Source organism: Anolis carolinensis, chromosome 5 (genome assembly GCF_035594765.1).
Source record: "Anolis carolinensis isolate JA03-04 chromosome 5, rAnoCar3.1.pri, whole genome shotgun sequence".
Lineage (NCBI taxonomy): Eukaryota > Metazoa > Chordata > Lepidosauria > Squamata > Dactyloidae > Anolis > Anolis carolinensis.
In genome coordinates this window covers 66888401-67132125 of record NC_085845.1, presented here as the reverse complement: position 1 = coordinate 67132125, position 243725 = coordinate 66888401, and the positions used below count along the sequence as shown (strand labels likewise).

Genomic DNA, 243725 nt, shown 5'->3' with positions numbered 1-243725 from the left:
TCCAATGACCACACTCATCTAGGCTGCCTTCGTTGTCTGTCTCATTATGACAAGAAAAGAATGAGTGGTGGAAACATGTCCAGTGGAAGCTGTTGCCTTTCTGTCCAGAGCAGAGCCATAAATAAAGCACATAGGTACACTTTGATACTTTCCTATAGCAAAGAAAACCAATTAAATAATAAATATAGCTCTGTGAGGAGTGGTTTTTCATTATTCCTAATAATAATAATAATAACAACAATAATAACAACAATATTTCTTACCCACTTCTTACAGGTTGAGGTGGGTTACAACATTACTAAATCATAGAATAGTAGAGTTGGGAGAGACCTCATGGGCCATCCAGTCCAACCCCCTGCCAAGAAGCAGGAAATCGCATTCAAAGCACCCCCGACAGATGGCCAAAACACATAATCATTTAAACACACTCAGTAGAATATACATATTCAAATATATTTCCATAAAATACATATTAATTTACACAAAGCAAAAGTTAGACATAGAGTGGAAGTTTAAAATTCATCATTAAAACTATCTGGGTAGGCCTGCCAGAAGAGATAAGGTCTTCACTTGTGTCTTAAATTGCGACAGCTGATCTAACTGTCGGAGCTCTACGGGAAGGTCCTTCCACAGTCTTGGGGCAGCTGATAAAAAGGTCCTCTGGGTGGTGGTTGCCAATCAGGTTCTGGCAAGCTGGAGCAAATACCCCTCAGAGGACCTCAGTGTTCAGAGCAGATTGTACGGGAGAAGGCGATCCTGTAAGTAACCTGGATCCAAATCGTGTAGGGCTTTAAAGGTCAAAACCAACACTTCGTAGTTTGCCCAGAAACTAACTGGCAGCCAGTGGAGTAACTTTAGGATAGGTGTAATATGCTCACTCCTAGATGTTCCTGGAACCAGTCTGGCTGCTGGATTTTGAACCAGCTGAAGTTTCCGAAATTGGTACAAAGGTAGCCCAATGTAAAGTGAATTACAGATGTCCAACCTTGAGGTTACCAGCACATGCACTACCATCTTTAGATCCTCTAAATCTAAGATAAGGCACATTTGGAGAGATGGATCCAGGAGCACTCCCATGCTGCGAACACAGTCTTTTTGGGGGAGTAACCCCATCCAAAAGTGGTTGACACGCCTCCATCCCCAGATTAGGACCCTTGATGGCAAACACCTCCATTTTGTCTGGATTCAGTTTGAATTTGTTTTTCCTTATCCAGTCTATTACCTTCTCCAGGAATTCATTCAAAGGTGACATGCTATCTTTAGCTGAAGCCCTTGTTGAAGGAATGGAGAAATATATTTGGGTGTCATCAGCATACTGATAACGTGTTGTCAAAGGCTTTCATGGCCAGAATCACAGGGTTGTTGTGTGTTTTCCGGACTGTATGGCCATGTTCCTGAAGCATTCTCTCCTGATGTTTCGCCCACATCTATGGCAGACAACCTCACAACCTCTCAGGATGCCTGCCATAGATCTGGACAAAGCATCAGGACAGAATGCTTCTGGAATATGGCCATACAGCCCAGAAAACACACAGTAATACTGATAATGCCTCGCCCCATACCTACAGATGTTCTCTCACAGCGGCTTCAAATAAATATTAAAAAGCATTGAGGATAGAATGGCACCTTGTGGGATGCCACATAGCTCCTTTTTGAGGAGCAGCTATCCCCAAGCACCACTATCTGGAACTTGCCTGAGTGATACGACTGGAACCACTGCAGCACCATGCCTCCCATTTCCAGCCCCTCCAGGCGTTCCAGAAGGATATCATGGTTGATGGTATCGAAAGCTACTAAGAGGTCTAGAAGCACCAACTGGGACACAAACCCCTTGTCAGTACTGAGATGGTGATCATCCACTAAGGCAACCATAGCAGTCTCAACTCCATATCATGCTCTGAAGTCAGTTTGAAACGGGTCAAGGAAGTGTGTGTCATCTAAGACCACCTGGAGTTGGAGGGCAACTGCCTTCTCAATCACCTTGCCCCAAAAAGGAAGATTAGACACTGGTCTGTAAGTTTTTAGAGTTTTTCAAGGTCTTTAGCTTTCTCAGCTAAGGTGTGCTGGTGCCTCACCAAACGGCAACTCCTATGAATTCAAAGCATTGAGCTAAAGCAGTTAAAGGAATATCAAACTAATAATAATAATAATAATAATAATAATAATAATTTTATTCTTGTATCCCGCCCCATCTCCCCGTAGGGACTCGGGCGGCTCACATGGGGCCTTGCCCAACATCACAATATAAAAACAAATCAAAACACATAAATTTACAACAATAAATCAACAATATCAGTAAAACCATCATAAAAACAATATTGCAGGAAAAAGCGTTAAAAACAGATATAAAACACAAGTCTAGGCCAAAGGGCGAATGTGTCAAATCGGGGGGAGGTAGTTACGTAATTGACATAGTCATTAAAGTACTAGAAATGACAATAATGACAATAAGAAGGCGAATCAGTGGGTCTATTATTATGTAGGCAGACAACTTGAACCAACAGAATTCACTCATCAAAGGCTTTCCGGAAAAGCCAGGTTTTCAGGTTTTTCCGGAAGGAGAGGAGGGTGGGGGCCAGCCTAATCTCCCTAGGGAGCAAGTTCCAAAGCTGGGGGGCCATGACAGAGAAGGCCCTCTCTCTCGTGCCCACCAACCTGCCTGCAAGGGTGGTGGAAGCGAGAGAAGGGCCTCCCCCGATGAGTGAAGAGATCGTGCGGGTTCGTAGGGGGAAATGCGGTCTCTAAGGTAGGCGGGTCCCAAACCGTTTAGGGCTTTGTAGGTAAGAACCTGCACCTTGAATTGGGCTCGGAAGGTAAATGGCAGCCAGTGGAGCTCCTTAAACAGAGGCGTTGAACGTGCCCTGTAATTTGCTCCAGTTAGAAACCTGGCTGCCAAGCGTTGTACTAGTTGGAATTTCCGAGCCGTCTTCAAAGGCAGCCCCACATAGAGCGCATTGCAATAGTCCAGTCTAGAGGTAACTAAGGCATGGACCACCATGGTCAGATCAGACTTCTCGAGGTATGGTCACAGCTGGTGCACAAGTTTTAATTGTGCAAAGGCCCTCCTGGCCACGGCCGACACCTGAGCCTCAAGAGTCAGCCCCGAATCCAGGAAGACCCCCAAGCTACGGACCTGCGCCTTCAGGGGGAGTGCGACCCCGTCAAGCACAGGTTGCCACCCAATACCCCGATCAGACTTGCGACTGACCTGGAGGACCTCTGTCTTATCAGGATTAAGTCTCAGCTTGTTCGCCCTCATCCAGGCCAACACAGCGGCCAGACACTGATCCAGTATCCGAGGGGCTTCCTTGGATTTTGGTGGAAAAGAGTAATAGAGTTGGGCGTCATCCGCGTAGAGATGGCACCAAACTCCAAAACCCCGGATGACCTCGCCCAGCGGTTTCATGTAGATATTGAAAAGCATGGGAGACAGAATAGAACCTTGCAGGACCCCACAGGACAATGGCCAGGGGTCCGAGCAGGTGTCCCCCAGCTTCACCATCTGGGAACGCCCCTCCAGGAAGGACTGAAGCCACTGCAAATAGCACCCCCAAGGCCCATCCCAGAGAGATGTCCCAGAAGGATACCATGGTCGATGGTATCGAAAGCTGCTGAGATGTCCAAGAGAACCAGCAGGGTCACACTCCCCCTGTCCAGTTCCCTGCGGAGGTCATCCACCAAGGCGACCAAAGCCGTCTCGGTACTGAAACCAGGCCTGAAGCCAGACTGTGATTGGTCCAGAAAATCCGTATCATCCAAGAATCCCTGGAGCTGAGAGGCAACCACCCGCTCCAAGACCTTGCCCAAAAATAGAAGGTTGGAGATTGGTCTGTAGTTACACAAGTTGGTCGAATCTAGGGAGGCCTTCTTCAAGACAGGTCTCACCACCGCTTGTTTTAGGCAAGATGGAAATCTACCCTGCCCCAAAGAGGCATTAATTATTCTCAAAAACCAATCAACCAACCCACCACTGGCCTGTTTTAAAAGCCAAGATGGGCAAGGGTCAAGGGCACAAGTGGTCACCCTCACCGCTCCAAGAATCTTGTCCACATCATCAGGCTGCACAAGCTGAAACGAATCCCACAAGTTCGAACAGACAGAAGCCTCGGTTACCTCACCTGGCATTGCAACAAGGCCAGCATCTAAGTCGGAACGAATCTGAGCGACTTTGTCTGCAAAATGGTGAGCAAACTCGCTACACCGAGTTGCCGGGATGTCAGGTGCCCCCCCAGCCTGAGGAGGGTGGAGGAGCTCCCCAACAACCCGAAACAACTCTGAGGATCTATTTGTTGCAGACGCGATGCGGGCAGTCGAGAAAGCCTTCCTGGTTGCCCACAACGCCGCGGAATAGGCCCTAATAGCGGCTCTAGACCGTGCTCGGTCAGATACCTCATGAGTTGTCCGCCAGCAGCACTCTAGTCTCCTTCTCACGCGTTTCATCTCCGCCAGCTCCCCGGTGAACCAGGGAGCTGGGGCAATTCCACGTAGCGAGAGGGGACATTCGGGAGCGATCGTGTCTATTGCCCTGGACAACTCACTATTATAGCGAGCGACCAAGGCATCAACAGGATCGTCAGCTTCCATGGCAGACAGATCCCCAAGAGACCTCAGGAATCCCTCAGGATCCATAAGTCTCCTGGGACGGACCATCTTAATAGGTCCACCACCCCTGCAGAGGTTTGAGGATGTGGTAAGTCTTAAACTGATCAGTTAGTGGTCGGACCATGACAATGGAAGAATAATTTGCTCTTCCACTCCGACCAAACCGTCGCCCGCCAGAAATACTAGGTCGAGTGTATGTCCCGCTTGATGAGTGGGACCCGATATTATTTGGGACAGACCCATGGTCGTCATGGCGGCCATGAATTCCTGAGCTGCACCTGTCAAGGTGGCCTCAGCATGAATGTTGAAGTCCCCCAGCACCACCAGGCACTGGGAACCCAGCACCACGCCAGAGACCACCTCTACTAGCTCAGGCAGGGAGACTGCTGTGTTGCGGGGTGGACGGTACACCAGCAGAATCCCCAAACTGTCCCGGGTACCCACCTTCAAGTGGAGACACTCAGACCCAGCAGATTGCAAGGCGGCGCATCTGACCAGGGTGATAGACTGCCGGAAGACCACCACAACCCCACCTCCCCGCCCTCCTGGCCTGGCCTGCTGGTGCACCCCGAAACCCGGAGGACAGAGCTGGGTGAGATTAACCCCACCCGGGTCGTCCAGCCAAGTCTCGGTGATGCAGGCCAGATCCGCCTGTTCATCCAGGATTAAATCCTGGATAATAGATGATTTTCCCTTGACTGATCTGGCATTAAACAGCAGGACCTTCAGCCCGGAGGGGCTGCCATGGAGGCTACCACACCTATCCTTCTCCAGGGTCACAAGAACCCTGTTGCGCTTCTCCCTGGGAGTTCGTTGAGAGTACTTCCTCCTCCCCCACACGACCTCAATGGAACCAACCCCCACCCGGTCCCCACCCCCCACGGAATCTGGCTCGGTTGAAGCAGCATTAACAACATCTAGTCAGCTCCCCAGATCAAGATGATTGCTGGGCTTTCCAGCTAACCTAGTTCCAGGGAGAGGGGATGTGTGGGGTCTATCGGGAAAACTCCGCAATGCAGGAGAGGACAAGGATTGCTGATAGGGGACGGGAAAAAATTGGGCCAAAGTATCTACTTGAGACTGATATGAAGAGGGGGACCTGCAATGAGGATTAAACATCCTACTGTTTCTAGGCCTAGACGATGTATTAGTATATAAGAACAGATTGGCCATAAGGGGGCGAACCAAAGGGTCTACTAGTACTCTCCTGACAATAATGCCCCATGATAACAACCGAGGCCTAAGGGCCCATAACTCCTCAATTATAGACTTATCTTCAAAGGTGGAAATGAAGCATATAGAGCGATCATAAGATTGGAAGTCCTTCTGGAGCCAGGTTATGGTCTTAATCTTAACAGAAAACAGGCTCTTTGATAGAATTTGATCCAAGGACCTCTGGATCGCTCTTTTCGAGGACCATCTGCCCCTATTCAAAGTCGAGTCTCTAATTTGAAAAGCCAACTGTTTCGTTTTCAGAGTGTGGTCATGGTGGCGCTCTACATGTGGAGGAGAAAATTCCCCCTCCACAAGAGAATCCGTTGTCAACTTCGCCACTCCCGAGTCTAGTTCCATAGCTTCCCTTCTTGGATCCAATTTGTCATCAAATCGACCACTCTCTCCCTCAATACATCCATTTTCTAATATTACCTCCTTATTACCCTTTTGACGCCCAACTTCTCCATCCCTCCCAAGATCTGAAGGCCAACTAGCCTCCATCGAAGTATAACCGATATTCTTCTCCTCTTCAGGTACATATTGATGTCTAGTAGCATTTGTTAATGAAGAAATTCCTCTGAGGAGATTATCTAATTTCTCATTCACAGTTACAAGCTGTGAGAAGACGAGGTCAAAAGATCTGCCCAAAAGATGGCATAGCTGGGACAATTCACAATCCCCGTGAGGCCGTCTGACCAACCCCATGATTAAGGGCCCCAGAATAGTTAATAATCCAGAACAGTTTAAAACAGTGTAAATTGAATATAGTCTATTCACTTACACGATTAAATAACAAAAAATTTAAAAGGGATGGGAGCCAAAACAAAAATGGAGAAAAGCCACGTGGCAGTAGCACCGATTAGTCTAGTAAGGACAGTTTTTTAGTCAGGAACCATAGTTCGGTGTAGGCCGTCTCCCGAGAAGTGTCCAGAAGCAGGTGTTTTTAAGGGCTTCCTCCACTCTCTTCCTTTCCTCCTTACCCCAGAGTAGCAGGGCCAGAGTAGCAGGGCCAGAGGTGGGCCAGCAGGACTCCCTTCTCCTGTGCTGGCAGGCAGCAGATGGAAACTACATTAATTCTACAATGTAGATGCAGCCAATGAGAGTATTTTGAAAACCCTACCCACCTGTCAAAATGTCTTGGGCTATCTTTGCCCTTTCCCAGTTACAGAATAAACACAGAGGGCATTGTACGAGATCAAGGTGCCTGTGAATTCGCAGTTCGGGGCAGAGTGCTAAATAAAACCAGCACATGTTTGCTGTTGTGTAATATTGTTGGAATAAGCCCAGTGTTTGGACTTAGCAGCTGTCAGTGGAAAGGTATCTTGGTAAGCATGGTCTCCTTTGTAACATTAGAACTATTCGGAGAGATCAGCAGAACTTCAGTAATATGGATTAGTTTTTCTTAAGAGTCCTACTAAGAGAATTTAGATATACTACCCCTTGAATGACAAGAACCCTCCCATCTCAAGGCAAGCATTCAGTATTATTTCATTATTATTTCCAATTTTTAAAAATCAAGTTTAGTTACCAGATTTAAAACTAACATTCAGCAACATTTTGAAAAAAGGGGCATTTTTATAAGTTCTTTATTATTATTTTTAACAAATAATAATAATAATAATAATAATAATAATAATAATAATAATAATAATAATAATAATAACTTTATTTATATTCCTCCCCATCTCCCTGGAGGGACTCAGGGTGGGTTCCAAACATAAAAGGTAGACATTCAACATAATAACCTGAACATATTAACAATACACCCATAATAATCAACTAATCAACTACAGCTTTCCTGCAATAAAAGGGAAAGTTTAAAAAGGTGGTTTGCATAATTTCATACTTACTGAAACTAGCAACTAGTTAAAAGCTAAAAACGTAGCCATCAACAAGCTAAAGTGCCTCTTGCACAAAAGCGCTGAGCTTTCACCAGATCCTTACAGCTCCAGAAAAGGCACTTCTGGATGAAGTGGCTATTGTTTTTAATACTTTGCATATTTAGGATGCCTGACATGTCATTTAAAGAGGCTCTAGAGCAGTGCTTAGCTCATATTCAGTCTTATGTATGTCCAACCACTGGCACAAATTCAGCATCCAAGCCGAATAGACCACAACAATCCGGGATGAAAATGGGGACATAAGTGGCAAGCAACAAAAAAGAATGGTCAAGATGGCCAAAGCTGTAAATGAGAAATAACACCATGTAACAAAATTTGAAAAATGTTCTGTTCCTGGTTTGAAAGTGTTATTTCCTATTTAATTGTGTGGTACTTACTTTGAAAGTAGTTGTTTAGATTCCAGGAACTTCATTTTTGTGACTGCCACAAACAATGTTGAATTGGTTGAGAGTTGATAAGCTAAAATATAACAACATGTGCTGCATGGTGTCCCATGAAAACAAAAGCTTTTGCAATTTAATACACTTTCACCATGTTTTATGATACAACCAATTAATGACAGTTATAACCCAGGGACAAAAATTGTGTTATATTGTGAATATACAAGGCTGCACAAACTGGCTTTTGTTTAAGTTTACTTGGAAGAACAAGATTCTGCACCCAAACTGCTGAGTTACTTTTGCACTTTGATCTGTGATTCCAAAAATGGCTCTAGTTTTTGAGATACAGAACATATGCCATATACTAGTTGACATCCCAGGATTCACATCACAAGTTATTTAATGACAGAAAAGTAATATTTTATACACTCTCTGTTAACTGGCACCCATGGGGATTGGTAGATGTCGTGAAAAAACAAGTTTCCTGTTGCTTTTTGACTATTAAAAATAGGCATAATACTATAAACACATGCTATACCATATCATAAACTTCGTAGTGATTTAATATTAATATTGAAACACAGTAATTGAAAGCAAATTAAGATGAAGACAAATGTAACACAGTTTAACTGTATTATAAAAACAGCGTTGTGAAAGCAGTATTATTTCTTTTATTTTTTGCTGGTTGCTTGAGAGTTCCCGTTAATGAAAGTCTACTATGGATATGGACTTACATAATACAAACATACAATGATATCCAAAACTATACTCATCTAGTTTTTTTTATCAATGTCAATTTATCAATAATAATAATAATAATAATAATAATAATAATAATAATAATTTATTTATAGTCCGCCCTATCTCCCCAAGGGGACTCAGGGTGGATCATAGTACACATAAACGACAAACATTCAATGCTGTTTGGACAGACAGGACAGAACAGACAGACAGACAGAAAGGAGGTGTGTTGTCTTGAAGTCCAGTTTCAGTGCCTTGGAGGTTGAGCTCAGATTCAGTTGCAGAGAGTGCTGTTGCTCCATTCTCTATGACGAAGAGCCATCAGGACTTCCTTACTTTTGATCACTGCATTTCTGGTCTTGTTCCTTATGTTGTCATAAAATACCTCCCCTGCTAATTAGCGGTACCTAATTTCTCTACTTATAACTCTAAGCTGTTTCCGAACTGTTTAGGTAAACAATAAGCTGGGCTTGACGGTCGGGTGCTCACCCCAACCGGGCTTTGAACTGGCCACTTTTCGGTTGGTAGATTTTATTACTGCTGGTGATTTTCCAGCTGTGCTAAAGCCCAGCAAATAACTTCAGTAAAATTAATGTGCTGAGTTCAATCATTTTCAAGGCACGAACTGGCTAGATAATTAAGACCCTTCTCTGTCATTTTTTTCAGAGCATTTGCCAGTCTGCTAAAACAAAACATACTCATTTAATAATAATAATAATAATAATAATAATAATAATAATAATAATAATAATTTTATTCTTGTACCCCGCCTCTATCTCCCCACAGGGACTCAGGGCGGCTTACAAATGCAAAAGAGTATACGTACAAAAACATCAAATACCAAAAACACACAAATGAAAAATTAAAACACACGATTAAAATCAAACCATTAATAAGACAAAGTTAAAACACAAAAATAAAAACATAAGGATGGGCTCTATTCTAGTTTCAATGTAGTCATGAATAATGAATATAATAATAATAATAATAATAATAATAGTATTAATATGATAATATACTACAATTTTATATTTATATATATATATATATAAAAGGGTAATGAAATTTCAGCCTAGACCAAACAACAAAACTATACACCCCAGAAACACTAAATTTGGCAGCACAACCCCTCATCCATGCCTCTACGTTCATACAACAAAAAGCTCCAGAAAACGGCCAGGCTTTTGGTTTGCTTAAAATTAAAGGTAAGGCTTAAAGAATGCTATCAAATTTGCATATACATATTTAATGAGGTATCTTGGAGGTGGGGATCAAGTTTAAATATAAAATTCATTTATGCTTCATATATTCATATATATATATATATATATATAGTAAAGGTTTTCCCCTGACATTAAGTCTAGTTGTGTCTGAATTTCGAGGTTGGTGCTCATTTCCATTTCTAAGCCGAAGAGCCAGTGTTGTCCATAGACATCTCCAAGATAATGTGGCTGGCATGACTGCATGGAACGCTGTTACCTTCCCACTTAAGTGGGACCTATTGATTTATTCACATTTGCATGTTTGAAAACTGCTAGGTTGGCAGAAGCTGGGGCTAACAGTGGGAGCTCACCTCGCTCCCCAGATTTGAACCACCAACCTTTTAGTAATATATACCGCATACATATAGCCTGAAGGTAATTTTATATATTTTTAATCATTTCATACATAAGACAGTTTGTGTCCATTGAACTATCAGAAAGCAAAGATGCCATTCTAGGATTATAGAGTATTTCAGATTTGGAATTCCAGATAAAGTGTACTCAACCTGTATTGTTTATGGGTTCTTTTGATACTCATTCTAATAAGTTATTATTGTTATATTTATCTAGGTTTTCATCTCAATTTCTTAATCTAATAGATGAGGGGATGCAAACAACAATAAACATAATAACCTGGTTCTCCTGGTCTATTTTCCCCAAACTCCACCAGTGTTCGTATTTGGGCATATTATTATTATTATTATTATTATTATTATTATTATTATTTTATTGTATGGCACAGCAGACAAGATAGATATGCTGGATTTCGTATTACAAAATCACAAGTCGAACACTTCCCAAGTGTCTAGGACTGTGTGATGTATTTTCGGATGATGCATGCAGATCCCAGCAGGGTGGCCTTTTGCAGTTGGCAGATCGTAATTTTGTCAATGTCTATTGTTTCCAAATGCCGGCTGAGATCTTTTGGCACGGCACCCAATGTGCCCATCACCACCGGGACCACCTGCACTGATTTCTGCCAGAGTCTTTGAAGTTCAATCTTGAGGTCCTGATAGCGGCTGAGTTTTTCCTGTTGTTTTTTGTCAATGTGCCTGTCACCTGGGATGGCAACATCAATGATCCAAACCTTTTTCTTTTCCACAACTGTGATGTCTGGTGTGTTGTGTTCCAGAACTTTGTCAGTCTGGATTCGGAAGTCCCACAGTATCTTTTCATGCTCATTTTCCAATACTTTTGCAGGTTTGTGATCCCACCAGTTCTTTGCTGCTGGGAGGTGGTATGTTGAGGCATAAGTTCCAATGAATCATTTGGGCCACATAGTTGTGCCTCTATTTGTAGTCTGTCTGTGCGATTTTCTTACAGCAGCTGAGGATATGATCAATGGTTTTGTCAGTTTGCTTGCACAGTCTGCATTTTGGGTCATCAGCTGATTTTTCGATCTTTGCCTTAATTGCATTTGTTCTGATGGCTTGTTTCTGGGCTGCAAGAATCAAGCCTTCTGTCTCCTTCTTCAGGGTCCAATTCGTGAGCCAGAGCCAGGTCTTCTCCTTATCAGCTTTTCCTTCAATTTTGTCAAGGAACTTTCCATGCAATGTTTTGTTGTGCCAGCTGTCAGCTCTAGATTGTAATGCAGTTTTCTTGTACTGGTTTTTTGTCTGCTGTGCTTTGAGGAGTTTCTGATTTTTGACTTCAATCAAAGCAGGTTCTTCACTTCGCTTTACATATTCTGCCAGGGCATGTTCTTCTTCTTTGACTGCTTGTTTTACTTGTAAGAGTCCTCTGCCACCTGATCTTCTAGGCAGATATAGCCTAGAAGATTATCATTATTATTATTATTATTATTATTATTATTATTATTATTATTATTATTATTATTATTATTATTATTATTACTGGTTTGCCCCCTGGAGGAAGACCCTCATGGGGGGCATCCAGTTGGAATTGCCTGATTTTGCTGCCCACAGGGATATTCTTGCTGTTACGGGAGGCACATTAAGAGGCGTGCTGGTTCTCATGAAACTTTTCCTTGATTTGGGTCTATTTGGGAGGTAGCTTGAACCCCTCAACTACCCCCTTGACTACGGGCCTGCTTCCAAACACATTGATATGCTCAGTGGGTCCAAATACAAAGAAGCCTTGGCCTTCGAAGCCCTGTAGGAAGGGCTCGCGGCCTCCAGGGGACGCGCGATCAGGCCGGCTCGTCACAACATGCTCGACCCGGCCTCGCCCCCGTCGCTATGGAGACCCGTTGCCCGGCAACGCCAGGTAGCAGTGGGCGGAGCGGCGGTTTGGCGAGGCAGTTTGAATGGGGCGAGGAGCGCGCGGGCGCACGCGAGGCGAAATGAGAGTCGGCGTCGGCTCTCGTGAGTTTGACGGCTGAAAAAGCCAGTCGGGCGGGCGGGAAAAACGGCGGAAGGAGGGGTGGAAGTGATCGGGACTGTGGGTTGTTTCAGGATCCCGGCCGTGCGACCAAAGAGGGAGCCCGAGAGGAGAGAAGCGCCTGCCTTCCACGCTGTCCTCAAGGAGCCAGGATCCCAGGGCCGCAGGTGGGACAGCACAGCATCTCCCCTGCAGGCAGCCAAGGGCTACTCCTCCATGTTGATGGGAGGGGGCGGGCCATGACGTCATCACCACTGAGGACGCTGTGACGTCATCCCTCTGTGAGATCGAGGAGAAACTGGGTTGCTAGGAGTTAAATCATGAAAATGAACAAAATCTGGCTACCAGTATTTTTAAAAAACTCTTAAGATCAAGACAGTAAATAAAGATCAGAAAACAGGCATTCCAGGCAGGAATCAATCAGTGTCCACTAAGATCGCCCAACAAAGGATTCCCCCAAGCAGGAAGCAGCTAGACCTTGAAGCTGAAAGGCTATTCAATGCTAATCAAGGTGGCCAGTTGGAACACTCACACTTGCCTCAAACAGACAAGAGTACTTTCTCCCACCCTGGACTTTCCACACACACGCGCGCACACACACATATATATAAACCTCCCCTTCCTAGTTTCTCACAGACCTCACAACCACTGAGGATGCCTGCCACAGATGTGGGTGAAACGTCAGGAGAAAATGCTCCTGGAACATGGCCATACAGCCTGGATAACTCACAGCAATCCATTTTCAAATGTTGTTACATAGTGTAATAAGGTAGTCCCTGCCTTAGGCAACCTAAGAGATGCAAGGCACAAAGAGGAGAAGAAAAAACAAACCAACTCTTTGCATTTGCTCTTAATTCCAGAGAATTCTTACAAATGTTCTTTTAGCGAAGGGAGAAGGAAAGCAAACTGCTGGAGGTGCGTCTTCTCCAGTGGACGAGGATAAAGCTAGTAGAATGAGAACCAGTGTTATGGTTTGAGTGTTAAACTATGATTTTTGGAGAATAGGGTTAAGACCCTTATTCAGTCACTCTCTCTCAGCCTCAGAAAAAGGCAATGACAAATATCACCTGAAGAAAACCCTACAATAAGCCTGCTATAAAATTGAGTTTGCTTGAAAGCACATACAATCAAAATACGTTTGCTGTTGTGTTGCCATAATATCTTTCCTGGAAGGGAGAGAAAGCAATCTCTCAGTTGCCCCTGAGTGCAGAAACTTTATGTCTCCAACCTCAGTGCAAATATCAATTAGATCTGATTTTTCTTTGTGACAGAAATGTGAAAAAAGAAGGGAATGAGCAAAGAAAAACTGGAATATTTTAAATAAAGGACAGTGTGGGAAAGGTCTTTCATAGAATCATGCAGTTTTAACGGGACCATGAGTCATGGAGTCCAATCCCTTCTCAATGCAGGATTTCCTGCTAAAGTATCCTGAGCAGGTAATTGCCCCAGCCTCTTTCCGAAGATATCTAGAGAAAGGGATCAGCTCTCTAAGTAATTGGTTCCATTCTCAGTCAGATAGCAATTTATTGTTTTTGACTGAAAGCCATTGCAAATCTAATTTTAAAAACACATACACATCCATATATAAAACATCAAATTAATTAGTCCTCTGCACAGTCTGTACACTCCACTTATCTTTCAGATAAGTGGCACAAATACTTTTAGCAGCCTTAGCAAATAAGTCTGTTTTATCTGAGTCTCAGTCTGACTGTCGCCAGCATATTTTCACATAAGAGCTTTCGCTCTGTAAGGAAGCCAAAACCTCTTCCTGGGATTTTGATATTACCAGCACTAGACTAAAAAGTGTGAATCATTCTCTCCTGGAAATATCCTGGAATGTTTCCATATCTGCCATCCAAAACAAATTGTTATAGTTTAAAAACAATTATGTAAATGCAGTTCTCAGTGGCAAGCGTAAGCATTGAATAGATACCAAGTTCTTATGTGACTTTGCTTGTAATGGATACCATTTATTATACCTGGTTCCACTATCAAATAGCTCTTGCTGTCAAAAAGTTTCTTCTTATGGTTCCATTGAAATCTACTTGCCCTAATTTAAAACCATTAGACTTTGAGACAGCAGAAAAGATGCTTGTATTCCCCTTTTTGTGAAAATATTTCCATATATAAAGAGTGCAGTCATATCACTCTTCAGTCTTCTTTTCATCAGGCTGAGCATGCCAAACTCAACCTTTCCTTGTATGTTTTGTTTTTGATGCTTCTTATCATCCTTGTTGCCCTTCTTTGATCCTGCTCCAATTTCTTTGTCATGTGCTTTTTCCATTTCCCAAGAACAAAAATGCACTGGTCTAATTTACAACAGATACACCTTTCCAAACATTCATTTTCTGACAGTACTATTCCAGACCTTGGCACCGGTTAAAGACCACATTCTAAGCATGTGCCCTCAGTGATTTTTATGGTGGTAGAAGAAAAATAATGTACATTCGAGGTCTTCCTGTGCTCTGCTGAGAAGTGTGAACCTTACACATTCAAAGCATGAGGACGAAACAAGGTTCATTCAACCTTTAGGCTTATCAACACTATATCTGCAGGATTTGTTTCATTGATTTCTCGACTCCTCGCATTGTGTCTGCAACAAATAGACCAGTGGAATTGTTTCGGGTGGTCAGGGAGCTTTTTCTTCCTCATGAGAGGGAGGAGACCTCTGACCACTTGAAAATTCGATGTGGTGAATTCGCACATCATTTTGCAGATTAAGGCGCTCAAATACGTTCCGACTTAACCGCCAGTTTCAGAGTAATGCCAAGGGATGTAACTGAGGCATCTGTCTATCCAGTTTTGATGGATTTGTTTCAACTTGCTCAGCCTGATGACGTGGACAAGGTCCTTGGAGTGGTGAGAGTAACTACATGTATGCTAGAACCAGTGCCTGGCAGCTGTGATGGATTGGATGAGGGCTAACAAGTTGAAGCTTAATCCAGACAAGACAGAAGTCCTCCTGGTTAGTCGTGGGCCAATCAGGGTATCGGGTGGCAACCTGTGCTCGATGAGATTACACTCTTCCTGAGGACACAGTCCGTAGCTTAGGGGTCCTCCTACGCTCAGCCCTGACACTTGATGCCCAGGTATCGGCGGTGGCCGAGAGAGCCTTTGCACAATTGAAGTTTGTGCAACAGCTGTGACCATACCTTGAGAAGTTGGACATGGTCATGGTGGCCCACGCCTTTGTTACATCCAGATTGGATTATTGCAATGCACTCTACGTGGGGCTGCCTTTGAAGCTGGCCCAGAAACTGCAATTGGTACAAAGGTCGGCTAAATCTACTAAATAAGCTCCATTGGCTGCAGTTTCTGGTCTGAATTCAAGGTTCAAATTGTGACCTACAAAGCCCTAAACAGTTTGGGCCCTGCCTATTTTTGTGATCGCATCTCCCCCATGAACCAGCACGGACTCAAAGATCTGCCAGGGAGACCCTCGTCTCGCTTCCGCCACCATTACAAGCATCGTTGGTGGGGATGAAGGAGACGGCCTTCTCAGTAGTGGCCCCTCAGCTTTGGACCTCCCTCCCCAGAGAGATTAGGCAAACCCCCTCATTGTCCACTTTCCATAGGGACCTGAAAACCTGGATGTTCCAGCAGGATTGTGAGGATGATTACTTTCTAGGCCCTTCCCTAGGCTGTCAGATAGGACTCCATTCTGCACTTTATCCTTGTTCCTGGCCTTATGATACAATTGCACTATCCCTTGCCCAGCCCTTTACAGTTGGCCATGTCCATCCTGTAATTCTGGCCACTCGTATTTGAACCCGTCTGATGGGGTTATAATGAAATTGGTTTTTAAAATTCTTGTGTATGTTTTAGCAGGATTTTATGTTTTATTGTGTTTATTTTAATTTGTCTGTATGTTTTCCTCTGGGGCAATTGAATGTTTTGCCTTATATGTTGGAAACTGCCCTGAGTCCCCTTGGGGAGATAGGGTGCTATATATATAAAGTTTTATTATCATTATATTATTATTATTACTGATTTTCAGATGAATCTGCTTCAGGAAGAGATGGTCAAGCCCAGCCGCATTCACCAATAAAAGTAAGCTTATCTGTTATGGATAACAAAGACAATGGATTATGTGAATTTCCATAAATGATGCTAGGAAATGAGAGTTCAGGATAGATTTCTAGTTCATGGAATTATTCAGGGTTTTCTCTTGTTCATAAATAGTATTTTTAAGACTGTGAATGTTTTCTCTGGCTTCTACTTCAAATGTAAGCATTATCATTCTAAGGTGCCAGGAAAATGTTAAGTGTTGCTTTTTTTCTGCAGCTCAAGCTACTATTACACATTAGTTGATCGTTTTATATATCTTAAACACAGTATAAATTATTTAATAGAATTGAAAGATACAAAGGGATAAGATATCATAACAAGTAAAGTGATGCAGTCAGATCTATTCACTCTTTTTAGGTAATGAGGCAACGAATTGGGTTTTGCTCTGGTAGGATTGAGGTTGCTAGGATTAGCATGACTTTAAGCTAGACACTTAGTCTTGTTTAACTGGAGGAGCAGAGAGAATTGACAAATGCATCATTACACTTCCTCTCCTAATATACTTGATAAAGGCAACACCACAAGTTTTAAATTTGTCCAACTATTCAACATGTTTCGTAACAACAGAAATGAAACAAGGTTTACCTCATTATCTTGTTCTGTTAGTGTTTACATCACCTGATCCGAACATACAGTCACCTGTCTTTGGTTTCTGAACTATGAGCATGATAATTTCTGCCAATGTGAATAATTTGTTATAGTCAACAAATAAGAATAAAATTAATCAGAGAGAAAGAGCATGCAGACTATTTTCTCTCTGGAGGTAGGTGAACTACATCTCCCCAAAATCACTGTCAATTGCCCACCAAACCCTTTCAGTATTTTCTGTTGGTCATGGGAGTTCTGTGTGCCCAGTCTGGTTCAATTCCATCATTGGTGGAGTTTAGAATGCTCCTTTATTGTAGGTCCCTTATTATAGATCCCAGCAACTACAACTCCCAAATGACAAAATCAATCCCCCCCCCCCCCCAACTCCACCAGTATTCAAATTTGGGCGTATCGGGTATTTCTGCCAAATTTGGTCCAGTGAATGAAAATACCACCTGCATATCAGATATTTACATTACGATTCATAACAGTAGCAAAATGACAATTATGAAGTAGCAATGAAAATAATTTTGTCGTTGGGGGTCACCACAACATGAGGAACTGTATTAAGGGGTCACAGCATTAGGAAGCTTGAAAACCACTTGCATGATTATACAATTAAGAACAAAAATCACAGAACATAATAAAATAACCTCCACCTCTCCCCCCCAAAAAAGGCTGGCTGTCAGTTTGTGCTGAATATGTACAAACCTATTATTTTCCCCCTAACTATAGATCTTACAACAACAGTTGGAATCATTCCAAGCCCTTCGACAGCAAACACTGCAGAATGTCAGCATGGTAAGAACAAACCCTAAATATCAAAAAGATAAAGGAGCATGAGGTTCCATTTTAGGGATACTAAGGAGACAACGTACAATCATTTTTATATGCAAATCTCAACACCCCATTAGAATCATAGAATCATAGAATCATAGAATAGTAGAGTTGGAAGAGACCACATGGGCCATCTAGTCCAACCCCCTGCTAAGAAGCAGGAAATCGCATTCAAAGCACCCCCGACAGATGGCCATCCAGCCTCTGCTTAAAAGCCTCCATTAGAAATCCCAATGTAATTCATTTATGCTCACCTGTTCCCCTCCTTCTCTGCAATTATACATTAACCTTTGTTGTCCTTGTTGAATTTTCTCTCATACTTGCACGATTATACGATTAAGAACAAAAATCACAGAACTTCAATTTTTGTACTGAGATTTGTATATAAGCAGTGAGCTTGGAGATTCATAATAATATAAATGCAAACACTATTTGATAACATTTACTTCAAGTGGTTTATTAGCATTTCTGTATTATTCTGCCACCCCCCAACTTAGTTCTTTGGCCAATGGAGGCGTGGATAGACTGTGGCTCCCATAGCTCCTATCATCCTTAGCCAACGTCACCAGTGGTCGTGTATTCTGGAAGTTTCCAGGCTGTATGGCTATGTTCCAATAGCACTTTCTCCTGACATTTTGCCCACATCTGTGGCAGGCATCCTCAGATCTCACAGCAGCCACGAGTTCTTTCTCCCACCATGAACATTCCACTGATATATAAACCTCACTTGCCTAGTTTCCAACAGACCTCACACCTCTAAGGATGCCTGCCATAGATGTGGGCGAAACGTCAGGAGATAACGCTTCTGAAACATGCCCATACAGCCCGGAAAACTCACAATAAAATTGTTTATAGTGAGCCAAACCAATTTCATAAGATCATGACATAACTAAAATCTACAAAATTTATCCCCTTAGGTCTACTTGGAACAAGTTCAGCTGAAGAACAACAACAATACATTGTATTTGTAACTCATTTCTCATAAATCAAAGGGCATTATCAGAATGGCTTACAACAGATGCACAAGAAACAAAAGAACATGTGTGAGTGAAAAGAGAAGGTTAATGATCTCACTTCCTGTTTCTTTAGGTCCAGTGTGAAATCAATGGAATACTTAACAAAAATATAATTGATATGAAGAGTTCAGAATTGGATCCAGATAATTTATCTTTGACTAGCACACCTATCAACATTGCTATGGTATGTTGTGGTTTTTTTTGCTAGAAGTGTTCATTGAACTGGAATTTTCTGGGAATAAAATAAAGGGATCCTAGACTGAAAAGGAACCAGAAGACCTTCTCTTCCATCCTTTCTGACAGCAGTTCATAAAATACAGTTGGCTCTGTATCCATAGGAGCCTCCGATGGTGCAGCGGGTTAAACTGCTGAGCTGCTGAACTTGCTAACCAAAAGATCGGCAGTTCGAATCCAGTGTGCGGGCTGAGCTCCTGCTGTTAGTCCCAGCTTCTGCAAACTTTGCAGTTTGAAAACATGCAAAAGTGAGTAGACCAATAGGTACCACTCCAGTGGGAAGGTAATGGTGCTGCATGCCGTCATACTGGCCACATGACCTTGGAGGTGTCTATGGACAATGCCGGCTCTTCGGCTTAGAAATGGAGATAAGCACCAACCCCCAGAGTCTGACACAACTAGACTTAATGTCAATGGAAAACCTTTACCTTTACCTGTATCCATGGATTCAATCATCCAGGGCTTTAAAATGTTTTTTTTAATCTAAAAAGCAAAGTTCATTTTGCCATTTTATATAAGGGACATCATTTTACTATGATGCTGTATATAATGGGACTCGAGCATCCCCAGATTTTGGTATCCACTGACAGTCTTAAAACCAATCCCTAGTAGATAACAAAGGCCCACTGTATGAAGCAGTGTCCCACAAGATAGAGATTTAAAGGGATACTATTTTGCATGTAAGAGGTTTTAAGTGGCCAAATCAAGGAGAGTTCTAAAAATAACTCTTCCCACAACTCCCTCTTTAAAATATTTTAATATAATTCTTACAATGATATTGTGGAGCCCCTGGTGGTTCAGTGGGTTAAACCCTTGGGCCGGTAGGATTGATGACTTGGCTGGGTTGCTGACCTGAAGGCTGCTGGTTCGAATCCAATCCAGGGAGAGCGTGGATGAGCTCCCTCTATCAGCTCCAGCTCCATGTGGCGACATGAGAGAAGCCTCCCACAAAGATGGTAAAAACATCAAAAAATCTGCGCGTCACCTGGGCAACATCCTTGCAGACAGCCAATTCTCTCATACCAGAAGCGACTTGCAGTTTCTCAAGTCACTCCTGACACGGAAAAAAAAACAAGCAATGATAATCTTGATCCAAGGCTTTTTCACAAGTTTGGAATAAGGCATCAGATTCCCAACTATCATGGAACATATCAGTAGTGCAAGACAGATAGTTTTGTACTGCAGCTCCCTAATTCTTAGCCACTGGCTTTACTAGCCAAGGCTCATGGGAGTTGCAGTCTAACAGTACTGGCAGTCATAGGGACATGTTTATCACTCTTGCTTTTTTTATCGTGTCAGAAGCGACTCACTTCTGGTATGAGAGAATTGGCTGTCTGCAGAAATGTTGCGCGGGGATGCCCAGATGCATTAGCTGGGAGGCTTCCCTCATGTCCCTGCAGGCTAGAGCTGACAGGTGGGAGCTCACCCTGTCTTGTGGATTCAAATTGGTAACCTTCAGGTCAGCAACCCAAACTTCTTTACTCATGCAGTAAAATGTATGTTCATGCTCACATATAATAAACTATTGCCTTTTCTTTCAAATCAGTAAATTTATACATGGAAGAAAAACATGCCAATACTGACCTGAAATGTGTGTTTTGGGTGTGTTTCTATTACATTGTTAAAATAAAATACATGCCAGTCTGGCTAATGCCTGGGTGGGAATCATGAGAGCTACTCACATAGCCTGGGAGAGCTATGCAAATAGTTTTATCTCTCAAAAAAGCAGTGTATGTATAATCTTAAATATGTTAAAATGGTTGTTAACAAAGGCTCCCTTTTCATAAGAACAGTTAAAAAAAACCCAAAATCAAAAGTTACACCATAAAGGTATACCATAAAAAGCAGAAGTAACAAGGAGAGCACGGTATAATAACTGCATGCATTTTATAACAAAAGGTGACTTTAGATCTGGTTGCAGTAGTTTTCTCCTGCCAGGTATAATGCATGACAGCTTACATAAACCAAGACAAATAATGATGTTACTCTGAATATTTTAAAACCAAACACTCTTGCCTTTTGCTGCAAACTGAAATGTATATGCATCTGAAGAGATGGTAGAATATTTGATCAAGAAAATTGTAGTATAATAAATAATAAATCGTTCCTGTGAATTATATTTTACCTCTGCATAAGCTGAAAGACAAAATATTAAAACAACCTGCCTACTGTTTTCCATCTCCCAGAAAGGATAGAGATTAGAAATCAAAAGGTAGAAAGTAATATATTTCTAGCATGTGTTGTCAAAGGCTTTCATGGCTAGAATCACTGGGTTGCCGTGAGTTTTCCCGACAGTATGGCCATGTTCCAGAAGCATTCTCTCCTGACATTTCACCCACATCTATGGCAGGCATCCTCAGAAGTTGTGAGGTCTGCTAGAAACTAGGCAGTGGGGTTTATATATCTGTGGAAGGTCCAGGGTGGGAGAAAGAACTCTTGTCTGTTGGAGGCAAGTGTGAATGTTGTAATTAATCATTTGATTAGCATTTAATGGCCTTGCAGCTTCAAGGCCTGGCTGATTCCTGCCTGGGGCAATCCTTTGTTAGAAGGTGTTAGCTGGCCCTGATTATTTCATGTCTGGAATTCCCATGTTTTTAGAGTGTTGTTCTTTATTTACTGTCCTGATTTTAGAGTTTTTTAAAGTTTAGTTTTTTAAAATTTCAGAGTTTTATTTTTAGCATGTTTTCAAATGCTGTTTAAACTTAATTTCAATGAGAAATATGTATAGCAATTAAGAAGCAGCAATTTTAAATCCACATTACATATTTTTTTCTACGTAAGAAAATCTATATAATGTGCCATCTAAGCAATTTACTGGTGGTGCTGAACTATGTTTATTCAGTTTTTTGAGTACTGAAAATATTCTGGTGTGTCTGCTTTCTCTCTCAGCCAAGGAGATATCAAGAACCATCACATTTTAAGAAGCAACTTCATTTTGATGACAGACCTAGTACCAGTTTCAGTACAAAAACTGATTCTAGCACTCTGTTTGGAGACACAATCACAGAAGAAAATATTCCACATCATAATTTGTTAAAATATAAAGCCATTGGGAAGTCGGAAGACCATGCCCAGTCATCTAGAAATAAACCTATTCTGTCTTTAAACAATGACCATGAATTGAAGAATTACATGAACAACATTTCTTCCTCATCTTTTATCAGCTTCAAAGCAGATGACAGGCCTCCTCTAAAGGAGTACAAAAGTTATGATGACCCTAAAGTGCCTAAGGTGTTCCCTAAGTTTGATGATGAGGACAACGAATGCTTGACAGAGAGTGTGAGTTTTTCTTTCAAGGACAGGCAAGAGGAGAGTAAAAGAGACCCAAGGCATGAACCGTTGTATACCTTTGACTTTCAGAATACGCGTAATGTATGTAGCAAAGACAATGATTCTGGTTATCTGTCAGAACAAGATCTAACAGAAAAAGCAACGAATATGCCAAATGAAGAGTTGAAATCTAGGAGAATTTCAGAAGCAGAGGGTTCAGCTGATAAGTTTCACGGTGCCATGGATTCTTCTCAAGAAAATAATCAAAATGCAACCCAAGCTGCATATGACAGAAAGTACAGTAAGGAAACTCTCATGAAAGAGGATGCTGTGGACAAGCTTCAATTAAATTTCTTGTCCAAAGCAGTGGTAAGAGATAATTTATTATTTCCAGAACACATCGAAGACAGGCATGTAGAAAAAGAGTATCCGTTGCTTAGCTCAAATCATGAGCTCCAAAACAAGACTGGTCTGGAATTCTGTGATGCCTATACTATGCCAGATGAGTTTGGTGAAAGTGTTAGATTAATACAGATGCCTGTGAAAGAGTCTGAGCATGCTCAGAAAAAAACGAAGAACCTTGAACATGAAAATATAGATCTTAGGAACCAAGTGAAACCTCTTACAGACGTTATACAGTCTCTAACAGAACAAAACATAAAATATCAAAAACAAATTAAGGATTTATACGACGACAAGAATAAAATTCAAGAGAGACTAGTTAAGTCAGAAGGAGATTGCAAAGAATGCCTTAAAGAAGTCAAAAGGCTTCTGAAAAAATGCAAAGAACTTCAACAGCAAAAGGCGACTCTGGAGGAAAATCAGGACCAGCTTTATGCTCAGAATCAGCGTATTGTGGAAGACATCAATGATTTTCAGAAGAAAAATCAGAAGGCGCAGGATGATCTGGCTTTTTTCACAAAAGAAAAAAGTGATCTTATTATGGCATTAGGGTCTTTGGAAAAACAGGTGGCAGCGTATCAAGAAGAAAATAAAAAACTAAGGGAGGAGATAGGTCAGCTTACAGAGACAAAAAAAATTCTGGAAACCGAACGTGGGGAAAAACAGATGGATATTCAGAAACTGAAAGAAAATGAGAAGGCAACGATGTCTAATCTGGAGTCTCTACTTAATGAGATACAGTCTCTTAAAGATGAAAAACTGAAGTTAGAGGAGACATTGCAAGAGGCACTTAAAGTAAAGGAAGTCCTGAAGAAAGACCTCTTAGAAGCCCAATCCAAAAGAGCTGACACAGAGGGAAAACTGATGACTGAATGCAAAACTGCAAAATTAGAAATGGGAATTCTGAATACTAATTTGTCCAACACAGAAAGAGAGTGTAGGAAGCTGGGAACAATGGTAGTAGGCATTACAGAGGATAACTGGGTTCTTAAAAAGCAGCTCCATGAATATAAGCAGGAGGCCACAGAATATAAAAACAAAGTAAGACAACTGAGTGCGGAGCTCTTACTAATGGAAAATGAAATGCGCTCTGCAGAGAACGAACGAAATGTTTTGAAGTTTGAAGCACGCCGCCTCCAGAAGAATAATGCTTATCTTCGAGACCAAGTTATTGCTCTGTTCAATGAGCAGTACAAACAAAGGTTCCGCTCTCACAATCAAAAGGGAAATTACCCATTTGCTAATTCTGCTGAAATTTGTGATGAAATATCTAGCTATCAGCATATTTCTTCTATGCATATCCAACCAGGTATGTCAATTTATGTCAGTATTTGGGGTGGGATGTTAGGGTGACTTGGAGGTGTCTCTTTATGTGATTGTCTTGACCGCAATTGACAAGCAAAATACTAAATTGATGTGCTTTTTCTGAACATATGCTTAGATGATACTAAGACACCAACAGCAATGCCTGAATTTTTAGGGCAGGATCAATCAAAAGAAAAGGGCTTGGAAGAGGACTCAGGTGAGCTCTTTCCCTTCTTTCTAAGGGATATGCATATTATATTAGGTCAGTCAGTACTTTATATAGAAGGCATGCTTCCCAAACACTTATTTAAATGTTCCTCTACTCAATTTTGTCCTGTCCCAGAAATACTCCTGTCTCTGTACAGCTGTGCTTGGACAGCTATAGATCGCACCCCTGATCATCAGTTATTTCAGGCATACCCAGTACTGAGAACTGGAAAAATCAAATTAAGCTTTCAAATATTTTCCTGTTTTATATATATATTTATCAATAACCCTACTTCACTTCCTTAAAGCTCTACCATATAAAAAAATATTTAAACAATTTTTGCTTGAAAATTGTGTCCGCCCACCCACCTAAAATGTGTAAGTACGCAAAAGAAAGTTATTCACAATCACTCAAAATGCTCTTCAAAACCATTTTTCCTCGAAAGAACAAAAAGGAAATAATATGTCCTCATTTTGGTAACTATTGTGAAGGAAAAATGGAGTCAAGAGATTTGGGCATATCTTTGATCATTACAGTTGTCTAATTTGTAGGCACCACATTTGTCTCCTGAAAGGAACACATCCTTTGGTTTCAGTTTTTAAAGAACATTGTCTTTTTTTCTAGGAAATTCCAGGCAAATTCCAGCCATTGGTCCTTCAAAGAAACTGTAATAAAAAATCTTCTTTGAAAACAGTTTTAAAACTTTCTTATATAATCAATATTACATTTTTCTAAAGCTCTCATTGAACATTTGGGAAGATCATTTGCAGGTGATACACAACATTTAAAGTTTAAAATTTTCTTTTATTGATATAACATTTTGCTACATGCTACATAGAGTATACTTGCTGGTTAAACAAACTATTATATAACCTGGTGACTTAGGAGAGCTTAAAGAACCTTTGCACCAAGTATTCATAAGACATGAAGAAAAGGCAGCAAACTGAGATCCATCTGTATATTAAAATACAGCAGTTAAATATATGGTTAGAATCCTACTTTTGTCTTCATTACAGCTTTGGAGCTTGATCTGAAAAGGTTTCACTCCAGCATATCATTTTTCTGTTTCAATGGTAGGATGCATATATCAAAACTTAAAACTTGAATTTTCTTTTTATCTATTATATACACTATTTATTAAGGGTCAGATCTTAGTGTGACGTTAAAAGTATAGCCTAAGCTTTTCAGAAAAACATCTATTTCTGTTTTGTTGACTATTCTAAAGCCTGACTGTGTGGATCATAATAAATTGTGGGAAGTTCTTGGTGGTATGGGGATACCAAGTCACCTTGTCTGTCTCCTGAAAAATCTGTATAACAACCAAGTGGCAACAGTAAGAACAGACCATGGAACAAAAGATTGGTTCAAGATTGGGAAAGGAGTACAGCAGGGCTGTATACTCTCACCCTCCCTATTCAGCTTGTATGCAGAACACATCATGCGATATATGGTGCTTGATTAATCCAAGGCTGGAGTTAAAATTGCTGGAAGAAACATTAATAACCTTAGATATGCAGATTATACTACTTTGATGGCTCAAAACGAGGAGGAACTGAGGAGCCTTTTAACCAAGGTGAAAGAAGAAAGTGCAAAAGCTGGGTTACAGTTAAATATCAAGAAAATCAAGATTATGGCAACCAAACTGATTAATAACTGGCAAATAGAGGAAGAAAACATGGAGGCAGTGACAGACTGTATTTCTAGGAGCAAATTTTGCTGCAGACGCAAATTGCAACCAGGAAATCAGAAGGCATTTACTTCTTGGGAGGAGAGCAATGACCAACCTCGATAAAATAGTGAAGAGTAGAGACATTACACTGACAACGAAGGTCCGCATAGTTAAAGTAATGGTATTCCCCATAGTAACCTATGGATGCAAGAGCTGGACTATACGAAAGGCTGAGTGAAGGAAGATTGACACTTTTGAACTGTGTTATTGGAGGAAAATTCTGAGAGTGCCTTGGACTGCAAGAAGATTCAATCAGTCCATACTCCAGGAAATAATGCCCGACTGTTCACAGGAGGGAAGGATATTAGAGGCAAAGATGAAGTACTTTGGCCACATCATGAGAAGACAGGAAGATAATGATGCTGGGGAAAATTGAAGGGAAAAAGGAAGAGGGGTCGACCAAGGGCAAGATGGATGGATGGTATCCTTGAAGGAGCTGGGGGTTGTGATGGCTGACAGGGAGCTCTGGTGTGGGCTGGTCCATGAAGTCACAAAGAGTCGGAAGCAGCTGAACAAATAAACAACAAAGTTTTGACATTTTGGAGTCTGCCTATAAAACTGTTACAGGCAAACTCATTTAGAGCTCATACGGCAAGAAAGAACAACTATTCTAAAAAGGAAGGCCATATCTTCTACGTATTTGAATTTGATTTAAAATTTTTATTTAAAATATCTCATGTGCCCTTTAAAGGACAACATTGTAATGCCCCCCCCCCCAAAATCTGTTTTGGAACCAAAATAGTAATTGACTCTAGATTATACTGAGAGGTATGCAGCTTTCAAACTGCATTCTCCACATCTGTACTATACAACAATTTATTTTTATGCATTGTATTTAAATGCATACAGAGCCTGTATTCTGAGAATTACATTACAGGTAAACAGTAATTTCCGTTATATTTTTTTAGATCTCAAGCAAAGAAACAACACTTGAATTGCATGGATATATTTTTTGGCAAGGTATACGCATCTACAGTGCAAATTTTATTCAATGAAGTCACATCTATACAAACACTACTCCAGTGCTTGTTGTTGTTGTTTATTTGTTCAGTCGCTTCCGACTCTTCGTGACTTCATGGACCAGCCATGCCAGAGCTCACTGTTGGCTGCCGCCACCCCCAGCTCCTTCAAGGTCAAGCCAGTCACTTCAAGGATACCATCCAGAGCCTATTGGGAGTACAGAACTCTTGATCGGCCCCGGGGAAGTCCATGTGGCTTCACCAGCCGCTGTGGTTGAGGGGAGTCCTGGCTATCCAGCAACGCTAAATCCACTTCAGAGAAACTGAACAGCCATCCTTACTGTCCCTCTTCTGTTCTCATTATAGTGGTGATCACCAGCTGCGAAATGGCTGGTGGCCATTTCTTGTCACCTGGAGTGACATTGGCTAGGATACCGCTTCCTTTCTCTTCTTCTATTGCCTTTGCGCTCCAGCCAATATCATTCCAGTTGATGAGTGACAGCCACCACCCATTTAATAGCTGGTAGTTGTCACTACAGTGAGAACAAGAGGTGGACTGTATGCCCCATCCTATTTCCCGGGATCAAGCCCAGGAAATACAGAATGGTTGTGTAAACAGTTGCAGCTGGTTTTGTACTGGTACTGGCCCAACTATTTACACAGGCCCAGAATCCACATTTGCTCCAGTATTTCAAGGAAACTGCAAAGCAACCACAACTTTTCATAACCCAAATTAATTCGATGCATTATGTAGATGCTACTGAGGTGATTCACCTCTCCTTTGGGGTAAAATGTACGTGTAGATGTGTCTTGAAAATCAGAATTGGTATCTGGGAATCACAATTCAACACATTGACAAAGTTTGAAAATACGGTATCCCTCATTACATTTCTTCTTCCCTTTTGTGCTATACAGCAGCTGGGGTAGCTTTATGCCTCCCATCTCCAATGTAAGAGCTCAGGTAGACCCTATTGATACCCTATTCTATATGCATGAGATCTGTCCAACTTTTTCCCTTCACCCATGTCGTCATGGGTGAAGGGAAAAGGGATTAAAAGGTCTCTGGAGATGGCATTATTTCTCTCATGAGGCACAAGAATAAAGGGCCTTAAGTCAAATAAAGCTGAGCAAAATAGCTTTGCTCCAGGAGTATCGAGTAATTTTCTGTATCTGCAAATCACCATTAATGCAAATTAGCAGAATCAGAATGTTTGGCAATTAACATACTTCTACATATAAATCCAAGTTCCTGGAACACAAAAGAAGAAATACTAGATGCAGTTGGAAGTAGTGGAAAACTGAATTAAGCATCAGAAATATTATATGTTTACAAGTGCAACTTACACTTTCCTTTGAGTAATTTCATGGAGCTTACTTGCACTTAATGTGGCCTACTTCTGAGTAGTACATACGTACTCACATGTACTGAAAAAAATATTCTGCAAAATTATTTGCATATGAAAATATATTAGTTTGTAAGGTGATGACAATAGCTAAAATCCGAGTAGTAGAATTGGCAAATAGAAATGCCCCTCCATACTTCTGGCCTGGGCAATTCTTTGGAATGCGTCTTCAAGGACTATAATAAAAAGGGAAAGCGTAGTAGATTCCATCATAGTGCGGTCCCAGTTCTATGGAAGGAGAATTGGACTGTGCCCCAGTCATCACCTCAGAATTGTCCTATATATTTAGGGCAACATTTCAAAGGGCTTAGAGTGACAGGGATGTTGTTTATTTGGTATCAAATCCGACACTTTCCAACCCTAGTAAATTGGTACACAAAGGATCCCTACATAAGCTAGTGTTGACAGGTGGTTTCCTCTGTCTTCTTCACTTGGCAGGATGGCTGAACGGTTCTAAGAAGCTCCTGTGTGGCCTTACTGCATGCATAAAGCAAGGACCTGGGGGGGGGGGGGGGGAGTTGAGAGAGTCAGGTACTATGCTGTCCTTCAGCGACTTTTTAAAAGAAATGTATCCCCATTGTGTTTATTGTATGCCACATATAATACTGCATACTAACTACCACATGCATCTGTTCCTAATCATCTGTAATGTATGGAAGAGCCTTGCAGCTTATTTGCCGAGAAGGACAAGCTTGTACTATTTTGCAGTGCCTGTGAATATTCCATTGCAAACATATGAACTTGATAGTTCATTGGATTGTAAACTATGTTAACTACTTTCCTAACCCTTCCAATTTGCTAGAGTGTGGAAAGATTGCTGAGATCCAACGGAAACTGGAAAATGAAGAACTATTTACAGAGAAGGGTGACAACAAAGTCAAGCTGTACAGTACTTTTTCAGTCCGTTGCACCACATCCATCGTAAGAGAATCGGGGCTTACAAGTGTCATGCAGAAGAAACGTAGCACTCTTTGCTCCACCACTTAGCCTTTGAGGACTAAGCATACAGGTGTAAAGGACTAAAATGTCTTTCTGATTATTTCCTAAGACACAATAAAGGACAGAACTATCAGAATGCACAAATATTCACAAGCACTAGGGGAAAAAATGACCTAAAGTTGTGCATGGGAAAGAGCCAAACTGCCGCAAGCACGCATTTTAATGTTTACTTGCATATCTCCTCTATTTCAGAAAAGGTTGTTTTTAAAAGAATGGAACATCAAACATAGTTTTGAATGGTATTTTTACTGTATATTATTCTGGTAACTTGAGATTTGTTATAACAGTACCTTCAATTAAAATTAGACAAACTGGGGGAAAGTAGCATGCCTGGTGAAATGTAAAACTTGAGTTCTCTATTAAAACACAAAACAATCTTTAAAATTACATGTCAAAACGTTTTTGTTTTTTGTTATCTTTCCACACCATATTTTATTTATCGTATCAAAAGCGAACCGAGGATACAGTTGTTATGTATTTAAAACATAAACAAATTTGGCATTGTATAAAATGTCCTTTGACCAGTAGCTGGCCACTTGGTGTGCCTCTGGTGGTGCTATTAGAAGGTCCTCTATTGTGCATGTGGCAAGGCTTTGTAATAGGCGGTCTGGTAGCTTTATGAGATTTGTTTCCAATAAAGGCTCCTACACTGCCATATAAAATCCAGATTATCTGCTTTGAACTGGATTATATGGCAGTGTAGACTCATATAATTCAGTTCAAAGGTGGTAATGTGGATTATCTGCTTTGATAATCTGGATTATAGGCAGTGTAGAAGGGTCCTAAAATAGCCATCGTGGGAAAATATCAACCCTTTGGATCCGACAAGATCTACCTTTTCCCCCTCACAGTAGCTGACCTGATCTTTATGGGAAGTCCACCAAAAGGACATGAACAGAATACGTGAAGACTAGAACTTCTCACTGATTAGGAATTTTAAAAGCTATAGTCAAGGTCAATAGGGGATTGGGGTCCTGCTTCTTCAGACACATTTGAAGCTTCATTACTGAACTTTGAATATTCTTAAATAAGTGAAACTATTTACTTCATTCCATAATTCAGAACTAGTACATCTTGGCATGCTTATGTTGCATTCCATTTCCTGTTGCCAAGTAGGTTTTATCAGAGGTACGGTATAATAACCATCAACTAGGCCCAAACTGGACATAACACATGAGCGGTATCAGTTGTGATTTTTAGAACAGATGGAGGGAGAAAACGGTGATTTTAAGCAAAAAAATAAATATTTATTTTTTTGAAAACATAATATCTACAAGTCTATATATAATTTATAGCAAAATATACTGAATAGACAACAGCCAAGATCCACTAACAGCACTGCTTTTGTTGGCAGAACTGGATGGGGAGCAATTCCCCTTCCCCACTCTTGTACTAGCAGACATCCATTGATATGATGCAAGATTTATTTCATTATCAGTAATTATATATATATATATATATATAGAGAGAGAGAGAGAGAGAGAGAGAGAGTCTTCTGTTTCTTTTTCTATGAAGCACAATAACACGTGCAGCACAGGGATTGTTAAACAAAACACATTTCCCTTGGCTACACAATTTTATTAAGGGGCCAAGAATTTTAGAAAGTTCATTCACCTTGCTTTTGGGCAGCTAATATGGCATCACACGTGGATTTGTGTAGTTCGTTGCATTTAATGACCTGAAATGTAAATGTAAAGAAAGTTATCACACGACTGAATGGCTTTTTGCTGTTTGTCAAATTATGCATTACTGCAATGTTCACAACTTCTTTCTGGAGTATGGCACCTAAATCTGGGGGTGTCCTGGCTGAAATTGGCCAAGATGCCCTGCGATGCCAAGACTCTCGGGTTGCATGGCTGCTGATGCAGCAATAAATCATGCAAAAGTTAAGTGTCATGCCTTTTCCTTTTTAATAAAAAAACCTATTGCAGCAATTCAATTCTGGCCTGAAGATTCTCTTGAATTGCAATTTCCATGCCATTCAGCATGGCAAATGGTATGGGTTGATGGGAATTATAGTCCAAAAACATCTGAAAGGCCTTTTCCTGCTTAGCAGTATTAAGCTATGTTTGCTTATTGTACTACTGTATATCATATTTCACTACATAATAGTCACCATTGCATAATCATGTTCCCGCCCCCCCCCCCTCCCCCAGCCTTTTGGGTCCCAAAATGATGTTTTTCCTTTTGTCACGTAATCGTTCCAGGTAGTTTTAAGCAAAACAAAAACAAACATGGAGCTTTCCCTCCTTCTTTCCCTGCAAATACTGTTTAAAGCAGGCCTGCACAACATGCGGCCAAGCGGCTGGATGCAGCCCTCAGAAGAGTTAGCTGTGGCCCACAGAGGCTCTGAGCTTAAAAGTCGCATGCCACGCTAACAGTAGAGTAGCAACTGGAATCCGCTATTCCCTCCTCCAAGTATTTTATCTCTATAGGTTTCCTTTCTGTATGCACCAAAGTTACCAAACTAACCTGTGATAAAGGAGGTTCGACGAATACAACCTGTCGGGATGCTGGCAGTGACCTGGGGAGGTTGCTGGACTCAGGTTGGAGTAGTGGGGAGAGGGGATGAAATTTGAAGGGGCATCGGAGCTTTATTCAGGGAGGTTGGAATTGTGGGCTCCAGGTTATGTTAAATTTTAACATTAGATTGGTTGCTTTAGAGAGAGAGGAGGAGGTGGTAAATAATAATAATAATGATGTCGCTAGAATCCTGGCTGTTGCAAAACCAACCACCTGTTCCCTTGATCCATGCCCCTCCTGGCTGGTGAAGAGCTGCCTGGAAGGTCTACTTGACCCGTTGAGTAATATAATCAATGCTCTCTTGAACAGGGGGTCTTCCCGGACAACCTAAAAGAGGCAAGGGTTCGTCCCTTGCTAAAGAAGCCTAGCATGGATCCCATGACCCTTGCCAATTATCGTCCTGTCTCTAACCTTCCATTCTTAGGTAAGATGATAGAGCGGGCTGTACTGGGCCAATTGCAACAATTTTTGGATGATACAGCCGGCCTGGACCTTTTCCAGTCAGGTTTCCGCCCTGGCCATGGGACAGAGACAGTCCTGGTTGCCATTACAGATTAACTTCATCGCCAGTTTGATAGCGGCGGATCAGCGCTACTGGTACTTCTCGACCTTACCGTAGCGTTTGACACCATTGACTACGATCTAATGATTCATCATCTCGCCATGTTCGGAGTTCGCGGTCAGGCCTTCAATTGGTTCAACTCATTTCTCCGAAACCAGAGCCAATGCGTGGAGTATATGGATCAAGTCTCTGAAAGATCTTCCCTCCTATGTGGGGTACCCCAAGGTGCAATTCTCTCCCCTCTTCTCTTCAACATCTACGTTTAGACCCCTTGCTAGTTTGGCTCGGAGTTTTGGCCTAGATTGCTATCAATATGCGGATGACACCCAACTCCTTCTGCGCTTGGAGCCTGGAGCAACGTCAATAACAGACAATTTCACCTTATGTCTGGAGGCTCTGTCGAACTGGCTACGTGCTAGTAGACTGAAGGTGAACCTGGCAAAGACTGAGATTCTCTGGCATGGCTGCTCGATTGGCCTGACCCATTTGCTACCCACCTTCAATGGTGCTGCCCTATCTCCTTCGCCTACCGTTAAGAACTTGGGTGTCGTTTTGGATTCGCAGCTGACAATGGAAGCTCAGGTTGCTGCTGCCAGCAAACAGGCCTTTTTCAATCTATGACAAGCGAAGCAACTGGCACCCTATCTATCTGATGAGGCTCTGGCAACAGTCATCCATGCCACGGTCACGTCTAGGCTGGACTATTGTAACGCCCTGTATGTTGGCCTTCCTATGTCTATGACCCAAAAGCTTCATATTGTTCAGAATGCGGCAGCCAGGCTACTCACAAGAACACCCATGAAATGCCATATAACACCAGTGCTGCAGCATTTGCATTGGCTTCCAACTGATTACCGTGGTCTATATAGGATGTTAGTTCTGACCTTTAAAATTCTTTACGGCCAGGGCCCATCATACCTTAGGGACTGTCTCTCCATCTCCCATCATCGGAGGTCGCAACGACCATCCTAATACGACTTACTTCATATACCGGGTCCTAGAGAAGTGCACTTGGAAAGGACTAGACGCAGAGCTTTTTCTATTTCTGCCCCTGCCTTATGGAATGCCTTGCCGCCCTATATGAGAGCCATGCATGAGTTAGGGCCTTTTACCCTAGCACTTAAAACCTGGCTCTTTACTAGAGCTTTTGATCTATGTTAATTTTATCAATATTTGTATGTATGTATTTTTATCTTTTACAATTTAGCTTGTAAATCGCCTAGAGCATCTTGGATGGAGGGTGATTAATAAGTAATTAAATGATGATGATGATGATAATGATTATTTGTACCCTGCCCTATCGCCCCAAGGGGACTCAGGGCGGTTTCCAGCAAAAGTAACAAAATAGCAAACATTAAATGCCAAAAACAGACGACGATAAATCAAATCAAATCAAAACAGTGGATAAAACAATCTCAAAGTAAACTTATAAAACTAAATAAAAATAATACATAATTGAACTTAAATAAACATAATAAGCATAATAAGCATAATATAATTAAATAGTATATTTCGCTAAGCTCAGTCATCAGTGATAAACATGAGCCAGCTAGAAAATTAAGAGAAGTCTCCACAAATAAATTAATAATAATAATTTTCAAAATCTGAAAACAAAATAAAAACAAAAGAAGGGCTTCAGTTTTTGACCCCTTGGCTCTTCCTTTCTATTTGCCTCTGTTGTCTCCTTTCATCCAACAGCAAAACCGCCTACTCTGCACATTCACATGTGAGGGATAAATTCGGTTATGCCGCTTTCCCCTTTTTCTTTGCCTCTGGGTTGCCTCTGTCGTCTCCTCCTTCTTCAGTGGGGGAAACCACTAACTCCTCACCACTCATTTCCCTCACTTGTGACAGAGAAATGTAGTTTTTCATTATGAATGTGGGGCATTCATAGTGAAGATACGTTTCTCCCTCATACATGAAGGAAATAAACCGTGCAGAGTTGGTGGTTTTTCCCTCCATAGGAAAAGGAGACAACAGAGGCAACCCAGAGGCAAAGAAAAAGGAAGAGCAGTGAAGGCAAGAGCTCAGGCACTTCTTTCCCTCAGAAAAGGGCTGCAACCTCCCACCACCCTAAGAGGCAGGGGAGCTGAGGCTAATTCACTTTGCTGCTTGCTCTGAAGGAAAGGTGCCCCCTTGTGAATCCTGAGTGAGGTGCCAAAAACTTATCTGTGGCCCAAAGAGGTTTAGCCTATTTGATTTCAGCCTCTTACTACTTGTACAGGCCTGGTTTAAACAAACACAGCTCTCCTCTTTGTTTCAAACGTAAGACCGTTTTTTAAAAAAAGAAAACAGAACTGACAAACACAAGATACCAATTTTATTTCATTGTGTAATAGTCACACCCCGTTTTCCAACAAAAAAGGATTAAAAGTGTGACTATTATGTGATTAAATACGATATTTTTATAACTGGGAATAGCCTGCCAAGATCATGCAGTACCCTCTTTTAATGCATGGATACATCTTACCTCCTAGCAATTGACAGAAGCCCTGAATCATAGACAAACTGTTTTAATTTTAAATAAATACCACTATATACGTGTCCCCAAAAGGTTCAATGTAACACTACATTCTAGAGGGATTTTTACATTTATCTGTGCAGAAGGCAAGCCAGCCATCTCCACCCCCACCTCCACCCCACAAAAAAAGGTGCAAATTGAGCAAAATTGTCCTAATACGAAGAACCCTTTGCTGCCAGACAGACTTGGGCCTCAATGAAACATATTTCCGGAAATCAGGTTCTACTTACTTTTCAACATTTGCAGCCATGATACTTCTTATCGGTCTGCTTTTAGCCCCAGGAGATGGATGAAATATGCGTCCTTGTTGATTGGTTGTGATAAGCTTAGGCAGCTTAGCGATGTAGGGGTCTGTAGAATGGGATGGATAAGGATCAAATGTGCCTGCTTTCATTCCCCCAGGCTGGAAAGACAGGGACAAAGAAATATTTAGAAATAGGTGACTTATCTCACCCCTCCTTTCTCCAAATCACACAGACACCTTTTCTGATATCAGCAAAGGCGCCCGGCAATGACCAAGAACCCTCCGGAACTTTTGTGATTATAGCTAGAGCAACAACCATCTCGCAGGACTGAACCAGTCTGGCCCAGCTACATGGTCAGGAACAGAGATCTGAAGACATTTCCACAAAAACCAGGCACATCTGAAGCAATTATCTCCTCTTGTCTGACTAAAGATCACAGAATCATAGAGTTGAAAAAGAGCCACAAGAGCCATCCAGTCCAACCTCCTGCCATGCAGGAACACACAATCAAATCACCCTTGACAGATGGCCATCCAGCCTCTGCTTAAAAACCTCCAGAGAAGTAGATACGATCTAAGACAGGACATTCCACTGCCAAACAGCACTCATCATTAGTAAGTTCTTCCTAATGTTTAGGTAGCATCTTTTTCCTGCAATTTGAACCCATTCTGCTGCTCTGGCATTCTAGTCTTGAAAGAAAACAAGGCTCTCCCTTCCTTAGTGTGACATTCTTTCAAATATTTAAACATGTTTATCATGTACTCTTTCAGTCTACTTTTCTCCAAGCTAAACAGATCCAGTTCCCTCAGCCATTCCTAATAGGACATGGGTTCTATACCTTTATTCATTTTGATTGCCCTTCTCTGGACATGTTCTAGCTTGTCTGGACACATTTTAGCTTGATAATTGCCTAAGACTAGCCACTCCATATTCTAAATTGAGATCTGCCTCACACTAGATCTCTATTCGGACTAAGTAAATTACAGTATAAGCTATCTGGAGATTTGGAAAATGGATTATTAATTTTACACACCTTATGCACATTCTCCAACAAAGATGGGCTATATGCATTTTTTTCTGGTTAAATAAAAGTCAACAATATAGACAACAACAAGACAATTTTGAAAACATTGTGGTGGATAACAACTATACCTTCTTTCCAGGAGAACTTGGCTTAAAAGGTTGTTGGAGTGGTGGTATTGCTGCAGGTTGTTTCTTCGCTGGTGGCAATGGTTTGTCATCGTGGTAAGGATTCATATCAAAATATTCTCGGGGATAGAGATTCAACTTGAAAGGTCCACCTTTCATTAGACGACGGTGTTCTTCTGTTATTTTCTACATAAACCAGAGATGGAAAATGTCACGCAGAGTACAGTATTTTTAATTCAGATTATGTAAAATACAGTAAATAAAAGAGACTAGGGCTACATAGCTATCAGACAGTAATATATAAGGAACTCAGTTGGAATTGCTTCCAAGGAGACATGCATGCAACAGTGCTCAAAATTCATAACACAATAAATGCTATCACATAGCTATGTAACATTATAGAAACAGACTAACAGATGACCTAAGTGCTGCATGTGTTGCTCTCAAAACTTACAAAGTATAAACCAAGGTTAGACAAATTTTCAGCATGCATGTGGCAGCAAAAAACCACATTAATTCTTCAAAAGCATGCCAAATACAAACATTTATCTTTCAATAAAAAGTTGTTTGCATCATTGAAAGCGCTGTTAATTGTGTTTTTTTCTTTTAAGACAAAGCGTGTTAATGTATGAGTTGTTTTTTTTTTCTAAACTAAACCTCAGTATTCAAGTTAAAGTGCCATGCTGGCACTCTGCAATAAATAACTGGTGTTTGGGTTGCAGTTTGGGTACTCAGTCTCTAAAGGATTCACCATCACTGCCTTATAGAATGGTTCTGGCAATGTTAGGAGCTGTTTGTGCCTTGTCTATTGGTTCAAGTCATGTTAAAATTACAAATTTTGGTCTGTGCTGGGCAATAACAGAATCGTCCACCTGTTATCCCATAGTAGTAATTTCAGCGGATAGGATCATTGTGAAAAACACGGGCATCTATAACCTGGCTACCTAAGTGTACTGACACATAAGAACATTTACCTATGTAGCTTTATAAGATAATTAAGAAAAATTCACAATAGAACAAGCAATTGCTGTTTTTGAATCAGCAAATACACTGAAAGAAACAAATTATACATGTATAGTATGTATGTGTATCTATATAAATAAAAATGTAAATGTCCGCTTGTTCAGAATTTCAAATCTCCTGAAATATTTCACCGTTTGCTTTGAAATTTTTACACAATGTAGCAATCGAACAGGATTTTTGGTTTTCATGTACCTACTATTATATAGATGTTACACCTGTGACAGGTAAAAATATGTTTTTCTTCAAAAACAGCACCATCTGCTGGACATCCAAGCAACACATGCTACGTATTTGATTATTCTATTCCAATCTTCCTGAATGCATTGCTACATTGAATTCTCATAGATTTTGATTTAGTTTCACTTTGATTTAATTGTGTTGGAATTCTCCAGTGCCTGGAATATCAGTATGCCAAAAGAACATATTGTAGAACTGTTCCGTCCCCCAGGACGATGGTTTGCCTTACCTATTGGTCGTTTGTTTGTTTTCCCTCCTTTGCATTTTGTTTCAGCCTCTGGCTGCAAAGCCCAGGAAAAGTGGCTTGGAATCTGCAAGAGCTGGCTGCAGTTTTCTTTGCAGTGATTGGTCAAAGAGTGCAACATCTTAGGACCGCCCTTTTTACCAGGGTCTAGTCTCCATTTTGGAGCTTCATTCTGGCTATAGTCTTCCAACGTGCTGGAGCTGTGCAAAGCTAACTGGGACAAATCATCCTCAAAACCAGGCCAATCTAAGCCTATCCAAATTAGATAAGTATTGAATTATACTGATCTGGAATAGAAAATCTAGTTAGAGGAGCAGGGTTATTCCATCGCTTCTAGAACTAATCTTTGCTGTAAAGATAGGGAAGGAAAGAGTTTCTCCTTCTAATATAGGCAGCGTGATTAGGGTATAGTGGTTTTATAATCACTTTTGCCTTCTGGAACCAGGGATAATTCTGCAACTAAAACCTATAGAAATTTGTTTCATTTTCTGCAACTTTAAGATCTGTGCCAGGTTTACAACCTTGTATGAATAAACATCCTTTTTTGAAGTTATCCAGACTCAGTCGTTCAATATCTATAGGACAGCTTATAGGGATTTGCAGTTCGCCCGGATAAAGGACAGCACGTTTCAGTTTTATAGTTTTTTACTGTCCGGCGGACGGCACAGTTTTGAGGTAGATCAGCGGTTTTTCCGCTTGAGCTAGCTTGCACGGCTTATAGTTTTTTATAGTTTAGGAAGTTTAGTTTAGGCCGCGGCTTTTCCGCCTGAGCTCAGTCTGCATACCTAAAGACTCTACCAGCGTCTGAGGCAGTGGAGCCCGCTCTCAGACCTGAAGGAGTCAAATAGTGGGGCTCTATTTCCTTGCTATTTGGCTCGCGTGTGCGCACGTGGCCCAGTGGCTTTCTGGGTTTGCACAGGCTGTGCAGTTCCCAGCAACGTCCAGGGCTCCCTCGGCGGTAGACCTCGAGCCGCGGAGCACCAGCGACAGTTCTTTGGCTGGCTCTGAGGCGTGAAGCCCACCAGAACCAGGCTAGAACCTGGACAGGCCTGGCAACGCTGCTGCGAGTTCGGCCGGAGCACTCGGCCGGCTTCGACCTGCCTCATCGTCCTGCGGTGGTGACCTGCCTCATCGTCCTGCGGTGGTGACCTGCCTCATCGCCTGGCGGTGGTGACCTGCCTCATCGTCCTGCGGTGGTGACCTGCATCATCGTCCTGCGGTGGTGACCTGCCTCATCGTCCTGCGGTGGTGACCTGCCTCATCGACCTGCGGTGGTGACCTCCCTTCACAGCGGGGAGGAGGCGTCTTTTCTCTCCTCCTTTCCAAAGCCAGCCTCGGTGCTCCTTCGGCGGCAGGCCTCGAGCCGCAGAGCACGAGGTGCTTGAAAATTTGGCGAAGTCGCCATTTTGGCAGTTTACGTCACTCGGGCAAGGGAGGTATCAAGTGGCAAGTTGCTGTCAGTTGGCATTTTGCAACTTGCCCACCAAAATCTGGCGCCAAAGGTCACAATCTTTGTAAAGTATAGTTACTTAGTGATATATATTGCTATGATTAAGTGTTGTGCATTGTATTATATATTGCATTTGCTTTTATTGTAAATTTACTTGCTGGTATGTTGTATTTGCTTTTGTTGTAAATTTACTTGCTATTAAGAATACATAATGTCTATGCAATTTCAAGATGATACAGATGGTATACCTCCTTCTGAGGCTGAAAGTAGGAATGAAAGGCCCCAAAGGATAAAGCACCCTTCAGCCAAGATGCTAGCCCATCTAATAGATGAAAAGGAGCTCCTCCATGTGAGGTTAGGTTCGGCATGGGAGCGAATTGTAACATTGATGGACAGAATTGAGAGCTTGGGTATTACAAGGGTGCCATCCATATTACAGACAGACCTTGAAGAGACCTTCGGTCTCTGGAGGGGTTTGGTGTCTAAGATAGTCCAGGTCCTCGAGCGCATTAACGCCAAGGATTCAGAGTTAGAAATAGTGAGTGTCTTAGCTGACACTAATGAGAAAGAAAATAAGGTGAGGGCAATTCTAGATGCCTTGGAATTTAGTTCTCCACCTGTTAATCTAAGGTCTGAGCCAAAAGGAAATCAGTCTTCCTTATGCAGCCATGAGACCAATCTTTTAAAATCACCTGCTGTGGCACTTAGTCTTAAGTCCAACCGCTCTAGCCAGGTATCTAAACTAAGGGAGCGTGCATCGTCTAAACACAGCCACTCTAGCAAGTCTTCTGCTGCTGGGAGTGCCATCTCTTCCCTAGCTGCCTTGCACATTAAGGAGGCTGCACGTCTGGAGCTAAAGAGCAAGGTAGCGGGGGCGGAGGCTGATGCTAAGGCAGCTGATCTCACCCTTCCCTTTAAAGAAGAAGAGCAACGACTGCAAATAGAACAGGCCCGTAGACAAAGCGAAATGCAAATAGAACAGGCTCGTATAGAGATGCTTAGAATAAAGATGGATGCCGCAGCCAAAAGGGTAAGGGCTGAGACTTTGGCCAAGGCCCTAATTGAGCCACTCACAGAAGAAAATGTAAGCCAGTTACCAATACAGGATCCTTCTGCCAAAGTGTTTGCGCACCTTGGCAGCATGAACAGCCAGTTTTCGGATGAGGAACAGGGAGACTTCTCTCCTTACCCAGAGCAGGGCCCCAAAGTCACTTTTGAATTTCCTGCAGAGCAGAGCGTCATAGCGGGGAGCTCACCCTTGCTCGAGCTACCTGTGCCTCCTGCTAAAACCCTAGGTCAGTCAATCAGGGCCTCAAGGCCGAGTGCTAGTTGGCCCCTACAGACAGCTGCACAGGGAACCATCGATTCGTCAGTGGTCGATGTCATCCCTCCAAGAGGCCAAAGGTTGACGCAAGGTACACGGTGGGAGTCCACTCCACAACAGCAAACTCCTCAATTGTTCCCTTCGACGCCAGAGTCCCAGCTTGTCTCCATCATCAGAAGCCCCAGAAGAGATCTTAAGGACAAGGGTGTCGAAAAGTTTTCGGACAAGCCTGAGGAATTTCTTCTCTGGAAGGCCACCTTCCAGAGAGCAATCAGAGACTTAAAGTTATTGCCTGAGGAAGAACTGACTCTTCTGGCTGCATGGTTGGGCCCAGCCTCATCCTCACAAGTTAAGAAGATCTACGCAGCCCACGTAGCCGATCCCGACAAAGCCCTGGAAAAGGCCTGGGCCAGGTTGCAGCAGAGGTATGGGGCCAGCACAGAGATTGAAGCATCTCTTATGGACAAGCTCCAAAGGTTCCCAGCTTTAAAACTCAAAGACTTCAAACTCTTGTGGGACCTCAGCGATCTCCTTGCGGAATTAGAGTCGGCCAAGGAGAATCCAGAACTGCCCGGTTTGAAGTGCCTCGATCAGCACCTGTCCCAGAGGCAGATCTTGACCAAGCTGCCCTTCACTTTGCAAGAACGCTGGGGACAGGAGGTCTTCAACTACAAGGAGGCCCACTCCCAGGCATACCCTCCATTTTCTCATTTGGTCCAGTTCATCACCAGGGCAGCCAGAGAAAGGAATGATCCACAGACGGGCCTCCCCACCTTATACCAAGGGACCCAGCCAGAGAAGGCACCTAAAGTGGAGAAAAAACCATCCAGAGAGGCCAAAAGACCGGTTAGTGTTAAGGCTGTTGAAACTCAGCACAGGGCCAACGAATCCAAGTCAGAGGTGAAGGAGGTGCTCTGCCCCATTCACCAAAAGCCTCACAGTTTGGCCAACTGCCGGGAATTTGGCAAGAAGCCTTATAAAGAAAAACAACAGATTGTACAGAAGCTGGGCGTATGTTTTAGGTGCTGTGGAGCAACTCTTCACTTTGCATCCAACTGCAAAGAGGACGTCAAATGCGCAAGGTGTAACAGCCTTAAGCATTGCACCGCGATGCACAATTCTGACGCTGTCTCCCGCGCCAAAGGGGACACGTCTTCCAAAGAAGGGTCATCTACTGAAGCCACCAACATGCAGGCCGCGTCACGGATGCAGGAGGATGCTCCATCGGTCGCCTGTACTGAACTATGCTCTGACGTGCACCAGTTAAGAGTTTGTCATCCTATCTGCCTAGCGGATGTATATCCAGCCAAGAGCCCTTGGCTTAGAAAGAGACTCTATGTGGCCCTGGATTCACAGAGCGACGCCTCCCTAGCTACTCCAGAGTTCTTCCGCATGTTTGACCTTAAAACCAAGATGGTCAATTACACCATGACTACATGTGCAGGAAAAAAGAAGTTGCAGGGTCGCATAGCATCTGGCTTTGTTGTCTCCTCTTGCGACCAGAAGAGACAGTTCAAGTTGCCAGACCTGATTGAGTGTTCCTCCATCCCTCGGAACAAAAAACAAATTGTAACTAGAGAAGTTGTGGAGGCTCATCCACATTTGCGACGGTTAAAGAATGCTATACCAGCCTTTCGGCCAGATGTGGACATTGCCCTTTTGCTTGGCTCGGACTGCCCGAGCTTGTTCTGTGTGAACGACCAAGTTAAAGGACCTCCAGGTGCACCTATCGCACAACAATTGCCATTAGGCTGGACAGTCATAGGCCCAGTGTGCATAAACAAGATGCACCCACCATCGTTGTTGGACTCCAATCAAGCACAGGTGCTTAAAGGTGGACGTCCTACACTTGTGCGCAGTTGCCTAAGTCACATCTCAGTCTACTGCCAAGGAATAACTCCAGAGTATTCCTCCACCTTCAAAGTCTCTGAGAGAGACAAAGCCATAGCGCTCTCGAAAGATGAGCAAAGGTTTTCGGACATTATGAATGCTCAAGTCTCACGAAGTGCAGAGGTGAAAGCCTGCAAATCAACCACAGAAATCAAGATGGGCCAAAGATCTTGCCTGGAACCACACCGTTTTGAATGTTTTTCGGAGTGGCACAGTCTTCTTAGAGCAGTTGCTAGGCTTATACATCGTTTAGCTTGCAAAGATAGTGAGCCTTTACAGGTCCAGGATATGATAAAGGCTAAGAGCGTCATATTCAAGTCAGTACAGAGATCTGCTTTCAAGCAGGAAATAGCTAGGCTAGAGCAAGGGCTCAACATCCCTAATCAAAGTCTTCTAAATGAGTTAAACCCATTTCTAGATAAGGAGGGTATTTTGAGAGTTGGAGGAAGGTTAGCCAAAGCTAAACTCAAGGCGTGCATAAAAAACCCCATCATCATACCCCCTAATAGTCACACTGCATTGCTGCTCGTTCGGCATCACCATGAAAGGATCCATCATCAGGGTAGAACTCTAACTGAGGCAGCCCTTAGAAATGAAAGTCTGTGGGTAGTTAATGCCAAAAGGTTGGTCAACAGTTGTATTTTCAAATGTGTTAAATGCAGGCGCCTTAGGCGAAACTGTCAAAGTCAGTTGATGGCAGAACTACCTCAGGATAGGACTTTGACAGACCCACCCTTTTCCCATGTGGGAATCGATGTGTTTGGTCCTTGGGAGGTTGTCACTAGGAAAACCAGGGGTGGTGTTGTAAATAACAAAAGATGTGCGGTTTTGTTTACTTGTTTGTCAGTACGAGCTGTCCATATAGAAGTCATAGAAGGGATGGACACTTCATCATTTTTAAACGCATTAAAAAGGTTCATAGCCCTCAGAGGGCCAATTAAGTCAATTCGGTCGGACTGTGGCACCAATTTTGTAGGTGCGACCAAAGAACTCAATTGTGTGTCTAGGTTTGGGAGAGACCCAAAGGTTCAGAACTTTACGAATACTGAACAAATTATGTGGACTTTCAATGTTCCTCACGCCTCCCACATGGGTGGTGTTTGGGAGAGGATGATTGGTATTAGTCGCAAAATCCTTAATGCCATGCTTTTGAGTCATAGGTCATTGACGCATGATGTTTTGGTGACACTTATGGCGGAAGTTACCGCAATTATCAACAACCGGCCGCTGGTTCCCCTTACCAGTGACCCTGAGAACTTACAACCACTGACTCCTGCACTTATTTTGACACAAAAGGTGCCAGGATGGAAGGACATCATGTTGCCAGTTCCGGACGGAACTCACCGTGCCCTGTGGAAACAGGTGCAGTCCTTGGCCAACCACTTTTGGAAAAGGTGGAAAGCTGAGTACTTAAGCCAGCTTCAAGCTAGAAGAATCTGGCAAAGCCCACAGGACAACATTGAGGTTAACAACGTTGTGTTGTTAAAGGACAAAGACTTGCCCCGCCATGCATGGCCCATGGGCATTGTATTAAAGACCTTTCCTTGCCCGGACGGTAAGGTCAGGAAAGTTCAATTAAAGACTTGCAACAGAGGCAAAGTGTCCATTTTGGACAGACCAATTAGTGACCTCGTGTTGCTTATTGGAGATGTTTAAAGTTCTAGTGTTTGTATTGTTGTGTATACAAAGGTGTTTGTATGTTTTTGATTGGTAAATTCCCACATCCTGGGAATTTAGCGGGGAGTGTTCCGTCCCCCAGGACGATGGTTTGCCTTACCTATTGGTCGTTTGTTTGTTTTCCCTCCTTTGCATTTTGTTTCAGCCTCTGGCTGCAAAGCCCAGGAAAAGTGGCTTGGAATCTGCAAGAGCTGGCTGCAGTTTTCTTTGCAGTGATTGGTCAAAGAGTGCAACATCTTAGGACCGCCCTTTTTACCAGGGTCTAGTCTCCATTTTGGAGCTTCATTCTGGCTATAGTCTTCCAACGTGCTGGAGCTGTGCAAAGCTAACTGGGACAAATCATCCTCAAAACCAGGCCAATCTAAGCCTATCCAAATTAGATAAGTATTGAATTATACTGATCTGGAATAGAAAATCTAGTTAGAGGAGCAGGGTTATTCCATCGCTTCTAGAACTAATCTTTGCTGTAAAGATAGGGAAGGAAAGAGTTTCTCCTTCTAATATAGGCAGCGTGATTAGGGTATAGTGGTTTTATAATCACTTTTGCCTTCTGGAACCAGGGATAATTCTGCAACTAAAACCTATAGAAATTTGTTTCATTTTCTGCAACTTTAAGATCTGTGCCAGGTTTACAACCTTGTATGAATAAACATCCTTTTTTGAAGTTATCCAGACTCAGTCATTCAATATCTATAGGACAGCTTATAGGGATTTGCAGTTCGCCCGGATAAAGGACAGCACGTTTCAGTTTTATAGTTTTTTACTGTCCGGCGGACGGCACAAGAACTGATGCAGTTCGACACCACTTTCACAATCCAGGCTCAAGGCTGTGGGATTGTGGGAGTTGCAGTTTTTTGTAGCACTCTTTGGCAGAGATGGCTAAAGACCTTGACGAACCAGAACAGCTTCCATGACTTCATGCCTTTGAGTTGGGGTGGGGTCAAAGCTGCACTCATTCTCCAGGCAGACAGCCAAAGGAAGCAGGAGCAGTGATTCATCTGCTCCACGTGTAGGGCTCTCCGGGGAGCTGCGATTACAACAAGGAAAGGCCAGCAGGGCAGCAACCAGGAGGAACCCGGCCAGCAGCATCATGGTGGAGCAGTGGCAAAGGAAGGGAGGCATAAGAGGCAGGTAAGACAGAACTCCGGGCAGCAGGGCCCGGCAGTTTGGAAAGGGCGGGCACTCCTGGTGCTCCAAGCTGCGCCCCACCCCTCCTGTCAGTCTTACAGGGCCAGAGACCCAGGAGCCAGGACTTCCTGGGTGGAACACCCTCTGCTGGGGCTCCAACCTGTTTGGACTTCAACTCCCTGAATTTAATCACACTGGTTTCGGTGAATGACGTCCAAAAAATAACAGGAGGTGACTCAAAGGTTGAATGCCACATACAGAATTTATTTATCTATTATTTATATTCATATTTATATTTATCTGCTTTGAACTGGATTATCTGAGTCCACACTAGCATATTGAGGGATGAAACTTTAAAATAAGTAAATAAGAGAAAGGAATAAAACTTGCTGAACTCAGTCTCAAACCCCCCCCCCCCACCTCCTCCCCTCCTGTTGAACTTAGCATGACCTGATTCTTTCTGTTTCTAACAAGGATGATGTAACCATTAAGAGAAGCCAAAAAGTTACCCCATTGCTACTGGTTTTAAAAAGTTTGGTTTTCTTTGCATTTTTCCACTCATGATATATATTGTTTGTTCTAGCATATAAAAGGATGGTTAACAAAGGATTCGATGTGGCAAGTCGGTCTGAAATACTGTCACCTTTGTTTTGTCCAGACAAAATAAAAAGGCTTGTTTCTTTTCACTCTCTATGGAACTCTCCACTTTCCTTCCCCTCCGAAAGCAGTGAAAGGACCCAGGGAAAGGTTCCTTACAATATAATCCAGTTCAATGTGGATTTTATACAGCTGCTTGGCCGGGTACAGCTAGTTCAAATATAAATCTAGAAACTGTAGTCATAAAATCAACCCCAAAAACCTGGGTCAGCTTATCCATGGATCAATGTGAGTAGTGTACTTGAATTTTTCATAGAATCATAGAATCATAGAATAGTAGAGTTGGAAGAGACCTCATGGGTCATCCAGTCCAACCCCCTGCCAAGAAGCAGGAAATCACATTCATAGCACTCCCGACAGATGGCCATCCAGCCTCTGTTTAAAAGCCTCCAAAGAAGGAGCAGAGCCGGCCCTAGGTATTTTTCAAGCGTAGGCGAACAGAATTTTGGCGCCCCCCCAAACCAATCACTGAAAAATAAAAGCGTTGGATAAGCGAAAATGTTGGATAATAAGGAAGTATAAAGGAAAAGCCTATAAAACATCAAATTACATTATGATTTTAAAAATTAAGCACCAAAACATCATGTTTTACAACAAATCAATAGAAAAAGCAGTTCAATACATGGTAATGTTATGTAGGAATTACTATATTTGCAAATTTAGCACTAAACATTGAACAGGGATATAGGGCAGTGTGGACTTAGATAACCCAGATAGCCCTCAGTATTAAAAAAAACCCTCTAAAATCAGGACAATAAATAAAGAACAACACTCTGAAAACAGAAGAAATCCAGACAGTAAACAATCAGGGACAGCTAACTCCTCCCAAAAAAATATTCTCCCAGGCAAGAAGAAGCCAGGCCTTGAAGCCACAGGGCCATTAAATGCTAATCAAGGTGATTAATTACAACATTCACACCTGCTTCAAAGAAAAGTTCTTTCTCCCACCCTGGACCTTCTACAGATATATAAACCCCACATACCTAGCTTCCAAGTTCCTACAGACCTCACAATCTCTGAAGGCCCCAAAAGTGGGCTTGCGTGGTGCGAAGGTGGGTCTGCGCTGGCCGGAAGGCCCAGCGCGGCCGCTGGAAGGCCCGAAAGAGAAGGAGGTGGAGAGTGGTGCCCTCCTCCCAGGACGATGGTGCCCCCGGGACGATGGCGCCACAGGCAAATGCCTATTTCGCCTTATGGTTGGACCGCCTCTGAGAAGGAGCCTCCACCACAGTCCAGGGGAGAGAGTTCCACTGCCGAACAGCCCTCACTGTGAGGAAGTTCTTCCTAATGTTCAGGTGGAATCTCCTTTCCTGTAGTTTGAAGCCATTGTTCCGTGTCCTAGTCTGCAGGGCAGCAGAAAACAAGCTTGCTCCCTCCTCCCTATGACTTCCCCTCACATATTTGTACATGGCTATCATGTCTCCTCTCAGAATGTTCTCAAGAATGTAACTATTCCCCTTCACTGAGTAAAGTGTCAAAAAGAAAAGTTATTCCCTTTCAGAAAAACCTAAACACCATGGCACTGCTTCTAGCCTTTTTGAATGTCTGGGAAAATGACAACAGCGACTAGAGGCAACTGGACCCTTGAGATGGCATTGATGTTCTCCCCAAGTCACAGAATGATCCTTGACTTAACCATAGATCATATAAAAAGCCCTAATTTTGGCCCCCAAACCTACCTGCCCCCCAAACCTACCTGCAACTTATACATAAGTATATGTAGTAAGTTCTGATTATCTAGAACAAGGAATGTTGGCAATATATGAACAAAAATTAAATAGAAATCCAACACAATTTTACCTTAAAGTTTATCCTGCCAGTATCAAATAATTCAGCCGAGTGTGAATATTGTTTACCAATGGTGACATTTGGATACCTAAATGGAGAACATAAAACAGTGATGACACCAGCATTCAACAGACTTTATAAACTTACAAAATACTCAGACAACAAATTATAGAACATTTTACCCATAGCCGGTTCCTTTCTTTCCTGGATTGGTATACAGATTCTTGCCAGGTTGAACGTATGGAACTTTGTCTTTTGTTTGTGGGTTAAAATAAGGATATGAACCTCCAATTGTTCCATAGTAAGTTCCTACACCACAACTGAAATACAAAAACAGATTATTATTTTTTAACGGACTACTATATTTGTCTGCTCGGCATGTTAGAATCAAGGTATTTGTTCTGGAGTGGCTACCTATCTTAAAAGCTACTACAATTAAGGGTAGAGACCTAAATAATGTTTCCACTTATCTAGAAGTAAGCCCTGCTGAATTCAGTGAGACTTACTTCTCAAACCACACATGTACTGAAAAATAAATATGTAAGACAGAAAAAAATCTGGTGCAATTTTGATTCCCCCCCCCCATTTCATCCTATATTTCTTAGCATTCAGTGCTTCTGTTTACTACTCCATTTAGTAATTGCTTAGTAACTCAAGAATTAACACATCATTAAATCAGAAAATCATCATGATCAGAATACAAAGGTCAATGTCATAAATTTCCCAGAGCTTTCAAAGTTACTTTTGGAGTACAATTCCCAGAATCCCACGACCATTGGTTGTATTTGGTTTATGGATTATGGAAGTTGTAGATCCATGGCTTCTGCCATGGAAATATAGACTGACAAGACAGCCTTTGCTAGATGCTGCTTTTCCTTTCAGAATGTAGTATTTGTTATTACAGTTGGATTCTCCTGGACATGATCCTTATGAAGTTTAGGTAAATTAGCAAAAAATGAAATTAAGCAGCTGCACAGAAGAAAATGCATTTGTGGCAAACATGATAGTTAAACCCTAAATCTGTTCTTAATCCTTCTATGTTTCTTTCTCCAGTCATGAACGAATGAAGTGATCCCGAGAGAAAAAGCATCTGTAGGTGCAATAAGGAAATATGGAAATCTGCAAGAGAAGGGACCTCTAGGCACTATACCCTGAGCAAAGGAGCTTGAGACAGCAACATGAGAATACAGTTATGGTCTAAAATGAAAACAGACTGAAAACTGAATTATTAGTTAGTGGGCAAGCGCTAAGAAAAGTGTTTTTTTGGTATTGACAAAAGAGGTGTGGTTGTATAATTAATAGTTGCTCTGAATTTATACACATCAGCCTAATAACAATCTTCTATAGACTAAAGAAGCACTGATAACAGCACTGGTAATTATGTGGCTGTGTACTTAATAGCATTTATATAAACCATCCCAATGACACTCTTTTATGAGTTATTTCACACAAAGATCCTATCACTTAATGCAGAGTTTCTCAAACTCTGATCCTCCAGATGTTTTGGACTTCACCTCCCACCATTCCTAACATTTGATAAGCTGGCTGGAATTTCTGGAAGCTAAAGTCCAAAACACTTGGAGGAAAACTGGCTTAGTGAAACTAAGATTCAGCCATGGCAAAACATTCCATTTTCACCATTCTCTCCATATATTTATTTCCATGGAATTGAACTTATAATAGAGGAGCATTACAAACCACCCTTTCTAATGGCTTTCCCTTGACAAAATCTATCATTTATTTTTAAAATCATTTTTTTTTGTATTAAACCGACTGTCCTTGACTGTCCTTGTTGTGACATACTCCAGAATTCACAAGAAGCCCCCGAGTATTCTGGGTCTTCAGGGCAGTCTGGACAGTGGGATCAAGTCCGATTCAATCCAATTTGCTGGACACTCTCTGCACCCATCAGAAAAGGAAAGGGGGTGAATTGTGCCCATGTCACCACCTCCACTGCTCCTAGTTGGCCATGGAGCTCCATCCAGGCTCCATTGTGAGCGCTTCTACTGATGTCAGAATGGGGCATCCGCACAACCAGCAAGAAGAACTGGGGCAATCTCCCCTCCTTCTTCCTGGTACACCATTCTGACAACACTGGAGATGCCCATACAACTAGGAAGAATCACAGAATCATAGATTTGGAGAATCATAGGCTTAGAGTAGTACACGCAGTAATAGATGGGGGTGGAGAGATTAAAAAGAAATGGACACTTGAAAAATTGTATGAATATATCTGGGATCAAATACAACAGGATATTATGGACATTATAAGAAGCCAAAAAACATGTTCAGACAAACAGAAGAAAATTAAAGAAACATGGACTCCATTTAGCAGATGGCTACAGACTGTTACACCAAATGATAAAAGGTGGAAGAAAAAATTGGACAGAATGGAAAGAAGGCTCATGTAACGGAAAGAAATTGATTAAGTTGTCAACAGGGAAGGGGGAGGAAGGAGGGAATGGAAGAGGAAAAAGTATGGTAACTATGGTTATGTATATACAGTAGAGTCTCACTTATCCAACATAAACGGGCCGGCAGAACGTTGGATAAGCGAATATGTTGAATAATATGGAGGGATTAAGGAAAAGCCTATTAAACATCAAATTACATTATGGTTTTACAAATTAAGCACCAAAACATCATGTTTCAGAACAAATTTGACAGAAAAAGCAGTTCAATACATAGCAATGTTATGTAATAATTATTGTATTTATGAATTTAGCACCAAAACATCACAATGTATTGAAAATATTGACTACAAAAACACTGACTACTAAAAGGCAGACTGTGTTGGATAATCCAGAATGTTGGATAAGCGAATGTAGGACAAGTGAGACTCTACTGTAATAATAATAATAATAATAATAATAATAAGAAGAAGAAGAAGAAGAAGAAGAAGAAGAAGAAGAAGAAGAAGAAGAGATTCAATGAGATGCTGCAGAAAGGAAGTATCAGTGAATGGCTAACAACTGGAAGAACATACCTGATACAAAAGGATCCAGCAAAAGGAGCAGCACCAGGAAACTACAGGCCAACAACGTGTCTGTCCACTATGTTTAAACTACTGACTGGCATCATAGCTGACAGAATTCAAGACTATCTTGAAGAAAAAAACATCTTGCCAGATGAACAGAAAGGCAACAAACGGAAAAGCAGGGGCACAAAAGACCAGTTATTGATTGACAAAATGATTCTGGAGAACTGTAAAAGCCGAAAAGCTAATCTTCACATGACGTGGATTGACTACAAAAAGGCCTTTGACTCACTCCCACACAGCTGGATCATCAAGTGCCTGGACACCATCGGGATTTGTAAAAACGTTAGCACCCTTATTGAAAACATGATGGAGCACTGGAAAACTGAACTGTTTGTTGGAAATGAAAGCTATGGACTTTTCAACATCAGAAGAGGAATTTTCCAGGGAGACTCATTGCCCCCTCTGCTTTTCATGATTGCCATGATCCCTCTGTCAACAATCTGACAAAAACAAACCTCGGCTATCAAACATCTAAGAAATCTCACAAAATTTCGCATCTGAGGTACATGGATGACCTGAAGCTGTATGGGAAAACTGAAACTGAAATCCAGTCTCTGACTAACACTGTCTGAATTTTTAGCACTGATATCAGCATGGAGTTTGGTTTGGACAAATGTTTGACAGTGGCATTGAAGAAGGGAAAAATCATTGAAAGTGAGGGCATCAATATGCCTAATGGCCAAACAATAAAGTGTAACCAGCCAGAGGCCTATAAATATCTGGGCTTATTACAGCTGGACAACATCAAGCATGAACATGTGAAGACTGTGGTCAGTAAAGAATACACACAAAGGGTCAGAAAAATTCTCAAAAGCAAGCTCAATGGAGGCAACACCATCAAGGCCATAAACACCTGGGCCATACCTGTCATAAGATACTGCTGGCATTATAAATTGGACACAGGCGGAACTGGACAATTTGAACAGAAAAACAAGAAATTCATGACCATTCATCATTCACTGCACCCTCGCAGTGATGTTGACCAGCTATATCTGCCTAGAAGATCAGGTGGCAGAGGACTCTTACAAGTAAAACAAGCAGTCAAAGAAGAAGAACATGCCCTGGCAGAATATGTAAAGCGAAGTGAAGAACCTGCTTTGATTGAAGTCAAAAATCAGAAACTCATCAAAGCACAGCAGACAAAAAATCAGTACAAGAAAACTGTATTACAATCTAGAGCTGACAGCTGGCACAACAAAACATTGCATGGAAAGTTCCTTGACAAAATTGAAGGAAAAGCTGATAAGGAGAAGCTCACAAATGGGACCCTGAAGAAGGAGAGAGAAGACCTGATCCTTGCAGCCCAGGAGCAAGCCATCAGAACAAATGCAATTAAGGCCAAGATCAAAAAATCAGCTGATGACCCAAAATGCAGACTGTGCAAGGAAACCGACGAAACCATTGATCACATCCTCAGCTGCTGTAAGAAAATCGCACAGACAGACTACAAACAGAGGCACAACCATGTGGCCCAAATGATTCATTGGAACTTATGCCTCAAGTACCACCTGCCAGCAGCAAAGAACTGGTGGGATCCAGGGCCGGTCCAATGTGGGAAGCCGATTACTCCTGGGCGTTGGGCGCAGGCCAGCAGGGGGCGCTGTCAAGGCCTGTTCCACGTGGGTGGCTTCGCCCCTGGCTGTCAGTCATTGAGGCGGCTCCGCCCCCTTCCCTTCCCGAATGAGCCCTTTGCAAGACTTTTCATTCACTGAGGGAGAGGAGCCCCGCCCAGGGAGCGCATCACGGGCAGGCCCCGCCCCCGCCCTGGAAAGATGGCTGCGCCCTTGTGGGGTGTCTGGCTGTGCCTGGCCTTCGGCTGGGAGGCAGCGCAGGGCCCAGGGGTGGTGTGGAGCAAGAGCCCCTGCGGGAGGAGGAGGAAATCATGCTGCACGTGAGGCCCAAGTGGAGCCTGGTGGCTTTCATGTCTATGGAGGTGAGCCCGGCCACATCCAAGCCCTCCCTACAGATGGCCATGCAGCACTTGAATAAGAAATCCAGCATATCTATCTTGTTTGTTGTGTCACAATAATGATAATAATAATAACAGAATCCCAGAGTTGGAAGGGTTCCCTAAAGGCCATCCAGCCCAGCCCCCTTCTGCCAAAATGGAAGGCACCATCATAGCCCTCCTTGCAGATGGCCATCCAGACTCTGCATAATAATAATAATAATAATAATAATAATAATAATAATAATAATAATAATAATAATAATAATAATATCCCAGAGTTGGAAGGGTTCTCCAAAGGCCATCCAGCCCAGCCCCCTTCTGCCAAAAAGGATGGCACCATCATAACCCGCCCTGCAGATGGCCGTCCAGACTCTGCATGAGACTAATAATAGGATTCCAGAGTTGGAAGGGTTCCCCAAAGGCCATCCAGCCCAGCCCCCTTCTGCCAAAATGGAAGGCACCATCATAGCCCTCCTTGCAGATGGCCATCCAGACTCTTCATAATAATAATAATAATAATAATAATAATAATAATAATAATAATAATAATAATAATAATATCCCAGAGTTGGAAGGGTTCTCCAAAGGCCATCCAGCCCAGCCCCCTTCTGCCAAAAAGGATGGCACCATCATAACCCGCCCTGCAGATGGCCGTCCAGACTCTGCATGAGACTAATAATAGGATTCCAGAGTTGGGAGGGTTCCCCAAAGGCCATCCAGCCCAGCCCCCTTCTGCCAAAATGGAAGGCACCATCATAGCCCTCCTTGCAGATGGCCATCCAGACTCTGCATAATAATAATAATAATAATAATAATAATAATAATAATAAGAATATCCCACAGTTGGAAGGGTTCTCCAAAGGCCATCCAGCCCAGCCCCCTTCTGCCAAAAAGGATGGCACCATCATAACCCGCCCTGCAGATGGCCCTCCAGACTCTGCATAAGACTAATAATAGGATTCCAGAGTTGGAAGGGTTCCCCAAAGGCCATCCAGCCCAGCCCCCTTCTGCCAAAATGGAAGGCACCATCATAGCCCTCCCTGCAGATAGCCATCCAGACTCTGCATAACAATAATAATAGGATCCCAGACAGGGCTGGTCCAACAATGGAGGCCGCTGACGCGGCCGCTTCAGGCGCACGTCAAGGGGGGGGCGCTGTCGAGGCTCCCTCTCACACTCCTCGGCCCACTCGCGGCCTTCTCACACTCGGCTCAATCACGCCCCTCTCGCACTCGGCCCACTTGCACCTCTCTCGCACTCGGCCCACTCGCACCCCTCTCGCACTCGGCCCACTCGTGCCTCTCTCGCACTCGGCCCACTTGCTCCTCTCTCGCACTCGGCCCACTCACGCCTCTCTCTCACTCGACCCACTCACGCCCCTCTCGCACTCGGCCCACTCACGCCTCTCTCACACTCGGCCCTCTCGCCCTTGCAGCCCTCTTGCCCCTGAACAAGACCTGAGGCCAGGCCTCTAGGCCCGCTGCCCCACCTGCACCTTTCCTGGATTCCTCCTGCGACGCCCGGCAGCCCTCTGTGGCTGGAAGGAGCTCCTCAGATGCACGGAGCTCCGGCAGGTCGAGCAGGCCTGCGCCCCTGCCATGCACCTCCTTGGGGACCCTCTCAGCCGTGAAGACGGGGCAGGTAGGAGCCTGTCCCTGTCCCCAGCATTTCGCCAGGTATGTCTCCAGGGCAGGCCTGGGCCAACTTGGCAACTGAGGGGGGAAATGGAGGGGCCTGAGGCTGGGTTGCTGCAGGTTTTTCAGCTGCCTGGCCATGTTCCAGAAGCTGGAACATGTGGGCCTACTCCTAGGATTTATAGTTTCCTAAGGCCCCTTCTTCACAGCCATAGAAGACAGATTATCAAGGCAGATAATCCACATTTTCTGCTTTGAACCAGATTATATGCATCCACACAGCCATATAATCCAGTTCAGAGCAGATAGTCTGGATTTTATATGGCAGGGTATGGGTTCTTCTACATAACCATATAATTCAGATTATGAAGGCAGATAATCTAGGTCATATGCACTGAACCGGATTATATGCATCCACACAGCCATATAATCCAGTTCAGAGCAGATAGTCTGGATTTTATATGGCAGGGTATGGGTTCTTCTACATAACCATATAATTCAGATTATGAAGGCAGATAATCCAGGTCATATGCATTGAACCGGATTATATGCATCCACACAGCCATATAATCCAGTTCAGAGCAGATAGTCTGAATTTTATATGGCAGGGTATGGGTTCTTCTACATAACCATATAATTCAGATTATGAAGGCAGATAATCCAGATCATATGCGTTGAACCAGATTATATGCATCCACACAGCCATATAATCCAGTTCAAAGCAGATAGTCTAGATTTTATATGGCAGGGTATGGGTTCTTCTACATAACCATATAATTCAGATTATCAAGGCAGATAGTCCACATTATCTGCCTTGAACTGGGTTATCTGAGTCTACACTGCCATATAATCCAGTTCAAAGCAGATAACCTGCATTTTATATGGCAATACAGAAAGGGCCTAAGGGTATATTGTAGTGTATATTGTAGTGGTGTACTTCAGAGGGATGCATATATCTCACCAAAGGGCAGCTGCACTTTGGAATTAATGCAGTTTGACTCCAATTTCATTGCCATGGCTCAATGCTATGAAACCCTGGGAATTGTAGTTTTATAAGGTCTTTAAACCTTCTCTGCAAAATACTTTAGATGCCTCACCGAACTATAACTCCCAGGATTCCATAGCATTGAGCCGTGGCAGTGAAAGTGGAGTCAAACTATGTTAATTCCACAGTGCAGACACACCACAATGCCTCACTTCTTCCAATGGAGAAATAAAGATGCAAGTGCCAGTTAAGTCCAGTGGATTTCTTTATTCATACCAGGGGTTTTTAAACAGGGGGCCAGTTCACGATCCTTCGGACCGTTGGAGGCCGGACTATAGTTGGCCACCAAGCAATAATAAATAAATATATAAATTAATAATAATAACAATAACAATAAAAAGAGGGTTGGAAGACACCCTTTGGGCCATTGAGTCCAATCCCCTTCTGCTTTGTGCATCAAAAGCACAAGCAAAGCACCCCTGACAGATGACCACCCAGCGTCAATGTTAAGAAGAACAAGAAGAAGAAGAAGAAGAGGAAGAGAAAGAAGAAGAAGAAAGAGGGTTGGAAGAGACCCCTTGGGCCATTTAGTCCAACCCCCTTCTGCCTCTGTGCACCAAAAGCACAAGCAAAGCATCCCTGATAGATGGCCACCGAGCCTCAATAATAATAATAATAATAATAATAATAATAATAATAATAATAATAATAGGATTGGAAGAGACCCCTTGGCTGGATAAATGGCTTCGATGGGCCGCATCCGGCCCCCGGGCCTTAGTTTGGGGACCCCTGATTCATACCATATGGAGAGGGGCAGATTTCTCGCCCTTTTCATGATATTGTTTAAACTTCCACTCTATGTCTAATTTTTGTTTTGTGTAAGGTAAAGGTAAAGGTAGCCGCCCCGAGTCCCCATAGGGGAGATGGTGGCGGGGTATAAATAAAGTTTTATTATTATTATTATTATTATTAAAGGTTTCCCCTGACGTTAAGTCCAGTCATGTCTGACTCTGGGGGTTGGTGCTCATCTCCATTTCTAAGCCAAAGAGCCAGTGTTGTCCGTAGACACCTCCAAGGTCATGTGGCCGGCATGACTGCATGGAGCGCCATTACCTTCCCGCCGGAAGTGGTACCTATTGATCTACTCACATTTGCATGTTTTCGAACTGCTAGGTTGGCAAAAGCTGGAGCTAACAGCGCGTGCTCACTTTGCTCCCGGGATTTGAAACTGGGACCTTTCGGTGTGCAAGTTCAGCAGCTCAGTGCTTTAACACACTTCGCTACCGGGGCTCCTTTTTGTTTTGTGTACTTTATGGAAATATGTTTCCATATGTATATTTTACGAAGTGTTTTTAAATTATTATGTGTTCTAGCAATGTTGTCAACCGTCTTGAGCGGGTAAGAAATAAAATTATTATCATTATCATTATTGAGTTGCTGTGCGTTTTCTGGGCTGTCTGGCCATGCTCCAGAAGCATTCTCTCCTGACATTTCAAGGGTGTCCCGCCCTTCTCACCCTGAAGAGGACTCAGGGTAGCCTCACAACTGCCAACAATTCGATATCCGATTGGTTGTTTTTTTTGGGGGGGGGGGGGGCGCCAAAATTCTGTTCGCTTACACTTGAAAATTACCTTGGGCCGGCCCTGGTGGGATCACAAACCTGCAAAAGTATTGGAAAATGAGCACGCAAAGATACTGTGGGACTTCCGAATCCAGACTGACAAAGTTCTGGAACACAACACACCAGACATCACAGTTGTGGAAAAGAAAAAGGTTTGGATCCTTGATGTTGCCATCCCAGGTGACAGTCGCATTGACGAAAAACAACAGGAAAAACTCAGCCGCTATCAGGACCTCAAGATTGAACTTCAAAGATTCTGGCAGAAACCAGTGCAGGTGGTCCCGGTGGTGATCGGCACATTGGGTGCCGTGCCAAAAGATCTCAGCCGGCATTTGGAAACAATAGACATTGACAAAATCACAATCTGCCAACTGCAAAAGGCCACCCTACTGGGATTTGCGTGCATCATCCGAAAATACATCACACAGTCCTAGACAGTTGGGAAGTGTTCGACTTGTGATTTTGTGATACTAAATCCAGCATATCTATTTTGTTTGGTGTGTCATAATAAAATAATAATAATAATTATTATTATTATTATTATTATTATTTTATTTAAAAAGAATCATAGATTTTGTAAAGACCACATGGGCCATGTGGTCCAAACCCCCTGCTATGCAGGAAAAGCACAAAGTATCCCTGACAGATGGCCATTCAGCCTCTGTTTAAAAGCCTCCAAAGGAGGAGCTTCCACCACACTCTGAGGCAGAGAGTTCCACTGCTAAAGAGCTCTCATGATCAGGAAGTTCTTCCTAAAGTTCAAGTGGAATCTTCTTTCTTGCAATTTGAACCCTTGCTCCAAATTCTAGTCTCCAAGGCAGCAGAAAGTAAGCCTGCTCCATCCTCCTTATGACATCATTTCAGATATTTATGCATGGTGATCATGTCTCCTCTTAACCTTCTCTTCTGCAGACTAAACATCCCCAGCTCTTTAAGACGCTCTTCATAGACATGGTCTCCAGACCTTTGATAATTTTAGTTGCTCTTCTCTGGACACATTCCAACTTGTCAATCTCTCTTTTAAATTGTGGTGCCCATAATTGGACACAGTATTCCAGGTGAGACCACCTCCCTCCTTTTTCCTGATGTCAGCAGAGGTACCTAGAATGGCCAGGAGCTCAGACAGTGAGATGTCAATTAGCATAGCGGCATAGATGCACTCCTGGGCCATCTGAACAATGACCACAGATAAAATGCCAATCTGGGGCTGTCGGGGGGCATGCTTACACCCAAGTGATCTTACTGGTATTTTAAAACTAAAAATATCACCAAGAAAACTAGACCATATAAACACCCAGATTGGGCACATTCCCCCAGCACTTACGGATATTTATCACCATTACTGGGGAGGAAGGCTTTGTCTCCCAGGTTTTTCTTTGCCTCTGCCATTCGATATCGTCTCCTTAGCTGAACGGGATTCAAATAACATTCACCTTCCATGATTCTTGCATATGCAGGATCAAAATAACCAGCCTGGGTGGCTGACTTCTCTTTACTGCCTCCTGGCAACATTTGCTTGTTTTTGCTTGCAGCTTCATTGAAAGGGCCTTTAAAATGAATTAATTTATGTCAGTATAGGTCTAAAACTATTTAGCTGTTTGTGATTCCTTTATTTTATTGCTTTTAAACTTATTTATTATGCAATGCTTTTGACACTAAAATAAATAAAAGGTAAGGCTTTTAAAAATTTAAATAGGGGAGACACACAGATATTTGAATTTCCAACATCTGCACATAACAAAGGTCTTTAAGAAAAAAGTATAATTTGCAGACATTCTGAAAAGGAGTAATTTGGAAAATATCCACTATCATTGTATATTATAATACTCCCATAACAACCCCCAAAGCTGGGTTAGAAATCTTTGGCTCTCTCTTATTTTTTCCTTTACTTTATTTAATATCTTTTTGTATTGTCTCAAAGTCAATAAGGGCTCCCAAGACAATAGACAAATAAAAGCAATTCAAACAGTAGAAATATAAAACATTTTAAAACCCATTAAAGTGCAATTTTAAAACAAAAACCAGACAAGCTTCAAGCTTTTCCCCAGAAAATAGATATCTGAAATAGATTTAAACAGGATCAGAAAATCTACCTCTACCATAGAATGCCATGCTATACACAAAAGTATCTCCATGTGGGAATCACCAGGTCTAGAATCTGGGTAACTGAAAGGATTGCTGGAAGCCCCATCTACACTGGCAAATATGGTCAAACTATGCTCATTGGCAAAGTTGTTATAATCAATAATTCTGTAGTTTTGCTAGTGTGAGTCTCGCTACTGTAAAAGCTCAAGGAAAACAAATCAGATTCAGAATTTCTTATCCAAAATGCTTAGGACCAGAAATGTTTTGGATTTCAGATGTGTTTTTATTTTGGAATTCCTTTATTTGTATACATATATATAATGAGGTATCTTACAGATGGGACCCAAATCTAAACACGAAATTCATTTTCGCTTCATATACATCTTATACACATAACCTAAAGGTAATTTTATATACAACAGTTTATAATTTTATTCACAAAACAAAGTTTGTGTATACTGGACCATCAGAAAACAAAAGTGTCACTATCTTATCCACACAAGTTGGATTTTGGAGTATTTATGATTTTGGAATTCCTGAATTCCTGTTGCCCGGGTGATTAGAAGAAGTCAATTTTTTATTTTACAAAATGCATAAGGTTGTGAGTGTACTACAACTCACATCATGCCAGATTAACCCCCTGAAACTCCATCAACACATTCAGTACATTCAGTTGGTCATGGGGGTTCTGTGTGCCAAATTAGGTCCAGGTCCACCAGCAGTGGGGTTCGGAGTGCGCTTTGATTACAAGTGAACTACACATCCCAGTACCTTCAACTAACAAATGTCAAGGCCAATTCTACTTCAAATCCACTAGTATTCAAATTTGAACATATTGGGTATGCACGCCAAATTTGGTACAGCTCCATTGTTGTTTGCATTCACAGTGCTCTCTGGATGTAGATGAACCATAATTCTTATAAATCAAGGTGAATTTCCCCCAAGACCCTCCTGCATTTTTTGTTGGTCATGGGGGTTCTGTGTGCTAAGTTAGGTCCAGGGTCATAGTTGGTGGAGTCCAGTGTGCTCTTTGATAGCAGTTGAACTATACATTCCAGTACCTACAACTCCTATAAATCAAGGTCAATTCCCCCCAAACCTGGTCATGGGGGTTCTGTGTGCCAAATGTGGTCCATGTCCATTGCTAGTGGAGGTTACAGTGCTCTGACTTGATGCAGGATGAACTACAACTTCCATCACGTGGACTCAATCCCCCAAACTCCTCCAGTATGTTTAATTGCTTCTCAGTTCTGCTTTGTTTGTTATGCAGAGTTGAAAAGAGTAGGAAAGGGTCAAGGAAGAGGCAGTGGGCGTGGTCGTACAAATTCCACACCAATGGAGAGAGTAAGAAATACTGGGATGTCTGCTGTGGAGGAAATATGTAAAATCTAGGGTGAAATTGTCCCCAAATGAAAGCATTCCTTGGGTGGTGGGCTGTAGTGTTTGGGGAGGACATGGGCAGGGTTTGGGTTACATGTTCAAAGCGCTCACTATAACCTGAAATGTCATTGGAGGGAGTGCTTTTGGTGGCTCCTCAGCACTGTGGGTTATACTGTACCTGTTTGTGGAGGCGGGAGCTTGTCTGTGTAAGTGGATACCCCAGCCACATACACACATATTTTCATTTTTATTATGTGTAGATTATTCTATTCAGTAATACCAGAATCATAATTTCATCTTTCTTAAATTTAATAATCTAATACTATATTAGTATTATATATATTAATATTTTGAATATTTCATAAAAAAAGAAAAACAGCTACGCTGATAAATGGTGACAGTGGATGACATATACTTACGGCTATATGGTGAGACATATTTATCCCCAATAGTAACATATTCCATTTCACTAAAGAGGCCAATCCTCTCCATATCTGTTTTTCCTGTTTCTGAAGGCATGTTTGCTTTCTTTTTCTAGCCTATTCTTGAAATTTACAGAATCTTAAGTTGCCTAGAAAAAAGATAAGAGGAGTGATGTAGAATTCAGAGTTTATTCAGTTAAAAATAAGGGCAAGCTTTACAACACATTACTGAGTTTCTGTTGAAAATAACATAGAACATTCAAGATACAGTTTATTTCTATTATACTCTTATACACAAACTGCATAGGACTGTGAAAAAAAATGAATGGGGGAGTTACAATAAAATATGTCAACCTTTCATTATACCTGATTGTCAAAGTTCTTGAATTTGATAAATCGATCAACAGCTTTTACAAAATAACACATATATTATTTATTTTTAATGGATTTATTTTCCCATTTCATTATCTATAGCACAGATTCTCCACCTTTGGTCTACCAGATATTTGAACGTCAACTCTCAGAAGCCCTGGCCAGCAATGATAAGGAATTTTAGAGATTGTTTTGTTAACATCAAACATATAGAGCAGGAGGGTTTATGTGGTTCTCCATATGTTATTGGATTACAACTCCCAACTTCTTCCACCATTGCCTGTCCTGGTTAAGTGCAGATTGGAATTGAAAGTGGGGATTTTATGCTGAGACAGAGAACATACATCAATAGCATACAAATTCATTAAGACTTCCATATATTGATGTAGAAACAACCTACCAAAATATGTGATACTCAGTAGATGTTCCCTCTGGAGAACTTTTTACCGAAAAGAAATTTTTCCGAAGCCAGATGAACCTACTCTTACTGGTTTCAGGTAGTAGTGGGTCCTGGAAGAGGTAGGACATGCAATCCAAGAATTTTCTTATGCTATCTCTGAGCCCATGTGGGTTAGTGGTTGGTATATTGGACTAGGACGCTGGGAGACCAGGGTTTGAATCTACATACTTCTATGGAAACCGACTGAGCAACCTTGAGCAAGCCACACTTTATCCGCCTGAGGAAAGCAATGATAAAACACCTCCAAACAAATCTTGCCAAGGAAATCCTGTAATAGGCTCACTTTGTCATAATTTGGGAATTACTTGAAGGCACACAACAGCAACAAAATTCAGAACCCCTTGAGTATTCCTTGGTTTTAAAATGTTATTTTATTTCTGTATTTGGGACCCAAAATGTGGGAAGGATTCAAAGTATCATATGATAAAAAACCGGGCATGCATATATATATACACACACACACACATATACACACACTCATACAATCTATAAACTTCAGTTAATAAGATACAATTGCTGAAATGTGCCTAAGCCACAATTTTAAATGACTCTAGTAAGCTCCAAAGATGATCTGTTGTGCTCATGGAGTTTAATATCATAATATAGTAATTATTGGAGCCCTGGTGGCGAAGTGTGTTAAAGCACTGAACTACTGAACTTGCAGACCGAAAGGTCGCAAGTTCAAATCCCGGGAGCAGAGTGAGCACCCGCTGTTAGCTCCAGCTTCTGCCAACCTAGCAGTTCCAAAACATGTCAACGTGAGTAGATCAATAGGTACTGCTCTGGCAGGAAGGTAATGGCGCTCCATGCAGTCATACCGGCCACATGACCTTGGAGGTGTCTCTTCGGCTTAGAAATGGAAATGGGCACCAACGCCCAGAATCAGACATGACTCGACTTAATGTCAGGGGAAACCTTTACCTTTTTATGGTAATTATTTCCTACATTTATCATCAGAGTTGATGACCTCATGGAGTTAGTCACTTACATGAAAGTGAAACAACTTATTAGTGACTAAATTTATAGCTATTATTATTCTTATGAAGGAGAAATACTTTTGGGAAATCACTTTACCAGTATTTTGCCCCTTAAGCAAAGAGGGTACATTTGCTGATTTACCTTAGATTCTAGATGTGTTGGGACACCTTTAAGGGCCCTTCCAGACAGGCCCTATATCACAGGATCTGATCCCAGGTTTTATGCTTTAACCTGGATTATATGAGTCCGCACTGACAGATAATCTGGGATAAACAGAAAACCTGGGATCAGATCCTGGGATATAAGGCCTGCCTGGAATGGCCCTGAATCTACACCAGATGACAGTCTGCCAAAACAAGACATTTTGCAATCACTGGGTTGCTGTGAGTTTTCTGGACTATATGGCCATGTTCCAGAAGCATTCTCTCCTAATTTTTCACCCACATCTATGGCAGACATCCTCAGAGGTGTGAGGTCTGTTGGAAACTAGGCAAGTAGAACGTCCCGGTTAGGAGAAAGAACTCTTGTCTGTTTGAGGCAAGTGTGAATGTTGCAGACTGGTTCATCAGGTGCTCAGTTATGGCTGACTTCTCTGGTTGAATTAGTGTGCAGTGCCTTTCATGTTCCTTGATTCCTGTTTGGGCAATGCTGCGTTTGGAAGTCCCTATGTAGACTTGTCCACAGCTTCATTGTATACAGTGGATCCTGCAGAGGTGAGGGGATTCTGCTTGTCCTTTGCTGAAAGTAGCATTTGCTACATTCAGCAAAGGACAAAATCCAACAAATGCTATGTTCAGCAAAGGACAAGAGGGATCCTCTCACCTCTGCAGGAGTCAACCTGGACACAGCATATTATTTGAGAATACAGAAATGTTGGACCACTCTGACAACCACCATGTCAGACTACACAGGGAAGCCATTGAAATCCACAAGTATGTGGACAATTTCAAAAGAAAGGAGGAAACCATGCAAATGAACAAAATCTGGCTACCAGTATTTAAAAAAAAACTTTAAAATCAGGTCGGTGAATAAAGAGCAACGTTCAGAAAACAGAGGAATTCCAGACGAATCAATTAGGGCCAGCTAACACCTCCTAACAAAAGATTCCCTCAAGCAGGAGACAGCCAGGCTTTGAAGCTGCAAGGCCATTCGATACTAATCAAGGCGGCCAACTGAAACATCCACACTTGCCTCCAACAGACAAGGCTTCTTTCTCCCATCCTGAACATCATTCCACATATATATAAACCCCACTTGCCTAGTTACCAACAGACCTCACAACCTCTGAGGATACAGGCAAAACGTCAGGAGAGAATGCTTCTGGAACATGGCCATACAGCCCGGAAAACTCACAGCAACCCAACCCAAGGATTCCCTGAACACGCACTACCATAGCACACAACCCCAACTCCCATCATCCACTACCCTCCTGACCACCTCACTGAGCAAGATGGCAAGCAGTTTCCACAGCTTTTTGTAGAGAGCCTCTGAAGAAATCATTCCCTCACCCTTCCCTCTCTCTCTAAAGTCGGGCATGCAGACAGGCCTCTTTCCCGCGCTTCCCTCCCCTTCGCAACCGGCGCCAAGCTCTTCTCGCTCCACGAAGCCTCTATGTTGACGTCCCGTTGCCATGGTTTCCGCTGAAGCCGCGCGAGCAGCGCTTGTTTCCGCGCGTTCCGCCTCCTTGCGCCTGCGCAGTAAACGAGAGAAAGAGCGAGCAAAAACACGACGGGAAATACCGTTCAGGAAGGCTGGCCGGGCTTTTGACGCAAAGAGTCCCCGCCCCTTTGAAGTGGGCGGGGCCAAAGGAGGTGACGTGTCAGAGGGGAAATCGTCGGTCCAGGTTCGAAAGGGGAGGAGCATGCAGCTGCCCGCGGTGCCCCTGACGGATGTGGTGAGTGAGTGAATCCACACTGTGGAATTAATGCAGTCCGACACCGCATTAATGCAGCTGGGTGTGTCTCTTAGAAAAAGCTCAAAAGCTTGTTAAACTACACCTCCCAGGATTCCATAGCCTTGAGCCATGGCAGTTAAAATGGTGTCAAGCCACATTCATTTTACATTCAATATATATATACACACACACACACACACACAGTAGAGTCAGTTGAACAGCATCAATTGGGATTAGGGATGCCAGATAAATTTAATTCTTGGTTGCTTGAGAGGTACTGCTTAAAACAGGCCTAACTAGGGCCCCTTCTACACTGCCATATAAAATCCAGACTATGTGATTTGAATTGAATTATATGGCAGTGTAGACTCATACAATCCAGTTCAAAGCAGATAATGTGGATTATCTACTTTGATAATCTGGATTACATAGCAGTGTAAGGTAAAGCTAAAGGTTTTCCATTACCTTCCCGCCAGAGCGGGATCTCACATTTGATCTCACATTTACATGTTTTCGAACTGCCAGGTTGGCAGAAGCCGGAGCTGACAGCGGCAGCTCACTCTGCTTCCCAGATTCGAACCCCCAACCTTTTGGTCGGCAAATTCATCAGCTCAGCAGTTTAACCAACACTGTGCCACCGGGATCTGATATGTCAGTGTAGAAGGGGCTTAATACTATACCCCATACTATACCATACCAAATTCTGTATTGACTTTGCTATTACTATATTGAAATACAGTAATTAAAAGCAAATAAAAACCCAAAAAGACAAATTTAGTTTAAAGTAACACAGTTTTACTGTTTAATTGTATTTGTTAATTGTATTGACTGTATTTAATTGTAGTGTTGGAGAGAGCAACCTTCTCAAGCCTCCTCTATTTGATGTTTGTCTGTTTTGAGATGTGTCATTTTATTTCCTGAAGAATATGTCGTCTTATTGGTTTGCAGTTTCTTCATCCCTATGGACTTAAAGCAGTGGGAGGTGCTGCAGACCATGTGACTGATTCAGTGACTGTTTAGAATGTTCGGTTCTAAAAGGATGACAGTTAGAAGTCAGTTGAGGCTTGAGTCTATTAGACTGCAAAAGCCAGTGTAGGAAATTAGAAAACTGTGGAGGCTTGTGTTTCTTTGAAAGTTGCCTGGTATCAAAGACAACTGTGCAAAGCAATATAGTTTGAAGAGACTGTTAAAGATTGTAAGTTAAAGATACAAACTGAAACGTTTTAAAGTGCTTAACCTGACAAGAAATGTGGCTGCATCTTTGAGTACATGAAGTTATCCTTAAAGAAAATTATTATCTTTAAAAGAAGTCTGCTGGAATCTTTCTCTGCTGAAACTATATGTTGTCTAAGGCTTTCATGGCTGGAATCACTGGGTTGTTGTGAGTTTTCTAGGCTGTATGGTCATGTCTCAGAAGCATTTTCTTCTGACAGTTAGCCCACATCTATAGCAGGCATCCCCAAAGGTTGTGAGGTATATTGGAAACTAAGCAAGGGAGGTTTATATATCTGTGGAAGGTCCAGAGTGGAAGAAAGAACTCTTGTCTGTCGGAAGCAAATGTGAATGTTGTAATTAATCACCTTGATTAGCATTTAAAGATCCCGCAGCCCAAGGCCTGGCTAATTCCTGCCTTGGGGAATCCCATGTTGGGGGTGTTAGCTACATATCCAGTGGTCATCCATAACCAAATAAACTCAAGGAACACCTCTGAAACTCTTCTACTCATGAGATTGTGATCCTAACAGGTCATAATCTATACCCCGATGGGTTGCGATCCTAACGGGTCATAATCCATCATCCCAATAATGGCAGTGTAGAAGGGGCCTGATACTATACCCCATACTATACCATACCAAAATCTTTATAGATGTGATATTAATATTTAAATATAGTAATTAAGAGTAAATAAAAACCAGTAAAGGCAAACTTAGCTTAAAGTAACACAGTTTTACTGTTTAATTGTATTATAAAGACAGCTTTTTAAAAAAATTAAGATTGTCATCCAAAGCAGCAGTGTTTCAATTCACCTTAATTCAACTTTTTCTTCTTCCCCAAACAGGTCATCCTAGAGTCGATGGATATTATCTTTAGGATAAGAGGAGGCCTGGATCTGGCCTTTCAACTGGCTACTACTGATGGTGGGTTTGTTAATTTGCTAGACATTTTCTTACAGTATTAGTAATATATCTAAAGAAAAAATCTTAATGGGCTCCACTGACAAGGGTCATTTTCAAACCATTGGGTCAGCAAAACAGTATTCCTTTCAACCAAGCGGTATGAGCAATAGTACATTTTAGTACATCTGGGTATAAGATAAAGGTAAAAGTTTCCCCTAACGTTAAGTCCAACTCTGGAGGTTGGTGCTCATCTCCATTTCTAAGCCGAAGAGCCGGCGTTGTCCATAGACACCTCTAAGGTCATGTGGCCGGCATGACTGCATGGAGCGCCGTTACCTTCACGCTGGAGCAGTACTTACTGATCTCCTCACATTTGCATGTTTTCGAACTGCTAGGTTCATCTGGGTATATATAGGTCATTTTCCAAGCTTGGGTAAATTGCTTTTTTGCACTGTAGACCAGCATAGCAAGAAACATTCACTGCTGCTGATATGCACTTGCTTAACAAAATTTGAAAAAATATATGTTCCTGGTTTGAAAAAATATGTTCTTGATTTGAAAGAGTTATTACCTGTTTAATTGTGTGGTACTTGCTTTGCAAGTAGTTGTTACACTCCAGAAACTTTGTTTCTGTGGCTGCCACAAACCATGTTGAATTGGTTGAGACTCGATGAGATTGTCTTTGGAAAATTATAGCAATATCTGCTGCAGGATGTCCAGCAGAAACAAAGTTTTTGCAGTTTAATAAACCTTTCCCATGTGTTTGTGATAGATCCAATGAGGAAACAACATATATAACCCAGGAACAAATATCATAACATAGTGTAATCCACCCTCCACATTTGTGGGTTTAATTATGTCCAGATTTAGTATGAGGACATCTCACTCTGTATCTTCCAGTGCAACTCTGTGGTCAGCTTCCTTAAGAAGCTGATCATAGAATAATGTTGGAGGACTTTTCTATCTTTTGTAGATCCTTCATTGTAATTCTGTGGTCAACTTCAAGCCAAAGGTGACTATAGAATCACACTGAAATGTTAGATTACACAAAATCTTTCCAAAGCAGCTTTCTCTTCTAATTGTGAAGCTTTTGGATTTGATTTTTAAAGCCCTTCTTAACATTCACTGAAAAATGGCAATGCATCTTGTCATCTGTTAATGGACAGAGTGAACAATCCTCCTCCTTTCCAAGATTCCCCATTTACATTTTATTCTTTTCCCTCTATTTCAGATGCTTCAACTAAAGAGGCACTTAGATATGTTTTCAGTGATCTTTCAACAAAATTAGCTTCAGATGTGCTGGTGTTCAGGATCTGTCATAGTCCAGTGTACTTGTGGCCAAATAGTGGGAAATACTCAGTGGCAACTGAGCTTTCAGATGACTCTGCTTGTAAGGAGATACTGCAGTTTATTCAGTAAGTATGAACCAAAGTGAGAGGAATGGGAAATGCTACATGGAGTAGATATTACTATCATTTTGTATTATAAGTTGGTCTTACTGCTGTTTTTCAGATTTGAACAAGGAGATGAGACCAAACGCAAGTTTTTTAAAAAGAAAGATAAAAAGTTACAAGAATCAGTATGTATACCTTTTCTTGTTCTGACTTTGTAGAGCTGAACACATAAAGAGAGATTGTTTAAAATGATACTATTACTAGTTTTGTTTTATCATTATATTTCTGTCCCTCTCTGTATCAAAAGATCTCAGTGTGGCATATGAGTAAAAATAATACAATCTAGTAAAAAATAATTAAAAAATAAAAAACTAAACTGGAACAATAGAGTTGAAAAAGACCACATGGACCATGTAGTCCAATCTCCTGCCATGCAGAAAAAACACAACCAAAGCATTTAAACATTGCATTAAATATCAAAATGATATTAAATGCAATCAAAACTGGTTAAAAGGTTAAAACTGTTTCAAACAATCTTGCATTTCAAGAGGAATCAATGAGCTGCAAAGTCTTTATTAAAGCCATGCGTTACTTAAATGAAAGTGATTCCAATACAGTCGGGTTTCGTAGAGTGTGCCATCACACTGTGTAACATGAATGTTTTAATTGGTTCTATTATTAAAACATGGAAACGGTTTATTAAACTGCAAAAACTTTATTTTTGCTGGACATTGTGCGGCACATTTTGCTGTAGTTTTTCAATGAATATCTCATCGAGTCTCAACCAATCCAACGTAGTTTGTGGCAGCCACAAAAATAAAAAGTACCCCTCAATTAGTGATAAATGTATATTATGTGTTTGTTTATATGGGTGTTTATGTTTTATCTTTGCTATCTTGCTTGTTATTAAGTTTTAAAGTCAGGCAGATCATATATTGTTTGATGTGATTTGCTTTGTTGTAATTTGTTTGTATGTTTTTCCTTGCTGGCATTGAATCTTTGCCATCTATGTTGGAAACTGTCCTAAGTCCCTCTGGGGAGATAGGGTGGTCTACAAAGAAATTATTATTATTATTATTATTATTATTATTATTATTATTATTATTATTATTATTAGATAGGAAATAAGACTTTCAAACCAGAAACAGGTTTTTTAAAAAATCTTGTTATATAATGTAATAGGGTGCCACAGGTGGGACACAATCTTCCAATAGACCTCAGTAAGGTCTATGTAGGGATATTCCTTAAATCTCAAGGCCCTGAAACATTTATAGCTTTAAATATCACCATGAATATCTCAACTGAGACCAGCAGAGTAGTGGCAACTAATGCAATAATTCTGTTGTGATAGCAGATTTATCCATGTGGCCCAAATGCAGAATTTTTTTCTGATCTAAATTTATCTTCTCAAGTTGTTATTTCTTCAGTTAGAGAAAATAATACTAGTCTTGGCTTGTACAATCTGTACATGTAAACCTTTATTTATTTGCAGCAGCCCATAGTAAATATAGATCTTATGCTAGAAATGACGACTTCATCAGAGGCTCTGGCTCCAGTCATTGAAAAGGAGAATAGGAGTCATCACTACATAAGCATGACCTTGCCAGTTGATGCAGTTGTCTCTGTGTCTCCAGAAGAAGTGTGGCGGAAGTAAGTCATGCTCATATATTTAATTTAGATTGTTTAGTATTGCTATACACATCTGAGTTATCTAGGCTCTGTCAAGTTTCAGAGAGGTAGTGCTAATCCAGGTTTGGCCCCCTTTGAAACTGCGATTGCAACCAACTCATGGTGTTTTGAGATAAGGTTATTTATTATTAAATACTAGCTGTGCCCGGCCACACGTTGCTGTGGCTTATGGGAATCTTTTGTTAGCCAGGTGGAATAGCAGAGAATAGCCTTGCAGCCTCAAAGCCTGCCTGATTCTTCTTATGCAAATCCTTTTTTGGTGAACTGGAATACAATGAAATAGGCTTGCTGATTGGAAGGGTAGGTACTTGCATTTGGGGGGAATGGTTTTTGGCCAACCTGAATTGTAGTGAATAGCCTTGCTGCTTCAAAGTCTGGCCGCTTTCTACATAGGGGCATCCTTCGTTGGCCAGGTCGAATAGCAATAAATAGTCTCAGTGCAGTAAGTATGAATGCTGCAATTAGTTACCTTGATTAGCATTTAATGGCCTTGCAGCTTCAAAGCCTGGCTGCTTCCTGCCTGAGGGAATCCTTTGTTGGGTGGTGTTAGCTGGCCCTGATTGTTTCCTGTCTGGAATTCCCCTGTCTTCTGAGTGTTGTTCTTTATTTACTGTCCTGATTTTAGAGATTATATTGTTCTGTATTATTATACCACAGTAATTACTACATATTATATTTATAATCTTATAATATCTGCTTAGAACAGGATAATATGAGGCCCCTTCTACACAACTGTATAAAATCCACATTGAACTGGATTATATGGCAGTGTGGACTCAAGATAATCCAGTTCAAAGCAGATTATCCTGCCTTGGCATTCAGGGTTATATAGGTGTGTGCTAGGGCCTTGAGTCTACACTGCCATATAATCCAGTTCAAATCAGATAATCTGTATTTTGTAGGCAGTGTGAAAGAGGCCTGATTGAAGAGGCCCTGGGCGCCATTAAATGGCTGAGTGGGTTGCTAGGAGACAAAGTGGGCGGAGCTTAACCTTCTAACTGGCAGCAATGGGGAAAAAACAGTTCTTCCTCTTCCTCTAATTAGGGCTTTATTTTTCTTGTTTTTTATTGAAAGACATATTTTGGATGATTATGTCTCTTGTGGCCAAATTTGGTGTGATTTGGTTCAGTGGCTTTGTTGTTTACTCCAAAATAAAATGAACACAACTAGCTGTGCCCGGCCACGCGTTGCTGTGGCGTTGTCTGGTGGTGTTGGTGAGAACTTGTTGAGGTAGTGGTGGTATTGAATGTCTGTTGTATGGTTGTCTTTATGTTTAGTATGCATTTGGTTGTTTGTACTGGGAAAGTGGTGAGGGTAGAGGGGGTCTATGTCCCTGTGTAGTATTGTATCGTATTTATATGTTGTCCATGTGTTGTGAATGCTTGGATTGTGTCCCGCTGCATAGTAGAAAGGGTTGAGCTGGATGGCCCTTAGGGGTCTCTCCAAACTCTTGGATTCTATGCTTCTATTATTATTATTATTATTATTATTATTATTATTATTATTATTATCATCATCATCATCATCATCTTCATCATAATTATTATGTAGAGGCTGGATGGCCATCTGTCAGGAGTGCTTGGATTGTGTCCTCCTGCATGGTAGAAGGAAGTTGAGCTGGATGATCCTTAGGGGTCACTCCAAACCTTAGGATTTTATGATGATGTTGTTATTATTATTATTATTAGTAGTAGTAGTAGTAGTAGTAGTTTTGAGAGGCTGGGTGGCCATCTGTTTGGAGTGCTTGGATTGTGTCCTGCATGGCAGAATTGGGTTGGACTGGATGGCCTTTAGGGGTGTCTCCTAACTGTCTGATGCTATGATTCGATGTGTATTATTATTGTGCAGATATTGGATGGCCATCTGTCAGGAGTGGTTGAATTGTGTCCTCCTGCATGGTAGAAGGAAGTTGAATTGGATGATCCTTAGGGGTGTCTCCTAACCTTATGATTGTATGATATTATTATTATTATTATTATTATTATTATTATCATCATTATCATTATTATTATTATTATTATTATTATTATTATTATTATTATTATTACAATATTATTATTGAGAGGCTGGGTGGCCATCTGTTGGGCGTGCTTGGATTGTCCCCTGCATGGCAGAATTGGGTTGGACTGGATTACCACAGTAATTATTTCATATTACAGTAGAATCTCACTTATCCAACATTCGCTTATACAGTGTTCTGGATTATCCAACGCAGACTGCCTTTTAGTAGTCAATGTTTTTGTAGTCAATGTTTTAAATTCATTGTGATATTTTGGTGCTAAATTTATAAATATAGTAATTACAACATAGCATTACTGAGCATTGAACTACTTTTTCTGTCAAATTTGTTGTATAACATGATGTTTGGTGCTTAATTTGTATAATCATTACCTAATTTGATGTTTAATCGGTTTTTCCTGAATCCCTTATTATCCCACATATTCACTTATCCAACGTTCTGGCGGCCTGTTTATGTTGGATAAGTGAGACTCTACTGTATATTTATAATCTTATATTATCTGCTTAGAACTGGATTATATGAGGCCCCTTCTACACAGCTGTATAAAATGCACACTGAAGTGAATTATCTGGCAGTGTGAACTCAAGATAATGTAGTTCAAAGCAGATAATATAAGATTATAAATGGGTAATATAGCTGTGTGGAAGGGCCTTGAGTCTACACTGCCATATAATCCAGTGAAAATCAGATAATCTGTATCTTATAGGCAGTGTGGAAGAGGCCTATGGCCTAACTGTCCCCTGGGCTGAGTAGGTTGCAAGTGGGCAGAGTTCTAACTGGCAGCAATTGGATAAAAAACAATGATTTCTTTCCCTCTAATTGGAACTTTATTTTTCTTTTCTTTTTGTTGTATGAATGTAGAGGCATGGATGAGGGGTTGTGTTGCCAAGTTTAGTGTTTCTGGGATTTGTTGTTTTGTCCTAGACCGAATTTTTTTTATCCTTTCATATATATAGATAGATTCAGGGTGAACCTAGGGCTAGTATTAAATACCTCAACAAATATGCCAATGTTTTCAGCTTTTAAGTCAGCATCCTAAAGGGTTTGTGGGGCTAGATTGACTCCCTACTCTCTTTACAGTTTCTACACTTACAGCTTGATAGCAACACTTAGCCTCTTTCTCCAAAGTTGGTGCCAAAAAAGTTTAGGTTTTTGGAGTACAGTATTTCAGATTTCCAAGTAAGTGAGACCCAGCCTTTTGTAGGTGGCTATTCATATTCACCAGTGAACTTTCATCAACCCAATATAAATATAAATAGAAGAGATTGGTAAAAGCTGCTTATTATGAATTCCTGTCCTCTCTGAATTCACAGAGTTAATGGATAGAAAACAAGAGAGTGAAATTGCCTTTTCGTTGTTCTAGTTTTTAAATGGTTTCCTTGGTACTTTGCAGTGTACGGAGTCTTCTGGTGAATGCAATTCACACACAGCTAACCGACATGGAAAAATGCATTTTAAAATATATGAAAGGAACATCGGTTGTGGTTCCGGAACAATTTCATTTCATGCTACCGGGGAAAAAACAACTTGTAACTATTTCATACCCAACAGGCATTTCTGATAATCAGCTAGAGACTTACAGACAGGTATGTCTTGCATTGAAAGATTGTGTTTGACAATATTGTGTTAAATATTATGACACATATTTTTCTTAATTATTTGTGACGTATGGTTATCACTTCATAATTATTTTTGTGGAGATTAATTTGTGTTGCAAGCTTTTCTTTTTCTTTTTTTCTTTTTGGTAAAGTGGCCTTTATTTATAGGCATCCAATATGTTGACCAATTGATTAGACTGGACCCTTCCCTCCTGTTATTTCACGAACAAGTGAAAACTTGGCTTTGGAAGCAAGCATTTGGTCCAGCATAATTACCTGTGCAATATAGTTGGAATTGGCTTTGGATTGATGAATTTGATAGTCTGATTATCTGGCTTTAGATCTATGCACAACAGTTGTCAAATGTTTGCATATATTGTTTTAATGTTGTTTTAAATTGTTGCCTAATTGCTTTTAATTGTTGTTGTTCGGACATGAAATAATGCCACCCATGTATGCCTCCCTGAGTCTCCTTCGGAGTGAGAAGGGTGCAATAGAAACGGCGTAAATAAATAATAAATAAATGATAATAAATTTCTAATTATCATATTGTTTTTTCTCCGTAATTGTTTTTTCTTATGTGTGCAGCAGGTTTAGAGAAGGAATTTTGACTAAAAATTATACACATGGCATTGTTTCTTGTTCTTTTCTGTACACAAATTGTTTTTGACTATATAATGACTCCTTAGTCCGTGTGCTGTGTATTTAATAACTCAAGTCCTAAACCAATAGCTTAATAAATCTGTAATTGTCAGGACACAGACCCCTCTTAAAAGGCCACACACAAGAAGTAAGGACAACAAATGTTTATTAAATGATATTGTGAACCTTGAAACACTTAACTTCAGTGTTCCTGGTAAAAGTAAATGTCTTTGCTTCAAGAGAGGCAAGAAATGCGGGAACAGAAAATAATCCGGATCATCCTGCCTGATAATCCATCTTAACTCCAGCCAAGAGTTCACTGAAACTATTGTCACGCCCAACTATGGCACAGAAAGCCAGGAGAGGGCCAAACGCACACCCGTAGCGAGAGCAGGCGATGCCGTTGTCCAAAAGCCAAGCCGAATCCAGGAACCAAAGGAGAGCCAACTGGGAGTAGCGCCGCCGCGGTCAAAAGCCAAGCCAAATCCAGGAACCAAAGGGAAGCCAACCGGGAGTAGCAATGCTGTTGTCAGGAGCCAAGCCGAATTCAGGAACCAAGGGGAAGCCAGGAATGAGCGATGCCATCATCAAGAGCCAAACCGAATTCAGGTACCAAGGGGAAGCTAGGAAACGCCAAGCCAGGAATGAGCGATGCCGTCATCAAGAGCCAAACCGAATCCAGGAACATGAAGCTGTACAGCCAGGACCCAAGCCCAACAGGAGAACAGGCAGCGACAACCCAGTGTCCAAAATGACACCTTGCCTTTTGCAAAGAGTCTTTACTTCCAACTCCACTTTTAACTTATGCGACGATGATGAGGCCTCCGCCCTGTCATTATTATCCACAGCTGATCTTGATCCCATACTTGAACCTCGCCCATCATCCCTTCAGTCCCTCCATCTTCGTTCAAGACTTAGATCTCCCCATGTCCCTGGTGTATCAGTAGTTTGCCAATCTCCTGATGCACCCCCAGAAACTGGCTCTGCATACACATTTACTTGAGTCCATCTGCAGCACTTTCCATCTCACTCCCAGACCCATCATTCCCAGAAAAACCCTCAAATGTTTCATCTTCTGTGGGAGCAGTGAGTAGATCCCGGATCTTCTTCCTTTCCCTTTCCTCATCAGACTCTTGCTCCCGGGTTGACCTTTTAGTTCCTCTACTCTCTGTTAACCCATCTTCTTCCAGCATTGACTCCTCATCGCTAGAGAACCCTTCAAACGTTTCTTCCTCAGAAGGAGCCATAAGTATTTCCCGGACCCGCTTTGCTTGCTGTTCCTCATCAAACACCTGCTCAGCATTAGCCCTTTGCCTCCTGCTAGCAGGTCTACTACTAGTAGTATTATTGCCCCCAGACCCAACTACAACAGTAACCACATATAGAGATACAAAGTATAACATACACAATCACACTAAAAATGACCCTCCTGTGCTTTATTTCATGGGCTATTTCTGCTGGTGTCGAGGAAATATGGCATCACATCAACTGTTTTATTTTTTAAATTTTATCAGGTAAGATAGAAAATTAAAATGCAACACAGAGTTTCTGGGGCAGCCTCCTATAAATTATACCACCTAGTTTTTTCTCCTCAGAAATTCTAGGCCCTTGAGTTGGCTCTATGTAGAGCATATGAATCTCAGTTTTGTTTTGAAAGGAATTTACTGTTTCTTTAAACTTTTGTATAAGTTTTTCAGTGTTTCCTGGATAATTTTGACCCATATTTGCTCTATGCCAATTTCCTGAGGCAGATGGTTTTCTATCCTGGTTATGATTCTAATTTACCATGGCAGTAGTTTGAGCTCTTCATAAAAGGAGTTAAAACACAGTAGAGGTACAATCATTTTTAAAAGTGCCAGTTCAGTACTGATAGTGGGTGCAATTCAATATGCTGTAAAAATTATTTTGATTTTAAAAAGGTATACATAATGTAGCAGAGCAACATGATTATGTGTATGTCTTGATTACTTTTTGCCTTGTTTTCAGGAATTACATAGATGGTTTAATCTACCTTTCGACAGACCTTATTTCCGAAGGGCAAATGCCTACCATTTCCCAGATGAACCGTTCAAAGATGGATATCTCAGAAACCCGCATGTACACCTCAACCCACCTGGCATAGAGTCTGGTATAGTGAGTTTCATTTATAATTGCCTTTATTCTAATTTCAAGGACAAAGTGAAAAAACAAAAAAAGAAAAGAACAGAAGCCACTGAATCATAAGACCTTATGAATATAGAAGGGGTGGCAGTGTGGTTCCCATAACTTGTATTTCACCATTGGTGAAAAGGGTTAGCACACAACTCTCCATCTAGAGGCCTATAAATAAGTATATATCTAGCAAGACTCTGGTATAGCAATGGATGCAAAGCCCTCCTTGGGCAATCAGACTTAACCTTTTGACATCCCTGGCTCTTTCTTGCACATTCGTGGTTAGAGGAATTCTCATTCCAGATCTCTTAAGTTAAATACAAACACACAACTTGTCTTCTGTTAATTACACCATGTAACATGATTTTTGTTCCTGGATTATAAATGCCATTTCCTAATTGCTTCTACCATTATAACATGGAAAAAGTGTATTAAACTGCAAAAACCTTGTTACGGACTGCACATTGAAAGACTAAAAATGGCAAATATTCAGTAAGGAAAATTACAAACCAAGTGCCTAGAGTTGACTGAAGGAAATAATAGTATTACCCTCAACCACAAAAACGAAGTTTCTGGAGTATACAACTACAGTACTTTCAAAGTAAGTACTGCACAATTAAACAGGAAATAACATTTTAAACCAGGAACACTTTTTCTTTTCAAATTTTGTTACATAATGTTATCATTCCACCTTGTGGTATCAGAAAGAGAGACAATACAGTCTGGCCCATTCTGTTATGTCGTCATTATTTTCTTGATAGAATTGTGTCAATAGCTGCTTTACCGAGTGATTTTTAAAAAAAATGTAGTTATTTAAATACATGATTAATTGGCGTCTTAATTGCCTTGTTCATCTGTTTCTTTCCCAAACCTTTGTACTTTTGTATTTGCTCATTTTGCTGTAAGCCTGTAGGCAAGGAGAGGGTTGGTTTTTGTACAGCACCTAGAAAACTTTAAACTCTTTACACATTTGAAGTAATAGTGATAATGTGGGTTATGTGAAATGATTGTCCTTGTAGAATATCCTTGTACAAAATGATTGTCCTTCTGGGCCTGACATACAAGGCTGAGTGTGCTCTTTCTTTTCACCATAGGTATATCTGGTATATGGTACATACAGTTACCATCACTACATGCAAGATCATATTGATGATAATGGTTGGGGCTGTGCGTATCGTTCCTTACAGACTATATGCTCATGGTTCAGGCATCAAGGATACACAGACAGATCAATACCAACACACAAGGAGATCCAGCAGGTACAGAATTTAGTTTCCTTGAAATGACAGATGCAAATGTTGAATTGTAGCATACATTGCATACCTAACAGATGCTTGCCTGTACTCCATTCGGTGACTGTGCCAAATTCTCCTTGTTCTATTTTTGTTTCTAAAAAGCTAGATTTAAAAAAGTGTTTCATAGGTAAATGTAATATTTACTGAAGTTACTTTTCAAACTGCAATTATTTCTGATTTTCAATTCCAAAGGCTCTAGTTGATGTTGGAGACAAGGTGCCAGGATTTGTTGGATCGTGCCAGTGGATTGGTTCCATTGAAGTGCAGCTTGTACTGAGTCAACTTTTAGGGATAACTTCAAAAATACTGTTTGTCAGGTAAGAATATTTAATACAGTTTTAACTAAACTAAGCTGGCACATAAATCCAGCAAAAGGGAAGGAGAGGCACAAAGGGTGGGTCACATATCTGTGTAAATCTGCACTTTTGAGGTCAAAACTAGAGAGGACTCTCAACTTTTCGCATTAAGGGGAGAAACTTTTCTTCAGAAGTTAGGTTGTTTGTAATGGTGACATTACTGGCGTAATGTCACCATGTTGAAATAATTCCAGATCAAAAGTTAAGAATTTCCTAGCATAACTTTCTTGCTGAGAAAAGGCTTGTATTTTGACTTTCATTTTGGAGTCAGGGCTGCTGATAATTTTTGTATTTAGGCAATTCATTGAGTCCCGCAAATGTAAAGTGAATCCATAACAACCTTGGCAGGTTGTTATTTCTGATAGGGAGTGCTACAATGAGAGGTGATGGGTGGTGATCATGCCTTCCTTACTTTTGTGGCAGCTAGTGATGATCATCTTTCCTTGTAGCCAAGGGTCTGAGATGGCTTCTCAGGGAAGAGAACTTGCTAATCATTTCAAGACTGAGGGAACACCAGTGATGATTGGTAAGATCATGAATATTATTCAGATTTTTCTATTGTAACTATTCTTCTGGTCCTTTGAGAGAGCACTCTTTAAAGAACCTTGACAATTTTGAATTCGTCCTTGAATATCTTGGGACTGTTGTTTTAGAACACAAATGGGAGATTGTGTGTTAGGGTGTTCTTCCACATTAAAAAAAATCTGTTTCTCTATTAGAATATCAGTGAAAAGTTCTAGACATTTTTCCCCACTACAGATACCATATATACTCGAGTATAAGCCCACCCGAATATAAGCCTAAGTACTTTGCAGTACTATCCGGGCACAATGACTGAATAAAGAAGAGCACTATGCTATGGTTCATTCTAATTTTACCACAAAAACTGGGAAAACTTATTGACTCGAGTATAAGACAAGGGTGGGAAATGCAGCAGCTACGGGTCAAATTCAAAAATAAAAATAGATATTAATAAAATTGCATTATTTGAGGCATCAGTAGGTTAAATGTTTTTGAATATTTATATAAAACTGTGATTTAAGAAAATAATAAGACTTTAATAAGATAAGACTGTCCAACTCTGAATACCTATATACTCAAGTATAAACCGACCTGAATAGAAGCCGGCCAGGATCCTCACTCGAGTATAAGCCGAGGGGAGCTTTTTCAGCCCTAAAAAAGGGCTGAAAAACTAGGCTTATACTCGAGTATATACAGTACTTAATTTTTACATAGGAGAGCTCTCATCCTAGTAATACTCCCGCCTGCTCTTTGTCAGGGTTCAGCCTCAAGAATAGTAATTCTGCAGTAATTTTTAACACGTGGTACAACACCTATAGCCAAACCTATTTCAAAGCTCTTTAGTGTGTTTGCTGAATCAGATTTGCTCCAACTCATGATAGATGAGTCTACCAGTTGATTGTGTTAGGTATATGTCTACATTTTCTGACATAAAGAAGACTTCTGATTCCCCTTCTCCATCTCTGTGCTTTAGGCAATAAACACACACAGAAAAGAGTGAAATATATTTATCAGTAAACCATTTCAGCCTTTTTACTTTCTGGTGTATGTCAGAATCCATTCAGGAGAAAGCCACATGATTGCAAATTGTGGATTTCTGTTTGTTTATCAACATTTTAGATCATTTTCAGGTAGCTTAATGGCAGTAAAGAAACTTCTTGCCTTTATGAGGGCTGCCTAAGGAACCCAAATCTTTTGAGATCTCAAGCACGATAAAGATGCCTTTATTTATTGCTGCAGATGACCTTTCACTAGTTGTCTCATTTTTAAGAAGGTACTAGTATATATACCTGGTGTTGCCTGGGTGTTGGCCACTGCTCCAAGGCCTTCTTCCTTCTACGCCTTGCTTCCATATTTGCCTGTCCCTCTGAAAAGACCTTCATTTCAATGTCTCTATAGCAGGCATGATAAAACTTCAGCCCTCCTGGTGTTTTAGACTTCAACTTCCAGAAGTCTGATCCAGTTTACTGTCTGTTAGTGATTGTGGGAGTTAAAGTCCAAAACACCCAGAGAGCCAAAGTTTTCCCAAATCATTAATATTCAGTAAAGTACAAAACTCACTTCTTCCAGCTATTTTTCCTTCTGTTGTCTTGCTGTGCATTGCTTATGTCTGGGAAATGCTTTCAAATGTTTGGAAGTAGAAATAACATGTTTTACACCCAACAACTGTTTGTAATGTAGAGCCAGTAACAACTTTGTCATTGATATCTTCTCTCTTACTTTTTCTGTTCAGGTGGAGGTGTCTTGGCTCATACAATACTTGGAGTGGCATGGAATGAGATCACAGGGCACATAAAATTTCTAATCTTGGACCCCCATTACACTGGAGCAGAGGACCTGAATACTGTATTAGAAAAGGTGAGGTTTGACTGTCACATTTGATTTCCATTAGCAGAATGTCAGCATGAAGTTGTACATGAATCGGAACGAATGCTGGGCATTAATTCTTTTAGTCTTAGTCAGTACAGAACTGAAACTATTGTTTTGAAAACTTTTCAATAAAAAAGTCCAGTTTCAACAAATCTGGGTTGCAGACAGAGCTCGGAATGTAGGGTAAACTTTCTTTTAGGCCTTGGCTTGTACAACATTTTGATCATTTGTGTTATTTGACCACCATTTCACAGGTATCAAACCTGGATATTTTTTTTACACAAAATCAGGAAAAGTTGCTATACTGGTATTAAGGGGATTCAAGCCAGAGTGTGTATTTATAGTTTTTTCCATTTTTGAAAAGTAAGCTTTGTACAAAAATGAATCCATAAAACAGAACTTGAGATTCATGTCTGTTTACTGAAATGTTTGCTATAGCTACTTAGTAAAAGATCATATTTATATTGTTGTGTATTTTTATATATTCCCCCCCTGCCCCTTTCTACTATACAGGGTTGGTGTGGATGGAAGGGTCCAGATTTTTGGAAGAAAGATGCTTATTATAACCTGTGTCTACCCCAGCGACCAAAATCTATTTGAACTCCAGTTTTGAACTGTGATAAATTACTTGACTTATCTATATGTATATTGTCTGTACGCATGCATATGTTCATTCTTTTGAGAAATGATGAGTATGTTTTTATTAAAATCTTGTTCAAAACCCCAGTTGAAATAGAAATGCCAGTCTAATAGAGTTGGGAGAAAAGTAATTCGAGTAGATTTTCAAATAAAACCTGAGATTTAAACATTGTCATTTTTCTGATAGTTTATTTCATCTTTTGTAATCTGATGCTAACATCACAATCATACCTGTGCCCACTTAAGAAAAAAAGACTTCCTACCAAATTTATAGCAGCAAGACTTCAGTTTAAGAATTCGAATAGTAGAACATTACGTTGTTGTCATCAAATTATGTGAGCCTTGTAGTTAGACATATATGCTTGCAGAGTATGTTACTCTACAAATTCCTGCATTGTGCTTCAAACACAAGCTAAAGATATTTTATATAATGGGCTAAGTGCAGCCCTTTGTTGGATTGCAGCTCCCAGCTTTCCTTGCCATGGGCTGTGCTGGATGGGACTATTATCCATTCATTCATTCATTCATTCATTCATTCATTTCTATCCCACTTTTCTCCCATGGGTGGTATTCAAAGTGGCGTACAAAGTTTAAAAAAACAAATACATTTCCATCAATACATAAAATACCCCCCTTATTTACCTATTCCTCTCCCTCCTTACCTTCCCAGATCCCTCACAATCACTGTATTTTTATTTTATATATAAGGAAACCTTTAATATTAATTTAAAAATACCTAAAATACATAACTATAACATCATAAGCCAATTTAAAAATAACCCAATTTGAACACCCCATGTACAAGCAGAAGCTTCAACCAACAACATTATGAGGGTTGCATCACATCCTATCCTTTTGCCATGGAGGAAGTCAAATAATTATAATTTTTAGAAAGTAGTGCTAATTTTTAAAATAGGTCTCCCATCTTCTTTCATAGAGTAGCATTTCATACTGTAAGACAAGTAGTGCTAAATACTGTATGCCTTTTTGGTAAAAAGGAGAGCGAGAGAAAAGGCAATACGGTTTCCACATATTTATTATTGTGAAAATATCTGTACAGCCATAATAAAAATAAAAAGTATCTTCTTCAAGAAGCAACCCATCTCCTTCCCAGAAGGCATTGTTCAAAATATTTGGTGTTGAGCAGTAGACTCATCTTTCTCTGTTCAAGTTTATTCTCGCGTTGATTGGTGTTCACATGATATCAAGGGCTGTGTATCTGATTAAATGCAGAGGAAGATTTGCATTTCAGATGGTTGCATTTGAAGTAAACATATTGTGACAAATACATATCCCACCATCTATATGACATCATGGTTTTGTAAGCCTTTGCTGGCCTGGATGACCATTTTCTCTCCCATACAAACCTACCATCCCTTAATTGTTACAGTATGCTTCTTGATTTAGAATATTTCATTTCTTGTATAAATTCCAGTAAGTTCACAGGACCAAATGCAAACCAAAATGTTAACATCATCTAAATCATTGGTTCCCAACCTTTTTTTCATCAGGGACCACTTTGACAAGGGACCACTCTCCAACCTTAGTACCAAAAGGGTTACGAATCAATTTTTGGTCAGCTTTAGATTTGGTTTGGTTATTTGGGGTGCTGATTCAAAAAATTGCATTGGATAGACCATATCAGCTCTAGTTTCTAATACAGGGCATATGCCATCCAGTAGTCGCCATCTGCTCACCCACAGAAAACCATATTTAATAATCTAGAGCTGATGAGGTCTATGAGGTGAATCAGCACCCCAAATAACCCCAAGAACAGGCCTAAAAATGCCAAAACAGGCAGCCCCGCTTCCAAGTGTAACATGGAATGGCTCCGCTCAGGGGAGAGAGGAGGAGGAGAAGCAGCAATCAGGAGGCTTGATGTCATGCCTTTTGTGGGTAGTCAGCCTCTCCCTTCCCGACATCCCGTTGCCTCAGTACTATAAGAGGGTTTTGTGAGACCAGCTGCTCTTGTTGCAACGGTGTAGTAACAGTCAAGCCTCAGACCATATTTTAGTTCTTGGGGACCACTGATGGTCCACAAACCACAGGTTGGGAACCACTGATCTAAATACTACAATCCTTTATCACCTATAGGAATAAGTGAACACAATCGGACTCCTCCACAAGCATGTACAGGGTTGCTTTGTAAAACAACTACACTTCTTAAACAATTGAAAACCAAACTAACGGTGGAAAGTATTAACCAAAAATTTGGGATTGTAGAAGGGAAAATGAAACTGAACAGATATGATTAGTATCAAGGTTGGTACAAGGCTCTGCATTTATGAACTTTATATAAATGTTTGGGATTATATGGTAAAATATTCCTTCCTTCCCCTATTTTCCTTTCCCCTGAACAACTGCTTTGAATCTTATGTTGAAATTGGCTCTTTTTCTGAGCTCCATCAACCCAACCAATCCAAATATGCTCCTTCTACAGATGTTTGAAACCACCAGACTTCATATATTCTAATTCTGTATTGTAATAGAACGAACAACTGTCATTAGAGCAACACAGAGGAAACAGAAAACTCAGGCCAGCCTTTAAAAGATGTTTTTTTAAATCTACATAACCTAATTCTCTATTACAGTTTATGTTTTTACCATGTTCTCTTCCTTCTTTGTTGCTCCCTCCTCAGTAACTTGCAGAATGCCTTTCAAAGGGCCCCATGGATAGTAACCCATCTGACCTTTCCCCCTCCCTTTCCATTGTTCAGAGTGTGCCAAAACACACCCAGCAATCAGTAATAGGCCCAAAACCCATTGCATTAGGAAGTTTCAGCCCTAGTCATTACAGATAAAACAAGTAAGATTATTCTCATTACTGCAAGAAATAAATAGTCACCAAAGGTAACTTATTAGAACTAATCTGTTAGTTACAAGCTCTGGTCCTGAAAGAAATCCTGGTCTGAGCAACGGTCGCTCTTTGGTGAGGAATAATAAGTGCAGTACGACATGCAATTTTATATATTTACTATTTCTAAAAGGGTCAATGTAAAATTGTTCTAAATTGTTCAAGTTGTTTCCTAATTTCCTTAAAATTGCTAAGTGTTAAATTATTTTATTGTATGTTTTCTGTATAGACTAGGATATACATATTTTAATTAATAATAAATGAAGGAGATATAGTAGAGTCTCGCTTATCCAACGTAAACAGGCCGGTGGAACGTTGGATAAGCAAAAATGTTGGATAATAAGGAGGGATTAAGGAAAAGCCTACAAAACATCAAATTATGTTATGATTTTACAAATTAAGCACCAAAACATCATGTTTTACAACGAATTCACAGAAAAAGCAGTTCAATACAAGGTAACGTTATGTAGTAATTACGGTATTTGCGAATCTAGCACCAAAACATTGCACTGTATTGAAAACATTGACTACAAAAACATTAAATGCTAAAAGGATAATACAGAACGTTGGATAAGCGAAGATTGGATAAGCGAGACTACTGTAACACTACACAGGTGTGGTTAAATAAAGAATTATGGACCTATGACATTAAGCTCCACTAGAGACTTAATTTTGCTAGGATTAAGTTTTACCAAAATCAGTTGGATTTCCTGTAGAATAGTAGCACATAATTAACAGTATCTAGAAGATTTTTGTTTTATTCACACGAATTGATAGTGGGTTATGTAAACAGTACTTGAGTCAACATACCATTTGGTTTCATTCTCTTTTGGCTAGTGGATCTTTTGTTTTCACATGTTCTTTTCTGTCTTGCAGCATCTGTTAGTAAGTCTTCATCCTTGTCACGTTGGACGCAAGTGAACTGTGTTACATTTTCTCTCTTCTGACCATTTTTCACTGCTACAAGAAACTGGGCACATTCCAAAAACCCAAAATCCCAGGCTAGATCTTCTGCTGTTTTTCCATTGTTATTGCGCAAGCTATGAGACAAAACAAAAATCAATGCATGCGGCCAGTGATACTTTGTTTTCCATTTAGTTAAAATTAAATTTCCACAAAATTATGTAAATGTTTACATGTTTATCATACAATGCTATAAAGTCTACTCAGAAATGAATACTGTATGAATGACTGGAACTTACTTCTTGGTAAGTTTTTTTGTCATGTCAGAAGCAACTTGAGAACATACTGCAAGTCACTTCTGGTGGGAAAGAATTGGCCATCTACAGAGACGTTGCCCAAGGGACACCTGAATGTGTTGCTGGGAGGCTTCTCTCATGTCCCTGCAAGCTAGAGCTGACAGACGGGAACTCGTCCCACTTCGTGAATTCAAACCGTCAACCTTCAGGTCAGCAACCCAACCTTCAAGTCAGCAGTTCAACCGGTACAAGGATTTAACTCATTGCGCCACCGTGGCTTTCTAGGTAAGTGTGGATAGGCTGTTGTATATAGTCCATAGTGAACCTAATGCTGCTTACTTCTGGTTAAACGTGTATAATTTGGGTCCGCATTGTTCTGATCTGACTGAGGATCATACTTAAGTTCTCTTGAAAGCAATATAGCAAGTTAGGCATAACTAATATTAGGTTATCCAACATTGTTTTAACCTCTCTCGGTATATTTAGCATGGGACTTTAAATCTGTAAAGACTGAGGTAACAACTGATTTTTGAGGCAATTAGAGCCTCAAGTCTCCATATTTCCCCAATCAAGACAGTGTAATGTTAGAATAAATATTCTCCCAAGTGCCTAGCATGATCTCATGTACTTACTCAATGCTGACCCGACTGGCAACGAGTAAAGCAAGACACTCCAAACTTCCAACTTTAGCTGCCTTGTGAATTGGAGCTTCTCCAAGCCAGTCCTAGATGAATAAGATTGGATTTGTTAAATAAAACAATCACTTTACTTTTTGTAAACAATAGACAGTTGCAATGAGTTACTAAATACAGAGAGAGTGTGAAGTTGTATGATATGAGATGCCAAACAGGTCCTGATCAACTGAAGCAGAAACAGCATAATCACTGCATCAGAATTAGCTGAACATAGCCTATAGTTCTTTGGAGTGGCTTCATTTTTAAAAAGTAGGTTTTAACCCATGTTTTCTCTCTTCACAGTCTGTAGAAATATAGACTTCTTGTCTTCAGAAGAATTCTATTGAAAATAAGACAGCACAGCAATGGTGCATAAAAATAATTTGGGTTTTATTACTTTCAATTTGATGTTTATTATACCTTATTACAAAATGATATTTTTCTCCTATTGCAAATTGTAAAAAGTAAAATATTAGGTATTCAACAGTCTGTGTTGTTGAAGGCTTTCATGGCTGGAATCACTGGGTTGCTGTGCATTTTCCAGTCTGTATGGCCATGTTCCAGAAGCATTCTCTCCTGACGTTTTGCCCCCATCTATGGCAGGCATCCTCAGAAGTTATGACGTATATTGGAAACTAAGCAAGGGGGGTTTATATATCTGTGGAAGGTCCAGGATCCAGGATATATAAACTTCCCTTGCTTAGCTTTCCAATATACAGTATCTCACAACCTCTGAGGATGCCTGCCATAGATGTGGGCGAAATGTCAGGAGAATAATAATAATAATAATAATAATAATAATAATAATAATATAATATAATATCTTTATTTATATCCCACTTTTCTCTCTCACTGGACCCAAAGCGGCTTCTGGAACATAGCCACACAGCCCGGAAAATGCACAATAACTCTATCCAACAGTCATCACAGCAAAAGATCGTAGTATACACTAAAACTTGCAATTGCCTCATTCATCTTCCTACACAATGGCTATCCATTCCAGTGTTGATATAAGAAGATGGGCTTGGCTGGAACTAAGACTGCTCGAGAAATGGAAAACATACCTGTTGGTTCAAATTGGCTCCTGTCTGCTGTTGCCAAAGAAGAAAGAAAGCATGCCCTCCATGAGCAGCCAGATGAGCGGGAGACTGGACAAAGGCATCGGGAGCAACGTTGACTTCTGTCCCTGACTCCAGAAGGTGGCTCACGCCGGCAGGCTACAAAACAGATGAGTAGTTAAAGAAGGATTCACCACCTTTCACCGAAAATAAATTAAGATTCTCCTAAATAATAATTGGAGATCTTCATGAAAATGAAATGAAAGTCTGCAAGAACTTAACTTGCCAAAAATGTGCTGGAATCTGCAACATCTGGAATTCTTAAGGAAATTGTAATGTGTACACTACCTACGACTTACCTCTGCATTGTAGTCAAACAGTAGCATCCTTTTCCCAACTCTTTCAGTAAAAATGTGGTGGGACTGTCTGACTTTCAGCACAGGTTTTCCCAGGGCATCTAATGCTAGACTGGCAGCGCAAGTGAAAGAAGCTGTGCTCTGGCTGTGATCCTGCCTCCTCTGCTGGGAGTCGGCTTCTGCACGTACACAAACAAGAGCACATGCAATTCAACCCGCCTTGCTCTGTGCTCATTGGCTGCTGCTGTCACTTTCAGCAAACATCCTGTGCTTGCTATGCTTATGAGACAGAAAGGCTTAGAGCCGATGGGGCGGCCATGGAGCACAGTGCAGCAAGACACGTACCACACACCCTCGGAGTCACCCCCAGTTTGCCCTTTGACTCCTCCCTTTGCAGCAGCCAAGAGAGGAAGGAAGACAACAAAAACAAGCGTCCTGAAATAGGCACTGACACTTCCTTCTGAGGTGGCTAATGAGACACATTCCTTTATCCACAACAATAAATGACTGGGTTGCTGTGAATTTTCTGGGCTGTATGGCCATGTTCCAGAAGCATTCTCTTCTGACGTTTCGCCCACATCTATGGCAGGCATACTCAGAGGTTGTGAGGTCTGTTGGAAACTATGCAAATAGGGTTTATATATCTGTGGAATGTCTAGGGTGGGAGAGAGAACTCCCAATTGGCCACCTTGATTAGCATTGAATAGCCTTGCAGCTTCAAAGCCTAGCTGCTTTTTGCGTGAGGGAAGCCTTTGTTGGGCAGTGTTAGTTGGCCCTGATTGTTTTCTGTCTGGAATTCCCGTTTTCTGAGTGTTGTTCTTGAAAATGAGCAAAATCTGGCTACCAGTATTTAAAAAAAACTCTAAAATCAGGGCAGTAAATAAAGAACAACAGAAAACGAGAATTTTACTTCTTGTGGACCACTGGTTGGGAACCAGTGATCTATCCAGGAAGGAATTTTGTGTATCAGCTTTCGCCACACCATAGAACACCATAGTAATTATGTCCACGTGTTTATTGCACATATGATGGGAGAGAGTTGTGTAGCACTCATCTTGGAAGTACAAATGGGTTCCTATTGTAAGACAGTTACCTTCAAAGGGTCCTGGCTCAGGAAGGAAATCAGGCAGAGAAATTCAGTCTCGTGAGAGATGCAAAAAGCAAAGAATATTTTCACATGGCTATGAGAAGGCGGACAGCTGTACATACTCCAGAGGGCTGCACAATGCAAATGGCTGCCGCAACATGTGCGTAGCAAACAAAGGATTTTATATCTCGGCCTTATCTAAAATTGACCAATGGCTGAGGGTCTTCCTCACCTTCCACACCTACTTTGGCATAAATGATACCAATGACATAACCTGTTTACTCCAAGCTCTCCTCTCTCCTTAGAACTTTCTGGAGGAAAAGGGAGGGGCATATACAGGGGCAAAACTACATAGGCAATAGTTTACTACTTTCTGGCTTATGGTCCCTTCACTATGGGGACAGATCACTGGAGTTGGTGAAACTTTTTGGTTTTCATATTCTTACGTAAAACAGATCTGAGTGATAAAAGTGGCTCAGGTACTTTATCCATAGGCCTTAGAACTACCCTTGAAGGTAGATCAGTGTTATTTCTGTATAGTGTTATCTCAATACAACATGGAGAGGAATCTGAAAGAATGGCTTGTTGGAGTCTTCCCGGTCAGTTCATGGCCGTGAGCCAAACAAAATATGACAGATATTTGTAAACAGGATTTCAGCATTGTGGAAGGCAGAGAATATCCTCCTATTATTTTCCTGAGCTGGACTGCTTTCTCCTGAAATTGCTGCATGCCCCCATGAGAGGAAACAAAATATGTTTTGCATAACATGGAAGGGAAGGCTTACTAAAAGCAATTACAACTAATATTTGCTAGGCACATGATATCTCTTCACCTTAAGCCAACGGCCATTGCTTACGGTTACGAAACACACTGAAACTTCCTATGTTTAAACTGATGGAAGAGACCAGTTGATGTATTTATACAAGAAAGTAGTAGATCTGGAAAACATTTGCCACATACTACATAAATCAAAATCACAGCAAATACCTAGGGCTGATTGCTTCAACTGTTCTACAAATATCCAGAGCTCCAGATACTTCAGTCTGTTGCCAAAAGATAATTTTGGATTCTGCATATTTCATTTCATGGTGTGGGCTTAAGCCTATAAAATTTGTGCCCTGCTAAACTGTTAGTTTTTAAAGTGCTAAAAGGGCCTCTTGTGATCCCACCTTTTTTTCTTTTGCATTCTGCATAATGACTGTAAAGTTTAGCTTATTTTCCACTGCTTCTGGCTTTTGTGTGAAAGGAAAGATATGTTAAGAGAAGTATATGTGTATTTATCATATTACGCAAAGAGAGCAATATATGAAAGAGGACATACATACAACTCAGTCTTCCTCATTTTTATATGGAATACACACAGAAGTCCTCTGTTTTCAAACATTTTCCATTAGCAGCTTTTCTACCTGCTGCTGCATTTGTTTTTCAAACATCCTGTTGGGTTTTGAAAATATAGGCCTCTTGGAAGTCTGTAGAAAATCATTTGTACACCATGAGAGAGAGGAATGTTCATAATGTTTTTAGCCCAATGATATAACAGTTAAATAATTTGTTGTAATGAAATAACAAGGGAATATTTGTTTTTTTGGTAGCTATGGATGTTACCGTAATTAAATATCATTTATAGCTCCCATTACAGATGGCGGGCCTTCACAGATCTTAACTGCTGCTCTTCATTTTAGTCTATCCCATATCCATCACAAAGGCATATTTCTATGTGCATTCATTTTGTTGTGAATTGACATCAAGTTGACTTCAACTTATGGCAACCTGATGAATAGTAAACTATGCCATGAAAAGGCCTGCAAGACTGGACCATAGCTTCCTTGACTGAATCTATAATAAGGTTTTCCTCTTTTCCAACTGCCTTCAATATTACCAAACATGATCATCTTTTTCTAGTGAGTCATGATATGGTCAAAGTCCAAAGGTTTCAGTTTAGTCATGTTGGCTTCTAGGCTTGATTTCCTCTAAGACTCATTGATTTGACTTTTTAGCAGTCCATAGTATTCATTGAATTCTTCGCTGCCTCTATATTTCAAATAAATTATTTTTTTTCACTGTCCAGCTTTCAGATGGTGCTCATCTCCATTTCTAAGCCAAAGAGCCAGCGTTGTCCATAGACACCTTGAAGGTCATGTGGCTGGCATGACTGCATGGAGCGCTGTTACCTTCCTGCCAGAGCGGTACCTATTGATCTACTCACATTTGCATGTTTTCAAACTGATAGGGTGGCAAAATCTGGGGTTAACAATGGGATTCAGATTCGAAACGTTGACCTTTCGGTCAGCAAGTTTAGCAGCTCAGCAGTTTAACCCTCTGTATTACCGGGGGGTTCCATTTCACAACCATAGAGAAATGGAAATATAATGGCATGAACAATCCTAACTTTGGTATTCAGTAATATAGCTTTATACCTCAAGATCTTGTTCCATCTTAGACCCATTCTACACTGTCCTTATATCCCAGGATCTGATCCTGAGTTATCTGCTTTGAACTGGATTATATGAGTCTGCACTGCCATATATTCTGTATAAATTCTGTGATATATGAGAAAAAAACAACATACAATCACTGAGATTCAACAATCAAAATACAAGTATTATTTCCCCAGTCCCACCACCTCCACATTCCCACCCGTGAACCACCAGGCTGGTGGTTTCCTGGACCAGGAAATCATTGCCATTTTTATTTGACTGCCTTTCAGGTTATACTCCATATAATTTGGGGTAAGCAAATAATCTGGGATCAGATCCTGGGATATAAGGGCAGTGTAGAAGGGGCCTTAGATCCACTTCCAAGACTATGACTTCTGGTTTATTCTGATTCAAAATAACCACAGCATCCTTCTGTTGTATAAACCGGCATGTACTGTGGGTCCTTGGTATTCACTGAATTTGTGCTCCACGACCGTTCTTGGACAACAAAATCCTTGATTGCTTAAGTCCCATGATCATCATTGGCAATCACACGTATCCAGTAGGATGGCCTTCCAAGCGTAGTGTCTTGGCAGTGGGCCCATAGGTGACTGTGGAGACCTTTCCTTGACCTGCATGTTCTTCCACAGTGAGGGCATAGGTTTCCAGATAGAAGGTGGTCCCGGTCAGGGTTGTCTTGACGCGCCTTCCTCTTGACGTGTTTCTCCCTTTCGCCCTCCATTCGTGCTTCTTTGAATTCCACAGCAGTGTTGGTAACAGCTGACCTCCAGTTAGAGCATGCCAGGGCTTCTCAGTTCTCAGTGTCTATGCCACAGTTTTTAAGGTTGGCTTTAAGCCCAACTTTAAATCTCTTTTCCTGTCCACCAACATTCCGCTTTCCGTTCTTGAGTTGGGAGTAGAGTACCTGCTTTGGGAGATGGTGATCCGGCATTTGGACAACGTGGCCAGTCCAGCAGAGTTGATGGCTTAGGATCATGGCTTCAATGTTGGTGTTCTTTGCTTTTTCCAGTACGCTGACATTTCTCCGTCTGTCTTCCCAAGAGATTTGCAGGATTTTTCAGAGGCAATGCTAGTGGAATTGTTCCAGCAGTTGTGTGTGATGTCCATAGACGGTCCACATGTTGCAGGAGTATAACAGGGTTGGGAGAGCAATAGCTTTATAAACAAGCACATTGATATCCCTACGGATGTCCTGATCCTCAAACACTCTCTGCTTCATTCAGAAGAATGCTGCACTCGCAGAGCTCAGGCGGTGTTGTATTTCAGTGTCAGTGTTGACTTTTGTGGAGAGGTGGCTGCCAAGGTAGCGGAAATGGTTAACATTTTTGAACATTACACCATTAAGCTGTATTTCTGGCATTGCCAAGGGATTGCCTGGTGACTGCTGGAAGAGCACTTTGGTTTTGTCAGTGTTCAATGAGAGGCTGAACTTCTCGTATGTTTCTGCAAAGGCGTTTAGAGTGGATTGTAGGTCTTCTGAATGCGCACAGACTATGTCATCATCTGATACAGACAAACCTACATACATCCTTGGACTTTTATTTAGATTTTCAAGCCATGGTTGGTTGAATGCATGGGTACTGAATCCATGGATGCAGAGGGCCAACTGTATCCAGGGGTGTTTTTGATTGCTAAGTTCCCTGGCAGGTTTTAAGCTCAATTAGCCTCGTGAAAAGTACAAAGTGGGCCAAAAAAAGTCACAAAGGGGTCTGTAATGTGGGTTGCTGTGAGTTTTCCGGGCTGTATGGCCATGTTGCAGAAGCACTCTCCTCATGTTTCGCCCACAACTATGACAGACATCCTCAGAGGCTGTGAGGTCTGTTGGAAACTAGGCAAGTGGGGTTTATATATCTGTGGAAAGACCTGGGTGGGAGGACTCTTGTCTGCTTGAGGTAGGTGTGAATGTTGCAATTGGCCACCTTGATTAGCGTTTAATGGCCTTGCAGCTTCAGGGAATGGCTGTTTCCTGCCTTGGGGAATCATTTGTTGGGAGGTGTTGGCTGGCCCTGATTGTTTTCTGTAACGTGTTACTCGCCATTTATGACATTTGATTTTTCTCCTATAATGTAAATTCCTCTCTTCTATGTAGTCTGTGATGCTATGGTACTGTGCTTTTAAAAATAAAGGAGTTATTGAACAACCAGATCTCTTTGTGGCCTTTGGTGCATCCTGAGATGCGGGGGGGGGGGGGGGGGGGTGACAGAGACAGAGAGAGAGAGAGAGAGAGAGAGAGAGGGAGAGAGAGAAGCATCACCTCCTTCCCACCCATCAGAGCGGGAAAGCTGCTTGTGACGTGACTGAGGTCGCCGGCCCCGCCCCAGCAATGGGATTCCATCACAATGGGCGCGTGCACCCTTCTTCCTCTATTTGGGCGCGCGGGCATCCAGGTAGCAGCGCGCGCCGCCCAAAAGGCTTGGCTGGGAGGCGTGGCCCCACGCTGGCGCGCGCCCGTTGCCACGCTACGCAGAGCTGCTTCTGGTCCCGCCTTGCCAGCAGGGAATTGAGTGAGTCCCTTCCTTCATCCGTTCCTGGCTCTCCTTTCCTTTTCTCTTTTTTTCTTTCACAATATTAGATTAGATCACACCTGGGGTGACCCAGAGCCCTTCCACACAGCCATATAACCCAGAATATCAAGGCAGAAAATCCCACAATATCTGTTTTGAACTGGAATATATGGCAGTGTGGACACAAATAACCCAGTTCAAAGCAGATATTGTGGGATTTTCTGCCTTGATATTCTGTGCTTGTATATTGTTAAATTAAATGAAGTTTGACACCACTTTAGCTGCCAGGGCTCATTGCTATGCAATCTTGGGAGTTGTAGGTTTTTTTTAGCAAGGCCTTTCAGGCTTCACCCAACTACAAGTCCCAGGACTCCATAGCATCGAGCCCTACGCAGCTAAAGTGATGTCAAACCGCATTAATTTTGCAGTGTAGACACAGCTAAAGTGATGTCAAACCGCATTAATTTTGCAGTGTAGACACAGCTTCTCTTGCATATATGATAAACCTATGCATCTCTGTGTTTGATCAAGAAAAAGTAGTCAGAACTGACATTATTATTATTGTCTAAGGCCGCAAGCTTTGTAGGAGGAACTAAACTCACAAAACAGGTGCAAAATGTCGATCATCACAATTGCAGCACACAACAAATCTGACAAATCTGTTAGTTTCCACTTTAAATGTATGCTGCCCAATAGGGTGCCTCTACACTGTAGAAGGAATGCAGTTTGACTCCTCTTTTAACTGCCATAGATCAATGAATGCTATGATATCCTGGGATTTCTAGTTTGGTGATACTGGGAATTGGCTGGATTAGACCTGTTACGATCACAACCCATTGGGGTATAGGTTATGAACTGTTAGGATCACAACCTAATGGGAAGGCAGAGTTTATTTGGTAATGGGTGATCGCTAGATATTTTGTTTCTATTAGATGCAATAGATTTCTTTAAAAGATAACAATTTTGTTTACTGATTACTTAATGTATTTAAAGATACAAGCACATTTCTTTGTCAGGTTAAAAACTTCAAAATGTTGAGAGCAGTGGTTCTCTACCTGTGGGTCCCCAGATGGTTTTGCCTTCAACTCCCAGAAATCCTAACAGTTGGCAAACCAGTAGGGATGTCTGGGAATTGTAGGCCAAAACAGCAATGGTATTCCCTGTAGTAACCTATGGATGCGAGAGCTGGGCCATAAAGAAGGCTGAGCGAAGGAAGAGAGACGCTTTTGAACTTTGGTGCTGGAGGAAAATTCTGAGAGTGCCTTGGACCGCTAGAAGATCCAACCAGTCCATCCTCCAGGAAATAATGCCCAGCTGCTCGCTGGAGGGAAGGATATTAGAGGCAAAGACTAAGTACTTTGGCCACATCATGAGAAGTCAGGAATGCTTGGAGAAGAGAATGATGCTGGGAAAATGGAAGGAAAAAGAATGAGGGGCCGACCAAGGACAAGATGGATGGATGGTATCCTTGAAGACACTTGACCTTGAAGGAGCTGGGGGTGGCCACGGCCAACAGGGAACTCTGGCATGGGCTGGTCAATGAGGTCACGAAGAATCAGAAGCGTCTGAACGAATAAACAACAAAACACTTGGGACCCACAGGTTGAGAACCACTGGTTTAGAGAGTTTGTATCTTAAAGTGATAAACTTTAACAGTCTCTTCATAAACTGTTGCTTTTTACAGCTCTCTTCAATGAGAGTTTACTTCCTAAGAAAACACAAGCCTCAACAGTTCTAGCTTCTAACACTGCCTCTGCACTCTAACAGACTTCTGTACTCAAGCTGACACAACGCTCAACACTGACTTCTAACAGGCTCAAGGCTCAACTGACTTCTAACTGTCATTCTTTCAAAGCTGAACATTCTAAACTGTCACTGAGTCAGTCATATGACCTGCAGACCCTCCCACTGCTTTAAGTATATAGAGAAGAGGTAACTGCAAACTAAATAGACATATACTTCAAGATATAAAACTACACATATCAAAACAGACAAACATCAGATAGAGGAAGCTTGAGAAGGTTGCTTCCTCCAACAGGTGAGGCACCAATTGGACAGAGAAGGCAAAGGACCTTGTGAAACGACAGCCCCCCAGATTTTGTACTATGGAGCAATGGCAGTGGAAGCGAAGCCAAACTGCACTCATTCTGCAGTGTAGATGAACCCATAGTGGATTGGTACAACGTAATGTTTGACACGAAACGTAATGCGTCATCAGTCAAATATTCTTCACTCAGTATAAGCAAACTTGTGTTTCACAACCTTTGGGATTGTGGAAATGTTTTCTCATTTGTAAACACTTCACTTGATAACATTGCCTTCAAAAATTTTGTGCTGTAACCTTTTCAGTAATAACTGAATGGTAATAATGGAGTTCTCAAACATTTAATTTTGAGGCCCCTTCCACACAGCTGTATAAAATCCACATTGAACTGCAAACCTCGGGAGCTCTCTCCCATGCGTCCTCTCCTGCTGAAAGCAGGAAGCTCCTCTCCCACATTGAACTGGAATATATGGCAGTGAGGACTCAGATAATCCAGTTCAAAGCAGATATTGTGCATTATCTGCCTTGATATTCTGGGTTATATGGCTGTGTGGAATGGCTCTGTTTACTCTGACTTTGTTCCTAGTTTTCCTAATACAGTACTATCTTTTTTATATCTCTCACAAAACAACCTTTAGAGACGGCTTAAGAGTGGACTAGAGGAAGTGTGCAGGAGACGCTTAAACAGTATGAGCTTTATGAGTGTCTCGTACTGTATTACTTACTCATGGAGGTAAGTGAGCAATATGAAATATTTCAGTATGGCATTTCCTCCTAAGAAGACTTACCTCGTCCTTTTTGTCCCCATCCCAAACCCTGACTGAAGATAAAGTATTGGGGAATTTCTCTGTGACTCTTGGGCCCCTTCTACACAGCTGTATAAAATCTAGGTTAGCTGATTTGAACTGGATTATCTGGCAGTGTAGACTCAGATATTCCAGTTCAAAGCACATAATTATCTGCCTTGATATTCTGGATTATATGGTAGTGTAGAAGGACCCTTGCTATCTCGCAGGCCCCTTCTAGGTCCGTTCTACACTGCCATCTAATCAAGATTATCAAAGAAGATAATCCACATTATCTTCTTTAAACTGGATTATATGAGTCTACACTGCCATATAATCCAGTTCAAATCAGATAATCTGGATTTTACATGGCAGTGTAAAAGGAGCCGCATACAACCCAGTTCAAAGCAGATAATGTGGTTTACCTGCTTTGATCATCTGGATTATATGGCAGGGTAGCAGGGACCTCAGTCCTGAATACAATTTATTGCAGAAAAGAATAACTCCGAAAGAAGAATTGAAGCTGACTAGTGAGCCTCTGCCACGAGAACAGAGCAGCGAGGCAATCCTTCAAATTATTTCACAGTTGAACGATAGTGACCAGGAAAGACTGAAATGGCTGAAGGATCCAGGTAAAGTAAATCAGTAATGCACACTGTTGTTTGCTGTTTTGGTGGATGAAAAATAAAGACAAATTCACAGTCCTTGCAAAACTTATGACAAACCATGGAGCAAAGCTGGCCATGGGAAATGTGCACAAACCTTTTTTCTTCCATGTAATAGATGAGTATATTGGATGTAGAGTATGTAGGTTTATTGTTCCACATATAGCTGTGGTTCCCAGAATAGCACTCATGGATTCAGTCATCATCTTAGACCCCTTGCACACAGCTGAATAAAATCCCACATTATCTGCTTTGAACTAGAATATATGGCAGTGTGGACTCAGATAACTCAGTTCAAAGCAGATATTGTGGGATTTCCTGCCTTGATATTCTGGGATATATGGCTGTGCAGAAGGGCCTCAGTTTCCTGGCTCTTCCAATTATTTTTTTAATCTTTAAATGTTGGAATGAAGCTGCATGTGGCCTTTAATCCCTTTCTCCAGACAGATTCAAAAATGAAAATGATGGGCAGTTGAATGGCATGCACTTCCATCAGAAGTGGAGATAGAAGAGATCACAAAGGCCATCCAGTCCAATCCTCTGCCTTGCACAATCAAAGCACCCCTGACAGATGGCCATCCAACCACTGTTTTAAATCCTCCAGGAGACCACCACACTCCGAGACAGCATATTTCACTGACGAACAGCTCTCACCATCAGGAAGTTCTTCCTCACACTTATTTGGAATCTCTTTTCCAGCAATTTGAACCCATTGCTTCACATCCTAGCCTCCAGAGCAGCAGAAAACAAGCCTAACCAGTAGTTTGTTGGTTAAACTGTTGGCTGAATTTTGTCTCCCACTCCCACCCCAACGCAAAAGAGGGGAAACAGGAAAGGGGATGAGGTGTTTGGTAAACATTAGGTCCCTTCCACACAGCTGAATAAACTCCCACATTTTCTGCTTTGAACTGGAATATATGGCAGTGTGGACTCAGATAACTCAGTTCAAAGTAGATATGGGATTTTCTGCCTTGATATTCTGGGTTGTATGGCTGTGTGGAAGGGTCCTTAGAAGGGGAAGACGGTGGAGTAACTCACACAGTGGAGAAAGCACAACTGCAGAATGTATCCCAGCATATTTCCAGGTGGTAGAGAGGATGAAAAGTACGTGGCTCTTTAAGGTGGTAATTACAAATTTAAATGGATTCGTCTGCAGTCTGCCGCTTGGCTAAACACTTGCCAAGGGATTGGGTGAGATCTTGTGGAGGATCTGGTTTAAGGTCACCTCCTTTCAAGCAGCAGATGCTAATTTTAGAGAAAGCAAGGCAGAGCATTATACTCTGCCAAAAGGGAGAGGACTGCCATAACAAGTGGTTAAATGCAATGATTTACAACATGACCTGTAGGTGATCCTTCCCCTTCTTTTGACAAAGGCCTTGCTAAAAGTCTTTGGCCAGCCCATAATACTATGGACCACCATCACTCTGAAGGAAACCTAGCTTTTAGCATGTGAACTGTGAAACTTACTCTGCAGAGATTTAGTACAGCACTGAGTAGCAATCACTCTTGAAAACAAAATGAAAGGAAGAATTAATAAGTTTTTAGCCTTTCCTGTTTATTATTCAAAGATATTTCCGTCCTTCAGTTTGAGCTTGACTCCACAAATAAAGAGACATTATAAAATCTGTGTCAAGATCTATCCATGTAGCTGTGCTTATTGGAATGCCCTCGTGTTTTTCAGAATCCCTTGTTAGCATCGGGGTCGGAAATATACTTTTTTGGGGAGAATAATAAAAATGTTTTGTTTCAGTATCCCATAAATGCACTCTTGGTGTGAAGGATGTTTGAAGTCTGTCCAACCAATCAAAAACAATTTTACACGTTTTTCAAATTATTATTATTATTGCCATGAAATGTTTAAAAATTTCACTAGGAAGCATGGAATGCATTTCCACCACATTCTGCAAGGCCCTTCGCCAATTTAGGCCCAGAAGAAATCTTCTTTTACAAAAGAAAACCCTAAGCTATTGTGAAAATGCTTCCAGGCATTTGGAAGCATTACTGTCAGCCCTTTAAGGTACAGCTATTCTGGTCCTAATTATGACAACCATAATAATGCCATTCTCTGGCACAAAGAGAGGGAAACCCTACTGATCCCTCAAATCAGATAGCTTAAGCTGCACTCTTAAAGGTGATATGCCAAGAAGACACCAATTGAATGAATGTGATTTGTAATATGCCTGATATTTGGATTTTGCCTTCTGCCGTTAAGACCATTGTAAAGTTTTATGACCAAACACTACTTTTTATAACTTTTTAAACAGAGATTTACAGTCATGAATATTTGCTTGCAAAGGCTGAGGAGCTGCTGGAAAAGCGGATTAATGCTGGAGATTCTTTGGCAAGTTTTCTCAAAGGGCAGCTGTATTTTGAAGAGGTGAGGCTATACTTTTTTTACAAAATAAAATTGAAACTCCACTGAAAAAAAAACATTAGCATGAAAAAAAACTGTTAATAATGAATTCAGATTGTGCCTGTGGCGAAGAAGTGAGATGATGATGGTGTAATTCCGATAGTAGATGCTCTTTCAACACACTTATTGTCTCTAAGGTATGGTCTGGTTTCCCAAACAAAAGATTGTGACTTCAGGAGGTTGAAATCTAGAGTTTGGAAATTCCTACCTTACCATGGAAGCAGAGCATGAAAATGTTATTTCTTTCTAAAAGCCTGTTTCCTGTGTTGTTTTTATTTGTTTTGGGGGAGCTAAGGAAACCTGACTTGTTGAATAGGAATGCAAGCAATCACTTCCTTTTCCAAGTATTTTTGTCTAGATATTCACACTTACCTGTTATTCCAAGAACTGTTTGGATTTGAATCAATAGCATTTGTCACTGCTGAGATTATTGTAGTCTTCATTTTTCAAGATGCACAGTGAGAGTTTCAAAATTGGAGCTTTGAATTATTCCCTACTTTTGTGTAGAGTAGGGAATATTCATTTTGAGTTGTCGAAGGCTTTCATGGCCAGAATCACTGGGCTGTTGTGAGTTTTCGGGGCTGTCTGGCCATGTTCCAGAAGCATTCTCTCCTGACATTTTGCCGACATCTATGGCAAGCATCCTCAGAGGTTGTCAGGTCTGTTGGAAACTAGGTAAGTGGGGTTTATATATCTGTGGAATGTTCAGCGTGGGAGAAAGAACTCTTGTCTGCTTGAGGTAAGTGAATGTTGCAATTGGCCAACTTGATTAGCATTAAATGGCCTTGCAGATTCAAAGCCTGGCTGTTTCCTGCCTGGGGGGATCTTTTGTTGGGATGTGTTAGCTGGCCCTGATTGATTCATGTCTGGAATTCCTCTGTTTTTTTAGTTTTGTTCTTTATATACTGTCCTGATTTTAGTGTTTTTAAATACTGGTAGCCAGATTTTGTTCATTTTCATTGTTTCCTCCTTTCTGTTGAAATTGTCCACATGCTTGTGGATTTCAATGGCTTCTCTGTGTAGCCTGACATGATAGTTGTTGGAGTGGTCCAGCATTTCTGTGTTCTCAAATAATATGCTGTGTCCAGGTTGGTTCATCAAGTGCTCTGCTGTGGCTGATTTCTCTGGTTGAGTTAGTCTGCAGTACCTTTCATGTTCCTTGATTCGTGTTTGGGCAATGCTGTGTTTGGTGGTCCCTATGTAGACTTGTCCACAGCTGCATGGTATCCAGTAGACTCCTGCAGAGGTGAGAGGATCCCTTTTGTCCTTCGCTGAATGTATCATTTATTGGATTTTCTTAGTGGGTCTGTAGATAGTCTATAGGTTGTGTTTCTTCATCAGCTTCCCTTTGTGGTCAGTGGTTCTCTTGATATATGGTATGATCACTTTTCCTCTGGATGGATCTTTGTGGCTTGTTCTTGGCCTTGCATCTCTTCTGATGTCTGTGGTGGAATATCCACTGGTCTGCAGAGCCCAGTTTAGGTGGTTCAGTTCACCTTGGAGGAGGTGGGGTTCGTAGATTCTTTTTGCACCGTCTGCCAGGGCTTTTATTGTGCTTCTTTTTGACTTGGGTGATGGTTGGCATTTTTATTTAGGTATCTATCCATTTGTGTATTCATTTTATATTAACAATGCTTGCCTCTCCTGAAATGATCAGTAGCTAGTTAAGACTTAGCAGTATTTAAGTATTTACTTGTGCATTGTGTCTTATACAGGGGTGGTATGAAGAAGCCTTCTTGCAATTTCAAGAAAACACTGATTTTCAATCCAAGTATCAGTTAGGCGTAATGTATTATGATGGGTTGGGGACCCCGCCAGACCCAGTAAGTTGAAACGAAAAAGTTGTTTTTCTTTTCATTCGTTTTTGCAATTATTTCCTTTGTTTAAGAAAAACATAAATTTTATCAAATAAAAATGATGCTGAACAATAATATGTTATTACAAATCAAATATTCCAAGCTTAAAATAGATTAAATTGGGAATGCATCACCCAATACTCCTAGAGGCACAGTTTTCATGCATAGATATTTCTTGTAGGCTCTGTAGCAAAGATGGTAAGCACATGGCTTTCCACGTCTTGGACTGAAAAGCCCATTAGTTCTAACCATCAGATTTATAACCCTTGTAGTTATTGAACTGTACCCAAACAGCCCCAGTGTGGCCACCCGTACAGACATACATTGTGCTGTGGATTGTTGAGGAATAAATTACCTATGTGTGCCTTTCGAATATCTGTTCAAAATGTTCCACCCAGTGCACCTATTATTGCTTTGGAGTACAGTTGGCCACCAGCAACAGAGATTAGTACAGTCGTCTCTCCACATTTGCAGTTTTGACTTTTGATGATTTGATTATTCATGCAATATTTTTAAAAATGTTCTGTCAGGAATCACTAAGTCTTCCAGTGTGATTCTGTGGTCAATTGTCTTGTCAAGCTGGAGGACCTAGAGATTTCTAGAGAAAAAACCACACAGCCATATAACCCAGAATATCAAGGCAGAAAATCTCACAATATCTGCTTTGAACCAGGTTTTCTGAGTCCACACTGTCATATATTCCAGATCAAAGCAGATAATGTGAAATTTTATTCAGCTGTGTGGAAAGGGCCTAAGATGTATAGGTTCTTCAGTGTAGTTATCTGTTGCATTTCTAGAAGAAGTTGGCCATAGTATTTTGCTGGAAAACCTAGAACTCCAAAAGAGGTTAAAAAATAGTGCCGTATTTACTCAAATCCAATGCTCAATTTTTTTGGCTAAATTATTTTACCCAAATTAAGATGCACATTAGATTTGCATAATGCAATAATCTTAATGCTGAGCCGAAACAAAAGGAGGAGCTGATTCAGGAACTACACCTTGAGCTCCTATTTGAGGGATGTAATTTCTAATTTAATCGCCATAGCTCACTGCTATGCAATCCTGGAATTTGTAGTTTGGTGAGGCACCAGCATTATTTGGCAGAGTACACTCAAAACCTTGTCAAACTACAGCCCCCGTGATTCCATAGCACTGAACCAAGAAAATTAAAGTGGATTCATTCTACAGCATAGATCCACCCCATTGCTGGAAGCTTTGGTGTTCTGAATTACAAAGACTGTACTTTTTGCTGTTTTGCATTACATTTGGCAGGAAATCCTATTTTTGGTTTCAGGATTTTGAAAATTGAGGTGAGCATTAGATTCAATGGAGCACTAGACTTGAATAAATATGGGTAATTTCTTTATTTGCCATTTTTCACTTTCATGTAGCTCCTGTATCTATAACCCCAATGAATGTGGATGAATGGCTGTAAAGTGCAATCCTTGAGTCTTTCCACACAGCCATATGACCCAGAATATCAAGGCAATCCCACAATGTCTGCTTTGAACTAGATTATCTGAGTCCACATTGCCATATATTCCAATTCAAAGCAGAAAATGATGGATTTTTTTCAGCTGTGTGGAAGGGGCGCTTGAGAGGTTGCTGAATTGCTGCTTCAATCTCTAGATGTTGCCTTGATTTTATGATTTTGATTTCTGATTATGAGATTCCACATTAATGCCAAATGTAATCATTTTTTCTCTAAACCACTAGATGGCAATATTTTGTTCTTTGAACACATGCGAACTTGTTTTTCCCATCCAAAGGAACAAAGCTTGGAATATGTTATGGCTGCATAAGGAAATACATCAAAATCCAAAAGCCACTGCAGTTCAATCACAAGTTGCAAAATATATTGCACTAGCTTTTGAAACTCACTAACTTCTTCATTAGGCACAGATGTTAAATTATACAGAAGAAGAAAAGTGACTCAGAATCATGAACCTGTGTCTTGTTTGCTTCAGTTGGAAAGATAATCTTAAGGGGGTTTATTCTCCTACATGATTTTAATATCTTTTCCTATGAAGAAGCTGGTGCACTTCATAAGCTGGAATGATGTATTTTGTATCTTATTCTATTGTAAATTATGGTTGGGTGGTCTCATTATGTGCATATCCAAAATATCTCATTATGTACATATATACGTATAAAAGGTATTCCAAAATCTGAAAAGATCAAAATCCAATACGCTTCTGGTCTCAAAGGAATCCCAACCTGTACCACTAATAAAACGTCACTACCCTGAAGTGACAAGAGCATGGTCCAGAACTCTTAGGACTAGTAGGATATAATCCTATTTTATTGTAAGTTATAGTTAGGTGGTCTGGAAAGTTTGTTGTGTTATTTTGCAGTCAAGTATGAGACTCCATGAATGAGAATCGTCCAAGCCACTCTTTCATCAACAGCCTTGCTCGGGTCTTACAGACTGAGGGCCATGGCTTCCTTGATGGGCGTTTACAGAAGTTTGGGTCTGGAAAGGAAGTGGGAACTTTAAAGAAGAGGGGTTTCCTCACAGCTTCTTGTACAACAGTGGTTCTCAACCTGTGGTCTCCATTTGTTTTTGGCCTTCACCTCCCAGAAATCCTAAAAGCTGGTAAACTCGCTCGGCTTTCTGGGAGTCTAAACCAGGGGTCCTCAAACTTTTTAAGTGGTGGGCCGATTCATGGTCCCTCAGATTGTTGAGGGGCCGAATTATCATTTGAAAAAAAAAAACCACGAACAAATTCCTATGCTCACTGCACATGTCTTATTTGTAGTGCAAAAAAAACCCCTCCACAACAATCATTTATTTATATATTTATTTGCTACATTTATACCCCACCCTCTCTCACCCTGAAGGGGACTCAGAGTGGCTTACAAGTTGTATGTACATACAATATATTATATTATTAGCATAGCACAATATTAGCATTATATATTACTACTAGCTGTGCCCAGCCACGCGTTGCTGTGGCAAAGTGGTGGTGGTATTGGTTAAAAATTGTTGTGTAATTTTTATTTGACGTTATTTGTATTTTTTTAATTAATTTTATTGTAAGTTATCTTTTTATTTATTATATTTTATTATGTTCGTGTATTATTTTGAGTTATTTTCTGTTATTATAGTATATTATTGTATTAATTATTTAGTGTTTTTAATTATTTTTAGTGTTTTTTATTATTTTTATTGGGTTGCTGGGAGACCAAGTTGGAGGAGCTTAGCCTTCTAACTGGCAGCAATTGGATAAAAGCAATTATTCCTCTCTCTCTAATTAGGACTTCATTTTTCTTTTCTTTTTCTTGTATCAACTTAGAGCCGTGGATGATGGGTTGTGTTGTCAAATTTCGAAGTTGGGGGGCCTGTAGTTTTGTTGTTTTGTGGGTTGCCGTGATGCCATCACTCTTTTATATATATAGATATTTTACTATACCATTATACCGTAATATTATTAGTAATGTTACATTTAATATATAATATATAATTATTATTATATTATAAAATATTATTATATTGTATTATTATTATTAGCCGCCCTGAGTCCCCTATTGGGTGAGAAGGGCGGGGTAGAAATACTGTAATAAATAGATAAATAAATATTATATTGTATTACATTATAATATTTATTATCAATATTATATGTATACACAATATATTATATTATTACCATATCATTCATTTACAATATTTCATTTACAATATTGGTAAATGAAAAAACAATACAATATTTAAAAATAAAAATAATTTTAACCAACATACTGTAAACTTATCAGGATTTCAGTGGGAAGTGTGGGCCTGCTTCTGGCCAATGAGATAATCAAGTAGGATTGTTGTTGTTGTGCCTTCAAGTCATTTCAGACTTTGGGCAAGCCTAAGTCTAAAACTGAGGGCGGGGGCCAGGTAAATGGCCTTGGAGGGCCGCATCCGGCCCCCGGGCCTTAGTTTGGGGACCCCTGGTCTAAACCATCTCTGGACCCCAGGTTTAGAACCACTACTGTAGAGGAAGAGGATGGTGCCTAGCAGGCAACTCCTCTCTGAGGCCCCTTCTACACTGCCATATGAAATTCATTTATCTGTTTTGAACTGGATTATATGGCAGTGTAGACTCATATAATCCAGTTCAAAGATGATAATGTGGATTATCTGCTTTGATAATCTGGGTTATAGGTAGTGTAGAAGGGGCCTGACTTGATGCTAGAGCACCCATGCAATGTTCCTTGTCACCACTAGAAAAAAGGAGTGGAATACATGGAGGAGATTATCAAGGCTACTGACCCTAAAGCAAGGCATTTGAAGTTTGCTGCTGCATTCAACCTTGGGAGAGTTTACTATGAAGGATGTGGGACTGAGATTTCCGAAAATGAAGCTGAAAGGTAACATCTTTTTTGTAAAAAAAAATTGTTCTATTGAATTGTGAATACAATATTAGATTCAAAGCTGCTCTTAGCATCTCTCTTTTTCTGTCTTTCACACGTAAACACACATGTAATTCAGCTGTTGCTTGTCTTTCACCCTGACCAAGGCTGTGTTCTTAGCAGTAATGGCAAAAGCTACACATATGATGGGACAGAAGGTGAGGCCTTGTCTTGCTCAGGTTCCTACTTAGGGCCCTATATCCCAAGATCTGATTCCAGGTTTTCTGGATTAAACTGGATTATATGAGTCCCCACTGCCAGATAATCTAGAATAAACGTTGAACTCTGGGTCACCATAACGGGCCCGTAAATGGAGTATTGTTACTAGTTTTATTTTTCATTGTTGGATTGTATGTTGTGTATTTGTTTATTGTATTTTTAAATTGTTGTATAGTTCTGTTTTTATCATGTGTATTGTATTGTTTTTATAATGTTGGAAACAGCCCTGAGTCTCCTGAGGAGATAGGGCGGTATATAAATGAAGTATTATTATTATTATTATTATTATTATTGACACAATGACATAATATGACACAGCGAACAGGATAGAGATGCTGGATTTCGTGTCACAAAATCACAAGTCGAACACTTCCCGAGCATTTAGGACTGTGTAATGTATTTTTGGATGATGCACGCAGACCCCAGTAGGGTGGCCTTTTGCAGTTGACAGATCGTAATTTCGTCAATGTCTATTGTTTCCAAATGCCAACTGAGATCATTTGGCATAGCACCCAGTGTGCCGATTACCACCGGGACCACTTGTACTGGTTTCTGCCAGAGTCTTTGAAGTTCGATCTTGAGGTCCTGATAGCGGCTGAGTTTTTCCTGTTGTTTTTCATCAATCCAACTGTCACCTGGAATTGCAACATCAATAATCCAAACCTTTTTCTTTTCCACAACTGTGATGTCTGGTGTGTTGTGTTCCAGAACTTTGTCAGTCTGGATTCGAAAGTCCCACAGTATCTTTGCATGTTCATTTTCCATGACCTTTGCATGTTTGTGATCCCACCAGTTCTTTACTGCAGGGAGGTGGTACTTGAGGCATAAGTTCCAATGAATTATTATTATTATTATTATTATTATTATTATTATTATTATTATTATTATTATTATTAACAGAAAACCTAGCATGAGGTCCTGGGATATAGGGCCTGCCTGGAAGGGCCCATTATCTTAGTTGCTCTTGCTTCCAGACTGACACAACTGCACTTAGGAAGCTGCTACATAGCTATATTCTAATATGAAAATGAAAATACTACCCTTTTGCTTTCCTACATTTTCCAGGTTATGGTTTCTAGCTGCAGACCATGGGAACCCAAAAGCAAGTGTTAAGGCTCAAACTGCTCTTGGAATGTTATATTCAGCAAGGCATCCAAAGGACCTAAAAAAGGTAGTGCTATGGAGAGATATATTTACATTTAGTTATACGTTTTGGATTCAATGTTATATTCAGTGTGGTCCAATTGAAAAAGGTGGTTGGGTTTTAGAAATAACTGAAATTAAGTGGAGCAGGCATAATCAGCTTAAAGAGTATGTTTGCATGCAGAAGGTCCCAAGTTAAATCCTTGTTATCTCTGTATGCTATTGGGAAACACTTCTGCTTTAAACCCTGTAGAGTTGCTGCCACTAAGTGCTAACAAAACTGACTGTAGTCAAGCCCTGTAAAGAGCATCTTAGGGAACTGGGAATGTTTACATTTTATAATGAGGATTTCCACTTAAATATACTTTAAAATAATTAGTTGTTAAGACTTTTTATAAATAAACCCAAATAAACCTTTCATCTCGTTGTATATGAATTCGAGGTGCTCCATTTCTCTTGTGACCATTCTCTGCTAAATAAGCCAAATATGCATTTTTTGCAGATCTTTTGCTTACCTAGAAGAAAACTTTGCAGCTCTGTTCCTCCTCATTTCCTGAAGGGATACAGCTGGCTTTAAATACCCAGGAGAATAAAAGAACCAAGGACACCAGCTTTAAGATTTGAATTGTTTTGTTTTTAATGAGAAATCAAACTTTAGTGATGGTGAGAACAGTGCAAAGCAAAACCATCAAGTGGTGCCTTGGCCAAAAAAGGAAAACAAAACAAACTAAAATAACCAATTTTAACTTTGTAATCAATATTGTCAGTCTCAGGGCCCTTCTACACTATTCTTTATCCCAGGATCTGATCCCAGATTATTTGCTATAAATTAAAATATATGAGTCCCCACTGCCAGATAACCTAGGATAAACAGATAATCTGAGATAAAGGGACAGTGTGGAAGTTATCTCAGGGACAATTATCTCAGATCCTGACAGTGTGGAAGGGCCCTCAGTAAGTAATATGGAGTTAGCACATTAGAATTGGACACAACACTAGCACTTTCAGTGAAAGCACCAGATTCTAGGATCAATTCTCTTTTCTGAAAGCACATAAAATATTAACAAATCATTTCATCTCATGAGAATTCTGTATGTATAAGTATTCAAGAATTTGCTATGCAGATAAGCATTTGTTGAATTTCAAATTAGTTGACTTAAGGATGCCATATCATGGTTATTGTATTTTGGTGATCAAAGATCTCATGATGTTCTTCCTAACTGGTGAGGTTATTCCTGATCTGTTGTTTCAGCAGTATAGCCTTCAAAACATATTGCCAAACTCTTACAAAAATAAAAGCGGGGAGGGAGAAACGACCGTGTTTTTTCTCCTGAACTGAGCTCTTGTGACCTGTTTCCTTCCAAACAGGCTTTCTTTTGGCATTCAGAAGCTTGTGGAAATGGAAGCCTGGAATCTCAAGGCATCCTTGGGCTCATGTATTTGTATGGACATGGTGTACCTCAAAATGTAAAGGCTGCCCTGGAGTGTCTAAATCCAGCATCAGATCGTGGAAATGTCTATGTTAAAGGACATCTGGTGGAGTATTACTACAAAAGAAAATTTTATTCAAAAACTGTTAAATTTGCCAAAAGGTGAAGTATTTCAGCTAGTAATTTATGGGAAAGCTAATCAGGGATTCAGCACTCTTTTTTTCTTGGCTTTTCCTAATTAGATGATTACGTCTAGTTAAAAAGCCTGCTGCTTAGAACTTGGGGCAAATAGTTAGTACATTCAACACACTCCTGAATATGGACATTACTAGGCTTGAGCGATCCATGAAAAAAATGATTCTAAACTCGTTTCAAAAGTAGGGGGCGCCAGCGTTTCGTTTCTGATGTCATTTCCGAATTTTGCCCCCCCAAAAATTCGAAATTAACGAAAATTCGTTAGTTTCAAAAGTAATTCGTTAATGGCGGACGCGCATGCGCAGTGGAAAAAAAATAACAGCACGAGGGGAGATTTTACAGGACTCTCCCGCCCTCATTTTTTGAGTGATCTTCTTCAAGCTTGGTACAGTCGTAGAACACATTTAACACTGATAGCTCACCAAAATTTGGAACGTTTCCCTTATCCTCTGATTTTTGGCGAATTTTCATAGCTTTTATAATAAACCATTTTTTAATAATTGCAGAAATCTGTTCCTGGTTTGAAAGTCTTATTTCCTGTTAAATTGGGTTGTCTTTACTGTGAAAGTCATTGTTCTACTTCAGAAACTTTGTTTTTGTGGCTGGAACTTTGTTAAATTGGTGTGTGTGTGATATATACTGTATATATATATATATATGTATATGTATATGTGTGTGTATGTATGTGTATATATATATATATATATATATATATATATATATATATATATATATATATATATAGTGTCCCTGCATATATGTGTGTGTGTGTGTGTGTGTGTGTGTTTATAGGTAAAGGTAAAGGTATCCCTTGACGTTAAGTTCAGTCATGTCTGACTCTGGGGGTTGGTGCTCATCTCCATTTCTAAGCCCAAGAGCCAGTGTTGTCCATAGACACCTCCAAGGTCATGTGGCCGGCATGACTACATGGAGTGCCATTACCTTCCCGCCAGAGCGGTACCTATTGATCTACTCACATTGGCATGTTTTCAAGCTGCTAGGTTGGCAGAAGCTGGAGCTAACAGCGGGCACTCACTCTGCTCCCGGGATTTGAACCTGGGACCTTTCGGTCTGCAAGTTCAGCAGCTCAGTGCTTTAACACACTGCGCCATCGGGGCTCATGTATATATAATATACATACACATACACACAATGTGGAGAATATGTGGAAAGGTAGATAGATAAGTTGGGAGCCACAGCGAAGGCACCTTCCTGGGAGCAAGGTCTAATAATAATAATAATAATAATAATAATAATAATAAATCCCTTACAATATCCAAGATGGCTCACTGCTACAGAATCTTGGGAGCTTTAGTTTGGTATGGTACCATTATTGGCAGAGAAAGCTAAGCTGTAGGAGTTGAAATCCAATCATTTATCCTCCCTATAGAATCAATTTTATATGCATTTTTAGCTACAGAAAAGCTAAAATCAGGACAGTAAAAGAACAACACCCAGAAAATGGGAATTCCAGACAGGAAACAATCAGGGCCAGCTAATACCTCCCAACAAAGGATTCCCCCAGGTAGGAAGCAGCCAGGCTTTGAAGCTGCAAGGCTATTCAATGCTAATCAAGGTGACCAATTGCAACATTCACACTTGCCTCCCACAGACAAGAGTTCTTTCTCCCACCCTGGACCTTCCACAGATATAAACCCCACTTGCCTAGCTTCACACAGACGTCAAAACCTCTGAGTATGTCTGCCACAGATGTGGGTAAAACGTCAGGAGAGAATGCTTCTGGCACATGGCCATAGAGTCCGGAAAACTCATAGCAACCCAGCCAGTAGGCTGTTGCTGAACAACCTATGAACTTTTAGCATTAAAGGAAAAAATGCCCAAGATTTTATCACTTAATACTGTTGGCATGTCTGGAGAAGAAGAATAGAATGCTTCTATACCAGGCAAGGGCAAACTTTGCCCATGTCTGGAGTTAGGAATTGTAGGAGATGAAATCCAAAACAATTTGACAGAAAACTGGGAGTTGTAGTTTGGCATGGTACTGGCTCTCTTCTGCAGGGAAGGCTAGGGACTTTGTAAAACTACAGCTCACATGACATGGCACTGAATCTGTTGCAATTGAGCTGGTGCCATAATCCTTTCCGGGAGATCTCCTCAGTGGAGATATCTCTTAAAGGGATATCCTCTGGCTCTAAGGATTCCGTTTAGGAAGGCAAGCCTTGTTTTGGTATTCCCCTTTAAGCCTGGCTGAAGAAGCAAAACCAAACGGCGGCTCCAGGGCGAGGCAGGGCGAGGAGAAGGCCAAGCGCAAGCAGGCATGGCTCTTCTCTCTTCTCTTCGCTCCCTCCCTGCTTCGCGGAAGGCTTCTACTGAGCCGGTGTGGTCCCCGGGGGGGGGGGGGGGGATCCGAAGACATCAGAAACAAACGAAAAAAAGGTACTTTTATTATTCAAATTCGTAATATTTGTAAGGCAGTGAGCAGATGTTTCAATATCAATTCAAAAGTAATTACGAAACGAATTTTAAACGAATTTAACGAACTAACGAAAAATTTGCTCAAGCCTAGACATTACATTAAGCAATTTCATTTGGGTATGGTAAATTAGTAGCACAACTAGTATAAATAAGGTCAACTTTTACACTGAAGCTGGGCATGAGAGGCACAAGAACTAACTCTTGGGCCTATAAATAATTATTGAACCAATTTGAACTATTCACACGACTCCAAGTGGTGCTCTGGAGCTTCAGGGAAGTTCTGGAACATTCCCAAATTTTTCCCAACATGGCACAAAATACATTAACCAGCTTTATCCCACACTGGGTGTGAGAAGTCCCTGTGCATCATGTGGATGGCATGTATTGTTTGGGGTATTACAGTTCCTTAGAAAACTATGATAAATGTTCTTTAAGGGTATCATAGGTTAGAAACTATTTGAAAGGATACAACAGCAGCTTCTCCCAGTGGAAGAAAAAAATGGGTCATTGTATGATTGGTTAGTGCTTAATGGAATTTCCAAATTTTCCAAGTATTCAGGTACAGTGTTCTTTATAGTCACCAATTAGCAATTGCTATTACTTGAATGTTACATTAACTTTTACTGAATGTTCTAGGGTTGTATGATGTAACTATGCAAAATCCCTATTCCTCGGGTAGTGAGACTGTTACCTATTGATGTGGCATTTTTGTACAGAATTGTATTCCGATCATAGAATTTTCCAACATTTTTCATCCTTCTGTGCAATATTGTATGCTGCAATTACCAATATTTTACCTTTTGTTTTGAATTCTAACAGTACCACAGAGAATGATGACATTGAAAAGATAGCCAAGGAAACAGACTGCATTCCCTTTTACATAGCCAAAGGGCTGGCAATGGCTTCCTTTTACTTGGCTAGGTGTTATCATCTTGGTCTAGGAACACAACCAGATAAAGCAGAAGCTGACAAATATTATTCTAAGGTAAGCTGGAAGGAACATGTTCTATTTTATGGCTAATATTGGGATTACAAGCTTGCTCCTTTTATTTTGCTATTGCATTCCCATCAGTACCATTTGCATCTGAGTTATGAAATACATTTAGGTACGAAAAATAGATTCTGAATTATCTGGAAAAAGTTACTTGGATGCCTCAGGAAGTATTGCATTCCAGTGTGATGTTACAAATTAGGGGAAAAATTAGGGGTACCAAATTAAGTTTTAGAACAAATTATTTCCAAGCTTTCAACTAAACAAATGGTTGGAAGTTGGTTTGCTTATACCAGTTATAGTTAACTAGGCTGGTACCTGTTAACACAAAATGGTTAATAAAAATGGAAGCCAAATCTTTTCAAATCCTCATGGATATGTTATAAAATTAATGGGGATTTGTTTGAGTAAACAGGGTGATTAGGCTTGCTCTTGAAATGCTACATTATGGTCTAGCATTAGATCTGACCCAGCTCACTCTTGACTCGTCTGTTCTAATATTTCATTGGACATTGGCTTGTAATCAGCTAGAGCTGTCCAAGTAGCACTGGAAAATAACAGCTAAGCTTTTTGTGAAGTTTTCTATGTTGTATGTTTTCACCCCTACATGCATACATACATGCATACATATTTATTTATTTTTGAAACTGTTGGTTTCAGTATTCCATTATAAATACAGGGGCTTCTAATTTTTCACCATAAGAAATGTTAATTCAAGAAAATCACAGTTAAAGCTCACTTTTAAATAAGATGTACAGTACTTGATAAAATGTGCTTAAACAAAACCAGAAGAGTTAAATGTTAACTTTCGCTTAGACTATTTTGCTTTAAATTCTAAGTGCAGAATTCATACATAAAAGCATTTCCAGGAAACATCCCGATGTATATGTTACTAAGTCTAATAATTTCAGCTTAATTTTCTTTTGTTGATGAAGAAAAGGATATTGACACAACTAGTCATATCTCTTTAGCCATTCCAGATCCGTCTTCCAAAAACAAAAAAAGATTAAATGACATAGGTGTATTTTTAATCAAGTGATTTAATTTGAGCTATGTTAGCATATGCTAACATTGCTGATTTCTAGTGGAACATTAAGATGTTATGTGGTGCATTAAATATTTATTGTGGTACATATAATTTATTATTTTATATATTTAAGGCATGCAGACTGGATCCTGCTCTAGCTGCTGATCTTGAGCTGGCAGCTAATCATGGGAGAATTTAGAGAGCCATTTTGAGGAATCTGAGCAAGTTCCAGCAGTTGCACTATATAACAAACCAAAATTTTTACTCAGCTTTTGATAAATCATGGTTGTGAATAATATTCTTTTTAAAGATGTGTAATTTGTTATATATACATAATGTTCTGATGTTTCTTTGACATCTTTATTGAGGGTGAATGGGTTCTTTCAGTAAGAGATAACCATCATGTTTTGGTCAAAAGCTATTGTGTTTCTCAAGATAACTCTCATTTATTTGGTCAATATAATAAACATTTAGAATGAGTAATTGAGTACAGCATGGAGGCATTTGTAACCAGCAATCTTGCTTTAACCATTATTTTACTCTACTCCTCCCTGTTGCCTCCATAGCACTCAAAATAGAGAAAGCTTCAAGCTTCTAGAGTTTTATTGGAGCAAGGATAATTAGCATAGTCCAGGCATGGACGGGAGATGAGGGGGACAAAGATGACAGTTGGCGTGGGGGTTGGCCGGGGACAGTTGGCGTGCACACGGGGGGGGGGGGGGGGGAATGCCAGAGAGTGGTTGGTGCGGGGGGAAAGGTCAGTAGAAATGGTTGACATGGAGAGAAAAGCCAGGGGGATGGTTGGCATGGGGGTAGGCTGGGGGGAGGTGGTTGGCACAATGGGGAGGTTGGGAGGGTTGGTTTAGAAGGGACCGGTTGGCATGGGGGGGGGGCAACCGGTGAGGATGGGTGGCCACACCTGGTTGTAGGCACTTAGTTCTGGGATGCCCACTAGGCCAACTGGTAGCTGAGTCTGCCCTGCATGGCTGGGTGGACAACACTGGCTCGACAAGCATTGCAAGGGTCTCAGCAATGAACTACTTCCCCTTTTGCTACAGCTGTCTGACAGCTGTGGACACAGGCACCTCCCCACTGCTGGCACTGCTGCTCAGGGTCTCCACTGTTGAAGTGGTGGTGGCACCAGGCGTGACAGCAGCTACTACTATTTCTCCTGCTTCTCTGACCCTCTGAATGTACACTGCCCTCAGTAATGACACCAGATAGGCGTTCCATCTTGCAATGTCTTTTTGGAGGCAGATGCTGGCCTTCATCAGCAGATGGCAGTCACCATGTTCATCCCAGCCAAACAGTCAAGTATACACACACCCCCAGCCCATCACTCCCAGGTGATCACCTGACTGAGAAGGGCTGTTGAAGCACAAACTGTCTCAGTTGTCTCCATGAAGGGCTTGAGCAGAAAGACCAGCTGCTCCATCCTGGCTGTAAATTACACAGGCAGCTTGATTCTTAATGCTTATAGTATGGTTGGGCTTGATCCTTACACTTACTTACACTTTCTTATTGTTACTTAAAAAATGACATACTGAGAAATTCTGACAGATAATAGGCTCTTCCATTATCTGAGCAAGCAATCAAAGAATTAATGAGGTGTTAGGTTTAAACTTACATTTTTGGTGCCAGCATCACAGAAGAATATCAGAGATCAGAAGGGACTACGGCCCAATGGGACTGAGCAGTTGCCAAAATTTCCAGAAGCTTTGGAGGAAATGTTATAAAAACACCAGAGGGACCACAGGATACAGAGGGAAAGAAAGGAAGGCATACAAACTGGGCGGTCCTGTCTCACCTAGGTGAGTTCAACTGAGGCGGGACAGAAGGCCCATACTGGCAGTCCCACCAACATCCCAAGATGCAGAACATCCAATCATGAGTAGAATAGGAAATATTTAGCTGTTTCCCTTTAAAGAAAGTATGTTTCTGAAATGAACTTAGGCTGTTTTTACAGCTTTGTAACTCCTCTAAGTGTGCCTGAAAGGAGGGTTTTCATGCAAGAGGTAATGTATATTGTCAAAATAGATTGTTTGCTCAGAAAGGTCTCCTTTCCCCACAGATGTCTTCATGTGCTCTTGCTTGGGGGACAGGAGGGATACGTATGCCAGGATTCTTATTTCTCAAGGAAGAGAGGGGGAAAACTTCTGTAGAGTTATCAAGGTGGAAAGTCTAAATAAATCCTTAGTAACTTACCACTGAAGTACTGGTCATAAGGGTCTAAAATCAGTGAATGGTGACAAATAGATTGACTGATCTCTAGGGATCCCATCTGCAGCTGAAAAGCAGGAGTAAAGCTCCCACATCTTGACATAAAATACATTTCAGAAAATATCCAAGCTATAGCAACAACACTTTGTTGTTAGTAGTTCTGATTCATTCTTTGCATAAGATCAAGTAGAACTTTAATAGACCCTTTAAAAGTTGCATATTAAAAATAGCACAAGACAGCATCAGGAGGAGATGTGTAATTTAACTGAACTTGAAGCTTATCAGCAAGTCAAGTCATTCATACAGGGCTTAAGGCTGGATTGCTCACACTGTTTCAGAACATTAAAGATATGTTACAACCCCTTATCAAGATAATCACTGCCATTTTTTCTAAGAAGATCATTTTTTCTAAATTGACCCATTTTCAAGCTGTAGCATAGGAGGTGTGGTATAATTAAGAAGCATTCCAGTCTGGTTTTATTATTTATTGCTTACAAAGGCTCCAAACTATGGGAAATCTTTGGTAAAAATAAAAACAGTAAAATTTACACAATATCTTTACATATATTGCACAACAAGGCTCTTCAATACACAAGAAAATAGAGGATTGTTCATAATCCTCAGCAAGGAAATTAACTGTACAACATTCATTGATATACCACTAAAGCAAAAATGTCTTTCATAAATGTTTAAAATATTCTATAATTCTTACAAGTTATATTAACATTTACATTTCAATCTGCATCTTAAACGGAGTTATTCATATAACAATTTAAATAAAAGCCAGAAACTACACTTGCTGGCATTCTACCCTATCATCATCCATTCTTTTCAAGTCTTTGTTTGCTTCACATAAAATGCAAAGGAAAAAAAAATACTCTACAAATTGTCAGGAATCTTCAGTCAGCCCTCTGTGGAAAAGAGGGAAATAAGTTTCATGTCTATTATTAATAATAGACATTTCTCTAGTATTTTGCTTGTGCAGATTCAAACCTGGGCTGCTTTAAACTGTTCTAAATTAGTTCGCAACTCAGGGCACAGTTCAGTTAGCAGCAATTCCAATAATACCTGGAAAAAGAGAAGAGATGAACATTTTAGGTTTCCTCCTTGACTTGAAAATTTCAGTTTATGGTTGGGGAAGACAACCACCTATGGTAAAGGTAAAGGTTTTCCCCTGACATTAAGTCTAGTCATGTCTAACTCTGGGGGTTGGTGCTCATCTCCATTTCTAAGCTGAAGAGCCAGCGTTGTCCGTAGATATCCTGTGGCCGACATGACAGCATGGAGTGGTACCTATTGATCTATTCACATTTGCATGTTTTGAATTGCTAGGTTAGCAGAAGCTGGGGCTAACAGCGGGAGATCACCCCACTCCCTGGAATCAAACTGCTGACCTTTCAGTCAGCAAGTTCAGTAACTCAGCGGTTTCACCTGCTGCACCACTGGGGGCGCAAGACAACCACCTATGCTCCCTGTTTTTTCTCGTGATGTTTTCCTTTCAGAAGACCTGCCTTGTGAGAAGGAAAATGGGGCAGGAAAAGAGAGGGGGAAGATGTGGCCTTTGTAGCCAGGAGTTGGTTTTGCTCTCAGCTCGCCCTCCAACATCTGGAGAGAAGCGGGTATCTCTCAGCTGGCACTCTTAAAGCTGACTGAATCCCAACTAGAAGCACTAACTAAATGGGGCCGGCTTCTTCCCTACTCACTTTTCCAGTGGTAGTGGAGGCGGCAAATGGGAAGCCGGGTGTACTTTAAGATTTCGCTGAGTTCCAGCATCTGGATTCAGTTTTCTCCCAAAATGCTGGCTAAGTATGCCTGACTGGGTGAGAAAGGCATACTGGACAAAAGGTCACATGGATGTCCTCAAAATACATATGTAAACTTTCTATCTGTAGAATCATGCCATGATAATTACTGCTAACATAAGCAGAGTAATATATAATACTAGTGTCTTTCAAAATGTATTACACATATAGCAATGTACTTAACACTGTGTTGCCGAAGGCTTTCGTGGCTGGGATCACAGGGTTGTTGTATGTCTTTCGGGCTGTATGGCCATGTTCCAGAAGTATTCTCTCCTGACGTTTCGCCCACATCTATGGCAGGCATCCTCAGAGGCTGTGAGGCATGGATAAACTGGATGGAGGGACCCTTCCATCCAGTTTATCCATGCCTCACAGCCTCTGAGGATGCCTGCCATAGATGTGGGCGAAACAGCAGGAGAGAATACATCTGGAACATGGCCACACAGCCCGAAAGACATACAACAATCCAATGTACTTAACACTTTTTGGCTATGATAAATATTAGCTTTCCATTGCCTTCACATCTTCCTAGAGATTCTTAACCCTGAAAAGAGTGAAATCTTTTATTTGGTTTATGATGCTTTAAATTTAATTTGTATGAAAGTGTATGTTATATAATATCTGTTTCTTCTAACTACGGTACGTCGCTTTGAGTCCCACCCACCCTTCCTATCTATTAATGCTTGTTGAAAGTGAAAACATTCTATATAGGTACACCATGATTTGAGAAATTTCAGGAATTGGCAAGGTCCTCTAAATTAGTCCACCTGCTTTTCCTCATTTCAGCCATAACCCAGCTTTAAAGATACAAACTTTGGAAGAAATAAGGGGCCCAGCTTTGGATTTCTGCAGTGTATATTGCCCATTGCTAGCTAATCAGTTCTGCAATTATTCTAAACAGCAAGTATCTAATGCTGTAAGCAAAGAATACATGCTAAGAGCTAACGCTCAAATTATTGTTCAGATCTAAGGAAAGAAAGTAAATGTCTTCCACAGAGAAACCCACTATGCTTCAAAGCAGTGTGCTAACAACTCACATAAAGAAGATGCTTATTGGCCTTGGTTTCTTGAAGTGCATTGAATATTTTGATTATACCATGGCGAGCGTTTTGCTGTCCCACAAGATTCTGGAGAGTATCTGAAAAAAAGTGCAATCTGATTTTGACAATAACAGTATTCACTAAATCTATGTAGATACATATATGTACACTTTTACTCTTTTGCTCTGACATTCTGCTTCTCCGCCCCTATACATCTTGGGACTATATAGTAGAACACATATAGCGCTGCCACCAATACAGAACCTGATCCTAATTCGAAACAGACCTTCCCACAAATAATTTCAGCAGGTAAAGCAGCAATGTGGTTCAACCAAAATGGATCCTGAACCCGAGGAATCCAGTTTTAAATCTTTGCTCAGATAGTAAGTAGTACACTGTGAACACAGCCACATCAGATTTCTATTGTTTTCTTGAAGGCTTTCAAAATTAGAACTGATTTATTTTCATTTCAATACTGAAATTCTAGCAATACGTTATCACTAAGAATGAGACTAACATCTGTTTCATGCTCCACATACACTTTAACATTTGCTATTTAAAGATTAAGTGCTGGCTTTATATTGCTTTTTAAGATACTGTCGGTCAATTCACCCAGTAGTTTTATACTGATATTGTGACAAAGGAATCTTAGTAATAGTTTATATAATGAAGATTACATTAAGTTGGTTCTTAAAACAATAAAAATATACAACAAAAATATTAAGTTATCTGTTTTTTCTCCCATTGAAGCATTGCTAAAGAAATACACATCTAGAAGATTCCAACAAAGATAGGCTTTTATTTTCAATATGTGGGAATAATTAATTCACACAATATTGTCTCTTCAGTTCTCCTGTACGTTTTAAAATTATTATGTCAGAAGTGAATTGAGGCAGGTCGCTTCTGGTGTGAGAGAATCGGCCGTCTTCAAAGACACTGCCCAGGGAACGCCCAGATGTGTTACCATCCCATGAGGGGCTTCTCTCATGTCCCCACTTGGGAAGCGAGAGCTGACAGATGAGAGCTCACCCCGTCTCACGGATTCGAACCGCCAACCTTTAGGTCAGCAGTTCAGCCTGCACAAGGGTTAACCTATTGTGCCACCACGGCTCCCATATCAGCTAAATGTCATCCTGATTGATTCTGAAAGGAATAACTCAATAAATGATACTAGACAGATAGGAATGAATCCCTATAACATTTAAACAGGCCACGCAAGTATATATGTACTTGTGTGTGAAAATTAAATCTGTTTGTAAAAACAAAATGCATTGACCTGTAAAGATCTTTATTGTTCTCTAAAGGACTACAGAATTGGCAAGTGATGTTTGCTATTATGCTGTTGGTTACTCACACTCTCAGTATCATATTACATATGACGTTCTCACCTGGAATGTTTTCTAGTAATTTTTGCTGTGCTTTCTGCTTTATCTCCCGGCTTTGTTCTTCACTCTTGGGTTTTGTGCTGGATGCCAATTTTCCATTTGGCCAAAAAACATCACGGAATATGTTGATATAGTACACAAGCATTGCTTCACTGAAGATCCAATTTACAGTGTCACGAATTTGCCTTGAAATAGAAGTGATGAAAAAGAGTTAGACGCAATACGTTGCCTGACTAGACAAACATTTAGCACATTCTCAGATTTCAAGGGATAACTGTGTCTCGAACAACATAAATGGTTTCTGCTTGACATGATATTCGCCTAGGTAGTCATAGTTACAACTTGCTACCTAGACAACACAGGTAACATCTATCTGAATATTTATTTTACAAGTGCAGAAGGTAAAATCTGGAAAAGAATGAAATCAAATTGTAAGTGAAGGTAGGAAGGAGAAAGACAACAGGATGGACGGACAGTTCTTGTAATTGTGCAGGAATGTCTTGACCAATCTGTCAGAAGTGCCAAGATATAGCAGCAAGGTAGTCTTCTGACAAAGAGAGGCCGTTATCGTGGAGAAGGAGCAGTTCTGGATGAAGTGGGGATCTATGGTATTGATCCTGAGAGAGATATAAGAGTCAATGACCAGGATTTTCTTGACCACGATGGCATGGCTAGTATGCACTTGTCCCTGTCTTATTGACTCTTGTGATGATAAAAGGGAATGATGGAAAGACATTTACGATTGGACCTTTCCAGCTGAATAGAAACATATCTCTAGGAGAGACTCTGGGGCAGTAGATTCTGTACTGTTTGTTCTGGGGAGAAGCAAACACATTTATTGACAGAGTATCCCAGGGTCCAAACACATGGCAGACAGTGTCCGTTTGCAATCTCCATTTGCGGCATCTCACTGGTGTTCCAACTCAGAGAATCTGCTAGCAAGCGTTCTTCTCTTGGCACATGGATTGCTGAAGGCAGAATATGACATGGGATGCACCACTCCCAGGGAGTCATTGTGAGGTGAAGTGCGCTGGATTGTTCAAGTAGACGATCACAGTCGCATTGTGTCTGTCTATCTGAACAACTTTGCTGCATAGGAAATATCTGAAGAATGTTGATGTGAAATGGCAGCTCCTCCTGAGTTCATTTGCTCCTGACAGTGAGGCCTTTGCAATGCATTAAACATCACCTATAGCATGGGCTACAGAAGCAGAAAATGAATGCCTGTCTGAACATGTGTCATGCCTATCTACCAATGAAGGGATCAAGTTACTGCCCAAGGAATCTTCCCTTGGGGAGTCTATCATGGAATCGAAACAGTCCAAGAGCCATGCCTGCAGAGGTCTCATGAGGAGTCTGTTGAGTGGTGTGACTGCTGTATTAGAAGCCATGAATCTTAGGACAATTTGGATCTCCCAAGGAGTCACTTTTCAGTTGTAAATACATCTAAGAGTGGTTCTATGAAGAATGAGAAATCTGTCCTTTGGAGGGGAGTCGATTTGTGTGGGTAAATCAAGAAGCACACCTATCAAGATATAATAGAATCATGTGCAATTTCTTGTTGTTTACTGTGAGGTTCAAGTCCACCAGCACATTCAAGATCAAACAAATGTCTCTGATGAGCATTTGTGTGCATTTGCTATGAGAAGGCAATCATTGATATAAGGGAGAGGACAAAGTCTTGTTGATGAAACCAAACAGCCTTGCATTTGATAAACACATAATACATAGGTTGAAGGGAAAGACATGAAAATGAAATGCATGTCCCTTATTGAGAAATAGAGAAAGCGCTCATCTGATTTAAATGTGAAAATAGGTATCCTTTAGGTCCATTGTAACGACATATAGCTGCAAACATATAGAAGCTGGACTGTACTGATGACTTCAGGATGTAGTATATTGTTGCTAGTACAAGATATATCTGAAGTTGAATGTGGGCTTTCACATGGTAGTCCCTTGCCCCATTTACCATTTTGAAACCTATTATCTGAATGCTACACAGGAACAATCCACAACCATACATGTTTTCAAAGTTCAGTAATAGTCTTTTTTCAATTACATTTTCTTTTGAGAGTATTCTATCTACAATCTTCTATCATATCACCATAACTGTTGCACTTAAAGCAGTGTATTAGCAGAGTAGGTGTGCCCTTGAAGGTACTTTTGATTAACCCAACAGGCTTTTACAGTATTCCTTTCTTTCATATATTAATTGTATTCATATGTTTCTTATTCCATTTTTGTAATATTTAATGTATTATTTGCCATTGCCTTCATAGTAGTCAGATACTGCTTTGATCTGTGATAGTTGTTATTTTAAGGCAATGTATTCTGCATTTTCATTGCTCTGAAAACCTTAATATACCAGTAATCAAAGATAATAATTGTTCGCCTTCCAATGCCGAGGCTTCCCACGTTAAAAACAGTTCTGGAGTCCCTGGTCATACCATAGCAATTCAAGAAAAGAAATATGCACCCGAAATCCCCTTTGATACAGCTGTAAAAGAAATACAAATGATGTTCTTCTCCACTGTAAATAGCCACAGGCTACTTATCTGTGTTATATTCATGAGAGATTTGAATGGGACCAGAATTATCTAAAGTGATTTGAAATCTGTTCCTTGGCTTCAGCTACACCTGGTAACTATATTTCTGGAATTTGGTTTCAAACTTTCTATTCTTGCAGATAAAGGCTATTTTAGTTGACAAAAAAGTGTCAGAACAGCCCCTTTAATTGGGCTATCATTTCTGGATCATCTTTGTGGCAACAGCTAAAGTAAGAAAAAAAATATTGCTGCTCACATCCTTTTTTCCTTATGTGATAGCACTGCAGAAGTATCAGAATTGCTGACTTTGGGAAAAGAAATGGCATCATAAAACTTTCCTCCACACTTCACCAAGGTCAAGTCCAACTATGGTAGCTGCTTTCCTCATGTCCTGGCAGTAATCACCACCTCACTTTCAAGAACTCAGTTGACATTTCTCCCAACTATAACATTTTCTTTTGTCTAGTGTCCTCCTTTTTCTTTAAATGTGCAGTGTGTAGCAATTCCACCTTCCTGTCCTGTGAAGTTACAAAACAAGGCTCTCAGGTATTAACTATAATTTACCTGGTGCAGATGAGTCCTGTTGTTGATGACAACATAAAGATGGCTCTACTACTATTAACTCTACAGTTTCCTTTATCTGCATTCTGATAGGTAGCGAAAACCCCCTTCCCAAAAATGGGGATGGAATGAGATGTTTATCACAGTTCTGTAATGTGGGTCCTGAAGCTTTTTCCTTTTTGAAAAGCACCCCCAAAACTTCTGCACTTCATTTTCATAAGTATTTGCTTTGTTCACTGGTCCACTAGATACAGCACACATGACTAGGTCTTGGAGCAATGGTTTCGAATTACAGGAAAGAAGATTCCACGTGAACATTAGGAAGAATTTTCTGACTGTAAGAGCTATTCAGCAGCGGAACTCTCTGCCTCAGTATGGTAGAATCTCCTTCCTTGGAAGCTTTTAAACAGAGGCTGGATGGCCATCTGTCAGGGTATTTTGATTGTGCTTTTTCTGCATGGCAGTGGGTTGGAATAGATGGCCCATGTGGTCTCTTCCAACTTTATGATTCTATAATTCTGTGACTATTGTGTTGTTGGGAATAGCAACCTTCTACAAGTCTCCTTTACTAGTTGTTTGTTATGTGTAGAGTTGAGATTGCTTACTATATTGTATTTATTGGTATGTATTTTCCCTTAACTCTATGTTGTTTTGAGGTTGTGGAAGGGACTACAGACCATGTGACCTTGATCTTAGAATGTTCAGAGTGAGACTCCATTTTAGAATGTGTTTGAATCCGATGTTAGTTGGAGTCAGTGAAGTCAGATGAGTTGGTTGATGTCAGTTAGAGCAGGAGTATAGTCAGTATGCTGCAGTGAGATGTTCAGTTAATATATGATTCTGTTTGCAGGTACTACAGTTGAAATACAGTTGATGTATAATACAGAATAGTACAGAAGTCTGTATTCGTCAGTTAACATGAAACCAAGCAATGTACCTGTATGTTAAATACATGAAGTTTGTGAGTAAATCAACAATGTTAACTTTTAACGAAGGCTACTTATTTTTTGGTCTCTTGAGAGCATGATTTAAAAGAAATATACTTTATGGGAGAGTAGGTATTATTTTGGGCAACTGAAATAACACTTCTGAAGATCTGCTATATATTTTATGCATTGGCATATCTTTGTTCCTAATAGTTCAAAGAGACAACTAGTTATATCAGTCTAAGTACTGAGAAACCTAAATTGCCTTGCATGAATACTAGTGGAAATTTACCACTAAGGATAAAATGGACTCAAGCAAGTTTTTAACTCTTCTCAGGAAGATCATGCTTTACAAAAGGTTACAACCTCTAACAAGGTCATGCCTTTCCAAAAGGATATGATTATTCCAAATAATATGAATGCCAATTAATCTCCAAAAGGGTCACGCTTCCAAAAGGGTTTGGAGATTCCTGGTTTCCCCAATAGTGTGGTCCCTGAAAGATAGAGGCTCGCTACTCAGGTTGTTAAAGGACATGCCTAAATTCTGTTCAAATACATATTATGTCTATTAACATTAAGATACAGAAACCCATGATCCATGTGATAATTTTGGCTTCTCCCAAAGGAAGTAAAGCTCATAAAATGGAGCAAGTCTACAAGAGAGGTCTTCAAAATACAGTACTTGGGAAGCACTGCTCTGTAGAAAACATATGACCAGATCACAATTGTCCTGTGCTCCCTCTGGTGTTTTATAGATGCACTGTATTCTGCGTACAACCACAAGGTGTATACATTAAATGTAAAGTGCAAGATTTTGCATCCTGGCATCTTAGCTTTCCATTTTTTCAATCTAAAAACATTTCTAGTTCTTATATGTGGTTCATGCGATGCCCAACAAGGTTTCGCAATGCAAGCCTATGTATGGCGCAAGAGGATTTACTCCAAGGAAGTAAATTCAGTATTCCAAATTCCCCAAATCTTCAAGATAGTGCAAGTGGGCTGCTGGTGGTAAAAAAAAGAGACTGAGGATCTGAGGGATGAACTAATACCAACACTGCCACAAAAGTATTTTATTAGATATCTCTATGTACAGTATATGGTATAGATCAGTAGTTCCCAACCTTTTTTGACCAGGGACCACTTTGACCAGGGGCCACTCTCCAACATTAGTACCAAAAGGGTTATGAATCAGTTTTTGGTCAACTTTAGATTTGATTTGGCTATTTGGGGTGCTGATTCAAAAAATTGCATTGGATAGACCACATCAGCTCTGTAGAAAGGGGCAGAAATTAAATAAATAAGGAAGGAGGTTCACGGACAGGATTTTGGTTCTCGTGGCCCACTGCTGGGCCACAGCCCATGGGTTGGGAACCACTGGTATAGATATTCTAAAAAATTCTTGAGAGGTGGGGATTTTAATACAGAATACTTCTAGTCTCATACATTTCAAGTAAAAGAGAGCCGACCTATATAATGCCATCCTCAAATGCTCAAGAATGATCTGTGGAATTTGTTTACCCCTTCAATGGTGAGCAAAACAGAATTTTATCAAATAAGCAAATACAGTAGAGTCTCACTTATCCAAGCTAAACGGGCCGGCATAAGCTTGGATAAGCGAATATCTTGGATAATAAGGAGGGATTAAGGAAAAGCCTATTAAACATCAAATTAGGTTTTGATTTTACAAATTAAGCACCAAAACATCATGTTATATAACAAATTTGACAGAAAAAGTAGTTCAATATGCTGTAATGTTATGTTGTAATTACTATATTTACGAATTTGCACCAAAATATCATGATATATTGAAAACATTGACTACAAAAATGGCTTGGATTATCCAGAGGCTTGGATAAGCGAGGCTTGGATAAGTGAGACTCTACTGTACATGAGAATGCATACACAACAATTAAAATTTTCTTGGCATTTTCTTGCTTCTTGGCAGGGGGTTGGACTGGATGGCCCATGAGGTCTCTTCCAACTCTACTATGCTATGATTCTATGATCAAATTCTGGACTAGTTTGCCATAGAATTGAGTTTCCCATTTAGTTTAGACCTGATCACCTGCCGTATTTGATGTACAAAGGCTTAAAAATATAGGAACATTTAACTGGAATTTCAAAATGAAGCTTGTGAAAGAGATTTCTCTTTCAATTTTCACACCCTTGCTTCTCTAAACCAGCCACAAACAATGTCTCTAGAAACAGAAATAGTATAATGTACTCACTTGTTGATTGTTCTCCCAAAAGTGATTTGAACTAGTGCAATCAGTGTCTTCCTCACCCACTTAAACACTAAAACAAAGATAAGCAAGAAGAACACAGGAGTGAATACCAAGTATGCAGTAAGGCCTTACTCAATATTGATACTGCTTAACATCGAAATAAAATCATTGAGATTGATTATTCATGAGCATGCAGTGAGATTTCTCAAAGTGGTATCAGCTGCCAATTAAATGGATTCTAAAACCAATACAAACAGAATTTGGGGCAGAAGGAGTGTTCATCTACAATTAAAAATGTTTTTCAGTTCTATTAATTCATGTATCTCTTATTCCTTTTGACACATCTATTCAGAATACATTGCTTGCAATATTAACAGGTCAGACCTCCATATTTCCCTCCAAAGTGGGAAAAATATAAATAAAAACACATTTTTTAAAAAGTAAGAGAACATCTAAGAATCTTGAGCTCCTCCAGTCCCACTCAATGGTGAACAGCTGCCAGAAGTTGGCCATAGAATTATACTGGAGGCCTTAGAAGTTCCTAGAGAAATGTTCTTTCTCAGAATATATAGGTTCTGCAGCTTGATTCTATGATATAAGATGACTGCAGAATTGAACTGGAGGGATTAATATTTTACTCAAATCTACAAAAGTCAAATCCATATGTTTGGAGAGCTATGTTTTTTTTTGTCTTAATCTCTTTAAAAATCTAAATATTTGGATAAAGTAAAGGTAAAGGTTTCCCCTTAATATTAAGTCTGGTCATGTCCGATTCTGGGGGGATGATGCTCATCTCAATTTCTAAGCCGAAGAGCTAGCGTTGTCTGTACACCTCCTAGGTCATGTGGCTGGCATGACTGCATGGAACAATGTTACCTTCCTACCAAAGTAGTACCTACTGATCTACTCACATTTGTATGTTTTCGAACTGCTAAGTTGGCAGAAGCTGGGGCTAATAAAGAAAGCTCACCCTGTCAGAGAATTTGAAGCATCGAGCTTCTGACCAGCAAGTTCTGCAGCTTAGTGGCTTAATCCGCTGCGCCACCTTGACCCCATAATCTTTGGATACAATTCTTAATTTTCTTTCATGACTAGTATCTTATCTCAACAGTGTGGTTATTTAGCCTGCTCACCCGTTCCAGTTTTATCACCACTTAATCTTTATTAGAGAGCACTGGCATGCCAGAGAGAGGTTAAGCAGTACTCCAGTATTATACTAGATGCCACTTGCTGGCCTCCCAAGGTTTGGGTGCTGTCTGATGTGGGTTGTTGATTAAGTATTGGCCTCTGCAAGTATTCCACACACACTCAGGCCACTTTTCAGTGAGATGCTAACATGTATAATGGGTCAGACCATGTGGCAAACATTTGAAAAATGAAACAAGGTTCCTGTAAAATGTTTACATGTGCAAGCATTTTACCCATAGATTATAGTAAAAAAATAAACCCCTCTCCCCCATATTAAAGAATCTCATAGAAAGCATTTAATATGGAAATACATTAGCTTCACTGCATACTTCCTCGCAGCTCAAAAATCTCGCCTATCAGCATGAAGCAAGGCTCAGCAAGAGCATCCCGTTTGCCATCCACATCCTCTCCGTAGTCTGAAAGATAGTCATCCTCTTCGACTTCTTCCTGAACAAGCCATACAAATAACAGAGGGATGAGAGATTGGGTTAAATAAGGGTGATCCTTTTTGCTCCCCCTCTAAGAAAGCAATCTTTGGCTGTGCTGTAATTTGGAATATTTATTTTTCATTGTGACAGACACAGAATACTTTCTCCTAGTAATTGTTATTCTCTCATACTCTGAGAAAAGATATACAGACTGTGTGCATTCTATGGTGACCTTAAGGCGATCCTACAGTATCATGTGGCTTTCTTGGCAAGATTTCTTCAGATGAGTTTTGTAATTAGTCTCCTTAAGGCTGAGAGGCTGCACATACTCCTAATTATATCTATGCTATCTTCAGGAAAGTTTGTGTGACAGAAAGAGGGCACCATTATTTTTACTATAACTTGGAAGTATTTTTCAGTTGATAGAACTGTGTATTCAGGTGAAAGACAAGTGTTGAAATGACAAGATATGGAATAATGTACATGCATGTGTAAATCTGCTTGCTAGAATTTGGCCACTCACTGTAGTTATCTCTTCAGGTTGTGAGATCCCACTCAACTGCTCTACATGATATCCAGTTCTTCACTATTAGCATCATTTCAACAGTTCCCTGCTTCATTGCCAATGAATCAATGAGATGATACAATTCCACAGCCATGTGTATAATGAAGGAGAAGGAAGCAGTTTCTATTTTGAGAGTAATGGCTCTTATATATTGATAGCTGTATTCTGTGCTATCTTGCTCATATTTAAGGTAAAGATTTTCCCCTGACATTAAGTCTAGTCGTGTGCAATTCTGGAGGTTGGTATTCATCTCCATTTCTAAACTGAAGAGCCGGCGTTGTCCGTAGACACCTCCAAGTTCATGTGGTTGGCATGACTACATGGAGCTTTCCCACTGAAGCGGTACCTATTGATCTACTCACATTTGCATGTTTTCTAACTGCAAGTTTGGCAGAAGCTGAGGCAAACAGCAGATTCGGTCAGCAAGTTCAGCAGCTCAGCGGTTTAATCCGCTGTGCCACCGGGGGCTCCTGCTCTTATTTACTGGCCTATATTTTTAAACTGAGTATGAAATTGATTGAGCCTGGGATTTTATAAGGGCCTAAAGGGTTCTCTTTTACAGAGAACAATCTTTGTGTGTGCAAATCCATTTGAAATTAAAAGTATTTTTTTCTCAAGAAGGCTCAACCAATAGCTGTTATTAGTAAAATATGGATATCAGGCACACCAGGATTTGTATATTTGTGAGTAACCTAAATGATAATTTATAGAGAACTTTTAACACGTTGAAAATTCACTTAGTGATGTGGATAGTCCAACTGGGATGACAGCAATGTGTTTCCTGGGGGACTTCTCTTTCCCCCAGATACTCTTCTTTGCACACTCACCTCCTGATGAGAAAAGAAATCACCAGGAAGCCTTTCCAAGAAAGAAGAAAGTGAAAAAGAAGATTTCTTTCCTTGTACATCCATGACCTTGAGGTGTTCTGGAGAAGGGCTTAAAAAGGCATAAAGAGCTTCACTCTGACAGAGCCTTTCATCGGAAAGCAATTTCTGTGGAAAGAGACAGAAGGCAGACTATTTCAAGAGACAGCAATTGTAGGGTTGCTTTTTGTATAAGCAGGAAGCAACTCATGAGCAGAGCTGACGAGGGCAAAAACTGTTGATTAGCACTGTCCGTGTTTGCAAGTCCTGACAGAGTGGCTTCTAGAATCAAATGATTTCCATTGGCTTCTAAGCACACTCCCGGCAAGTGAATTAAGTGAAAATTGGCACTTGTGATAAGACAAAGGAGAAAGCAGGTTGCTTTGATGTGAGAGGCAGGCCTGAGAAGCAATTATAGGGCAATTTGTAGAAACTACCAATACCAGCAGCAGCCCATTGGAGGCAGACCATTGGATAGTTATAGAGACACTGCACCACTTTAAAATCTCAGGGTGAGGTGCCTTTCCTATTTGGACTGCAAACTGCTAAACCTGCCCTAACTTTCAGTGGCTCTATATCAATTGTGTGTAATGGGATGGGAATTTCTTGCCTCAACCTATTGTCACCGCCTTCATTACCTAATAATCTCCAATAAAGTCCCTAATAAAGGCAGGTTTGCTTTCCTTGCTTTTCTCCCACCGTTTTTTTTCCAGGCTGCATTCCGTCTTTTTCCTCATTTATATTCCGCTTGCTATCTGTATTCGTGCAGATGTAAAATCAGCAATGCAATTTATATACCCCATTGTAAACCCTCAAATAAACAAGAGTCTCTCCTTCTCTTTAGTTTCTCATAAGAATATTTCTGCTGCACATTTTTCAAAGGAGATGAAAGGAATTTTTTGTTCCATACCCATGTTTTACCCCCAACTTATTCATGGGTCATAGCAAAATCCATAATGTTGGCACCAGGACTACACTTGACTTATACATGACACTGATTTATATATGGGTATATACAATAATTTGAATAGCTATTTCATGCACACAAATGCAGACGCACCCTTCAAGTGGGTTTTAAAATCATACTCCATAATTGCTTCGACTTGGTATATATATTAAAATTTTAGCTGTGAAGTCTCTAACTCTATCAAGCTATTGCCAATTATTTTTTTCTTCACACAAAGCACAGCTGTACATTTCATACACTCCGAAACAAGCTGTAGGAACCTCTCCCCTGAAGAGTCTTGCCAAATGTAATTTTTATTTTGGCGTTTAAAAAATAGAAGTGTAGAACTCCTTGACTGCATTCCACTGCAGATTCAGAATTTCATTTAGTCTCTCAGCAGGGCAGCCTATACAAAATGTGTAGCTGTATTTCTTTGGGGGATTGGAAAAAGAAGACATAACGATCAGTGCGGGAGAATCATAGTTGGCAGCGAGATGAAAATGTAATCAAATGGCAGGTTTTTTTTTAAGTACACTGTAGAATGACAGAATCCATCAAAAATGTGTCAGGGGAAGAAAGACCTTTTTAAATAACTGGTTCATACACCACATGAAGAAATTAAAAGCTAGGCACGAGAGAGGACATGTTTTTCAGTATCCAAACTGCCCCATACGACAGAGGTAGGCACTAGATTAGTGTCTTTTTTCTCTCTCAAGAAAAACTAAGTGAAACGAATATCACAGCTGTTCATTAGTTAGGACTGTACTACACATGAAGTAAGATAACACAGGTCTGCCATCAGCAACCAACTCTGAATTTCTGGCAAATGAACTTATTCAATTTGAGTTCCATGAACACTAGTTTATAATGCTTTATATGCCAAAGTATACCTTTAAAATAACAAAAACTGTATGCTAAAAAACATAGTCTGAATAGGAAAAAAGTCAGTCATACAACATCTCACTAATGAGACATAAATTAGTCAGAACTAACTTTTCTTGACTGATTTCTGTAAGAATTGATAATAACTTTCTTTCTTGTAGCTTAGACCAGTGTGGTCCAACCTGCAGCCCGCCAATTCATTTTTGTTGGCCCTTGCCCTTCTTACTGCTTTAAGTTTTTAAGAAACATTTTCGTTCTGGAATGTCTCTGGCCCTCACATTCCTATACTAAAGTTTGATTGGCCCTCGGGTAACTAAAGGTTGGACCACACTGGCTTAGACCATAGGGTCCAGAGATATCAGGAGGAAAAGGTCAGAACATGAAGCCTAGAAACTGAAGTCCATATACAAAAAATCAGGAAGACATAATAATAATAATAATAATAATAATAATAATAATAATAATAATAATAATAATAATAATAACAACTTTATTTTTATATCCCGCCACCATCTCCCCACGGGGATTCAGGGCAGCTTGCATGGGGCCAAGCCAGACAACACAATTAAATAAAGTAGACAAAAACATAGTGCACAATTCATAGTATAAAATAGATAAAAGTGCATAGTTCTGAGCTATCAAAAGGAAAATAGAAGATATGCCTCAGTGGTTGATGATCTCTTAGGAGTTCTTACCTGTAAGAAGTTATTTAATTGGTTCTTAGACTTTTCCAAGAATTTCTGGTCTACAGATTTAAAGGGCAGTTTGCTGAGTGAAGGCAACTGATTTTTCTTTAATGATGGGAAGCACTAGATGGGAAGAAAAAATCCAATTACTTCTCAATATGCACTTGCTCATCAAAGTACAAGGTGCAATGGGTGAAAAGGAAGACAAAGATGAGACTGCTGATCTTCATTTCCTTTGCACAATTCTTTCAATAAATGAAAGAACAGCAGCAATTGCTCTAGATGCAAGTCAGTACTGAACTGAAGCTGATTTGAGTGATCACCTTTCCACAATTCAGGGTAGAACTGAGTATCAAGCCAGTAAATTAAGTTAAATTAAACAAGGAGAAATGAGTTGCTTAACATTCAGTTTCATTACCATCTGTCTTTATGCATTTCTGCTTCTAGAACTGTAGTGAAGTGAGGTGGGGATATTAAACAGTATAAATTTATGTCCTATCATACTGAGAACCACAGCAGAATACAGAACTATGACAGTACACATTAACACAAGACACCCTACAGCAGGAATATTTTCTCTGAAAAAATAACCTTCATTGACTGGGCTACCAAAAAGTATGTATGCATACACCCAAAATACCAAGATGATGTATTCCTGGCTCACATCTCTCCTGATAGCACTAAAAATGTTAATCAATACACATAATAAAAGCGAAAATCTGTATGTTTGTATGTGGAACAGGTGTCTGCTCACACAGACAGCATCCGGCCTCCACAAACAGGCTATTGTTCCCAGTGCTGAAGAGCCACCAAGTCACTCCCTCCCAGAACATTGCAGGTTACAGCGAGCACATTTCAGAGTTCCTTTCTCTTCCATTTGCATGACTCCGTTCACTGCCACTCCCTTAACCATTTCCTACCTTTTTCTATGGCACACAGCAAACAGAGGAATTGATTAGCAACTGAACAAACTAGAGAGGTTTGGGGAGAATTCCCCATGATTTAGAAGAGTTGGAGGGACTGGGATGTATAGTTCACCTGCAAACTAAGAGCACTTGCCATACAGACTCAACATGACCAAACTTGAATACTGGTGGGGTTTGGTGGTGACTGACCTTGACATCCAGGAGTTATAGTTCATCCGTATTCAGAGAACACTGAACCCATCTGATGATAGATCTGGACCAAACTTGGCACACAAATTTAACATGGCCAACTGGGAATACTGGTGGACTTTGGAGGTGACTGACCTTTATTTCTGGGAGATATATTTCACCTATATTCCGTGAGCCCTCTGAACCCACCAATGACAGATCTGGACCAAACATGGCACACAGACCCAATGCTGCCAACTTGGGGTGACTGACCTTGGCATCAGAGTTATGGTTCAAACATATTGAGAGAACACTGAACCCAGCAAGTAATGGATCTGAACCAAACTTGGCACACAGATCCAACATGGCCAACTGTAAATACTGGCAGGCTTTGCGGGTGATTGACCTTGGGATCAGAGAGTTATAGTTCACCCGTATTCAGAGAACACTGAACCCAGCAAGTGATGGATCTGGACCACAATTTGGCACACAGACCCAACATGGCCAACTGTAAATACTGGCAGATGTTTCAGGAAGATTGCCCTGGGAATCTGGGAGCTGTAGTTCACCCTTATCCAGAGAACACTGAACCTAGCCAACGACGGATCTGGACCAAACTTACCACACAGACCCAACACAACCAGCTTTGTATACTGCCGGGGTTTGGAGGTGATTGAATTTGGCATCTGGAAGTTACAGGTCACTCGTATTCAGAAAACATTGAACACAGGCAATGTCAGATCTCGACCAAACTTGGCACACAGACCCAATATGGCCATCTATGAATACTAGCAAGGTTTCGGAATGATTGCCAATGAAATTTGGGAGTTGTAGTTTACCCTTATCCAGAGAACACTGAACCCAGCAGATGATGGATCTGGACCACATTTGACGCACAGACCCAACATGTCCAACTGTTAATACTGGGGGAGTTTTGGGAGGGCTTACCCAAGCATTTGGGGAATTGTAGTTCACCCACATTTTTATACATTTATCAATGGGAGCATTCATAAAAAAAAGCAAAAGCAAAGACTGAGGTAAAGAAATAGTGTAACATATGACAAAAAACAAACAAGGCCCTTTTCAAATAACCTGGGCGCCACTGGGTACCCAAGCTAGTAAGCTATAAAGAGCAATCTAAGAAGTATCATTGAGGTATAATTCATTCTTGTGTTTCTTCTATATCATATTTTACTCTGTCATTATCACATATTTTTCAATATGCTTTCAGCATTCACAGAAAGCAGAAGAAACAGTTGTTTTTTTAAGGAAACAAACAACTGAATACAATTTCCATCATTAAACTTCCTTTCTTCCTCTGCCACAAGCCCAATTCAGTTTCTCTTATCACATCTAATTTGACACTTATTATACTATATTATTATACTAGTGTTCACACTAACATAGTTGGCCTTTTTATTGTACAAATAGTATTGTACTTGCACATATGGTATTCCTAAAAACTTCTCATGAATACTCAGTGGAAAGAAATTAAAACATGCTTATATCGTTAGAGTTTGAAAAGGTTACTTTTTTGAGAACTACTAGCCTCCTCCACCCAACATGATAAACTAAGTAGCCAGATTCCCAACCACCCAGAGGCCAAGCTGGCTGAGATATTTTGGAAGTTCTGGTCCAGGCTTGCATACTATAGTGACAAGAGAACTAAATAGGAACGTATTCTAGATCCCAGACTTTCTTGTGCAAGAAAAGCAGTAACAATGGCCAAGAGGAGCGGGGGGAGACAGTTACTAACTGCCCACCAGACACTGGTCAAGGTCCTATTTCTTAAATACCTGCTACCTTCTCCTCCTGTATAATTATGCCAGCAGAGCGTAGAGGATCATATCCCAAAAGCAAGCCTTCCAAATTCTACTATGCTCCTTCCATTCACAAGAAAACAATTCATTGTTTATGAATGACGATCAACATGCAAAAAAGCATTGCTTCTGAGATAACGTTTCCTGGTCCACACAAGCGCTATTAAGTTTGAAGTCAAAGTCTGTCTTAAAGAACCTTGCTCTTTGCAAGGAGCAGGAACCTTGAAGATAAAGGAGATGGCTCAACACAACATTAACATCAATTTCCCACCATCTCTTTATACCTCACTGAGTTTCCGGTGCAGGCTTTGGAACTCGCTGAGTTTTCGGAGAACTATCCATTCCTTTGCTTCAATGCCACCGATCTCTTGTAAACTCACCATGACAGAGTAGCAGGGCACTTGTTCGCCATTTTCTTCTATGACCTAAACAATGACAGGATTACAGAATATTTTATGTACAGATATTACTGGAAAAGAGCAAATATTGACACAAAGTTTTTCAAATTATTCAGCAAACGGCTAACATTGCCTTGATAGGTACATACACTAGAAACATAGTCCTAGGAACATCCCTCAGGTTCCACAATCTGATTATCAACAATTCAAAGTTATTTTTTTAATGCAAAACTACCTTTACAAGAATGAGATGGAACTCCAGGGCATGCTAGCCACTAAGTTTCTATCACTACATTCCCCAGAAAGGCTCGGAGATTCTTGGTTCCATCCCTAACTCAGTTACGTGGCCCAGAATAATATCAACGTAACAACCAAAGCTACTGAAAAAGAAGGTATAGTATAGCAGAATTGCACTCCATCAGGCCCTTTCTTGGTGTAAGTTATTCAACAGAGTGGAACTTCTAAGACTGTTTCAATTCCCAAAGCAGACTAAAAAGTTCCAAACAATGCTATCTCTTTTTAGTCCACACTGTAGATAAGATTCTTTGGTACACAAATCTACCAAAGCCAACAACATAGTATTTTCAGCTCTCAGCAAGTGTTCATAAGGTTGGAGGACTGCAATACACACAAACCAGAAAGAGAGGGCACATTAAATTTAGACTCCTTGACGTATTTTTAAATATTTTTAGCTGAAGCTACTCTTACAGTTAGACAAGCCTCACACTGAGGTGGTGCCTTCACATGAAGGCTGCATATTTTATCCCCATGGTTTTACCGCCCCTTCTTGAACCGCAGCCATTGCGCACGGGTCCCCAAGTGTAGTTGCCAAATGGTGCCTCCCCAATATGCATGCAATATGCATTATAAAATGCAAAGTTGGATGGCAAGGCATTGGATTATTTCTCCTTAAACATTCTTCATTAGTTTAAAACAACTCATTTTGACTATTTTTGTACTGTATTTTCAATATTTAACTAGTTTGACAATGTTTGCTCATCACAGGTACCCTGGCTATTGTGTGAGTGTGTGGGAACATCTTTCCCCCAGCATCTTAATTTGAAAGCCAAATCAAGAGGGCATCTCAGCCTTTAAATTTTGGGTATGCATGAAGGGCTACAGTGAGTGAGTAAAACTAGGTGCCACTTCCTTTTTCACCTCAATTCTACTGTATCATTCCATCACATTTGGAAGTACAGTACTTGATCCTGGCCTGCATAAATTAAAAGACAAACAAGCAGTATACATTTGAAGGCAGTCCTTTCATTCCTGTTGTGTTCCTCATTTTGCTCACATGACAAACAAGCCAGAAAGCTTTTGACATTGCATATAATTGCATACAAACCTGGGCTACAGTTAATTATTTTAAAAAACTAACAAAAATCCGATTTAAAAAAAAACCCAGTAGTAATCAGAAAACTGAATCAGAACCAGAACCCTGAAATTGACATCACAAACAACTATGGATACTTGTGTGTATTCACACTAAAATGGGAAGTGGGACCCACAACAAGCTACAGCTGTAATCCTGTATCACTCAGTGCAGAGTAGTCAGTCCCCATGTGGAATCATGCATGACCAGAAGGCTCCACTCATTTCAGACAAGAACAGCTATACCTCACTAGTATTTATAAAGGCTTTCCACATGCCAAAATTCTCACACCACCAATCTGTTCTTTCAATATGTAACTGAAGGTCACTGTGTTCTCTCTCCATCAGAGTGATTTCGTCCTTCAATTTAGAAACAATCTGCCAAGGGAAAAATACAATTGTTACCATAGATTATCATACCGTGATAATTTTGTGCAATTAATGTGGGTGTCCACTCTGGCACACATGGTAAAACCAAGAAAAAATGCAAACAGAAAGAAGAATATAATAATTCTTTTAAAAATGTAAGGAGGTAGGTTAAATGTGTAATAATAGCTCTCCGAACTTTGTATATCTACACAACTCTAGTTTGGCATTGCAGGTGTATTACTTAAAAGATTAAATATAATTTTGAAGTGAAAACTAAATTAGGCCATGAAATACAATGCTGTATTAATATTTACTGTGGGCTCATGGGAAAAGGTAAGGAGGTTGCAATAAAATAAAATAAAAACTTTATAAAGACACAGTGATTAAAGATTATGTAGCAGTAATTGAATAAGATACATTCGAAGAAAAACATGGCTAGGCATATAGAAAAATATAAACAGCAAGAAAAACAGTCTTGCTATCTAAAATACAATTATGAAGAGACAACCAACCATAGACTAGGCATCTGGCATACTAAAAACAACTGCCAATTTCTACACTACATTTTAAGGGGAACACATAGAAATCTCGTGTTATGCCACACAGCTTTAACACAGACAAAAGCATGTGTTCAGACCTATACATCTCAGATGCCTGAACCCAAATGCTTGATTCAGCTGTGAAATATTGTTACAATCATTCTTTTGACAGTGTGAAGTAGTTTGAAAATGTAATGAGGTGCCCACACCAGATTACCACAATTTATTAAATAACATGATAGATTTGTATATGTGATCAAACATAATGAGATAAATAGCTAGCAACAGTATTTGGTCACCAATTCCTAATTAGAAGTATGATTACACCAAGAGGTAGACAAACAACCAGTTTACATATCAGATTATAGAACTGCTACAAATGGCCTAAAATTGAGTTTACTGGCTCAACTCACACAGTGAGTTGACTACATCAAAACACATCTTCCTCTCAGATGAGAGTTAGGGGATACATTGACATACTTTCATGGTGCTCCCACCAAAAGAATGTGCTCAAAAGAAAGAGTTTCATGATCCGTCATGTCATAACTATCATTTGTTTGTATGTATGTATGAATGAATGAAGGAAGGGGTAGAGTGAAAAGAAAGCCACTTTACAATGGGGACATAGTAATGTCACCTGCTTCATCTACGGTATTATAGGATTTTCTTCTTCTTCTAGGAATAGGCAACAAATGGCACTTTTCAAAAACAATTACAATATTTTATGTAATTGTATAAACAGGAAGTGAACACCAGATTTTAAATTTTTTTCAGTGACATTATCAGTAAAGATAAGATTTGTTCTGACCAGATTATTTAAAACAGGCACCACAAAGGAGGCAGTCGTATTCCATTTTATGCTTCAGCTTATTGAAACATAGAGGAATAAATACCCTAATCATAATGGAGCTGGTCAGTCATGCAAAGTAGAGTTAGCCTTTGTTAAAATGTACATGAAAACTAGACATAACCAAAGAACTGAAGAAACAGCACAAGCTACTAGGTGGTACTTTTGATTACCAAACACACAAATAAAGGTAAGTCGGCACCTTCCTGGTAAGAGTGTCAGTACTGATTTCCAAAATGAGAGATCATAAAGCTATACCGCATATAACAATACATATCCTACAGGTCCTTATAGTCAGCAGTACTGGCAAATGCCATTGCCCATAATAGGTAAAGGTAAAGGTTTTCCCCTGACGTTAAGTCCAGTCGTGACCGACTCTGGGGGTTGGTGCTCATCTCCATTTCTAGGCTGAAGAGCCGGCGTTGTCCGTAGTCACCTCCAAGGTCATGTGGCCGGCATGACTTCATGGAGTGCTGTTACATTCCCGCCGGAGCGGTACCTATTGATCCACTCACACTGGCATGTTTTCGAACTGCTAGGTTGGCAGGAGCTGGGACTAACAGTGAGCGCTCATTCCGTTCCCAGGATTTGAACCTGAGACCTTTCGGTCTGCAAGTTCAGCAGCTCAGTGCTTTAACACACTGCGCCACCACCAGGGGCCCTGTTGCCCATAATAGCAAGCTGTTAATAGAGAAAAGAGCCACAGCTCTACAGCAGAGCATAAGCTTTGAAGGCATCCCTGGCATCTGCAGTTAAAAAATTTCGGGGTTGAGAAACCTCTCAACCAGAGTCTGAGAACCACTTCTAGTCAGAACTGACAGTCCTGGGTTGCAGGCATTCTTTGCCAAATTCAGTATCAGACAGCTGTTTAAGTTTATAAATTGATCTTCACATGTAGTTATGAGAACCAAGTAGCAGAATGGACTATTAAACATGGTAACATTTTGCTGTTTTAACAAACAGAAGCACTGCTCCAAACTGACAAACCCCACAGGAGAAGGCTGCAAAGAAGCATGGATTCTTCCACAACATGTTTCAGGATTTATTTTCAAAAGCATTTATATACAATTGGTAGCCAATGAGAAAAAAAATGGCAACATCACAATTCATGTTGGAAGTGAAAGCAGAGTTTCATGACTACTGAAAAATCCAATATCTTGACATCATACATACAAATAACAAAGCTACCAATAACCTACCTTTTTGTCAGGTTTTGGTGAACTACAAAGAGAATTTAGAGCTTGTCTCTTATATTCAAGTTTGTCATTTAATTGGCGTAGCTTATTTACAGCATAACTGGCCTGTTCATTAATTCCTGAGCTTCCTTCATCAAGAGCTTCTTCACAAACTTGGTTCTAGGAGAGATGAGATTGATTAAAAGGGGTACATACAATTAAAAACTGTTTAAGAGCTACTTAAAAAAAGGAAAAAGAAGAATATGGTGCAGTTTATTAGAAATATAGGGTGTAGGGTTCAAATCCCTCACCAGTCATGAAGCTCAGAAGTTGACCTTAGGCCAGTCACTAAGTCAAAATCCAACTTACCATGATCACAAGATTATGGCAAGCTAAAATGTTACACTAAACTCTTTGGAGGAAGTGCAATAAAAATAAAGAGACTAACCAATCACAAGATTTTCTAAAGATGTTTCTACATGTCTTGAAAATGAGCTAATAATTCAAAACTGTATTTGTAAGTCATTTTTGATAAATATTTTTGGCTCGGTCCGTTTGATTTGTGCTTCTTTAAACTAAAGAATTTCCACTAATAACACTGTGCAACACGATTTTTGTTCCTTGGTTATAAATGTCATTTCCTAATTGGTTCTACCATAAAAACATGGAAAAATTATTAATCTATTTTTTTAAAAAAATTGCGGGATATTTTCCAGCACATATTGTTATAGTTTTTCAATGAATATCTCATTGAGTCTCAACAAATTTGACATAGTTTGTGGCAGCCACAAAACAAAGTGTCTGGAGTGTAAGAACTACGTTCAAAGTAAATACCACACAATTAAACAGAAATAACACTTTCAAACCAGGAACAGATTTCTTTCTCCATATTTTGTTACATAGTGTAATTGAAAAACATTTATGTTCAAATTTAGTTTCAATATGAAACTGAAACGTTTTACAATACATTCAAGCCACTAAACCACAAGGTTTAGAAAGGGCAAAGTTTTTAGGAAACCAAACATCCCCAGAAATGCTGGATCTATATGAAACGTTAGCGTGAGCTCATGTTTTGTGTTTCAAAACGTATAAAATATCCTACATGCACATGGGAACCTGTGCATATATAAAAATAGAATGTAACAATGATCGTGATAAAACTACACTGGACATAAAAAACATTTAACCAGCAAACAAATTAGGATTGTCCTCCACTGATAAACGCAGCACATTTTTGGCATAACTCACCACTTCATCTTTGTCATCTGATGCCATCTGTACCAAACTCCGTTCTTCTTCCTTTTTGATCAATCTCTCATATAAATCACTGACAATGAATGATGGGTAATACCTGTCCTTCAGTGTTTCATAAACATCAGTCTGAATTTTGTAAAACACTTCAACGCCTTTGTTGCCCACAAGGCTTTGCTGTATGTCTTTGTACAGTGATTTTTCCACGGGGATTTCTCTACTGTCCACAAAAAAATCCTGATAGATTTGACTTACTAGTTGAGGTATTTCAGCCTAAGAAAAAAAGAAAGAATTGGGGTAGGTGAGGGCGAAAAGAGAGTGAGAAAAACCCAACATAGTGAGGAATGATGCAGTGAATATTTTTTAAAGTTTTCCTGATTCAAATTTCTGAAGAAAGAACAAGCCTCAATTTTGGGTATCAATGAAATGTGAATTCAATGTAGTGTCACAGAAAAGAGTCCTGGAAAGAAGGAACTCCCCATTCTCACTCACCCAAGGAGCTTCACTGAATGACAAATTGTCCTTCTCAGCAGAGCCTATCTTATAGACCAATCCCAACCATTTTCTTCGACCAGGGACCACTTGACCAGGAACCACTCTCCAACATTAGTACCAAAGGAGTTACGAATCAGTTTTTGGTCAACTTTAGATTTGGTTAAGTTATTTGGTGTGATGATTCAGAAAATTACATTGGATAGACCACATCAGCTCTAGTTTCTGATACAGAACATATGCCATCCAGTGGTTGCCATCTGCTCGCCCACAGAATACCATATTTAATAATCTAGAACTGATGTGGTCTATCCAATTCAATTTTCTGAATCAGCACCCCAAATATCCCCAGGAACAGACCTAAAAACAAAGACACCAAGAAAAAAAATTAGGTTGGGCTGTGTTATTATCCGTAGTAGTAATGGCAAGGCCACAGACTGTATTTTAGTTCTTGCAGACCACTGATGGTCCACAGACCATAAGGTGGGAGCCACTGTTCTAGAAGCTTAAGAAGAAGGGGATAGGAAGACAGAACCTTGTATGTCAACTCAAGCCCTTTGGAGCAAGGGTGGAATACAATTTAACAAATAACATAAAATCACAATCCAAAGTAGAATTTATCTGTTGTATTATTTATAGGCAGAATGTAAAAGGGATATTTGATATCAGAAAGTATCCATAAGACAAGTCACCAAGCACCAGTCTGCACACACACACACACACACAAAACCCAACCCTAAATATGAGTTGCTAGCATATATTTTTTTAAAAAGCAGATTCCACATCAATAATCCTTCTGAAGGGTTCAATACATATTGTGCGTTCACTGCAAAGTGAACTGGAAAGGAAAGTATTAGAGTAAATATATGACAAAGAACAAGGGAAACCTTACAATACACACTGCAGTCCTCCCCAGGGGACTTTATTTCTAGTTTAACATTAAACTGAAGCCAAGAACAAAAGATGTTTCCAGCCAGAAAAAAAACCCTACTGATTGGGCTTCACTTTAAAATGACTTTTCTATGTAGAAACATTGGAACATGTATAACAATAATGTAATATAATTGCTGGTATTTTTAAAATTCCACTTTCACAGAAGAGAGAATAGATTTTGAAATCTGCGCCCTTTATCATCATGTCAAGATAACTGACTGGACTAATAAAATATCTTTTGGTAAAATTTTGTAATACAGCCAGATAAAAACAGTAACATTGTAATAAGGAATTATATTGATGCAACAGTAATTTATAAACAAGCTCCTACGTATAGGAGAGGGAGGGAGAGGGTGAAAGAGAGATCTTTCCAACTGTAAGATCGGATATAATTTTGTCTGTTTGTACCTTGTTTGCGTTCTTCAAGTATTCTACAGACTCCCAGTAGCTGATCAGAACCCTTTTATCCATTCGTTCCATGTATATTCGGAAGTGCTGCCTGTAGGATGGGTTGCACAAAATATCCTCAAACTGAAGAATCTGGAGAGAGATTGAATGAACATTACATTGTATCTTTTAAAAATGTAGGCTGCTGATTAATTACCTTACTAAGCACAATAAGGTGAGAATACATATTTATCCCCTACAGCACGTGGCATTCCCAAGCAGTCTCCCATCCAAGTACTAACCAGGCCCCAACCTGCTTAGCTTCTGAGATCAGATGAGATTGGGTGTGTTCAGGGTAATATGGCCATAGGATGTGAGGGCGATCTGGTTGCAACATCTGTCACCTCAATGATTGCCAGAGCTGATTCAGCTGATCTGGCTGGCTAGGCGAGTGTCCCCTCCCACCCTCACCACTTCATGTATGTCTCTCCCGAAGCTGCGCGCTTGGTGGAAGAGGATGACATCCCAAATATCGAAGAAGTGTACCTACATAACCAATCTTGTTTGTAACTTGGGGACTGCTTGTACATATGTATATTCATTCACTATGTTCTCAAATATTCTTCTACTAATAGAAAATGTAACTGAGATAGGACACAGTCTTACATGTTTCCAATAAAGATATTCAGCATCCTGAAGATCCCTAGATTCATATAAAAGCATACTGTAGTTCTTGAAACAAATCAGAGATGGTCACAAGGACCTCCCTCCCGAAGTATAAGCAAGAATTTATGTGCACCTGTGACCACAACACTACACAAGAGTCCAAAGTATAAACAAACAATTTATTGTAAAAACACATAAAATATATGAAAGAACAGGAATAAGGAAATAAGATGTATAATCCAAAAAAAGGTTAGCAATAGATAACCAGGCAGTAATCTAAATGTATCATGTAAATCCCGAGATAACATAGTCCAGGAATAGCCAGAAAGTCACAAGCACAGCGTAAGTCCACAAGCAAAAGTATTATTTGCAAAACTTGAGCAAGAATATAAAAACTAGAACATAGAAAACTTCCAGGATACTTAAATCCAAAACCAAGGCTTGACTTGAAACAAGAACCAGGGAACTCAGGCCTGGCTTCTCTACGTTGCCTGAACTAGCTCTTAGGTAAACAACTTGCCAATTAATAGACACCGATTAAGTCATTTCTTTTCCCACAAATCTTCTCCTCCACTTTCACACGTAAGCGCTCTGACCGAAATTGCCTATTTTCTGTTGTAATCTGTAAACGAAGACATTTGTTGACCTCCGTAGCTCCAGGTGTTTTTTTCCTGGGAACCTTCTGTATCACTTAGCTCTTCGCCCGACTTCTTATCTAATGTTGCAGTTTCTGGCTTCTCTAACTGACCTTGAGGCCCTGCACTTTCTGAGTCAGCTTTTTCCCAGCGAGAACCATCATTTCTCTGACTTGAACCTTTCTCACTTTTGCCCCAGAAAATCTCACAGGAAATCCCAAAATTCTCTCTAAATCATCTGTGAACCCATCAGCCTCAGGCTATACTACAACACCCCTGTCCATCTTTCAGCAGCATTGAGTTAAATGCTGCTTTTGACTTTTGTTCCCAATTCAGTAAAAAGTAGTCAGTAGTACAAAGGAGCTGCATTCAGGCAGTAGGGAGATAACCCAGCAGCTGACACATGGGTTTTTAGGTAGGAGCCAAAGACTATTAATGTGAAGTAAAGCATTCACAAAAGCCAGCTATTCTGTGCATTTATATAAGTTTGACCATCTAATATAGAATTCTCAAGCTTCTTACGTTCCCTTCAATTACAGAAATTATTCTATGTACAGATTAAGCAGGTGGGGATACAGACCCCTTAAAAAGAGCTTTCTCACAATCCTTGTTTCCACAACAAGCCAAAATTTTCAAAATCCTTATCACAGGGACAGAAAGTGAAGTAAAATCTTCAGAACAGGAGCACAGACAGCAAAACAAAACACCACATGGGTGGCTTTTTTTGTGTGTGTCAGGAGCGACTTGAGAAACTGCAAGCCGCTTCTGGTATGAGAGAATTGCCCATCTGCAAGGATGTTGCCCAGGGGATGCCCGGATGTTTTAACATCCTGTGGGAGGCTTCTCTCATGTCATCATCATCATCATCAATTACTTATTAATCGCCGTCCATCCAAGATGCTCTAGGCGATTTACAAGATAAAATTGTCCCTGCATGAGAAGCAGGAGCTGACAGAGGGAGCTCACCCCACTTCCCGTATTCAAATCGCCGACCTTTTGGTCAACAGTCCTGCTGGCAGAAAGGTTTAACCCACTGCACCACTGGGGGCTCCCACATGGGTGTTACTCTTTTTCTGTGCTATCCAAAGCGCCCCCCCCCCTCTCTCTCTCTATATATATATATATACATAGAGAGAGAGAGATGGCGGGAGTTACACTTTAAAATGTACCTTTTCTGACTTACAAACAAATTCAACTTAAGAACCTATCTTGTTCATAACTTGAGGCCTGCCTGTATATATATACATGGAATCTGATGTTGGGCACAGGTGAGCAAAAAGTGGTGGTGGGGTGAAGAACAGCATTTCTTGACAGACCAAGGAAGAAACAGTTTGTACCCAAAGTGGTACAAAAATTAACTCCTTTCAATTAACAATTATACTGTCAAGTAAACAATTAGATCTGCTATAAGCAGGGAGGAGATGCTGATATAATATGACTCAAATTAACACTGTGAAGATTCTGCTATGAGCATTACCTTATTATAAGGGAATAAATGACGGGAGGGGAACTGCAGAGGTATTAGTAATATGTATTTAAAGGAACCATGAGAGATGGGAGCTATTATCAGTGTGCATGAGTTCCCTTCTTTTCCAATTACTTTATTTGCATCTCCCCAAATACAGTATTCAAAAAGAGAGGAGCATATTTCAATGTATATGGGGAGGAGTATTCATGAAATGCATCTAGGTTTCACTTAAGAATGCATCAAGAAGAGCTCAAATTTCCTTTTAGGAAAAAACTTTTACTATTGAAAAAATGTAACATTGAGCAATATCTGAGATTAGAAAGGATGGGAGCTGTGTGCAGACAAAAGGTAAAGTTTCAATTACAGCACAGTTCCCGATTCTCTTCTCATTTTAATTCCATCTCTACAATTTTGCCCAATCTATCTGATATTCCCTTTTTTGTTCTTTATCTACAGCTCATCATTAAATCTGTTGGAGAAAGCAACTTTCTCAAGCCTCCTCTATTTGATCTTTGTCTGCTTTATGCTGTGTCGATTTATAGCCTGAAGTCAGTTGGGGCTTGAGTCAGCCTGAAATCAGTGTTGAGCCTTGAGCCTGTTAGAAGTTAGTTGAACCTAGAGCCTGTTAGAAGTGGCAGTGTTGAGCCTTGAGTCAGCTTGAGTAAAGAAATCTGTTAGAGTGCAGGTAGTGTAAGGAGCTAGAACTGTTGAGGCTTGTGCTTTCTTTGAAAGTAAACTCTTATTAAAGAGAGCTGTATAAAGCAATATAGTTTATGAAGAGACTGTTAAAGTTTATACATTTAAGATACAAACTCTCTAAAGTGTTTAACCTAACAAAGAAATGGGCCTGTATCTTTAAACAAACTTGTTATCTTTAAAAGAAGTTGGCTTGCATGTTTGTCTGTTGAAAGCATCTAATAGAAACAACGTATCTACGTGCCCAGCAATCATCTATTACCAAATAAACTCTGCCTTCCCATTAGGTTGTGATCCTAACGGGTCATAATCTATACCCCAGGTCTAATCCAGTCAATTCCCATTAAAATCACTGATAAAAGTTTTTGTAAACCTAATTCTTAAAAGCTGAGCTAATTATGTCAACCCTATAGATATCAGATTATCAATTATCAGGATTGCTGTTCTAATAAGGAAGGAAGTATAAAATTCCCTTTCTCCCAATAATTCTCTCCATGAACCGGCTTAAACAAAATAAGTTCAGCTACTATATATTTCATCCACTTGTTTAAATAGCTCAGCCCCACTGATCCTAATTAGATGCTTCTAAATCCCCAAAGGAAAAAGCTAAAACCAAGGGCATATAAGTAACAGCACAGACCAAAAAAAAAAAGGGGGGGGGGTTGAAATACTGTAATATCGAAGTAGAATATAGATTCCGTAATTTAACAGTTATCACTTCATTAGCTCAAAAGAGATCTATCTGTCTGTCTATTTTTAAATTTTCACTAGCATAGACACAAAACTATTAGCTATTTTATTACTTTTATTAGGTCAGCCTAGCTTAGCAATCCCCACCACATACATTGCAGAAATAGACCCCATACAAAACAGTATAATCTGCATCTAAGTAAATGTTTAGAATTGCAATAATCAAACCTAGATACATCCATAGAAAGATAGACAGATACACACACACATCAATATTTGCTAGATAGGCCTTTGAATACTCATTATGAAGTCCTTGAACAAAGTTGAAATGTTTGCAGGCCTCAGATACTTCAGTACCATTAATGTCCAGCATTAACCTAAAAGCAGACAGCTATGCTGGGACACGTGCGAGAATCCTGTCACGTGAATGTCTACCACTAGTGTACCAGAGAGAGGATCTAATTTTAGAGTTGGTATCCCTTTAAGCTTTTTAATGTCAAGCAGCTTCAGAATCAGAGAAGAATAGTGAACTGCACTTAGCTCGGCCACAATTTTTTCTCAATTTTCCTGTCACAGTGACTCACTCTTAATTATTTATTTCAAACATTTGTCTCTTCAACCTTTGGTATATGAATGAATACTTGATGTGATTTGCAATAGCAATTCCAGAATAATCAAACTTAATTGTTTTTCTAAACAAAAACAGCAGGGAAAGTGGTAGCAACAAAGATGGCAGCAATTTAACTTGCTACCAAACCAAACTGCAGCATCAAAATTTAACAAGAAACACCAAGTGCATGTCTAAGTACCAAAACAAAAATTTCTGAAATCGGAATGAATTGAGAACATAATGCAATAAAATAAGTATGTCTGACAGCTATTTCAACATGGATAAAATGCAGCCTGGAAACAGAAGGCAACCTGTCAACAGGTTAACAGAGCTAAGAAAAGCCAACCTCCCTCCCCCCCCCCCCCAAAAAAAAACTGCTAATGAGGCAGTAGAATTAAGTCTGAAATACAAATTCTTTATATCTTTGCACATTACTCCATTAACACACATCAAAAGTTCCAGACTTGAAATGGAAAAGAAAGGTATTTTAAGTACAAGTAATGAAAAATCTACATCTTAGGAGGTAGGCCTCTCACATACTTTAGTTGTGATTCCCCCAGGCAGGAAATAGGCAGTCTTTGAAATTGCAAGGCTATTCAAAAACTAATTAGGGTGGCCAATTGCAACATTCACACTTGCCTCCAACAGCCACAAGTTCTTGCTCCCACCCTGGACATGCCACAGTTATATCAACCCCTCTTGCCTGGTTGCCAACAAACCTCATAACCTCTGAGAATGCCTGCCATAGATATGGGCGAAACATCAGGAGGGAATGCTTCTGAAACATGGCCATACAGCCCGGAAAACTCACAGCAACTCAGTTTAGTTGATACTTGGCAGGCAAACCTCCAGTTATAAATCAATGTAGAAATTGGGTTGTTGTGTGTCTTTCGGGCTGTGTGGCCATGTTCCAGAAGCATTCAAAGGTACCTCACAACCTCTGAGGATGCCTGCCATAGATGTGGGCGAAACGTCAGGAGAGAATGCTTCTGGAACATGGCCACACAGCCCGAAAGACACACAACAACCCTGTGATCCTGGCCATGAGAGCCTTCGACAACACAATGTAGAAATTACCTGGTTCTGTCCTACTTAGCTCATATTCTGAAGCTATCTCATAGAAAAAACGTTATTTTTGTCTCTCCACAGGCAAACAGAATCTCCTTTTTCCTAAAGAAAACAATTGGTTTCCCAGCTTGGATTTCTCACAGCACTCTTGAGAATACAGAGAGAAGCCTATGCATAATCTCAGTAGAAGCACACTGCAGTTCTCATGCTGACAGAACAAAGCAGTCCATCCACCCAGATTAATTTTTGGTCCAAAGAGCTATATTGTTGTAACTTGGGGAACCTTAGATTGTGAGGAATTTTGACTTCTATCAGCGAATAGAAGTGTTTCAGCTTTACAGTTATTATGCATTCTTGGTACATTGATAAATTAACCATGCATGTTCAATAAGATGCTGTACAAATGGCTTATTTTCATGTTGGTAATCCCAGAATCTGGTCCAACGGAGAACATCTATTCCCTCAGGGATGTTACATTTGCCTACACGGAATGAAGAAACCTTAAGCACATAATTCTTCCAGGAGCAGAATGCAGTAGCTAAAGAACTGCACATTACATAATGCAAGCCGGTGCATTAAACTCTACTTAAAATGTAACCCCTCTGGTCACATTGTTATGAAAGAAAATACAATAGTCCTTCCCTTGTTTACCCAGAAATCACAAAGTTTACATCACCCTGATCTTTTTTGTGTTCCTGGTTCTAAGTTTGTAACTGTCTTATACTTTTTGAACAGATAGAATAAATAGCCACTGAAAGGCAAATTTCAGACAAATACAGCAATACCCAGGGGCTCATTCCATGACTGAATGCCCCTCTCCTACACCTTTTTTTGGATTTAGCTTGATTTTAACAACTTTGTTCCTCCTCCTGTTTCAGCGGAGAATAATAACATATTATTTTCTTGCTATTTTCAATTTTCCAGCTATTAGGATCAACTCTACTCCTGCAACACATACAGTTTTTTTTTTTTTTGGCTCACCACAGTCTTCCCAGTTAATTTTAAAAATTCAGGTTTTGTTTTCCTCTGCCTCAAAAAAAAAGTATTTTCTACAAATACTTCTCCCTAGAAATGCTGGAAATGAAGATGGTACCACCACAAACAAGACTATGTTTCTAATTTAGTATGTTCTTCAGAATTTTGGAAAATGCCTAGAAGCAGTTCTGTGCATCTCTAACATCATCATCATCATCATCCTCATCATTTAATTACTTATTAATCACTCTCCATCCAAAATGCTCTAGGCGATTTACAAGCTAAATTGTAAAGGATAAAAATATATACATACAAATATTGATAAAATTAACATAGATCAAAAGCTCTAGTAAAAAGCCAGGTCTTAAGTGCTAGGGTAAAAGGCCCTAAATCTCGCATGGCTCTCATATAGGGGCCGGGCTGTGGCGCAGCTGGCTAGTAACCAGCTGCTATAAATCACTACTGACCGAGAGGTCATGAGTTCGAAGCCCGGGTCGGGTTAAGCCTCCGACCATTAAAAAAAAAAAAATAGCCCCGGCTTGCTATTGACCTAGCAGCCCCGAAAGACAGTTGCATCTGTCAAGTAGGGAAAATTTAGGGACGCTTTATGCGGGAGGCTAATTTAACTAATCTACAACACCATAAAACTGCTCACGAGGAAAAGAAGAGGAAGAACAGCCACCAATGCACGGTGAAGCAACAGCTCCCCCTGTGGCCGGAATCGTGAAGCTGGAAAGATGTTTAAAAAAATGCCTCTGTGTCTGTCTAAAAAACTGAATGTTGTTTGTCTGTTGGCATTGAATGTTTGCCATATATGTGTTCATTGTAATCCGCCCTGAGTCCCCTTCGGGGTGAGAAGGGCGGAATATAAATACTGTAAATAAATAAATAAATGGCGGCAAGGCATTCCATAAGGCAGGGGCAGAAATAGAAAAAGCTCTGCATCTGGTCCTTTCCAAGTGCACTTCTCTAGGACCCGGTATATAAAGTAAGTCGCGTTAGGATGATCGTTGCGACCTCCGATGATGGGAGAAGGAGAGACGGTCCCTAAGGTACGATGGGCCCTGGCCGTAAAGAATTTTAAAGGTCAGAACTAGCATCTTATATAGACCACGGTAATCAGTTGGAAGCCAATGCAAATGCTGCAGCACTGGTGTTATATGGCATTTCATGGGTGTTCTTGTGAGTAGCCTGGCTGCCGCATTCTGAACAATACAGAACTTTCGGGTCGTAGACATTGGAAGGCCAACATACAGGGCGTTGCAACAGTCCAGCCGTGGCATGGATGACTGTTGCCAGAGCCTCATCAGATAGATTGCCACCCCATTGAAGGTGGGTAGCAAATGGGTCAGGCCAATCGAGCGGCCATGCCAGAGAATCTCAGTCTTCGCCAGGTTCACCTTCAGTCTACTAGCACGTAGCCAGTTCGACAGAGCCTCCAGACATAAGGTGAAATTGTCTGGTATTGACGTTGCTCCAGGCTCCAAGCGCAGAAGGAGTTTGGTGTCGTCTGCATATTGATAGCAATCTAGGCCAAAACTCCGAGCCAAACTAGCAAGTGGTCTAACGTAGATGTTGAAGAGAAGAGGGGAGAGAATTGCACCTTGGGGTACCCCACATAGGAGGAAAGATCTTTCAGAGACTTGATCCATATACTCCATGCACTGGCTCTGGTTTCGGAGAAATGAGTTGAACCAATTGAGGGCCTGACGGCGAACTCTGGATATGGCAAGCCGGTGAATCATAACAGTCAAAAAAGCAGAACAAATATAGTGACACAGAGAGAAAACCTTAACACTTGAGCTATCGTTTCCTCAGCCAGAGGCATTCTAGAAATATGTGTTCCCTGAACACAGGAAAGCAGTTTGCAGGTGTGCATAAGGTTATGTGTTTCAAGCGTGATAACAAAAGCTACCAACCCTTTAATGTGCCTGAATCAAAGGAGCAGCACAGGCACCTTTCAAAGTCTGAAGAGCATGTGTTTTATATAGAGCAGTCAATGCTGGAGAATCCTTCCATACTGCTGCCACTCCTACTATGAGCCTTAGCATCAAATTCATATCACCCAAACAGCCACAGATTTCCAGCCTTTTAGGACCCTGTAGGAAGAAAATATTCTATACTTCCCTAAGAGGAACATCAAAAAGGACTTTCAGGGCACAGCACGAGCACTGTGGTCCATATGTTTATGGCAGGAAAAGATTTTAAACGTCCAACTGTCTTTCCCTCCCTGATATGCACACAAGATACCCTTACCTTCTGGGTTTGAGGGCTGTCACTATCTTCAAATGTGCCATCTTCTGACTGGTCATAACTAGGACCTCCTAAAAGCCGTATTCGCTTTTCGCACTGCTTTTTCGCTACAGTTAGTTGATTAATATACCTCTTCATGTTTCTTGCTCTAAGATGGTCAGCTTTCATTGCAGCAGTCTCTTTGCCTTTACTTTCTATAACAAACAGTTTTAAAAGATTATTTTTTTTCAAAAAAGAGGAATAGTTAGTATTTCAACATATAATTTTTGAAACATTGTGGCCAAGATGGCAAAGGTTATTTATAACATAATTAATTTTGAATACTTGGTTTACTGAGCTGTCTGTCTCCAAACATATACCTATACTTGCCACAGTATGCAGAATTCTGGAACCTCTCACAGTACCAAATGTACGTTAAAAATGTGCTCTAAAGCTGCCCACCGCAAAGACCTGACAAGATACCAGTTGACACATTTCGTAAGATTAGATGATGCTGTACCCCGGTAATTCCAACAAACAGATCTGGGCTGGCTAAAATTTTGCCAGTCTCCATAAACTCATACTTTAAAAGTAAAGTAAATTAGATCAACACTCATTAATAATATAAATACTGTGCTTGAAAGTAGTCACTTACCTGTGGCAAGTAAAAACTAACTCTAGGCAGCCAGGAAATATAATTCCCAGAATGTGTTTCTTCCTTATTTTGGGGGCATAAACAGGTATCAGATGTGCAAATGATGTGTGATAAATAATAAAATTTCTGGGAATTGTGAATTTTAAAAGATCTGCATTAATGTATCAGTCTCAATCATATATATGTATGCGATATGATTAAGCATGTTTAAAAATAGACATCCTTAAACTAAGCCAACCTCATACATACCATATAGATATGTCTGCTGCAGTCTCTGAACTGTCAATATACAAAAGTGTTTCATTCTCAACAATCACTGTCTAGCTGGCATTTTAAAAAATTGTATGTATGGAAATTCTGAGGTGAAAATGAAGAGGCAACTTAGAGGGAGTGGAATATGTTTTTATCACCTTATAGACAGAATACTGAATTAAACAGTGAAGAATGTCCTCTGCAAATAAGCAACACTCATTGCAAAAGATGTCTCCATAGCAACCATTCAGAACTGCAGAGGGCACTTGCTGGAAGACCAATCAATTGTAAATACATTTTAAAAGTGTCTTAGAATAATATTCCAAGATCAGATGATTCATTGGCTGTCCAGAGTTATGGTCAGGTTTAATCTTATAGCATCAAACCAAACCACAGAGGTTACAGTCATCGACAATATCAATTTTACTAGATGACAGCTTGCCAACAGATCAGTTTTGCCAGATGAAAATATTCTTCAAACTAAAATTTCAGTTCAGTTTTAGCAGTTGAAATTTGGTTGCTGTATTTGGTGTGAAATCTGCTTTGCATATTAGTACAATAGTCAATACAACACCATAGCACTAGAGGAAAAAAAGGCCGCAACTTATTTCAGTTGCAGCTGTGTACATGGGTCTGGAACAAGGCATCAACCAACCTGCATGTTGACCAATGCACCGCACTCTGGCACAGATGCTAGATACTGTAGGGATGGCAGCAGATGACCAGATGGACTGTCCCAACTGTGATTTCTCAGCCACCAGCCCCCCCCCCTCCCAGCTTGGCCCAAATCTGTGCCAGTATACAGCCAACCCCCACCCCCAAGTGCCTAGTGAGACCCTCTATTTGACCAGTGCACAAGTCAACAAGTTTCCCCCCTTGCTGGATCCATGATCCATACCACCACCCCACAGTTGTGACAAGTCAAGAATCAAACCCAAAACAAAGCCTCAAAGACAAAGGGAAGCTGGGTGAGACAAAGAATGAAACAGAGTGAGGTGGAGGAAATATCCTAATCTCTTTAAACATCATCACCCAACCAGAATGGAAGCTTTATCCGGTTACCCTTGCTGGATGAATGTAATACTTGTCAGCCAATGAAAGAGCAGCAAGATATTTTGAAGTCAACCACCAACAGCTAATTAACTTAAGGAGAGCATCATGCTTGCCTCCTGTTCCCCAAACCACAACCGCCCGTTAAGTTGGACATCAAGTGAACGGAAACTTAAGACAGGATAAGAGGCAAAATACTGCATAATATGCGTACAACACTTGTGTTCAGTAAAGTTTCTATTTAGAAGCAATCTACCATATATACTCGAGTATAAGCCGACCCTAATATAAGCCGAGGCACCTAATTTTACCACAAAAAACTGGGGAAACTTATTGACTTGAGTATAAGCTGAGGGTGGAAAATGCAGCAACTACTGGTAAATTTCAAAATGAAAATAGATCCTAATGAAATTATATTGAGGCATCAGTAGGTTAAAAGTTTTTTTAATATTTACCGCATTTCAAAGAAAAACAGTAAACTAGCTCTGTAAGTGGAAAAGTAGGGTCAAAAAATATGGTATTAATAATAATTTAATAACAACAACAACAACAACAACAACAACAACTTCATCTGTACACTGCCCTATCTCCCCATGGGGACTCAGACCAGCTTCCAACATAGTAACAGGCAAGCATTCAATGCCTACATAAACAATGCAGAGCTCTATTACAGAGCTATAATTATATATACTAATTTCACATATGCATTTCCCCTGAAATGTTTGTAAATCCTCTCTCTATATATGTGCATTTCCCTCCTGCAATATTTGCAAGCTCTATATATTTATGTTTATATCTATCTAGAAATCTGAGTGTGTGTGCATTTCCCCTGCAATATTTGCAAGCCCTATATATGTATAGTCATGTATATCTATCTAGACATCTCTCTATATATAGATAATTATATCTGTATAGGATTTGCAAAGACTTGCAAACATGTGAGGTGAAAATTCATATATAAAATTAATGTATATAGATAGATACAAATATAAAGGAACATAGGGATTGTAACGGCTTGCAGGGGGAAATGCCCATATATCTGTAGCAGAGATTAATAAATATTTCAGGGGAAAATGCTTTTATAAGATTAATGGGTATATATATATTATTAATCTTCTTGACTTGCAAGGGCTTCTTTCCCTTTTCAAAACATTCCCTTGGTTAAGAGTGAGGGAGGCTTTGGAAAAGTAAACACTGATAAGGGAGGGTAAGATGAGAGATATATCATATATTGCAAGCAACGGCCTCCAGGCTCCGTGGGCTTCACCTTGACCCCATTATAAGCCGGGGGAGGCTTTTTCAGCTCATAAAAAAGGCTGAAAAACTCGCCTTATCTTCGAGTATATAAGGTAATTCCCCCCTCCCCCCCCCCCACAGAACCAGTGACACATTTGCTTCAACTTTTTTTTTTGTTTTTTTTTAAAGGCCAATTCTAGGTTCTAGGACAGATTTGCAAAGCTGGATGCAAAAATATAAAAATAAGACACTGCAGAATGTCAGGACACCACGTATTTCAGAATCTTGGTTTCATTCCAAAGACTTCAGTAATAGAAGATAAATGTATGGTGAAAACCAGAACAAAAAGATACAATTGTAGAAAATTATTCTTCTGCCAGAACAGAACATGAAATAATATAAAACCCTAATTACAGAATAGTCAATTAAATATTAATTAACTTTCTTTTTATTGCTTTGTCTCAGTTCTGCTTTTGGCAAGATTACTCCTATCTAGCTTAAACCCATGATATGGACTAATTTATAAATTTAAATCAAATAAAAATCATCCTTATCCCTGAGATAATGCAGTATGGTAACTCAGCAAGATATTGAAGTATTTCGACCATACAAAGCCAGCCATCCCAACCATGGCATATGATGTCGTGTAAGCATTTTTATAGTGCTAATAACATATTATGCCCCAAGATGGCTAACTTTGTAAATGCAGTGAATTTTTAATGGAGTGCTTTAGGTTTAGAAAAATCCCAACATAATTAAACTGACTTGGGAGATAACCAAAAAAGTAGGCTCATCTGAAGCAGACTGAATTTTAATGTTCTGAATACTTATTGGTAATAGAGACCTTAAAAGATGTGGGCATTATGTCTCCAAAACTAATCTTAGACCCCAGTTTATATTTCTAATAAACTAAATAGTGCTGATCAATACTGGAGGATGTGAAAGTGAACATCAGGCTCCATAATCAGTATCAGTAACCATAGGCCAGTCTTCTATTTCCAGCAAAGAAAAAAATACTTGCAAAGCAGGGGTCTAACTCAGAATCTTGTCTTCGTGAATTCTAGGGTGGTTTGAATATGTTTTGTTTAAAGAAATCCTAATTGATAGATCTGACAGATGTAGCAGACAAGGCAGCAAGCAGACTCCACTGGCAGCTTAGCATATCCTGATGCTGAAACCAAGACTTCTCTTGCGAAACAAGAACAGGATTAAGCTGATACTTGAAAGACTGCAACATCTCTGAAAAGCAGCAACATTTAATAGATGTCTATGTATGTGCATTATTTAATTGGAGCTACAAGCAACCATATGTTGATGTATTATTATTATGTCGGCAATTCTAATCTAGGCTGCCACCATAGACATACTGTGCCACCTACTGTCATCCCTAAAACAAATAGTAGAACTGAAAGCTGAATTGCCTAACATAACTCTCAGGAAACAACATTGTGAACCGAGGATGGAAATACGAAAGCAAACATCTTTCAGATCCACTTTAATGAACCCATCGCTTCTTCATAGAAGTAGAATAGTCTGCCGAGGTGACATGCAAACTAAGTTTCATAAAACAATAATCTATTTGTCCCACCCACCGCCCACCTCATTCACTATGCATATTCAAATACAGGTGTTCAAAAATTCCACCAAAAAATCCAAAATCTATTTTTAAAAATCTGGTCTCAAATATTTCAGATCAGGAATACTCAATCTATAGTAGTTATTTTGACTTGGTACTCTCCCTTAAATACTTGTGTGATGACAAAGAAAGCACGCACCCATTTTGTAATGTATATAGTTTCAAAAATTAGTAAAAGACCACTATCCAATATTTCAAACTGGAATCGTCTACATTTTAGAAAATAATCTTGTTTTAGCAACTCAACATAACTAATCACAATCCAGCCTTCCTGTAAACCACAATGGAAACCTTAAATGACTCATATTTTTTAAACACCTATTTCTTATATTTTTTTGTATTGCCGGAAAACTAAAGAGCAGTACACAGCAGTGGGTTTCAGAACTTTTGCAAAGACTTAGGAATTTGTTTTTCATATAGAAGCACACAATTCTAAACATTTTAGTAACAACACAACATGGTCTAAACATATATTGTACAGGACCATAAAGACAATGTATGACTGGACAGTACTACATACACATGATTATAAGGAAGTGGTGAAAAGGTTGGCATTTTGAGAACCTCAGTTTTCAGGAAAGACAGCACGTTTCAGGTCTCCTTGATGTTGACAAAAACCTTGGCACAGAGAGCTAGGGAACTGAATGACAATAGCCTGAAAGTAAGGCACTACCGCTCTACTTATATTTATTTAATATACCTCTCTTCTCCCCCAGGGGGACTCAGAGCGGTCTTACACAATGGCAGAATTAAATGCCACATATAATACAACATGTAGTAAAACCAAAAATAAAACACAATTAAAAGCCGGTATCCAAATCAAATTAAAACAATTAAAACCATGTGACCATTACAACAAGGGGCAGTTTCGAGCCAAAGTCAGAGCCAGTCTGTGTTCGACTTAATATTAATTCACAGAATCCAGCAGGTCATATAAACTCATATCTTAGGATATATCTCTATCCTTATTCCTAGGTCACTCTTATCAGCTCCTAAAAATCAATGGTTCTCATTGATCCCTCAAACCCTACCTAACAATTAAAAGTGTTATTTGGAATGTCAAGTGGGTTTCTATAATGCAGTCCTGAGCAGGTAAATATCAACTTTTAAACAGACAAATGACAGTTGGCAATGTTACAACAATTACCGATTGTCCTTTTACAAAAATACTAAACAGGATAAGAAATATTTGATTTTCTGGAATCCAAATAGCTCTGCATGCTCATTTGCATTAACCCACCAAAAGTTGATTTTAAATGACCATATGAATAATACTTGCTACCCTGTTTCCCCTAAAATAAGACATCCCCAGAAAATAAGACCTAGTAGAGGTTTTGCTGAATTACTAAATATAAGGCCTCTCCCGAAAGTAAGAGCAAGCAAAGTTTTTATTTGGAAGCATGCCCGCCAAAGAGAACACCAGAGCATGCAGGATCGGTAAATGTAGGTACTATAGAGTGTTGTACATGGAAATAATGGTAGTAACAAGAAATTTTTGATAGGATTCACAGTTTGGTTATGCTGGTTTGTGATGACAACTACTGTACAGTATATAATAAATGTTCCTTTTTTTGTTCAACAATAAAAGTGAATTCTTTTTCATGGAAAAATAAGACATCCCCTGAAAATAAGACCTAGAGCATCTTTGGGAGCAAAAATTAATATAAGACACTGTCTTATTTTCGGGGAAACATGGTAGAAAGAGACAGCTTACCTTTTTGGCGCTTCATCTGTGGAAAGCTGCTGATAGTGGTTGCCTGGACTATTTCCACTACAATCTGGTACCTACAAAAAAAGGAAATCCATCATTTCTGCTCTCTAACTAATAGAAAAGTTTGGAAAACTTATGTACAGTAGAGTCTCACTAATCCAAGCCTCGCTTATCCAAGCCTCTGGATAATCCAAGCCATTTTTGTAGTCAATGTTTTCAATATATCGTGATATTTTGGTGCTAAATTCGTAAATACAGTAATTACAACATAACATTACTAAGTATTGAACTACTTTTTCTGTCAAATTTGTTGTATAACATGAAGTTTTGGTGCTTAATTTGTAAAATCATAACCTAATTTGATGTTTAATAGGCTTTTTCTTAATCCCTCCTTATTATCCAAGATATTTGCTTATCCAAGCTTCTGCCGGCCCGTTTAGCTTGGATAAGTGAGACTCTACTGTATTTGGATTGGAACTCAACTAACTAGAAGATTCTTGAAAATTAACATTTCAAAACTCTATAATAGTACACTTGTAAGTAATAAGGAAGAACTTGGGAGTGTGGGAAACAACAAGGCCAAATCACTGGTTCAGAGTTTTGGCTTCAATACATAAACATTGGCTTTAATAATTTTAAAAATTCTGCATATGTCAATTTCTAACAGTTGTGGAATTGGAGATCCACGAGAAAGAACTCAGTGGGAGCTGAATATGAAACTAGTCCCCTTTCCCCCATCCCTCATTCATTATGTATATACAAATACAGGTAATTCCAGAAACTGGGGGGGAAATCTAAAACCTGAAAAACCTCTGATCCAAAGCATTTCGATTAAGGGGGACTGAATTTGTACCAGATTTTAGACATTTAGTCGACAAACACCTGAAAAGCCCAAATGAAGCCTTAGGCTCGCATAATTCTGGGTCCTCTCTCTTCCTTCACAAAGCCCAAATTGTCAAGTTAGGTTTTACTGAGTTTGGAAACTTTATTTTCTTAAACTGTAATTTCTAGAATTCCTCAGACAGCATGGTAAATATTTTGATAATACTTGACAAATAACTTCAGTAGCCTTTAAATGGTGCTTGCTGTAAGTTTTTTAATTGTTTTATTTGATATGTTAATTGGGTTTTTATATCAGGATATGATGCTTTAACTGATTATGTATTGTGGTCGGATGTATTTGTATGAATTTTATACGTTGTTGTAAAAGTGGGATAGAAATTAATAATAATAATAATAATAATAATAATAATAATAATAATAATAATAATAATAATTTGTTCTGATGGCTTCAGAACAAATGCAATTAAGGCCAAGATCGAAAAATCAGCTGATGACCCAAAATGCAGACTGTGTAAGGAAGCTGACGAAACCATTGATCATATCCTCAGCTGCTGTAAGAAAATCGCACAGACAGACTACAAACAGAGGCACAACTATGTGGCCCAAATGATTTATTGGAACTTATGCCTCAAGTACCACTCCCAGCAGTAAAGAACTGGTGGGATCACAAACTTGCAAAAGTATTGGAAAATGAGCACGCAAAGATACTGTGGGACTTCCGAATCCAGACTGACAAAGTTCTGGAACACAACACACCAGACATCACAGTTGTGGAAAAGAAAAACTTTTGGATCATTGATGTCGCCATCCCAGGTGACAGTCGCATTGACGAAAAACAACAGGAAAAACTCAGCCGCTATCAGTACCTCAAGATTGAACTTTAAAGACTCTGGCAGAAACCAGTGCAGGTGGTCCCGGTGGTGATGGGCACACTGGGTGTCGTGCCAAAAGATCTCAGCCGGCATTTGGAAACAATAGACATTGACAAAATCACAATCTGTCAACTGCAAAAGGCCACCCTACTGGGATCTGCACACATCATCCAAAAATACATCACACAGTCCTAAATGCTTGGAAAGTGTTCGACTTGTGATTTTGTGATATGAAATCCAGCATGTCTATCTTTTTTGCTGTGTCATACAATAAAATAACAACAACAATAATAATTTAACGGTCAACTGTAGTTCAACCGTGTCCTTAAAAAAAAAATAACAAGACCCAATTCTCTGATGTTTGAAAAAGACATGTCTCCATATTTTGGTTTTACTTTCTTCATCTTCTAGCTCAGGTATGTGTAAACTCCGGCCCTCCAGGTGTTTTGGACTTCAACTCCCATAACTGTTAATCTAGTTGCTTGTTATAAGACTGTATTTAAACTAATTTATGAATCAACTAGCTGTGCCTGGCCACGCGTTGCTGTGGCCAAGTATGGTGGTATGGGAAATAAAAGTATTGAGGAATAGGTGGTAGTTAAGGTAAAGGGTAAAGGTTTTACCTTACATTAAGTCCATTATAAATGGGTTATATAGCTGTGTGGAAGGGCCTTGAGTCTACACTGCCATATAATCCAGTTAAAATCTGATAATCTGTATTTTATAGGCAGTGTGGAAGAGGCCTAAGTGAGCCCTAACTCTGCCTGTCCCCTGGGCTGAGTGGGTTGCTAGGAGACCAAGTGGGCGGTGCTTAGCCTTCTAACTGGCAGCAATTGGATAAAAACAATTATTCCTCTCCCTCTAATTAGGACTTTATTTTTCTTTTCTTTTTGTTGTATGAATGTAGAGGCATGGATGAGGGGTTGTGCTGCCAAGTTTAGTGTTTTTCGGATGTGTAGTTTTGTTGTTTTGTCCTAGGCCGAAATTTCATTACACTTTTATATATACAGATTGCTAAATAATTCAACAATAAATATGGATTGTTTTGCTGACTTGTTTCAGAAATCAAACTTGTTTTTTAATTTATATACACTGATAATGATGTCAAACCAGGAATCAGTGAAATTTCAGTCAGACTAGATAGGAGTCTTAGTAGCTGGCTATAGAGAATAGGTGGAGGAGGAGTGCAGGAACACACTGCTTTACTTTGACTAACAGAGGATTATCCACATAGTGCTACAGAGCAGGAGGAAAACTTGAAAAAAGCACTTGTTTAGGTTACAGTGCCCCAACACATAGTAATTAGCCATGATAGCTAAGGGATCCTGGAAGCCGTTATCCAAAAAAAGTAGCTTTTTCTGTAAAATAATCATTTCATAAGAAAACTACTACTGGTAAGAAGTCTTAAAATTGACAAATTTATTCCAGAAGAACAAACTGTGAAGTTGTAATAAATTAATAGGCCTCCTTTGTTGCTACCAAAATTAGAGTATTCAAAGCAATAGTTGTCTGTAATTAAAATCTAATATCATAAAAACAAGCTGGTATCGCTATTATAAAGATCTGTACGTAGAAGACAGGGTGGACTATTTTTATTTTCCTTCTGGAACAGTATAAGAAATTCCATGTAATGAATGAAATTTTTCACCAACACGACCCCCAAAATAACATGGCAGTATAACTCCATAGCTGTGCAGATCTCTTCGGCTAAGATTACAGACAGCAATTTACACTGTCCTGAAGAGAGCTGATAAAAAGTACAGTGACATTATATGTCTCCATAGCAGCAGCTTATCTTTCAATTGAAGAAATCATACTCATTAAAGTAATAAATTCCACATCAATTCAGATTTTAGATACAATCTATCCAAGTTATTTTCAGTGTGAGGTACCCTGCATTACCAGCAAATATTATGAAGGGACGCACAATTAAGTAGCTGAGCAACAAGCTAGTTTAATATAATCACCTAATGCACTCTGTCTGAGAAAATATAATGTATTTATCTTTTGTTCTGTCACATTTATCCAGCTCCTTATGTTCCATTTGGCTACATTAGCATGCACAATAATCAGAAGCATTTCAACAGCAATGAGGATTGATTCTCTAAGCAGGTAAGGCTATCTACCTGCAGATTCTTCCATTGCTTTTATCCTGACAGTCTGATGTATATAATCTCATTTTCATTTCCATGGATAAGGGATAGTGTTGGTTCAGGGTACCAAAGTCTGTGCTCATTAGAAATGTAGCTATAAAAGTTATGCAACAAGCTTGGGGAACCTTCCAGATACTGATAAATCCCAGCTTCCCTTAACTCTGATGAACAACATGGCCAATGGTCACAGAAATGGGAACTACAGTTTATCATCACATGAAGGACATCTGGTTTCTACCTGATATTTTATACCCTCCAAATGTACACAACGTGAACACTTAGGATTCAGAATATGCACAAACCCATTCATTGCTTGACAATGGCTATACACAGTTTTGAATCAAGGAAACAGGTTTGGGAATTCTATCAATTGTTGATGGTCTCAAGATAAGAACCCAGAAATAAAAAATGTTCGACAACCAGATGTTTTGGCATAGAAAAGAGTAAGTGGAGGGCTTCAGAGAAAGCTTTGCTAGACATTTTTGTTTGCAGAATTTCCAATTAAATCAAATAAGAGCAATAATGATCCAGTGGAACAACAGAGTTAATTCTTTGAAAGTCCCAAAAAGAGCCACCAGAGCTGAAAGCACAAGCTTGAGAAAACAACAACCACTAAAATAAATCAGCACAAAATCACTAGAAAGACATTAGCAATGTCTTTATTCCATCATATTCAACATATCTGAAATCTCTCCAATTGTTTTTCAGAGTAGTCTGTTTTCATCTTTTTCTGGAATAAGATCTCAGGGGTTTGAATTTGTAATCTAGAGGGATCCTAGTTCCTATGCTTGGTTCTTCCTTCCTCCACCTGCCTTAGATCTTGTTCTGAAGTTCAGGGCTTTATTGCTTGATCAGTGTGTCTGAAAGGACTTTTCACTTTTGCCCTCCCAGATTATCTCTCTCTATATATATTCATCTCAAGGATAAGTGAATAACCCAGGCGGCTCTCAGTACCAATCCTCAGGCCTGATAAGATTGAAAGTATGTATGTACAATTACAGCAAAGGGCTACTTCATATTTTAGCTTTCACTCAGAAATGGCATTTGGACTGGTTTAAAAAACAGTAGCTACTCAAAAATCGTATACGGATATTAGCTGATTGACAAATCAAAGGCTAGTATATATATGAATCAAACTGAAATTTTCTTAGTCTGAAGTCTTTCTTAGTCTTAGTCTAATACATTGCACCAAAGATAAGGAGTGTATAACAGGAACTAGAATTTAAATCTGGAAGTGGAACCTAATCTATAGTGCAAGAGTAAAACACACAGAGGCCCTAAACTATGTCAAATGTAAGACATTACCAAAAACAAGTTGATGGTTGTTGTTTATTTTTCAATTTAAAAGTCTTGCATAATCTGAGACTTTACACTGCTGATTACTTGGTTTATGTGCTATTCCAGTTCTGCTAAACTAATGTACTCTGATTTCAGATTTTTTTTCAGATATAGAAAGAATGAAGGATGTGCTATAACATCTCTTTTGATTAGTAGAGATCTCTGGGCTCTCAGACATAGCTCCCAGTAGCCTTGCCTGCTTTTGTACAGTCAAAACAAGCAAAACTTTCTGCCTCCAGTTCTTGATTACAGAAACCCCAAGTGGAGGCTCTCCAAATCTAGTTTCTACTGCAGCTCTCCAATTTGGCCCTAATACATACTCCACATATATTGGAATTTATTTATTCTCTTTCTGAATTTTGATTTTGTTTCTCTTACTAAATAACTGTATAGGTACTGGGCTGAGTGTTTTATGAACAAACATCAGATACCTTAGTTGTTTGAGGAACTCAACATCAGAGTTGCCGCTGATAAGCTTGATGAACTCTTCATAAGAAGGTGCATATGTGTAGGCCCTTTTGTGATGTTCGTTCACCTGCTCTCTGTACTCCATCTGGGCAAGCAGCATTTGGTTGATGTAGTTGGGATCACTCAGCAGCTCAACTATTGGTTTGAGTACTGAAACAATAACAACAAATTGACACATCACAGAAAACTGTATCTTTGCATTAAACATGATCGGCTTGTCACTATGGATATAAATATTGACTGCATATAAGATGCCTATTTACAGCTCATTACTTTTCATCTTTCACTTGTAAGCAGGCCTCATAGTGTTTGATGAGGAATACTGCCAAGAAGGACACATTAGACTGCAATCTTAACAGCTTTTCTCAAAAAACAGCAAGAGGTGGCACTCAATCTTAAAAATTAAAATCACTGCAGTCTGAAAATCCCATCTTTGAAAGTATGGATTATTCAAGCTTGTTAAACTGCAAATATTAAACTAGCCGGTAAGCAATCAAATCTTTAATTGGCTGATGTAGCAGATTCAAGATCAGTAGGATTACACAGTGAATGCATGTGTATTGTGTGCAGATTTTGATCTGGCATTTATCAAAGGTCAAAGAACTATCCGGGCAGAAAGGGCCAAAGTGCTATCCATGCAAAAAGCCCCTGCTCAATCAGTATGATTTCCAGGTAAACTGGAGAAAGGGGTGTTTGTGTACATAAATGACTTGAGTTGACTGCATACACATGGTGCGTAGTTTTTATAGAAAATTTGACTTTAAAATTTAATACTAATATACAGGTTGCTTTTATTATTACACTTCCTGATGCTATTGCTTAACCATCTTTTAATACTGTATTTCATCAAATCTAGGACGCCATCATTTCTTTTTAGGAGCTTTAATTTTAGAAAAAATAATTTTTGATTCCAAGATGCACCCCCCCCCCCTTTTGGAGCTCCATTTTTGGAAAAACAAGGAGAACTCTGCCATCTTTAAATCCCTTCTTTCGAGGAGACCAGAATACTTTTCAAACCCTTTCTTTCAAAACTAATAAGGAGAATGACAACACAACACTACACTTCCAGGACATCATCCAGTGCAAGACACACCTCTTTTTTGGAACCTCAATTTTGGGTAAAACATTGTGCCTTAGATTTGGTTTAATATGGCAGTTACCTTTCGATGCAAGTATTTCCGCAAGGACTATCCGCAAGCTTTGAGAGCGGGCATCCTTTGAGGGCAGAAAACAATACACCAGAATCTGAGAACATGCTTGCAGGAATCTTGCTTCTTCATCTGAATTCGTCAAACAAGGGTGCAGTAAAAATGGTCGTGGCTGCTCTTCCAGCCTAGAAAATAAATGCTGTTATCTTCTAGCCACCATTGCTTAAAAAATGAGACCCATAAAGATTAGCTATATATAAAAATGTACCAAAAAAACCATTAGCTTTGTTGTATTTATGTTACTGCAATTGCAAAATAGGAATTGAACATGTGATGCAACTATATATATTCTTACAATCCTTTGCTTTCCCCTTCATTCACCCTAGGGAAAAAAACAGAACATGTTCATCCACCTGAGCCATGTTAAATTAATAACACTACAGAAATTTTGCACATTTCTCTTGCACTTTTGGGTGAACATACTTTACACTTTGACCCACACACAATTAGCTGCATTTATATACAATTATCTATCTATCTATCTGAGGGAATGAGTCTGTGTGTGTCTCATTTCATATGCCCCACCCCAATTCCCTTTATGTTTCTCATCATATCCAAACCCTGACCCAATGTGTCTATCCTCGACTATATTTTCTTTTTTAAAACTATAACCTTATCTTTAAACTATGGTTGGCTGGATTTTAAAATTAAACCACAGTTAAGATTAGATTTCAGTGCTACCACTAACATTGTGATTATCAAAAACAAGACAGGATTTTAAGTTTCCAAACTAGCTAGAGGCAGGCTAGGGAACTGCGTCGTCCAAGTGCTTGCACCAGCTCATCCTCATAATTCCAAACTGTGATTCAGCATTATGTTAAAATGCAGCCATAAATGCAGCAAATGCATCCAAGTCTCATAACTTGTGCGTAGTAAATTCAACACAATTTATTCAGGGAAAATGGGATGGAGATGAAATTATAGTCACTTACTGTTAAATAGCTTCCAAACTCTGTAATATCTTAAAAACATTTCAAAATTCAACATCTGGATTGAGATACAAGACAATGAAAGCAGAAAGATGCCAGTAGACTAAGATTTGTGAAGAGCCACTTGTCTGGTTGCCTATAGCTAGTAATATTTGCTAACAGAGTAACTGGTTAGTTCCTAGTAGGCCATAAATAGTGAACATAAAAAAGATAATGGAGCAGCTCACCTATCTTTCCAACCCAGACCCCATAGCAACTGATCTTAACAACCCTCCCTAGCACACAGACAAATACACACTCTAAACCTGCATCACCTTTCTGTGACAAAGCGGCAGTAAGATAAACAAACAGAGTTCTTCAAGGAAAAAAGTAGTGGGATTTTTTTCACCTCCTTCCCTTTTCTATTTCCTCATTATGTTTGCTAGTGGCTTCACAGGGGCCTTGGAGGTACTCTTAGGTAAAATATATTGCTGATAGTGTATGTATCATTGGGCAATAAGAGGAGAGGAGAAGGGAGTGGGAAAAAACCCAATTCTTTTCCACGTCCTATCAATTTTTTCTTTCCTCCCCCTTCCAGTTTGGGTCAAGTCTTTTTGCAGATTGTCAGACTGAAGGCTGAGAATCACTGTTTTCACTGAGATGGAAAGACACCACATCTTGTTTACAACCAAGCAGCAGGATGTGTGTGTGTGTGTATGCCTTCAAACTGCCTGTTGATTTATCACGACCCTATGACTTTCATAGAGTTTTCTTAGGCAAGGAATATCCAATGTTAGTTTTGTCAGCAGAGATGCTTCAAATAAATAAAAACTGCTCCTCCTTCTCCTCTGCCACTACAGTAAGGCAAAAGGGAAGACAATATTTCAGTGGAAGTTTTAGCAGAATATAAGGAGCTTGTTCACCTGGATAGGCTCCCTAATTTTTTTGTGCAAGTCTTCCCATCCCATTTTCTTCTTCCACCAAGAGAAGGCTGCAGGACGATCCCGCATACCTATATCTGTGTCATACCAAGAGGCCTGCTAACTAGTGAACTTGTCTACAAAGATTTAAATCTAAATTTGCACATAATACCTTGTAACTTACCCACAAAAGATTTAAAAGAACAGTTAATATAGCGTCATATCTTTGTGTATTGCAAAAACGATCAAAGTAGGCATCAGAAAAAATGACTCGATGGTGATAAGGTAAAGAAGGTTGAAATAGGGAAATTACAAATAATCTCATGGAAGGAAAAGGAAAAAATATATAACAATTCTGAAAAGAAAAAATAGAAGCTCTTCCTCCAAGCTACTCATTTGTTCTGGCTTCTCTACAAATGAAAGCAAAATGTGCAAGGAAAGGAAGATATTCAGCAAAACTGGAACAACGCAGACAAAAAATGCATGGAGAGTTGTGATTGCTGAGCTCTGATGAGAAAAATCAGTCATGAAGTTTTTCCCTCTTCTGTGCTTCAGCTGCAATGATTCATTTCCCTTTGCACAGTATGAGTTGTGAAGTCAAATTATTTGTTTAATACAAAAAAGTGGACTGAGCCTCAGGTAACAGGACTGTGAAAGAACCATCTACCAAAGATCTCAGAGATCTGAATAAGTACTCAAGATAAGGACAAACATAGTAATCAAATAATCAAGGTAGGGACAAACTTTGTAGTTTATATGACACTTTGTATGTAATATGGCACAAGTATACTATGCCACAGCCAAATGATTCATTAGTTCTTTTTTAAGAGAAATTTTGTATGCACAAAACACATTACTTTTATTTTTGATATATTTGTTAACATAGTATTACAAAAGAAAAATAAAAGTAAATAAATCTTGACATACAACATCCCTGTTTCATCCTCCCACAAATCTCCACTTTGCATACCTGCCATTTATGCCTTTAAAAAGATGGGGGAAAGTCACTCTTCCCATGTTACGTATGAAAAGATGATCAAACTGCATTGCATGGTCTTAAAATTTGCCCGGATTCAAGATGTTAACTGATGCTATTAACCAATTACCACCCCTTGTATTCATCCTTGCTCCTCGTCACCTAGTACCCATTTTGAGGTGTTCATACCATCCTTGAAGAAAAGGAATGAATGGATGAACCAAAAGCAAGTGTTGCTATTATATTATTGTATTCCCTTTTACAAGTAAATATTCTGACTTAAGTACTCTTCTTTTTCAACGGCTGCAAAATCCATTTTCCACATTAAACTGTGTTTTTTTTAATAATAATAGAATGGAGAATTATTTCAGTCCATCTTATTAAAAAGCCATCAATCTACAAAGAAGCTCAGAATGTGATACCCATTGTGCAAGTGCCTATTAAAAAGATCAGAGTGCAGTCTACTTTTCCATTTCCAATCAGAATATGCTTTCAGTAAGTGCTTGCATGCAGAGGGCAAGTGTACAAGAATATACTGGATAGACTTTTCTCAGCAGGCACTGGAAAAACCTTTCTGAAACTAACAGTGCAAGAAAGTATTTAATAATGTTCCAACCTGTTCCAGGCAGCAAGATGTCAGTAAGAACAGAAAATTGTGTGGGGAGCAGCAGGGGCCAGCTGACCATGCTGAGTCAATCATATCCTCTAAGCCAGTGATTTCCAAATTCTGTTTCCCCTGGTGTTTTGGACTTCAACTCCCTCAATTCCAAAAGCCTCAGAAATTCTGGGAGATGAAGTACAAAAGACTTTGAGAACCAGTTTGGAATCAGTGCTGTAAGCAAATATTACTCCAAAATGGGGTCCACAGATCAATCATTCTAGAAATTGGGACATCCCACACCTTTTCACCCTTGGCTCACCATGGGTTGGATGGAAGGTTGAGTGTACGGTTATCCAAATGTATATAAAGTAAAGGGATCTCTATGTATAGTTGACAGAGTGTACCCTATACATTCATGTAAAAATCTAGAAACGTTAGAAAAAAAACCAAAAAAACCTGGGTCAACTTATCCATAAGTGCTGTACCTTAACTTTTATCAAAAAAAGGACACACGCTTTTCTCTGAATAGAGTAGTTCAAGGAGATCCTTCATCCTGGGAGGATCTAAAAGAAGCACTAAATCCCTCTATTCATAGTTGTGGTGCCACTTCTGGCCTTTTTAAATGCCAGGGCAGGAGAAATGATGGTGGTGACAAGGGGTGGCTATCTCCCTGAATTAGAATTAGTGCTTTCCTCTCTCCATAGAATGACTCTTGACTTATCCATGGGTCATATCCTTGACTAATACATGAGAGCACCTTATACATGAGTATATACTATACTATATATATACACACACACACACACACACACACACAACGTATACACTCAATTATAAGCCGAATTTTTCAGACCTTTTTTAGGGCTGGAAAAGCCTCCCTCAGCTTATACTCATGTGAGGATCCTAGCGGGAAGGTATGGGGCTGAGAGAAGCTCTACTTTCAGCCCCACGCCTTCTTGCCAGGACCCTCACCTTTCCACATAGCAACCCAGCTCTCTTCTCTCTCAAGTGCCTTCCTTCCTCTCCCCCTCTCTTGCACACTTGCCTTCCTCCTCCCCTTTCTCTCACACTTGCCTTCCTTCCTCATCCCCTCTCTCAGAGCTTTCTCTCCTCTCCCTCCTTTCTCTCTCGGTGGTCCTGGCCCCTGAAGTGGGAGAGAAAGGGGCACATCACTGCCGCCCTTCTCTTTGCAAAGGCGGCAGCTCCTCAGAAATGGAGCTTCCCCATTGATTCGGGAGCGTAGAAGAGGAGAAAGGAAGGAAGGAATAGAAGAAGTAAGGAAAAGGGAGGGAGGGAGGGAAGGAGCAAGGGAAGGAGGAAAGGAGAAGGGAGGGAAGTTAGGGGAAAGGAAAGATGGGAAATAAGGAATTGAAGTGAAGGAAAGAAAGGAAAAAAGGAAGAGGGAAAGAAAGAATTGCTGGGCCGAGAGGGATTCCTTCCTCTCCCCAGTTCTTCCCTTCCCACCCCAGTCTTTCCCACTTCTCCACTTGCCCCCTTCCCACTCCAATCTTTCCACCTTTTCAGTCTCCCCCCCCCTTTTGCATCCCAGTCTTGCTAATTTTGCAATCTTTCTTTCCCCATCCCAGTCTTTTCCAGTATACCAGTAGCTGCTGCATTTCCCCTCATTGGCTTATATTTGAGTCAATTATTTTTCCTAGTTTTTTTGTAGTAAAATTAGATGGCTTGGCTTATATTTGGGCCAGCTTATACTTGAGTATATATATGCCCAAAAATTTGTTCAGAAAGAAAGACACTAGAGAAACTAACATTTTCCCAAAAAATGTTAGTCATGACCTTTTCAAAGGAAACTTGCAATGCATGTATTCTGGCTTCCTGTATCTCTGCAACAGCCTTTCAAAATAAAACTGGAAATAAGATAAATCAGAGAGCCATTCTTGAGAGCAATAAATCTAAATGCTATTTTCCTGAGCATTTCTACCAAGACTTCCACATAACTTCACAATGAACTGCTAAGAATTGCCTGAGGGAAAACAGGTAGCTGTGCATTTTGAGAGAATAATGAAATTAAAATATGTTTGTACTGTTAAAACATTGTGATTTAAAAGAAGCTCTAAATGAAATGGCTACTATTAAAATAATAAATGTTTCTCTTTGTGAAATTTGGTAGGAAGGACAGCCTATGAAGCAAGTCAGCTACTTCACATTTTTCATATACTAGAACATTTTGACAGGACTTGAGATTGCTATTTGCAAAGAAAAATCCTCTCATGTTTTCCACATCCATTACATTCATGAAAATGACTATTGCAAAAGCTATTTAGGAAGGGAGGGGAAAAATGGTACAAGCAGTACTTCAATTATTCAGCTTAGTTCTGAAGTACATTACTTCTTTTCACAACAGAGCTGAGGTGTTTTACAAGAGTTTATCAAGCCTTCACAATATCAAAACCATTAGTAATTTGCAAGAGATTCGCCCAAAGACATGAGCAATAGCAAGTTTGTCTAAACCGTAATAGCTGGACCTGCTTTCTAGCTGATTTGATTAAATGCAAACCAAACATGACGTGCAGAGAGGAGTATATGAACATTAGACTTGTTGTAGTCTTGCTTAGCAGTTGTGATTGTGTTAAGTGTGTTCACTCTGAATATTTCTAATATAATTATCCAATTCTCAACACAGTTTAGAAAGAACAGGAAGAAAAAAAGGGGAAATCCCTAAGTGAAATGGCGTAAAAAGTGTAGAAGTGGAGTGCAGATTCTTACCTGGAATTGGCTGCTTTAAGGTCACAGAAGTGGGTGAACAAAGCTTTCACTACATCATTGCAGACAACTTTAACTACATCGATGTGACTGAGCCTTTGTCGCAGCTGCTTGGCAACTTCCCAGAAGTCTTCAGATAGCAGGTGATACAGCTGTCCCTCATCTCGGCTGAGGTGGCCATACCAAGACAAAATGTAATCTCTGTAGCTATAGTCAAACACTGGAATAAAAACAATACCAAAGGTGATGTGGTAGAATTCAATCTTGAGTTTGACTAACAATGCCTGCGAAATCTTTCTGTTATTTTCCCTTTAAATTTTTATATTCTCTCTCTCTGACTTTTCAAAAATGAGACAAGCAATGCTGCAGTTCAAAAACAACAACAATAGATTGTAAAAAAGATTACTAGAGTTCAACAAGGAAAGCCTGTATGTAGATTTAGTGAGTCAGCCGCCTGAACAGAAATCCCAAGTGGCTGCCTAGTATTACAAGTAGGATTGCCAGATTTCAGGTTTAAAACAAGAGAAGATTCCTACAACTCTAATAGTTGTGCAAATGAGGGAATTTCAGCAGCTGCTGAATGTTCTGGCTGCATGACAAGTGTTCCGTGCTGAAATTCTCCATTCTACACAACCTCAGGAGTCCCCTAGAATTTTCATTCTGGCAACCTTAACTAGTCAGGGGTGAATAAATGTTTTGATGCAGTACATCTATCAAACAAATAATTTCACAAGGAAAATCTTTATTTAGCGAATTGTTTGGCAACCAAAAAATAATATACTACGTTATACCAACTACGTTAATTTGTCTTTAAGGTATGTATCACAAACTGTCCCCCAGCATCTGTAAAAAGCTGCATGTGTACTCATGTTATTCACAAAGATAATGAGTGATGAATCAACCACAGTTTGGTGTTACATGCATGACTTTTCCTTCTGCTTACTCTCACATTTTAATCTGTCAATTCCACAGAAATCATAGCTTGCCATTCAATTTGCCATTTAAAATCTTAACAATGAACTATGGTTTTTACAACAACAAGTAGCTGATAAAGACAACTGTGCACTTAAATACCCTAAAGGCCCAAGATCTTGTCTGATCTTGGAAGCTGAGCAAGGTCAGGTTTATACTTGAATGGGAGACTGCCAATGAAGACCAAGGGTTTTGAGCAATATAATATAGCAGGGATTGTCAGACTTTTTCAGCCTCTGAGCCCTTTTTGAAGAAGTTTCTCGTGGAATCCCAAAAAATGTTTATATATTATATTATATATAATGTATATATATCAGCCATGAGCAAACCTTTTGATGCATTGTGTTTTAAAATTTGACAGATGGGCTGGGCCAGTGGCAGATGGATGAAAAGTGTTTGTGTCAGCTAATTAGGAAAAATGAACAAATGAACGCACATACCTCGTTTGTAGTTCAAAAAAGAAAGAAAGAACAACACCATATTTAAAATGAAGAACAATTTTAACCAACATAAACTTAACAGTATTTCAGTGGAAGACCCCAGGAGCATCCAGTCCAACCCCCTTCTGCCATACAGGAAAAGCACAATCAAAGATCCCCCTGACAGATGGGAGGGGGAAAGGGTTTTAAAAGCAAGGAAGCTGATCTATGATGCCTCTCAATCTATCTTCAGATGGCTAAGAACCCAATGAAAATATAACATATATTCTCTTTATTAAAATACTCCCAAAACATTCTTCCTCCCCCTGCTATGTGTAAAATCCTATGTTTTCAGCTTTAAGCTTGGTATTTGAAGTGCCCAAACCAGCATAGAACAATATCGCATAAAACAATGCTAAAACCACAAAAATGATACAAAAACAGAAAGATGCCATTTAAACACATCTCTAGGGGATGTCATGTTAAGTAACAGCTAGATCAAAATAGCCTGAGAAACAGAAAAAACAGAGCCAAAGATCAGTAAGGAGTGAATTGAGTAGATCTCCACGGGCATGAATTTCATCTCCTGCCATTGTCAGAAAATAGCCACTCATGTGATACAGCCAATCTAATCTCCGAAGGTGGCAGAACAAACATGAGAACTTTTCCTAATAATTAAACAAAGAAGAGGGTTTTTATGCCCATGGGAACAATCTTTCAGGCCAGCTAACCTCCCAACAAAGGATTCCCTCAGGCAGGAAGCAGCCAGACTTTGAATCTGCAAGGCCATTAAAGGCTAATTAAGGTGATCAATTGCAACATTCACACTTGCCTCAGACAAATTTCTTTCTCCCAATCTGGACTTTCCACAGATATATAAACCTCCCTTAGCTAGTTTCCATCAGACCTCACACTTCTGAGGATGCCTGCCATAGATGTGGGTGAAACATTAGGAGATAATGCTTCTGGAACATGGCCATACAGCCAGGAACAATAACAGCAACCCAGTGATTCTGGCCATGAAAGACTTCGACAACATAATCTTTCCACTTTCTTGACCCCCAAAACCAATAAAACCTGGATCACTTGCAATGTGATCTATGTAATAATGTGGTAATGCTGCCTTTAAAAAAAAGCAAAAATAACAAACAGTTTAAAAATGTTTAGTATCAAAATTTTGCCATCCTGTAATGATGCTACAGCTTTTGTGAATGTTAAGGATATGTTTGGGGTATCCGCATATTGGAATAAGACCATTGAGAACATTAATATAATGTATATGTACATTAGATGAAGAAAAAGTAATGACAATTAATCTACAGTGGTACTGTATACCACCGCAAATGAATAAAATGTTTCCAAAATTAAATGCAATATAGTAACATCTCAAAAATGGGTTTTGTTAATTGTTTACATATACTGTAGTGAGAATTTAGCAAACTAGAACAGTTCTGGGAAAAATACAAGATAACTGAGGACACGCTAGTTTATTATATACAATTAGAAAAATATATGGGTTGTTGTGGGTTTTCCAGACTGTATGGCCATGTTCCAGAAGCATTCTCTCCTGACGTTTTGCCAACTTCTATGGCAGGCACCCTCAGAGGTTGTGTGTGGGGTCTGTTGGGAACTAGTTTCATAGTCACACAGCCCGGAAAACTCACAGCAACCCAGTGATTCCGGCCATGAAAACCTTTGACAACAGAACAAGATATGTTTTTGTTTAATTTTTTAGGTCCATATGTTGTGTCAAACTACAAAATAAAGATATTTCATCAACTGCTATGAAAACATCAGTATCCAAACACTAGAAAACTAGTAGAAGGCCCACAACACAACAATAGCTAAACAGCTTTCAGGATAGTTTACTGCCATACACTATACAATGTTATGTATAACATGTGTAATATTTGAATAGGAAGGAAAAATGAATATAGCTTATGAATGCAAAGAAGTTTGGGATCTTTTTTAAAACACTCTGAAATTTAGAAATGAGATACTATATTATTACATCAACTTTTGTAGACAAATAAGGATAGTATCCTGAAATAATCCTTTTACTTTTAGTTCTGGAATTTAATTATTCAATCATACTGTAATTTTGTATTGCTTTGTTTTGGCTCCTAGTAGAAACATGTGGCATCCACAACAGTTTCCCAATTAAGAGTTCTTATTATAGAAGATTATTTGAGAATGTGTTAAAGGTATACATTTATAGATGAACTGTATGTATATATGTATATATTTGAGAGCCAAAGTGATGTGTAATGGTTTGAGCATCGCACTAGGAATATGGAAAATCCCCATTTTGGTATGGAAATATAATGAGCAACTTTGGGTAAATCTCACTCTCTGCCTTATAGGAGGCAAAAGCACCCCTCTTAACAAATCTTGCCAAGAAGCCCCTTAGAGTCGCCATAGGGTGTAAACTACTTAAAGGCAGAACAACAAATATAACTGGGTTGCTGTGAGTTTTTCAGGCTGTATGGGAGAAAGAACTCTTGACTGTTTGAGGCAAGTGTGAATGTTGCAATTGGCCACCTTGATTAGCATTGAATGGCCTTGCAGTTTCAAAGCCTGGCTGCTCCCGGCCTCGGGGAATCTTTTGTTGGGAAGTGTTAACTTGCCCTGATTGTTTCTTGGCTGGCATTCCAGTTTTTTAGTGTTGTTCTTTATTTACTGTCCTGATTTTAGAGTTTTTTTTAATACTGGTAGCCAGATTTTGTTCATTTTCATTGTTTCCATCTTTCTGTTGAATGCAGCACCCAACATGAATCAAGGAACATGAAAGGTACTGCAGATTATTTCAACTAGAGAAGTCAGCTATAGCAGAGCACCTGATGAACCAACCTGGACACAGCATATTATTTGAGAACAAAGAAATGTTGGACCACTCTGTCAACCATCATGTCAGACTACACAGAGAAGCCATTGAAATCCACACTGCCTACTCCAATGCTGCATGATCTTAAAAGGCTTACCTTCTTTCAGAGCTTTATCCATGTTATGAGAAATCACCACTCTCCTTGACTGGACAATTTCATGTGCGTTTCCAAGTAAAAGATTCTAGAAGAAAGAAACACATACGCATACGCCTAAGTGTGCATAAAAGCAAGAGAGTTTGTTTACTAGATCTGAAGAAATTACCATCATCAAGTTGGAATTTTCCTTCAAAACCGATGTTGCCAAAAACCTGAACCAAGCTTCCAACTCCAGACTTGCTCCACCACTATTAATCTTGCAAATTCCAAAATGTCCGTCATACACAAATATGTATATTATGTAAACCGAAGAGCCAAGATTTAGATTTCATAAAAGTATATGAGGAAAGAAACCAGTGGTTGCTTATTTAAGGTTTAGCCAACACCAGGAGATGGCCAACATCTCACAATGTCTTGTTTATTTAAACAGGCCTACTCTAGGTAGGACTGACACTGGTTTAAGACCAATTTACCTTTTAGGAAAAGACAAATACAACATTGTCATCAAAATGACTAGAGGCAAATAACTATAAGCTATAAAACATATAGCTTATTGAATGTATTCTCATTCATTCAATTACAATTATTAATAATAGTAATTCTAACCACCTATCTCAAGGGGCAATTAAATGCAATCTGGGATACTCATGGTTTCTCAAAATTGTTCAATTTTTTTGGATGTTCAATTTCTAGCAACCACAAGAGTGTGTGTCCACCAACTGGATTGGGACCAGAGGCTGGAATGAGAGATAAGCGAATCCAGGTACACGTCTTTGTTCCTTTCCAACACATGATCAGTCTATTTATATTAACAACTTAAATCATCTTTGCAATGAAAACAGAGATTATCTGGCAGAACACAGACCTTCCTAAAGACAATAGATCCCATCTGATATTGGAAGCTTAAGCGGGGTCTTCTCTGGTTAGGCTCTGGATGGAATACCACCAATGAATACCAGGTGCTGTAGGCTAAATGCTCCTCTGTTTCTCAGACCTACGTGCATGACTATATTAAAATCAGTAGTCTTTCAGATATTCCAGTCATGTTAGTAAGGGCTTTAAAATCAAATTTTCAAAGCATGCCCTTTCCCCCAAAAGGGTTTCAAACACTCAGCACAAAAAGACAAAATTAGAAGCAAATTTATTCCAGGCTCTTTATTTTTTGTGGCAGATGCTACAGGGGAAAATAAACCAATCAACAAAGCCATCAATAGTTTCTGGAGCACTATGAGGAAGTTAGAACTGGTACAGAGCCAGGAACATAAAGGACATAACGATCTTCGAATGTCCACAGACAAAATTTTCTGCTTCAATATAGGCAGAGATTTAAAACCCAGCTGCACAAGAAGCAATTTCAGATGAGTCACACAAGCTTAATATTCCATATTGCATCAATTAATATTCTTCACCAGGAATCTAACTGTCTCGGGATGTCAATTAATGTCCAGTTCAACTTTGATAATGAAAAACCATTGCTCCTGGTAACATTTTAATATTTGTTATCTAACTGTTATTTTGGGATACGTGGTTCCTACTGAAGCATCTATCCCCCTGTGCAGTAGCCAAGCCAATATATAACCTGTATTAATAAACCAAGATATGAGTAAGTCTTTTCCCTAGGCATTCTTTCATTTAAAAAAGAAAGAAAATCTTTAATCAACCAGTTTCCAATTCCAACGTAACTGAGAAACTATAGTTACCACTTTTAGAAAAAGGCAGGATATTAAACAGTTTGAAGCTGCATTAATACCTTGGGCCTGACTTATTCCAAATATAGTAACTACAGCTTCCTATTTCAAATAAAATGGGAAGCAATGTCTGAATAGAGTCTTTCTTGTTCAAAAGTTCAGAGTGAAAAGTAAGGAACACATTCTTTATGGCAAATGTTCACACATGTGAAGACCACTTCCATACTTCCCTAAAGATGGTTATGACTGCTATAGCATTTAACTATGCATGTCATAAGCACAGTTAGTCCGCTGTATCCAATCATCCACGGCTTGAAATTATTTTTTAAAATGCAAAAAAACCCCAAACCCTTTGATTTTGCCTTTTTATATAATGGGCATCATTTTCTACACTATTATATATAATGGGAATCCCTTCTGGTGTGAGAGAATTGGTCGTCTGCAAGGACTTTGCTCAGGAGACGCCTGGATGTTTTGATGTTTTTACCATCCTTGTGGGAGGCTTCTCTCATGTCTCTGCATGAAGCTGGAGCTGACAGAGGGAGCTCATCCGCACTCTCCCTGGGTTAGATTCGAATCGGCAGCCTTCAGGTCAGCAGCCCAACCTTAGAGTCATCGGTCTTGCTGGCACAAGAGTTTAACTCACTGCACCACTGGGGACTCTAGAAGGGACTTGCAGTTTCACAAGTCATTCCTGACACGGAAAAAAATAAAAACAGGAATTGAGCATTGATGGATTTTGGTATCTACTCGGGATACCAGAATCAATCCCCATCAAATACCAAGGGCCCACTGTTTATTGAGTCGTGTAGCTCATATTTAGACTAGAATTTGAAAGGCAATGGGTTAAACCCTTGTGCTGAGTGGGCTGACTTAAAGGTTGGCAGTTCGAATCTGCGAGACGGGGTGAGCTCCTGTCTGTCAGCCCTAGCTTTCAGGCAGGGACATAATCGAGGCCCCTCACAGGATGGTAACACAACCGGACATCCCCCTGGGCAACATCTTTAAAGACAGCTGATTGTCTCACACCAGAAGCAAGTTGCCTCAATATGCTTCTGACACAATAAAAAAAATCCTCTGGAGATACTAGTCACAGATGCAGGCGAAACATCCAGAGAAAATGCTGCTAGAATATGGACATATGACCTGGAAACCACACAACAACTCAGTTTTGAAATACATAAAGCAGTGAGGTGTAAAACTGAAAAAAAAACCTATGCATTTATTTCACATAGCAAGGAAACTGTGTCCAATGAACTAAAATGTATGAGATATGTGGGCTAGCAAATATTGTGCACATGAATCATGTCAACTGATTTATGGTACAGTATTTGCAAAATTAAAACCAACCTCAAATATCAGAGCTATTTCTGCTCATTTCAAAAATGACACCAGTTTCCCCCATCAGCTTTCTTCTTGAGATACAGAACATATGCCATAAACCAGTCTTCATCTGCTCGCACATAGAAAATCATGATAACCATATCTAAGAAACTAAAGCTGATGTGGTTTTTCCAATGCAATTTTTTGAATCATCCCCCCAAATAACCCCAGGAACAGGTCTAAACATCAAGACACCAGGAATTGGGAGGGGGCTGTATTATATAGTGGGATAGACATTCTATACTTTGTTTTTCACTTATTTTTAGAAATACATTGTCTAAAGAAATATGAAGAGTTCAAAAGTCTCAATAATATGAAGAACTCAAAAGGGTACAATTTTTGCCCTTTTGGTTTGTTTAATAAACATATTGTACAAATATGATCACCCCTTAATAGCAAAAAAATACATTTGCTTTATTTGAAAAGCAACTGTGAATATCCAAAAAAACGAGTCAAAGAAGTGTATCTCCATGTAAAGTTTATCAGCAGATGAAGAATTAGTCGTTTGGCCTTTAATCGTTCAAAGAGTAACAATCCTCAGGAGTGCTGATAGCAGGTACCTGAGGATTGCACAGCAAAATGTATCTTCAAGCAAAGATTCCACAGACTGCATGGAATAAAAAGCATTTGGTGGCACATGCTTTGATATTTTTACATGATAAAATAAGCAACCTAGTATTCAATCATACTTTGCATAAAGTTGATAGTATCAAAGGTCAAATAAAATCTCCTTTGTTTGAGGAACTGGCTGAATCCAAATATTGCAGTAACAAATCCTGTTGTCAAGAAGGAATTTTAGAGGCCAAGGGCATTGATGAACGGTTTGATAATTGGCCAATTTATTTGATTTTGCCATCAGATAACATTGTTCTTCCAAGAAATTTCACACTAAAATTGTGACATAACAAATCTGTGGCATTGTTTCAATTTTTTAAATAAATATATGTATAGATAAAAATCACAATATGGGGGGAGTGAAAGAAATCAAGCTCTATGCCTGATGCAGATATCAACTCAGCACAAATTTAGTTTGGTGTACAAACAGTAGCACCTGGCAGCTTGACTTGCCAGACAAGTTTTTGCTCTACTCACAATAACTTCAACCAATATTTCATGAGCCAGTCACATTCAGCAGCCTCTAGATACCGAAGAAACACCAAACAGTGAAATAAAAAGATGAAGTTTAATGGCTATTCACCACTACTATCTACAAACATCTCATATAATAAGTTACGAGCCTTAGAAACAAGTTAGCCTTAGAAACAACCTAGGGTAAACCACATATAATAAACGCATGGCAATTCTGTAGATTTCAAACTTCCCACCATTCACAAAACTGAATTTATACTCTCTCATCTAATTACAAAATAACCAAAGGACTGCCTTACAAGCACATTTCCTATAGGTGGAGGTATCTGAATGAAGAATTCATAAAGGTATGTTCCCTTTTTATTCATCACACTGACAATTTTCCAGTAGATATGATTCCTGCGTAGGACTGCATAGGCAATGATGGACAAGACACACGTGTCTCTTCTGGGCCTCAAATACACCAAATTTGGAATAATCACAGCAAATCAGATCTATTTGCCATTTTTTTTCATGTCAGGAGCAACCTGAGTTGCTTTGGAGTGAGAGAATTGGCCGTCTGCAAGGACGTTGCCCAGGGGACGCCTGGATATTTTACCATCCTTGTGGGAGGCTTCTCTTATGTCCCCGCATGGAGCTGGAGCTGATAGAGGGAGCTCATCCGCGCTTTCCCTGGGTGGGATTCAAACCTGGCAGCCTTCAGGTCAGCAACCCAACCTTCAAGTCACAAGGCTTTTATCCCCTAGGCCACCGGAGGCTCCATTTTTCACTCCACTTCTGCCATTTGTCGGAAGTGAGTGAAAAAAGGTATTTTGCATAAAACTAATGTAACGGGCAGAGCTGGGTTTGTGACTTACATGATGCCTCCTCTTTGTAAGCAGCATTAATGTCTCTTTGGTTAGACTACTGAGTTACCCAATTCAGTTTCTAATCACAGTTAATGTTAAGTATTCTTGCTGTTTTTCTTATCTGGAGTTTGTTCTTTGCACTAATAGAGGCACAAATAATTCATGATCCAAGGGAAAATAGAGGGCTTAGCAAAATAACACATCTAGGATCAATCTGCACAAACACAAGACCCAGGGCCAATCTGGTGTACTGAAAATGAAATCAGGAAAGCAAAGAGCCAGGATAAGCAGAGGCTTCCAAGAGATGTTAAAACAACAAAACTTCCTTGACTGTTTTAGAAACAAAGGGATGATAAAGGATGTGTGTCTTCTACCACAAGTGGGCATTTTTCAACCTGGAGCAAGTGATATATGGGAATTCTGCCAAGAATATGTAAGGATATGGTTCCAAACCATCTAGTTACTTTATGAGCTCAAATTTAAAGCTCAAGTCAAATTAATTGCATTCCCAAACACTGAAGAACTTCTAGATGATAAGCCACTACCTGTAATCTCTGAGAATTTCTGGTGAAGAGGTGATAATACGAGGAGACTGGAGTTGTGCACATGCTAATCTCATTTTCACAAAAAGGAAACATGTGAGTGGAGGAAACAGACCAGCCTAATATCAACACAAGGCAAAAGTCTAAAATAAATAGTAAACAGTTACGACACAACAATATGGAAAATCGATGTATAGAAATCAACATATTTGTCAAGAATAAATCATACAATCCATCTTCCTCTTTTTCTTACTGAATCACGAGTTAGTAGATCAAAGTGTCATATTATTATTATTATTATTATTATTATTATTATTATTATTATTATTATTATCATTATTATTTTATTTCTTACCCGTCTCTCCTCATGGCTCAAAGGCAGGTTACAAATTAAAATACATAAGCACAGCAAAAACACTACGAATACACATACTAAAATGTACCTGCTGATAAACTGACAAAATGCAAGTGGGCCAGAGTTATAGTTAGATGGATCCACTGTTCAATGAGCAGTCATGAGTGGTAATTAATAGGATAGCATTCTCAAGTCGATGACATAGAGCTGTACATTCCTTTATGCCAGTGATTCCCAAACTCTGCTCCTTCCATTGTTTTGGACTTTAGCTTCCAGAAATCCCAACCAGCTTACCAGTTGTTAGGAATTGTGGGAGCTGAAGTCCAAAACATCTGGAGGAGCACAGTTTGAAAAACTCTCCTTTATGCTGTTAATTTCTTTAAAATAAATACCTAAGTGAAGTTATTGGGGTGTTGCCCCACCTACATATTTATGTGCATTTGTCCACTGGAATTTCTAAAATTCCTAGAGAGGTGTTCTCTATATGGCAGAAATTGATTGCAGTGTCACACTGGAAAACTTAAAAGTTACTAGAGAAACAGTTTCATCAAATCTGCAAATAATAAAATCCACAAAAGTTAAGCTTGCAAAAGTGTGGAGGGCCAACTGTATATATATATATACAAATAGATATTAAAAACAAACACACAATTACATGATGGAGAATATCTGACTTGGCAGAAACATATCTAAAATGACTCTAGTTGTATTAGTAGAACAAAAAATGAGGATGAGTAGGCACTGTGATACAGCAGCTAAGAAACTAGGGCAATCTTGTGTTGTATTGGCAAACGTATAGCATACAGGTCACAGTCAGGAAGTAACAGTTCCCATCTACATTACTTCATTTGCATTTGGAACATTATGTCCACCAGCTCTGGGGGTAATAAAAACACTGTTCAAAGAGCAAGCAAGATGTTGTGTAGTATGAAATCAGGTCTTATAAGGAATGGTCAAAGGAGCAGGGTATGTTTAACCTAAAGAAAAAAGATTAAGAGGAAATGGTTTTCAAATATCTAAAACCCTATGAGAAAAAAGATACAGCAGCATTATTCAAGTGTAGGTTTATTCCTGATGGAATTAAATTTAATTTAAAACAACTACATGGGAGAGTGGGTAAAATTAAGGATTTCTTTTTCACTTCTTTAAAAAAATTCCATGCCAAGGGTTGCCATGTAGGATAAAAGCTTGAAGCTCAAGGGAAGAATATGCCCATAGGGAGTTTGCCCAGTTCTGTTGTGCCAGTTCACACAAGCTAAATGATAACATGGCAATCAAAGCGTTGATTCCTTTAGTTCAATTATCATTTGAAAAGATAAATCTGTGCCAGAGCTGTACCTCTTCAGCCTGACTGGTGGATGGTCACATGAAGGCATGTTCTCTACATTTTTATTTTAAAGCATCTCTCTACATAGAAATGTAATAACTGTCACGGAAAATATGAGCACTTAAGTTTTCTACTTGTAGAGAGAGATGTGAGGATTTTTTTTTGTATGGATAAGTGTCCCACGCTGCAAGCTCTTTTTCTGAAACAATACACTCCAGAAGAAAGTTTGCCACTTCGGACAGTGGTGTGTCATTACAATTCTGCACAACTCTAGCACCTTCCCTTGTGTCTGTTACATCTCATATTTCTAGTTTCAACTCAAAGAGCTACAACAAAACAGAGCAAAGCTTCACCCACAAAAATGCAAAGGAGACCTGAAACATATTGGCAACTGGGGCAGAAAATGTAAATGTCACCTCATGGGGACAACTAACTGTTTCATTATCCTTGAATGGTACCCATTCCTGTTCATACAGGGAGAATCAAGGAAGAGCAACCAGATACATCTTCATAGCGCTGGCACTTAGCTGCATTTGAATTTCACTTCCCTCCTCTCTTTAGCCACTTTCGTGTGTGCTGTTTTATTTAGTTTGTAAACCTGAAATCAGGGAAAGCTGAGTTAAGTATCTGTACTTTTCTTTAGGAGCTTTCTGGCTAAAGGCTGAATCCCTCAACAACCGCATAAATCTGCTGAAATTAAACAATTGAATAAGGAGAAGAGTGAAATGCTGAATACTATAGTAGCTCGTTTCCATATTTGTTTCAGACTGGGTTCCTATTTCTGGAAGGGCACAACAAATTGATGGGGTTATTCTACAGAACTGAACCAGCACTTGAAAGGTATTTTTAATCCTACTTTGAACTGTATTGAATTTTCCACACTTTGCAATTTTGGGCCCTGGAAACCAAACAAATGGCACAACTGCACTGTCACTGCCCAGGCAAAAACATGAGCTCTGCATCATTCAACAGGAAATTAGGTGCTAAGTTGCTTAAGCACCCTTACTTATCTTCTCCAAGTAGCCAGATTTTATTTTTCTATCCTCTGTTTACCCTGCATAAGGCAGTTCTAATCTTGATTATAGTTTTATATGAGATTTACTTATTAAAATGTGCCCATATTCAAACAAACCAGAACTTTGCACTCCTAGCCCTCAATGGTTGTTAAGTCTCCTAAATTGGCAGGAAATCATACTCTATATGAACTCAGAGGTAATTTAATCCCGATTTTAGGAGGTACAGCTACATTTGAAAAGGAATGTGGTTTGTCACGGTTTTAACTCAATGCTACATGGAAGTTGCCCATCTGATGTGGTTTTTAGCCTTCTCTGGCAAAGAGCGCTGCTGGTACAACACCAAACAGCATGCAACCTCTGAAAATGTCAATTCATTTATTTTAAGGCCACCTAGGCAAGAATGTAATAGCACAATTCCCATCATCCCATAGCATTGAGTCTTTAAAGCCCTAGACAGTTCAGGTCCAGGCTATTTGTCTGGCCGCATCCCCTTGTATGTACCTGCCTGGGCCCTGAGAACTTCAGGAGGCTCTCCTCTCGTCCCACCTTCAACTCAAGCTTGCTGTAAGGAACGAGAGAGCAGGCCTTCCTTCTCAGTGGCTGCCCCTGGACTCTGCAACTCCCTGCCCAGGGAAGCCTGAATGGCTCCCTCTTTGCTGTCCTTCCTGTGGTGGGTTAAGACCTTTTTATTCAGGCAAGTTTTTAAAGATGATGGTCAAGAGCTGCTTTAATTTTATATGCTCTTGGGTAAGGTAAAGGTTTTCCCCTGACATTAAGTCTAGTTGTGTCTGACTCTGGGGGTTGGTGCTTATCTCAATTTCTAAGCTGAAGAGCCGGTGCTGTCCATAGACACCTCCAAGGTCATGTGGCTGGCATGACTGCATGGAATGCCATTACCTTCCCACTGGAGTGGTGCCTATTCATCTATTCACATTTGCATGTTTTCGAATTGCTAGGTTGGCAAAACTGTGACTGACAGCAGGAGCTCTCTCCGCTCCCTGGATTTGAACAGACAACCTTTGGGTCAGCAAGTTCAGCAGCTCAGCGGTTTAATCCGCTGCACCACCGGAGACTTCATATGTTCTTAATGATAGAGCAGGTTATAAATAAAGTATTATTATTATTAAAAATAAAAATAATACTTAAAATGGTGTCAAAATTGGATGAAATCCACAGAGTACTGTAGATGCGCCCAAAAGCAAAAAAATAAATAAATGAACCTTTCTCCTGATCCCAGGCATGGGCAAACTTTGACCCTCTGGGTGTTGTATACAATGATGTCACTTTAAGTCACTGCTTCCTAGTCTGTGGGGCCTTCATTCCTACCCCTTAGCTCAGGCATGGGCTAACTTCGGCACTTCGACCCTACCAGCTGTTAGGAATTATGGGAGTTGAGGTCCAAAATACGCGGAGGACTGAAGTTTGCCCATGTCTGAGCTAAGGGGTAGGGGTGAGGGTCCCACAGACTTAAAGGATGCAGTGACTTAAGGGGATGTCATTGTATACAACAGGGCTTTAGCATCCACGGATTTGAGGTAACACCTATCTAGGGATGTCCTATGCGCCATAGTAAAAGGTAAAGATTTTCCCCTGACATTAAGTCTAGTTGTGTCCGACTCTGGGGGTTGGTGCTCATCTCCATTTCTAATCCAAAGAGCCAGCGTTGTCCGTAGACACCTCCAAGGTCATGTGGCTGGCATGACTGCATGGAACACCATTATCTTCGCACCAGAACGGTAGTTATTGATCTACTCACATTTGCAAGTTTTCAAACGTTTAGTTTGGCAGAAGCTGGGGCTAACAGCGGATGCTCACTCTGCTCCCCAGATTCGAACCTGCGACCTTTCATTCCGCAAGTTCAGCAGCTCAACGTTTTAACACGCTGCACCACTATGCGCCATATTATGTATTGTATTATTATTATCTGTTACTATTATTATAGGAGCCCCGGTGGCGTTAAAGCACTGAGCTGGAGACCAAAAGGTCCCAGGTTCAAACCCCGGGAGCGGCGTGAGCAGCCGCTGTTAGCTCCAGCTTCTGCCAACCTAGCAGTTCAAAAACATGCCAATGTGAGTAGATCAATAGGTACCGCTCTGGCAGGAAGGTAACGGCGCTCCATGCAGTCATGCCGGCCACATGACCTTGGAGGTGTCTACGGACAACGCCGGCTCTTCGGCTTAGAAATGGAGATGAGCACCAACCTCCAGAGTCGGTCACGACTGGACTTAACATCAGGGGAAAACCTTTACCTTTTATTATGATTGCTATATATTATTCCACTATTATATTATTATACTATTCTATTTTATTATTCTATAATTCTATGATAATAATATGAGCCAAACCTATGACCCTATGAGCAACCCCCCCCCCCCCCGCGGATACAGAGATTCCCACGGCAGTCAAGTCAGCCGCGGATACCGAGATCCCCCCCTGCTATTTACCTCCGCCGCATGTAATAAGGGAGAAGCGCTCCGTTCCCTTCCTGGGTGGCGGCGCTTCCAGGCGGCGAGGAAATCGTGTGTGGGCCGGGGTCGCCGCCGGCTGCGGAGGCCCAGGGCCAGGAGGGCGCCGAGGAGAAAGGCTCCGGCGCCGCTGAGCAGGTAGAGGGCGAAGCGAAGCGGAAGCCAGGCCGCGGCGGCAGCCGCCTCTCCTCCTCCTCCTCCTGCTGCTTCTTCGGCCAGGAACAGGGCTAGGACGAGGGCCGAGGCCGCTCCAAGCGCCAGGGCGAGGCGGGAGCAGCCGCGGCGAGGGCCGCCTCCCTCGGCTTCCTCCTCCTCCTCCTCGCCGTCGCCCTCCGCGGCCGTGGTTGCCAAGGCGCCGGGGCCTGGCGCCGCCAGGGAGTTGGAGCCAGCCGCGGGGCTCCTTCCCGGCTCCGGGTTAGCAGGGTCGGCCAACATGCTGCTCCGGGAGCCGCCGCCGCGGAGCAGCGCATCTCCCGCGCCCCTCGCCTCCTCGCCCGCGCCGCCGCCTCCTCCTCATCCCCGGCCAGGCAGCCTCCGCTCTGAGGGCTCTCCGGGCGCCTCACCGCATCCCCGCGCGCTCAGCTCACCTCCGGAAGCCCGCCGAGCCCCGCGAGGGAGGAGGGACCAGCGAGGGAGGGAGGGAGGGGGGAGGAGGCGACGCCTGAATGACAGCCAGCCATGTGCGCTGAGGATTGGAAGGCGGGGCCAGTGACGTCAGCCGCCCTCTCGCCGGGCTTCCCTTTGGTCCGCCCAAGCATCAATCACGCCGAAAGCACGCCATCTATGGGCGAGGTGGCTCGGCTCTCCATTCACCCAAACACACCGCTGTGGAATGATTTGGCAACCCAACCTTGCCACCAAAGTAGCCTTGGGGATTGTGGATGAGATAGAAGCTCTTACGCAGGGGTCCTCAAACTTTTAAAGTGGAGGGCCGGTTCATGGTCCCTCAGATTGTTGAGGGGCTGAATTATCATTTGGAAAAAAACCCGAACAAATTCCTATTCACATTGCACATGTCTTATTTGTAGTGCAAAAAAAAACCCCAACAACAATCATTTATTTATTTATTTGCTACGTTTATACTCCACCCTCTCTCACCCCGAAGGGGACTCAGCGGCTTACAAGTTGTATGTACATACAATCTATATATATAAAAGGATAATGAAATTTCGGCCTAGGACAAAACAACAAAACTACACATCCCAGAAACACTACACTTGGCAGCACAACCTCTCATCCATGCCTCTACGTTCATACAACAAAAAAGAAAAGAAAAATAAAGTCCTAATTAGAGGGAGAGGAATAATTGTTTTTACCCAATTGCTGCCAGTTAGAAGGCTAAGCTCCGTCCACTTGGTCTCCTAGCAACCCACTAAGCCCAGGGGACAGCCAGAGTTAGGCCTCACTTAGGCCTCTTCCACACTGCCTATAAAATACAGATTATCTGATTTTAACTGGATTATATGGCAGTGTAGACTCAAGGCCCATACAACTATATAACCCATTTATCATGGACTTAATGTCAGGGGAAAACCTTTACCCTTTACCTTAACTACCACCAATTCCTCAATACTTTATTTCCCACACCACCATACTTCGCCACAGCAACGCGTGGCCGGGCACAGCTAGTATATTATATTATATTACAGTAGAGTCTCACTTATCCAAGCTAAACAGGCTGGCAGAAGCTTGGATAAGCGAATATCTTGGATAATGAGGGATTAAGGAAAAGCCTACGAAACATCAAATTAGGTTATGATTTTACAAATTAAGCACCAAAATATGTTTTACAAAAAAATTGACAGAAAAGCAGTTCAATACACAGTAATGTTATGTTGTAATTACTGTATTTAAAAATTTAGCACCAAAATATGATATATTGAAAACATTGATTACAAAAATGGCTTGTATAATCCAGAAACTTGGATAAGCGAGGCTTGGATAAGTGAGACTCTACTGTATTACATTTAATATATAATATATAATTAATATTATTATATTATACAATATTATTACATTGTATTATTATCATTAGCCACCCTGAGTCCCATACTGGGTGAGAAGGGCAGGGTAGAAATACTGTAATAAATAAATAAATATTATATTGTATTACATTATAATATTATCAATATTATATGTATACACAATATATTATATTATTAACATAGCACAATATTAGTAAATGAATGAATGATACAATATTTAAAAATAAAAACAATTTTAACCAACATAAAGAACCTATCAGAATTTCAATGGGAAGTGTGCGCCTGCTTCTGCCCAATGAGATAGTCAAGTTAAGTAGGATTGTTGTTGTTGTGTGCCATCAAGTCATTTCAGACTTTGGGCAAGCCTAAGTCTAAAACTGAGGGTGGGGGCCAGGTAAATGACCTTGGAGGGCCGCATCCGACCCCCGGGCCTTAGTTTGGGGACCCCTGCTCTTACGTGTGCCCATGAACCCAGAGTCACCTTGCAGGATGATGCACTACTCAGCTTTGCAGAACAAATAACACAGGAACTTTTACTAAGTCCAAGAGATCAACAGAACAAAGATATTTACAATAGTCCCTCTGATTGCTTACAGAAATTAGCAGTCATTAACAGTCCTTTCTTAGTCCATAAATCTGCTTCAGTGAAGATCAGAAGCAAACAAGGCCTCAGAAAAAGGCAGGCCTCTCTGAGTACAGAGCCATCGTCTTTCCAGCCAGTATTCAGTAGACTCTCGTGCACACATACACAGAGAAACCTGTTCAAACCGGTTCTCCAGAAGCAGGACAGCAACAATTGCAAACCAATTCCCCAGGTCCTTGCAAACTCAGACAATCAGTTTCATGCATTTGATTTTCCAGTTAACACACATATAGTATCTTTGAAAACCATGACAAGTGGGAACTCAACCAATATGTTGTTGAAGGCTTTAATGGCCAGAATCACTGGTTTGTTGTGCATTTTCTGGGCTGTATGGCTATGTTCCAGAAGCATTCTCTCCTGACGTTTCACCCACATCTGTGGCAAGCATCCTCAGAGGTTGTGAGGTCTGTTAGAAACTAGGCAATGGGGTTTATATATCTGTGGAAGGTCCAGGGTGGGAGAAAGAACTCTTGTCTGCCGGAGGCAAGTGTGAATGTTGCAATTAGCCACCTTGATTAGCATTGAATGGCCTTGCAAGTTTCATTCCTGCCCGGGGGAATCCTTTGTTCTGAGGTGTTAGCTGCCCCTGATTGATCCATGTCTGTAATTCCTCTGTTTTCAGAGTGTTGTTCTTTATTTACTGTTCTGATTGGATGGTGAAATGTCAGGAGAGAATGCTTCTGGAACATGGTCATACAGCCGGGAAAATGCACAGCAACCCACTAAACCAATAGTTTATATGAGTCTACCATATACCGTGCAGCCAGGAAATCAGAAGACATTTACTTCTTGGGAGGAAAGCAATGAGCAACCTCGATAAAATAGTGAAGAGTAGAGACATCACACTGGCAACAAAGGTCCATGTGGTTAAAGCAACGGTATTCCCCGTAGTAACATATGGTTGCAAAAGCTGGACCCTAAAGAAGGCTGAGCAAAGAAGATAGACGCTTTTGAACTGTGGTGTTGGAGGAAAATTCTGAGAATGCCTTGGACTGCAAGAAGATCCCACGAGTCCATATTCCAGGAAATAATGTCTGACTGCTCACGGGAGGGATAGATATTAGAGGCAAAGATGAAATACTTTGGTCACATAATGAGGAGACAGGAAAGCTTGGGGAAGAGAATGATGCTGGGGAAAAAGGAAGGAAAAAGGAAGAGGGTCTGACCAAGGGCAAGATGGATGGGTGGTGTCCTTGAAGTGACTGGTTTGACCTTGAAGGAGCTGGGGGTGGTGACAGCCGACAGGGAGCTCTGGTGTGGGCTGATCCATGAGGTCATCATATGCCATGCAGCTGTGGACAAGTCTACATAGGGACCACCAAATGCAGCATTGCCCACACACGAATCAAGGAACATAAAAGGCACTGCAGACTAACTCAACCAGAGAAGTCTGCCATAGCAGAGCAATTGATGAACCAACCTGGGCACAGCATATTATTTGAGAACACAGAAGCACTGGACCACTCTAACAACCACCATGCCAGACTACACAGAGAAGCCACTGAAATCCACAAGCATGTGGAGAATTTCAACAGAAAGAAGGAAACAATGAAAATGAACAAAATTTGGCTACCGATATTTTAAAAAATTCTAAAAACAGAACAGTAAATAAAGAACAACACCCTGAAAACAGGGGAATTCCAGACAAGAAACAATCAGGGACAGCTAACACCTCCAAACAAATGATTCTCCCAGACAGGAAGAAGCCAGCACTTGGGGCCACAGGGCCATTAAATCCTAATTTAATAAGACTTAAATGAGCATAGTACAAAGCATGGCTTCAAATGGCCATCCTGCTTTAACTTATGTAGAAAAGAAATGGAAAGAATTCCTGTGAGTACAATCTCTGAAAACTTCTATGCAATGCTTCAAAGCTGGTGTGGCAACTAATTACACTATGTAACAAAATTTGGGGGGGGGGGGGGGTTCTGGTTTGAAAATGTTATTTCCTATTTAATTGTGCAGTCCTTACTTTAAAAGTCGTTGTTATACTCCAGAAACTTAATTTCTACACCTGCCACAATTTATGTCAAATTACTGTGTGGTCAAAGGCTTTCATGGCCAGAATCACTGGGTTGCTGTGAGTTTTCTAGGCATCCTCAGAGATTGTGAGGTTTGTTAGAACTGAATAGCCTTGCAGCTTCAAACAAAGGATCCACCTCCCAACAAAGGATTCCTCCAGGCAGGAAGCAGCCAAGCTTTGAAGCTGCAAGGCTATTCAATGATAATCAAGGTGGTCAACTGCAACATTCACACTTGCCTTAAGCAGACAAGAGTTTTTTCTCCCACACTGGATATATAAATCCCCCTTGCCTCGTTTCCAACAAACTTCACAACCTCTGAGGGTGCCTGCCATAGATGTGGGTGAAACATTAGAAGATAATGCTTCTGGAACATAGTTGTGAAAGCTTTCGACGGTACAAAGATTTTGCAGTTTGGGTTACTGTGAGTTTTCAGGGCGGTATGGCCATGTTCCAGAAGCATTCTCTCCTAATGTTTTGCCCACATCTTTGGCAGGCATCCCCAGAGGTTATGAGGTCCTCACAACCTCTGAGGATGCCTGCCAAGATGTGGGCAAAACATCAGGAGAGAAGGCTTCTGGAACATGGCCATACCGCCCGGAAAACTTCCAGAAACTCAGCGATTCCGGCCATGAAAGCCTTTGACAACACATTTTGCAGTTTAATAAACGTTTTCCATGGTTAGGAAATGACATTTATAACCCAGGAACAAAAATAAATGTGTTACATATTGTAATGGCGGAGGGAAAGGGCTGCCTCCTCTAAGTGTTTTTATGAGAGACTGGGGGCCCTTTCACACAGCCATATAACCCAGAATATCAGGGCAGAACATCCCACAATATCTCCTTTGAACTGGGTTACCTGAGTCCACACTCAGATAATGTTGGATTTTCTGCCTTGATAGTCTGGGATATAGTGCTGTGCGGAGGGGCCCATAGCTCTTCTTCAAGTTGTGTGAGGCTGAAAAGGCTAATCTGTAGGATTACACCAGTCTATTTCTGGAGCGTCTGCCACTGTCCCACATCGAAAGAGAAGAACATGTCTCTGTGGAACAAGCCATATTGTTGGGCAGAGCCAATCGCTTGAGGTGCGCTTCGAAGTAAGTTGGTCGCCTCAGGTAAGGCCTGGCTGTGGCAGGTGCCCCTGGTAGGCCTCAAGGCCTGAGGGGAAGGGCTTCGCGGCCTCCCCCTGCCGCACAGAGAGGGAGCTTCGCCCAGCCCTCGCCACGGAAACCTCGGCTTTTCCCTCCCCTTCCTGGTTACGCAAACACACCGCCTGGCGGGAGAAAGCGGCTCTGTTTGGGAAAGGAGGACTCATTGAGCCCTCCATTTTGGCTGAGGGGAGCCCATCGCTGGCTGGAAAAGGCGCCCTTTGGACAAGGTAACCAGGGAGGGGACAATAAGAATAGCGATGCGCCCGAAGTGGGGCTTCGTAGCCACAACAGAGGGGGAGGTTTGCCCTCTTTTATCATGCATAACTGTTTCCTCAAAACGAAACGGATTGAGTCTTTTTTAAAAAGAGGGTGGAAGTCTGTGCTTCAATGCAGTCCTTTCCAGGACATATTGCTTCACATGTTGATGAGACCTTATCTGAAATGCTAAAGATCAGACCTATTTTGGGATTTAAAATGGATTTTGTAATAGTTACATTTGCCCCTTATACACTGCTATATAAAATCTGCATTATTTGAGTTATATGGCAGTGTAGACTCAAGCCCCTTCTACACTGCCATATAAAACCCACATTATCTGCTTTGAACTGGATTATATGGCAGTGTGGGTTTTATATGGCAGTGTAGAAGGGGCTCGAGTCTACACTGCCATATAAAACCCACATTATCTGCTTTGAACCGGATTATATGGCAGTATAGACTCAGCCCCTTTCTAGTAAAGGTAAAGGTTTTCCCCTGACGATAAGTCCAGTCGTGACCGACTCTGGGGGTTGGTGCTCATCTCCATTTCTAAGCCGAAGAGCCGGCGTTGTGCGTAGACACCTCCAAGGTCATGTGGCCGGCATGACTGCATGGAGCGCCGTTACCTTCCCGCTGGAGCGGTACCTATTGATCTAATCACATTTGCATGTTTTCAAACTGCTAGGTTGGCAGGAGCTGGGGCTAACAGCGGGCGCTCATTTCGCTCCCGGGATTTGAACCTGGCACCTTTTGGTCCACAAATTCAGCAGCTCAGCGCTTTAACGCACTGTGCCACCAGGGGCCCCTAGCCTTTTATCCCTTCCAGACAGGCCTTTTATCCCAGGATCTGATCCCAGTTTTCTGTTTAACCCAAATTACTTGGCAGTGGGGCTAGTGTTCTAGAAGCATGAGCAGTCCCATCTGTTGTGCAGGCACTAGATTTTAATTTATCTGTGTTAACATTGTGTACATTTTTTTATTCCATCTTCCTTGACTCCCTGAATTCTTTCTGCCTCTTAAGATACAACTGAATGTATCATGCATTCCATAATTGCGCAGAACACTTTCTTGTTCCTATATACAACATATTGCTACACACAATGTATACCAACTGCAACTGAGGCAAAATTGCATCTTGTGAGATCTATTTTATTTCTTCCTTGAACTTTGAGAATGAATCAATGAAATAACAGAAAAATGGTGTCCATTCAGAACATGTTACACACTTGAAGATATTAATAAAGTGCATAAAGTACAATTCTGTCAAAATTATTGTAGATCAAGGATTTTAAAAATCTAATTTAACCAGACTAGTTTATATTTTTCCTTTTAAAAACAATTGAACACTTAAGAGTTGGGAACATTCGTTAGTATACTCTACTAAGAATCATACAAATTTCTGCCTTTTGCGCCTCTCTGATCAAATACATATTTTGTATGCAGTGTTATGACTAGTGGTCTAATCTTTAAAAAATGTACTAGCAGATCTTCTTGCAGTATTATTGCAGTGTCATAGCAACTGAGCTGCAGAACCATGATTTATTACTGCCTGGCATGCTGTGTAAGGCATCCCTTCCAAACATTACTGCTGTCATGTGGCAGTATTGCAGGAGACTTCCCATGTACTGTACAACTTGTAATGTGCAAACAATTACTTCTTAAATGTATGTTATTTTAAACATAAGGTTTCATAAATAAGTTGTTTCACTGAATGCCTTGAAGGTCTCTTCCTTAAAGGCACCCAATTAGTTGTGTGTTTAGGAGGATGGCAGTATCCCAGCTAAAGTGTCAACCAGAGGTAGAGAAATGGTATGGGTTGGGTAAAGGTAGAGAAAGATATCAATAAAATGTGTTCCATTCATTTATTTATTTTCTGGACTGCTTTTCTCTCAGTATAAGATGCATTATGAAACCACTGTGGTCTTTAAGATTAAACCTAACGGGAACATTTTAAAAGTATTTATTTATTTACTGTACTTTTACCCCGCCCTTCTCAGCCCGGAGGGGACTCAGGGCGGCCCACAACATGGCAACAATTCAATGCCATTCAAAACAATTACAAAGAATTACAGAAAAGTCATTTACAATACACATTACTTTACAATTGCACCATCAGCATAACGTGATCCAAGAGCAAGGTCTGGGCCATTCAATTGGTCAAATTCCGAGTCTTTCATGTCTCTTGCTGCACCAGGTTTTCAAAAGCTTGGTCAAAAAGCCATGTCTTCACTTTCTTGAGAAAGATCAAGAGGGAGGGGGCTGATCTGATCTCCTTGGGAAGGGAGTTCCATAGCTGCGGGGCCACCACCGAGAAGGCCCTGTCTCTCATCCCCGCCAGTCGCGCCTGCAAAGCAGGCAGGACTGAGAGCAGGGCCTCCCCAGATGATTTTAAAAGTAGTCCTGGTATGCCAGGATTAGAGCAAACATATAAGATTTATGTAATAAAGATGTAGAGAGAGGTTCACAGCAACCAGTGTTTGCTCCATCTATTGATGTATTGATTTTAGTTTTCTACTTCCAGGAGAAATACGCCATCAACTTTCTTTTGATCATGGACCATCGATATGAAGATGTATCAGACTGTGAAGTGGATCACTCCTTTTTTGACAGTGACTTTGAGGAGGAGCTGAAGAAAAAAGGAACCACAACAAAAATAGATGGGGAAAATAGTGGTGAAATTCCACAAACAGAAGATACAGTTGAGAGTAATACTAACATGAATATCGAAACTAAAGTGGTGGAAGGTGGCTTGATAGAAGAAGAAAAACAAGAGAAAGAGGCAGAATTACAAAAGGAAGACACTTTGATTAGTCATGCATATCAACCTGAGAATGCCGCATCCTTGGCGTCCCTCAATTTAGAAAATGCAAGTTCATCAGGTACAAAATCAGCAGAAGGTAGCAGAATGCATGAAAAAAATATTCCAAGTAAGATTCCTGAAATAGATAAAAAATGTGAAGTAAATTACTATACAGATGAAGAAGACAGCAGCGATGACAGCAGAAACCAGAAAGTTAGGCTCAAGTTGTGTAAACAGTCAAGTGGTGCAAAGGGTAGCAAGACCATTGCAGTCCATGCCTCTTCCTCCTCCTCTTCAACTTGCAGTTCTGATACAGATGGTTTAGACACAGACGATGGCTTGTCAGACTCTTCATGTTCTTCTTCAAAAAAGAACAGCATGTATAGCCTAGCACTACTTTCTCCAAAACAAAAAACTGCCCCAGGTATCAAGTCAGTGGAAATCAAACCAAAGCTAGGCGACGATGCAGAAGAATCAGAAGACACAGTGACCGATGTCACTCCTCTTTCAACACCAGATATCAGTCCCATCCAATCTTTTGAAGTTGCAGCATCCAATGATAAGAAGCTGAAGGTTAAAAGGCAAGAAAATGTGAGCCAGGAATTATATGGTAAGCTTAAATAATCTAAATATAATGTCCAAATTGGAAAAAGTCCAAACAAATACAATTTTTTCTTGAATTTCTCTTTCTCATTAGAACCAGACCTGGATCACAGATGTCATCAAAAGGTCCTGAACGAAGCTCTGGACTTGAATAATCTTTTGAAAGGTGATTTTTTTTTCTCAGAATAATTTTAAAGCATGGGAGGGGAATCTTTTTTTAAAAAAAAGAAATACAACTGTATTCTTGTATAATGTATCTGTATAATTATACTTGAGACATGATGATGAAGTAAAATAGGGACTCTCCATTTATTTTCTGCAAAGAAATGATATACAAAACAGAACCTTTATCTAATCAAATGATATGGAAAATTCAAACCCAAGATAGCATATATAGAGGTTTTTAAAATGTTTGAGCAAATAATCAACTACAAACATAAGATGCAATAATATTATTCATATTTTGATATTTAAATATGGTATTTATCCATCATTTTGCAGCATTGTTTATGTACTTGATGCTTGTGTTGGTGGCTCACCAAGATTTCCTTGCATAATAATATATATAAGTGAAAGTACATTAGAGTCTCGCTTATCCAAGCTTCTGGATTATCCAACGCATTTTTGTAGTCAATGTTTTCAATACATCGTGATATTTTGGTGCTAAATTCGTAAATGCAGTAATTACTACATAGCATTACTGTGTATTGAACTACTTTTTCTGTCAAATTTGTTGTATAACATGATGTTTGGGTGCTTAATTTGTAAAATCATAACCTAATTTAATGTTTAATAGGCTTTTCCTTAATCTCTCATTATCCAACATATTCGCTTATCCAACATTCTGCCGGCCCGTTTACGTTGGATAAGCGAGACTCTACTGTAATCTGGAATGTCCTAAGAATAAAATTTAAAGTTTTTGTGTATATAGTGTTCAGTAACTTTTATCATGACGTTTAGTTGAACTCTGAGAATAGTGGCATTGACAACTGTGCTACTTTCTAGTTAATTAATCTGTAACTTCTGATAAGTTAAACCTTTAAGGTAGTATTAGTTTCTTTGAGGACTCTCATATTGCTGTTCTATTATTGCTGCAAAGGATTCTCAGCTAAGTATCTTGCTTCAACTTTTTAACAGCACAGAATAACTAAACCCATAGGTATCACCCATGCACCTATATTCACCATATACTTATGTATAAGTCGACCTCATGTATAAGTTGAGAGTGTTTTGGGATGAAAATTAGGGATTTTGATGTGAGGCCTGGATAAGCAGACAAGAAAAAGTTCTCATGCATCCTCAAGGCCAGCTGCCCTGGCTGCCACTTTCCCACTCAGGCATTCAAAAAAGCTAGAAGTAACATCACAGCAAAGAGAGTAGTGGAGATCAGTACTTTTCAAAAGTTCTCCCAGGATGGACTAAACTCTCATCCTTTGCCACTCTTGCCAGGGATGGTTCCCTTTTTATATAATAGTTAAGGTCTAGTATTTACATTGATTGATGGTTAAGGTGATCCAGGTTTTTGAGACTGATTTTTTAAACTAAAATTCTTAGACTTACACATGAGTATATACCAGGCATGGGCAAACTTTTTTGCCTTTGGGCCACATTGTGGGCTTGGCCAGGAGGGCTGGGCTGGGAGGGAGGGGGGCCATTCACATGCTGGGCACCTGGGCACGGCGGGCCCATAAGGGGTAGGGCCTGGGAGAGGGCAGGGCCAGGAGGGGGCAGGGAAGGGCCTGGGTCATCCTCAGGTTGTCCTCCCAACATAAGGACAGTGCTACTTGCCCCATCCTTATGCTGAGAGGAAGACGGGACATGAGGCGACTGCCCCAATCCTCTCCCGATGGTCCTCGGGCTGTCCTTTTGGCATTGTGCCAGGAGGAGGGTGAGACGGGCGGCAGCTGAGAGTGCTCTGGAGGGCTCTCAGCCACCACGTGCCTTCCTTGAACTGTCCTCCCGGCATAAGGATGGGGCCACTCGCCCCATCACCACCCCAGGAAGCCAGCTGGCCAAGACTGTCGCTACCATGATTCCAGGTGAACCAAGAAGAGGTTCGCATAATGTGGTGTGTATAGCAGTGCCACATATTATTCCCGGAATGAGTACAAAGTATAGTATTCTTGATGGCTTCTGTGAGATGTTGGTGTATAGTGATGTATTTATTTATTTATTTGCAGTATTTATATTCCGCCCTTCTCACCCCGAAGGGGACTCAGGGCGGATCACATTACACATATAAGGCAAATATTCAATGCCTTAACATAGAACAGAGACAGAGACAAACGCAGGCTCCGAGCTGGCCTCAAATTCATGACCTCTTGGTCAGAGTGATTTGTTGCAGCTGGCTGCTCACCAGCCTGTGCCACAGCCTGGCACATTCATGCTGGCTAGGATGTTGTTCTCTGGGAGTTTGTGGATGGAATGTATTTCTCTTGGGAAATCAATTGTATCCTTCACATAGCTTGGAGTGCTGATGGCATATAGTCTGATAACTGAATCCCTATGTTCAGATATCACTACAGTGAGGATTCTCATGCTTGAGACAGTAGGTTTTCCAGGATTGCCTTGGTTGTGTATTTTGAGTAGATAGAAGATACCCAATTTTGACTCCTGGAGTGTGTCCATTTGAATTCTGCTCTATACATTACTGGAGAATTGTCTTGAGTAATTTATGGAGTCACTTCAGACACACATTAGTAAGATATTTAAAGAGCATTGTATAAAATGTGATGTTATGCAGTTGTCTCTCAGCCTTCTCTATGTTTTTTGTCTTGTTCATGATAACCACATTTTCCCCTTTGTTAGCCTATTATATAATAATGTTAGGAAAGTTTCTGACACTCTGGGTGGCACCTCATTCTATATGGCATTCTATATTGTTGATTATTTGTCTGGGCACAATAGTGTGAAAGCATTCTATATAGAAATCCAGTTCCATTTTCTAACCGTCTAGAATTCCTCTTTTAGTAGCATGTGGAACCATATTATTGTGTGTTGGTGAGGTGGCCATTTTCATGTGGTGCTTATGCTTATGAACTATTCTTCTGGCTGGTGTCACTCTTCCTGAAGTATTCCTTGAGCAGTAGACAGCAGAAGAACGCTTCCAGATCATCACAGGATTAATGTGTGTAGGTGGGAGGGGAGGATACAATATTTCCCCGCTACTTTGTGGTTATCACAGACTTGCTGTTTTGTGGGAATTAATTAATTAATTAATTTACCCCATTGCTGCCCCCTTGCTTTGTGTCTGCCATGTTGCTCTGGCTGCCTCTGCTCCTGCAGCCAGGGAAGAAGGAAGGCCGCTCCGCCCAGTAAGTGAGCGAGGGAGGGAGGGTGGGTGGGTGAGAGAGTGAGGGCGGGCGACAGCGGCGGCTGGAGCCTGGAAGAGGCAGCCAAGCTCCTGTTTCTGCCACTGCTCCAGCTGGCCACGCCAGAAAACGTGGAGGACTCGGAAGAAGGGGCAGGACTCGTGGAGGACTCCGCCCCCTCTTCCAAGTTCTCCACGTTTCCCCAGCATGGCCGGCTGGAGCGGTGGCTGCCACAGAAGCTTGGCTGCGTCTTCCAGGCTCCAGCTGCCGCCTGCCCTCACTCACTCACTCACCCACCCTCCCTCGCTCGCTCACTTACCAGGCGGAGCAACCTACCTTCTTCCCTGGTTGCAGGAGCAGAGGCAGCCAGAGCAACACAGCGGAAATGGAGCAAGGGGCTCGCCGGCGCTGGTAGGAAAGGCTTCAATATAATGTATAAATATTAAAATTAAAATAGCGTCCCTACTTTGTGGATTTTCACTTATCGCGGATGGTTCTGGAACGTAACCCCCGCAAAAAGTGAGGGAATACTGTATTTGGTTTTGTATGAATTACATTTCTCTACAGTAGATTTTTCCCCCTCAGTAATTGGCTTGGCTTACTAAACTGTACAGTGCAACTGCCAGACAGAATATCTATATATATAAAAGAGTGATGGCATCAGGGCAGCGGACAAAACAACAAAACTACAGGCCCCCCAACCTCGAAATTTGACAACACAACCCATCATCCATGGCTCTAGGTTGATACAACAAAAAGAAAAGAAAAATAAAGTCCTAATGACAGGGAAAGGAATAATAGTGTTTATCCAATTGCTGCCAGTTTGAAGGCTAAGCTCTGCCCACTTGGTCTCCTAGCAACCTACTCAACCCAGGGGACAGGCACAGTTAGGCTTCACTTAGGCCTCTTCCACAGATTATCAGATTTTAACTGGATTATATGGCAGTGTAGACTCAAGGCCCTTCCATACAGCTATATAACCCAGTTATAATCTTACTAGCTGTGCCCGGCCACACGTTGCTGTGGCATTGTCTGGTGGTGTTGGTGAGAAATTGTTGAGATAGTGGTGGTATTGAATGTCTGTTGTATGGTTGTCTTTATGTTTAGTGCGCATTTGGATGTTTGTGTACTGTGAAAGTGGTGAGGGTAGAGGGGGTCTATGTCCCTGTGTAGTATTGTATAGTATTTATACATTGTCCATGTGTTGTGAATGCTTGGATTGTGTCCTGCTGCATAGTAGAAAGGGTTGGGCTGGATGGCCCTTAGGGGTCTCTGCCAAACTCTTGTGCCTGTCCCCTGGGCTGAGTAGGTTGCCAGGAGACCAAGTGGGCGGAACTTAGCCTTGTAACTGGCAGCAATTGGATAAAAACAATTATTCCTCTCCCTCTAATTAGGACTATTTTTCTTTTCTTTTTGTTGTATCAACCTAGAGCCATGGATGATGGGTTGTGTTGTCAAATTTCGAGGTTGGGGAGCCTGTAGTTTTGTTGTTTTGTCCGCTGCCCTGATGCCATCACTCTTTTATATATATAGATATTATCTGCTTTGAACTGGATTATCTTGACTCCACACTGCCATATAATCCACTTCAGTGTGCATACGAAACATAAAGACTACCATACAACAGACATTCAATACCACCACTACTTCAACAATTTCTCACCAATACCACCAGACAACGCCACAGCAACGCGTGGCTGGGCACAGCTAGTATATAATAAAAGTGTATCTGGCATCTTCTTCAGTAATTACAAATGCAGTAGTATGTTTGTATTGCGGTATCACAAATCACTTTTATTATCACTGCATATGGAACAATCCAAAGTACTTCCCCACACCTACCTTTTCAGCTGCATAGCCCTCTACTCCAACAAGGCTATCTTTCCAGACAGCATGGAGATGGGCAGAGACATTATCCAGCTCTCTTCCTTTAATTGGATGCTCTGTAATAGGCATCTTCAGAAGCCTCACTGCACTACTTTGGTGGTAGTGCTGGTAGTAGCTAATTTTCAGTAGCACATTGCCACCATCTAATACATTTTATTGACTGAGCTGGATATTCATATAGACTTCATCCCATATGAAGTGCCCTGTGGCAATCTACTATGATGTACTGCTGATGTCACATAAGCAGGTTCTGTACTATGACATGCTGGCAACACACTTTCCAGTGCCAGAAGTGTTTCAAGGGTTAAACAGCTAGAAAAGAGGGTTTCTCCAGAAAGTTTGATACAGTCCAATCTGATGAAGCATCCTAGTTCTCTGGAATTTGCTGAAGAAAAATAGGTGAGATTACTAAAGGGAACTATTATAACAAAGGTGAGAATTCAACTAAAAGAAGAATTCTACTGAGAAGCACAGAAAAGAAAATTGAATAACATTTCAATGTCTTTTGGTGTTTGCAATTAAAGCAGTCTACTACTGTTTTGTACAGTACATAGTTATACTTAACATAATTCTCAAAACACTTTCTAGGTACTGATGTAGCATGCTTATTTAACGGGAGAAATAGTTATATGCATGTACATCTGTGTGTATTTCTATTCTGTCCACTAAAAGAACAAATATATAAGAGTTACTTGCCCTTTGCTTATAAGAATATCTTTTAAATGCTAACAAATGATGCCCTATAGTTGTGATTCCAGACTATTGTGTTCAGAAGGAGAATACAGCAAATACATTTAGGAACTAACTCTTGGTAAAAGTAACAGCACATAGAAATGGCCATCCAGTAATCAGATATAACAAAAATAACTTTCTTGAGAAAGATAGTTAAGATCTGCAGTACCAGTTATTTTAGATGCAGCACAACTTTCCAGTATGAACTCAGTTTTTTGCCTTATATAAAAATCTTGGTTAAAGTTATCCCGTCACAAGAAATAACGTACATACAAAATACATTTTATAATTAGGTGCCTTTATTTTTATGTGTAGTAGTATCATAAGGCTATGCATTGTGTGTATTCCAAAATCTTTTTCGTGAATCTAAAGAAAAAAGGTATATTATCATTTTTTTTATAAAGACATTTTTGTCTGTCCTTCAAGCTAATGTTAATTCTTTAGGTTGTTATTTCTATTTTGCGTATTTAGTATGAAATTCTATACACACATCCCCAAGTTTTCTTTGCCAGTGAAATGTGCGGAAGCAATTAATTTGTGGGATACTTTTGCAGATTCTACAAACCCAATCAAAATTGGGAATCTGACTTCCAAAAATTACAAGTTGTGATTACAGGCTCCCATTTAAAAACCTCTTCACCTGCTTGGTCCTTCGGCCCTAAATCTTATTTCACCTATAGCCATTTTCACCAATATTCTGAGAGAACATAGCTGGTACTTGATTCTTCGATGCTGCAATTTTGGATTGTTCAACATCTATATGATGTCACTTATACAGTCTTGAAGGTGACTAAAGAGTTTTCCAGAGCATGTTTCTCATAAGGACCTAATCAATGCATTCTTATACATGGATACAATCCTTTCCAATAAAGGTTTTTGGCCCAAGATAAGAGCTTCTATGGGAAAACTGTTTCAAATGATGACATTTATTCTTCAGTTTCAGCTAAGTCTTATTTTTTATTTCAGTTTTGCTCATTGTTCGACCTAATATGATTGTTCACATAGATAACTAATTTGGCTAAGAGGTCATAAACTAAGGTGGGTGATCAGACTCCTTTAATAATAATCTGCCTTCTTAGGTTGATGGGAGTTGTAGTTCACATCATTTGAAGGAAAGCAACATTTCTATTTCTATATTACCATATTAATCTCTACCCATGGTAAAAAGAAAGAGCAAGCAAGGTCATTTTTGCTCTTAACTTGGATTCAGATATCAAGTAAATAGCCTCTAGTTAATCCATATAAGAAAACTGGCACCAGATTGGTTTTAATAGTTTCTTGAGTGCATTTTCTGCATATAAAAACACTCAACTGTAGCATTCCTATGGTGGGAACAGAAAACAATAATTTGCCACTTTTATTGGGCCTCTTTTGTCAAGGACACTGCTCATGAAAAATATTACAGGGGCTTGCGTTATTCACTTTTTTCCTCTTCTTTGCCAACATTTACAATGTTGCACAATTTCACTTCATATTCCCAGGAATTATTTTAATTTTATTAGAGCTTTAGACTTTAATTACATTACTTGAAATTTATTTGTTTTATATATATTAAACAATACATTTTAACTGTACTCCATAGGCACTGTATGATAGAGCAAGACTGGGGTAGTTTATCCATTGCAGAAAACTAAAGCACTGTAATGTAGAAGAAATTGTCTATGTAGAGGCTGAAAGCAATGAAGGGTTGAGATGTGTAAGTGACTTTTCAATACTTAGTATTGTGTAGGTGTTTCTCCCCGTTCCAGTATGTTAAACATAGGAATAGAACATGGGAAACAGAAGCATAAGGTGATTATTGGATACAGAACCGTATAAGAACCTAAAAGATTCTTGGTCTTTTATGTGATGTCTGTGAACAATGGTTGCTTTGTTGTTGGCCAAACCAACATTTTGAATCATTCCAACGTCTGCCTCATTACTGCTTTCCAAAGACATCATTCATTCAACACACTAGATGAACCTCAGAGTATGGGATTAAACATCACTTTTTGACGATGTACTGTTTGCAGGTTCAACCAGTGGTATCTAAGCAGGCCAGTAAGGGAGTTTAGGCAAGGCCAATGAATGGGGGAAAAGAAATTATGGTCTTCATGGCCAAAGTACAGGGTGTTTGAAAAAGAACTCTCTATTCACCATTTAATTTAAATGGTGAATAGGGAGTTCTTTTTCAAACACCCTGTATAGAGTTGTCAAATACTTCCCAAGCCTTCTTCACAACTTCTCAGATAGGAAGAGGTGGGTCAGAATCACTACACAGAATTTCTCATTCCTACCTATGTCTACCACCTGAAACTCGAGATGAAAGCATCATGGTGAATATGATGAATTGAAACCTGCTTTTGATCAGCAGCTTCCAATGCTGCAGGGCAAAAAAACCATTTGAAACACAGAAACCATTGCAGTAATCTATGTGGAGTACAGCTTCCTGTTTTACCTACACCAAAAAAATTTGAAGCTGGAAGGGAAGAATGCTGAACAAGTGAATAGCTTCGAGATAGTTTTAAGTAACTATTTGGATTCCAGCCATTTCCCCATAAAGTATAGCATCTTGAAGTGAAAGGCTCATTCCTTTGGGTTTGAGTGTCTGTGTTTGAAACAAATATATGTAAAAGGTTGAGCTCTGTTTATATTTGACCGTGTAGCACATACTTACGGTTTAATGGAGGTCAGGGACCTTTCCTTTGTACAGAACCATGCCATTTAGAAAAGAAGTGGTTAGAAGAGGCAGTGGGGAAAGGAGTGGAGCTAAACATGCTAGGTTTCCAAATCTGTTCCCTCCTTTCTGTAAACATGCTGGTTTAAAAGTCCGTCTGTTTTGCATTTGGCATCCTGCAGAAGTAGCTTCCAGTGGCTTTTATATTCAGCTCATAATACTATGATGCATGGCAGATTCTCCCTTCATCCAACTTCTGGGGCTGTGAGGAGAAAATGAGAAATTTTTAGTATTCCCAAGTTCTAAATTGTGGTTAGTGTTAATTCTGATTAGTTGAAATGTAAACTTCGTCCGCTTCTTTCAGCAATAATTAAGGTCGACATTTGTCAAATGTAGATATAAGAAGTTTCAGTTAATATAAACTGGAAGTCAGCCATGGCCATATTAAAGAAGGAAAGAGAACATACAACAAGCCCAGCACTCACTATACCTCAATCCCCAAAATGCCGACCCAGTGTCACAAAAACGTACAACAGTAGGAATCTATAGTAACCCCCTTTTTCACCATAATGGTGTCACCATTCCCTTACTGAACATTGTTTCAAAGCCATAGAATGGGAGACAGGAACTATTGACCATGTTGGAAGCATCTCCACTATCCTCACCCAGACAGTTAAAATTTTAATACAGGTGTTCCAAAACCTGAAAATTATTGTTTGCTGTTTCTCAACTTTTGTATCTTTTCTTAATATTATCATTTCTCCAATTCTTTGTGAGAAGCCTGCAATGTTTAAGGAAAATAATAATGCAAAAAAATTAGTGCAATTGTGAATATTTATTTATTTATTTGCCATATTTGTACCCCACCCTTCTCTACCCCAGAAGGGGGACTCAGGGCGGCTTCACATATCAGCACAATTTGATGCCTTAAAAACAGACAATTGGTAAAAACACATTAAAACAAAAAATTAAAACAATTAAAAACAGTTAAAGCATATAGATTGAAGTGTGCTTTATTATGTAGTGGAATTTCTAATCCTCCATTGAATATGCTACTGGTATTAAGAATGAGTTGTGAATATTGTTGGTCTGAATACAGAGAACTACAAGTCAAAGGAAATGTTTAAGAGTTCATATATTGCTGCATTAGGTAGGTTATATAGTAATTCTTGTGGTTGTGCTCATATAAAAGTTGTACAGTACATCATCACCTTTGGATTTCATTTAACACTCAAGTGCAGTGCATAATTTTGCCTGACTGTTAGCAGAAGGGCACTTTCGAATGCAATCTGCTGTATTTAACTCTGGTTATGTCATGATTTTATAATGAATTGTCTCAGCAGTAATAAGGCCAACATGAAAAGATATTTGGTGGTGTTCATGCATGACATAAACCCAAAGCTCTGAGTGCTTTTTCTTTTAAAAGAGGTTGTGTGTACAAATTTCTAATACCATCTAAAATAAATACCATTTATAAACTACCATTTTTGCAGTACTTTAATTGATAATTCAGTTCACCAAGACCTAATAAATATTCTGTTGCCATTTTTGCTCTGTTTTGTTTTCCTAGGATTGTTCAGTGAATTAGCCTGCCATTTTAAATTATATATTTGGGTTTTTGTTTTGTTTTTTGCAACTGATGGTACTTCATGTTCTTATAGACTATAATTGAGATCTGTGTTTTGGAGTAAAAGAAAGGATGTGAACCAGTTATGTGATCTTTTCAGGAGTATTTCTTCATTTTATCTATTGAATAACTAGAATTAGAATTATTCTGTTTTTGAATAAATGCTGAGGAATGTTTTTTTAAACTTACACTTGTATATTTAGGCTCAGTTGTTTGCATTGTGCCATAGATCCATACATCTTAGCTGGTGCTAGTTATCACCCAACAATCACTATTGTTTATTTTATTATATTGCTTACAATGTTTGATTATATTTTCTGTTTTGAGGAATGATTGAATAAATGCAAAATGATTCATATTTGCATTGGTATAAGATAGTGATGCTAAATATCCATTTTGGAAATCAATGTTGTCTTTTTTCTAGAAAATATATAGTCATCAGTATTTGCCTGTGCTGTACTACTTATATTAGCACCTTTATTTAATATTTTTGGGGTTTTTTTACCATGTCAGAAGTGACTTGAGAACATACTGCAAGTCGCTTCTGGTGTGAGCAAATTGGCCATCTATAGAGACGTTGCTCAGGGGACGCCCGGATGTGTTACCATCCTGCTGGATGTCCCTGCAAGCTAGAGCTGATTTCATGTGAAAAACATTGATTTTCTATTATCCTTGATTTGTGGTGGGAATAATTGATCATTTTATTTTTCTTCTTCTTTAGTATGTGAATCTCATAATATTGTTCACTAAGCAGCAGCTCTTTATTATTGTGGTGTTTCATCCAAGTTGAGAATTAGTGTGGTTCTCCCTTAAATGTTCTTTTTATGGTTGTTTTTTCAAATGGTAGTGTAGATTTTGGTTGATTTTGGATTTCCAAAAAACCAAATAAGATAATAGTGGTTAGAATGTTGGACTATAAATTTTGGAGACCAAGATTCAAGTTGCCACTCAGCCATAGAAACCCATAGATGATATTGGGAAATCACACTCTTAGTCTTAGACTGAAGAAGTTAGTGACAAACCTCTTCTGAATGAATCTCAACAAAAAAAACCCCTATGATAGGGTTGATCGTGATCATTTTGAAGACACGTAAGAACAATAATCTCTTTACCACACCATATGTTCCCAGAACATTTCTTCTTCCAAATGTCTTTTGAAGGAGCTGTGCTACTTTCCTTATAGTTCCTAAAACTATTTAAACAACTACATGTTCTCTGACATCACAGTGGGTCCTGGTTCATCTCACAGGTAATTTAACTTGTTCAGGTGTTAACAGAGTAAATGGACTTCTTTTGAACAAAAATAAGTATGTAAAGAAGTATTAATATTAACAACTTTTGAATTAAGCTGTTCTGTGTTAAGATTGGTAGGACAGTTTTGAATCCAATCAGCAAACTGTGATAATATTCCAGTTCTTTATGATACTCGGAAATAGCTGGACCAAGATTTAAGCCTTTTATGGAATTTGAAGACGTAGGGAGAATATTGTTGAGATATGTTGTACTTCTCACAGTCATGAAAAAGAAATAACATAGTTTTCAGAATTTTAAAATTCATGACTTATGTCAAGAAATTTTCATTTAAGTGCATTCTGACCCCTTTTGACTATGCTTAGAGAGGCTATTGCCATTTCATCTTGTACAGTTTAACCACAGTTCAGTGCCTGTTCCATTGATGCCCCGTATACACAAATGATAGAATGGACTCTCCAGTGTTGAAACTCTATGATTTTGGATAGACTAAAATAATTCATCTAATGACCTTTTCAGCACAAAGCATATTGGCTATTAGGATAAATGTAAATTGATCACTTTTTATGGTGACCGGTAGTCTGCACTTAAATTTGCAAGTGAAAAGCATGCCAGTTCTATATACATTTTCAAAATTAGCTACAATGCCTGTTCAAATTATGCTCCCATTACTCAGCTGTAGGTTAAAAGACAGAATCCTTATGTTGACATTCTCATCCTAAAAACATTTCTGTTTGAAGAATATTTGAAGTCAATGCTTACAGTTGAATGCACACTATATATTTTGGAAGCCAGAAGCCATTCTGCATACTTCTTACACTTGGGATTATTAACAATACTGTTCATAAACTATGCATAGTTTTATTTATAAATATATAAGTGCAACTGAACAGACTGGGATTTAATTTTTAGTGAGCATGTCCAAGGATGTGTATATACGTCTTCCAGTTCCATGGCTGCAATAATAATATGTGCCTCAGGTTCCTGTTAGGCATTGTCAGTTCAGAGTTGTTTTCAAAACCACCTGAAATAGTTATGTTAAAAAGTCTTGACAGTGAGGTCATTTAATTTTAAATGTCGACTTGTTTTTTTTAAAATGTTGATTTGATTTTCTTAAAAGCTTTTCTGCAGTTGGAGAAAAAGGAACAAGAGAAGATGGTCTTGGATCAGTCTTCTCTAGGGTCAAGAAAAAACTACTCTTTCACAAATGATGAAGTGCGACAAATTGATCAGGAAAATCAACGGCTCTTAAAAGAACTGACAAAACAAGCTACAAAACCCAGAAGCAAAAGTGCATCAATGAAAAAACCTTCAGGCCCAACGGCTAAGATGTACCACAGTGCCATCAACAGGCAGAGGGAACAACAAAGGATTGATAGAGAGAATCTGGTTAGTTGAAGTTCTTACTATAACAGACCTTCTTTTCGGTAGCAAATACAATCTTGAGTCATGGGTAGAGAAGTATTAAATGACAATTATGTGGCTGAGGGAAAATGTCCCTTGAAGTGATTCCTTTATAAATGTGTGCATATTCAGAGCTCATGAACCTGGGTTCACAGCAAGTGTTTGTTGAGAATGAGAGAGAAAAGAGAATGGTGTTCCTCAAGTGGTCACATATTGCTCATGCCAAAGCATGTCTGTCTTTCTCCCTCTCTTTTTACTTTCTTCTTTTTCTCTTCTCCTTTTTCCTACACATAAATATTGTAATTAAGAGGAGAGTCTGACTGTAGCAGAACTCTTGTTCTACATGCATTTAGATTATGAAGAGAAAAACACAATGAGTCTTTGGCCAGCAGTGGCTACAGTAGCAACAGAGTTTCTATCTGTCACCAGAAGACCTTACCTGTATATGGGGCTGGGCACTTCCCCTGTGCATATGGGATCATTGCTTCTCTCATTTTGAGAGAAAGGGATTAGAGTAGGCAAAGTGGGAAAATTTGGGCCACAGGCCTCTGGGCCATTCTGCCACCACTGATACTCACCTTCAAGCCCTCTCACAGAGATGTTTTTCCATTCCTGAAAGCCTAGGTCAGCTGTATCTTTGCTTGTTCTACTGCTGTTAAACCACTGTAGTAACCATAGTGATACCTCTTGAGGCAAAGAACAGTGCACACATTTTCTAATAGAACATTACCCAGAACTTGTCCAAAATAATATGATATAAATTTGGATAGCATCCACAGCTGCTGATCTAGAGAGTTTGATTCACAGTCCATCTACTTCTTATGCAAGAATTCTGATAGCTGTCTGTGTAGCCTGAATTTATAATGAATTATATATAATATAATAATAATAAAACTTTATTTATATACCGCCCTATCTCCCGGATGGGACTCAGGGCGGTTTACAGTCATAAAAGCAACACAACATTACATAACGACATAACACACATTATTAAACAAGGTAAAATAATACAATTATAACAATAAATCACACTCACATGACCAGATCAAGGGGACGGGAACCATAAACCCAATATATTAAAATGTATCATTTTAGGCTAGGGAAATCTTGTGCAATGTATTCAGGCTCAGAAATCGGCGGTAGTCCAATATAATTACTCAAAAACCTGCTGACACCACCAGGTCTTCAGTTCCTTACGGAAATTGGATAATGTAGGGGATTGCCTGATCTCTTTTGGCAGTGCATTCCAGAGCCGGGGGGCCACTGCCGAGAAGGCTCGTTCCCTCGTCCCCACCAGCCGCACTTGAGACGGTGGTGGGAGTGCGAGAATAGCCTCCCCGGAAGATCTCAAGGTCCGCACTGGCTCATATATTAAGTTAAGTTATATTAAGTTAGTATAAAATATTACAGATCTATGGTCTGCTGCTTCTTTTTGGTTCTTAATGGGCTAATTTTTTTTCTCCACAGTGCTCAGGTTTCCATAATTTTGTAAGACTTTCTTTGCATAACCCCCTCCCCCCAATCCATCAGTTGATATACTCCAGCATTGTTGTATTATTTTGAGATGGAGCAATCCCAAATTCATAAAGGTTTTGTGAGTGCAGATTTACCATTGATTGATACAACATTCCTGAGCTTTTCTGAAGAATCAGGTTGTAGCTTAATAAACCAATGTTTTTTTCTTCTATCACTTGTTCACTTCTCTTTAAAGATTGTGGCTTCTGAGTTTCCATATACATGTCAATTAGGTTATCAACAAACTAGTGCTTGAAATAGCTACATAAGGGAATCCCTGTTCCAGTTAGAAATTATTTCTCCAAATGCTCTCATGTGCAGTGTTATATTTCATAATTGATCATAGTGAGATAACTATGCATGATTCTGATATAAATTCTCAATAACTGATGGTGAAAAAAAACTAATTTATGAAACAAATTAAATCAAGGCTTTTTTGAAGAGACTTGAAGCAGTGAAACCCACAGTCGGTTTGAGGCGCTCAGAACAACTCATGGACTATCAACGGCAAATGAGTTACCTTAGTGCTTCTCCTACTCCTAGAAGAGGGAAGTCCGCTTTAAGCCATCATAGCCCTTCTCGTAAGTAGCTGCAATGTGATAATTTTCTCTATTTGTATAGTGTATTTTAGGGAATAATCTTGTAGACACAGATATTGTTGGGCGAGTAGGCTTATTAACAAAAGACCCCGTAAATGTACAGCAGAGTAACTTATTAGCAGCAGCAGCGTGACCCAGCACCAGTAGCCAAAAGTGATAGAAAGAACAAAAACGCACAGACCACTGTTACTCTTCCTTAGGAGGCTTATATTACTTACAAAAACAAGGTTTCAATAACACAAATAAAATTCTTTATACTTCCCTCTTTGCTTCCATGCTGGGCTTCTTTCTCATACAGATAAACAGCTTCGCTCTCACAGAGCCTCCTCTCACACCGAACTTACACAAGAGCTTCACACAGTAGCTTTACACATGAGGCCTTCAACCTGTGGCTTCTCTCACCAAAGCTTCTCACACCAGGCCTTCTCACACATTCAGACCTTCCCACATTCCTCAGGACAACACTAGCTTTGGCCCACTAACTCTTAACAGGCATCAGCCTACTTACTCTCCTCAGGGTGACACTAGCTTTGGCCCACTAACTCTTAACAGGCTTTGGCCTGCTCACTCTCCTCAGGGCGAAACTAACTTATTTAACCCTTTCAGTGCTTGACTCACATTTTTGTAATTAAAAATACCTAGTTAATTTTTATTTCTGACAGATATATGATCCTGATGGTTCTTATCATTCAGTCTCACTAATTCAGTTTTGTGGCGCTCAGACATTATTCAAGTGGAAAAAGGGGAGAAATAGACATTAATGCTGACATTGGCTACTTAGTTATTTATTCAAAAATAGTACTCCTGTCCTGAACCCCAGCCCACTATAATAGCCATGGGCCAAATAGGAAAATGAGGTCTGTTTAGCTGCTGATGGGTGTTGACATTGACACGAACAGTCTAAATAGTCACCTGTAAAATTTTAGGCTGGAATTCTGGGTTGCTGTTTAACAGATTCATAACCAAAAATTAGGAACTATAATTACTCTGTATTTAGTAAATGATGCTCTTTCTGTTCACCTTAACAACCAACAAACAAACCAAGCAAAGGAAGTCTATTCAGCTATATAATTGGGGCACAATGAGAACAATGTTTCCGGCCTTGACCAACCATAAGCGAGGATTTGGCAATCAAAAGTAGGACTCTTGTTGCAATTCCTCACACTCTTGTTCACTGGTGAAAGGGGGCCAAAAACATCTTCCTTCCACACCCATGAGCAGCTAAACAGACCCCATTTGCCTGATTTGGCTCATGATTCACACAAGCAAAAATCCCACATGTTGGAATGCAACCCTGAATTTTTGAGCCTTAAGTGAAGTTTGTTGTATAGGTTTTAGACCAGGCATGGGAAAACTTCAGCCCTCCAGATATTTTGGACTTTTATTACCAGCTCTTAGGAATTGTTGAAATCCAAAACACCTGGAGGGCCGAAGTTTGCTCTTGCTTGTTTTAGACTATTTCTTCAGAATCCTTTTGTCCAGCCTTGATCACAGCGGATTCTCTTTTTCTACCAGGAGTCGCTTCACGACCATCCAGCCACAGCGCATCCAGTACAATAAGCAGGAGGAGTGAAAGACCAGTTTTTGACTCATCCAGAAGTTCTTTGCAGCGATTGAACCCTACTAGCATCCGTGGTGCCTGGTTATAAGTTTAGATGCATTGCACCACCAGATTTCTAATTCTGACGTTTTTGCAGATTGCTGTAATTCTGTATAAGAGTATTGTAATATTCACCATTGGTGAATAAAGGACACCCAGAAGTGATATTAACACCAAAGGGAAACAACATTGGTTAAATTATTTTGTTTTATTTAATTGCAGGCAAATTCTCTATTCCATCTCTTGAATAGTATTTTCTCAATCAGTATTTCCTCTTAAGAGATGTTTATACAGAAAAAAATTGGCAATACTGTAAATCTTCTTTATAATCTTTTAAATCTTCCATTAAATTTAGATTTGATAATTGCCACATTTTGGGACCAGAAGGGGAAACTGCTTTCCATTATCTTTTACAATAAATATTCATGCCTGTTTTTAAGTCTTGAATTTTGTTTTCTTATATAATGAATGTAGCTGCCATTTTTAATTCAGCGTAATCTATTTATGCAGCCTTTTAGTATAAATCAGTAGTGTTTATGATAATGATATATACAATCTTAATGGTAACTGGGGAGAGAGCATATGTCACACAGTTACACTGTTATTTATTGTTGAGCATTCAAATGCTCAGGTGGCCATGAAATGAATCCTTTTGAAAGCGCCAATTCTGTGCTTTTTTCCATATTTGCATTCCAAGAACAATTTCAGTCTATTCATGCTTAATTTCATCCATTTTCTGCAATACTTCACAAACTGAATCCAAATTCAATGAAGCATCTTCTGTTGTGCATTAAATTCAGAACATTGACAGTTTTAATGTCTTAAGTGGTATGTTTTCAAGCAAATAATGTGGAAGAGTGGTCTCCGTAAGGGCTTTATCTTTGGTTGGCCTTGTAACGTGACTTTTGGGTAGCTCTGACTGTGCAATATATGTGCAGAATTATGCTGATTGTTCAGTGATGTTTCTTTAATAAATACCAATGAGCAGCTATGTTGTGAATGCACTTTCTAACTGCAAGCACTTTTACATTTTTCAGTGACATTTTCCTCTTTGATAAAACATTACAGCTTGTACTAGTTTTAAATAATGTAGTTGTAGCATTGTACTTGGTTGGTTATAGCAGATTTGTATGTCAGTCTTTAAAATCTAAGTAAAATAACTAATTATCCTAGTGTTCAGCATTGCACTATATTCTCAACAATTTACCTTTGTGTTGTAACAAAATCAACACTATTGAGTTCTAATTTAATAAAGTGTGTCTTTCAGTTGTCCACTTTCTGCTTTTAATTGAGTTTCTCTCAAAGTCTCGCCAACTCCAGAATTCCTTTTAGTTTTCCTTTAAGTCTTTATATAAGAAACAATATTTTCTCCATGAACAGCCATTCTTTATCATGTTTTGTACTTAATATCTTGTTTTCTTGAATTACATTCTTGTTCTTTTCAGAATGAGTATTTAGTCAAATACTACAAAAGAAATCCCTATACAGTGTTCCCTCACTTATCACGGGTGTTCTGTTCCAGGACCACCCACGAAAAGTGAAAATCCGCCAAGTAGAGATGCTATATTTGTGTTGTTTACAATCTCACTAACAAGTAGCATCTCTGTCTCCTCCTCTTCTCAAGTACTCACAAACACTGTAGTATGACTGCTAGGGTACTGTGTAATTAACCCCCTTCCAAGTCAGGACCTGATCCTATTCAGATACCTTAGTTCTGTCTACTTCTAACTCCTAATAATTAACATTGAGAGGTCTAAAATGGCTTTGATTTTGTCTTTTTTATACGTCCAGATGAAACGTGGTAAAACCCAGAAAAGGGAATAACTTTGAAAATTGTATCCAGTTAGCATGAAGGATTTCAATTAATTCCCAGCAGAACTAGCTAATGAAAGCAGTCCCTCCGCCCCAATCAAAATTAAGGAATTATTTCCCCCCAAAAAATATTGAAGAAATCAATGAAAAATGGGATTAAAATGTGAGAAAATATTCTTCACCATGTCTAGGGCTACATCTTGAGATGCTCCCATTCCTGTTGTAGGTAAAGCATTTCTTGAAGATGAAGTAGCAGATAGGCTTAATTCCCTGCAGTGGTCTGTATCCAAACACCACTGACAACAGCAGCAAGTGAAGTGCCACATGTATGACTCACATTTTCCTAGCTAGAACTTAAAAATAACTTGCTCAGAATCATTTGTTGATTCTGATTCATTAACATTTTCAATGTAAAATTTATAATTTTAATAGTTAATGCTAATATAAAATATTTGAATCAAGAAGTGTTCTTTACGTGAGCAGTTAATTTGAAGTGTCATTAATTTTGGTTGTGTTTAGTCATTTAAAATGTTTCATTTCATTATTAGATAATTGTTTATAATTTACTTGGCAAATTGTAAACAATTTTTAAATAAACAGTTTAACATTGATGCCAATATTTGCAAACTCTAGATTTGTGTTGCCGACTACTTTCCAAAATGTTTCAGGGATTCTTCCCACTATAGAGCATAACAACCTCTTGATACATTTCTCATTAGCCATTTCCTCTATTTAAGTACCCATCAAATCTTTTATTTTTTATTCTTTCAATTTGTTTCGCTATGCCTCACAATAATCACTGCCGGTGGGAGTAGTGTCTCTGAAAAAAAAAAAGAACATCTGAATCCAAATGATGAAAGGAAACATCTGCTTTGACAAATGAGAAGTGATTTCCCTCTCTGTAAAGGACTGGCTGTATCAGGAAGCCAAGTGAGGAACCTACCTCAGATGATGGATACTGAGGCCCCTTCTACACTGCCATATAACCCAGTTCAAAGCTGATAATCTGGATTTTATATGACAGTGTAGAAGGGGCCTAAGAGCTGGTGGTGTTCAGATATTTGTGGGTGGAGATCATATAATGTTCCAAATTTGCTTGCACAAATGTGAGACAATCCATCTTTTTAGCAAGCTCTTGTATCATATTGAAAAAGATGAGTTATTTGTGAAAAGCTTAAATATGAAATATAAATCCACATATCACAGGTCTTGAAGCTACCTCAGGTTAAACACAAAGGATTTGTCATAAAAGAAGCAAGTGTGAGATTTCACTCAAAGAGTATTTATTGAATTCACATTTTAGTTGTTTAAATATTGTGTAATAAGCCACTTCCAAGAAATGCACGTAAAACATAAGAATATATTACTGATCTTTGTCAAATATTTATATATACATAGAGGCCTCTCCAATCTTCCATACGAAAGTGTTTTGATTGTGAGCGAATGAACAACCGTTGACCTATCTTACAAGACAGCAGACCTGATCTCTCAACTGGATGTGACCCATGTAGCCACCTCTGTTTCCCTAGGAAATATTTAGTTGCCTGTTAAAACCATATGTAGATTACAGAAAGAGAACATCTGACTTCTCTTAGACATATTTCTTGATCTCATCATATAATACTAATACAAAAGCCCCACCCATGCCTCTCAACACATTGGACCAGGCGCCTTTGAAGAAAGCCTTGCCTCCTTCATCCTTTGCTATCTTCTTCCAGCAGTCGATTGTGCCCTTGTACATGATATCCGCTGTGAAAGACAACATGTGCAGGTAAAGCATACTGTATCCAAATGTCTTACTTAGAGAAGAAAAACAGGGCAAAGAAACTCAAAATGTCCTATTCAGAAGCCAAGCATTAGAGAAATGGATTGTAGTCTCATTCCCTCAATGACTTGCTTTGCTTTTCTTGCCACTGCTACCCTGGACAAAATACAACTACTATACTAGCATAGTATACTAACAAGATACTAGCCCCAAAAGCAACTTTCCTAAACTCTGGAAGAAAGACTGGAATGCTGCTCTTTGGTCTATAATTGCTCCAATAGAAGGAGAAGCAAGGGAGTTTAAATGGCTTTTAACCTTTGTCCTGTTTAACCTTGGTAATAATTTAAATCACTTCCAAGGAAGATCCTATTTAATTTTTAGTGGAATATGTTGGACAGTATTCTACATCAGCTACTTAGTTAAGTGTCCTTATCCAAGTAATCTCTATGTGTCCACTCCGTCAAGAATGATGGAAATGTCAGTCATCATTAGCTTATACTCCAATCACTTTCAATTAACCCCATTTTCCCCAAGGAGCTGATGCCTGGTAAAGTAAGTAGAAGCCAAGTAATCATTGTGGCAATAATATCACTACTGTAAAAATTGTAAAAACTGAATAGTTACCTAGATTTACACACCCATAATTGCATTCTTAACTAAAAAGCTGCTGTACCTGAACAATATAACCTGGTCATGTCCATTGTTTTTGTTGAGTATTTTTTTATTGAGTTTTAACACTGCTGTTTTATACTCTTTATTTTTCTATAGAATTGTGTTTTTATCTGGGTTTTTATATTTAACTATGTTTTTATTTTAATTGTGTTTTTATTCTGACAGATTTTTTGTATTGTGTCTGTGGGCATTCTGTCCCATATGTAAGCTGGCCTGAGTGCCTTTGGGGAGATGGTAGCAGGGTATAAGAATAAAGTTGTTGTTATTGTTATTATTATATTGTTTAATACAAACTCACTACATAGTTTTCATTAGAAGGGTAGTACCTAATAAGCAATTACACTAGAACTGCTTTCAGAGTAATTTTCCATTAACAAAATTGGATCCTTTACATTGATATCCAGATCGTTCTTCCATTTTCAGATCTACACAAACTCTTCAAATTCTCTAGTCATTAACCTCTGTGATTACATTCAGAGAAAAGTAAAATAATGAGAGAAAAAGACAGAGTATGATATATGGATGGTGTGATTTTTAATATGGTATGTAATGTTTTTAAATGTTTAATATGTCTATTGTGTTCTAGCGTATTGTTATTGCTTGTGGTTTATACTGTTTTAACTGTTCTAATTTGCCTTTTGTTTGTATTGCTATATTGTGTGTTGAGGCCCTTCGGGAGATGCTAGCGGGGTACAAATAAAGTTTAATAATAATAATAATACAGTAGAGTCTCACTAATCCAAGCCTCTGGATTATCCAAGCCATTTTTGTAGTCAGTGTTTTCAATATATCGTGATATTTTGGTACTAAATTCATAAAGACAGTAATTACAACATAACATTACTGTGTATTGAACTACTTTTTCTGTCAAATTTGTTGTGTAACATGATGTTTTGGTGCTTAATTTGTAAAATCATAACCTAATTTGATGTTTAATAGGTTTTCCTTAATCCCTCCTTATTATCCAAGGTATTCACTTATACAAGCTTCTGCCAGCCTGTTTAGCTTGGATAAGTGAGACTCTACTGTAATATGTTTTAATTTTAATTTAATTTTAATTTTTTAGAATTGTATGTGTTTTAAGGCATTGGATAATTGCCTCTATGTAAGCCACCTTGAATCTCCTTCAGGATAGAGAAAGACAGGATATAAATAGAGTAAATAAATAAATAAATATGTATAGTACCTGCAAAATAAGATGGTTCTTCTTTGATTTCCAAGGTGTCTATAAAGTTTCTTTACCATTGTAAAGAGACTTTAAATTTAAAATGGTAAAGAGATTTTATGGAGACCTGTATATCTCGTTTTCCCCCAAACGGAACTCATAAACTGCTATTACAATAGTCATAGCATATACTGTAATTAGAAGTAAAACCGTTAGTATTCACAATATCTTAAACCTTTTTTTAGGAAAAAAAGGTAATAAATTGAATTTTATCAGTCTGTTTCTAAGTACAGGCAGTCCCAGACTTACAAATGACTCCTAGTTAAGAATGGGGCACAGACAGCAAAACGAACACCACAGGGGTGTTAACCTTTCCCTATGCTATGCAAATCTATATACATACATACATACATTTGACTGGGGTTACACTTCCTACAGAACCTATCGCATTCATAATTTGGGAACTGCCTGTATAGAATTGTATTGTATGCCAAAAATAGATCTGTTCCAATGAAGGGAAGATAGCTAGGTTAAGTCTTATTTTCTCTGGGTCTGTTTACACACTATAGAAAGGAGGGGTTACTTTCTTACCTCCTTTCCTGCCAGACTGCATCATCATTCTACGTCGGACCGTGTCAAAGGGGTAGGAGACCAATCCTGCCACTGCAGTAACAGTCTGGGCTATCATCCAGCTTACAATGATGTGCACATTCTTTGGATCAGGAAGCATACCTGTCATCGAGAGGAGATTGTCCAAAATTGTAAGGAAGAGGTGAAGGAGAGGGGGAAGAAAAAATCATCATCACCACCAAACACCAACACCTTAAATCAATAAATAGTTTTCTAAGATCTACAGAGATACTCGATGGAATGCCTTAGTAAGCGAGAGTCCAAAAGTGGCAGGTTAAAACCAGGAACATCAATCCATGGCTGATACCAAATGAGACACTCCTTCTTTGGAGGTTTATAAGCAAAGACTGGCCATTTTTGGGGGGTGCTTTGAATGCGATTTCCTGCTTCTTGGCAGGGGGTTGGATTGGACGGCCCATGAGGTTTCTTCCAACTCTTATGATTCTATGACCTCCTCCTGGGCACACAGAAGACTGGGCAACTTGGAAGGTGTTGAACAGACTGCGCTCTGACACAAGATGCAGAGCCAACCTTAAGAAATGTAGCCACAAAGTGGAGTCCACAACATGTGAGTGTGGAGAAGAGCAAACCACAGACCACCTATTACAATGCAGCTTGAGCCCTGCCACATGCACAATGGAGGACCTTCTAACAGCAACACCAGAGGAACTCCAAGTGGCCAGATACTGGGCAAAAGACATTTAGTATATTGCCAAGTTTGTGTTTTTAATTACATTACAACTATACCCTCAGTTCACTTCTGATACGATAAATAAACAAACCACCCCTATTAATGTTCCTATTAATTCAGGCCACACAGAATTCAGGCACCTAATTTAGCAATGGCAGAACTTCAGATTAATGTCACAGTGTTTGGAAAGCAGAACAAACTGATTTCTGGAAGTCTCTGATAGGCAATTAGAAATCCACTACTTTAATACTGCATGCATCCTTCAAGAAGCTCATAGAAGTTAATCAAGCTTTTCTAATGGAAATATGAATTAGGCTTCGAAGAAAAATTGAATTGGACCATAGGTCATCAACCACCATTCTATACCTTCTTAAGTAGAAGTAAAACACACCGAACTCAATGGAGCTTTTATTTAAGATAAAGGTAAAGGTTTCCCCTTACATTAAGTCTAGTCGGGTCCAATTCTGGAGGTGGGTGCTCGTCTCTATTTCTAAACCGAAGAGCTGACATTGTCCAAAGACACCTCCAAGGTCATGTGGCCAGCATGACTGCATCGAGCGCAGTTACCTTCCCGCCAGAGCGGTACCTATTGATCTACTCACATTTGCATGTTTTTGAATTTTTAGGTTGGCAAAAGCTGGGGCTAACAGTGGGAGCTCCCCCTGCTCCCCAATTCAAACCACCAACCTTTTGGTCAGCAAGTCCAGCAGCTCAGTGGTTTAACCTGCTGTGCTACTGGGGGGGGGGTTGTTTAGTGTACGCTTAAGCATCATTTTGCTGAAGATAATTGCTAGCTTCCCTTGGACAACTGCTAATGATGTTGCTCTCTAAAAAGACCTCTTAGCCAGTAAGCAAATATGAAGACGTATGGGAAAAATATAAAACACCTGATTATAAACAAACTAAAATTCTTCTTTAAAATAATTCTAAAACCACAATTTGTTTTAAAGTTGAAAACAACTAAAGATGGTCAGAACAGCCACCTCTAATTTTGAGAAGACCAAGCAAAACAGCACGGTCTCTGCTACCGACTGAAGATTTCCTTCTGATCTGGAGCCAGATCTCCATGGTGATGCTACAAAAAAGGCTGTCCTAGGCCCCTTCTACACTGTCATATAATCCAGATTATCAAAGCAGATAATCCACATTATCTGCTTCAATCTGGATTATATGTCCACAATGCCATATAATCCAGTTCAAAGCATATAATCTGGATTTTATATGTAGAAGGGGGCCTAGCTTGCCTTCAAGAAGTGGTGATAGGTACAAGCAATAATGTCACCACTGTTTGAATGATGATAGGAAGCCTGTAAAAAAGAATAGAGGTGGGCTAGTGTATTCAGCTAATAGGCAAGATCAAAATTCCAAATTGCTCCATTTCCTGAACAGATTGGATTGGTAACTAAAAAGATAGGTGACTCATCAATGTTCTCCTTTTAAGCCTATTGACTTTGAAATCAAAGAATATTTCAAAGGCCACATTACATTAGCTCTTTACACGATGAGTCATTTTTCACATAAACCTTCAAAAATGGATGAGAAGAATAATGGATATTTAAGAGAAAAGGGAAGAAAACTCTGGTTCAATCTTGATTCTGAATAGATACCAAGCTTTCAAGCCACAGAAATACCACTCTGGAGGTCCATGTGAATATATTTAATACCCGTGGCACAGCGGCTTAAACCGCTGAGCTGCTGAACTTGCTGACTGAAAGGTCAACGGTTCCAATCTGGGGAGTGGGGTGAGCTCCCGCTGTTAGCCCCAGCTTCTGCCAACCTAAACGTTCAAAAACATGCAAACGTGAGTAGATCAATAGGTACTGCTCCGGTGGGAAGGTAACGCTACTCCATGCAGTCATGATGGCTGCGTGACTTTGGAGGTGTCCACGGACAACGCTGGCTCTTCGGTTTAGAAATGGAGATGAGCACCAACCCCCAGAGTCAGACACGACTAGACTTAATGTCAGGGGAAAACCTTTACTATTTGACAAAGTAGGGGGGAGGCAGTGTTTTGCCACTTCCGAGACCTCTATAAAAATCACCAGATGTCCCTTGCTTACCCTTAGCTGTGTCATAGATGCCAAAATATGCTGCTCTGTAGATAATGATGCCCTGGACTGAGACATTGAATCCCAAGTAGAGACCTTTGAGGCCATCGGATTTGTAGATCTTGGCAATACAGTTGCCCAGCCCAGTGAACTGCCTCTCGCTCGCGCCTTTGCCCACATCAGCCGCTAGCCTGGTCCTGGCAAAATCCAGAGGGTAAACGAAGCAGAGAGAGGTTGCCCCTGCAGCACCCCCAGAGGCCAGGTTGCCAGCAAAGTAGCGCCAGAACTGCTTGTGCTTATCCACGCCCCCAAGGAAGATCTGCTTGTACTTGTCCTTGAAAGCAAAGTTGAGGGCCTGGGTGGGGAAGTACCGGATGACATTGGCCAGGTTGCCTCTCCAGAAGGAAATGATGCCTTGCTCTTTGGGGATCCTTACCACACAGTCCATGATCCCTTTGTACTGGTTTGCAGCTGTGATCTGTTGGCTGGCATGCTGGACCTGTTTGAAGGTAGAAGAGCAAAGAAGGATGGGGACGGGAAAAGAAGAATCATGAGAACCATGCCAATTATGTGCAGTACTTCAATGGAAAGGAACAACCATTTCTACTATTGCAGTGGTTCTCAACCTGTGGGCCGTGACCCACCAAATAGAAATCCAGTCCGTGAACATCCTTCCTCTTTATTTATTTTATTTCCGCTCCTTTCTGCAGAGCTGACCATTGCATTGGCTAAATCACATCCGCTCTGGATTATTAAATATGGTTTTCTGTGGGCAAGTGTTAGTTAATTTTTTAACTAATTTATAGTGTATTGTACTGTTTTTATATGTCTGTTTTATTGTAAGCCGCCCTGAGTCCCCTGTTGGGTGAGAAGGGCGGGATATAAATATTGTAATAAATAAATAAATAAATAAAATAAATAAGTGGATGGTGACTACTCGATGGCATATGTTCTTTATCAGAAACTAGAGATGATGTGGTCTATTCAGTACAATTTTCCAAATCAGCACCAAAAATAACTAAACCAAATCTAAAGTTGACCAAAAACTGATTCGTAATCCTTTTGGTACTAATTTTGGAGAGTGGTCCCCAGTCATGTGGTCCCTGGTCAAAGTGGACCATGGTCAAAAAAAGGTTGGGAATCACTGTGCTACTGCAACTGCAGCCTTATTGCTACCAAAGAGATTAACACAGGACAAACTCACAGCAGTCACACAGAATGCCCAACTATGGTAGCTACTTGAGCATCAGAACTGAATAGTTTATTTTCCCTCATCAAGATAATCATTATCTCCCAATCATATAAAATGTTTGTAACTTACATTGCAATTTAATTTCCATTATTCACCCTAAACCTTTAATTACACTATGCAACAAAATTTGAAAAAAGAATTATGTTCATTGTGTTGTCAAAAATCAAGACAGTAAATAAAGAACAATGCTCAGAAGACACGGGAATTCCAGACAAGAAACAACCAGGGCCAATTAACACCTCTCAAGAAAGGATTCCCCCAGGTAGGAAGCACCCAGGCTTTGAAGCTGCAAGGCTGTTCAATGCTAATCCAGATGGCCAATTGCAATATTCACACTTGCCTCAGGCAGACAAGAGTTCTTTCTCCCATCCAGGACTTTCCATAGATATATAAACCCCACTTGACTAGTTTCCAACAGACCTTACAACCTCTGAGGATGTCTGCCATAGATGCAGGTGAAATGTCAGGAGAAAATGCTTCTGGAACATAGCCATACAGCCCAAAAAACTCACAGCAACCCATTATGTTCCTTGTTTAAAAGTGTTATTTCCTGTTTAGTTGTGCGGTACTTACTTTGAAAGTAGTTGTTATACTCCAGAAACTTTGTTTTTGTGGCAGCCACAAACTATGTCGAATTGATGTGTTGTAGAAGGCTTTCATGGCCGGAAACACTGGGTTGTTGTGAGTTTTCCAGGCTATATGGCCATATTCCAGAGAGAACATGAATGCTTCTGGAACATGGTCATGCAGCTTGGGAAACTCACAACAACCCTATGTCAAATTGGTTGAAACTCTATGAAATATTCATTGAAAAACCATAGCAACATGTGCTGCAGGATGTCACGCAAACACAAAGTTGAATAAACCTTTTCCTTGTTTTTATGACAGAACTGATTGGGAATTACATTTATAACTTGGGAACAAAAATGGTGTTACATAGTGTTATCTTGAATTCACAACATAAAAAGGAACAATGCTGTTTTCTTCCATCTATGTTGCCTTCCAAAGAAAAGTCCTTTGGTTGACCTCTGTTCACTACACCACTAACACTGGTGGAAAAACACATCTGTATACTAAGCCAGTTAAATATTCTTGGTCTAGAATCGAAATTCAAGTCCTTACTGCGTAAGTCTAATCTGTCGCTTTCATCCGGAGCTACCTTACTGTGAGGATAAAATGGGGAAGAATGGAGCTATGCACTCAAACACATTAAAGGAAAGCCAGTATTTAAATCTAACTAACAACCCACAATTTTCTAAAATAGATGTGCAAATATCAGTTTAAATTATTTGATTAACAATGTATACTTTTCAGTTTGCTGAAGCAGTTTATAGAGGGGATTACAACTCAGATCACAGCCCAAATCCTCACTTGGCCATGGAAGCCATTTGGATGACCTTGGGCAAGTCACTTTCATAGGACCCTTGTACATTGCCATATAATCCAGATTATCAAAGTAGATAATCAACTCTATCTGCTTTGAACTGGATTATATGAGTCTGCACTGCCATATAATGCAATCCAAAGCAGATAATCTGTGGTTTAAAAAAATTTTTGGAAGTGTAGAAGGAGCCTGAGAGCCCTTCCACACAGCCATATAACCCAGAATATCAAGGGAATATTTGCAATATTTGAACGGGAATATATGGCAGTGTGGACTCAGATAACCCAGTTCAAGGCAGATATTGTGGGATTTCCTGTCTTGATATTCTGGGTTATATGGCTGTGTGGAAAGGTCCTAAGTTTCTGAACAAATCCACTCTGAACAAATCTTGGCCAGAAACCCTTATGATGGGTCTGCTTTAGGATTATTATAAATCAGAAACAACTCAAAGCCAAATAATAAATGGGGCCCAATACCCTAAATCAGAGATCCTCAAAGTAAGGTGCACCAGCCAAATGTGGCCCTTCAAGGTCATTGACCCAACCCGCACCCCAAACATTAGACTTAGGGTCAGGCCGGTCAGCATAAATCTGAAACAACTCGAAGGCACACAATAACAACAACCCTAATTAACTTGACTATATCATCAGCCAAAAGCAGGCCCACACTTCCCATTGAAATAGTGCTAAGTTTATGTCAGTTCAAGTTGTTTTTCATTTTCAATGTTGAATTGTTCTTTCATGGTTTTTTTTTTTTTTTGCACTCCTAATAAGATATTAGATAAGGTGCCCCGGTGGCAAAGTGTGTTAAAGCACTGAGCTGCTGAACGTGCAGACCGAAAGGTCCCAGGTTCAAATCCTGGGAGCAGAGTGAGCACCTGCTGTTAGCTCCAGCTCCTGCCAACCTAGCAGTTCAAAAACATGCCAATGTGAGTAGATCAATAGGTATCGCTCCAGCGGGAAGGTAACGGTACTCCATGCAGTCATGCCGGCCACATGACCTTGGAGGTGTCTACGGACAACGCCGGCTCTTCGGCTTAGAAATGGAGATGAGCACCAACCCCCAGAGTCAGACATGACTGGACTTAACATCAGGGGAAACCTTTACCTTTAGTAAGATATATGGAGTGAGCATAGGAATTTGTTCATGATTTTTTCAAACTATAGTTTGGTCCACCAACAGTCAAGGGACCGTGAACTGGTCCTTGGTTTAAAAAGTTCAAGGACCCTTGCCCTAAAGGTATCCGCTCTTATCTGATCTTGGAAGCTAAGCCCTGTTTAGCAGACAAACAATAAACACCTGGTATTGTAAGATATATTTAATGGCCCTTCCACACAGCTATATAACCCCAAATATCAAGGCAGATAATCCACAATATCTGCTTTGAACTGGAAGCCCTTCCACACAGTAGTATAAAATACACATTGAATTGGATTATATGGCAATGTGGCGCCATATAATCCAGTTCAGATATTGTGGATTATCTGCCTTGATATTTTGGGTTATATGGCTGTGAGCTATACGACATGGGGAGCTAGAGTTGACAGACGGGAGCTCACCCTGCTCCCCGGACTGAAACAGCCGACCTTTTGGTCAGCAGTCCTGCCGGCACAGGGGTTTAATCCACTGCACCACAGGGGCTCCCGCAATGCCAGATAATCCGGGATAAACAGAAAACCTGGGATCAGATCCTGGAATAAAGGGCCCGTCTGGAAGGGCCCTGAGTCCACACCACCATATAGTCCAGTTCAATATGGATTTCATATAACTGTGTGGAAGGGGCCTCAGAAGGAGGAAATTGGCAAAACCAAATATGAGTATTCCTTGCCCGAGAAAACCCGACCAAATCCACAGCATTGCCCTAAGTAAGCGGGAAGACACATATATACCCTTTAGAGTTGAGCAATAAATCCAAGGGTACATATACAGTATAACCATGAAAGCAATGGGGTTTGTTCCAAAACTTGGTGTGCATCTACACTGTAGCATGAATGCAGTGTGACACCACTTGAAATGCCATGGCTTTATGCTATGGGAGCTTGGGGGCGGATTTTTTTTGTACTGGTGAAGTCCCAACAGCAAGGAAGGCTGAAGACCTTGTAAAACTAAAACTTCCATGATCTCATAGTATTGAAAGTGGTGTCAAACAGCATTCATTCTGCATTGTAGACATAGCCCTTCCAGACAGACATATAACCCAGAATATCAAGGCAGAAAATCCCCCAATATCTGCTTTGGAATGGATTATTTGAGTCCACACTATCATATACAGTAGAGTCTCACTTATCCAACATAAACGGGCTGGCAGAATGTTGGATAAGCAAATATGTTGGCTAATAAGGAGGGATTAAGGAAAAGCCTATTAAACATGAAATTAGGTTATGATTTTACAAATTAAGTACCAAAACATCATGTTATACAACAAATTTGACAGAAAAAGTAGTTCAATATGCAGTAATGCTACATAGTAATTACTGTATTTCTGAATTTAGCACCAAAATATCACGATGTATTGAAAACATTGACTACAAAAATGCGTTGGATAATCCAGAACGTTGGATAAGTGAGACTCTACTGTATTCAAATTCAAAGCAGATATTGTGGGACTTCCTGCCTTAACATTCTGGATTATGTGGCTGTGTGGAAGGGGCCTCAGTCCACTTTATCCCAGCCCTGTGCTATAATGAGAGCGGGGTGTGTGTGTGTGTGTTTGTGCTGTGCTAATCTTGTGTAACCAGACCTGCCCAAGTGGAGTTTCCATATTTAGACACTTGACGCCTGTGCCCACCTGACTCTATGCATTCCTGCCCCAAGTCTCAAGTCAGGGCTCTACCAAGTTATAGTTCCACCAGAGAGAAACCCTTTGCCTTCCAAAGGCAGCCCGGAATTCACCTGGAAGGGGATTCAATCCCTTTGGAAGGGCAACGCCGCTATGGACCAACCTGTTGCTCCTTTCCGTTGGGAAGCCTATGCGCTTCTCTTGCAGAGTGTAGCCAAGAGGCGCGCGCCAGGCACGTGCCTCGTTTTCCCGGGGAAAAAGACACCTTCCCGCCACCTGACTTACTTACTGACTGACTTACCTGGAGTAGAAGCTTCACCCTCTCGATCGGCGCCACCGCCGTTTTGGAGATGGCAGCGGCGATCCCGCCGGCCAAAAAGTCCTTCAGGAAGCTGAGCGCTTGGTCACCCATGCTGTCGGGTTGTTTTGTTGGGTTAGTTGCTTGCAAAACCAAAGAGGCCCCTTCCCCACCCAGCAGCGCCCCTGGACTCAACCAAAGCGACCTCCAAATGGACGGGGCTCCGCTTTCCGCGGCTATTTATACCCCCCGTGGCGCCCTGGGTCTCGCGAGAAGGGGGACCACCAATGCGTTTGGAGGGCAGCGGGGCAGCATTGCTATGACCCTGCTCTTCTTCCCATCAGGGCGCAAGGGCAAAAGAAAGTTATCTCCTCCGGCCTGCCTCCCTGCAATGGGGCACGGCATGTGCTCCTGCGTTTATTAATAGCCCTGGGAGGAGGGGAGGGCTGGGAAAGAGAGCGCTTGGGGGCAAAGAAAGAGGCAGAAGCTCTTGAGCAGCCATCCAGGAATGCCTAGATGAAAAGGGCTTCCTTCTTCTGGGTTTAGCAGTGAGTTGCTCCTACTGTTAAAGCAGGGACAAGAATAGTCCATCCTCCATGCAGCCTGGGCCGAGCGGTATCCTTAACCCAGGATGGCCCTGGAAAGGAACCTCAACTCAACCCAAACAATCTCCTACATCAATAGTTCCCAACATTTGCTCCTCTGGGAGTTGAAGTCCCAAACACCTGGAGGACCCAAGGTTGGGAACCACTTGGATGCTCCCTGCACTGGAAAGGGCTGTCTATATCACACACATCACATAAAATAACATCATACATCACACAAAGACATACCCATTGTCTGTAAACAGTCCTGGGTCATGGCACTTTCAACTTTAAATATTCCTATGATGGGCCAAACGCCTGGTTCCACAGCCAGGTCTTTAGGTAAAGGTTTCCCCTGACGTTAAGTCCAGTCGTGACTGACTCTGGGGGTTGGTGCTTATCTCCATGTCTAAGGCGAAGAGCCAGCGTTGTCCGTAGACATCTCCAGGTCATGTGGCCAGCATGACTGCATGGAGCAGCGTTACCTTCCCGCCGGAGCGGTACCTATTGATCTATTCACATTTGCATGTTTTCAAACTGCTAGGTTGGCAGGAGCTGGGGCTAACAGCAGGTGCTCATTCCGCTCCCGGGATTTGAACCTGGCACCTTTTGGTCCGCAAGTTCAGCAGCTCAGCGCTTTAACACACTGTGCCACTAGGGGCCCCAACCCTAACCCTTTACCTTTACCTATGGTGGACCGAATGCCTGGTTCCACATCCAGGTCTTTAGCTGTCTCCTAAAGGTCAAGAAGGAGGGGGCCAATCTGATCTCACTCAGGAGAGTTACACAGCTGTGGGGCCACCACCGAAAAGGCCTTGTCCCTCGTCCTCACCAGCTGCACCTGTGAGGCCGGTGGGGCCAAGAGCAGGACCTCCCTGGAAGATCTTAATCTACAAACTGGTTCATAGAGGGAGATATGTTCAGACAGGTACGTTGGACCAGAGCTGTTTAAGGACAGTGTTTCTCAACCTTGGGGTTGGGACCCCTGGGAGAGGTCGCGAAGGGAGGTGTCAGAGGGGTTGCCAAAGACCATCAGAAAACACATATTTCTGCTGTTCATAGGAACCCCTTTGGCAGAGAAGGCTGGATGTTGGTGAACTATAACTCCAAAACTCAAGGTCAATGCCACCAAACTCTTCCAGTATTTTCTGTTGGTCATGGGAGTTCTGTGTGCCAAGTTTGGTTCAATTCCATTGTTGATGGAGTTCAGAATGCTCTTTGATTGTAGGTGAGCTATAAATCCCAGCAATTACAACTCCCAAATGACAAAATCAATCCCCCCCGGCCAACCCCACCAGTATTCAAATTTGGGCGTATTGGGTATTTAGTCCAAATTTGGGCCAGTGAATGAAAATACATCCTACATATCAGATACGTACATTACGATTCATAAAAAGTAGCAAAATTACAGTTATGAAGTAGCAACGAAAATAATGTTATGGTTGGGAATCACCGCAACATGAGGAACTGTATTTAGGGGTTGTGGCATTCAGAAGGTTGAGAACCACTATATTATGTGGTAGTATAAACTCATGTAATCCAGTTCAAGGGACCTGGTGGCACAGTGCGTTAAAGTGCTGAGCTGCTGAACTTGCGGACCAAAAGGTGCCAGGTTCAGATCCCGGGAGCGGAATGAGCGTCCACTGCCAACCTAGCAGTTCGAAAACATGCAAATGTGAGTAGATCAATAGGTACCACTCTAGCAGGAAGATAACGGCGCTCCATGCAGTCATGCCAGCCACATGACCTTGGAGGTGTCTTAGGACAACACCGGCTCTTCGGCTTAGAAATGGAGATGAGCACCAAACCCCAGAGTCAGACATGACTGGACTTAACGTCAGGGGAAAACCTTTACCTTTACCTAATCCAGTTCAAAGCAGATAATATGGATTATCTGCTTTGATTATCTGGATTACATGGCAGTGTAGAAGGGACCTAAGAAGATTTTCTCCCCTGTCCTTACCAAATGTTCCTGTCATGGTGGTGGGGCAGAAAGAAAGCCCTTTCTGCAGATCTTGAAAACTGGGCAAAGTCACTGCAGCTTGGCACAAGAGCTTGCCAGAAAAAGTAAGAATCCATCTTCTGCAGTCTGAAACCTGTGAGGGAAGTCAATAAAATTCCTAATATATGAATGGCGCAGCGGTGTTGATCTTAACAACAAAGTAGCAAGATCTCCCCGCTACCTTTAAATTTTTTATGGGTGGAAATTTTTGGCTGGTGTTTTATGTCATTGCAGATTAAAAGATGATGCGGGAAACATTCTCACTTCTCACTGAGGGATAAAAGGTCCTTCTCATGGGGCTACCCTTAGAACACTTTTTAAGGGACAAGAAGTCCTGGATTTGCAAATACCTTACATATTTAACCCATCTATCTCAGCCTTGCTGTTGACAGTCGTAAATATTGGATTTACACAGCTGTCTATGAAAAATCGATGTTCTGCCAGTAAATGATAAATGGGAATCTAAATGATAATGAGGATGCATCTACATTGCAGAATTAATGCATTTTGTCATGGCTCAGTGCTATGGAATCCTGAGATTTGTAGTTTGGTGAGACACCGGATCAAGAGACCTTGTAAAACTACAACCCCTATGATTCCATAGCATTGAGCCATGGTAGTCAAAGTGGTGTCAAACTACATTAATTCTACAATGGAGATCCACCCTAAGATGAATATGTTGTCTTCTTTAAGGTACCAGTCCTAAACTGTAAGTGTTGTGTAGTTTCTTTAAAATTCAACTGAGAAGGCTTTTCAATTGTCAACAAGTTCTCTCTCTGGATGTCAGCAGCAAGAATCAATTCTCTTCATGGCTGTCACTTGCAAGGACAGCCTTTACATATGATGGGGACACAAATGTCACAAGGGGGTGGGCAGGAGGCTGGAGGAGGGCTCCAGGAGCACATGATTAGGAAACGGAAAGTTCGTAATCCAAAATGTGAAACGGGAGCACAGGAGGTACTTGGAGAGAGTGTGACATGCTTGCGAACTGACATCATCAGTCTTGTGAGCGTACTAAAATACACACACATCCTGACCTGTCTTATTTGCTGGACTGGCATTTTCATATTAAAGGCTAAAGCTATAGTCTTGTGTACACTATAGGGCAGTGTTTCGCAACCTGGGTGTCGGGACGCCTGAGAGGGTCACAAGGAGGGTGTCAAAGGGGTTGCAAAACCCATCTGAAAACACACATTTGGATGGTCTTAGGAACCCATTTGGCAAAGAAGGATATATTATTATTATTATTATTATTATTATTATTATTATTATTATTATTATTATTTCATTCTTGTATCCCGCCACCATCTCCCTGAAGAGACTCAGGGTGGATCACAGATGGCACAAGGTGCCTAAAAACAACATAAAAGTGAACACAGTATAAAATGCAATAAAATAAAACACATGCAACATATAAAACACCAATTCAGACTCAATCAAGCTGCAGGCCTCTAACTGTGGTGATAAATTACTGAAAATCTCTCTGCCTGTCATGGGGGTTCTGTGTGGAAAGTTTGACTCAATTCTCTCATTGGTGGTGTTTAGAGAGCTCATTGATTGTAGGTAAACTATAAATCCCAGCAACTACAACTCCCAAATGTCAAGATCTATTTTCCCCAAACTCCACCAGTGTTCACATTTGGGCATATTGAGTATTTGTGCCAAATGGTCCAGTGAATGAAAATACATCCTGAATATCAGATATTTACATTATGATTCATAACAGTAGCAAAATGACAGTTATAAAGTAGCAATGAAAATAATTTTATGTTTGGGGATCACCACAACATGAAGAACTGTATTAAGGGGCTGTGGCAGTAGGAAGGTTGAGAACCACTGCTGTAGGGAGTAAACTCTACAGAACAATGTATATGGCGTATAGTATTCTGTGATACATAGCACTTCTGTGATACATAGCACTTTCTCCTATAAAACTATGGCAAAAATGCACAAATGACAACTGACCTCAAATGACACAACTTCTTTGGGCATTTGAGAGCCGCATAGAATCAAAGAGTTGAAATAGACCACAAAGGCTATCCAGTCCAACCCATGCCATGGAAGAACAGATGTTTAGAAATCATCAAGAGTAGCTTTTCATAGCATAAAGTATAAGTAAAATTACCTGCAATAGGTATACATATTGATTCAAGGAAATTAGCTGATTGCCTACTCATGAAGCTAGGGCACTTGGTGGCCTCCATGCCAGTGATGGGGCAAATCTGCTCTGGGCTGCAGTATGAACTTTAAAGGTTCTATCCAAAGTGATGATTTAAAACCTGGAGCAAATCGCCTCCCCACTGACATGGGAAACCACCAGGTCTCATGGTCATGAAGGTCACAAATGCAGGGGCCCTCTACACAGCCATATAACCAAACTATCAAGGCAGGAATTCCCACAAAATCTGCTTTGAACTGGAATATATGGCAGTGTGGACTCAGATAACCCAGTTCAAAGCAGATATTGTAGGATTTTCTGCCTTGATATTCTGGGTTATATAGCTGTGTGGAAGGGCCCTTTGATGAACTGTCAAGTTCCTGCAACCTCCCCCCAATAAGCAAATACCCACAGTTGTTCAGGTGAGCATGAAATTGCCATGAATATTCAGCCCTCCACATTTGCTTGGGTTAGGACTTCTGTGAAAGTGAAAAACCGCAAATAAAGAAATGCTGAGACAACAATCCTTCAGGAATTTCTAGGTCTTTCAGCATGGCTCTATGATCAACTGCTGGAAGCTGCCCCTAGCATCACATTGGCGGACCTAGAGATTCCTACACAAGTATTCTGTCTAGAATCTTTAGGTCCTCAAGCAAGAGTTGAGGAAATTTACCATAGAATCCCATTGGAGGACATAGGAGATTTTAATCAAATCCATGAAAAATGAAATCCATCAAACCACAAATTTGGAGGGATGACGGTGTATATTATTATATTTTGCCTGAGATACAGAGTTGATGCTTCAGATAACATCTCCAATCATGTCCTTTTGAGGACTGAGATTGATGATAGTCGTAGTCCAAAGCCACAATAATGAGAAGACAGGAAATCTTGGAGAAGAGAATGATGCTGGGGAAAATGGAAGGAAAATGGAAGAGGGGCCGACCAAGGGCAAGATGGATGGATAATATCCTTGAAGTGACTGGCTTGACCTTGAAGGAGCTGAGCGTGGCCACGGCTGACAGGAAGCTCTGGTGTGGGCTGGTCCATGAAGTCTCAAAGAGTCAGAAGTGACTGAACAAATAAACAACAACAGTCCAAAGGAGTTGGAAGGCAAGAAGTTGGGAAAGGTAGATGTAGTAGCTTCTCCAAGGGACAGTGATTAGAGCTTTGGAAACCAGGGTTCAAATCCCCATTTAACCATGAAAATCCCACTGGGTAACTTTGGGCAAATCTCTCAGCCAAGGTGATAGGCCAATCCCTTCTGAACAAATCTTGCCAAGAAATGTCTATGATAAATTGGAAACAATTTATTGGTCCAACAATATCTTTTCCAAATCCCTCTGGAACATGAAACATGACTTCAATCCAAACTTCTTCAGTGGTCTGACATCCCAGTGATCTATGGTTGTAGTTAGTCTGATGTCCATGGCAATTACTTCAGAGGGGACAAGTGTATGATCAGGTCATGTCTATATTGCCCTTGTTTACAGGAAAAGCCCTTCAGACCAGAATCTCTCTGCCCACACAAGCCTTGCTTTTAAACCACTTCAATCCAGGCATAAAGAAATGCATCTCAAATCAATGAAGCCCAGAGGAGCCACAACACCACAACTGAAACAGAAGGGTTGATAGCACCAGAAGCAAATAGTCCAACAGTAGCAGCTATTGGTGGGTTTTCCCCATCAGTGAAGTGATGCAAACAAATAATATCAAAATACAATATAACAATGGCATAGATATGATATCATGTGATACGCCCCAGGCAAAGATGGAGTTATCCTGCCACAATTGCAATTTAGCAATGTCAGGATAAAGTCTTAAGTCAACCAAGCTCTGAGAGCAGTTAGACTTCAGTTCCTATTGGTCCTGCCAACCTGGACATTGGCAAAGAATGCTAATAGTGGCATTTATGAATTTCTACAAGGTTTCAAATTGCCTTAGGTAATCCCCATATCAATTAAATTCAGTAATGGAGACCGCAAATTAATAAAAGAGAAATTTGTTGCAGTGAGACAGGGGAGCTTATGTGCTTGGGACTTGTTTGCTGAGCTGAACTATAGATCTCTTGTGAACTTTTAGCTTATTTTAGCAGTGGCCTTCAGAAGTGGCTGACTTTTCACCTGAAAGCCAGACCTCAAGGACTTCTGCTGCCTAGTTGGCTTGGGAAGTACTCTGCTGTAGCAACTGGATTCTGCCTCTTTTCAAAAGCAGGTGTCCTGGAATAACCTTGCAGCTTACTCATTGTAATATTATCCCTGCAACAAATCTCCAGGGAGACTGCTTTCACTCCAAGGCAGCCTCTGCCATTCCTACCTTCTAGCTCTGCTTTGGAAAATGAACATTAAAGTTTTTTAAAAATGAATTGCACAAAATTATGTTCCAAAATGGCATGTGTCAATACATCAATACTTTGTGTGAGATTTTTTAAAACCTATTTTGCATTTGCTTTTTAAAAAGATATATTGTTGCCAATATTACTTTTCTGGTGATCGGATATGGGTTCTTTTAGAAAAAAATATTCAGGTGGGCTTTTAAAGAAGGTTTTAAAGATAAATAATAATATTAAAAATTATTTTTAACTCACTCTCTCTCCCCAGAGGGACTCAGGATGGCTTCAAATTAGGGGGCACTGTGATTTTACCTTTGAATACCTATTTAATCAGTTTTATGGAGTTTTATGGATTTTAACTGTTTAGCTTTAATGAATACAATTGATGTTTAATTCTGGGTTGCTGTGAGTTTTCCGGGCTGCATGGCCATGTTCCAGAAGCATTTTCTCCTGACATTTTGCCCACATCTATGACAGGCGTCCTCAGAAGTTGTGAGGTCTGTTGGAAACTAGGCAAGTAGAGTTTATATATCTGTGGAATGTCCAGGGTGGGAGAATGAACTCTTGTTTGCTTCAGGCAATCATAAATGTTGCAACTGGCCACCTTGATTAGCATTGAATAGCCTTGCAGCTTAAAGCCTGGTTGCTTCCTGCCTGGGGAAATACTTTGTTGAGAGGTGATTAGCTGGGCCTGGTTCTTTCTTGTCTGGAATTCCCCCATTTTTGAGTGTTGTTCTTTATTACTGTCCTGATTTTAGAGTTTTTAAAAATACCGGTGGCCAGATTTTGATAAAATAACATCATAATAAGACAAAATAAAACAGCACATAGCATAACATAGTATAAAACACCATTGAACAAACCACCAATGGCCTAAGTAGTGTGAATGTTGCTATTGGCCAACTTGATTAGCATTGAATAGCCTTGCAGCTTCAAAGCCTGGCTGTTTCCTGTCTGGGGAATCCTTTGTTGGAAGGTGTTAGCTGGCCCTGATTGTTTCCTGTCTGGATTTTCCATTTTCTGAGAATTGTTCTTTATTTACTGTCCTGATTTTAGAATTTTTAAATACTAGTAGCCAAATTTTGTTCATTTTCATGGTTTCCTCCTTTCTGTTGAAATTGTCCACATGCTTGTGGATTTCAGTGGCTTCTCTGTGTAGTCTGACATGTTGGCCGTTAGAGTGGTTCAGCATTTCTGTGTTTTCAAATACGAGTTAATATGTTGTGTCCAGGTTGATTCATCAAGGACTCTGCTATGGCTGACTTCCTTGGTTGAGTTAGTCTGCAGTGCTTTTCATGTTCCTTGATTCATGTTTGGGCAATGCTGTGTTTGGTGGTCCCTATGTAGACTTGTCTGCAGCTGCATGGTATACGGTAGACTCCTGCAGAGGTGACAGGATCCCTCTTGTCCTTTGCTGAACATAGTTTTTGTTGGATTTTCTTAGTGGGTCTGTAGATAGTTTGCAGGTTGTGTATCTTCATCAGCTTCCCTATGTGGTTTTGTTCTTTGTTAATGTTTGTATATTTTTGGATTTTAAATTGTATGGAAATGCTTTTAATGTAAGCCGTTTTGAGTCTGCTTTGTGGAGAGGAAAAGTGGGGTATAAATAAACATAATAATAATAATAATAATAATAATAATAATAATAATAATAATAATAATAATAAATGATGATGATGCTGATGATTATTATTATTCACTGATTCCAAAAGCTTTTGTTTTGCTCTAGGATCTACTGGGCTCAAAGTGGTGTTTTCTGCCAAGAATGCCTTATTGGAAGGATTAAAAAAAAACCTGATGATTTTGACTTTTAAGCCTCATACAGAAATATACACTATCTCATATGGATGCCCATATTCCTGGTTGGCATATTTGGGAACATGAAATGACATCTAGAAGCATATGCTGTGGTTCATGTGCTGCCTAAACTATAGAAGAGTAGGAGGATTTTCTGTCCTTCTTTCCGCAGTGCCAGTTGGCGGCTGGGATGTCAGTGGGATGATGAGTCAGCCCTGAACTTTGAAGGAGCTGTCCATGGTGCTGGAATAGCCTCTTTCAAACAAGCTCAGCACCATAGGCAGCTTCTTTAAAGTTCATAAGAAAACCTGTGCCAGATTCACCACTCTGCTAACAATAAAACAACCAACAACCACTGTTTCCATATTTAAACATCATATATGACTTGATTGCTTGATGTGTACACATGATTGCTTGTTCATTTGCTTAAAGTATTTCTGTATCACCTACCAACCAACAAGGGCTTCAGAGGCAATGAACAAATAAAAACACACTGAAACAATCTATCTATATATAATTAAAAACATGTTCTCTGGATGCTTGCTTTGTTTGCTTTCCCCCCCTCTCCAAAAGCAAGGAAAGCATTTGAAAAAGCTATTGCCATAAATGTATCTAGACAATTTATATCATATGTGATAGTTATACTGTCTTAGAGTGTGGTGGAGCATTCTTCTCTGGAGGCTTTTAAACTGAGGTTGGATGGCCATCTGTTGGGAGTGCTTTGTTTGTGGGTTCCTGCATGGCACAGGATTTTTTTTATCATGTCAGAAGCAACTTGAGAACATACTGCGAGTCACTTCTGGTATGAGAGAATTGGCCATCTACAGAGATGTTGCCCAGGGGACACCCAGATGTGTTACCATCCTGCTGGGAGGCTTCTCTCATGTCCCAAAAAGCTAGAGCTGACAGACAGGAGTTCACCCCTCCCCCATGGATTCGAACTGGCAACCTTTAAGTCAGCAGTTCACTGCAGCTACTAGGATTGGACATAACAACAACAACAACAACAACAACAACTTTATTCTTATATCCCACCCCTTTTCCCCAAAGGGACTTGGAGCAGCTTACATGGGGCCAAGCCCAGTGAAACAAAAATTAAAATACATTTACATAAGAGGCATAACCACATAAAAACATGAAAACCATCATTAAGACATAACTTCAACAAACAATTGATACCAGTAGCTGAGCCCAGTACATATGGTCAGGGCTAAAAGGCAGGATAGGTCTTGTGCAATATACTCCAGGGACAGGGCTGGTGATAAAGTGCAAAAGGGCTTGAAAGTAGGGCTTTTAAGTAGGGCTTGAAAGGCCAAGTCAAAATATTAAACCGATTAGTGAAAGGCACATTGGAAGAAACACTTTTTCAAATCTTTCCGGAAGATGGGCAAGGTGGGTGCTAATCTAGTCTTTCTGGGGAGGGAGTTCTAGAGCCCGGGGGGCCACCACTGAGAAGGCCCTCTCCCTCATCCCCACCAACCGCACTTGTGATGGAGCAAGAGAAGGGCCTCCCCAGCAGATCTGAAGGCTCGCGCAGGTTCATAGCAAAAAATGTGATCACAAAGATAGGCTGGACCCAAACCATTTAGGGCTTTGTTGGTTATAACCAGCACCCTGAATTGGGACCGGAAACTAATTGGCAGCCAGTGGAGCTGTTTTAATAGGGGGGTTGTCCGCTCCCTATAATTCACTCCAGTTAACAACCTGGCCGCTGATTGTTGTACCAGTTGTAGTTTCTGGGCCGTCTTCAAGGGCAGCTCATTGTAGAGCCCATTACAGTAATCCAATCTGGAAGTCCTTCACCAAACAGCCAGTCCCAGGATTCCATAAGTTGGAGCAATGGCAATTGAAGTGGCATCAAAGAGTTATAATTGTTCGGTGTGAATGCACCTCTTTCTGGAGCTGTCTTCAAATCCTCAAAATCAGGGCTGTTTCTGTAGCCATCAAGTCTCTGATGGCACCCCAGAAATAAAACAAAATGCCCCAAATGCCCTCTAGGAAGTTGGGACATTTTTGTTGTGTTTTGCTATTTTAGGCCCAGGAATGATTTCTGGTCACTTGGTTTTGGAAAAAGGTCTGTCCTGGAACTACAATGGACCGGGATTATCTAAAAGCATAGCAAAAATGCCTCATGGCACTTAAAGGGCATTGGGGGACAATTGGGCCAAAATATAGAATCACAGAATCACAGAATCATAGAGTTGGAAGAGATCTCATGAGCCATCTAGTCCAACCCCCTGCCAAGAAGCAGGAAAATTGCATTCAAAGCACCCCCAACAAAGAAGGTTTCTCCATCTCACTCCGGGGAAGAGAGTTCCACTGCTGAACAGCTCTCACAGTGAGGAAGTTCTTCCTAATGTTCAGGTGGAATCTCCTTTCCTATAGTTTGAAGCCATTGTTCAGCATCCTAGTCTCCAGGGCAGCAGAAAACAAGCTTTCTCCTTCCTCCCTATGACTTCCCCTCACATATTTATACATGGCTATCATGTCTTCTCTCAGCCTTCTCTTCTGATAGGAGGAAGGGTTATTTCCAAAACCAAACCCTCTGAGAGACAAATGTGAACCTGACTCATTGCTTGTTCCTCACTATACCTATAACGGGAAAACATAAAAGCCCTAGTCCTAATATTCAGAAAATATAAAAGCACTAATCCTTTGATGACATTCCTTGTGGTAAGAACTGCCCATTTATTGCTACTCTTTGTTTTCTGTTGCTTAGCCAATAGTTAATTACCTTGCCTTTTATTGTGTGATGCTTATAATTAATGATACTTTCTGGTAATGTACCCAAAACACATTTCAAAGCTTACCTAACTGTAATTTCCTGACTCCTTACCTGCAATCCCTTTTTGGCTTCTTTTCAGTTTTCTGCTATAATAAGGTTATATTGCAGGTCTTTTGCTGGCCTTTTGACAGAAACATATAACCAGTCTTGGAACAAGTTATATATTTCTGTCAAGACAAACAATTTAACATTTAAATTCTTTGAGAACTTTTGGATGAACATCACATGGACCTAGTGTTTTGTTTTCAACTTGGCACTTGGTCCTGATCATCTCTTAATACTATTTAACTGTATTCCATTATCTCTTAGCACCAATAGGTAACTCTATTTTTTTTCATTCCCCTACAGAATAGTTTACCTCTTGTATAATATGAACATACATTTATGCCATCTGTGAGGGTGTGACTGCAACTCTGATAAAGCAAATGAAAACACTTCAAAGCCTTTGGCCTTCTGAAAAAGTCCTATCTTGTTGGTTTAAAAATAGACATTTCCCTTATTATGAATCTTGAAAACACACTTCAACCAAATATGTAACAGTATTGTTATCAGTACACGCAGTCTCCAAGTTATGAACTTGATAGACTCTGTAGGTTTGTTCTTAAGTTGAATTTGTAAGTCGAGACAAGTACATTTTTAAGTGTAATTCCAGCCAAATATACATATTTTTAAGCTTTGGATAGTATAGGGAAGGGTTAACACCCTTGTGGTGTTTGTTTTGCTGTCTGTACCTTTGTTCAGAAGATTTCACCTCACAATCTATCCCGTTGGATTTTACAAAATTTGGCTTGTTGTAGAAACAAAGGTTGGTAAGAAAGCTTCAGTTGAGACATTTCCCCACGATAACTCTTCCAGGAGTGAATTTCCCTTCCGAAGGGTAGATTTCTCTCACTTCTTGTTGTCTCACCCTCGTTCTTAACTATAAGTAGTTTGTAAGTCAGATCTTTGTAGCTCGGGGACTGCCTGTATTGCCTTTTATTTACTAAACCAAATGATACTCGTACTTCTGGATTTTTGTTTTTAAATATCTGAGCTGCTGCTTTTAAAAAAATCGCACTTGCCATTTAACGGATTTTGATGGTTTCAAGGCAAAAGCTTTCAGGAGTGGTCTACCGTTGCCGCCTTCTGCACGGTATTAACTCCTCCAGTTAATTATTATTAACTGGATTAATAACTTCCTCATAGGGGAAGCCTCCCCGTAGGATCGTAACCAGGGCCGGCCCCACTATGGAGGCCACGTGAGGCCTCCGCCTCGGGCGCAGGTCCGGGGGGGCGCTGTCAGGCTGGGCGGGAGGCGGGGCACCGCCCTGGCAGTGCCCCGCCTCCCGCCCAGTGCGCCCTGGCCCGTCTGGCCTTTTCTAGCTGGCCAGACTGCAGCGGAGGTCCCTCCAGGCCGCAATCGCGGCCTGGAGGGACCTCCGCTGCAGTCTGGCCAGCTAGAAAAGGCCAGACGGGCGAGCGGGAGTAGCGTGAGAGGCGGGGCCAGCTCTGGCCCCCCCGCCCAGCGTGCCCTGGCCCCGCCTCCCACGCAGCAGGGCACGCAATCGCGGCCTGGAGGGACCTCCGCTGCAGTCTGGCCAGCTAGAAAAGGCCAGACGGGCGAGCGGGAGTAGCGTGAGAGGCGGGGCCAGCTCTGGCCCCCCCGCCCAGCGTGCCCTGGCCCCGCCTCCCACGCAGCAGGGCACGCAATCGCGGCCTGGAGGGACCTCCGCTGCAGTCTGGCCAGCTAGAAAAGGCCAGACGGGCGAGCGGGAGTAGTGTGGGAGGCGGGGCCAGCTCTGGCCCCGCCCCCCCCACCCAGCGTGCCCTGGCCCCGCCTCCCACGCAGCAGGGCACGCAATCGCGGCCTGGAGGGACCTCCGCTGCAGTCTGGCCAGCTAGAAAAGGCCAGACGGGCCAGGGCGAATAGCGTGGGAGGCGGGGCCAACTCTGGCCCCGCCTCCCATGCTATTCGCCCTGGCCCCGCCTCCCACGCAGCGTGGGAGGCGGGGCCAGGGCACGCTGTGCGGGGCCAGGGCGTGGGAGGCGGGGCCGGTGGCGGGGGCACTTTTCAGCACCCCCGCTTAACATTAAAAATTATCTCCGGCCGGCCCTGATCGTAACACCTCTGGGCATCCCCTGAGCAGCGTCTTTGTAGACGGCTGATTTTCTCAAAACCAGAAGCGATTTGCAGCATGCAACCAAACAAACAAACTCATCTAGTAAGGTAGGCTGCCATTGCTATTGTTTATGCAAGATCCTGGGCCATTGTCACCCTCCTCTTGCTGCTGCTGCCCAGTAGATGCTTGGCACATTTATTTTGGCACTCCAGTAAAATCTTAGGAGACACTATTGCAGGCATGGGAAAATTTTGGCCCTCCAGGTGTTTTGGATTTCAACCGGCTGTTAGGAACTGTGGGAGGTGATGTCCAAAACACCCGGGACCTCATCACAGTAGAGTTTGGATTAACTTTAAATCCACTTTAGGGAGAGGCCTTTAAACAGCTCAGCCAAACAGATCCTGGGCCTCACCACACTACGAATCCCAGAATTCTACAGGAGGCAGAAACTGGATTTAAATGGATCCATGCTCTGGTGTGATGAAGCAGCTGGAGGGCCAAAGTTTGCCTACGCCTGCCCTATCTGCAGCATAGTCTTTTGCCTCCCGAGAGCACATAATGCTCCATATATATTTGCCACTAGATGGCAGGGCAGACGGTGCTTAGAACTGATCTGGTTACATCCTTGTTCTGTGCCTTGGAGTAATTTCTGACTTGCGGCAACCCTATAGCAACCCTATCATGGGGTTTTCTAGGTAAGAATTGCTCAGAAAGGGTTGCTCTGTGTCTTCCCCTGAGGCAGAGAGAGCATTACTTAAAGACAAGTTCACCTAAAGGGTTGCCAGGGCTGAGCAGGGGTTCAAACCCTGATCTCCAGAGTCAGAATCATAGGCTGGATCTACACTGCCCTATATCTTCCTCTCCATCAATGCCAATTTAATATATGGGTATCAGAAGAAACATTGCGTGCATTTCCACTGTAGAATTGACCATGACAGTTAAAGTGGTGTCAAACTGCATTACTTCTGGAGTGTAGACGCACCCAAAGGGACCTAGGGCTTAAATCCAATTTTTAGTCGACTGAACTAGATTTATTAACACAATGGTGACCTGCTATGTTAACATTTATGTTAGTTCCGTTGAAACCAAGTATTTCCTCTAGCTAGTCATAGGATGTGTATGTCTTTCACATCGCTGTAAGAATGATTCTGCTCCTGCTGGAATTCGTTCTTCTACCAAATCACACGAGCCCTGTTGTTTATTTTGACCAGAAGCACAAAAAGAACAGGCTGAAAATGTTCATTGTTCATTATGCAAATATATACCCATCTATAACTTTTTAGCTTGTGCAAAGTATCTAGGGCAAGAATATAGAAGGAGAAGAGACAAAACATATGTAGTTCAGTAATCTGGAATATACCAAATCACATCAGATTGGCATGAATTCTACTCTGCACTTGATGGCAAAATGACCAGATATGAAACAGGGTAATACTGTGATCTAAAATATCTAGATATTGCAATGGCACAGAAGGTTGTATAAGCCATCATTTATGACTGAGTGCATTGCTCTTCCTTTCTCTCCTTTTGCATTTCGAGAAGGCAAACATTTTAAACCACAGGGTATCATTACATCTGAACTGGAACAAACTATGGTTTATTTGAAAAATCCAGAATTAAACCATGGCCTCAGATAAATTAGCAATCATTTTTTTAATTAACTGCAATTATTTAAAAACTGAATTGGATGGATCTGATTTCATTAACAAACAGAGAAAAAGAGAAAAGAAGGCTAATGCTTATATCCAAAGCAACAATAGAAACAGGTTCTTGCTGTTTGCATTTCCTTATTTGGGTAATTTCATTCTCATTAGATTTATCTAGCTCTCTCTCTCTATAATTCCAATGCAGTAGTGTTTGGACTGTGAGGATTTAATTTTCTTCATTGTTCTGTATTGTACTATAGTGTTTACTATAATTTTGGGATCTATTACGTACGTACTTACTTACTTAGGCAATCCATCATTGTCCGAGTACAATGGTCTTCCAGGTGTAGTGTCCTGGCATTGTATACGTAGGTGACAGTGGAGCCGTATTTTTGACCCGCATGTTCTTCCACAGTAAGGACATCAGTTTCCAAGTGTTAGTCAGGGTTGGCTTGATGCATCTTCCTCTTGGCACGTTTCTCCCTTTTGCCCTCCATTTGTGCCTCTTCAAATTCCACAGCACTATTGGTCACAGCTGACCTCCAGTTAGAGTGCTCAAGGGCCAGGGCTTCCTAGTTCTCAGTCTATGCCCAGTTTTTAAGGTTAGCTTTAAGTCTATCTTTAAATCTCTTTTCCTGCCCACCAACATTCTGTTCTCTGTTCTTGAGTTAGGAGTATGGTAATAACTGCTTTGTGAGATGGTGACTGGGCATTTGAACAACGTGGCAGGTCCATTGGAGTTGACAGCATAGGAGCATTGCTTCAATCCTGGTGGTCTTTGTTTCTTTCAGAACACTGACATTTGTCCGCCTGTCTTCCCAAGAGATTTGCAGGATTTTTCGGAGGCAACGCTGATGGAATCACTCTAGGAGTTGAATGTGATGTCTGTAGACAGTCCACATTTTGCAAGCATATAATAGGGTTGGGAGGACAATAGCTTTATAAACAAGCATCTTGCTATCTCCACGGATGTCCTGATTCTCAAATACTCTCTGCTTCATTCGGAATAATGCTGTACTCACAGAGCTCAGGCGGTATTGTATTTCAATGTCAGTGTTGACTTTTGTGGAGAGGTGGCGGCCAAGGTCACGAAATTGTCAACATTTTCTAACATTACACCATTAAGCTGTATTTCTGGCATTGCAGAGGGATTGGTTGGTGACTGCTGGAAGAGACTGGTTTTCTCAATATTCAATGAGTGGCTGAGCTTCCTGTATGCTTCTGCAAAAGTGTTTATTGTGGCTTGTAGATTTTCTTCTGAATGTGCACAGACTACGTTATCATCGGCATATTGGAGTTCTATAACAGATGTTGTTGTGACCTTGGTTTTGGCTCTCAGTCTGCTGAGGTTAAATAGCTTGCCATCTGTCTGATAGATGATTTCCACTCTGGTGGGAAGCTTCCCATCAACAAGATGAAGTATCATAGTGATTAAGATGGAAAATAAAGTTGGGATCTATTAGCATTACAGGGGCAACATTGAGAGAGAAGTTAATACAAATGTCTGTGTATATCATATGCAGAGAGGCCCCCGATGGCGCAGCGGGCTAAACTGCTGAGCTGCTGAGCTTGCTGACCTAAAGGTTGGTGGTTCGAATCTGGGTAGCAGAATGAGCCCCAGCTTCTGCCAACCTAGCAGTTAGAAAACATGTAAATATGAGTAGATCAATAGGTACCGCTCCGGTGGGAAGGTATCTATTGTCCCCATTTACCCATAGTCATGCTTAGTTTCATCATGTTATTACTTTTATTTCTAACTGTTGGATTTGTCTTTTACCGTATCCATTACCATATTCATATCTCCTCCAAAAATTATATATTTTTGTTGCCAGATAGTTATTTTCTTTAACACTTTCTCATAAAATTCTTGTTTTTCATTGGGAGCATAGATATTTACTACAGTTTCCCCTTCCATTATTATATGTCTACCGTCTGTATCTTTCAACACCCCTGTTTTCACAAAATTACATTTTTTGCTATGGTGGTGGCGCATTGTGTTAAAGCGCTGAGCTGCTGAACTTCCAGACCGAAAAGTCTCAGGTTCAAATCCTGGGAGCGGAATGAGCACCCGCTGTTAGCCCCAGCTCCTGCCAACCTAACAGTTCGAAAACATGCAAATGTGAGTAGATCAATAGGTACCGCTTCGACAGGAAAGTAACGGCGCTCCATGCAGTCATGCCGGCCACATGACCTTGGAGGTGTCTACGGACAACGCCGGCTCTTCGGCTTAGAAATGGAGATGAGCACCAACCCCCAGAGTAGGTCACGACTGGACTTAACGTCAGGGGAAAACCTTTACCTTACCTACATCTAGATTTAGAATTGCCACATGCTTTCTTATAGTACTTCATCCAGTTTAATTTTAGTTCATTTACTCCTTCCCATTTTTGATGAGTATCTTGGAAAAAGTA

At 40.3% G+C, this 243725-nt stretch overlaps 8 protein-coding genes and 1 pseudogene across 21 annotated transcripts; 4 read left to right on the top strand and 5 right to left on the bottom strand.

The window, feature by feature from the left end:
• Positions 1-12274: 12274 nt before the first annotated feature.
• On the top strand, positions 12275-29846 carry ccdc110 (coiled-coil domain containing 110). 6 transcript variants are annotated; one of them, XM_062981418.1, is made up of 8 exons: positions 12275-12425; positions 12516-12608; positions 16439-16491; positions 17833-17898; positions 19024-19134; positions 22074-24165; positions 24298-24378; positions 29263-29846. In XM_062981418.1, exons 1-8 carry the CDS (start codon positions 12368-12370, stop codon positions 29445-29447), a joined length of 2739 nt encoding a protein of 912 aa, XP_062837488.1. In that variant the 5' UTR covers positions 12275-12367; the 3' UTR covers positions 29448-29846. The 6 variants fall into 6 exon arrangements, with proteins under 6 accessions (XP_062837488.1, XP_008110014.1, XP_008110010.2 ...); XM_008111807.3 differs by lacking the exon at positions 29263-29846 and adding an exon at positions 24994-25062; XM_008111803.3 differs by lacking the exon at positions 17833-17898.
• Positions 29847-30684: 838 nt separating this feature from the next.
• Positions 30685-64458, bottom strand: cfap96 (cilia and flagella associated protein 96). Of its 4 annotated transcripts, none has more exons than XM_062981419.1 (9): positions 64311-64458; positions 61765-62041; positions 60990-61141; positions 58430-58652; positions 48057-48194; positions 47887-47962; positions 36463-36645; positions 35296-35468; positions 30685-31137 (listed from the first exon to the last, which is right to left on the bottom strand). In XM_062981419.1, the coding sequence occupies exons 3-9, from the start codon at positions 61087-61089 to the stop codon at positions 31089-31091; spliced, it is 942 nt and encodes a 313-aa protein (XP_062837489.1). In that variant the 5' UTR covers positions 61090-61141; positions 61765-62041; positions 64311-64458; the 3' UTR covers positions 30685-31088. The 4 variants fall into 4 exon arrangements, with proteins under 4 accessions (XP_062837489.1, XP_062837490.1, XP_003221668.2 ...); XM_062981420.1 differs by having other exon boundaries at positions 61765-61874; XM_003221620.3 differs by lacking the exon at positions 61765-62041.
• Positions 64424-81159, top strand: ufsp2 (UFM1 specific peptidase 2). 2 transcript variants are annotated; one of them, XM_003221621.4, is made up of 12 exons: positions 64424-64696; positions 66756-66834; positions 68045-68228; positions 68326-68392; positions 69700-69857; positions 73310-73502; positions 76143-76289; positions 77402-77566; positions 77795-77919; positions 78408-78484; positions 80213-80337; positions 80863-81159. In XM_003221621.4, exons 1-12 carry the CDS (start codon positions 64433-64435, stop codon positions 80947-80949), a joined length of 1671 nt encoding a protein of 556 aa, XP_003221669.2. In that variant the 5' UTR covers positions 64424-64432; the 3' UTR covers positions 80950-81159. The 2 variants fall into 2 exon arrangements, with proteins under 2 accessions (XP_003221669.2, XP_008110017.2); XM_008111810.3 differs by lacking the exons at positions 80213-80337; positions 80863-81159 and having other exon boundaries at positions 78382-78484.
• An 847-nt stretch (positions 81160-82006) lies between these two features.
• Positions 82007-87372, bottom strand: ankrd37 (ankyrin repeat domain 37). The gene is made up of 5 exons (XM_008111811.3): positions 87133-87372; positions 86780-86932; positions 85674-85765; positions 84653-84882; positions 82007-82207 (listed from the first exon to the last, which is right to left on the bottom strand). The coding sequence occupies exons 1-5, from the start codon at positions 87157-87159 to the stop codon at positions 82161-82163; spliced, it is 549 nt and encodes a 182-aa protein (XP_008110018.1). The 5' UTR covers positions 87160-87372; the 3' UTR covers positions 82007-82160.
• Positions 87373-93000: 5628 nt separating this feature from the next.
• lrp2bp (LRP2 binding protein) lies at positions 93001-114962 on the top strand. 3 transcript variants are annotated; one of them, XM_062981416.1, is made up of 10 exons: positions 93001-93159; positions 95842-95936; positions 96482-96620; positions 98918-99030; positions 100782-100889; positions 105133-105275; positions 106602-106707; positions 108048-108271; positions 111560-111725; positions 114830-114962. In XM_062981416.1, the coding sequence occupies exons 2-10, from the start codon at positions 95931-95933 to the stop codon at positions 114941-114943; spliced, it is 1119 nt and encodes a 372-aa protein (XP_062837486.1). In that variant the 5' UTR covers positions 93001-93159; positions 95842-95930; the 3' UTR covers positions 114944-114962. The 3 variants fall into 3 exon arrangements, with proteins under 3 accessions (XP_062837486.1, XP_003221670.2, XP_062837487.1); XM_003221622.4 differs by lacking the exon at positions 114830-114962 and adding an exon at positions 112892-113245; XM_062981417.1 differs by lacking the exon at positions 93001-93159 and adding an exon at positions 94119-95197.
• Positions 114963-115448: 486 nt separating this feature from the next.
• On the bottom strand, positions 115449-186005 carry snx25 (sorting nexin 25). Of its 3 annotated transcripts, none has more exons than XR_010006419.1 (19): positions 185350-186003; positions 174658-174742; positions 170289-170505; positions 164112-164284; positions 162915-163101; positions 157281-157351; positions 150762-150952; positions 141719-141850; positions 139883-140158; positions 138659-138814; positions 135951-136082; positions 134220-134360; positions 131031-131144; positions 128472-128636; positions 126981-127098; positions 125467-125533; positions 119209-119390; positions 117818-117935; positions 115449-116046 (listed from the first exon to the last, which is right to left on the bottom strand). XR_010006419.1 is itself a non-coding variant. In XM_008111812.2 (19 exons), exons 1-19 carry the CDS (start codon positions 185803-185805, stop codon positions 115966-115968), a joined length of 3045 nt encoding a protein of 1014 aa, XP_008110019.2. In that variant the 5' UTR covers positions 185806-186001; the 3' UTR covers positions 115449-115965. The 3 variants fall into 3 exon arrangements, 2 of the variants coding, with proteins under 2 accessions (XP_008110019.2, XP_062837485.1); XM_008111812.2 differs by having other exon boundaries at positions 117818-117918; positions 185350-186001; XM_062981415.1 differs by lacking the exons at positions 115449-116046; positions 117818-117935; positions 119209-119390 and having other exon boundaries at positions 126963-127098; positions 185350-186005.
• Positions 141951-142069, bottom strand: LOC134299788 (5S ribosomal RNA; annotated as a pseudogene).
• Positions 186006-191241: 5236 nt separating the features above from the next.
• Positions 191242-212689, top strand: cfap97 (cilia and flagella associated protein 97). The gene is made up of 6 exons (XM_003221627.4): positions 191242-191399; positions 193952-194840; positions 194928-194999; positions 207418-207686; positions 209647-209797; positions 211331-212689. Exons 2-6 carry the CDS (start codon positions 193982-193984, stop codon positions 211462-211464), a joined length of 1485 nt encoding a protein of 494 aa, XP_003221675.1. The 5' UTR covers positions 191242-191399; positions 193952-193981; the 3' UTR covers positions 211465-212689.
• Positions 212690-214488: 1799 nt separating this feature from the next.
• On the bottom strand, positions 214489-226137 carry slc25a4 (solute carrier family 25 member 4). The gene is made up of 4 exons (XM_003221629.4): positions 225915-226137; positions 220211-220697; positions 217421-217561; positions 214489-214976 (listed from the first exon to the last, which is right to left on the bottom strand). Exons 1-4 carry the CDS (start codon positions 226023-226025, stop codon positions 214819-214821), a joined length of 897 nt encoding a protein of 298 aa, XP_003221677.1. The 5' UTR covers positions 226026-226137; the 3' UTR covers positions 214489-214818.
• Between the last annotated feature and the right edge of the window lie 17588 nt (positions 226138-243725).

Bases quoted from the DNA above. Each gene is read 5' to 3' on its own strand.
- ccdc110 (XM_062981418.1), top strand. From the start codon at position 12,368: ATGGGGCGAGGAGCGCGCGGGCGCACGCGAGGCGAAATGAGAGTCGGC. The intron at 12,426-12,515 runs GTGAGTTTGACG...GGGTTGTTTCAG, and splicing joins GAGAGTCGGCGTCGGCTCTC to GATCCCGGCCGTGCGACCAA. The intron at 19,135-22,073 runs GTATGTTGTGGT...TTTCTCTCTCAG, and splicing joins CACCTATCAACATTGCTATG to CCAAGGAGATATCAAGAACC.
- cfap96 (XM_062981419.1), bottom strand. From the start codon at position 61,089: ATGCCTTCAGAAACAGGAAAAACAGATATGGAGAGGATTGGCCTCTTT. The intron at 48,195-58,429 runs GTAAGTGCTGGG...TTTGTATTTCAG, and splicing joins AGTAATGGTGATAAATATCC to TTGTGGTGTAGGAACTTACT. The intron at 36,646-47,886 runs GTAAAATTGTGT...TGGTTTATGTAG, and splicing joins CTGGCAGGATAAACTTTAAG to AAAATAACAGAAGAACACCG.
- ufsp2 (XM_003221621.4), top strand. From the start codon at position 64,433: ATGGTTTCCGCTGAAGCCGCGCGAGCAGCGCTTGTTTCCGCGCGTTCC. The intron at 69,858-73,309 runs GTAAGTCATGCT...GGTACTTTGCAG, and splicing joins CCAGAAGAAGTGTGGCGGAA to TGTACGGAGTCTTCTGGTGA. The intron at 77,567-77,794 runs GTACAGAATTTA...TCAATTCCAAAG, and splicing joins CACACAAGGAGATCCAGCAG to GCTCTAGTTGATGTTGGAGA.
- ankrd37 (XM_008111811.3), bottom strand. From the start codon at position 87,159: ATGCTACTGTTTGACTACAATGCAGAG. The intron at 86,933-87,132 runs GTAAGTCGTAGG...TCTGTTTTGTAG, and splicing joins TGTTTGACTACAATGCAGAG to CCTGCCGGCGTGAGCCACCT. The intron at 84,883-85,673 runs GTAAGTACATGA...TTTGTCTCATAG, and splicing joins GCCAGTCGGGTCAGCATTGA to CTTGCGCAATAACAATGGAA.
- lrp2bp (XM_062981416.1), top strand. The intron at 99,031-100,781 runs GTGAGGCTATAC...TGTCTTATACAG, and splicing joins GGCAGCTGTATTTTGAAGAG to GGGTGGTATGAAGAAGCCTT. The intron at 111,726-114,829 runs GTAAGCTGGAAG...CTTTCCCCACAG, and splicing joins CTGACAAATATTATTCTAAG to ATGTCTTCATGTGCTCTTGC.
- snx25 (XM_008111812.2), bottom strand. From the start codon at position 185,805: ATGTTGGCCGACCCTGCTAACCCGGAGCCGGGAAGGAGCCCCGCGGCT. The intron at 164,285-170,288 runs GTAAGAATCTGC...TTTATTTTCTAG, and splicing joins CTTAAAGCAGCCAATTCCAG to GCTGGAAGAGCAGCCACGAC. The intron at 127,099-128,471 runs GTGAGTGTGCAA...TGGCTTGTTCAG, and splicing joins ATTTCTTTTCTCATCAGGAG to GAAGAAGTCGAAGAGGATGA.
- cfap97 (XM_003221627.4), top strand. From the start codon at position 193,982: ATGGACCATCGATATGAAGATGTATCAGACTGTGAAGTGGATCACTCC. The intron at 194,841-194,927 runs GTAAGCTTAAAT...CTTTCTCATTAG, and splicing joins TGTGAGCCAGGAATTATATG to AACCAGACCTGGATCACAGA. The intron at 195,000-207,417 runs GTGATTTTTTTT...TTTTCTTAAAAG, and splicing joins CTTGAATAATCTTTTGAAAG to CTTTTCTGCAGTTGGAGAAA.
- slc25a4 (XM_003221629.4), bottom strand. From the start codon at position 226,025: ATGGGTGACCAAGCGCTCAGCTTCCTGAAGGACTTTTTGGCCGGCGGG. The intron at 217,562-220,210 runs GTAAGCAAGGGA...TCTCGATGACAG, and splicing joins CATCTATGACACAGCTAAGG to GTATGCTTCCTGATCCAAAG. The intron at 214,977-217,420 runs GTAAGAAAGTAA...TGTCTTTCACAG, and splicing joins GCAGTCTGGCAGGAAAGGAG to CGGATATCATGTACAAGGGC.